This window comes from Schistocerca piceifrons, chromosome 3, assembly GCF_021461385.2.
Source record: "Schistocerca piceifrons isolate TAMUIC-IGC-003096 chromosome 3, iqSchPice1.1, whole genome shotgun sequence".
NCBI lineage: Eukaryota > Metazoa > Arthropoda > Insecta > Orthoptera > Acrididae > Schistocerca > Schistocerca piceifrons.
In genome coordinates this window covers 562,337,794-562,626,151 of record NC_060140.1, presented here as the reverse complement: position 1 = coordinate 562,626,151, position 288,358 = coordinate 562,337,794, and positions in this window count along the sequence as shown.

Genomic DNA, 288,358 nt, shown 5'->3' with positions numbered 1-288,358 from the left:
TATTTGTTCATGAGACCCAGAAAATATAGATACAGGCTCCCACGTAGATGCCATTTTCCTTGACTTCCGGAAGGTGTTCGATACAGTTCCGCACTGTCACCTGATAAACAAAGTAAGAGCCTACGGAATATCAGACCAGCTGTGTGGCTGGATTGAAGAGTTTTTAGCAAACAGAACACAGCATGTTGTTCTCAATGGACAGACGTCTACAGACGTTAAAGTAACCTCTGTCGTGCCTCAGGGAAGTGTTATGGGACCATTGCTTTTCACAATATATATAAATGACCTGGTAGGTAGTGTCGGAAGTTCCAGGCTGCTTTTCGCGGATGATGCTGTAGTATACAGAGAAGTTCCAGCATTAAAAAATTGCAGCGAAATGCAGGAAGATCAGCATTAGGTGCACTTGGTGCTGGGAGTGGCAACTGACCCTTAACATAGACAAATGTAATGTATTGCAAATACATAGAAAGAAGGATCCTTTATTGTATGATTATATGATAGCGGAACAAATACTGGTAGCAGTTACTTCTGAAAAATATCTGGAAGTATGCGTGCGGAACGATTTGAAGTGGAATGATCATATAAAATTAATTGTTGGTAAGGCGTGTACCAGGGTGAGATTCATTGGGAGAGTCCTTAGAAAATGCAGTCCATCACAAAGAAGGTGGCTTACAAAACACTCGTTCGACCTATACTTGAGTGTTGCTCATCAGTGTGGGATCCGTGCCAGGTCGGGTTGACGGAGGAGATAGAGAAGATCCAAAGAAGAGCAGCGCGTTTCGTCACAGGGTTATTTGGTAAGAGTGATAGCGTTACGGAGATGTTTAGCAAACTCAAGTGGCAGACTCTGCGAGAGAGGCGCTCTGCATCGCGGTGTAGCTTGCTGTCCAGGTTTCGAGAGGGTGCGTTTCTGGATGAGGTATCGAATATACTGCTTCCTCCTACCGACACCTCCCAAGGAGATCAAGAATGTAAAATTAGAGAGATTCGAGCGCGCACGGAGGCTTTCCGGCAGTCGTTCTTCCCGCGAACCAACGCGACTGGAACAGGAAAGGGAGGTAATGACCATGGCACGTAAAGTGCTCTCCGCCACACACCATTGGGTGGCTTGCAGAGTATAAATGTAGAATGTAGATGTAGCATATCGAGGATGACTTCTAATGTCAGAGGTCTTCGGTCACACTGATAGTGATTTTCATTCAAAATTTAAGTAGTGGTGAGGTCCGTACCCAAGACCCAGGACTTCCGATTACTAGTCAACGACGCTACCCTGAGACCTCTGGTGGCAGCAGAGGGCAGCAGAAGCTGCTCGTCATTGTTCAGCGAGCTGGGCTGTACATGACGTTTTAATTGGGTCTGTCTGCACTGTTGCCGTAACTCTTGCCACTTCCGGGCCTTGAAGGAGAGACCTCTGCCTGTTTTCTCAACCCATGCAGGAAACACTGCACCAGCCACCTAACCCTGCTTTCCAGTTATTGGACCGCAGGTCGACCCCAACCAAAATCATCGCCGCGTCACCCCGCCGTCGGGGCCGCCATCAAGAGAGATGACGCTGCTGGCTGGCTTTGCTCTACACCGCAACCGTAGCGGGCATTGTCCACTCTCCACTGTGTAAGCAGCTCCCCTGTCTGCACCACTATTCGTTACTACGCCCGCCGCTCAGCACGGAGTATTACTTGAAGAAGAAAATGAACTTGAATGAGTGTAATATCCAGATGTAATAATTCAAGACTTCTTCATGTTCACTGTGCAATCAAGTTGAATGGTTGAATGAAGGACTGTGTATGTATCTGCTGGTGCTCTGCCTGCCGCCTCCCCACCTATTCCCTTGTCTCCCTCTGTGCCAACCCATCCCGAGAAGCAAGTACTGTATATGTTTCACTCTGGTTTGTCCATAGCTACCTGTGTCCTGCTACATTCCACACGCTGTAAATCGGCCGTCAATTAACAACTCGTTTCCTGCCTCCTTTGATCTCCTTCTCCAGTATCCATGTTGGAGACAGTGTAGTACATACGTATCCAGCACAGAAAAGAGCTGCTATTTACCATTACATGTTCACGATATGAGATATTTATTAGAGGCTGGCAAATAATATTCAGAACAGAACAACTCTCTTGAATATTCTGACCCAATTCTCTTCTTAACTCACAACTTCAACAAGCCACACACCTGACATGACACACATTACTATGCTTTACATACGTAAGTTATACTTTATCCAGAAAATAACTTTACATACCACTGCTTAGTGTTTTACTGAGTCTGTTTAGAGCACTTTCAGCAAAATCCAACTGCTAATTGCTCACTGTTATAAGTATTAATTGCGACCACTTGCTCGAGGTCTTAATTACTTTACGACACGACATCAACAGTGTCTTTGTACCTTTCCATGCTCCACATCCCCAGTTCATTACCATCACAGACATGACACAATCATTATTGATCAGGAGAAATGTTTCATGAGCTTTACAAACTTACTTCTTTTGATATGTTGTTGTTGTCGTCTTCAGTCTTGAGACTGGTTTGATGCAGCTCCCCATGCTGCTCTATCCTGTGCAAGCTTCTTCATCTCCCAGTACTTACTGCAACCTACATCCTTCTGAATCCGCTTAGTGTATTCATCTCTTGGTCTCCCTCTACGATTTTTACCCTCCACGCTGCCCTCAAATGCTAAATTTGTGATCCCTTGATGCCTCATAACATGTCCTATCAACCGGTCCCTTCGTCTTGTCACGTTGTGCCACAAACTCCTCTTCTCCCCAGTCCTGTTCAATACCTCCTCATTAGTTATGTGATCTACCCATGTAATCTTCAGCATTCGTCTGTAGCACCACATTTCTAAAGCTTCTATTCTCTTCTTGTCTAAACTATTTATCGTCCATGTTTCACTTCCATACATGGCTACACTCCATACAAATACTTTCAGAAATGACTTCCTGACATCTATACTCCATGTTAACAAATTTCTCTTCTTCAGAAAAGCTTTCCTTGCCATTGCCAGTCTACATTTTATATCCTCTCTACTTCGACCATCATCAGTTATTTTGCTCCCCAAATAGCAAAACTCCTTTACTACTTTAAGTGTCTCATTTCCTAATCTAATTCCCTCAGCATCACCCGACCTAATTCGGCTACATTCCATTATCCTCGTTTTGCTTTTGTTGATGTTCATCTCTTATCTTCCTTTCAAGACACTGTTCATTCCGTTCAACTGCTTTCCCAAGTCCTTTGCTGTCTCTGACAGAATTACAATATCATCGGCGAACCTCAAGGTTTTTATTTCTTCTCCATGGACTTTAATACCTACTCCGAACTTTTCTTTTGTTTCCTTTACTGATTGCTTACAGATTGAATAACATCGGGGAGAGGCTACAACCCTGTCTCACTCCCTTCCCAACCACTGCTTCCCTTTCATGCCCCTCGACTCTTATAACTGCCATCTGGTTTCTGTACAAATTGTAAATAGCCTTTCGCTCCCTGTATTTTACCCCTGCCATCTTTAGAATTTGAAAGAGAGTATTCCAGTCAATATTGTCAAAAGCTTTCTCTAAGTCTACAAATGCTGGAAATGTAGGTTTGCCTTTCCTTAATCTATTTTCTAAGATAAGTCGTAGGGTCAGTATTGCCTCACGTGTTCCAACATTTCTGCGGAATCCAAACTGATCTTCACCGAGGTCGGCTTCTACCAGTTTTTCCATTCGTCTGTAAAGAATTCGCGTTAGTATTTTGCAGCTGAGTCTTATTAAACTGATAGTTCGGTAATTTTCTCATCTGTCAACACCTGCTTTCTTTTGGGATTGGAATTATTATATTCTTCTTGAAGTCTGAGGGTATTTCGCCTGTCTCATACATCTTGCTCATCAGATGGTAGAGTTTTGTCAGGACTGGCTCTCCAAAGGCCGTCAGTAGTTCTAATGGAATGTTGTCTACTCCCGGAGCCTTGTTTCGACTCAGGTCTTTCAGTGCTCTGTCAAACTCTTCACGTAGTATCGTATCTCCGATTTCATCTTCATCTACATCCTCTTCCATTTCCGTAATATTGTCCTCAAGTACATCGCCCTTGTATAGACCCTCTATATACTCCTTCCACTTTTCTGCTTTCCCTTCTTTGCTTAGAACTGGGTTTCCATCTGAGCTCTTGATATTCATACAAGTGTTTCTCTTTTCGCCAAAGGTTTCTTTAATTTTCCTGTAGGCAGTATCTATCTTACCCCTAGTGAGATAAGCCTCTTTTGACATATCATTCAGAAAGACACAAATATTGGCAAAACTAGTTAGAAAAATACGTAGATAAAAGTAAATGGAGATAAATTAAGAAATTTACCCAAAAAAATTTCAACATGTCTTATAGTTCTCGCTAGCAGATTTGTATATATCCATTACAAGGTCCATATAATTTATACTTATTTCACTCTAATGCATGGTCGGAGGTCTATGTGTCTGGTTTAAGTAACAAATAGTGAACGTTCACCTAAGTTGTACTTCGTTGGCAATTCAAGCTATTTCACAAAAGCCTTGTTTCCTCGACATCTTATGACATGCTATATGAGAAATGTGTCAGTTTCAGAGCTTGTCTGCAGTTTCTCTGTGTCAAATCTGCCAGCAATGTCTTCAGCTTGGCTTTCCATTAAGACGTAGGTTCTTGGGTTTATGCATTGTGCTTTTGGAACTCTATATCTCCATTGACCAGTCCAGGAGGTAAGGCTTCCCTAACCCAGCTTTTTATTTCGAAATATGTACCAAATCACCTACATTGAATTACTGCTTGTGTGGGTCCACCATCTTAATACGACTTATGCTCTATGTAGAAGCTCAGTATCATGAACAACGTCTGGCCCCATCTCGATGGTATAATACTTAATTCGATTATACTTCTAGCTATTAGATTATATATCTAGTTATTAAATCTGATCCATATACTGTTTCTTATTGGAATTTTCCAAATGTTCCGCAACATTCTCCATCATATGGGAGAATGTTGAGCAGTGGTTTACTATATATCGCTCCATTATCAAATTGAAAAGTCTTTCTAAAATTCCCCTCCAGGACAGTGATTCCTCCCCATCCACAGCAATTATTCAAACACCTGCACAACTTCGAAGGTTTTTTTTGGCTACACAGGCAGCACCCAGTAGAATTTGGAATACGTGTCTATGACTATTAGATTATATTTGAAATTATAATTGCATAGGCTTCCGCGGCCAGAGTCAATCGACATACAAGTTACCGCGTGATATTGTTTAAAACCGCGTTATATTGTATAAAACTACTCCCGGAGAAAACCAACGTCTCGGCCACAGTTGCAGCGGCCTTCTTGTGGGTCTACTGGTACGTTCTAGTTACGCAATGTCCCTTATATTTTGTTATTGGGGTTCACTGCGCATGCCATTACGTCATAATGATAAAAAGATATTTCGTTTCATTGGTTACTTAAACCTTTATTCTGTTGTGGATACTTTTTACATATGTACGAGATCTCCCTGCCATAAACCATTAAAACTTCATATTATGACTCATAAAGACAGTAATTTTTTGTGTTTAGGTTTGTGGAGCTCTGAACAACTGTCTCCATAATTGCTTGACAAAACTCGGAAATGATCGATATGACTTCATTCATGTGAGCTGTATTCTCTATCGCACCTGATGCTGTGTGTAGTCGTAGCCATTCTATGATTTTCTTCAAGTCGTAGTAGTATAGGTACACCAGATCAGTCTTTTATCCTGACTTTCAGCGCCTTTGGGCACACTATGAGTAGTAACTAACACAGGTTTATAACATCCTGGTGTTTCTTACTGTTTGAGCCTTTCACCATATCTTTTTGACTCTATAGGCGAATACTTGCAAAGGTCCGTAAATCTTAACAACACTAGGTTAGTAAACTGGGTATTCTTTCAAATTCATTATGCCCAGTCACCACTGTATGATCAGTTAAATCTATACTTTGCTTACCCAACATACATGATTTATTATGACTGACCTCATACATTCTGTCTAACTCACTATAAGTGTGACAGTTAATCGAATCGGTAATAGCACATTCTTCTTCTTCTTCTGCTCTTCTACCCCATCAGTAGTTTGTGAGATTCTTTGCTGACTTTCAGTTACTGGTTCAAACATTTCTGAGAGAGAATGTCCTCATTCCAACTGCCCTAAGTTTAGCAATCGTAGTTAACGCCGAACACCTTTTTGCACCTCTATGACTTTACGTTTTGTCATCATATTGACATATACTAAATCATTTTGCAGAAAGCATACAACTGACATATAGCCATAGGCTACTGAGATGTGCCTTTCACATTTATTACCTGGATAAACAAGAGCATGTCCATTGGTGTTGTGTTGACTTGTTAATTTTTTCATTGACATGTTGCCTGATTTTATCATTCAGCATTTCACCTTCTCTAGCCACTGCCTGGGAAAGGCCATATGGTTCTATTAATTTTATGTCTATTGCTTAGCTTTTTCTATCAATGTATAGACATATGTTGGGCTGTGCTACACGTCCTCAGAACGTAGGGCATGCATGCCATTTATCCATAGCCGACAATGCACTGATAAAGTTGCGCACTGGTACACAGCTTCTTAAGCAGAAATTACTCCAAGTTTCGTGGAATCCAGGAATATGTCTGACTCATATTAAAGATATGACGCCCAAAACAAAAATATTAGCGTATCTGATCCTGATTTCCACTACAATATCATCTAATGTGTTCTGGTTTGCTTTCTCAGGTGGTGTAAGTTCATGGCTTTCGCTGAATGTCTGATAGGTCACTCCACCAATGTCATGCAAAATCTCCTGTAATAGCTGGTATTCAGGCTGAAATAGTGTTTATCAAAATATATACTCATGCTCAAAGCGAATCCCGTGGAGGATTGAAAACAGTGGCAGAACAAGATTAGTCTTCCCACAGTCTGATGTGCCGAGAATGAAAGGTTGTATTATATTAAGAAGGCAAACAATTCCTTTCCTTGTTTCTGGTATCACTGCAGGATCAGTCAGCTACTACAAGGCTGCTGACTTGAAAATGTTTCGTCTATTCAGTCATAGTGAAAACTATGTATTCACTTTAGCATGCCGCTGGCTCTAGAGAAAAAACATAACACTTTCTTCTTATTTATTTATTTGTCAACTTCTACATACAGCAGCGTAAATACTTTTTAGTTCCATGCCTTCACCTAGCTGTTGTACATTCACTGACGTGCATCGTGAAATGTAGAGTTGAGCAAAGAGTCCTTCTGATTGGTGACGAGGTTTGTTTGCTGTCTCCAATGGTTTTCTCCATATTCTCTTACAGAATCGATAAACATATGGTTGCCAGCTCTGTCGACAGTCTAGAGCATCCTGGACTGCATAACTGCAATAATGGTTTTCTAAAAGTGTGCTCCTGTAAGAAGTGCACTCTCTCTCGTTAAATGTTTACTGCTCATAAAGACTCCCCTACTGCAATCATATGACCGCCTAGTATCGCTAAGGGTGAATAACTGCTTCCATGGGAATACAGCAGAAATCTCCACTGAAGCATCAATCAGGTGAAATCACTCATCTGGGAATGACACTACTTCTAAGTCACTAAATTGTAGGTTTTCGATAACCGCCACCAGATAGAACTTATGAACCGATACCATACGTTTACAGGCACTCTTATTTCACTTGCACCTGATGCTTAACAGCTTTATTTGCACCTCAGGTGGTAAGTTTGCCACACCTGTAGAGAAAAAATATATAATTATTACTTTATATTTGCTCTGACTAAAATCGCTTTCATTGGCGCTAATACTTACACATCAACATGATTAACCTTTGAAAGTCCACACATGACTTGTTGAATGATATATTTATAGCATTTTATACACACATACATATATACACTATGTGATCAAAAGTATCCGGACACCTTCCCGAAAACGACTTACAAATTCGTGGTGCCCTCCATCGGTAACGCAGGAATTCAGAATGGTGTTGGCCCACCCTTACCCTTGATGACAGCTTCCACTCTCGCAGGCATACGTTCAATCAGGTGTTGGAAGGTTTCTTGGGCAATGGCAGCTCTTTCTTCATGGAGTGCTTCCTTGAGGGGAGGTATCGATGTTGTCGGTGAGGCCTGGCACGAAGTCGGCGTTCCAAAACATCCCAAAGGTGTTCTATAGGATTCAGGTCAAGACTCTGTGCAGGCTAGTCCATTACAGGGTTGTGTAACCGCTCCGCCACAGGCAGTGCATTATGAACAGGTGCTCGATCGTGTTGAAAGACGTAATCGCCATCCCCGAATTGCTCTTCAACAGTAGGAAGCAAGAAGGTGCTTAAAACATCAATGTAGGCCTGTGCTGTGATAGTGCCACGCTAAACAACAAGGGGTGCAAGCCCCCTCCGTGAAAACACGACCACACCATAACGCCACCGCCTCCGAATTTTGCTGTTGGCACTACACACGCTGGCAGACGACGTTCACCGGGCATTCGCCATACACACACCCTGCCATCGGATCGCCGCATTGTGTACCGTGATTCCTCACTCCACACAATGTTTTTCCACTGTTCAGTCTTCCAATATTTACTCTCCTTACACACAGTGAGGCGTCCTTTGGCATTTACCGGCGCGATGTGTGGCTTATGAGCAGCCACTCGACCATGAAATCCAAGTTTTCTCACCTCCGGCCTAACCGTCATAGTAATTGCAGTGGATCCTGATATAGTTTGGAATTCCTGTATGATGGTCTGGATAGATGTCTGCCTATTACACATTACGACTCTCTTCAACTGTCGACGGTCTCAGTGAACAGACGAGGTCGGTCTGGACGCTTTTGTGCTGTACGTGTCCCTTAGCGTTTCCACTTCATTATCACATCGGAAAAGTGGATGTAGGGATGTTTAGGAGTGTGGCAATCTCGTACAGGCGTATGACACAAGTGACACCCAATCACCTGACCACGTTCGAAGTTCGTGAGTTCCTCGGAGCGCCCCATTCTGCTGTCTCACGATGTCTAATGACTACTGAGGTCTCGGATATGGAATATCTGCCACTAGGTGGCAGCACAATGCACCTAATATGAAAAACGTATGTTTTTGTAGGTGTCCGGATACTTTTGATCACACATCAGTGTAAGGAACTATTACCACAATAATCACACTGAGCTCTGCAGTTACTTCATTACTGCCCTTCATGGATACATCAACTACATTAATTAATTACAATGCTTGAGACCAACCCCAACAACTGCAGGATGGCAGTTCTTGTTGTAAATTTGTGTGATGGTTGTGAATGTATATTGCAGGTTTTGACGACTTATGCATGTATTTGCTCTCTAAACACAGCAATTGACTGATTTGTTAATTCATAAGTCTTAGAAAATCGTCCCTGAATATGTCATGGTGATGCAACTGAAAAACTATGGTTTTGAAAAAGAGCATTGCTCATGCTTGTGTGACTGAAATCTAGAAATGTGTGAAATGCTTTCAGACATTTAGAGGATAATTACAGAAAAATATTGTAGTTTGAATGCAATTGACAATTACCTATTTCTTAAACAACTCATACCTTTGTAATGCGATATGTGACACAGACTTCATAAGCTGTCTCAAGTGTTTCAGAGTGATGCATTGTTTCCTAATGTGAATCTTGCTATAATCATTACGATGTAAATGCACAGTACCAGATTGATAGATCCCCTCCTTATGATATGCACTGTGAGGATGGTTAGAAATCGTGAAGTGTATGTGATCAACACAGTTTAGTAAGTAAATTCTTATCACTGAGCCATTGTGACTAAGTCTCTTTTATTAATTCTTTATTCACATTTGAATAGTGACTGCTGCTGAAGGAAGGACACAGCCGGCCGCTGGTGGCCGAGCGGTTCTGGCGCTACAGTCTGGAACCGCGCGACCGCTACGGTCGCAGGTTCGAATCCTGCCTCGGGCATGGATGTGTGTGTTGTCCTTAGGTTAGTTAGGTTTAAGTAGTTCTAAGTTCTAGGGGACTTATGACCTCAGCAGTTGAGTCCCATAGTGCTCAGAGCCATTTGAACCATTTGAATTTTGAAGGAAGGATAGAACCAGCACACTTGCTCTGACCAGATGAAACTTATCTGCTACTTCCTGCCAGGTGACACGAGCTGGACTGATAGCACACATTAAATGCTGACGTGGTACCTCATAGGTAAGTGTGTGTGGGTATTACAGTAGCATCTGGTGGCTCCCACTGGCCTGCGTGTAGCTGGCTCACGTGCGGTGAGGTGGCACTAGTGGCGGCAGCAGGGTGAGGGGGTGAAAGATGGTGTAGGTTGGCCATCACTCTGTGATTTCCCACCCCCATCAGCGTGGGGTGGCTAGTTTGATAACTGAGTTGGGTATGGAATCCCTCTCGCCTCCAAGGCGGGATTAGCTCTTGCCTTGTTGGCGCTGACAGCAGAACTCAGAGGCAGAGAGTCAGTAGAACTACTCACATAATGCATGGATACACACTCAGTGCCACACATCTGTGGTGGCAGCTAGCGCGTAAAGCACTGAATCCTGTACAACATTTGGACTTTTACTTTCGGTCATCTGTCTTCTGATCTTCATTTTCAGTCATACGTCTTCTAACTGGTCTGATGCGGCTTCCGCGAATTCCTCTCTTGTGCAAACATCTTCATCTCAGAGTAGCAGTTACACCCCACATCTTCAATTATTTACGGGATGTCTTCAAACGTCTGTCTTCCCCTACAGTTTATGCCTTCTAAAGCTCCCTCAAGTAGTATGGAAGTTATTCGCTGTCATAACTCTTGTCCTACCATCCTGTCCCTTCTTGTCTAAGTTTTTCATATGTTCCTTTCTATGCCGATTCTATGATGAACCTCTTCATCCCCTATCTTGTCAGTCCACCTAATTTGGAGCGTTCATCAGCAGCCACACATCTCAAACACTTTGATATGCTTTTGTTCCATTTTTCCCAATCTTCAAGATACATCCTGATACAGTTCTGTGTTCCAAATATATATTCTCAGAAATTTCTTCTTCAAATTAAGGCATACGTTTGAGACCAGCAGACTGCTCCTGACGAAGACTGCCCTGTTTTCCTTTGCTATCCTGCTTTTCATGTCCTCCTTGCTTCCTCCGTCTTGTGTATTTGCTTCCAAGTTGCCTGAATACCTTAATTTCGTCAGTTTCATGACCACGAATCTTAATGTTAAGTTTCCCAGTATTCCCATTTCTGCTACATCTCACTACTTCCGTCTTTTTTCTGTTTACTCTCAATCCATATTCTGTACTCACTATTCTGCTCATTCCGTGTAGCAGATACTGTGATTCTTCTTCACTTTCACTGAAGATAGCAATATCATCAGCGAATCTTACCGTTGGTAACCTTTCACTCTGAATTTTAACACCACTTTTGAATCTTTCGTTTATTCCTGTCATTGCTTCTTCGACGTGTAGACCTAACAGTGATGCCGAGAGAATGGACTACATCCTTGGTTCTCCTGATTTACCGTGACTTCTTGGTTCTTGTACATATTGTATATTACCCATCTTCCCTATATCTTACCCAACCCATCTTGCCTATATCTTACTCAACCCATCTTGCCTATATCCTACTCCAATGTTTTTAGAAATTCGGGCATCTTGCATTTTACATTGTCGAGTTTTTTTCTATTAACACGTCTTGATATTTCCTCAACCTTGCACCCATTATCAAGTGCAATGTGACAACCGCCTCTCTGGTGTCTTCACCTTCCTGGAACCTAAACAGATCGTCCTATAACAGACTTTCAATTGTTTTCCGTTCTTCTGTATACTATTCTTGTCAGCATCTTGGATGTATGAACTGTTAAGCTGATTCTATGATACACCTCTCACTTTACAGCTCTTGCTACCTTAGGAACTGTGTGGAAGATGCTGTCCCGAGAGTATGATGGTACGTCGCCGGTGTCATAGAGTCTACACACCAGCGTGAATAGCCGTTTGGTTGGCACTTCCTCCAACAATTTCAGATATTCGGATGGAATTTTATTTATCCCTTTTGCCTGGTTTTATCTCAAATCTTGCAGAACTATTTCAAATACAGAATGGTTATCGGAGAAATAACAACAATTTTTATCTGTTGTGTCTTTATTTACAAATATTCATTATTGGAATCATTCTTTTCTGCAATATTTGGCGAACAATACCCCTCTTTAAGCCTTAAATTAAGCCTGTATACCATTCCGTCTAGTGAGGAGGGAAACATACATAGGAATATGGTCCGTGAATTATGCTTAAACGGAATCGATGCTGATAGTATCCACATGTGTACACTGTGGCACTGAAGTAATGTATGAATTTATATGCTACCCTGATTGCTTCATCATTACACTGTTCTCAAGAAAATAGTTCACAAAACCATCGTATGTTAATCTTACACACGGACGGCGTGGCTGAGTCTGTCTGTGGCGGTCATTAAGACACGGTAAAGATCATTCATATTCACCGTACTGGAATATTTTCTGTAGACACAAGTGGCCCCTGAAGTTAATTTAAGCACAGCTTCTCCAAACAGATTCACTTTGGAACCTTCCACCCAAACGTCTTCTTCGCTGTGCGCTCCTTTATGCCACATAAATACTGCACTCTGGCCCCAACACATTGAAAGTTTGTTACCTCTGCACATACTTCAAAGTCATGATTGAGTGCTTGGGTTACTTTCACGTATTTAGATCTACTGGCAGTGAAATAATACGTGTTAGCAAATAGCAGTGCACTGTAAACCCTTAGCTCAGGCACGGCGAGTTGAGGAAACTCCAGTGGCTCAGGCGGTGGTACAGAATAGTCGAACGACACCAGGTCTGAACAAATATGGAAGACCGACTGTGAGCTGCTACAGTATAGTTACTACCACACCCGTTGCAATGCTGACAAAGGTATTTTCACTACGTAGCATAGACCTCGAATAATCCCTATTTGGTGAAACAAAATAGAGAGAAAAGAGGGTAGACGGATGGAAGACCATCTACATCTACGTAATTACTATTGTATTCACAGTAAAGTGTCTGGCAGAGGGTTCAGTGAACCACCTTCAAACTGTTTCTCTACCGTTCCACTTTCGAACGGCGCGCGGGAAGAACGAGCACTTAAGTTCTTCCGTGCAACCCCTGATTTCTCTTATTTTATCGTGATGATCATTTCTCCCTATGTAGATGGGTGCCAACAGAAAGTTTTCGCACTCGGAGGAGGAAAATGGTAATTGAAATTTCATAAGAAGATCCCGTCGCAACGAAAAACGCCTTTGTTTTAATGATTGCCACTCCAATTCCCGTATCATGTCTGTGCATCTCCCCTATTTCACGATAATACAGAACGAGTCGCCCTCTTCTGAACTTTTTCGATGTCATCCGTCAGTCCCATTTGATGAGGATCCCACAATGCACAGCAATACTCAGAATATGGCGCACTAGAGTAGTGTAAGCAGTCTCTTTAGACCTGCTGCACCTTCTTGTTTGAACTTTTTCGGTGTCATCTCTCAGTCCCACCTGATGCGGATCCCACACTGCACAGCAATACTCCAGAATAAGGCGCACAAGCGTGATGTAAGCAGTCTCTTTAGTAGACCTGTTGCATCTTCCAAGTGTTCTGCCAATAAATCTCAGTCTTTGGTTTGCTCTACCCACATTATCTATGTGATAGTTCCAATTTAGCTTATTGTAATTGTAATCCCTAAGTATTTAGTCGAATTTGTAGCCTAAAGATGTGTGTGACTTATCGCGTAATCGAAATGTTGCGGATTTATTTTAGTACTCACGTGAATAAGTTCACATTTTTCTTTATTCACGGTCAATTGCCACTTTTCGCACCATACTGATATCTCCTCTAAATCATTTTGCAATTCTATCTGGTCATCTGATGACTTTAAAAGACGGTAAATGACATCACCATATGCAAACAATCTACTAAGGTTATTCAGATTGTCTCCTATGTCGTTAATATAGACCAGGAACAATAGAGGGCCTATAACACTTCCTTGTGGAACGCCAGATATCACTTCTGTTTAAATAGTACAATTGTTTGCGTAATAACCAGACCCGCATTCCCGTATATCAAATATAGTTTGTATACACCGAGTGACTCGAGAGTAGTGCTGGAATGTGCAATTATTCGTATAAAATGTGTAACAGCGGTGCCATCTCCATCCCCGTATGTGTATATGTAGTTCCTCTGATCACGTGCTGTGTTTTTCACGCGCGTGGCAGGTGGTAGGGGTAGAAGAGTTTGTCATGCAGGATACACATAATCGTGCTTTGTCTTACGCCACTTTGACGACCCACTCGCCTGGAGCCTGTATTAGTTTTCGTCTCAATATACTGTAGAACCCGGTCCTCCAAATCTGGTGCAGGCACAGTTCACTGCCTCACTGCACGTTCGTTTGCCGGAAGGGACATGTGATCATAGCAATTCGTCTGCCTGAAAGTGTCCATGATCACAGAAACGCCCGAAAATGACTTGAAATGTTGTGTAATGTGGTTGGTATCTGTGAGGTTATTTGTTTTGGCATAGCCATACTGCCTCTCGGCCGTTTCCATCTGCTTGGCTGTACACAAACACCATCTCAGCTTGTTCTTGTCATGAATACAGGACTACCCTGCTGCTTACAGTACACTGCGTCAACCACACAGTCCGAAACACGCTACAGTCTGGAACCGCACGACTGCTACGGTCGCAGGTTCGAATCCTGCCTCGGGCATGGATGTGTGTGATGTCGTTAGGTTAGTTAGGTTCAAGTAGTTATAAGTTCTAGGGGACTGATGACCTCAGCAGTTAAGTCCCATAGTGGTTAAAGCCATTTGAAAAAAAAAATGGCTCTGAGCACTATGGGACTTAACATCTATGGTCATCAGTCCCCTAGAACTTAGAACTACTTAAACCTAACTAACCTAAGGACATCACACAACACCCAGCCATCACGAGGCAGAGAAAATCCCTGACCCCGCCGGAAATCGAACCCAAAGCCATTTGAACCATTGACACATGGGACGTGTTTCACCCCCCTCACATACCTAAGTCCGATCCCCACAGTGATGCTCCTTGGCAGCAGCCTCTAGCTCGGTGACGGAAGCCAACACAGCCTGGAGTTGTGAGTGAGGTGTCAACAACTCAGCTCACATCTGTACACAGCAATCACAGATGGGAGGTAAAGGGAGGATGTGGGTGGCTGTGACTTTGGGGAGGGAGGGATCTTACATATCACATGTACAATTATATCACTTGTGGTATGACGCAATACAAAACGTGCTGACAGGTGCTTAGCCAGCGTTTTGCCTCACTGCTACTAACTACAAGCGACTATTAATCCGATCACCGATCGTAATGGAACCACATTACGTATCCTAGTAGTACTTCCTCCAGGAGAGTCAGTAGCACTCCAATAAAGATGAGCTGTGCGTATGTTTTACGATTCTTCAATGAAGACAGGATCAGTTCGGATCACAATGTTTACATTTCAGTGCCTCTGGCGTATTAATCCTGTCTCGCTCACTGCGGGTTCTCAGTAGCCCAATAATGCCCATTTATTACTGTCAGCTATTCATAATTGGTAAAGGTAGCTTCATCAGTAAAGATAATTCTTTGAAGAAAGAACCTATTATCTTGATATCGCATCAGAACCTAGCGACAGAATTCTCTACATCTTCTTCAATCCCGCTCGTTAATTAACAAGAAGTGACACATGATACGAATAGATATTGTTTGCCTGCAAAGTGGGAACAGCGCTGAGCTGACTTGCTCCAGTGGCATCCTTTGTTTGTCTGGAGCTAACATGTAGATTATGAACAATAGCTGCCAGAGCCACGGCCCTGCCTGCCTAATATTTCAGTACCAGCCCAACAACTTTTTTCTGCGTTGAATGAACTGGAATACTTGTTGTCACCGTGTGTCAAGATGCCTCTCTGCGTGCAACTAAAATGTTCTCGTCTTCTTGTTTCTACGTTCTCGGTAAGGAGATATCATACATAGAATCTCTTACTTTGTGAAAGACATTTATTTTTTTCAAACTAACCAGCACGCGATACATGTGAATGAAACAGAGAATGAAAGTTATGTTTCCTCTGTACACTTTCGTACCAGTATCGTGACGGTGCCACTCTTTCTTCCTTTTCTAAAGAGTAGTGTTTCCTTATTTAGGTATGCAGTCACGAACTTTGGCCTAGACAACAATCAGTTTCATGTTCAGAACAGAAAAATCCTGAGTTAAAATACCACAATTACCGCGAGACTAGTAATAGGAACTAGAAGAGTGAAACGCCGCTGACTAGAACTAAGCAGAAACTACTGCAGTTTCACTTGTAAAAGTGAAGTTCGTACTGATATCTTTAATACAGTTACGAAAAGAATGCTTATGTCGCTTAGTGAAGAAACCCACAATTCATCTGGGAGCAAACAGAATTACTACAGCTTAAATGAACAGCTTAGGTGAATCTTCCTGTATACAGTCTGCTGTATTTTCTGTTGCCTAGACGGCTCAGAATATTTACATGCTTACAGTAAAATCTCATGCAACCATGTGTCGTAGGATCAGTAAATGACATAGGTGATTTACCCTGTCCTTAACTGTCCGTCAACAGTTTGTATTTCAGCATGTACAACCGTTCTTTCCCACCCATCGTTGATAAATAAACAGCAAATATAACTGACATTGCCTCTCCAAGGCCTTGCAGATGGATCACTCTTTAGAAAAGAAGTCAAACAGAATAACAGCCTGCGGGAAAGTGCTAAAGCGAATTTCAAGTGGAATAATGACGCCAAGGCTGCTGCATTACCCTTTTATGAGCTCCACCCAGCAATTAACGCAGGAGCTTCGCTGGTCCTTTTTTTCCGTGGTGGGCACCACAGCAGCGATAAATATCACAAAAGACATCATTCCACTTCGCTAAACTTTAAAAATGTACTTTTTTCAGCAGTGCAGATACATTGTCCTCGTACCGTCATACAAGAATCACATGCCATGATCAGTGTCCATGATCGGTTGATGCAAAGTTATTGCACACCTACATAGAGTTTTTTGCGGTATACAAATATGTGTACAAGTGTGTGTAGGAGTGTTTCGTAGCGATGCATCAAGAAATCATGCACTTCGACGATGGCATGTGATTCTTGTATGACAAGACAGGAAAGATGTATCCACATCTATCAGAGATGCAATCCAAAATGGGCCATGGGCGATACCAGTAGTGCTGCATAATGAATAAAGTATGCTTCTGAGCACAGCCCTGTGGACTGGTGTTGAAAGGCGTCTGCCTCAGCAGTATTTCATGAAAGTATTATTTGCAACGATTTAATTTGGCTTCACCCAGATCAGCAGTTTGGTTTTCTGCTATTTGCTAATCTTATAAAAGTAAAGGAAGCTTAGTTTAGCATGTGGTTGACAGCGCGGTCATAAGAGACGGAGCATAAGCTCTTATCACAAAAGAATAGAAAAGGCAGTCGGGTGCGTCCTTTCCAATGGAACCTTCCCAGAATTTGCCTGGAGTGATTTGGGGAAATCACACAAAACCTAAATTTGGATGGCTGGATTGGGATTTGAACTGTCATTCTCCCAAATGCGAGTTCATTGTGCCAATTAGTGCGCCACTTTGCTCATTTAACTGAAAGTTACGCGTGGTAGAAGGATTATTTCGTTTTATTTCGTATCAAGATCCTATATTACCTTTCTCTCCATAACTAGTCAAGGTTAGCTTTGTTGTTTATGAATGCGAGGTTGATTGACAGTACATGTGGGGTCATAGAATGCGTTGAATTTTAGCTTCCAAAACTCCCATGTGGCGTGAGAGATGGAGTTCCCACCTCTTTTTAAAATTGTGTCTGTAGATCGGTCAGTCAGGCCAAAGCACGAATTGCAAAATTTTCCACCGAACCCTTGTTCATGTTTTGTACAGTAATTCTGTGAGAGGCTCCTTTAACGAGCGCTGGATTATTTTTTTTTTTCTTTCTTTTTTTTGCGTCCACCCGACTGGGCGAAGGGTGAGGTGCAGCTGCGTCGTTTTTTGTGACAACTAGCCACCCTCCATCCCCAATAACTGGCGTAGCATCAGACCGCAGCGCCTGAAGCCGGCAAGTTTTAGAAAGTTACGTTATCGCTTTGTCGAGGTCTGACGGTTTGGTGAGTAGCATGTGCTGCGAGCGCTGTTAGAATAAAACTGCTGTGTAGTGTTCTAGTTACACGTTTTGTTTTGTAATATAGACAATCCGTGTAGTAATTAATTTCAGTTATCAACGGAATCAGGTAGCTAAATTGTGCGTGTGTAAATTTTATCCGTTTTCAGCTTAGTTTTTGAAGTGCATTTTGTTTCCATTGTCCTCCACGTCAAGATTTCCGGTGTCATCTACTGGGGAAGTTCTGCTGCGCAGCTCACAACACGCGCTAGCATGCAACTTTTACTAAGTGCCACGGTACATACACGGCTTCTTTCACTGTTTGGTCCAAATGGCTCTGAGCACTATGGGACTTAACATCTGAGGTCATCAGTCCCCTAGAACTTAGAACTACTTAAACCTAACTAACCTAAGGACATCACACACATCCATGCCCGAGGCAGGATTCGAACCTGCGACCGTAGCGGTCGCGCGGTTCCAGACTGAAGCGCCTAGAACCGCTCGGCCACACTGTCCGGCCACACTGATGACGTTCGATGCTCGCTTCCTTGTTGAGCACGTGGGTAATTTCGACTTGAAAGATGATAAGCCAGTGTCCTTCCTGTTACCGTTGAAAAGTACGTTTCATTTTCTAAGGGAATCATACACGTATCTTTTCAAAAACTTCCTGAGACAGTGCATATCACCAGGGCCGCATATCTCGATGATGCAAAGTTCCAGCTTCTGATGAAGAAGGTGATCTTTACATATGAATACCTGTACCCGATAGAGAGGCTTCACGATACCACGTTGCCCTCCATATCGGCATTCTCCAGTAAACTAACAGGCACCGTCATAATGGATGCTGAATATGAGCACCCAGTGTATGTTTGGCAGGAGTTTGGCATCACTGATTTACGAGAATATGCTAGATTACACATGAACACTGATGTATACCTGATAGCAGACATTTTCGAGAAATTCCGGATTGTATGGGTGGACTTACACTCTCTGGATTGTGCCTTCTGTTACAAGGCACCAGGGCATTGTGGGACGCAGTATTAAGAACAGCAGTGTAAACCTCGAATTATTTACTGATTTTGACGTGCTGCTCCCCTTCAAATACGGTATTCGTGGTGGACTGTCCCCGTGCACACACAGGTCGCCAAGACAAACAACGCGCGAATGAGCAACGAAAAGTACAGGTGACCTGACGATTTAAGTTACATCCTTTGTTTGGATATAAACAACCTCTATGGGTATATCATGCAACAAAATATACCATTTGAAGAGTTCTAAGGGCTGCCTGAAGATGGAATCGTCATATTGATGGAAAATATCTATGATGTAGAAGTTGGTTCTGGTGAGGCATATGTTTTGGAGGTAGACAGAGAGATCCTACCAATTTGTTCAAAAAAATGTTCAAATGTGTGTGAAATCTTATGGGACTTAACTGCTAAAGTCTTCAGTCCCTAAGCGTACACACTACTTAACCCCAATTATCCTAAGGACAAACATACACACCCATGCCCGAGGGAGGACTCGAACCTCCGCCGGGACCAGCCGCACGGTCCATGACTGCAGCGCCTGAGACCTCTCGGCAAATCCCACGCGGTTCCTTCAAATTTGCATGACGAACCTAATAACTAGCCGATGTGTTCCGACCACCTAATCACACAAAATGGTTCTACGCCGGAGCCTGTGACAATACTGAGTAACAAGCAGCATTATATTCTGCACTACAGAAACCTTCAACAATATCTTAGGTTTAGGACGGAACTTGTTAGAATTATCTGCAGCATTTCCTTCCGGCAATGCTGTTGGTTGAAGGTGCACAGTGATGTGAACACTGAACAGAGCCACCATATGCAATGAAGTACAAGTTGCTGTGGAGATGGCTAACATTTTACTGTAGTTCACGAAGCACAACTATGTCGGTATATGAATTCTGGACCGGTCCAAACTCCACATCCACCGATTCCACAATTAGTTTGCGAAGCCAGACTTCGATAATGCCAAGTAACACCACAAAACAAGAAGATTACCGGCCTAATGAAATACGAGACGAGTAGTTTGCAGCGTGTGGAGTTTGTCGGGCTCAATACAAAATCTGTTCATACCGCATAGATGTAAGTGCTGACCATAGACGAGCTGAGGGTGTGCGTTGTGCGGCCACAAAGGCTCTCACGTTCGACGATTACAAGAAGTCCCTGGTCGAGGCCATTATCGCCATTCCACATATGGTGCACCAGGTAGTCTTTCGATCACAAGGCCATCAAGTACAAGCTGCACTTCAGCTAAATGTGTGACTGTTGCGCCCTGATGAGAAATGATTCATCTGTGGGGACGGGATCGGCATCCTCCCATTCTCACACTATTCAGTGAGTGTTACAATATGTTGGTATATATTTATTTGTGGATAGTGGATGTGCGTAGGGGGTAGTGGCATTAACTGCCTGTCATAGATTTCTGTGCGTCTGTGTGTGTGTGTGTGTGTGTGTGTGTGTATGTGTGTGTATGTATGTATTGGTCTGTGGCTTTTTCTTTTTTTGTTCACCTTACATGCTGTATTTCGAAAACGCTCAGAAAGGTATGAGTAAACTATAAATATTGTGTAAAAAAGTAACAAGTGTATGCAGACACCAAATGGGAAATGTGGTATTTATGTTCTTCTTCTCTGCAATTAGCGTAAATAAATGTGCTTGATATTCATGTCATTAGAAAAGAAAATATAAAAAAATATCTTTCCAGTTTATTGTGAACAAATTTCTTTCTTAGTCATCAGTCTTCTGATCGGCCTGATGTGACCTGCTTCGAATTCCTCTCCTCTGCCTACCTTCTCATCTCAGAGTAGCAGTTTCAGCCAACATTCTCAGTTATTTGCTGGATGTATTCCAGTCACTGTCTCGCTCTACCGCTGTACCTTCTGCAGCCCATCTAGTAACGTGGAAGTTATTCCCTGACGTTGCAACACTTGTCCTATCCCTTGAGGTCCTTTCCTCGTCAAATCTACGGAGAATATCCTCATTCCTTGCTTTATCAGTCCCCTAATGTTCAACATTCTTTCGTAGCACCACATGTCAAAGCCTTCTATTCTATTCTGTTCCGATTTTCACACTATCCATGTCACTCTACCATATAACTCTGTGCTCCAAACATATTCTCGTAAATTTCTCCTTTAATTTAAGACCTGTGTATGATACTAATGGACTTTTGTTGGCTTTTTGCCAGTGGTAGTCTGCCTTTTATGTCCGCTTTGCTTCGCCAGCCATAGGTCACTTTTCTGCCTACGTAGCAGAATTTCTTAACTTCGTATACTTTGCGTCTCCGGTTTTGGTATTAACTTTCTCGTTGTCCTCATTTCTGCTACTTCTCACTACTTTCGTCTTTCTTCGATTTACTCTCAATTAATATTCACTACTCAATAGACTGTTCAATCCATAGCACATCCCGTAATTCTGTTTCACATTTACTAAGAATAGAGAATCTTATCCTTGATAGCCTTTCGCCTTGAATTGTAATCCTAGTATTGAACATCTCTTTTTTTTTTGGTCATTGCTTCTTCGATATAGACTGAACAGTAGGCAGCGAAAGATTATTTCCTTGCCTATATCCTTTTTATTCCAAGCACTTCGTACTTGGTCTTCAACTCATACTGTTCCCTCTTGGTTCTTTATATTTTTCGTGCACCCATTTTGCCATAGCTTCCCTGCACTTCCTACTTATTTCGTTCCTAAGTGACTTGTACTAATGTATTCCTGAATTTCCTTGGACGTTTTTTCATTTCCTTCTTTCGTCGATCAACTGAAGTATTTCTTCTGTTTTCAATGTTTTCTTCCCAATTGCCTTTCTTATACCTACCGTTTCTTTCCATTAAACATGTTTGCTCTTCTCAGAGACGTCCATTCCTCTTCAACTGAACTGCTCACTGAACTATTCACCGTAGCCGTAGCTATAGCCTCAGAGAATTTCAAGTGAATCTGATCATCTCTCTCGACTTAGGTATCCCACTTACTTGTAAATTGATTCTTCCTGAATATACTCTTAAACCTCGCCCTACTCTTCATCAGTTCACAGCCTGTGGTCTTGCGGTAGTGTTCTCGCTTCTCGCGCACGGGGTCCCAGGTTCGATTCCCGGCGGAATCAGGGATTTTGCCTGCCTCGAGATGACTGGGTGTTGTTGTGTCGTCTTCATCATCATCGTTCATTCCCATTACGATCGGAGGAAGGCAATGGCAAACCACCTCCGCTAGGACCTTGCCTAGTACGGTGGTGCGGGTTTCCCGCGTCGTCCCCTACGCTCCTCGGACTATGGGACCTCATCATCATCACACTTCATCATTACCAAATCGTGATCTGAATCTATATCTATCTGCTCCTAGGTACATCTTAAAATTCAGTATCTGATTTCGGAATTCCGATAATGAAGTAAACTAACTGAAACCTTTTCATATCTCTCGGCCTTTTCCAAGTAAACTTCCTCCTATTGCGATTCTTGAACACAGTATTCGCTGTTGCTGTCTGAAGTTTACTGCAGAACTCAAATACTCTTTCTCCTCTCTCATTCCTAATACCAAACCCATTTACTTCCACAACCCTTTCTTCTGCTCCTTCACCCACAACCGCATTCTGATCCCCCACTCCTATTAGAATTTCATCTTCCTTTACGTTCAATATCTTCATTTGCTTTCCTCATCTCTTCGTCTTCTACTGGCGACGTCTGCATGTATACCTGAAGTATCGTTATTGGTGTTGGTTTGCTTCGATTCTGATGAGAATAACCGTCACCGAGCTGTTCACCGTAACTCACTCTCTGCCTCTCTTCCTGTTCGTAACGAATTCTGTTCCCATTACACCATTTTCAGCAGTTGTTCACATTATCCCATACTCGTCTGACCACCAGCCTTTGTCTTCCTTCCACTTCACTAAACCGCACTATACCTAGATTGAGTCTTAGCATTTCCCATACAGTTGCAGGGTAGGGAGTGGGGTGGGCACTTCCTAAATTTTGATATCAAACTGATATGAAAAGTAATTAAGTTGAACAGTTAACTACCCCCAACCATGCCTAGCCACATCTCCCCCCCCCCCCCCCCAGATGATGTCATGTGTTTTTCTCAGCTTGCACCTGGGTGCCAGCCTAATCACCCTTTCCCATACTCCCCCCTCCCACCCAACATCACCTACCTATAAGCAGGAATATCGAATGTTTGCGGTAATACCGATTTTTGGTGGGATTTACGATTTTTGCGGAAATTTCGAATTTTGTTTGGAATTTCTTTATCCCAGAACTGTTCTGACGTCCACCCCACACCCTGGGAGTTGACGAGGAATTAAAAATGACGATGCCCTTTCCAGGACTCGAACCCTGGTCCTTATGGACAGATACCCAAGTGGACCCTCCTAACACAATGATGCCACGTGGGGATTACGGAAAGCCCAAGTGCACCCTCCAATGCATGGGAACTGCCCAGATGTATGGGTAAAGGTTAGGTAAGAGTATATTATTTATTTTGGTTGGGAGATTGTAGTAAACATTGGTCCTAATTACATAATTAATCAGTCAGACTGGCCGTAATTACACAAGTACATGCATAGCCCTACACAATGACTGCCTAAAATCGCAATACAGTTCAAAAGAATTGACGATGCCATACAACTGGTGCTATCCCGCTGGGAAAAAATTTCACAATACAAATCGAACTAGTAGTAGGCGCTCTAAAACTCTACCCTTCGCCTACAAGTTTGCGGGAAATATGTTCGGTCGGAAATGTTTTCAACTGACAACATGCTGGTGTTGGATAGAGAGGAGTTTAATAAGTGTATTACCCGTAAGCATATAGCTGAGGACTGTGTCTATCGCTGTTTGACGTCAGAGTTCCCTACAGATATCTACTCGACAATGACCCTTCAGCCCAGGTAATCGAAGCCAAAATGCAGCCACAACTGATGGAAAAGAAGCATCACTGCTCTCATTACACTTCGAAACTGTCGTGAAAAATCCAGCACTCGTAATTAATGGGTCGTAATGCATCACATATACTGGGGATTGGGAAAAAAGCATCATAATAACACAACTACCGCTAAAACCGACCACAGAAGATTGCAGAGGGGCAGCAGTTGCAGCTATGTCCTCCACGATGGGCGCTAACAAGTTGATCAACTTGGAGGTAGTCTTATCCCAACTTCCACCCCTCATCCCTTCATCTCTCCCTCTCCACACCATAGGTATAGATGCATGTTCTATCTTGCCACTGGTGGTCCACAAGGAGTTTGATACACTGTCTCCAGTCTATGGAAGTCAGTCACAGATAGACAAATAACGAGAATAAGATGATTCATGCAATCTGTTAAACATATTTCTCGGAAAGACTGGACCCCCCCCCCTCCCCAATGGAATAAGAAGACATGGGAAACAGGAAGCCCTCCTCCTAAAACGAACGCAGATGTTATCGTATCTGGGACCACAGTCTTCCTCAGGCGCGGCCAGAGCAGCTTGCAAGGCCATGCCACGAGCTCGCGATCACCTAGAGGCAATGGTCCTTCGCCAACACGAAAGGGAAATTAATGGTACAGCCATGCCCTACAGTCCATGTTCTGGTTGGGACACACCTGCCACACACACATGCTGAACCGTCCTCCGGACCGCCCAATGCAAGCGACCCTCGTTTGGCGATGGAGAACACTTTCACTTAATGTCAATGCATCTCTTATAATCGAGCGTCTATTAAGAAGGAGAACACAATCGCGACGATAATAAATGTGCTCTTTTGACAAAAATAGGCGCAGTACATTTTCTTTTAGAGCATTAGCAAACTCGGAATTGCTTTTAGGTTCGACTGCAGCATACAGTTCTCATCTCAGTATTTTGCGACAACCAACCAAGTACACTGCCGCCGATGACATATCTTCCACTATTTTGCTGCGAAAACTACCGATCACCGCAGAATGAACCTTTTTATTTCGAAACCGTTATGGGAGTAAAGAAAAAGCCAGAATTTAAACTCCACAGAGAAAACATCTATGTTAAGAAATATCTTCCACCTTAAGAGACAAATTACACGACCTGAGAGCTTCTCTCACGTTCAAATCAGTATCTGGAAATAAACTGCCACGCACGTGTGTATTAGAAGCAATAGATTGCGAATACAGCTAGACGACTGTGCAGTACCTTCATTCGACCATATTCAACCAAGTTTACCAGACAGTGTCCTACACTGATGTAATTAGGCTATAGCGCATCGATCATAGTGCAGAATTTACAATCAGGGCTGACCATATTTGCCTGTATGGATGGGTGTACGGAGTGTTCTCGCATTCGTAAGATGAAGTCGGAGATTGACAGATCCCTCCCACATGGTCCTTGACCAATCCTCCCTGCTTCACCAATCTCACCCACGGCACCCATCTAAAAGCACAATATCTCTTCAGGTGTGTGCGTGTCGAGGAGAGTAGTGGCCCTTATCAGTGTGTAGTAGACATGAGACTGTAGCGGTGATATAACAGACAGTTAAGAGTAAACGTGTGTTTTATAAATGATGGAGCTCCACACAGACGTAGTCTGAAACATGTCACGGAAATCAATCATGCCATCAAATCTGAAGCAGTATTCCACTGTCTGAGGTCAGTAGCAGGATGGTAACTATATGAGAGAAATGATCATAAAGCATAAACACACAATGCAATCGTCACACAATTTCGCACCTAGAAATGCACTTAATACTCTAATGGAGGATATATTTATCCACCATCAGACATACAACCACCTGCAAGTTTCCCACCCAAATTACTATGGTGACAAACTTTAAAATGGTAAAACCACTTCCCTCTTCGCTTCCACGATCAGTAGCCAAATAAGATACAACAGTCTTATTGCTGTTTACAGTAGCATCACCACAGCTCTCGTAGCATTCCTCTTGCACAAAGAGATCCTGGTCTGATTTTGGGTAGTTTTGCTCATGTGTAGGATAATACAGAAATTTCGTCTTATCACCACACCTCTCGAATACACCAGCATCATACTGTTCAGGTGATACATGTGACTCCTACAAAACACTCTAGGGAATGGCTTAAGTCTGATAAACGCATTGATTCTTCTCCTTCATATTTAAGAAATAACATTAAGTACCGGCCGTAATTTAGTAATATCTACATTCACCTTCATGTATGAGAACACAGTTATGGACTGGAATACATATATTTTTCCTGCTTTAATATGGTATCTCTGTGTAATACTTCAGTCGCCTTTGTTCGAGTAAGTGTTTTGAAAACCAACGTAGTTTACAGGGGGAGGGTTAAAAGTGAATCCAACCAGAGCATAATTTTTAAGCTCTTCTCGGTCTTGAAGTCCGGCTAACACCAGCCCACCTCCATTCCATGCATTTTGTGGTACTTCTTCTCCACTATTATGTATTCTCTGTCTATTTAAATAACTTTGCATGTTTCTTTTTGCGGTTTTACATATTTCGTCGAATTTGCCTCAATTTGTCGTAATGATACCAGGTTTTCCTCGATTATCCGATTTTGTTATTTTTCATATTTTTGGATATTTTCTGTAGGTAAAGATCATATGCTTGCATACCCATGCATTACTTGACTTTATACGACGATATTTGCATGTCCTGAATATCAGCCTACTAAAAAATTCTAAGAACTTACCTCTTCCAGATGATCTGCATGCATGCATTTTGGATGGGAAGATCATGAAAAGTATAGTAACACACTTCATACCACCTTCCCCTCCTGCATCTGGACAATTTCCATGTGCTGGGCTGTGCACCTGGGCTTTCTGTCCAGAAGGACCAGAATTCGAGCCCCAGAAATGGCACCTCCATTTTTAAGTTTCCTCCAATTCGCGTTTGGAAGCAGGGGAGGGGATGGGGGGACGTCAGCATAGTCCCGTGACAAATTCCCGCCAAAATTCGAAATTTCCGAAATAAATCGAAATTCCCGCCAATAGGATAGAGGGGAGGGTCGGGCAGGGGGGATTGGGGAGGGTGCTTGGAAAACACGTGCAGGCTGAGAAAAACACATGACATCCTACAGGGGTGTGGAGTTGGGGGCCTTGTTGCGGTGTTAATTAATTGTTCAATTTAATTAATTTTGCTATCAATTTCATATCAAAATTGGGGTTGAACCCCGCTTACCCTACCACTCCCTACCACATTGAAAATTCTGATATTCCACACCAAAACTCGAAGGAGGTTATCCTCCCTTTGCTTATTCAATCTCTTTCTCACGTTCACCTCCCCATAAGTAGATAGGTAGCCCCTCCTGGAAATCTGAATAGTTGACTAGTCAGCAATCTTTTGCCAATTTAAATATAACCATGACACTTTTTTCAGTTACAGGCCAAATGTCCTACGGATATACATTATGTGTCTTTAATGCAGTCGTTTCTGGAGCGTTCCCCATCCTCAAGCCATTTATTATTGATGACCCTTCCGCCTTTTAGGGCAGTTCTCCACCCAAAGGGCAAGAAAGTGCCTTGAACCTATATCCACTTCTCCGCCCTCTGACAAGACACTTGACAGAGAGAGGTGATTTCTTATGCCAGAAGTCTTTGGCTGCCATTGCCGATGCTTTGTATTCAGAATTTAATCAGTGGCAAAATTCGATCAAAGTACTGAGGACGTTTTGATTATTTCGCTTGGAAACGTGTCGCGTTTCTGGTAATTTCATGTTTTTGTCCATACCCTGTCTAGCCACAATCTGCTCTGTCGATTACGGTTTTGGAAGCTACAGCCTAGCGTGACTGTTCGTATTTGGTTTTTGCACAGATAAATAAATATCCAATGCAACCAAAAACGGAGGTGTACACTTCTAGCACTATTCAACTATCTTCTGAAGATGGACAAGGGATTTTTCTAAATCAGAGCGTAGTTTGAATTTGTCCGTGACGAAGAAACAAACCCAATAATAAAGAATGCATTTTGTAATTTTTTATTAATTTTTATCAGTTTTTTGTAATTCACTTTATACACCGAAGAGCCAAAGAAACTGGTACACCTGCCTACTATCGTGTAGGGCCCCCGCGAGCACACTGAAGTGTCGCAAAAAGACGTGACATGGACCCGACTGATGTCTGAAGTAGTGCTAGAGGGAATTGACACCATGAATCCTGCAGGGCTCTCCATAAATCGCAAAGAGTATGAGGGGGTGGAGAGCTCTTTTGAACAGCACGTTGCAAGGCATCCAAGATATCATAAATAATATTCATGTCTGGGGAGTCTGGTGACCAGTGGAAGTGTTTCAACTCAGAGGAGTGTTCCTGGAGCCACTCTGTAGTAATTGCCGACCTGTGTAGTGTAGCATTGTCCTGCTGGAATTGCTCTAGTCCGTCGGAATGCACAATGGACATGAATGGATGCAGGTGATCAGACAGGTTACTTACATACGTGTCACCTGTCAGAGTCGTATCTAGACGTATCAGGGGTCCCATATCACTCCAACTGCACAAGCCCCACACCATTACAGAGCCTCCATCAGCCTGAACAGTCCTCTACTGACATGCAAGATCCATGGATTCATGAGTTGCGTGTTTATTTGAAAACCCTTTCACTATAAAATTATTGTTAATAATAATCTGTTTGTAACAAACCTCATTACCTACTTTTTTGTTTACATCTCAAGAGAAGAGAACTGATGGTTATAAAGGCTGATAAGGGGGATGGAGTACGGGCTTTTTGGTCTGTTGGGGGATGTGGAGTGGTATCCTGCCATTTTAATGTGCTCCCACTGGTTGTGGGGTCTCTTGCCAATTTTATATCACGTGACAGGAATAGTGTTATGTTAGGACCTTAAACGTAACTAGTCCCCTTGCATAAGGCGCATGGGTAGGGCATGTGTCCCCTGAGTGCTATTGACCAATTCCTGGTGGTGGTTCCTTGGGGGAGGGCGGGGAAGGGGAGGGTGATTGGTGACCTTGAATATGACAAGCATCATGTAATCTAACAGAGCAAGTGTAACATGGTACCTCCTTGCCTTATGAGTGAGCAAGAGATGAGTTCTTTATGTAAGCCTGTAGGTATCCTGCATAGCTACTAATTATCAGTTACACCGTTATCTTATCACTGGAAGTACGGTTTGCTTGTTCCCCTGGCCTGTTGTGTACTGAGGCATGTCCTTCTCTTTACAAGAAGCACAGTAGTTTCATAAAGTCTGCTAGGTATGAGGGAAGATGTATCCCATATTTTCAGTAGTCGTCACGTTCAGAATTCAACAAAATTAGACCATCGATAGGATCAATGTACAACGTTAAGCCTAGCTGAAAGAACAAGGAACACCTTTTAATGTCTTTTCTTAGCATCGGTAGTGAGTGATAAACTGCCTAGGTAGCAGAATTCCTTAACTTCATTGACTTCGTGAATATCAATCCTGATGTTAAGTTTCTCGCTGTTCTCATATCTACTACTTCTCATTACCTTCGTCTTTCTCCGATTTACTCTCAAACCATACTGTGTACTCATTAGACTGTTCATTCCGTTCAGCAGATCATTTAATTCTTCTTCACTTTCACTCAGGATAGCAATGTCATCAGCGAATCGTATCATTGATATCCTTTCACCTTGTATTTTAATTCCACTCCTGAACCTTTCTTTTATTTCCATCATTGCTTCCTCGATGTACAGATTGAAGAGTAGGGGCGAAAGGCTACAGCCTTGTCTTACACCCTTCTTAATACGAGCACTTCATTCTTGATCGTCCACTCTTATTATTCCCTCTTGGTTGTTGTACATATTGTATATGACCCGTCTCTCTCTATAGCTTACCCCTACTTTTTTCAGAATCTCGAACAGCTTGCACCATTTTATATTGTCGAACGCTTTTTCCAGGTCGACAAATCCTATGAAAGTGTCTTGATTTTTCTTTAGCTTTGCTTCCATTATTAGCCGTAACGTCGGAATTGCCTCTCTCGTCCCTTTACTTTCCCTAAAGCCAAACTGATCGTCACCTAGCGCATTCTGTATTTTCTTTTCCATTCTTCTGTATATTATTCTTGTAAGCAGCTTCGATGCATGAGCTGTTAAGGTGATTGTGCGATAATTCTCGCACTTGTCAGCTCTTGCCGTCTTCGGAATTGTGTGGATGATGCTTTTCCGAAAGCCAGATGGTATATCGCCAGACTCATATATTCTACACACCAACGTGAATAGTCGTTTTGTTGCCAATTCCCCCAATGATTTTAGAAATTCTGATGGAATGTTATCCATCCCTTCTGCCTTATTTGACCGTAAGTACACCAAAGCTCTTTTAAATTCCAATTCTAATACTGGATCCCCTATCTCTTCTAAATCGACTCCTGTTTCTCCTTCTGTCACATCAGACAAATCTTCACTCTCATAGAGGCTTTCAATGTATTCTTTCCACCTACCTGCTCTCTCCTCTGCATTTAACAGTGGAATTCATGTTGCACTCTTAATGTTACCACCGTTGCTTTTAATGTCACCAAAGGTTGTTTTGACTTTCCTGTATGCTGAGTCTGTCCTTTGGACAATCATTTCTTTTTCGATGTCTTCACATTTTTCCTGCAGCCATTTCGTCTTAGCTTCCCTGCACTTCCTATTTATTTCATTCCTCAGCGACTTGTATTTCTGTATTCCTGATATTCCCGAAACATGTTTGTACTTCCTCCTTTCATCAATCAACTGAAGTATTACTTCTGTTACCCATGGTTTCTTCGCAGCTACCTTCTTTGTACCTATGTTTTCCTTCCCAACTTCTGTGATGGCCCTTTTTAGAGATGTCCATTCCTCTTCAACTGTACTGCCTACTGCGCTATTCTTTATTGCTGTATCTATAGCGTTAGATTACTTCAAACGTATCTCGTCATTCCTTTGCACTTCCGTATCCCACTTCCTTGTGTATTGATTCTCCCTTACTAATGTCTTGAACTTCAGTCTACTCTTCATCACTACTATATTGTGATCTGAGTCTATATCTGCTCTTGGGTACGCCTTACAATCCAGTATCTGATTTCGGAATCTCTGTCTGATCATGATGTAATCTAATTCAAATCTTCCCGTATCTCCCGGGCTTTTCCAAGTATACTTCCTCCTCTTGTGATTCTTGAACAGGGTATTCGCTATTACTAGCTGAAACTTGTTACAGAACTCAATTAGTCTTTCTCCTCTTTCATTCTTTGTCCCAAGTCCATATTCTCCTGTAAGCTTTTCTTCTACTCCTTCCCCTACAACTGCATTCCAGTCGCCCATGACTATTAGATTTTCGTCCCCCTTTACATACAGCATTACCCTTTCAATATCCTCATACACTTTCTCTATCTGTTCATCTTCAGCTTGCGACGTCCGCATGTATACCTGAACTATCGTTGTCGGTGTTGGTCTGCTGTCGATTCTGATTAGAACAACCCGGTCACTGAACTGTTCACAGTAACACACCCTCTGCCCTACCTTCCTATTCATAACGAATCCTACACCTGTTATACCATTTTCAGCTGTTGTTGATATTACCCGATACTCATCTGACCAGAAATCCTTGTCTTCCTTCCACTTCACTTCACTGACCGCTAGTATATCTAGATTGAGCCTTTGCATTTCCCTTTTCAGATTTTCTAGTTTCCCTTCCACGTTCAAGCTTCTGAAATTCCACGCCCCGTCTCGTAGAACGTTATCCTTTCTTTGATTATTCACTCTTTTTCTCATGGTAACCTCCCCCTTGGCAGTCCCCTCCCGGAGATCTGAATGGGGGACTATTCCGGAATCTTTTGCCAATGCAGAGATCATCATGACACTTCTTCAATTACAGGCCACATGTCCTGTGGATACACGTTACGTGTCTTTAATGCAGTGGTTTCCATTGCCTTCTGCGTCCTCATGTCGTTGATCATTGCTGATTCTTCCGCCTTTATGGGCAATTTCCCACCCCTAGGACAAGACAGTGGCCTGAACCTCTATCCGCTCCTCCGCCCTCTTTGACAAGGCCGTTGGCAGAATGAGGCTGACTTCTTATGCCGGAAGTCTTCGGCCACCAATGCTGATTATTTATCTAATTTTAGGCAGTGGCTGGGATCGAACCCGGGACCGAAGGCGTTTTGATTATAAATCAAATACGCTACCCCCTAGACCACGGCGCCCCTTCAGTCTTTATAACACCTAATAAATCCGATCGTGACTATCTTGGATTAGTCGAACTTTAATGATGTCTGGTACATTTGAAACTTAGAAACACTTGGGATGTCGATAATCGATAACAGTAACTGTCATGAAGGAGAATCGCAAAGGAATGTCACAAACGAGATCAAAATCAGTTATACCTCAATTACAAACGCCATTTCGAAGGCTACTTATGGCGCCGCCACTTACCACAACGTCATGAAACAATAGGGGCTGCTGAATCCGAAGTATTTCATGATGTCCTACAACAATCATTTTTTCAGCATAAATTGGTCGACAAAAGAAAGTGACATTTCTTATTGAACAGCCTTTCCGTTTCAAATTTGATCTACCGTCAGCTCTCTTCCCATCCCCTTCTCCTACCAGTACGACGACTCTAGGGTGTTTTAGTATAAATGTAGAACGAGATTTTCACTCTTCAGTGGAGTTCGAGTCTCGGTCCGACACACAGTTTTAATCTGGCAGGAAGTTTAGTATAAATGTGTTTAACACGTCTTTTCATATGGTAGAAGCTCGGCACTGACCTCTTCCAAAAATGGCTCTGAGCACTATGGGACTTAACATCTGAGGTCATCAGTCCCCTAGAACTTAGAACTACTTAAACCTAACTAACTTAAGGACATCGCAAACATCCATGCCCAAGGCAGGATTCGAGCCTGCGACCGTAGCAGTCGCCCGGTTCCGGACTGAAGCGCCTAGAACCGCTCGGCCACCACGGCCGGCTGAGCTCTTTCCTTGCCAACTATAATAACTGAACATTCCTTATTTTCCACTATCCGCATTTCCCTTCCTTTCAATTGATTGAATTAGTAGATTCCTTTCCTGAATTTCTTCAGCTAGTTCACGCTTTTTTGAGTGAAATTTGCTCGATAAACACAATGTCCACCACGTTTCCCCACGCATTTGGATGAGTTCAGCCCTGTAGCAAGGCTTATGATCTGCTTAAAGTGAACACAAGACCTCACATACAATGAACCTCGTACCTGTTGTCTTTCGTCTGTGTAAATGCACCTGGCCGATAGCCTAGCTGCCAATGTGTGCCGTTAAACCTTCACAGTAAACAGCTGTCGCCTAATAAAGAGAAAAGGGGACGAGGTGCTGGTTCCTACAAAACGGTACGATGATGCAACACCGAGTCAAAGATTTCCTGGAACTAATGCCACCTGGTATTTACCATTTAAATCCGGATAATTCTACAATCATTTTGAAGGATTTTCAAGTGTTTCACGATTTCTTGTGCGTATTCGTAGAAATCGGCAATAAATATAGACATCTCTTGCCTGAAGTCCGATTTTTGGTAATAATGAATTTCTTGAAAGTCTGGCGGGCATGCTACCGGATTGATTGATCGCTATAGAACGAATTTTAGACGGCGTAACGTGCCATCATCATCAGGTTACTCCTGCTGACTGACATCTTGGACCAGAGTGTACGATATATTTACTGGTGGTCTGCCCTCTCAACTGGCAACGACGATGGATCGCGCGATGGGCCTGCTATGGTGGTGGGGGCAGCCCGCTCTCGAAAGTAGAGCTGGGGGCCTCAGTCTGCGTTCCTTTCCGCACATTTGGAGAATTTTCAGTGCAGGAACCCACACTTGACTGAACTGAAACCCGTCGTCCTTGTTGATGAGGTTCCCATGTATCCAGATTTCAACAGCCTCCTGGTATACATAGTCCTAATAGTGAGATACGTTGTGCAAAACTTAAGGGATAACCAAGGGACGCAAGAGGAGGAAGGAGTATGATCAGTATCTATTTACTTATAGCGGAGACTAGAAGAAGACAAGAGCAAACGCGGGAGTTTAGATACTTATCCACAAAAAATCCAAACATCTTATTGAAGAGTGCCAAGGCAACTCTGAAAGAATAGCTTTGCTGAAACTGAAACTGGCTCAACATAAATTGAATATTTACACTCTGTACAGTCCAGAGGATTGTAAATCTAGGACAGAGACAGGGGCCTTTTACGAACAGCTGCAAGAAGTTATCAGTCTGATACCTTCAAATGAACTAACAGTGTTAATGACGGAGTCTAATGCTCGTATTGAGAATACTGTCGTCCTTAAACAATGATTTCATGAACATCTTCTAAATGATAATACTGAAGTTATGATAAACTTACAGTCAAGCAACGAATTGGGAGGAAATAATACCTTCCACGATCACAAAGAGCAGTATAAATACGCTTTCCAGAACACAAGAGCACATAAATCTACAATAGAATATATTTTCAGGAACAGGAACATCCATCCCAGTTAATGAAACTTCCTGGCAGATTAAAACTGTGTGCCGGACCGAGACTCGAAAGCGGGACCTTTGCCTTTCGCGGGCAAGTGCTCTACCATCTGAGCTACCCAAGCACGACTCACGCCCCGTCCTCATAGCTTTACTTCTGCCAGTGAGGACGGGGCGTGGGTCGTGCTTGGGTAGCTCAGATGGTTGCCGGCATGGTAGCTCAGTGTGTCCGGTCAGATGGTTAGCAGCCCTCTGCAATAAAGAAAAACTGAGTTAATCGATCAACAACGAACTTGAACAGATGTCTTAGCCGGCACGGTAACTCAGCGTGTTCGATGAGAGAGTCGGTTGGCCTCTGTAATAAAAAAAAAAAAACTGAGTGGAAGGATCAACCACCGAACTTTAACAGGATGTCTTGCGACGTCCGCAACGACCAAACACAACGAAAAAAAAAAAAAAAAAAAAAAAAAAAAAAAAAAAAAAAAAAAAAGATGGTAGAGCACTTCCCCGCGAAAGGCAAAGGTCCCGAGTTCGAATCTCGGTCCGGCACACAGTTTTAATCTGCCAGGAAGTTTCATATCTGGGCACACTCCGGTGCAGAGTGAAAATATCATTCTGATCCCATTTTAAGTTAGATGTTATGACTCTAAACTCTGCCATCATAAGGAGTGACCGCAGACATGACAAACATCAGATTCTATGTAGGAAGAAATAGAATTACTAAAGAACGTAAATTAAAAGAAGAAAAAGTATAATAGAGCATCAGTATCGATTAATCAACCAAATTCTTTTCTTAAAAACGAGTATCGGGGAAATTAAAGGAAAGCGCCATTAATTCAGAAGATAACATACATTAGGGTAGGAAAAATTTAAGGAACTATTGCAGTAGCAGCTCAGCAAGTATTAGGTACATGAGTTACAAAGCAAGAGAGGAAAACAAACATAACGCCACGGTTTCCAAAGAGGTTAATGAAACATGAAGGAAAAAGAGGTGCGCCTATTCGAAACATAAAATACTTGAAACAAAGAGTCTCATGAAGATTACAAAAGAACTTGTAACTAGCCAAAGTCAATAGAGAATTGTTTTGGGAAGAACCGCGCGGGTTTAGCCGAGCGGTCAAGGGCGCTGCAGTCATGGTTTGTGCAGCTGGTCCCGGCGAAGGTTCGGGTCTTCCCTCGGGCATGGGGGTGTGTGTTTGTCCTTAGGATAATTTAGGTTAAGTAGTGTGTAAGCTTCGGGACTGATGACCTTAGCAGTTAAGTCCCATAAGATTTCACACACATTTGAACATTTTTTGGGAAGAAATACAAGGAGGTATGAGGGTTGCACAGGAAGTAATGTACTGCCTTTTTTTTTCTCAGTCCAGAAAAGAGTCTTATGAAGATTACAAAAGGACTTGTAACTAACCAAAGTCAATAGAGATTTGTTTTGGGAAGGAATACTAGGAAGTATGAGGGTTGCTCAGAAAGTAATGCACTGCACTTTTTTCTCAGCCGAAAACAATGCTAAGGATGCGAAACGTTACGTATCTTTTATCTGAACGCCCCTGAGTGAGCGCACCAAGTTTCCGTCACTTCCGATAGATAGCGTAGCTGTAGGAAAGTTTCAAAATGGCGTCTGTAGGTGATGTACGTTACAAGCAACGTGCCGTCATTGAATTTCTCGCTGCAGAGTAAGAAACTGTGGGGAATATTCACGAACGCTTGTGCAAAGTCTAAGGAGCATCTGGTATCGACAGAAGCACGGTTAGTCGCTGGGCACGGAGCGTGAGGTTATCAGAAGGCGGTCGGCCGCGGTGGCCGTGCGGTTCTAGGCGCTCCATTCCGGAGCCGCGCTGCTGCTGCGGTCGCAGGTTCGAATCCTGCCTCGGGCATTGGTGTGTGTGATGTCCTTAGGTTAGTTAGGTTTAAGTAGTTCTACGTTCCAGGGGACTGATGACCACAGCAGTTGAGTCCCATAGTGCTCAGAGCCATTTGAACCAATCATAAGGCGGTTCGGCGGAGCTCCACAATTTGCAGCGGCCTGGGAAACCATCCACGGCTGTCACACCTGACAGCCCTGACCTAGCCCCCTCGGACTTCCAATTCTTTGGGCCATTAAAAGATGCCATTCGTGGAACACATTTTGAGAACGATGAAGAGGTCATTCACATTCCTCCACCAGACAAGGATTGGCACCGACGAAGCCATAGAATGGGATGAAATTACGTGGAAAAATAGGGTGTGCAGATAATACACTATTCTTTCGTGTGTGTAATTCTCATTGGGTTCAATAAAGAATTGTTGAAGAAAGAAGTATGAGCCAACGAGTCTTCCAAAGTGGTCCTGCAAAGTCAATGTCCACTAGTTGCCATGGCAATTAAGTCTTACGCCATGCTTAGAATGTCTGTCTCGGAGCGACACTGTGACGTCATCTGTTCAATATGGGCGTCCATGGCCTGCCAAGTACGGTGCTCTCGCGCTAGCTGTTTAGTGAGAATAATTCCCCAATGTTCTTGATTGAGCAATAGCAGCACATCCTTTTGCAACACTTTGGGAATAAGCACATGCGATTGTCAACTGTCATTTTGAACAAGAATCACATCTTGTAGCACCGAAAACTATGTCGACGTGCAAAATATCGGCGCTCAATTGAATTCTTGATACTGTTCAATGAACGCGGCCAAGACGTGTGAATGTAATGCAACAAAACTTTGAGACATGGCTCTGCTTCCGTGGCCTGTGCTATTTTTCTGTAGTGCAAGAGAAAAGATTCCAGCAATTCAGAGTCTTGCTCACAGATTTGGCAACAAGATGCGGCAGATGCATCAAAATCAGAGTCTGGGCCGATCGGAAGGCGAGATAGGGCGTCTACTTTGCCGTAGATCTGTACACAGTTTCACTCTGATACTGCGAAAGCACTGAGTTTGAGTGAACAACTTTGAGGCAAAAGCAATAGGTGTGTCTTGTGCACCAATTCTGTGCGAAAGTACAGCGCCAATTCCCTAGGAAGAAGCGTCCACTTGCAAAACTACCGTCTTGACAGGGTAAAAATGCACTAAACATGTGTCATCAAGCAAGGCATTTTTGAGTTTCTGAAATGCGTCTTGACTATCTTGAGTCCACACAAAACGTACAATTCTCCGACGCAAGCGATGCAATGGAGCCGCGATTTGAGCGGCATTCGGTATGAACCGAATGTACTGACTGCAGTTCAGACACTTGCGAGGAACAGGCAGGTCTCGGATTGCAAGCAAATGAGATTGGAGGGGGTGCACATCTAGAATGTTTATCACACGATCTAAGAACTGTACCTCAGCTTGAAAAAAGTCACGCTTTTCGAGACGACACGTGAGTCCTGCTTCCCACAACACTCGAAAATGAGTAAGCAATATGTTCCTCCGGTGTACGGCCTGAGACGATAATATCGTCAAGGTAGTTTGAACAAAACGGCACTTTTGCAGTCAGCTGTTCCAAGTAATGTTGAAAAATATCTGGTGCTGAAGCACTGCCGAAAGGCAAACGCTAATATTTGAACAGACCTGACTGCGTATTTACAACAACAAAAAATGGTTCAAATAGCTCTGAGCACTATGGGGCTTAACTTCTGAGGCCATCAGTCCCCTAGAACCTAGAACTACTTAAACCTAAGGACATCACACACATCCATGTCCGAGGCAGGATTCAAACCTGCGACCGTACAACAAACAGTTTCTGTGATTCTTCATCCAAAGGAATTTGCAACTAGGCTTAGAATACGTCCTACACGAAGCCTGTCCATGAGTTCCTCAGGGCGAGGTAACGGATAAGTGTCAACTACTGTCTGTGGGTTGACTGTAGACTTGAAGTCAACAAAAATGTGAATGCGACCAGAAGGCTTAAGGAACAAAATGAGAGGACTTGTCTACTGACTAACTTGAATGGGAGCAATGACACCATTATCTTGCAATTCTTTCAATTCACTGGCTACTTTGTCTCTTAATGCAATTGGAATGGGGTGGGTGCGAAAAACCTTAGGCTTTGCATTGTCCTTCAATGAAACATGCGCTACAAATTTGTGAGCTTTTCCCATTCCGTCTCAAAATAGTTAAGGAAATTCATTAAACAAGCTAGTTGAATTGTGATTTGTATCACAAGTCGATATGGAAAGTACATTTTCTTGGCTGATAAAGCCAAACAAATCAAACGCATCTAAACCGAAAATGTTCTCCATTTCTCTTCATCTCAACACAGTAAAATTCACTGGCCTAGTGTGAGATTTGTAAGTGGCAGATAACCTACACTGTCCAAGCACAGGAATTTCCTGTCCGTTGTAAGCAGTGAGGTGCTTGCTAGATTTAGAGAGGTGTGGTGAACCTAACTGTTCGTGTTTGGCACGATTTAGCAAAGATACTGATGCACGTGTGTCTAAATGAAAGTTCATACGATGGCCACAATTCGTAAAGAGACAAAGTGTTGTTAGAACATCGTTGCACAGCACAAGGGCGAGAATGAGTCACAACCTTTACCTTACTTTCGTCAGAACCCGTTCTACATCTACATTTTTACTCCGCAAGCCACCCAACGGTGTGTGGCGGAGGGCACTTTACGTGCCACTGTCATTACCTCCCTTTCCTGTTCCAGTCGCGTATGGTTCGTGGGAAGAACGACTGCCGGAAAGCCTCCGTGAGTGCTCGAATCTCTCCAATTTTACATTCGTGATCTCCCCGGGAGGTACAAATAGGGGGAAGTAATATATTCGATACCTCATCCAGAAACGCACCCTCTCGAAACCTGGACAACAAGCTACATCGCGATGCAGAGCGCCTCTCTTGCAGAGTCTGCCACTTGAGTTTGCTAAAAATCTCTGTTACGCTATCACGCTTACCAAACCTGTTTTAGGTTGGAAAACACAACGATCACTGCATGAGATTGAGCCGTTTTTCTTTCTGGGAGCGAGCAAAACCGGCACTTTTGTGGCGTTACGAACAAACAGCTTGAACATGGCCTTTTTTTTCCACATGTGTAACACGTTCCGTTACGTGATGGGCAATCCTGTACTTTACGGTGAGCAAAACATCTAGGGCAAGACTTCGCTAAGGTCGCAGATCTGTTTACCTGACTAAGTGGCTGTCCGCGCGGCTGTGTAAGCGCTCGATGTTGTAGCTGCTTGGGGCGGTCGCGAGCAAGTGGCAACTCGACCCGACACATCGGGGCCTGGTCAAAATTATCGGCCGATATGGCAAACCCGCATCATATCGCTCTAAGATTTGCCGCACTTGAAGTGATGGATCAGAGTACCTTAGGATATGATCACGTATTCTACTGTGGGGGACTTTGAATGTTATTGCATCTCTAATCACTAAGTCACAGTAAAAACTGCCATTGGTACACTTACATGTACACTTTCTAGACGTGCCGTTAGTTCTGTATACCACTGACGGTAGGTCTGTTCCGGCTTTTTCTGCAAGCGAAAAAACTGATATCTGGCTGTAGCTACTTGAACTTTCTGGTCATAGTACTGAGTTAATGCAGTAATTACTTCGCCATAACTGAGTTCCTTCTGAGACGCAGTTAGTAATAGTTTTTGTATTAACCTGAACACTCGGGACCGCGCACTCGAAAAAGAGTATTGTAGTTTCACAGACCCTGAACTCGGTGAACTTCACAATGTGCTTGGAACCCTGTCAGGTATTCGGGTCATTCCTGTTCGGCGACGTTAAATTGCTTCTCTTGTGTTTTAGCTTGCAGGGATGCTCGTTTCTAATTGCTGGTTTCTTGTTGTGTTCTTGCATGTGTTCCATGAGGGGAGCCGCAGAACTAATCAAATTTGTCTGACCGGCGATACTGTTGGACTTGAATGACAAAGAGTTCTAGGCGCTACAGTCTGGAACCGCGCGACCGCTACGGTCGCAGGTTCGAATCCTGCCCCGGGCATGCATGTGTGTGATGTCCTTAGGCTAGTTAGGTTTAAGTAGTTCTAAGTTGTAGGGACTGATGACCTCAGCAGTTAAGTCCCATAGTGCTCAGAGACATTTGAACCTTGAATGGCGGTCGGTTGTTACTGTGCGGCTGACGCGGTCTGTGCAACCAGAAGTTGTTGTACGGTCATCAGCAAAGCAGCAATTTGTTGGTTCTGAAAATGAAAAGCTTGTGTTAGCTCCATTACTTTGGCCGTCTGCAGCTGAGGCGCGGGCAAGGGGGTGGAGAGGGCTGAATAGCCATGGCTTACACAAATACATCATAGCAAAAACGATCAGCCCTGCAAGCTAAAACACAAGAAAAGCGTGAAAATCTGCACAGAATCATTCTCGTCGCCAACTTTTATGTCGTCACGTCGTCACTGTAGGCTTGTACCGTAGGAAGCAAGAAGAGCATGTTGTTTGGTGGCCGGTATCCTCATTCTGTAACACAACTGGACACATTTAATAACAGGATTCTTTATTAACATAAACAAAGGGCTACTTAAGCTTCCATGTGCTGTGGTACAAGCTCTCTGTAACAGTCCACGTTAGCTTCACTGCTAGAGAAGTACGAAGTCCGCTGTATACACTACTCTGGTCGCTATGTGCTGTCTGCAACTGCAAGTGACTGGCCAGCAACTGACGTCTCGGTGGCTCACTGGATGGCAGACTGGAACTGAGTGGGTGTCCGGTCCACGGCGGAGATCTAAAACTGGCGACCGAGAGGGCGTTATCGGCACATTTCTTGCGAGTTTGTGTTTGGCCGCTATTGATCTACTTGCAACCTCTTTGCCGCCTGGTATGCTGGCGACAGCTTACGCCAGCACAGTGTATCATTTCATTTTATAGCAAGACCCCTTCGGTTTTTCATCTGCAGCATCGACGCAGCCCAGCAGCACATCAACAATATGTTACACTCTGTTAAGTTGCCCTGCATGGTAAGCCATCCTGGGCCTACATTTCAGCAAGATAATGCCCGCCTGCACACTTCAAAAGTTTCGACTGCTTGTCTCTGTTCTTCCCAAACCCTACCAATCCAGCAAGTACGCCAGATCCCTTCACAGTTGAGAACGTTTGGAGCATTATAGGCAGGGTCCTCAAATCACATCGGGATTTCGTCGATCTAATGCACCGCTTAAACAAAAATTTGCACCATAACCTCAGGAGTACACCCAACAACTCGCATCAGTCAGTACCAAGCCAGATAACTGCTTCCATAGGGGCCAGAGGCGGGTCAACAGGTTGTTGACTTTCTCAGTTTGTGATGTTCTTTGTCTCGAATAAGCCATCCAATTTTTCTGATATTGCAATGATTTGTTTGTCTGCACATCACATCTACCGATTTCTATTCAATTCGGATAATTCCTTCCTGGCACGTGATTTTTTTAGTTCTTTTTTCCCAGGTGTAAATGTGTATTCGATCAAAATCTTAGATACCGGAAAGTTGTTCACCGATTGCTTTGAAATTTTACGCAACTTTGCAGTCGATTATATGCATGCTTTTATATACCTGCTGGAGCGGGCAGACATATAATTTATATATAAATACATATTAAGTATGCAAAGGACAAAAGTTGTTGCAAAAAATCTCGAAATGTTCTTGAGACATTTACATGCACGATACACTATGGACGTAGGTGACGAATTTTTTCGTAGGAAATTTAAATGTAATATGGAATAGGCAAATTTTGTTTTCAAAAACAAAAAATTTTTTGACCTCCGATTCCCTTAAATATTTAGCAATTGCGAATAATTTCCGTGGTCGCTACTAGGAAGTAAAATAATTTAAAAAAATAATAACTCTTTCAGAGGAGTAGCATGGTTATAAATCCTGTAGGTCATGCACCGACGCAGTATTTATTCTTAGTCAACGTCTTCAGAAGCCCTCTGACTAAAACAGATTAGCTTATCTCTGTTTTATTGACTTGCAGAAGGCTTCCCATTGGATTCAGTTACCAGAGGTAGTAAACCTCCTCAACAATCGAGGTATTCATTTCAACTTAATGCAAAAAATTAAAGATGTTTATTCCAATAACTACATTCAGGAGAAAACTGGTTCCACGTTAGCTACCTGTGTACTACTTAATAGTGGTATTAGTCAAGCTGACAATTTTAATGTTCTTTTTTATGTAGTCATGGGCGAGGTGATAATGTTACAGCCTATAGAATGGTTGACGAAGAAATAAGAATTATTTGTTATGCTGACGATGCAGCTCTGCTAGCAAACAGTGAAGGTAACCTGTAGAAATTTTAACATATATTTACCATGAAAGTCAGCAATCTAAATGTGGTTATATAAACCCAAAAGACGGAATGTGTGACACGTGGTCAGGGGTCGCGTCTTTGATTCATAATCCGGTCCTCGGTTCGAATCCAGCCGCTGCTTAAATTTTGATTAGTAATCAGCATTGGCGGCCGAAGACATCTGGCATAACAAGACACCCTCATTCTGCCAACGGCCTAGTCAAAGAGGACGGAGGAGCGGACAGAGTTTCAGGGCACTCTCTTGACATAGGGATGGGGAACCGCTCCTAAAAGCAGAAAAATCAGCAATGATCAACGGCATGAGGATGCAAAGGCAATGGAAACCACTGCATTAAAGATACGTAACATTTATCTACAGGACATGTGGCCTGTAATTGAAGAAGTGTAATGATGATCTTCTCACTGGCAAAAGATTCCGGAATAGTTCCCCGTTCGGATCTCTGTGAGGGCCTGCCAAGGGGGAGGTACCATGAGAAAAATATTGAATAACCAACGGAAGGATAACGTTCTACGAGTTGGGGCGTGCAATGTCACAAGATTGAAAGTGGTAGGGAAACTAGAAAATCTGAAAAGGGAAATGCAAAGGTTCAATCTAGATATCACAGGGGTCAGTGAAGTGAAGTGGAAAGAAGACAAGGATTTCTGGTCAGATGAGTATAGAGTAATATCAACAGCAGGAGAAAATGATATAACGGGAGTAGGATTCGTTATGAATAGGAAGGTACGGCAGAGAGTGTGTCTCTGTGAACAGTTCGGTGACAGGGTGGTTTTTATCAGAATCGACAGGAAACCAACACCGACAACGATATTTCAGGTATACATGACGACTTAAGCTGAAGATGAAAAGATACTGAAAGTGTATGAAGATATTGAAAGGGTAATACAGTATGTAAAGGGGGATGAAAATCTTAACAGTCATGGGGGACTGGAATACAGTCGTAGGGGAAGAAGTAGAACAAAAGTTCGCCGCCGGTAGCTGAGTGGTCGGCGCGACAGAATGTCAATCCAAACGGCCCGGGTTCGATTCCCGGCTGGGTCGGAGATTTTCTCCGCTCAAGTACTGGGTGTTGTGTTGTCCTAATCATCATCATTTCATCCCCATCGACGCGCAAGTCGCCGAAGTTTCGTCAAATCGAAAGACTTGCACCCGCCGAACGGTTTACCCGACGGGAGGCCTTAGCCACACGACATTATTTAGTAGAAGACAAGGTTGTAGGAGAATATGGATTTGGGACAGGGAATGAGAGAGGAGAAAGACTAATTGGGTTCTGTAAGAATTTTCAGATAGTAATGGCGAATTTTATGTTCAAGAATAACCAGAGGAGGAGGTATACATGGAAAAGGCCGGGTGATACGCGAAGATTTCAGTTAGACTACATCATGGTCAGACACAGATTTCGAAATCAGATACTAGATTGTACGGCGTACGATTGTAAGGCGTACCCAAGAGCAGATATAGACTCAGATCACAATATAGTAGTGATGAAGAGTAGGCTCAAGTTTAAGACATTAGTAAGGGAGAATCAATACGCAAAGAAGTGGGATACAGAAGCACTAAAGAATGACGGGATTCGCTTGAAATTCTCTAATGCTATAGACACAGCAATAAGAAATAGCTCAGTAGGCAGTGCAGTTGAAGAGGAATGGACATCTCTAAAAAGGCCCATCACAGAAGTTGGGAAGGAAAACATAGGTACAAAGAAGGTAACTGCGAAGAAACCATGGGTAGCAAAAGAAATACTTCAGTTGATTGATGAAAAGAGGAAGTACAAAAATGTTCCGGAAAACTCAGGAATACAGAAATACAAGTTTCTGAGGAATGAAATAAATAGGAAGTGCAGGGAAGCTACGACTAAATGTCTGCAGGGAAAATGTGAAGACATCAAGAAAGACATGATTGTCGTGAGGACAGACTCAGCACACAGCAAAGTCAAAGCATTCTTCGGTGACATTAAAAGGAAGGGTGGTAACATTAAGAGTGGTACGGTAATTCCACTGTTAAATGCAGAGAGAGCTGATAGGTCGAAAGAATACATTGAAAGCCTCTATGAGGGGGAAGATTTGTATGATGTACTGGAAGAAGAAACAGGAGTCGATTTAAAAGAGGTAGGGAATCCCGTAATAGAATCAGAATAAGAAAGTGCTTTGGAGGACTTAAGATCAAATAAGGCCGAAGGGATGGATAACATTCCATCAGAATTTCTAAAATCATTAGGGGAAGAAGCAACAAAACGACTATTCACGTTGGTGTGGAGATTATATGAGTCTGTAGTATGTATGAGTCTGACAACATACCATCTGACTTTCGGAAAAGCATCACCCACTTCGACAGCAAGCGCTGACAAGTGCGAGAATTATCACGCAGTCAGCTTAACGGCTCAGGCCTTCCAGTTGCTTACAAGGATAATATACTGAATAATGGAAAAGAACATTGAGGATGCGCTAGATGATTATCAGTTTGGCTTTAGGAAAAGTAAAGGCACGAGGGAGGCAATTCTGACATTGCCGTTAATAATGGAAGCACGACTAAAGAAAAATCAAGACACGTTCATAGGATTTGTCGACCTGCAGAAAGAGTTCGACAATGTAAAATGGTGCAAGATGTTTGAAATTGTGAGAAAAGTAGGGGTAATCTGTAGGGAGAGACGGGTTATATACAATATGTACAACAGCCAAGAGGGAATAATAAGACTGGACGACCAAGAACGAAGTGCTCGTATTAAAAAGGGTGTAAGACAAGGATGTAGCCTTTCGCCCCTACTGTTCAATGAGTACATGAAGGAAGCAATGATGAAAATAAAGGAAAGCATCAGAAGTGGAAAGGTAAAAGAATATCAATTTTACGATTCGCTGATGTCATTGCTATCTTGAGTGAAAGTGAAGAAGAATTAAATGATCTGCTGAACGGAATGAACGGTCTAATGAGTACACAGTATGGATTGGGAGTAAATCGAAGAAATACGAAGGTAATGAGAAGTAGTGGAAATGAGAACAGCGAGAAACTTAACATCCGGATTGATGGTCACGAAGTAGATGAAGTTAAGGAATTCTGCTACCTAGGCAGTAAAATAACCATTGACGGACGGAGCAAGGAGGACATCAAAAGCAGACTAGCTGATGCAAAAAAGGCATACATGGCCAAGAGAGGTCTAATAATATCAAACATCGACCTTATATTGGAAAGAATTTTCTGAAAATGTACGTCAGCATCGTATGGTAGTGGAACATGGACGGTGGGAAAAACGGAACAGAAGAGATTCGAAACATTTGAGAAGTGGTGCTACAGACGAATGTTGAAAATTAGGTGGACTGATAAGATAAGGAATGAGGAGGTTCTATCAAGATTCTGAGAGGAAAGGAATTTGTGGGAAACACTGATAAGGAGAAGCGACAGGATGATCGAACATCAGTAAGACATGAGGGAATTATTTCCATGCTACTAGAGGGAGCTGTAGAGGGCAAAAACTTCAAAAGGAAGACTGAGAATCTTATATATCCAGCAAATAATTGAGGACGTAGGTTGAATATGCTACTCTGAGATGAAGAGGTTAGCACAGGAAAGGAATTCGTGGCGGGCCGCATCAAACCAGTCAGTAGACTAATGACCTTACTTGTGGCACACGCAAACTGCAAGTAGATGGAAAAGTTATGCAACAGGTAATGCTACTTAAAAGAGTTGTCTTTGAATAATTCAGCTGTGGAAATGTCGAAAAGATGGTTAGACGACCAACAGCAATAGAAAACAAAATGGCTGGGTGTTCAAATGGTGTAATCTGGAAAAACATGTATAGAGAAACAGATGCAAAGGAGAGAGTACACAAAACAATAGTGAAACCAGTTATGAGATACACAGCTGAGACTAGTCCTGAGACATCAAAGAACAGAAGAGTTTTGCAAACCATGGAAATGAAAATTTGGAGAAGGGCTGCAGTGAAAACACCGACAGATAGACAAGTGAAAGCATTAGGAAAAGATGTAAAGCGGGCTTCATTAATGAATGGGTAGATAAGATGAACCATTAATGGAGCGAACTCTTAGATAGGATGAGTAATCGGAAGATTGTGAAAATCGTAGAAAATAAAGAAATACAAGTTCTCCACAGATAAGATGAACGAACAGAAGATTGATTGTAAAAATAGTAGGAAATAAATCACCAAGTAATTTGTGAGAACATTTCTCTTGGATTACAGCGGTTTTCTTATTACTTAAAAATGGACGTGAACGGTCACAATCGCAAGCAACTTATTTTTCTTTTTTTTCTTTGATTACCCGTTTTTGTCTGTTTAAGACCACCTTCATACCTCACATCATGATCGTAGATGGTGGCTCTGAACGGAGCTGGCGGTACGCCTTCACGAACGCTACCTGCTCGATTAGCAATTAATGTTCGTAGCAGCCACCGTCTACCATCGTGGTGGCAGGTCTGAAGATCGTTTAAAACAGACCGAAAGCGGTAACCTCATAAAAAGAAAAGTTGATTGCGACTGTGACTGGTCATGTTCATTTTTAAATCAGCAAGTGGTAAAAGAACTATAGGCCCTCCAAGGAAAAGATGGAGTGACAACCTTAGGGTAGACTGAAGATGAAGAAAAAAATACTTGTTAATAAAGCACGCCTGCCGGTTCCATTATGTAATGGGTCATACGCTCTTCGGAAGTCAAGAACCACTACATCTATGCCTTGCCACATGGCTATTGGGCGTCGTGTGAGAGAGATACCACTGTTTGGCATGGACGACGCCATTCCGTTCGAGATACCTAATTATGAGCTCAGAATATTTTCTGAGATACTGCAATAGAAGGACATTAAAAATATTACCGCAGTTATGAGGTTCGCTTCTGTTGCTGTTCTGGATGTGGCCTGCGCTTTCTTTCTATTACTGAACACAGTCGTTATGAAAGAGGCTAGCCCATTCACAAAATCTACATATACTGATCAGCTAGCACATTATCAGTATCGACCTACTATCGATATAAATCCATCCAAGAGATAAGATGTCACCTGGAGAGGAATGACTGCTAGTCAGAACACGTACGATGCATGTAGTATCAGTGAGCGTGCTGTCCGTGAGCAAAATGGGGAAGTCGCGTGAACTACACTCCTGGAAATGGAAATAAGAACACCGTGAATTCATTGTCCCAGGAAGGGGAAACTTTATTGACACATTCCTGGGGTCAGATACATCACATGATCACACTGACAGAACCACAGGCACATACACACAGGCAACAGAGCATGCACAATGTCGGCACTAGTACAGTGTATATCCACCTTTCGCAGCAATGCAGGCTGCTATTCTCCCATGGAGACGATCGTAGAGATGCTGGATGTAGTCTTGTGGAACGGCTTGCCATGCCATTTCCACCTGGCGCCTCAGTTGGACCAGCGTTCGTGCTGGACGTGCAGACCGCGTGAGACGACGCTTCATCCAGTCCCAAACATACTCAATGGGGGACAGATCCGGAGATCTTGCTGGCCAGGGTAGTTGACTTACACCTTCTAGAGCACGTTGGGTGGCACGGGATACATGCGGACGTGCATTGTCCTGTTGGAACAGCAAGTTCCCTTGCCGGTCTAGGAATGGTAGAACGATGGGTTCGATGACGGTTTGGATGTACCGTGCACTATTCAGTGTCCCCTCGACGATCACCAGTGGTGTACGGCCAGTGTAGGAAATCGCTCCCCACACCATGATGCCGGGTGTTGGCCCTGTGTGCCTCGGTCGTTTGCAGTCCTGATTGTGGCGCTCACCTGCACGGCGCCAAACACGCATACGACCATCATTGGCACCAAGGCAGAAGCGACTCTCATCGCTGAAGACGACACGTCTCCATTCGTCCCTCCATTCACGCCTGTCGCGACACCACTGGAGGCGGGCTGCACGATGTTGGGGCGTGAGCGGAAGACGGCCTAACGGTGTGCGGGACCGTAGCCCAGCTTCATGGAGACGGTTGCGAATGGTCCTCGCCGATACCCCAGGAGCAACAGTGTCCCTAATTTGCTGGGAAGTGGCGGTGCGGTCCCCTACGGCACTGCGTAGGATCCTACGGTCTTGGCGTGCATCCGTGCGTCGCTGCGGTTCGGTCCCAGGTCGACGGGCACGTGCACCTTCCGCCGACCACTGGCGACAACATCGATGTACTGTGGAGACCTCACGCCCCACGTGTTGAGCAATTCGGCGGTACGTCCACCCGGCCTCCCGCATGCCCACTATACGCCCTTGCTCAAAGTCCGTCAACTGCACATACGGTTCACGTCCACGCTGTCGCGGCATGCTACCAGTGTTAAAGACTGCGATGGAGCTCCGTATGCCACGGCAAACTGGCTGACACTGACGGCGGCGGTGCACAAATGCTGCGCAGCTAGCGCCATTCGACGGCCAACACCGCGGTTCCTGGTGTGTCCACTGTGCCGTGCGTGTGATCATTGCTTGTACAGCCCTCTCGCAGTGTCCGGAGCAAGTATGGTGGGTCTGACACACCGGTGTCAATGTGTTCTTTTTTCCATTTCCAGGAGTGTATCTGAGTTTGACCGAGGAGAGATTGTGATGGCCTGGAGGCTCGACACGAGCTTTTCGGAAACTGAACTTGTCGGGTTTTATAGGAGTGCTGTGGGGTTTTAAACGTGTGGTGAAAATAAGGTGAAACCTCGTGGAGACGTCGTGGTGGTGATGATCATTTCTTCCTATGTATGTAGGTGCCAACAGTATGTTTTCGCAATCGGAGGAGAAAACTGGTGATTGAAATTTCATAAGAAGATCCCGTCGCAACTAAAAATGCCTTTGCTTTAATGATTGCCACAACAATTCAAGTATCAGGTCTGTGGCACTATCTCCCCTATTTCGTGATAATACAAAACGAGCCGCTCTTCTTTGAACATTTTCGATGTCATCCGTCAGTCCCACCTTATGCGGATCCCACACCGCACAAAATACTCCAGAATAATCCGGACAAGCGTGGTGTAATCAGTCTCTTTAATAGACCTGTGCCACCTTCTAAGTGTTCTGCCAATGAATCTCAATCTTTCGTTTGCTCTACCCACATCTATGTGATCGTTCCAATTTAGGTTATTTGTAATTTTTAATCCCTAAGTATTTAGTTGAATTTACTGCCTTCTGATTTGTGTGACTTATCGCGTAATCGATATTTAGAGGATTTCTTTTAGTACTCATGGCAATAACTTCACACTTTTCTTTATTCAGTTTCAACCGTCACTTTTCGCACCATACAGATATGTATCTAAATCATTTGGCAATTCGGTTTGGTCATCTGATGACTTTAAAGGCGCTAAATGACAGCATCATCTGCAAACAATCTAAGACGGCTACTCAGATTGTCTCCTGTGTCGTTAATATAGATAGAATAGAGGGCCTATAACACTTCCTTGGGGAACGACAGATATTACTTCTGTTTTGCTCGATGACTTTCCGTCTATTACTACGAACTGTGACCTTTCTGGGAGGAAATCACAAAGCTAGTCGTACAACTGAGGCGATACTCCATAGGCACACAGTTTGGTTAGGAGACCCTTGTGAGGAACGGTCTCGAAAGCCTTCTGGAAATCTAAATAAGTGGAATCAATTAAATATCTCCTGTAGACAGCACTCATTACTTTATGAGTACGAAGAGCCTGTTGTGTTATGTTTCACAAGAACGATATTTTCTGAATCCGTGCTGACCATGTATCAATAAATCGTTTTCTTCGAGGTACTTCATAATGTTCGAACACAGTATATGTTCCAAAACACAGCTGCAAGTCGACGTTAGTGAAATGGTCCCGAAATTCAGCAGAATACTCCTACCTCCCTTTTTGGGTATTGGTCAGATTTGAGCAATTTTCCAGTCTTTAGGTACGGATCTTTCTGTGAGCGAGCGGTTGCAGTTAATTGCTAGAAAAGGATCTATTGTATCAGCATATTCAGAAAGGGACCTGTCTGGCAATAAACCTTCTATGTCTATCATCTTGGTAGTTGTTCTTCACTGGAATTCAGGAATATTTACTTCGTCTTTTTGGTGAAGGAGTTTCGGAAAACCGTATTTAATAACTCTGCTTTAGTGGCACTGTCATCAGTGATTTCACCGGTGTTATCGTGCAGTGAAGATATTGATTGCGTCATGCCACTGGTAGTACTTTATGTATGACTAGAATTATTAAAAGCATCTCGCATTGAAGTACGCACCATATTTCGTACTTCCGGAAAGCTTTGCCAATCTTGGGGATTTTGCGTTATTTTAAATTTGACATGCCTTTTTCGTTGCTTCTGTAACAGCGATCTGACTCGTTTTGTGTACCATGGGGGATCAGTACAATCACTTGTTAATTTATGTGGTACATATCTCTCAATTGCTGTCGATACTATCTCTTCGAAATCATTCCACATCTTTTCTACCCTTACATGATCAGATCGGAAGGATTACAGAGTGTCTCTTAAAAAGGCGTTAAGAGCATTTTTATCAGCTTTTTTAAAAAAGATATACTTTCCGTTAGGGTATTCAGCCTAGCATCAACTGCCTTGTGGTTGCTAATGGCTGTATTCGTCATGATACTCCGTATTTGCCCAGGATTATTTGTCACTAAGAGGCCAAGTATGCTTTTGCAACCATTTACGCTTCGACAGGGCTCATGAACTAACTGTTCCAAATAATTTTCTGAGAAAGCATTCAGCACAATTTCGGATGACGTTTTATGCCTGCGCCGGCCTTAAACGTTAGTTTTTCCATTATATCGAGGGTAGATTGAAGTTACCACCGACTATAATTGTAAGAGTGGGGTACCTATATGAAATGATACTCAAGTTTTCTTTGAACTGTTCAGCAACTGTATCTTCTGAGTCGGAGGGTTCGTAAAACGATCCACTTCATTGTTTAGTCCGATTGTCAAGTACAATTTCTACCCATACTATTTCACAGGAACTACCTACTTCAGCTTCACTACAAGTGACTTGTGACGGCTATAAATACTCCACCACCAACTATATTTAATCTGTCCTTTCTGAACACTGTTATATAGTTTGAAAAAAAGTGACTGAAATTATTTCCGGCTTTAGCCAGCTTTCTGTACCTATAACTATTTGAGCTTCAGTGCTATGTATTAGGGCTTGGAGCTCTGGTTCTTTCCCAACACAGCTTCGACAATTTACAGCAATAATACTGATCGTTTCTACAACTACCTTACTGTTTCTATCTGTCCCCTTTTAAACGGACGCCCTTTCTGTGGTTTCCTGAGACCCCGTAACCTAAAACAAAAACCGCCCAGTCCCTTCCACACAGCCCCCGCTACCCGTATAGCCGCTTCCTGTGTATAATGGATACCTGACCTATTAAGCGGAACTCGGAAAGCCACAGATCGATGGTGCAATTCAAGGAACAAGCAGTCTACACGGCCACAGAACCGCCTGATCCCGTGATTCAGATCTCCACTCGGCTCTACACCAAAGGCCCACAGTCGATTCTGTCGACAATGCTGCAGATGGTGAGCTCCCCCTGAATCTCGCAAGCAAGACTGCAGTCTGTACCATTTCCGCTAGCCTCCCGAAACCAGAGAGAATCTCATCCTATCCAAAGCCAGACATGCAATTGGTACCGACATGAATCACCACCTGCAGTTGGCTGCACCCTGTACTCTTCACGGCATCCGGAAGCACCCTTTCCGCAGACGGAATGACTCCCCCACGGTATGCACAAGGAGTGCACACTGGCTTCCTTCCCCTCCTTGGCAGCCCCGATTCTAGGGGGCCCCATTACGCGCCTAACGGTGGAGCTCCCAACTAACAGCAAACCCACTCTGTGTGAATGCCCAGACCTTGCGGACCGAGATGCTTCCTCTGGAATAGGTCGACGACTGTATCCGGCGTAGAGACTTCATCAACAGTCTCGAATTCAGCTTCAATTTATTTTATTCATTTTTTTCTTTTTTGTCTATTTCTACGAATATTTTTTTTTTTTTGGTCTACTAACTGTTTTGATGCGGCCCGCCACGAATTCCTTTCCTGTGCTAACCTCTTCATCTCAGAGTAGCACTTGCAACATACGTCCTCAATTATTTGTTTGACGTATTCCAATCTCTGTCTTCCTCTACAGTTTTTGCCTTCTACAGCGCCCTCTAGTACCATGGAAGTCATTCCCTCATATCTTAGCAAATGTCCTATCATCCTGTCCCTTCTCCTTATCAGGGTTTTCCACATATTCCTTTCCTCTCCGATTCTGCGTAGGAACTCCTCACTCCTTACCTTATCAATCCACCTAATTTTCAACATTCGTCTATAGCACCACATCTCAAATGCTTCGATTCTCTTCTGTTCCGGTTTGCCCACAGTCCATGTTTCACTACCATACAAATCTGTACTATAGACGTACATCCTCAGAAATTTCTTCCAAAAATTAAGGCCAGTATTTGATATTAGGAGACTTCTCTTAGCCAGAAATGCCTTTTTGCCATAGCAAGTCTGCTTTTGATGTCCTCCTTGCTCCGTCCGTCATTGGTTATTTTACTGCCTAGTAGCAGAATTCCTTAACTTCATTAACTTCGTGACCATCAACCTGATGTTAAGTTTCTCGCTGTTCTCATTTCTACTACTTCTCATTACCTGCGTCTTTCTCCGATTTACTCTCAAACCATACTGTGTACTCATTAGACTGTTCATTCCGTTCAGCAGATCATTTAATTCTTCTTCACTTTCACTCAGGATAGCAATGTCATCAGCGAATCGTATCACTGATATCCTTTCACCTTGTATTTTAATTCCACTCCTGAACCTTTCTTTTATTTCCATCATTGCTTCCTCGATGTACAGATTGAAGAGTAGGGGCGAAAGGCTACAGCCATGTCTTACACCCTTCTTAATACGAGCACTTCGTTCTTGATCGTCCACTCTTCTTATTCCCTCTTGGTTGTTGTGCATATCGTATATGACCCGTCTCTCCCTATAGCTTACCCCTACATTTTTCAGAATCTCGAACAGCTTGCACCATTCTATATTGTCGAACGCTTTTTCCAGGTCGACAAATCCTATGAAAGTGTCTTGATTTTTCTTTAGCCTTGCTTCCATTAATAGCCGTAACGTCAGAATTGCCTCTCTCGTCCCTTTACTTTCCCTAAAGCCAAACTGATCGTCACCTAGCGCATTCTCAATTTTCTTTTCCATTCTTCTGTATATTATTCTTGTAAGCAGCTTCGATGCATGAGCTGTTAAGGTGATTGTGCGATAATTCTCGCACTTGTCAGCTCTTGCCGTCTTCGGAATTGTATGGATGATGCTTTTCCGAAAGTCAGATGGTATATCGCCAGACTCATATATTCTACACACCAACGTGAATAGTCGTTTTGTTGCCAATTCCCCCAATGATTTTAGAAATTCTGATGGAATGTTATCCATCCCTTCTGCCTTATTTGACCGTAAGTACTCCAAAGCTCTTTTAAATTCCGATTCTAATACTGGATCCCCTATCTCTTCTAAATCGACTCCTGTTTCTTCTTCTATCACATCAGACAAATCTTCACCCTCATAGAGGCTTTCAATGTATTCTTTCCACCTATCTGCTCTCTCCTCTGCATCTAACAGTGGAATTCCCGTTGCACTCTTAATGTTACCACCGTTGCTTTTAATGTCACCAAAGGTTGTTTTGACTTTCCTGTATGCTGAGTGTGTCCTTCTGACAACCATATCTTTTTCGATGTCTTCACATTTTTCCTGCAGCCATTTCGTCTTAGCTTCCCTGCACTTCCTATTTATTTCTTTCCTCAGCGACTTGTATTTCTGTATTGACATTTTTCCTGCAGCCATTTCGTCTTAGCTTCCCTGCACTTCCTATTTATTTCTTTCCTCAGCGACTTGTATTTCTGTATTCTTGATTTTCCCGGAACATGTTTCTACTTCCTCCTTTCATCAATCAACTGAAGTATTTCTTCTGTTACCCATTGTTTTCGTCGCAACTACCTTCTTTGTACCTATGTTTTCCATCCCAACTTCTGTGATGGCCCTTTTTAGAGATGTCCATTCCTCTTCAACTGTAATGCCTACTGCGCTATTCCTTATTGCTGTATCTATAGCGTTAGAGAACTTCAAACGTATCTCGTCATTCCTTAGTACTTCCGTATCCCACTTCTTTGCGTATTGATTCTTCCTGACTAATGTCTTGAACAATATACAATCAAAATTTCCCTTAGCCTATCTCTTCGACATAAACATACGTTTTCTCCAAAAGTCTTACTCCTCTTTATTTCAGGTATTAGTCAGCTTTCTTCAGGTTCCACTGTATTTTCTAGGATCGCTTCAAGCTCTGTACCTTTGTTGTTAATTTTTTGGCAGTACATCGCAAGACTTTTAGTACTCACATCTGAGAGGAGAATTTATTTGGACATTAAACTGATACTTTGGCGTCTCATTAGCTGGGTGGGATGGAGAGTCGCCTAATATAAAGACGTATGCCCTTTGTGTACCCCATATAGCTACCTGGATTCCACCTACGAATATGTAGGCATTTGGTTACACCTGACGTTCCTGTCCATTGTAAAGAAAATCACCAATATAGTCACCCTCACGTTCAGAAATAAAACACACACTGTATTGTTTCATACTGTAAATCATAGCTATAAATTTCTTCTGTAATTATGAAGAACAATTATTTCAATACAAGTGTTCATTTAACTCCATTCGTTTTACTTATTTATTTTTTTGTTAGACATATCGTACTGGTAGTCCAAGTGTGCCATACACAGACCATCTATTACTGCATACTAACAGAAAAGAAAGGTTGTTTTCGTTTTGTTAGTTGATATGTTTATCGTAAGTAGAAAATAATTTGACTGATAGTAACTGTTGTTCCTCGAAAGTAGATACTTTTGTGTATGCCCGTTAAATTCGTGTGAATAACATTGTACGGGCCGCCAGTCTAGCACTGCATTGTTGTCCGTTCATTCAGTTTAGTTAATTTCTGTGGAAGAAGTAGGACCATAAGTGTCAGTGTTAATGTACGAATCCTATCTTCCTCACTTTTTATTTTATATAGAAGACTCTCAGCAAACACAGAGAAACTCTGTGTACTATACGAAGTATTTGCTACATGCAGAAAACGGCATTCAAACTTTCACAGTAAAAAAATAAAAGTGTTCACTTCGGTTGAACACCGCATTATGCTTTCATTGAGGCCCGCATTTGTAAACTGTCACGAGACGCATTTATCCGTTCACGTCTTCTTTGCGCTTGTGTTCCAGAAGATCAAATAAACGGTAGGCCACCTATGTAAGAGGGATTTGTTTGCTTTGCCAAACGACCGTGCTACCATGAAATATTTCTTCCTGCCTCAAACAAACGACGATTTATTCTAGTCCCTTTAGCATCAGTGTTTCTCATCGTCAGTGCGTCTTACCTGCCAGACCGTTATCTCGTTGCCTTCAGCAAGAGAATTGATGGGAGAAGTAGCGCACGGAGACTTTTTCATGACTTAAACCGCTTGGGCAAAAATCTTACAAGTATATAAATAACTGTCATTTTATTTATAGTTTACTGATTTCTATTAGTCTGCTGCCTAAATTTTACTCTCTCTGACACAGAAATGAAATCGTTGTGGTACATTGTTACCACTGGTTGAACGAAGCACCATGGATGACAGGTAGTTTTAACTTTTAGATGAGGAGGTAGAGCGTAGTTACGAGAAATTATTTGAAATTATTCGGAATCTTACATTTTAATTACGCTGGCTCGTGAGGTACAACTGGATGGAGCGCTTTCATACATGATCAGTTAATAACAGCTGCACTGTAAACTGGCACCTTCAGCGAAGTTCTGCCGCAGGAGCATCACAGACGTGGCAAGGTATTTCTGCTGCTACTCATCAAAGTCAAGCTACAGTGCATATTACTAACTCATTTTCTTGATGATAACAGAGATAATTTCCTAGACTTCTTCGCTCTGGATCAATGATCTTTCAATAGTGGCTTTCCCAACTGAGGCATACGGTTTCCGGTCTAAGCAATGCACAGCTTCGCTACATATAATCCTTTTCTCCTGAGCTGGGTGCATCGTAAAGAATGGAAGAGGTGAATGATTTAATCTAACATCTAGCTGATTAACATTTTCAAAATCTCAAATATTATAAGTGGATTACTGGACACTGTCACAGTTTTACAGGTTAATGCAATGGATTCTACCGCATTTTCCTTTATAAAACAGGCAGCAAAGAGTTTCCTGGTGACATTGGCATATCGAAGTAGGTAATTTTCTTTGCTGTCCTCATGTCTGAATGTGTATCACACTCTAGAACCTACTACTGATCACGAATGAAGGAAACGAAAATGAACTTGACAAAGGTGCAAGACTTTCTTTAGAAAGACAAAGATGTCTTTTATTCTTAGACTGTTTTAGGTGATGACCTGAAATAAGGGACATGAGGTGGGGAACGTAGTGCTTGACAACTGTGTAAGTTTATCCTAGAACGCACGTAATGAAATATTTCTCGTGTACCTTTACTGGTATCTCTCACACGGACATAAATGATGAGTTTCAAAGAACGTTTCTTAATAAAAGATGACCTCCCGTGCTCCTCACAGTCGTTGAGGTTCCAAAACAACATACAGAGCGGAATATCACAGTTAGTTTTAGGCGTAATGTCTAGTCACTCCAGAGCTAGAATACCAAAATATTTACTGCTACGGCTGGTCCCGGCGGAGGTTCGAGTCCTCCCTCGGGTATGGGTGTATGTGTTTGTGCTTAGGATAATTTAGGTTAAGTACGTGTAAGCTTAGGAACTGATGACCTTAGCAGTTAAGTACCATAAGATTTCACACACATCTGAACATTTACTGCCACGCCGTAGTTAGCTTCTGAGCGAACAGCCTCAATTTGTCTACAATACCGCCTTAAAAATTTGCAAACAAGCGTTCTCAATAACGCTATGTGGTTTTTCGTTGGACCACCAGCGTCACAACAGATACTGATACCGCCGCTTCATCAGTAAACAGTATTAATGAGACTACACAGCGTCTGTGTCTCTGTGTCACTCTTCTTCCGTTCCCTTGCTGTGCACAGGGATTACAGATCAGACACGCTGGAGCTACGCCAACACTCGAGAGCAGTGCTTAGCTTGTGTATCCCCTTTTTCACTCGAGGCATGTTCGCCTGATGAAAAGACTCTCGACTTTTTTCTTCACGGACATGTAGAGAGTGAGGTACACACTACACCAGATGCCATCTGAGTTAAGCTAATTGCCGGAATCAAGTATAACGTTAAACTAACATTCGTATTCTTGATATAGCTGTACAGTCGTAATTACATAGATATGAGGCCTGTAATGAGATAAAGATGTCTCCCATGACATTTTAAAATCTGTTTCTTGAGCCCTAGTACGAACTATTGCTTGCTACTTCCAGCTCCTTGTAAATTAATGTTATCTAACACATTTCTCATTATCATCATCACTTGCATTAAGGATTGAGCCTTTTGGCTCATTCCGTCTCCTTCAAAATTGGTCAGGCCATCTCTTCATTGGTTTCCTAAAGGTCTTTTGCCTCTCGGTTTATATTATTTTGTGGTTTCAATGAGTCTTAAATCTGGATATGGTCTAAACTGGTTTATTATTTCAATTATATTTTAAAAATTTTGAACATAGCTGCTAAGGTTCAGTGACCGTGTCCGAATTATATTGGAACAAATAAGCCCTCGGTCACAAATATTAAGTCAAAATTAACCTTTCCAAAAGAAACTACTCATCAATATGAACCCTCAACCCCCTAAACTTCGGCCCCAGTTCAAAATTCATAAACCTGATCATCCAATACGTCCAATCTCCAATAGCATGAATAGCGCATTTCACGATTTGGCCCGATTTCTACACGAAACTTTGAAAAAATCCTTCATTTTCGAAAGTAATTATTCCGTTCCTAACAGCCACGTTTTGGTCCAAAATATTAAAAACTTGTATGCAGTTCAGACACCGAGCTTTTTTCCTTAGATATTAAAAATCTTTATACCAACGTCCCGGTACATGAGACGCTCATCATTGTGGAAGAAAACTTACGTCAATTTAAAAAAGATCTATCAGATGAACAGATTACCGATTTTATGAATCTCATTAATGTCGTTGTCAAGGACAGCTACTTTGAATTCAACGGACAACTGTACTAGCAGTCTGATGGGCTCGCTATAGGCAACCCTTTAGCAGACATTCTTGCCGACATCTTTATCAATTCCTTGGAAAAAAATCTGTTTAACCGTGTCTCAGCCACTTCACTAGGTATCCTTTCTTACACAAGATACGTTGATGATATTCTAGTCATCTATAACGGACCCGCCCATAGAATTGATCATATATTTAAACTTTTTAACGACCTCCATGAAAAAATTTCGTTCACTATTGAAAACGATAACCGCCAATTACATTATTTAGACTTGACGCTTACAATAGAAGACAATAACATCACTTTCAATATTTTTCGAAAAGAAACGTATACTGACCAAATCGTGCCCGCTTCCTCTTTTCATCCACAGTCTCAAAAAATGGCCTTTTTTCACTCTGCCGTCGACTAAGCCACCTCCATACCACTTTCAACAGAAAAGTTTAATGAGGAGACTAATTTACTTAAAACCATAGCAGTCAATAATGAATATACGCGTAACATAGTAGACGATATCCTAAAAAAGAAAACTCCAAGAACTACCACGCTCCACACCTCATGCACTGAAATTAACCCAAAAAAACGTTTTACTGTTCCTTTCATAGGACCCATTTCCTATCAGATTCAGCGCATGCTTCGCAACAAATACAACTGCAATGTTGCCTTCTCTACTAATAATAATCTAAAGAGAAACTTCATTCATAATTTGAAATCCATTCGCTCCCCTACAGAAAGTTCTGGCGTTTATAAGATTATCTGCGATACCTGCTCCTCCTATTATATAGAGCAAACTGGCCGTGCCTTCACCATCAGATATAAAGAACATCTTTCGAGGAAGAACGGCACCAGTCCCCTAAATTCATCCTATGCCGATCATCTCTTAGTTACTGGACACATGCCTAAAGCCATAGGCGATAACAATATTCTGCATACCGAAAAGAAGGGGCGTTGGTTAGATGTCTTAGAGGAATTGGAGATTTTCAAACATCTCACTCGTCATGATGGCCTCATTCTCAACGAACAGCTGCAGCTGCGAAATAAAAAAATTTTAGACTGTATAAAGCCATTGCTTGATCTTTGATTCAGATTTCTTCATGCAGTTTACCGAAATGTTGTTTTCCTGTCACATCTTTGCTGTTTTCTTGAATGTCATAACTAACGTTTTCTACGTTACAAAATGTATCTCTATTTAAAGCAGATAAATATGTAACTTCATCCTGTTATTATTAATGCTTACGTTATGCCTGAATCAGCTGCATCACAATTTCATGTGTCTAATTTTGAATGTACAGTAGCCTAGTTGTTTCTGCGACTACTAGATGGTGCTCGAAGCAACACCATGTTTACTTGCCGACACTTTCTAAAGTGGGCACCTCAGTCTTGTTGCAACCCTTGTTCACAGTACGAGCAGCCCTTAGCGGCTCGCCATCTCACAACTGTTCATGACGTCGCCTTTCCGGCTTACATCTATTTTTAATATGTCACTTGTAAGTACTGCATCTTTTCCAGTCTGTACCAACTTTAATTTTATTAAAGTACTATATACCTAATACGTTTTAGAACAGTTAGTCTAATAATTCTGTACAACTTTTATAAGGCGATATGGAATTTCCTAGATGCTTAAAATTTCCCACAGTTTCTTTTGATTTACTTTATCAAACGACTTATCGTAGTCAATGAAGGCAAGAAAAGTAGGTAAATTAAATTCGCTGTGTTTTTTCCTGTTAGTTGAGCCGTGGTGAACGTGCAGTTCGAGCATGAGCCGCCTTGGCGAAAAAAATGTTGGGCATCTAATAAGACAGTTTCGTCTATTGGCGATGGTTGTTTTGCTTAAATTCTAGCATAGAATTTATTACATGGATTCAGAAACCTAATACGTCTGCATTTCTGACATTCCCAAGTAAGGTTTTTAACTTTCCTGAGTTTCATTTCCACTAGAAGTGATTTCCTTTTATAATCCAGTCTCAGATATTGATCGTCTGGAGAACACGTTTTTAGGCATGTTTCTTACCTTCAGTCAGAATATGTATTTCATCATCCTAGTACCGCAAACCCCCTTTGGAAAAATTTTTCTTTGTTACGTCAGTTGTTTCTGTTGCTGCCTTATTTAGTGCTTCCTTTATATTATTCCATTCCTGTTTGATGTTAGCCAGTTTTATATTTAAAAGTATATATTCTTCAAGCCTTTTCTAATATAGTGACTGGATGCTCTCTTCCCAATGTAAGCGCATTGTTAATCGTTGACACATCGTCTAAGCAGAAATCATAAAGTTCCTCCACCGTCCAGATCGCCTTTAGATTTCTGCCTGTGGAGATGGTTGAAAGGCGAATTCTAGAAAAGAAAGAACGCCAAGACAGTTGGACAGCTACACATGTTGCCTAGAGAAATATAAAAGGCACTGGAGTCGGAGGTAAGGGCCTATGAAAATCGGCTTTGAAATTGCCGCGTTTTTTTTTGCAGAAGACAGCATAAGCAACGAGATTTAGAAACAATTTTAGCGTCTGTGTACAAATGGTCGGCGCTATTTGCTAGCGTAAACGACCTCAACCGTACGAGCTGTGTACGCCTGGGCAATAAGGACTTGAATGAATCAGAAAATATTATTAATAGTTCTGGGGAGATCATTACCGAGTACTGAGTCAGTATGTGAATTGCTGTACACCCCTGGTGTTTATTTCAGCTTGTAACACAGCCTTTACCAACGCAGGATACAGTTTGCGTATTTTTAGATTTCCGAAGTTGATGTGTTGAACCGAAATTTCCGAGTGTATTTAGTAGTCATTTCACAAAGCAAATGAAAATAAGCGAGCGTCTATATTGGATACGAAATGTTCCTGTAGATTACATTACAAATGCTTCAGCCTGCGTCTGAGGAAAGGTAGGTGAAAAAATCTTTGTATCTTCAACATTTCGCGTTCTGGGAAATCACAATTTAACACAAGTCTTGCTGCTGACCAACTGTTTGTCAACTATTTTAATCTGTAGCGAACGTAAATTTAAATCTCGTAGCGGACTCATGGAGTGTCAACTGCATATGAAATTTGCTGGAAGTTCGTGCGTTACTAAAATTCTGAGTCGCTTGCACGTCATATTGCATTAACGAACCTAGAGCAGCTACAACCAGTGTCGAACAAATCATCAACTTAACTCTACATTCCGCACAAACAGATATGCATACATATAATAGGCATTCACAGTTTTAACTGGGAAGGCCTTGTCACAAAAATAATTCCAATTCACCGTTCCTAAATACTTTTATCTGGCTGTACTACTTATCAATCCCAGTTACAAATACACACTCCCACACGCACAAAGAGATTTGCGTACAGATAATAGGCACTCAAAGTTTTAACTAGAAACACCTTGTCACAAAAATAATTCCAATTCACTGTTTTGAAATACGTGTACCTGGACTTGCAGTTAGTTCTCAATCCCAGTTATAAATGCACTTCTAAATATTCTCAAATGAGAGCCCTGTTTGCCCTCTCCCGTCTGGCCGATATTTTAACCCAAGTGTATTCGTTGTCACTGTTTCACATGCAATTGACAAGATAACCGGTTTCGGTCTGTAGCGTACATCTTCTAGTCTCAAATGGTTCAAATGGCTCTAAGCACTATGGGACTTAACATCTGAGGTCATCAGTCCCCTCGACTTAGAACTACTTAAACCTAACTAAGGACATCACACACATCCATGCCCGAGGTAGGATTCGAAGCTGCGATCGTAGAAGCAGGGAGGTTCCGGACTGAAGATCCTAGAAACGCTCGGCTCCAGCGGCTGGCATCTTCTGACCTCATGAAGACCACAGTAGGAACATGACACGCCATGACTGAGTGAAAAAAAAACAGGAAACAAAAGTGCAACAGCACGCCTTTATCACTTGTGTAGGGAATGTAAAAGATATTAGCAAAAGGCTGTTAAACCGATGGGCTCAAAAAGTTCAATAGATAAACGGCATGTTAGGTTTAAAGTAAGCTGTATCTGTCTTTCCTTTCTATCATACGACTTGCGTGCTGTGTTGTTATCCTGAAGCTCAGCGTTGTGTCTTATGAGAAACATCAAATTTTTCATTTAATAACCATTTTTACAATGATGCACACATGCCACACCGCTGAAGTGCTGATATTTTTACATTTAGTACAGGAGCTATAGTATTGTGTTCCATTCATAAGACTCGTGGAGCACATGCCCATTAAAAGTCGCTGGCCATAGTGGCCTAGTGGTTCTAGGCGCTTCAGTCTGGAACCGCGCGACCACTACGGACGCAGGTTCGAATCCTGCCTCGGGCATGGATGGGTGTGATGTCCTTAGGTTAGTTAGGTTTAATTAGTTCTAAGTTATAGGGGACTGATGACCTCAGCTGTTAAGTCCCATAGTGCTCAGAGCCATTAAAAGTCATTGAATGACACCGGGGCTGATTTCAATCGGATTACACTGCGGCGAAGCTTTATTTACATTAATGTGAAAGTTCACTGTCATTTGTTCACTTGAGGTAAATCACATTTGTTGTCACACGAGGAAATTTCATGCTTGATATCAACGTTAACGAATTTCTTACAAATAAATTTTTAACTGGCAATAACTTTTAATCGATATCGTTTCCTAAAATTTATGTTTGAATTCATTATTCCGTTTTTCATTCAGGAATCCCAATCCCTCTGAGATTCTTTTTCAACATTTAATCAGTTATTATCGGTAGGAACAGATACAGATAGCTAAATTGATGGAAAGGAAGGGAAGATTACAGTTCATCGTTAAGCTAACGCCGATGTCATTACAAATGGAAAACTATCTTCGCTTGGGGAAGGCTAGTGAACGAAATACTCCGTGTTCCTTCAAATGAACTGTCGCGATTATTCCATTAAGCGATTCAGGAAAACATGGCAAACTTAAATTTGTATGAGCGGCGCAGAGTCTGACACGGTATGTTCGTTACTGAAGTAATAGATATAACGTGCGAGTAATATTAGCACGACAATAGAAATCAACAAAATGACTCTGCTTTCAGAAAATTAAAGAACTTCTATGGCACAGAATAGTGAGGAGTAGGAATTACAGAAAAATGTATTAAAACTCACATTGCCACAGACAGCTGGAATTTTGAATTTTGTCGGGAATTTCTTGGACCCAGCGCTGTGCTGACATCCCCACCCCCACCCGGGAAATAGTGGGAAATTAAAATTGGTGCCTCGAGCCCTGATCCTCCAGGACGGAAACCCAATTGCACTCCCCTAACGCAAGTTAACCACCAGAGGCACTTGGAATCGACATTAAATTCAAAATGGCGCTGTCGTTTCCGGGACTCGAACCCTGATTCTACTGGATGAAAAGCCTAAGTGCACCCCAATAACACAATTATACCAACAGAGGTGCTTGAAATTAGTAGTAGCCAATACGAACGCAGCATACAACCACAATGGGGATATAAGGCGGGTCCAGCAGTTCTGCAGCCACAGTTTCAGTTAGTCACCCAGAACGAAGCGCCATTCGAGATCGTCCAGCACCGTCCAGCAGCAGCAGCAACGGAATACCAAGAAGCCACGGAAGGGTAATTACCTCCTTCTTAGTCTCTGGGTTTACAGCCTTGTGAGGGTCTTTGTGCTTCTATCATCGCTTGTAAAGGTTTTTCTTCGCTCATCAGCGGATGCGACGTCCTCCAGCCTGTCAGGGTCTGCAAAAGCGACGTGTACCAGCCCGTCGGGACCCGCAGTATCAGCAGCATCCTGGCATCCTTTAACGCACCTGGTCAGCTTGATGGAGCAGGACAATCAGCTGTTGAAGTCGGTTGAAGACATCCAGCCAGCCCCTGACTCGCTGAAGTGCACGTGGTGTGCTAATCAGCACGACGCAGGTCGGTACTTGCCTCCATCATGCGCGCCATCGAAGAATATTCCAGGAATACTGCATGGACAGAGTGAGGATGTAGTGGATGAGAGGATACCAGTTAAGCACTGAGCACCACTACTCTTCCCTTTAGTGTTTAATTTAGTCGCTAGTGGTTCGAAACGTTTACATATTGGTATAGAAGCAACCACAGACAGAGAGTGGCCTATTGTGATAGAGATCGAGAATGCAGCTAAAACTATTAGAATGCGATTTACAGTTGTGGAATAGGATGAACTGAGTCGTGTAAAGCGTACATCAAGCAGCAGTGGACCTCCGAGTATCACCCGAGCCGTCCTCCTCCGGACATTTACTGTGCTGCTCTAACTCTATCCATTACAACAATGTAAAATCACTCCGCAGTCGGTGTGAAATCAGATAACACATCCATTTATATACACCACTGCACCGTTCAATACTTTTTCGATCTACAAATGGTGCTATCCATTGTGTTGGAAAGACTGAACAGATGGCTGCCATGTGTTAAAGCTGTGTATAGAGACACTGCAGAGTACCTAAGTATGAACAGTGTACATGTAGACGACTTTGAACAGTGGGTGAGTATGGTGCCGGCGAAAACTGATGTACTGCCAATAAGTTTGAGAGAAATACATGCTGAATTCTGTTCTTACAAGAAGGCTCTATTTTCTGTTATTCTGTACTGGCATTAAGATAAAAAGTGCCAGTTGATGTAGTGCAACCTGCGTATGATAAATGAATAAAAAAGTATGTAACTATGTACGTGTTTTTTATTTCTTACCTCTTATTATATTGCATGTACTAAAACTATTGCCCCCGCATTTTCACTGGAAACAAGAAACAGCAGAAAATTATGTCATTTCACTAAATTCTCCGTAAAAGCCCATTGTACGCCAAAACCTGAAATGGTCGGTATCATGGACAGCGCATAGTGTTCATTATTTTCTATAAAAACCCATTCCACGCCAGTACCTGGAGTAGTACGTATCACGGCAGGGTGGGTGAAGCGTCACGACTTTGTTGTAAGCGACTGGAACTGTGAAGGTGCCCAAGAAGACCGGAAGGAGAAGTATGGCGCATTCTTTCCTGTCGACATATGTGCAATAATTGTAGGTCAGTCCAACTACGGGAACAAGACAAATGTCTCCATGTCGCTGATAACACATCCGGATAGAGTCCGCTTCGAGCATGTATGTGTGTTTTCAAAAACACTGTTTCAGCCGAAATACCAACTATTACAGGAGATTCTGCAGCGTGTAGATGGCGTGACATACGACATTTAATGAAAGCAGTGATATTCCTCCACCGGAAAAACTAAAGCCAAACACTGTGTTCATATTTGACGATGTTTCTGTGGAAAACCAAGATCAAACTAGGCGATATTTCTGTTTAGGTCGTCATATGGCTGTTGATGTATTTTATCTGAGTCAGAAATATTCCAAAATCCCAAAACAGCTAGTGAGGGACAAAACAAACCTAATTAAAGCATTCAAACAAGACAATCTGAATTTAAAACACATTTACTAGGCACTTGTAGGAACCGACATGTCATTCAATGGTTTTGTAAAGATATGTGCAGATTGCTGGAATCAATCACAATATCGGTCTCTCGTTATTGGTAAAACAAGGAAACTGGATTACGGCAGATACAGACGAGACTTCCAGGAATTCTTATATATTTATATATATATATATATATATATATATATATATATATATATAGCCATGCAAAGAGGTAAGTACATCAGTATACGCATCATCATGGATAAATTCGCACGCATGCCGGGAGCTCTGTTTGATAAGATGGGTGTACATATGTACGCGAAAATTCAAACTCTCGAAAATAAAGTTGGAGGTGTACACAAGGAACTAGAGACTTATTGTGAAACCCTTCTGAGACTGAACAATACACTCAATTATCGGGTTAATGTAATCGAGAAGAAAGTAAACGGTTTAACTGAATGGGGAATAGCTATCACTGAGAACGCGACATTGTACGAACGGGTTAACGCAATTGAAAAGAAAATAGGCACCTTAACTGAAGGGAAAATAGATGTTACCTAAAAGGGTGAGCAGCATAAGAAGAAGAAGAGCGGATATATAAAACTTCACGCTGCACGGAAGTCCGATTAGTATACACCGAGATGTCGACTAATCGTAGAGTCATCGAGGCACGGAAGGTCGTTCTCGAGAAGTTACGGTTGCTGAGGTTAGGGCATTTGAATTGGGAGCAGACAGTCCGAGAAACATTTAAACCAGTTACTGAATCTCTCGATGAACTCTCATCGAAATTCCGCAAAGACGACGATGACGCTTTTGCAGATTTCATTAATCGTCACAGCGACGCTAGGATAGACAAAACATTCGGTGTTAGTGGTGAGAAACCATACGTGTTGGGCACACAGCCTGTAACTTTAAATGAAAAAACGATACAGATCGGCGATAAACAATTTCAAAGAGCACCCGGTCTACTGAACCTGATTTTCCTAAGACTCACAAAACCTGATAATTATTCGCCTAAAGATGTGTAAATGTATCGTGAAATATTGCTTTTAACTGATCTGCATAAGAATGCAAAAAGTCGAAGCAATGTGAAATACAATTCCCTTATAAGACCTATTTTAGGTGGTGACAAAAATATCAGTGGTGATTCAGTCCGCTTTGAGCAGGTATGTGCATTTTCAAAAACACTTTTTCAGCCAAAATACCAACCATTACAGGAGATACTGCAGGGTGTAGATGGTGTGACATACACGACATTCAGTAAGACCAGTGATATACCTCCACCGGAAAAACGTACGGCGCTAAAGAATATGATGAAAACCAAAGGGTGCATGAAAAACTCAATCCTGATAGCGTTGTATGCATCTAAAAGCGCCATGAAGCAGAAAGGACCGAGAGAAAAAAGATAGATTAAACCACCCTGGATTCTATCAGTACCCAAGACGTCGGGTGGAATTATTCCCTTCCTCATTCCTGCCTTAGCCGGTCTCTCAGCGTTGGGTTCACTGGCTGCAGGTGCTGTGGCTGTTGCAGGCTCTCAGGAGCAACTGCGGGAGACATCGAAAGAGGGCTATATTTGAAACCATGCACGAAAGGACTAGGCCTCTTCATAAACAAAGAAAGCCCCTAGCAGTCCTACCAGACAGAGCGCTTACAAACACAGATCTGCTTAAGTTTGTTACGAAGAAATTCAACATTCCTAGGTGTGTTAATGAGGAATACATTACCGAAGACTATGTGGAAATCAGGAGAATGCGGAATTGTGAATCTGGATGAAGCAGGAGAACCTGGAACTCACTGGGTAACATACGTTGAAAAAGAAATACAAATAACGTCTACTATTTCCACTCATTCGCCGACCTGCACCCCGAGAAGATTTACAACGATACTTTACAGGCAGAATACATGCGTTCTACAATTTTCGAAGCTACCAAGACTTTAATATATTCCTGTGTGGTCATCTATTCATCATGTTCCTTCTGACTTTTACGAATGATATATAAGACCGGGTATTAAGCACCCATTCATCAGTCGATGTTTAGATACAATGTCGTACACTCTGACATTAAAAGAGCAATCGTCTATACTACGTGCGAAATACTTCCCACCAATTGATTTAAGTGTTGGGTATTGGAGCATCGCGCTGATTGGACTGGAGACAAACAACACCATCCCAAATATCACAGAGGCTAACAATAAACTGCATCTACAGTCTGGAAAAGGGATTGACCTCCGTGCAAAAATCAGTACACTTAAATCTGAAATAAGGCCGGGGGATGCTTCGATTGACATTAAGCAGAAAGGTTCAGTAGGCTCACTACTGGGTGTCACAAAGGGACGGGTTTTGAAGACGGATCCCAATAAATTTTACAGATCTGATCAGCCAGTGGATATTATCCCCGTCAGTACAATCCGTGTTGAGTGTAACATTGCAAGGAACTCATATCTCAACGACAGAATGGTTCATTCAATTTACGGATTCATCCCATCAGTTGGAACAGGGTATAAGATTGGTGAGACTCCTACAACTGCTATATACCTTTCAGTGACATTTCAGACTTTGGACTATCTGGAGCTGTGTATTGTGGGTCAGAACAACCAACCTGGGGTGACTTACGTGGTGAGGAAATCATTGCAGGATTACATTTACGACAAAACGAGCGTGAGGTATAAAACCAGCCCCCGCAGCGCACAGCATAGCACTTCGCAGCAGAACCGCAAGGTGCTAGCACGTACGAACTACAAGTTTCTTAAATCAGTAGACTTGAAACCTCGCAATGATATCATCTCTCAATGTATCCCGTCCAGTGGAATATGATGAGTGAATCATACGCCAGGAATACTTCTCGCAATAACTTTGTGCTTCAACGACATTTAACATGAACGATGAAATTAGGAGTGTCATCCAGCATCAAGACGCTTTAACTCTTCCTTGCAAGAGTTTCATATATTTGGGTGCATCCTTTAAGAAAAAGGATGGTAGTCATACAGTGGGAACAAGGTTTACACGTAATGCTTTGGCATTCCTGTTCCAGGAAATACGTTATGAACTTAATTGTGGATGAGATTGATAGTAAACGTAATGTCAGCATAGCATCAACCCTTAAAACATATTTCTCATCATTACCCTCGGATTTTAATGGCTTAGAAAATGCGGGGTGGTTCGTAGACGAGCATTTGGAAAGCACAGCAGAAGAGTACCGCCGATTTACTGCATGCATACTTCTAAAAATGCTTATGGGGCACTTTGAGGACCCGCAGAGAATTATTATGAATGCTAAACAGGAGCTTATTCTGGTACGGAGCGCAAGAGGTAGCAACTCACACATTCAAGGAGCTCAAGAGGAGAATCAGATCATCATAAATAAAATTATATGGAAAATGCTCCACATCACTGTGGCAGACGAGGAGCGTTTGAAGTTTTTAAAAGTTCTGAATACCGGTACATATCTGCGATTAATTTTCCACTAATGGGAGGTTTTTGAGTACCAGCTTCTGCGGACAGCGAGCAGACAAACATGGGCTATTATAACCTCAGTGCAGCTGGAAACACTAACATTCATCATACTTACATTCCAGACCAATAGAATGGGGAATTTAGCAAATGATTCCATCGTATTTAACAACTGTAATTTAGCTAACGCCAGAGTCTACTTGAATTTTGAATTCTATCCATATGACAATTTACTGCTACAGTTGGATCGGAATGTGTACAGTCTAGCATTTGACATGTATGCCAAGTTCCGTGCTTCTTTCTATGAAGGCGCTGAAAAGGAAGGATGTCTACTCAGTCCATGGAAATTCAAAGAGCTGGCACCAATCATCGTGATAGACTGTTCTAAGCAGAATGAGATAGTGAAATCAGGACCAATAGGTGTACGAATATAATCTGAATCTTCATCAAATTTCCCGGAACACACTGCAGCATATGCTCTAGTTCTACACGACCATGTGATTAACTGTTGCCCACTTACTGGTGTTGCACAGCGTACTGTGTAAATGACCAAGTGTTGTGGCATGCCCAGAGCTTTTCACAATGACAACCTACGAATGAACGTCGTTGCTGACATTCAAGGTTTCTATGATGATGAATGTAGACAACTTGTGTTTAAAGACGCCTCTTCCCAAAAACCTATACAGTGCAGCACGATAGGCGAAATCCCATGCAATCATTACATATATTTTGTTTTCCTCCATCTTAAACGTCGTCTCCAATATATATATATACATATATATATATAGTGTAACCTCCCTACAAAAATTTACATGACAATATTTAATAGAAATGGAGCCAAAGCGTAACCTCCCTAGCAATTAAATTTAACGACAATGACAATTAAACAAAAATTAGCAATCTGACCCAAGTATAAGTTCCTCACAAAAAAATGAAAGTCAATTCAGTGATAAGAAAATCTCAATGATAATGATAACTCAATTAAACCGAAATACCGGTCTTTGGCCCTGTGCAAAAATCACAATTAAATTCTTACCTCAGTATAACTGCATGTCAAATTTCTGCTCTTATTGTTGCCCACGGCTTGGAGGAACTGCATTGCAAATAATATTTTTTTTTTTTTTTGAAATTTAACTGAAACTTTTCTTTAAGGGAAATGGAAGGAAATCGTTGGTTCAATTAAATGCTTCTTTTGTTAAAAATATTGCTTTGAAATCAAAATTATTATTGGGGCACTTGTTGAAAATTAATTACAATAAATAAACTTTACATTATCTGATGATTACCTTAATTAACAATATACCTCATTCAGCATCTTGACCAGAATGCCATGTGGACGCTTGCCGACTCCTCACACACACAACTGCACTCGACTGCTACTACCGACATACTGCACTGCTCACAGACTGCCCACTGACAGACTGCTCGCAACTGTACTGCACGACGACTACTAGCGTACAGCTCGCAACACTCGCGCGGTCAAGCGCAGACTAATTACGATAAATGGCTCTCTGGTCAGAGACTCTGCAATGCCTCGCCATCGCTGCTACGTTACATACGTGTTTCATAACCCTCCACTGGGGGGGCAAATATTTGGCAGCGATGGTGAGTCATTTGGACTTGCCAAGCGCGGCAAAATTTTTCTTTAATTAATAGACTTCTACAATTTACAGAATATTTAGATGTAGTACATGAATTAAATGTTGTGCACATGCACCAAGTACAAAACATTTCAGACAAAGACAAAGTGAGTACAAAACATAGTAGCAAATCAGAAAACTGTATATACAAATTATTTGACAGATAACATAGTGCACACGCACTGAAAAAATTCTTTAGCATATGCAGAACAAATAAACAGAATGGCAGAAAATCATGTTGATAAGTGACATGAGTGTACTCGCACTGGAGTTGAGAACATATCAGCAAATGACGAATTGTATATACAATGAGTAACAAATGACATAAGTGCATACGCACTGAAGTATTGAACATACAGAATGAGTACAAATCATATTGAAAAATGAGAAAAGTGCACAGAAAACATATTAACACCTAACATAAGTGCACATGCACTGTAGTTCAGAACATATCATCAAAAAAAAATGTATATACAATATAAAAGACAAGAGTGTACATATACTGTACTTCAGAACAAATCGAAAAATGTCTTTAGCATTTTCACAACAAATAAACATAATGGCAAAAAATCATATCGACAAGTGACATAAATGTACTCGCACTGGAGTTCAGTGAATCGAAAAAAAAAATGTATAGCCATGAACATAAATGATGTTAGCAAAAAATGATTTTCATTATGTGACAAGAATTAGGATAGGAAAGGGAAGGATTGCATCATGGTTGTAGCACTTTAGATTGCACACAGCTGTTCTGAAAGTCCATATCTTTCCACAGAAGTACAACACCAAGAGACACAATTTGAAGTTCTTTTCCCATCAGAATTTATCAGTGTAGCCAAGACACTGAACTGTCGTAGTAATGTTCCATGTTCTCGTTTTGGCAGTACACTAGGTACACAAAACAGTGGGACCATAATAACGTCTTCATCGCTCACGGTGGTGGACAGCATGTCGTGTCAACACCACGCTCTTACAAGGCACACCAACGTAGAATTAGTGCAAAACCAAAGATAGTGCTCCATGATCACTAGGATAGACAGGACAAATGGACATTGCAGTAATTCAGGGAAGTTAGCTCATAAGGTGAAGGACATTAAGTCACATACCATTCTTCATTAGTAGTTTGCGGCATTCATAGCCCAGTTATTGAACATTTCTGTACCATGTATGTAGTATTACAGAAAAATGTTCATTAATTGTTTTACATAGAATCAGTAGCCTTCTTTTCCTAGTTACAAAGCATTATTAAATAATCGCATTCTTTTCCAGTTACAAAGTATAGCATAGTTAATTAATCATTTGTCATTCCAATATAGTATTAATCATTAGCCTTCTCCTAATTACAAAGCATTATTAAACAATCACATTCCTTTCCAGTTACAAAGTATGGCATAGTTAATTAATCATTTGTCATTTCAATATAGTAAGAATCATTAGCTTTTTTCCTAATTACAAAGCATTATTAAACAATCACATTCTTTTCCAGTTACAAAGTATCAACATTGAAAACAAGAGCTAATTAATGGCATAATTAATAACATAATTCATTGAGTGACAATAATTATTGGCACTCAGTGGCCAGCAAGTATTGAATAGAATAAAACATTGTTCATCATTCAGTATTATTCAGATCATTACGAAGTCATTATTAAAAATCAGCTAATTACAATCATAGCATTAATAATCATGGGCATTGTAAGTAGTCTCATTACAATAAATAGTGGCAGTTATTAACCAGTTTCAAAGCATTATTTTATATATATATTTTTTTGTATCATTAAGAAGTCATTACTGAAGTGACATACTATTCAGAGTTGATCAGTATTATTCAGAATTATCATAAACTAGTGACATTATGTGGGATTGGTAATACCTCTTTTAGCAATGCATTGCGTTGGGATCGATAATTAATTGCTGAGGCATAACACTATTTGCTTTTGACCTATTGCTGCAAATGAGGATAGGTAACGTCATTCGTCATGAGTCAGCTGTAGCAAGGTTATGTAACAAGGCAGTATATGTGATCACATTTATAAATGATAAACAAAAATGGGTAAAAAATAAAAATGTAAGTACTAGAACAGGTATAATAAGTAACAGGTTTAGTAAGTATCATGAAAAGCTTCTCCTGGAAAAAATACAAAATGGATTATTGACCTGAAAGAAGAAACGCACACTATGCTGAAAAGTAGTGAACTTCGAATTAACAGGTAGTGAAATGTGTATAAAAATGTGTTCCATAGCTGTCCTTTCCAAAACTTTCCGTCATCCTACTATGCAATATAACACCTGCTGTCAAAACAAACTGCAACAAATACTTAAATAACTACATAGCATAAATACATAACTTCAACATTATCCTCATCTGTAAAGAAAAAACTTCATTATCCATCACTTCATTATCCATATTATCATAACTTCATTATTATCATCACCTGTAAAGAGAAACTTCATTATTCATAACAGCATATTCTTCATCATTATTCATCAGTATTCATTATCATCTGCAAAAAAAAAATCACTTCATTACTCATTACACAACTAATCCTTATCTCTAGCATATTTCATCACTAAAACTAAGATGTGTAGTTCTGTCTGACAGCCTGCATCAATCACCTTGTATTCTGAAAGAAAAAATTAGTTAAGACTGCTATTCTACGATGAGTATAGTATATTCTTGTTAATGCTTGTTAATCCTGATCCATTTACTCTTCCTCATAAAGTTATTGCATTTTCTTTCGTTTATTCCGTAGGTGAAATTCCCATTTCTGTTGAATTTATTTCTTACACGCATCATTTCTTTCTAAAATTGATGAACAAAGATTAATGTCTTGCATTTAAAACATATACCCACTAGATAATGACTGGTTTATGGTAACATAATTAACCATACAGCATAACATGACAGAAAACGTAATATGCCAAAGACATTGACAGTGTTCAGATGCAAAAATGTACACAGAATAATACAATGCAGCAGCAAAAAATGTGAAACAGTCACGATGTTGAGATATCATAGGGCAAAAAAATGTCAAAGTCAACTGCTGTGTGTTATATCTTAACTATTTCACAGTGCATATAAACAAAACACGAAAACAATCGTACATAAAAAGACAAAATGTGACGTTCGTTGTGTTCAGCTTGTATGTAGTGTAGTTAATCGAGGCGAGAATTAAAGACTTTAATGTAGAGAGAATTTGATAAAATTAATACGTCATTACATAGAATTGCATAATTATTCATAAAATACGTAAGTTCATCTGGAAAAATATGCACGGTCTGATGTGTATCGACAAGAAAAGCGACCTGCTAACCTTACCTTGCCGGACACTTGCCAAGAAAAAATACGATAATCATCAGTAATTAGTCATGTGAATATAATTGCATAAGTGGTCATAAAAAAAATTAGTAAATGGCATCATAGTGTGTCGAATCATAAGGTGTCTTCATTCAATAAAGGGTTTAATATTTGATCAATGGTGGTTGCCTTTCGATTTTCTGGTTCTCAAAGTTTCGACGTGTACAACATTGGGATGAGGAATGCTGCGAATCCGATATGGACCTGCGTATAGAAGTTCAAATTTACTGCACTTACCTTTTAATTTGCTGGATAAATAGTGTGTACGTACTAATATTTTCTGTCCAACGTGAAAGTCGCGGCGTGTACAAACCTGTTTTTGCTGTCTTCTCCGGCGCTCTGCGGCACGTTTGATGTTGTTCAGCGCAATGTCAATTATTTCATGGTGTCGTAGGCGACGTCATTTAGGGAAGTTTACTAATTCTTTAATTTTATTTGGTGGTTCAACGTTTTTCAGTATAACAGACGGAGATAGCATAGTGGATTCATTTGGAATAGAATTAATTACATCTTGGAATGAGAGTATGTGTGTATCCCAATCAATATGTCTTTTGTGGCAGTATATTCGACACAGCTTACCAATTTCTTTCATTAATCTTTCACAGGGGTTCGAAGAAGCATGGTACTTGGATATATAGATCGGAGAAATGTTTCTAGCTCGTAACATGCGTGTCCATATGGCACTACGAAATTGTGATCCATTGTCAGAAATTACTTTCATCACATGCCCTACATGAAATAGAAAATGTTTTACAAATGCTTTCGTAACAGTTTTAGCAGTAGCTTTGCGTAATGGAGTGAAAGTAACAAATTTTGAAGTGAGCTCAACAGCGACAAAGATGTAGCAAAAACCTCTGTTAGTTCTCGGAATCGGACCGAAAATGTCTACAGCGGCCATGTGTCTTAATTTAACAGGTACAATGGGATATAAAGGAGGAATATGTGAAGTGGTGTCTGACTTAGCTTTCTGGCAAATTTTACAAGACGCTAAAACTCGTCGTATACGTTTCTCCATGTTGGTAAAATAACAGTTCTGTCTCAGTATAAGAAAACATTTTCGTGCTCCGTAATGTGCGTAACTTAAATGAGTGTACCAGATTAATTTGTTAACCAGTTCGTCAGGAATGCGTAATAACCAATTGTTGCTGTCAGGATGAGAGCGACGAAACAGAATGTCATTGCGTACAGTGTAATGGTTTCTAATCGTAACATTATTCTTATCTTGCCAAAGGTGTTTAATTTCTTTCCACACATTGGCTTTATTTTGCTCTTGTGCTATGTCCTGTAATGACGATGAAATAAAGTTTTCAAATGCAACTTGCTGAATGTATATGACACTGAAATTTGTTTTGCAGAAGTTGGTTGCTACGTCTTGCTGATTGTTGCTCAGAGAACGCGATAGTGCGTCTGCTATAACATTTTGTGTGCCGGGAATGTGAACTATTGTAAAATTAAATTCCTGTAAATAAAGTTTCCATCTGCTTAATCTGTCGTGAGTGAATTTGGCCGAAAGTAAAAATTGTATCGCTCTGTGGTCTGTGTAAACGGTGGTGTGTCTGCCATAAAGAAAGTGCCGAAATCTCGTAAAAGCCCATACAACACATAATGTTTCAAGTTCTGTAACAGAATAATTTCGTTCAGCAGGTGACAGAATGCGACTTGCAAATGCGATGTTTTTAATTGCTATTGAGCCATCTTCTTCAATTTCCTGGAAAATGTGTACGCCTAAAGCGGTGTTGGAACTGTCGGTGGCAATGGAGAAATTTCTGGTAAGATCTGGGTGCGATAAAAGTGGTGCATTCAACAGAGCATGTTTCAGGTTCATGAATTCAGAGTGTGCTTGCTTATCCCAAGACCAAATACTGTTTTTACCTGTTAATTGGCATAATCTGGGTGTGTCTAAAGCAGAGTGATGGATAAATTTACGAAAAAAATTAATTAAACCCAAAAAACTGCGTAATTGCTTTTTTGTCGTAGGAATAGTAATGTCACGTAGAGCTTGAAGTTTTTCCGGATCAGGTGCAATGCCTTCTGCTGAAATTACGTGTCCAAGAAATTTTATAGAAGTTTTGCCAAAGTGCGATTTACTAAGATTAACTGTAGGTCCTTGTGCATGAAAAATTTGCAACAGTTGTTCTAAAATCACATTGTGTTCAGACCAGTTAGCTTCTGCGATAAGAATGTCGTCTACATACGTCGTAATTCTGTCCTTAAGTTCTGCCGGAAGTATTGTGTTCAAACCGCGAATAAAAGCTGCAGAAGAAATAGTTAAGCCGAACGGTATTTTGCAAAATTGATAACAGTCGCCAAAGCAGAGAAAAGCTGTATATTTTCTGCAATTCGGATGAAGTTGAATTTGCCAAAATCCCGATTTCAAATCTAATGTAGAATAAATAGCAGTACCATGAAATTTCTGTAAAAGTTCCTCTAAAGTCTGTGGTCGATCTGTTTCATTAATAATAATGTCATTAATGTGACGTGAATCAAGTACAAGGCGAAGTGAGCCATCTTTTTTCTTAACAATATGTAGCGGGTTTATGTACGGACTAACTGCTGGTTCTATAATTCCTTGATCAAGCATATCCTGCAACTCCTTTTTTACCTGTTCTCTGTGGATATATGGAATGGCATAATGCTTGGCTTTAAATGTGTCGTGCTGTTTGACTTGAAATTCATACGTAAAACCGGACATAGTACCAGGAATGTTGTCAAAAACTGGAGCTTGCTGTAAAAGAATTTCGAGTAGCTGCGTGCGTTCGTCGTCTGTATTTGCACTGCTTTGTCTAACTTTATCGGAAATCATCTGTATAACGTCATAGTCAGCTTCGTCTGGAGTATTATAGTTGTGTACGTACGTATTCGTGAACAATGTGGGATTACAGTCTATGTCACGTGTTGTGGAAATGACCTCTGTGCGGTTAATTGTTTGTTCTTCCGCAGATAGTGAGTGCTGAAATTCTATAGCAAATTGTATATTTTCATCCTTCAACGTTAAAAAAGAATTCTGAAAATCAATGACTGCGTCGTGTTGCACCAGAAAATTCGTACCTAAAATAACGTCTGTCGTCAATAAAGGAACAATCCAAAAATTTGAGTGGAAAGTATGACCTCCAATACAAAATGATAAATGCGTCTGTAATTTAACGTCTACTCCTTTACTCGATACTGCTCCCTTCACTTTTGTTTTGCCTAAAGGTAATGTCGGATAAGTATTCTCTTTGTTGCACTCGTTGAAAGTCTCCTCATTTATTACTGATACAGGTGATCCGGAATCAATTACTGCTGAGAATTTCGATGAACCAATTTTAAATTCGATGACAGGATGTGAAATAGTTTTCTGAACAAATGGTCTTTCCTGCAAAAGAGTGTCTCTGATGTCGTCAAAAGTAATTACATTTTCGTGAACAACATTTTGCGTGTCTGAAGTAGTGCTTGTATTATTGGAAGATGCGATCTGTACAGTATCTAGTCAGATTCTATCTGACGTGTTATTATTATTAGGAGGATGCTGTGGCATTTCTACTATTTGAACAGTTCTATTACTTCTTCCAGACGTATTACGCTCTGGATGATATCTACTGTCGGGTTCATTCATGAGAATAGGTTCTTGCGGATAATTCTGCTGTTGGTATGACCGACTGTTGTTAGATGTACGCTGATAATTGTGCTCATCGTTTTTACGTCTGTCGTGAAAGTCATTCCTCTCCGGTGCATTACGATAGGAATTGAAATACTGTCTTCTTTGTACGTAGTTATTTCCTTGCTGCCGTGCGTTACTATTTGTTGGACCAGGGACTATACGTCCACGCGGCGAAACATTAAAGTTAAGTTGACCTTGTGCATTCCATTGTTGGTTAGGTATGCTAACCGGCTGGTTTTGAAGTTGTTGTGAAACACCTCTATTGTTACTAAAGTGTTGTTCCTGTTGCTGAAAATTTTGACGGTATTGATAATTAGAATTTTGGCTGTTATTAAAGTTTTGGTAGTTGTCGTTCCTAAAGCGTCTGTTACCTTTCCTATTGAAATTACGTCCCTGATCATAATTGCTGTACGTTTGTTGACCTTGGTTATTATAAGAAAAATTTTTGTTTACAAAAGAATAATCAGATTGCTGTACTTCTAAAAGCTGTAAAATATCTCTGAATGCTGAAATGTTTTCCTTTTGCTGACCAGTTAAAAGTGACACTCGTAATGACCGTGGTAATTTGGAAATGCATAATTGTATAAGTGCGGATTCACTGTACGGTTCACTTAGGTACTGGTTTTGTTGGACCATATGCTCAAAAAATTGCGTGACACTGGGAAAATTGGAGTTCTCATAATTTGGCAAACTAATTAGTTGATCTTTAATTCCGCGCTGTGTCGTCTTCGACCAGTACGCTGATAGAAAAGCATTCTGAAATTCCTCTACTGAATAGCATTGTCTCGCGATCGGTCTCATACGAGTTGCCGGTTCTCCTTCCAAAAAACTGCAAATAAATTCAAGTTTATGCGTAACGGGCCAAGTCGGTGGAAAAGCAAAGCTAAACTGTTGTATCCAATCCAGTGGGTGAATCTGTGTTCTGTCGTTTTTAAACACTTTAAACTTTCTCACTGACAGAAAATGTTTGTAATCAAAATTATCGTCTCTGTGTGGTGGAACAGGTTCAGGATTGTAAGAGAATCTATTGAACTGTGGTTGTTCGGAATCTAAGTCCCGTACTCTCTGTAGATTACCCAAATTACACGCGCTGCGTGAGTCTGACAAATGTTCATAAAGTGGCATCTGTTGTGGTATGTTATTAACTGAAATGTTTTTCATCTCTGTTACTTCTTGTTGTAAACTCGACAATTTTCTACGCAACGTGTTATTAGACGAATCGATCTCATTAATTGTCTGCTGTAAATTTTGAAATTCAGGTGTTTCGTTAAATGAAATCGGTGCAGTATCGTCTGATTTATTATCATTATTACTTTCAATAGCATCAATACGACTGGCTAATTCATCATATTTTTCAGTCAGTATTTTTGCCTGATCATCGGTTTTACAATCGGACGCATTAATCTGTTTTTGCAACTTACGTGTAGTTTCGCTCAGTTTTTTAACATCAGCTTTGATGACATCGCAATCCTGTGTTAGTTCTAATTGTTCGAATCTGTCTGTCACTGTTTGAATATTTACTGTGTGTGTATCTGTTTTTGATTTAAGATCAGAAATTTCATCCCGTAATTCCGCGTTCAACTGTTCTATGGTATTAATTTTGTCGGACACTGTAGTAATATTATTGTCTACATACGTCTTCGCTTTCGCGAACATTTTACGTTTGTCTTCTTGTCTTTGTGAAGTGATTGTTTCCATGACTTGTCGTTTTACTTTGTTTTGATCTTGAATAAATTTGCGGAAACGCGTATCACTGTTTTGTATGTGAAGATTAAAGCGTTCGTCAATCTGAGTATTCTGTTGTTCGAATTTCGCGTCTATCTTTGCGTCCATTGTGCGCGAAAGTTCTACCGTCATTGCTTTAAACTCATCCCGTAATTGTGTAGCTTTTTCAGAGCATTGTTTAGCGACTCCCCTAATTTCGTCTCTGAGTGTTTCTGTTGCAGCTGTTTGCAATTCCCTTAATTCCTGAGCAACAAACTTAATTTATTCGCTACTTTTTTTTGAACAAGCCTCAATTTCCACGCGCAACTGTTCCTTAGTGTCGTGGCACTGCGCGGCAACGGCTCTAATTTGTTCACTAAGCTGTCTGGAATTGTTATCCAATTTTTCATTCTGTTGTCTGACCTGTTCACTAAGTTGTTTGAGATTTTCGTCATTATTGTCAAGTTTTTCATTTAAGTGTTTGTTATCTTCCCTAAGTTGTTTGACCTGTTCATTAAGTTGTTGTTTGAGATCTTCACTCTGTTGTTTGGAATTTACAGTAAGGTCGTTCTTAAACTGTTGCATTATTGCCATAAATTGATTCAAATCAAAAGTAACAGTTGCATTCTCAGTGCTCTGTGATGGAGTACATGCAATTGTCACGTTCTGTGTGACCATTTGGTCATTCCGTAATTTGCAAAAAGATTTGTCAGTCGAACGTACACTGTCAGTCACTATTTCGGAATTAAATAAATCCGTCGTACTTTGTGTATCCTGTTCATTTTCATTAGACAAATTTGTCTGTACGTTACTTGAATTTTCCAAATCGGGTGTGTTAAGCTGGGCAGCGCTCATTACAATAGAGCGTTCCGCGTCATCAATTGTCGTCAAATTAACAGACGAGACAATTGAGTTCGTTTGTACATCATTAAGGTAAAAGTCATCACTAGTGGTTGGAATGCATTGATTGTCAGTGAACGCAGGATTGTCATCATTACACTGCGTGTCACAATTACTATCGGTCACGCTGTTTAAGTCGGTAATTTCATTCAAAATACCTCGCGATACACTATTCACAGTCTTTCGCGGCATTTTTACAATAGTCACAAATATTCACAAAACAAATAAGCACAAATGCAAAAAGGCAACAAACAAATACAACAGAGCAACGAATTGCCGTTGACCTTTAGAAAGGAAGTCACAATATTAGTAAAAGCGTTGCGCCAAATCCTAATTATATCTAAGTAAATAAGAGCAGATATCTGACTGTCTTTCAAAAGATTCTCAACGAAATACGATCCTGGACTGGGTGTCGCCAAGTGTAACCTCCCCACAAAAATTTACATGACAATATTTAATAGAAATGGAGCCAAAGCGTAACCTCCCTAGCAATTAAATTTAACGACAATGACAATTAAACAAAAATTAGCAATCTGACCCAAGTATAAGTTCCTCACAAAAAAATGAAAGTCAATTCAGTGATAAGAAAATCTCAGTGATAATGATAACTCAATTAAACCGAAATACCGGTCTTTGGCCCTGTGCAAAAATCACAATTAAATTCTTACCTCAGTATAACTGCATGTCAAATTTCTGCTCTTATTGTTGCCCACGGCTTGGAGGAACTGCATTGCAAATAATATTTTTTTTTGAAATTTAACTGAAACTTTTCTTTAAGGGAAATGGAAGGAAATCGTTGGTTCAATTAAATGCTTCTTTTGTTAAAAATATTGCTTTGAAATCAAAATTATTATTGGGGCACTTGTTGAAAATTAATTACAATAAATAAACTTTACATTATCTGATGATTACCTTAATTAACAATATACCTCATTCAGCATCTTGACCAGAATGCCATGTGGACGCTCGCCGACTCCTCACACACACAACTGCACTCGACTGCTACTACCGACATACTGCACTGCTCACAGACTGCCCACTGACAGACTGCTCGCAACTGTACTGCACGACGACTACTAGCGTACAGCTCGCAATACTCGCGCGGTCAAGCGTAGACTAACTACGATAAATGGCTCTCTGGTCAGAGACTGCAATGCCTCGCCATCGCTGCTACGTTACATACGTGTTTCAATATATATATGGAAATGCTGCACATCGCTGTGGCAGACGAGGAGCGTTTGAAGCTTTAAAGTTCTGAATACCGGTACATATCTGTGATTAATTTTCCACTAATGGGAGGTTTTTGAGTACCAGCTTCTGCGGCAGTAGCGCGGGGAGTCTCAGATGTCAGCAGGGGGGCGGGAGTGCTGTCGGCGTGTGGCACCATCCAACTGAGCGGGGATGACGAAATCTTATGGGACTTAACTGCTAAGGTCACCAGTCCCTAAGCTTACACACTACTTAACCTAAATTATCCTAAGGACAAACACATACACCCATGCCCAAGGGAGGACTCGAACATCAGCCTGGACCAGCCGCACAGTCCATGGTTGCAGCGCCTTGACCGCTCGGCTAATCCCGCGCGGCCGTTATCTCCCTCGTGCTTTAAACTAATATCTTGTGTATCTTGCACAGCCTTTATATTCATTTGTAAGGGTAGGGATTTGTGAAATAACAATAAAGATGTACAGCAAGAAATAACAATTTTTCACTCAGACATACATACTCACAGTAGTAATACAGCCTTACATCCATATATCTTGTTGTTTTTACAATAAATGAAGTGATATAGCTTTTAAATTCACAGTTGTTGTAATTATTTGAAATTTTTTATTTGCGGTTCATAGTTTTTAAAAATAACAGTACTGACTGAAAAATGTTTCTTGTGCTTTACATTGTAAAAATGGTTCAAATGGCTCTGAGCACTATGGGACTTAGCTTCCGAAGTCATCAGTCCCCTAGAACTTGGAACTACTTAAACCTAACTAAACTAAGGAAATCACACACATCCATGCCTGAGGCAGGATTCGAACCTGCAACTGTAGCAGTCGCGCGGTTCCGGACTGAAGCGCCTATAACCGCTTTTTTATATTTTATTATTATGATTACTTTTTTTCCAGGAACAGGGTAAATGAACAAAAGATCTTTATTGGTACAAACTTAAATACAACAGAAATGCCATCCTTCCGGCGAAAATAAGACAAGATATTATACTCGTACAAGGCGAGCAATTTTTTTTTTCTGAACAAGGTGTAGGAAAAAAAATAATAATACTGATGTAAGCTAAGAGGTGTGAAGCAATATACAGTGGAGTGAGGGAAAAACCAGTGTGTTCTGGTATAGTGCCTAAAAGAAAGGAGGCGCGTGTCCATGCGCCTACTCCACTGTGCGTTACAGGATAGAAAGTAGCCTGGGGAGTCTCAGGTGTCAGCAGCTGGGGGGGGGGGGGGGGGGCGGGAGTGCTGTCGGCGATTGGCACCATCCAACTGAGCGGGGGTGACGAAAAGATCGCATGTAGGTAATTGGCGAAGAAGGCGGTTTATAAGTACTGCCAGAAATCAAGGCGTGATTTGTCGCCAGCATTATAGATGTAGGTGATCGTCCATCCCTTGACCCATACAATCGCATGATTTTTGGTGGCGGGGATGGATAAAAGTCCATGGGTCAATCGAGTCCGGCGGAACGCGGAGGTAACAGGCAACGAACTGTCGGGATACTTTCCAGACGTACCTGGTGGCAGCACAAGTCAGTTGATGGACATCGTCGTCCACGAGGTGGCAAATGGAACAAAGTGGAGAGTCCGTTAGTCCGATGGCGTGAAGACGATGATTTGTGGCGAATTTTTCATTTGCCACTTGGTACCATGTTGCCCGGACGTTGGAGGGAAGAAAAGGCTGATGGATATGACGCCAAACCGGTGAGCCACCGCTTGGACGGATGTCTCAGTTCGATATTGTTGCTGGATATGGAACGAAGCAGTGGGGTGTATAAATCTTCAGGTCGAGGAGAACGCGTGGTCGGTAAGTGTGTGTGAGCATAACTGAAGTCGACGATGAAAGCAGAAACGTGCGTCAGATGGTGCTTGATGTGTCCGACTGGTACTGGTGGTACTGGTGGTGTTATGGTCGCAGGCACAAGAATTTCCGGCAAGCTGCGCGTAAGGGAGGTGCCCCCGTGCCACTGCTTGTGCATGGTGGACAGGTACAAGGACGCCGCTCGGAGTCGCACATTGACAAGACCGAGGCCTCCCGCTCGTGGGGGAAGGGTGAGCGTGTCGTAGCGGACCTTAAAGAACGTACTGGCCGTAATAAAGTATCCGAAGGCAGCCTGGAGGCTGCGTCCAATTGTTGATGGCAGCGGGAGGACTTGTGCGATGTGGACCATTCTGGACGCCACATGTTGATTGAAGTATTGGACACGTTGTAAAGAATCGAGTCGTCGGAGAAGATTTTGTCGCACCGTCGTGCGGATAGTTTGGAGTGCACGCCGAAAATTGAAGGCACCGGAGCGGCGCACGGTGAAGGTGAAAATGATACCAAGGTATCGTAGTTTTTGTACACACGGGAGAGGTGTGAGAGGTCGCGTCCAATGGGCATCGCCGCGGGTTTAGCCACATTCATGTTACTGCCCGCTACAGTGCCGTACGTTGATATCAAATCAAGTACCGTGTGTATTTCGCTCCGTGAACGGATCAAGAGGAGGTCGTCCGCATACGCACGACATCGAAAACTGTGCTGTCGCGAAGTGAGACCAGAAAGGTGGCTCGTCAGACTCCCGATGAGTGGCTCCAGGCTTATGGCATAGAGTAGGGTCGAAAGTGGGCAGGCAGCCTTGCCGCACGGAACGCCGGATTGCCACCGGTCCCGCCACACGGCCGTTAACCTGAATCAGCGATTCGGCGGTGGCGTACAGGCGCCGGATAACGTCGATAAAGGCGGTGGAAAACCCATGCGGCTCATCACTGAGAACAGAAAAAGATGCCGCACTTTGTCGAACGCGCTGTCAAAATCAATGGCAACCACTGCGGCGGGGAGCCTGCACGCCGCTGCCTGTGCAATTAAATCGCGACATTCTCCTGTGGCCGTTTTTATATTAACTGAGCCGCCCGGAGTTGTCTGTTCCGGGGATAGAATGCTAGGCAGGACCTTGCGGCATCGCGTTGCCAGAAGGCGTGTAAAAATTTTATAGTCTGCGTTAATCAGAGTCAGGGGACGGTAATGTGCTGTCGTCACACCCGGTGTCGGTTTGTGGATGGGTATAATAATTCCCGTGACAAAGGACGGCGGTACGGCGTTCCCCATCGTCAGAAGTTCACGAAACTTCGTTGTCCACCGTGACGCCATTAGTGTGAGGAAAGCGCGATAAAATTCTATCGGCAATCCGTCATCACCAGGTGACTTATTCAGAGCGCCTTTTTTGATTGCATCACGCGTAATTGTCTCCATCAGTTCGTCCGCTTCGTCGCTGGTGAGGGTGCGAGTTACGTGTGGTAACACAGACTCCTCAGCGTGGTTGTTGGTAGACTCCTCCTGGTACATTGTGCGGTAGTGGTCAACAAAGGCACTGACGATTTCAGCCTGGCAAGTGACGTGCTGACCGTGACAGGTGTTGATCTCGATGATGAGTTGTTGTCGTCGTTGTTTCCTATTGGAGGCGATATGATGCATGGTGGGATGTTCTTGTTCCGCCGAATCTTGACATCGGGTTAGCACCATAGCCCCCTGCAGTCTACGGCGTGTCAACGTTACAATTTGCGCCTTAATCCAGCTGCGTTCCCTCTGGGCGTCGGGGGTCGGCGGTTGGGCGCCCAGGTCGCGGAGAACGGCGTAGAAATAGTCGGTAGTGTGCCGGCGTCATGTAGCAACTTACTTTCCATACTGAATCAAAGTACGTCTAATGGCAGGTTTGGCACATTCCAGCCACCAGGTCAAGGTCGTGCAGTATTTAGGTAAGCGACATTCACAGGTGGCCCATGTCTCGCTAACACGTTGAAGACATTCGGGATCATGAAAATGGGAGGTGTTTAGCTTCCACGGTGCACGACTACGCCAGACCACTTGCTTGGGGAAGAGAATGTTGCAGATGTAGGCACAGTGGTCCGAAAAGGCGAGGGGCCAAAGTTCTGCACCTTGGACTGCAGGTTTGAGTTCCCGAGAGACGTAAATTCTATCAAGGCGGCTCGCGGAGTGACTCGTCTAGTAAGTATGTCCAAGCGCGTCGCCATACTGAACTTCCCAAGTGTCGCGGAGCAACAGATCTCGGACGACAAGACGCAGTTCTTGACAGGTGTTTCAGTGGAGCACTTGATCTTTAGGGTGCAAGACAAAATTAAAATCACCCCCAAGCAAGTAATGGTCGCAGCGTCCAAGAAACAAAGGAGCGATTTCTTCGGAATAGAAGAGTGGCCTGTCGCGTCTGCGGGTGGAGCCTGACGGAGCGTAAATGTTGACGATACGCGTCCCCATGACGGTGACGGCCATGCCTCTGGCAGATGGAAGGTATGTGATATCAGCCACTGGAATGCTTTCTCTGGCGTAGATGGCTACGCCGCGTCCCAGGTGGTCACCAGGATAAGGATAAGTTTATATCCCGCGACGTCTGGAAGTATGGCAAAGTGTACTTCCTGTAGTAGTACGATATCGACGTCCGACGCCCATATCATCTCTCGCAGCAGTTGAAGTTTCACGGGTGAGCTAATGGTATTAGTGTTGATCGTCGCTATTCGGTAAGTTTGGAGCCGTACCCCGCCGTGAAGGGGAACTCCACCGGCGGAGGATGAAGAGGGGCGAGGCAACGGCGAGTCATGCCGTACGCCACCTGACGGCGTTATCAGCGGCGTAACGATGCTTCCGTCTGGGGTAACTCTGTCCCCAGCGTGTGGTCCGGGTCCTCATCGACGTCCTCATTCCACACCATTGAAGGCGCCGTCGTTGTAATGGTCGTACGTTCCAAGTCGGTCGTAGGGGCGGAGGACGTCTCGGCGGCAGTCGCAATGGTGGAGTCCATTGGTTCAGGAGCACGTGGGCGAGCCAGTAGAGTAGGCATCGACACAGCCACAGTCGGCATCACGTTGTCGTCATTCGTATAGTCGTGCAGGTTCTCCGAGGCGTCGTCGGGTCGGACGGCCTCTGGAGCATCAGGGGGAGGTGATCCGTCTCGCTCCGAGACCGTACGGCGCCTCCTCTTGCGCCTCTTAGGTGAACGTTGTTTGCGGGTTCGTCCCTCCGTGTCGGAAGACTGAAGGGAGTCGCGTTGCTCTGAGAGGAAGGCCGTCGCGGGAACGTCATATGAAGCGTCCATATGATCTGTTGGGTGGGGGTCGGAAGTCGTCGCTGTTGGTAGTGGCGCCGGAGTAGCGTCAGGCTGTGAGCGCGACGTGTCGGCCCCGGCGGTGTCCGTAGCAGCTGGAAGGGTCACCGGTACATGGTCCGACAGGCGCCGGCCGGTGGGAGGAGAAGAGAGCGCCGATGCGTTGGTGGTCGGTAAAACCGTCGTCGGAGCCGGAGGTGCCACGGTAGCGGCTGGCAATTGGGTGATTCGTCGCTGAAGACACTCAGATCCGAGATGGCCTTCATTGCCGCACCCGGAATAGGTCTTGGGCTGGCCGTCGTATATGACAACCGCGCGGCACCCCCTAATTTGCAGGTAAGATGGCACGTGGCGATAGAGATCGATCGTGATCTGCCGTACACCGTTAAGAACGGGGTACGTTTGGAACTGCGGCCAGCGTTCAGCAGTGTGGCAATGTACAGTGGCATAGGGGCGGAAAGCCGCTATAACGTCTTCCGCCGGGAGCTCGATCGGGAGTTCGAAAGCTCGTATGGTGCGCATTCCTAAGCCGGCATGGTCGACAGTGACCGCTCCGACATTGCCGTCGGCGTGGCAAAAGCGTAATCCATGGTTGGTGTGACGAAGTATTCTTTCACATACCGCGTCACTGACGACTTTGACGTACACCGTACTGCTTAATATGGACAAATGGATGCCCAAGATGTAGGAAGCTGGGGTCTTAGCAACGTCGCTTAGGAAGAGTTCCACTTCCAAGGTCTTTGGTCGTGCGTAGTCGTTGCAGAAGGTGAATCGCAATGTTTATTTTCTAAAACGGTTGGCCACGGTTCTAGTGCACGTATGCGACACTAAGTGACGGCCGCTGAAATGTAAACAACAGCCAGCGCGCGCGCTCCGCAGGCGGAAACAACAGCACGTCCGCACTGTACGGCGGCGAAAGCCGGACTGTGAACCGCTCGGCCACCACGGCTGGCTTTACATTGCACTACTGTTTACAGCTATTGCAGAGCTGTATTTTCTCTTACACTAACACACTACAGGCCATTAAAATTGCTACACCACGAAGATGACGTGCAACACACGCGAAATTTAACCGACAAGAAGAAGATGCTGTGATATGCAAATGATTAGCCTTTCAGAGCATTCACACAAGGTTGGCGGCGGAGGCGACACCTACAACGCGCTGACATGAGGAAAGTTTCCATCCGATTTCTCATACATAAACACCAGCTGACCGGCGTTTCCTGGTGAAACGTTGTTTTGGTGCCTCGTGTAAGGACGAGAAATGCGTACCATCACGATTCTGATTTTGATAAAGGTCGGATTGTAGCCTATCGCGATTACTGTTTATCGTATCGCGACAATGCTGCTCGCGTTCGTCGAGATCCAATGACTGTTAGCAGAAAATGGAATCTGTGGGTTCAGGAGGGTAATACGGAACGCCGTGCTGGATCCCTAAGGCCTCGTATCACTAGCAGTCGAGATGACAGGCATCTTATCCGCATGGCTGTAACGGATCGCGCAGCCACGTCTCGATCCCTGATTCAACAGATGGAGACGTTTGCAAGACAAAAACCATCTGCACGAACAGTTCGACGACGTTTGCAGCAGCATAGACTATCAGCTCGGAGGCCATGGCTGCGGTTATTCTTGGCACTGCATCACAAACAGGCGCGCCTGCGATGGTGTACTGAACGACGAACCTGGGTGCACGAATGGCAAAACGTCATTTTTTCGGATGAATTCACGTTCTGTTTACAGCATCATGATGGTCGCATCCGTGTTTGGCGAGATCGCGGTGAACGCACATTGGAAGCGTATATTCGTCATCGCCAAACTGGCGTATCACCCGGCGTGATGGTATGGCGTGCCGTTGGTTACACGTCTCGGTCACCTCTTGGATGCTTTGACTGGACTTTGAACTGTGGACGTTACATTTGAGATGTGTTACGACCCGTGGCTCTACCCTTTATTCGATCCCTGCGAAACCCTACATTTCAGCAGGATAATGCACTACCGCATGTTGCAGGTCCTGTACGGGCCTTTCTGGATTCAGAAAATATTCGACTGCTGCCCTGGCCAGCACATTCTCCAGATCTCTCACCAACTGAAAACGTCTGGTCAATGGCGGCCGAGAAACTGGCTCGTCACAATACACCAGTCACTACTCTTGATGAACTGTGGTATCGTGTTGAAGCTGCATGGGCAACTGTACCTGTACACGCCATTCAAGCTGTGTTCGACACAATGCCCAGGCGTTATTACGGCCAGAGGTGGTTGTTCGGGGTACTGATTTCTCAGCATATATGCACCCAGATTGCGTGAAAATGTAATCACATGTCATATACTAAAATGTAGACTTTCACGGCCGGAAATATCATATCCATTACAATTATCCGGGCTGTTATGCCGTGGTCGGTTGATGAATTCTGTGTCGATTCCCAACGTATCGTCTCCGACTGCGGGAGACATCATCAAAGGGGTCCGTAGCTCGATGGAAGGTCCAACACACCCACTGGCTCGTTACTGACTGCCGCTAAATTCCGTGTCCGCGCGCTCCCACGCCGCGGCCTGACGTCACGTGTTTTGAAAACGTCAGTGCAATTGGCCGCTGTGCGTCACCGTCGATCTCCGTTGCCATCACCCAGTGTTGGACGGGTGGTACACATCTTCTTTAGCACCGGCATCCATATACCGTTTAATTTGACGCCCTCCTCCTTTCGGTTGAAATTATTTGGGTGTTTAGCGATTTCGATTGCCTCCCTGTAGAGCCTTTCGTAATATCCGCTTGTGGCCGCTAGTACTTGCGTCTCCTCGAAACGAATTTTGTGGTTCCCTGGCTGGAAAGCATGCTCCGCAACAGCTGATCGTTCCGATTCTCCTCTTCTACAATTTCCCTTGTGCTCTTCCAAACGTTTAGAAACAGTTCTCTTAGTGGTACCCACATAAACATCACCACAGCTGCATGGGATCCTATACACTCCAGCTTTTTCCAATGGTTTGCGAGCGTCCTTGGCAGGCTTAGGGTATTCCTGTATCTTCCTGGTGGGCTTGTAAATTACGGTAATATTCCGCTTCGTCAAGATCCTCCCTATTCTTTTCGTTACATTTTTAACAAACGGATGGAAAGCCTTAGATTTTGCAGTAGCCCGTACGTCAGTATGATTTCTGCGTGGCTGCCTCAACGCACGTTTTATTTCTGCGGACGAATATTCGTTCTTCGTTAGTGCATTGTGGAGATGTTCCATCTCAGCGTCGAGCAACTCAGGTTCACAAATATTTCTAGCTCTGTCCGTTAACGTCTTGATAACACCCCGCTTCTGTTGTGGGTGGTAGTTCGAATCCCGGTGCAAATAACGGTCCGTGTGCTTGGGTTTGCGGTATACTGAGTGCCCCAAACTACCACTTTCGTTTCTAAAAACAAGCACATCGAGGAAATGTAATTTACCGTCTACCTCCTCCTCCATTGTAAACTGAATTCTCGTGTTTATGCTGTTCACATGTTCGTGGAACCGGCTTAGTTCCTCCCTACCACGTCTCCACAGCACAAACGTGTCATCCACGTATCGGAACCATACGTTTGGTTTTTTGCTAGTGTTGTGGGTTGGCAGGAGAAGAGGAGAAGAAGCCGAAAGGCACGCGTTTTAGCTCACGCAGGCTGGCGTCAGGTCTGGAACAGGACAAGGAGATTAGAATTTATAAAAACGGACGTAGCTGGTGGAATACTTAACTTTAATCCATAAATGGTGAACGTCGCTCTTGCCTGTACATTATTCACAATATCAATAGTAACTGAACATGCCGCCTTGCTACGTCGTAGCAAATGACGTAGCTGAAGGCTATGCTAACTATCGCCTCGGCAAATGAGACCGTATTTTGTCAGTGAACCATCGCTAGCAAAGTCGGTTGTACAACTGGGGCTGGTCCTAGGAAGTCTCTCTAGACCTGCCGTGTGGCGGCGCTCGGTCTGGAATCACTGATAGTGGCGACACGCGGGTCCGACTTACACTAACGGACCGCGGCCGATTTAAAGGCTACAACCTAGCAAGTGTGGTGTCTGGCGGTGACACCACATTCCTCCTCCGCAAATCGGCGTACGGTCGTGGCATAAGGCTTCCGCCCGCCGTGGGGAGGACCCCATGTTGACGTATGCGACGAGGTGGGGAGCCTAACAACAGGCAAGGCTGTGCCACACGCACCCTGCCATTCGGACCGCGGGGAGCTAGGAAACGCCTGAAAACCTGCTCCAGGGTGCACGCCAACATGCGGTGTATGCGCCCGCAGAGAGACAGGAGGGGCCGGCCGAAGTGGCCGTGCGGTTCTAGGCGCTGCAGCCTGGAAACGCGAGACCGCTACGATCGCACGTTCGAATCCTGCCTCGGGCATGGATGTGTGTGATGTCCTTCGGTTAGTTAGGTTTAACTAGTTCTAAGTTCTAGGGGACTGATGACCTCAGAAGTTGAGTCCCATAGTGCTCAGAGCCATTTGAACCATTTTTAGAGACAGGAGGGGCCGAAGGTTCGACCTCCATCGGGCCGGGGCACCCGATGGGCGAAGACGACATATGGTCCGGAGCGGGCAAGAGTTCCATGTCGGAGGACAACTGGTCACGGGAAGCGATCGGCGGCGCGTGACCCAGGGAGGCGCCCGGCGGTTGCAACGACGCTTCCACTGCGGGCGTCGCCGGCGGGAGAACTGGCGGCGGCGGCGGCGGCGGTGGCGCGTCGCCATGGGGCAAAATGGAAGGCAGCGTCTGTAACACCTGGGGCTGAGGCGAGCCAGTAGATGGGTAACCAGGGCGCTGACCGGACGGCACCGTCGTTGAAAGAAGACGGGAAGAGGCAGATCCCTTGCGACGACAAAGGCGCAGCTGATTGAGATGCCGACGCAACTCAACAGAGGCCCTCAAAACCAGACACATCGCACGGCCGAGGCAGCGAAGAATGCGCCCTTCGAGCCAACGCCGTGAACCTCGATAGTTGCGGTAGTAGACAACGTCACCTGGAGCAAACGCAGGTGTCTGCCGCTGCACAGGAACCTGATGCGGCGGATGTAGCAAAGACATCAAGGTGCGATGAGGGCGACCGTGAAGCAACTCAGCCGGCGAGCGACCATCTCGGGGCTGAGAGCGAAACGAGGACAAAATGAGCAATAACGCGTCCTCCGGAGAATGCGACTCTTTCAACTTCAACATCTGTGACTTGAAAGTCCTGACCAATCGTTCAGCGGCACCGTTTGACTGTGGCAAAAACGGCGCGGACGTCAGATGTTGAATACCATCGGCCTTGCAGAATGACTGAAATTCTGCGGACATGAATTGTGGGCCATTGTCGAAAACAATAGTCTGTGGAAGACCTTCAATGCAAAAGATAGCAGATAACGCTTCGATGGTGGCAGATGACGTTGTGGAAGACATCCGGACAACAAAAGGAAAATTACTGAATGAATCTACCACAACCACCCATCGAGCATTCCAGAATGGACCAGCAAAATCGATGTGTAAGGGTTGCCAAGGGGAAGTGGCTTTTGGCCATGCAAAGAATTTCCGCGGTGGTGCTGATTATTGTTCGGCACACACCATGCAAGAAGAGCGCATATTCATAATCGCGGCATCGATTCCGAACCAAGTACAGTGCTGACGAGCAAGTTGTTTCGTTCGCACTATACCCCATTGTCCTTGGTGGAGAAGCCGTAAGACAGAGGACTGTAACGAACGCGGGACCACGACCCTGGACTGATCGTTATCAGAACGCAACAGCAAAACACCACGTCGTACAAAAAGTCTCTCCTGGTGAGCAAAAAATCAGCGAACCAACGGATCCCCGATCCGTGATTTTGACAAGGACCATTGCGTAGCAACAAAACGCAGAACGGTAGCAAGGACAGGGTCGGCAGCTGTGGCTGTAGCTACACGACGAAAATCAATCGGAAACGATTCGACCACGTTATCGGTTTCCGAATCAAGGAACATGCAAGCAAGTTCGGAGGAATCGAATGCTCTATCCTCAGCAACAGGCAAACGGACAACGCATCGGCGTTTCCGTGCTTAGCAGTGGACCGATACAAGATATCGTAGCGGTACTGCGAGAGGAAAATAGACCAGCGAATGCATTTCTGTGCTGTACGTGGAGGTACAGGCTTGGTCGGATCAAAAAGCGATGTCAAAGGTTTGTCGTCTGTGATGATGGTAAAGTGACTACCATACAAGAAATCATGAAACTTTGTAACACCAAATACGAGAGCCAATGCTTATTTCTCGATCGGTGAATAATTTCTTTGTGCAGACGAGAGCAATTTGGACGCAAAGGCAATAGGGCGATCGTGCGATCCATCATTGTGCGCAAGCACAGCACCGATCCCGAAATCCGATGCATCCACCATCAACAAAAGGGGCTTCTGGGGATCGAATGGCGTAAGGCAAGTATTGGAAAGCAACGCCGATTTCAGCTGGCGAAAGGCGCGTTCGCATTCCGTCGTCCAGACGTACGGAACACCTTTACGGCGTAAGCAATGAAGCGGAGCTGAAATGGAAGAGGCCTGTGGAACATAGCGATGATAATAGTCAATTTTTCCCAGCACACTCTGTAGCTGCTTCAAATTCTGCGGCGAAGGCAAGTCTTGTATAGCACGGAGGTGCTCGGGACTGGGATGTATGCCTTGGGCATTGAGTACATGCCCAAGGTAGGGTAAGTCACGAGGAAAAAACATACATTTGTCCTTCCGCAAGCGAAGACCATTTTGTCGCAAGACCTGAAATAATGTTCTGAGATTGGCTAAATGTTCTTCTTCCGTCTTTCCGGAGATCACAATATCGTCCAGAAAGTTTGCTGCAATAGGGACCGACGCACAAACAGTTTGTAGATTTTGCTGAAACAATGCAGGGGCGGATTCACACCCAAATGGCAGTCGTTTGAATCGATTCAAATCAAGATGCGTGTTAACCACCAAAACGCGCTGGGATTCTTCGTCCACCGGTATTTGCAAGTACGCATCTGCTAGGTCCAACTTTGAAAATTACACTGCTGGCCACCGTAAATGCAACACCCTGAAGGAAGTATCCGAATCAAGTGAAATTTACACCATGGGTTTGCAGCGATGAGATATGCAACTGATTAGAATTTCAGCGCAGACGCACATCACGTGCGCCTGTGGCGCCACCTCATAGCGCCATTTAAGGCTTGGCGATTTCGACGAGTGTACGTTCGGCACGTGTGTTTACCTTGTGGTTGTTTCACAAGACGATCAGTTATGCCTCGTAGACAACAGCGAACATCGTTTGATCAAGTATCCGAGTTCGACAGAGGAAGGATAGTGGCTTACCGAGATTGTGGATTATCATACAGAGAAATCGCTAGTCGTGTTGGACGAAACCAAACAACTGTAATGCGGATATGTGACCGTTGGATGCTGGAGGGTACGATGGACCGACGTGGTCGATCGCATTCACCTCGTTGCACCACTGCACGTGCTGATAGGCAAATTGTGCGCATGGCAGTGACGGATCGCTCAGTGACATCCCGCACCATAGCACAGCACATTGCGTCTGTAACACATCATCCAGTGTCTGCGCGTACCATTCGACGGCGTTTACAGCAGAGTGGTCTGTCCGCAAGACGTCCATTGCTTCGTCTACCATTGATGCAGAACCACAGACGTCTCCGTCGCCAATGGTGTGATGACAGACGGATGTGGATGGCAGAATGGAATGATGTTGTCTTTACTGACGAGGCACGCATCTGTCTGCAGCACCACGATGATCGGATTCGAGTGTGGAGACACCGAGGAGAGAGGATGCTGGACAGCTGCATTATGCACCGCCACACTGGTCTTGCACCGGGTATTATGGTATGGGGCGGTATTGGATACTACTCTCGCACGTCTCTAGTACGCATTGCCGGTACTTTAAATAGCCAGCGCTACATATCCGAGGTGCTGGAGCCAGTTGTCCTTCCTTACCTTCATGGCTCGGCCACAGCCATATTTCAACAGGATAATGCGCGACCACACGTGGCACGCATTGTCCAAAGGTTCTTCGTCAATAACCAAATTGAAGTGCTTCCCTGGCCGGCTCGCTCTCCGGATCTTTCGCCGATAGAAAACATGTGGTCCATGGTTGCTCAACGAGTGACCCAGATTACATCCCCAGCTGCCACACCGGATGATCTTTGGCAACGTGTGGAAGCTGCTTGGGCTGCTGTACCCCAGGAACACATCCAACGTCTCTTTGACTCAATGCCGAGGCGTGTGGCAGCGGTGATCTCCAACAATGGCGGCTACTCTGGCTACTGATTCTGGCAGGAACCACATGTCAAAGACGTCTGTAAACGTAATCATTTGATACTTGGTCAACATGTTATCTACAAAATAAATTTTGTTGTGCTACCTCTTGTCTTTCTTGGTGTTGCATTTACGTTGGCCAGCAGTGTATTTACCCGGGCACAGTTTGTCAAAAAGATCTTCCGGGCCAGGTAAAGGAAAAGTTGCAGTCACTAGTTGTGGATTCACTGTTGCCTTGAAGTCCACACAAAGTCGCAATTTTCCGGAAGAATTTGGCAAAATGACTAAGGGTGATGCCCAGAGAAAAGCCTGCACACGTTCAATTACACCTTGTGATTCCAAATCGTGTAATGTTTTTGCGACCTCATCACCCAATGCGTGGGCAACATTGCGCGCTCTGAAAAATTTCGGTTGCGCGTTTACTTTCAGTTCCAAATGTGCTTTATAGTCCTTAGCGCAACCGAGGCCCGGTGCAAAAATGTCTGCAAACTCTTCACATAGACGAGAAACACTGTCTGAAGGCACAGTCTGGTTCACTGATAGGACCTGATTTACTATAGACAAGTTCAACAACTGAAATAAATCGAAACCAAACAAGTTCACTGCAGAAGAAGAACGAAGGACGTAAAAGGACACTAGTTTTGTTTGTCCTTTATTTGTTGCAAGAAGGCTGCACTGTCGTAACACAGGGATCTTGTGACCTGAATAGGTAGTTAACTTAACAGTTGCGGCACACAACGGAGGTGTGCCCAGCAGTTTGTAAGTGTCTTGATTGATCAGTGAAACTGCAGTCCCAGTATCGAGCTGGAATGGTATCACTTTGCCGTTAATGTCCAAGTCCGCAAAAATTTTATTGTCCTGCTGACGACAAGAGCGACTGTCTCGTGCAACGTGAACTGACACTGGTACAAAATCACTTGCAACTTGACCGGAGTTCCGGCGATGTCAACGCACACTATTTGTGGGAGGAACACAGTCACTGTTAGAGAGAGTGGCACTGGGCTGAGTGGAATGAACGATATGAATTTCCATGGGCGAAGTTTCGCTATCCTGAGTATTCTTGGTTCCATTCCGATTCTGGCGTGAAGCAAAAGGCCTGGAATGATTTTGAGATTCCGATCTGAGCTTTTCCTGGCAAACACTTTGAACATATCCTTTTTTATTACAGTAAAAGCAAATAGCTTGGCGTGACGGTCAATTATCACGCGAATGTCTAGTAGCACACCGCGGGCATGATTTTAGCACTGCATTGCTTGCCGGCGTGGTACACGTGGCCAAGAGCCTGGCGGCAGCGGCGCGGCCGGGCGCGATGAGAGTTTACTGTTCCGTGTAGCTCACCCGGCGGGCCGGTTAACCTGACACACGGGTGGCGAAGTTTCAAATGATTCCTGAGCAAAGTCAAGTGTGTCCTGCCGATCCAATATGTCCATCACTTGTTGAAGGCAGGGATTGATTAGTTTCAAAACCTGTTCCCTTATACGAACATCAGAAACGTTCTGTGTAATTGCATCACGTACCATAGTATCTGAATAAGGGAGTCCACATTGACACTCAAAAGCACAATTCCTAGTAAGGCCTTGGAAGGTTGCAACCCACTCCCGATTAGTCTGACCTGCCGTACCTGTTCCTCCCTATTCTTTCCGTTACATTTTTAACAAACGGCAGGAAAGCCTTAGATTTTGCAGTAGCCTGTACGTCAGTATGATTTCTGCGTGGCTCTTGACGAAGCGGAAAATTACCGTAATTTACAAGCCCACCAGGAAGATACAGGAATACCCTAAGCCTGCCAAGGACGCTCGCAAACCATTGGAAAAAGCTGGAGTGTATAGGATCCCATGCAGCTGTGGCGATGTTTGTGTGGGTACCACTAAAAGAACTGTTTTTAAACGTTTATAAGAGCACAAGGGAGATTGTAGAAGAGGAGAAACGGAACGATCAGCTGTTGCGGAGCATGCTTTCCAGCCAGGGAGCCACAAAATTCGTTTCGAGGAGACGCAAGTACTAGCGGCAACAAGCGGATATTACGAACGGCTCTACAGGGAGGCAATCGAAATCGCTAAACACCCAAATAATTTCAACCGAAAGGAGGAGGGCGTGAAATTAAACGGTATATGGATGCCGGTGCTAAAGAAGATGTGTGCCACCCGTCCAATACTGGGTGATGGCAACGGCGATCGACGGTGATGGACAGCGGCCAATTGCACTGACGTTTTCAAAACACGTGACGTCACGCCGCGGCGTGGGAGCGCGCGGACACGGAATTTAGCGGCAGTCAGTAACGAGCCAGTGGGTGTGTTGGACCTTCCATCGAGCTACGGACCCCCTTGAAGGTGTCTCCTGCAATCGGAGACGAAACGTTGGGAATCGACACAGAACTCATCAACCGACCATGGCATAACAGCCCGGATAATTATAATGGACAATCACATGTCAGTTCTAGTATAATATATTTGTCCAATGAATACCCGTTGATCACCTGCATTTCCTCTTGGTGTAGCAATTTTAATGGCCAGTAGTGTACTATTACTAGTGAAATTCCACCCAAACGGAAGACTTAATTTATACTTTGCACTGGGTGGCTCTAAACATTTTCCACCTCAAGCAGCTGAAAGAATTTAATTATACAATGAAGCAGATGACCCTAAAATATTCATCCAAAACAGCAGCATTAAGATGAACTGGATGGAGCTTACACTTAAACCTAGTACGACTTGGATAGCTACTGGTAGGTGAAACTTAAAAACTAATCTATTTATACATGCATTCATACACTCACACACGCACATGAAGTTCAAAACCAAGGAATACAGTAAACTATTTTTTCCTTCATTTATATTTTTTTAACTTTTTTGGTGATTTTGGTTCTATTTCTTAAATCTTTTATGTGCATATATACATTGCACATTTTTAATTTTTTAAATAATTTTTCATAATTTTTTCCCAGCACATACTGCTTATATAGTCGTGCCTAGATATTATGGTAATTATTTAGAAAAGAAACAGAATATATTTATCCACAGGCATACATATTTACACAGACTTCCACTCTCAAACCCACTGATAACCATACACACAGACGCACGTAAGCTCAATTCAGATACACCATACATCACACGTACAATATTTTAACTATGATAAAAGACCCATACTATTAGGTACACGCTCTTACTCAGCCAGTCACTCACTCACCCTCTTTCATTCACACCGTCGGAGTCTCCCACCCCTTCTAGCGCTTCAAATAAATAGTGTGAGTATGGGAGGGCTTCGACCCCGTCATCACAAATGTCTCTTTTTATCGTCATGAGGTGGCAATCCGACTTTAGATTGCAGCATAGTGTACACGTCGAGACCTCGCTATAGAATACTAGTTTACAGTACCAAATGCGGAGATTGTGGCCGAGCACCGCGAACTCCATCGTACAGGCACTGCAAGTAATCTTCGACCGTGAGTACATGTGATGCCGCACGTCGCACACTCTTAGCTCGGCTCTGGGTGGCTCCATCTATTGTACGGTATGCATACATTTTGGGTCTTAAACCCACAAACTCCACAATCGGCAATCCATCCACCTTATCTTTCATTAAGCCGATAACCTTCTTGTTCTGAGAAACAATACCGTAAGAATTATCGGCTGCGTATCCCGATGTGTCGAAGTTATTACCGTGACGCCTAATTACTTCATATGGATCGCAGTCTTCACCCGGAAGATGAAGCTATCTGTATCCATATATACAAACTTTGGTTCCACGAAATGAGTTTTAGCAAACTCATAGTGGAAGCCGTACATGTGGAGTTTGGAGATGTCCGGTATACACACATACCCAAATAGATTGGTTTCGTAAACTCTACTGAAACCTTCGACATCTCCACAGCAACAAAGTTCTCATTGAAATAGTGACCCGCTTAAAATTTGGTCTGGCGATGCAGTTTCTTACGTCCCAACGCCCGTCCCATTCGGTCCTAATCACAATATCGCGTTCATTTCTTGAATTGTGCATGGTTTTATCGAAAATGAAATTATTCATTGATCTGTAAAAGTCTTTTCCGAAACCACTAGTCGCCACTGCCCTCTTTTCGGTATTTCATTCAATATACTCCCTCAACTAGAGGGACTGATTGAAGGAAATAACCCGGGTGGTTCTACCTAGCTGAAACACTGCTAGAGATGACGATAATGAATTACATACTTCTGCTTGTGTCCAACAGTGGTCATCTGTTTAGGGATAGCGCTTCCTCGCGGAACTTATTGCTCTGGACATAACGGTACGTCGCTTGTCATTTCATGCAAACTAATATGTGGATTATTTGTCTTGGCGTGTCTATGGACACTCTGGCAAAGTCCTTCATGGCTCCAACGTTCAAAGTAAAGAAGGATATCGGCATCAGTCAAAAGTTCGATGCTGCGCCTCGTTTTCTTGAGCGTTGCGTCCCAGGACAACCCATGTACCGTGTAATAAAAGGCGGGGTTCAGAGAGTACGTGGCCATACATACACTCCGGAACATTTCAAAAACATCCCCAAGCAAGCGCATGTCGGTGACCATGTATAGTCTTTCGTATGCACCCATATTTGTAATGCTGCATTCCCGCCAGACGTAACCGCATGCTCATAATCTGCACTACTTATGGCATCGCCTGCGAGAGTACTGGTAAATACAGAAACATCGGTAGCGTGGTTTTGTCGAGTTTCGCCTTACTATCCAGGTACTTATAAGGAATAACTCCTTTCCTAGTCAGAAGTTGAAACTTTATCTCATTGGTTTAAGCGGATCAGGTGCTATGCGTATCCTCCCGAGGTACAGTTTCAACGAGTTTCTGGAGTGGCGCCTGCATAAAACGTAGCGTGTCAAGGAAGCGGAGCATAATTTTTGGCGTCATTCGTTTGGAAAATTAAATATACGTCTCAACACTCTCAGGCAGGACACTAACCTGATTTTTCTCCCAACCGAAACTAATTGCTCATCTAGAAAGTGAGCGTTATACCCACTTAACTTATGGAAGAAAACAGGTATTTTCGTGGTAACTGGTACTTCAAATTGCATGCGTTGTGAACTGCACCTCGGAACTTCCCCGTAAGATGACAATGATCTCTACGTGGAGTTTCAGCTTTTCTATGTAACGGCAGCCCACAAATATGACAGTTAACGACATCATTGTATTATATTTTATTTTCCGATTCGGTCATGGAGATGATGATGTTGTAAAGCCTGTCAACATCCCATGAGAATTTTTTCAAGCTCATTGAGCAACCAAACTGCAGCATTATCCCAGACATAAGATTCATAGCGGTTAAGACTTGAATCATATGAAAATGCAATTTGGTACGCCGCCGCATATGGTATGTGTTTTGCGTGAAGGTGGTGTGTGAGGCTAAGGGGTTCCCTTCACAGCGGATGATAGGGGCAAGGAGGCATTCGAAGTCTGTGTATACAACAAACGCACATCGTTCCTGGTGTTGAGCATTCTTGAATTTAATGAACTTGTTTCCCTCTGTAGGCATAACAATACTTACCGGTTCCTTGGAGTCACAGTCCGTCAGATATCTTTTTAAATACTTTTCTTCTGAGAAGTTATTTAGACAACCAAGTGTTTTTTATGTTCATGTTTCGACAATTGGCCGCAAAGGAGTCTTTCATCTATAAGTCATGCTGATTATCACCTTCAGAGAAGAGCATGTTTTCATGAAGATCATGCTCATCTGTATATTCCGAAAAATGGAGTGGTCCAACTATAATATGATTGTCCTGCTCATTTGGCTTGCTTTCCTGCTTCTTCTTCAGGCCATAAACGTGAACCGATATTCCGGGATTTTGTGCTTCAAATTTTGGTATGTCCTAAATCCTTACCGGGAACTCGATACCGTTCAAATGGTTCAAATGGTTCCAAGCACTATGGGACTTAACATCTGAGGTCATGAGTTCCCTAGACTTAGATCTACTTAAACCTAACTAACATAAGGACATCACACACATCCATACCCGAGGCAGGATACGAACCTGCGACCGTAGCAGCAGCAGCGCTCGGTCACAGCGGCTGGCAGCTGCTGCTTTAATGCTGCAACAGTGAGACCAAAAGTTTTATAAACACTTGTTACGATCTGAATACATCAAGAGCTGTGTTCTGAACATGTAAACTACCACACAGAATTTGGAGATGTACTTACATGATGGTAGCACAAGCTCTTCCACTTTATGGGGACTTTCAGCTCTCAGTTGCTGCTGCTCTAATGCCAGAACGACAGTAGAAATGTTATAAGCATTTCTTACGATATGAACACTTTAAGAGACGCTTTCTGAACATATAACTATCACACACCGAGTTTTGAGATGTACTTCCATGATGGTAGCACAACCTCTTCCGATTGCTGGAGATTTTCGGCTTCCAGCTGGCGTTCTAATTCCAACAACATTTCGGGAATGAATGCTGTAATAGCAAGAAAAAGAACTTTTATAACCACTTTTTACTAAAATCTATCACAATCTCGAAAAATTTTGAATACTTTGCTACGAAATTTTATAACTGCCGCAGTTTGAATTCATAAATTCTTTTATAAACACTTACAGGGCAGTTGACCCAGGTTTGGCTGTTTCCCGCCACACCACGCTCTGGGCCAGCTAGTCAGGCGACTGCTGCTACCTGATGCTGGGTGGCAGGGAGGGAGACTGGCGGAGCAGAAGCTACAATTGCGAAGTCCATACACGAGGCTACGGCGGTAATCTGCGAGCCCTGCAGCACACCATCAAGCGTCTTAACGACTTTGCAATCGCATTATACGAAGTGATGAAGCAATCGGAATTTAAAGGAGAGTACCCATGTCCTACGAAATGCAAATTATGTCCTTCTCAGAGCATAATTCTCCGATTTCCCACCCTCTGAATTGTTTTCTTTTCCAATTTCTACCACCTATTCCCGTTTTTATAAACAATTTGTATCAATAATTTCCCTTAATATTATGTCCTCTGAACTGACAATTGATTTGTACAGCTACTATTCGGAATTGCCACAAAATTTGAAATTCCCAACAAAATTCATAATTTGCGGCAATAGGACATTTTGGGGGAGGGGGAGAATGGAGAGGGGAGACTGGGGCACACGTAGCGGCTCAGGAATACACACTAAGTCGTCTGGGGGCAGGGGTGGCGTAGTTGAGAGCAGGAGTAGGTGTAGGCGAGGGTGGGGGTGATTAATTGATCAATTTAATAAATTTGCATATCAATTTGATATCAAAATTGCACCGAGGCAGCCACTACCCTACTACTAACAACCTGTTAAGTGAATATAGCAGAATAAGGTGGACACATTCGGTCATTACAAACCGAGTCATAGCCTCACGTCAGCTGCCTTTAAATGCTCCAGCCTTTTAACGTCTTCATGAATCGATTATTGGGATTGGTAGCACACATAATATAAATTTTTTATGATTACCGTTATCGGTATTTTAGCAAATGTTAATTGTACCCATGGTCTACGGATAGCTCAGCGTATTCGGTCAAAGGCCTGCTCACCCTCTGTAATAAAAAACTGAGTAAAGGAATCAACGATCAACTTGAACGGATGGTTTTTGGCGTCCACCAAGACCAACCGCAAAGAACAATATCAAAAATAATGTAAAAAAAGAGGTAGCCACCTTGATTCATAATCAAAACGTCTACTATCCCGAGTTCGAATCCCACCACTGCTTAAATTTTGATTAATAATCAGCATTGGTGGCCCAAGACTTCGGGCATACAAGTCACGCTGATTTGCCAACTACCTTCTCAAAGAGGTCGGAGGAGTGGACGGAGGTTCAGGGCACTCTCTTGTCCTAGGAGTGGGGAACTGCCCCTAAAGGCGGGAGAATCAGCAATGATCAACAGCATGAGGATGCAGAAGGCAATGGAAACCACTGCATTAAAGACACGTAACGTGTATCCACAGGACATGTGGCCTGTAATTGAAGATGTGTTACGATGATCTCTACATTGGAAAAAGATTCCGGAGTAGTCCACCTATCGGATCTTCGGGAGGAGACTGCTAAGGGGGGAGGTCACCATAGGAAAAAGATTGAATAAACAACGAAAGGAATAACGTTCTACGAGTCGGGGCGTAGAATGTCACAAGCTTTAAAGTGTTAGGTAAACAATAAAATCTGAAAAGGGAATTGCAAAGGCTTAATAAAGATGTGGTAGGGGTCAGTGAAGTGTGGAAAGAAGACAAGGATTTCTGGTCAGATGAGTATAGAGTAATATCAACAACAGCAGAAAATGATATAATGGGAGTTGGATTCGTTATGAACAGGAAGGTAGGGCAGAGAGTATGTTACTGTGAACAGTTCAGTGACAGGGTTCTTCGCATCAGAATCGACAGCAAACCAACATCGACAACGGTAATTCAGGTGTACATGCCGACGTCGTAAGCTGAATAGGAAGAGATAGAGAAAGTGTATGAGGATACTGAAAGATTAATACAGTATGTAAAGGGGGATGAAAATCTAATAGTTATGGGGGACAGGAATGCAGTTGTAGGGAATGAGTAGAAGTAAAGTTTACAGGAGAATATGGGCTTTGGACAAGAAACGAGAGAGGAGAAAGACTAATTGAGTTCTGCAACAAGTTTCATCTAATAATAGCGAATACTCTGTTCAAGAATCACAAGAGGAGGACATATACTTGAAAAAGACCGGGTAATACCGGGTTATACTGGAAGATTTCAGTTAGATTACTTCATGGTCAGACAGAGATTCCGAAATCAGATACTGGATTGTAAGGACTACCCAGAATCAGATTCAGACTCGGATCAAAGAATAGAAGTGATGAAGATTTGGCTGAAGTTTAAGACATTAGTTAGGAAGAATCAATACTCAAAGAAGTAGGATACGGAAGTACTACGGAATGACGAGGTACAGTTGAAGTTCTCTAAGGCTATAGATACAACAATAAGTAATATCTCAGTCGGCAGCACAGTTGAAGAGGAATGGACAGCTCTAAAAAGTGCCATCACAGAAGTTGGGAAAGAAATCACGAGTACAAAGAGGGTAACTGCGAAGAAACTTTGGGTAACAGAAGAAATACTTCAATGTATCGATGAAAGGAGGAAGTACAAAAATGTTCCGGGAAACTCATGTATACAGAAATACAAGTCGCTGAAGAACGAAATGATTAGGAAGTTTAGGGAAGGTAAGACGAAATTGGTGCATGATAAACGTGAGGAAATCGAAAATGAAAGGATTGTTGGAAGCACTGACTCAACATGCAGGAAAGTCAAAATAACCTTCGGTGAAATGAAAGGCAAGGGTGGTTACATTAAGGGTGCAACTGGAATTCCGTTGTTAAATGCAGACGAGAGAGCGGATAGGCGGAAAGAATACATTGAAGTCCTCTATGAGGGGGAAGATTTACCTGATGTGGTAGAAGAAGAAACAGTAGTCGATTTAGAGGAGACAAGGGATCCAGTATTAGAATCAGAATTTAAAAGAGCTTTGGAGGACTTAAGGTCAAATCAGGCAGAAGGGATAGATAACATTCCATCAGAATTTCTTAAGTCATTAGTCGAAACCACGTTGGTGTGTAGAATGTATGAGTCTTGCGACATACCATCCGACTTTTGGAAAAGCACCATCCACGCAGTTCCAAAGACGGCAAGAGCTGACAAGTGCGAGAACTATCCCACAATCAGCTTAACAGCTCATGCATCCAAGTTGATTATAAGAATAATATACAGAAGAAAGGAACAGAAAACTAAGGATACGCTACATCACGATTAGTTTGGCTTTAGGAAAGGTAAATGCACGAGAGAGGCAAGTCTCACGTTGCAGCTATTAAAGGAAGCAAGACTAAATAATACAAAAGACACGTTCGACAATGTAAAATGATGCAAGATGTTCGAAATTCCGAAAAAAGTAGGGATAAGCTATAGGGATAGACGGATCATATACAATATGTACAACAGCCAAGAAGGAATAATAAGAGTGGACGACCCAGAACGAAGTACGCGTATTAAAAAGGGCATAAGGTAAAAAAAATGGCTCTGAGCACTATGGGTCTAAACATCTGAGGTCATCAGTCCCCTAGAAGTTAGAACTACTAAAACCTAACTAACCGAAGGACAGCACACTCATCCATGCCAGAGGCAGGATTCGAACCTGCCACCGCAGCGCCTCGAACCGCTCGTCCAATCCGGCCAGCGGCGTAAGGTAAGGATGTAGCGTTTCGCCCCTACTGTTCAATCTGTACATCGAAGAAGCAATTATGGAAATAAAAGAAAGGTTCAAGCGTGGAATTAAAATTCAAGGTGAATGGACATCAATGATACGATTCGGTGATGACATTGCTATCCTGAGTGAAAGTGAAGAAGAATACATGATCTGCTGAACGGAATGAAAACTAATGACTACAGAGTATGGACTGAGAGTAAATCGAATAAAGACGATGGTAAGGAGAAGTAGTAGAAATGAGAACAGCGAGAAACTTAACATCAGTTTTGACGGTCACGAAGTAGATGAAGTTAAGGAATTGTGCTACCTCGGCATTAAAATAACCAGTGACGGACGGAGCAAGGAGGACATCAAAAGCAGACTAGAACGGGCAGGAACGGCATTCCTGGCCAAGAGAAGTCTTCTAATATCAAATATCAGCCTTAATTTGAGGAAGAAATTTCTGAGAATGTACGTCTGGAGTACGGCATTGTGTGGTAGTGAAACAAGGGCTGTGGAAAAACGGAACAGAAGAGAATCGAAGCATTTGAGATGTGGTGCTACAGACGAATGTTGAAAATTAGGTGGACTCGTAAGGAAAGGAACAAGGAGATTCTACGCAGAATCGGAAAGGAAAGGAACATGTGGAAAACACTGGTAAGGAGAAGGGACAGGATGATAGGACATCTGTTAAGACATGAGGGAATGACTTCCATGGTACTAGAGGGAGCTGTAGACGCCAAAGATTGTAGAGGAAGACAGAGATTGGAATACATCCAGCAGATAATTGAGGACGTAGGTTGCAAGTGCTACTCTGAGATGAAGAGGCTAAGACAGTGGAGGAATTCGTGGCGGGCCGCATCAAAACAGTTAGAAGACTGATGACAAAAAAATAAAAATCTTCAGATTAAGGTATATTTCTTTTAAAATAAACTACTGATTATTGCCTCTTTAAGATTCTGAATTTTAGCATAAAATTGTCAGACAATTGATGCATCTAAATATGGTGTGCTAAGACACAGAAATCGGTAAACTTGCGTTGTGGTCGATCGTCACGGACAACATCTCGTTGCATTACGGCTGCAATAGTGTGCCAACCAACAGACTATTGAAGATAGTTTGCACTATTCAAGATAGTTTGTAGAATCTGTGAGACTGCCAAGTTGCTGACAGACTAATATAGAAAAGAATTTCAGAAATTGAGTACTCCTTAGGTTCAAAAGGCTCTGAACACTATGCGACTTAACTGCTGAGGTCATCAGTAGCCTAGAAATTAATTAAACTTAACTAACCCAAGGACATCACCCACATCCATGCCCGAGGCAGGATTCGAACCTGCGGCCGTAGCGGCCGCTCGGCTCCAGACTGTAGCGCCTAGAACCGCATGGTAACTACGGCCGGCTTACTCCTTATGTGACGGTGACTTTGGGTAGAAGATACGTAGAAGCATTAGAGACGCATTCTGACATGGAAACAAGGCTTAAGAAAAATAATTCGGAGAATTTTTCCACCTAAAAAAGCTCCACAATGTAACATGGTGTACAATCTGCGAGATTCTCAGAAAAACAGATGTAAGTCATAGTGTTTTATGGTTGCATGGAAGACACTGTCGTCTGGGTCAGTCTGCCTCCCACAGTGATGAGGCGTGCACTCCTTGTTTGCGTCTCGCCTGTTGCGCAGCTTGCGAGCGAACGCGCGTTTGTTTACTTCCGCGTAACGGCTTCTTCTCAGAGTCCGACTTCATCGACCATCATGGCGTTTGCCAACCACTAAGTCACAAGTAAATTATTTTTTTCCGTTGGGTCACGAAAGACCGAGCGGGTATAAAGTAGAACGTTTTATACGAGACGAAATGCGCCTCCCGCCACAAGAGGCTCTTGGAATTCATTTTTTGATCCTCAGTACTACTGTGTACATAAATGTCGCGAGTGACGAGCTGCACGCCGCCACGGTGCGCCGCCACGCTAACGCCCTCAAGTTCCGATACTCTGACGGACGTATAGGGAGTGTTGTGCTTTACCACGCTGGTTTTGGCCTTCAAACGGTGCAGGTTTTCGAACTCCAGTTTGAGCTACCGTCGGACGTACACTGGTGTCCGTCAGATGAAAATTGCACTACGGAAACACGTGCCTTCCTACTTGATTACTGCCGGCTGCAGGGCTGTCATCATGTTCAATGACAAGCCGCACATCTGTTCAGGCTGTGGCAGGTAAGGCCATGTCCGTTGTTAATGCCTCCGACGTATACTGGTTCAGACACCGATCGGAGACGTCGCTCTTCCTGCGGTGCCAAACGTGTCAGCTTCACCTTACACGACTGTGGCGGTGCTGCCTGCTACGCCCCCTCTGAATCACTCGGGATCGGCGTCGATTGCTCTCGACGGCGCGATGGACGTTTCGCCTGTCTCTCGTACACTCCTTCAGGAGGCTATACAAATGAGCGATGACCATCAGCAGGCACAAGCTGTCTGTCCCGACTCATGGTTGTTGATTGTGGATCTGTACTGACCTCCGCTTTTTTTTCCATCTGGCCACATGCCGGACGATAGCCGCACGCCATCTGACACGGAACAGCATGTTAGGAAGCAACGGTCGCCGAGGAAACGGAAGATACAACGCCGTACACCTTCTGATGATTGCCTCAATCGGATGTGTGGATAAGATGACGACCCTGCTACCGGTGGTTCGCTGTCCTCTGTCACCCTGACACCCGACGACGCGACGTCCTTCCCCGTCTCCACCTCCAGTCAGCGACTATCTACAGACATCGCCATTCCTCCGGCTGCGTCTAATGCGGTTGCCTCCCTTTCTGTGTCTGACGCTACCCTGGGTGCACCTCTGACTAACCTAACCTAACCTAACCTAACATAACCTGGTGAGGCGTCTGTCTCCTGGTCGGACGATGTCGATGCTTGGAATGGACATTCTGGAGATGTACAGAGCGATGGACCCCCTTGGTTGTTCGGATCGCTCCCCTTCACAGTGATGTGCCCTTTCACAGGGGCTTAACAGTGAGTTTCCTGTGCTTCCCTCATGTCTCAATCACCCTACTGGCAGTGGGGTGGCGATCCTCTTACGTGACGGCATCCCCACTGAGGCAGTTACTTACTTCCATGAAGGCAGAGGTATGGCAGTTACGTTTAGTGGCGCCAGGATCTTCAGTATGGCGCCAGGATCTTCAGTATCTCTGCGGTAACTGGTTCGGGTCGCCGCCGAGAACGTTTCATCTTCTTCTCAGAGACTGCCAAACCTCTTTTCCTGGGTCGGCAGGATGCATTGATCTTGGGAGTAAATTTCAACTGCACCCATGCACGAAAGAACAGATACCATCTTCATATAGTTAAGGCTAATCGGCCATTGACCTTCTTCTGTGCTGGATGCACACGCATTGCCCGAACTCTTACGGGACTCGGTAAGATTGTCTGCCGCGAGTAATGAATGTAATGGGCAGAGGCACTACGAATGTAGTGTGTGGACATTAAGTTGGAAATTTGGGTTCAAAAATGGTTCAAATGGCTCTGAGCACTATGGGACTCAACTGCTGAGGTCGTTAGTCCCCTAGAACGTAGAACTAGTTAAACCGAACTAACCTAAGGACATCACACACATCCATGCCCGAGGCAGGATTCGAACCTGCGACCGTAGCGGTCTCGTGGTTCCAGACTGCAGCGCCAGAACCACGCGGCCACTTCGGCCGGCTGGAAATTTGGGTCTCACGGGGAGCGTGCAAGGGATAAATCCCTGCAGCCGTACTATTCTCAGTGCCCTCGGTGGCTCAGATGAATAGACCGTCTGCCATGTAAGCAGTAGATCTGGGATTCGAGTCCCGGTCGGGGCAAATATTTTCAACTGTCCCCGTTGATGTATATCAATGCCTGACGACAGCTTAGGGTCTTGATTTAATTATTATTTCAGCCATTCTTTCAGCCGCCTCGATCGTGTTTACATCTCCTGCAATATTGTCCGTGGGGTGCAGGCTACTGAAGTTTATCCCGTTGCCTTTTCTGACCATGTCGCATATACTGCGCTATCAGTCGCTGCGCCAAAGGGTATGGCGCGGCCGTGAACCATGGAAACTGAACTTACTTCACCCGACTGCCGGTAGCTTATCGAGACCACGTGGACACCTTGTTGTCGATGCCGTGATCCCTATCAGTCTGCCTCTCTTGGTGGGTGCTCTATGCAAATCCTGCACTCCGAAAGTTGTTGACTGGTTATGCTAAGCCATATTGCGGTATAATTTTTCTCCCATGTTCTTAACAGTTCCTTCCTTAACCCATCCGTCTCTTCCGTTCTTAGAATCGATATATTCTCTGGTAATCGATATGTTTATCTCACAAAAACTGTACGTCGATAGTTTCAATGAGTCTGACGTCTTGCTGCGCCCTCCTCCTCCTCGCGACGCCGGTTTCCTGCTATTCTCAGTGGTATTAATCTCAATTTCAGAAAAAAAGGAAGCATACAAAACAAAGCATTGATGTCCATTAAAAAAGGGGTTATCGTCTTTGATTGGTAATCAAAATGACTATTGGTCCCGGGTTCGAAACCCGCCACGCTTAAATTTTGAATAATAATCAGCATTGCGTCCGAAGACCTCCGGCACAAGAAGTCATCGTCATTCTGCCAACGGCCTTGTCAAAGAGGGCGCAAGAGCGGACAGATGTTCATGGCACTTTCTTGACCTAGCAGTGCGAAACAGCCCTTAAAGACGTAAGAATCAGTAATGATCAACGGCATGAAGACGTAGAAAGCAATGTAAACAGCAGCACTTAACGTTTATCCGTAGGATATGTGATCCGTAATTGAAAAGTGTCATGATAATCCCTCCATTGGCAAAAAGATTCCGAAATAGTCCCCCATTCGGATCTCCGGTAGGAACTGCCACGAGGGAGGTTCCAGGAGAAAAAGACTGAATAACCAACGAAAGGATAACTTTCTACTAGTCCGGGAGTGGCGTGTCAGAAGCTTGAACATGCTAGTGAAGCTAGAAAATCTGAAAAGGAAAATGCGGAGGCTCAGTCTAGATAAAACATACGACAGTGAAGTGAAATGGAAAGAAGACAAGGATTTCTGGTCAGATGAGTATAGGGTAATACAACAGCAGTAGAATATAGAATAACGGGAGTAGAATTCGTTAGAGACAGAAAGGTAAGTTACGGCGGACAGTTCAGTGACAAGGTTTTTCATATCTGAATCGACAGCAAACCAACACCGACAACGATACTTCAGATGAAGATGTAGAGAAAGTGTTTGAGGTTATTGAAAGGGTAATATAGTATGTAAAGGGGCATGAAAATCTAATAGTCATGGGGGACTGGAATGCAGTTGTAGGGGAAGGAGTAGAAGAAAAGGTTACAAGAAAATATGGGCTTGGGACAAGGAACGAGAAAGGAGAAAGACTTATTGAGTTCTGTTACAACCAATATCCTGTTCAAGAATCAAAAGAGTAGGAGGTATAGGCTACTTGGAAAAGGTCGGGTCATACGGAAGGATTTCAGTTAGATTACATCATTATCAGACAGACACTCAGAAAACAGATACTAGGAAGTGCGCGGAAGCCAAGACGAAATGACTTCATGAAAAATGTGAGGCATTCGAAAAACATACGATTGTCGGGAGGACTGATTCAACGATAGGACTGTCAAAACAACCTTCGGTGAAATGGAAAGAAGAGGTGGTGCTTAGGGTATTCCCCTGTTAAATGCACAGGAAAGAGCGGATAGGTGGAAAGAGTTTATTGAAGGCCTCAAAGACAGGGAAGATTTGGTTAGTTGGTTGGTTGTTTGGGGAAGGAGACCAGACAACGAGGTCATCTGTCTCATCGGATTAAGGAAGGATGGGGAAGGAAGTCGGTCGTGCCCTTCCAAAGGAACCATCTCGGCATTTGCCTGGAGCGATTTAGGGAAATCACGGAAAACCTAAATCAGGATTTAACCGTCGTCCTCCCGAATGCGAGTCCAGTGTCTAACCACTGCGCCACCTCGCTCGGTCTGACAGGGAAAATTTGTCTGATGTGATAGAAGAAGACACAGGAGTCGATTTGAAGGGATAGGGGATCCATATTAGAATCAGAATTAAAGGGGCTTTGGAGGATTTAAGCTCAATTATGGCAGAAGGCATGGATAACATGCCATCAGAATTTCGAAAATTAGCGGGTGAAGTGGTACTAGAACGACTATTCACGTTGACGTGTAGAATGTATGAGTCTGGTGACATACCATCTGGCTTTCGGGAAAATATCAAACACTCAATTCCGAAGACCGCAAGATCTGAAAAGTGCGAGACTTATCACAGAATCAGCTTAAGAACTCTTGCATCCGAGTTACTGACAGAAGAACCCCGAACCGAAAAGAAAATTGAGGGTATGTCAGATGACGATTAGTTTGGCTTTAGGAAAGGTAAAGGCACCAGAGAGGCAATTCTGACTATGCGGTTAATAACGGAAGCAAGGATATCAATGATACGATTTGCTAATGACATTGCTATCCTGAGTGAAAGTGAAGAAGGATTGCATGATCTGCTGACTGGAATGAGCAATCTAATGAGTACAGAAAAGGGACTGAGATTAAATCGAAGAGAAAGAAAGGTAATGAGAAGTAGTAGAAATGAAAACAGCGAGAAACGTAACTTATGAATTGATCATCACAAAGTAGATGAAGAAATTCTTATACCTACGCAGCGAAATAATCATGACGCACAGAGCAAGGAGGAGATCAAAAGCAGTCTGGCTCTGGCACAAAGGGCGCTCCTAGTCAATAGAAGTCTATTAGTATCAACAATAGGCCTCAGTTTGACGAAGAAATGTCTGAGAATGTACTTTTGAAACATAGAATTGCATGGCAGTGAAACACTGACTGTAGGACAAGCAGAAGGGAGGAGAACCGAAGCATTTGAGATGTGGTGCTCCAGACGAAAGCTGCAAATTAGGTAGACTGATGAGGTAAGGAATGAGGAGGTTCTGCGCAGAACGGAGAGGAAAGAATATGTGGAAGACACTGAGAAGGGACGGGATGATAGGACATCCGTTAAGGCATGACAGAATGACTTCCATGGTAGCTGTAGAGGGCAAAAACTGTAGAGGAAGACAGAGCTTGGAACACATTCAGAGAATAATTGAGGACATAGTTTCCAAGTGCCACCCTGAGATGAAGAGGTTGGCACCAGAGAGGAATTCATACCATGTCGTATCACACCAGTCAGAAGACTGAACACTCATAAAAAAACAGAGGAAGGATGAGCGCAGTGTGGTGTAATTGTTGCTATCTGTTGGTCGCATGCCTGGGTCACCAGTTATAACGCGACCAGTTATTTATTATTTATCATTTCTAGAAGGTATTTACGGATGTTATGTTTTTAATATTTGTCTGGTCTGGAACGTTATTTTTCTTCTTTAGACCAGCATTATGAAAAATTCTGTGTTGGTATAAATAACTGAATTGACTGTGCCGGCGGTCAGTTCTGTTGAAGCTGTATGTTGATGTTCATAGCAAACTTGATTTCAGTGCCAATAGTTGTACTTCACTGGCAACTATCCTTTCAGATTTGGATTTCAGAGTGGTTATCACGTAAGAGTGTATAATATGTATAACTGAACCAGAAGCAGTTATAGGGATGGAAGACCAAGAAGAACTGCAGGAATTATGAGCTGTGTAAGGCAGGACCAGTCATGGCGAATCAAAAACTTCACATATGCCAGGTGTGCGGGCCGAGTGTGGGCCAAGTCTCGGCTTGTCTCCGCTTTGCTCGTTCCTTCCCTTCCCGGAAGTACACGCTAAAGAGCGACATTTCGACTGTTATTGCGGTGTGGCACTTTTCGGTTGGGGCAACTCTCTTCAGATCAGTAGAATCGTTGTGTCAGCGCAGTTACTCTTTGCTATTTGTTAGAGGTACGCAGCACATTGACATGTCCAGTGACTGTTTGCACAAAAACAAGAAATCTATCGATTCTGCTATTTATTCATGGTATTCAGGACGTTCACAGGTCCAGTGACTTTTTGCACAAAAACAAGCCATATAGCGATCTGTCGGCACAAGTCTTTGAAAATTAATGGAAATGTGATCAAAAGTATTCGGACATCTGGCTGAAAATGACTTACAACTTCGTGGCGCCCTCCATCGGTAATGCTGGAATTCAATGTGGTGTTGGCCCACACTTTTCCTTAATGACAGCTTCCACTCTCACAGGCATACTTTCAGTCAGGTGCTGGAAGTTTTCTTGGGGAATGGCAGCCCATTCTTCACGGAGTGCTGCACTGATGAGAGGTATCGATGTCGGTCGGTCATGCCTGGCACGAAGTCGGCGTTCCAAAACATCCCAAAGGTGTTCCATAGCATTCAGGTCAGGACGCTGTGCAGGCCAGTCCGTTACAGGGGTGTTATTGTTGTGTAACCACTCCGCCACAGGCCGTGAATTATGAACAGGTGCTCGATCGTGTTGAAAGATGCAATTGCAATCCCCGAATTGCTCTTCAACAATGGGAAGCAAGCACGTGCTTAAAACATCAATGTAGGCCTATGCTCTGACAGTGCCACGCAAAAAAACAAGCGGTGCAAGCCCCCTCCATCAAAAACACGATCACACCATAACACCACTGCCTCCGACACATGCTGGCAGATGACGTTCACCAGGTATTCGCCATACCCACAGCCAGCCATCGGATCTCCAAATTGTGTACCGTGATTCGTCACTCCACACAAAGTTTTTCCATTGTTCAATCGACCAGTGTTTACGCTCCTTACACCATGCATGACGTCTTTGGGCATTTACCGGCGTGATGTGTGGCTTATGAGCAGCTGCTCGACCATGAAATCCAAGTTTTCTCACCTCCCGCCTAGCTGTCATAGTACTTGCAGTGGATCCAGATGCAGTGTGGAAGTCCTGTGTCATGGTCTGGATTGATGTCTGCCTATTACACATTACTACCCTCTTCAACTGACCAGTCTCTGTCAGTCAACAGACGAACTCGGTCTGTACGCTTTTGTGCTGTACGTTCTCCTCACGTTTCCACTTCACTGCCAAATCGGAAACAGTGGACCTAGGGATGTTCAGGAGTGTGGAAATTCGCGTACAGGTTAATGGCCCAAGTGACACCCAATCACCTGACCACTTTCGAACTCTGAGTTCCGCGGAGGCCCCCATTGTGCTCTCTCACGATGTCTAATGACTACTGAGATCGCTGATATGGCAGAAGGTGGCAGCACAATGCACCTACAATGGAAAACGTATGTTTTTGGGAGTGTCCGGATACTTTTCATCACATATTGTATATTATGGCGTTGCATAAGCGACAGGTAGTGCAAATTTGCTATGAAATGATATTAGAGCATCATGCAGAAAGAATTTAAACGTTCAGTAGGCACTAAAAGAGCAAAAAATTAAGATCGGCAGTAAGGTGTCATTTTTCGATACATCGAGAAAAACCTTGTGCCGAATTTGCAGGCTTGCAGCTCTTGAAGTGGTTAGAGGTGTGAATAGTGGAATTTCTGAAGTCGCACTTCTTCTTTACTTTCACTGAGGACAGCAACGTCATAAGCGAATCTTATTATCCTTTCACCTTCAATTTATATCCAGCTCTTGAAACGTTCTTTTATTTCCGTCATTGCTTCTTCGAAGTACAGACTGAACAGCAGGGGCGGAAGACTACACCCCTGTTAATTTTCTTCTTTTTTTTCTATCTTTTTGAGTCATCTGTATTCTGACTGGTTTGATGCGGCCTGCCACACATTCCTCTCCTGTGCTACCTTCTTCATCTCAGAGTAGTACTTGTAACCTATGTCCTCAATTATTTGCTGGATGTATTCCAATCTCTGTCTTCCTCTACAATTTTTGCCCTCTAAAGCTCCATCTAGAACCATGATGTCTTAACGGATGCCCTATTATCCTCTCACTTCTCCTTGTCAGTGTTTTCCACATATTCTTTTCCTCTCCCATTCTGCAAAGAACCTCCTCAATCCTTACCTTATCACTACACCTAATTTCCAACATTCTTCTGTAGCACCACATGTCATATGCTTCCATTATCTTCTGTTTCGATTTTCCCATAGTCCATGATTCACTACCATACAATGCCGTGCTCCAAACGCATATTCTCAAAAATTTCTTCCTCAAATTAAGACCTAAGTTTGATACTAGTATACTTCTATTCACCCTTTTTGCCAGTACTAATATGCTTTTGTTGTCCTCCTTGCTCTGTAGGTCATTGGTTATTTCGCTGACTAGGTATGAGAATTCCTTAACTCGTTCTACTTCGTGGCCGTCAATCCTGATTTTAGTATCCCGCTGTTCTCATTTCTGCTGCTTCTCATTACTTCCGTCTTTCTTCGATTGACTCTGAATCCGTATTCGGTGCTCATTACATTGCTGATTCCATTCAGCAGATCATGTAATTCTTCTTCACTTTCACTCAGGGTAGTAATGTATTCAGCAAATCACGGCACTGATATCCTTTCATCTTGAATTTTAATTCCACTCCTGAAACTTTCTTACATTTCCATCATTGCTCCTTCAATGTGCAGATTGAACAGTAGGGGCAAATGACTACAGCCCTTGTTGCACCCTTTTAATCTGAGCACTTCGTTCTTGGTCGTCCACTCTTATTATTCCATCTTGTCTGTTGTACATATTGTATGTTACCCTGATTAGATTAGATTTTCGTTCCATAGATCCGTGCTGAGGAGATCCGCGTGGATGTGGAACATGTCAATTTTTTTGCTATTTTTTAAGCTGAAATAACAATACTAATGGTATGAATATATACAATACATCAGTTGTTTCTATTAAAAAATTCTTCAATGAAGTAGGAGTTGGCCACTAGTAAGTCTTTCAGGCTCCTTTTAAATTGATCTATATTTGTAACTAAATTTTTATGTTTGCTGGCAAATTATTGAAGATGAGTGTTCCTGAATAGTGGACCCCTTTTTGAACTAAAGTAAGTGCTTTTAAGTTCTTGTGCAGATCATTTTTGTTCCTGGTATTGAATGTATGAACTGAGCTGTTCGTTGGAAAAAGAGATATATTATTTAGGACAAATTTCATTAAGGAGTAAACATACTGAGAGGCAGTAGTTAGTATACCCAGTTCTTTTAAGAGGTTTCTACAGGACGTCTGTGAATTTACTCCCCAAATAATACGTATTACACGCTTTTGGACTCTGAAAACTTCTGTTTGACTTGAAGAGTTACCCCAAAATATTAAACCATATGACATTATTGAATGAAAGTAGGCAAAGTTTGCAAGCTTTTTCATTTTTATGTCGCCTATGTCTGCTAACACTCGAATTGCAAATACAGATTTGTTAAGACGTTTCTGCAGCTCTGTGGTGTGCTCCTCCCAACTGAATTTATTATCAAGTTGTAATCTCAGGAATTTAAGACCGTCAACCTCTTCTATCTGCTCTTCTTCATACTTTATGCATATGCTGCACGGAAACCTCTTACAGGTTCTGAATTGCATATAGTGAGTCTTTTCAAAGTTTAATGTCAGTGAGTTGGCTTTAAACCATTTATTAATATCCATGAAAATATCATTAGCAGATCTTTCTAGAACTACACTCGACATAGTATTTATTGCAATATTTGTGTCATATGCCAACAAAACGAACTCTGCTTCTGGCAGTGTAACTGATGAGAAAAAGCAATGGCACTAAGATGGGTCCTTGTGGGACACCACATGTAATTTCTTCCCATTCTGATGATGACTGATGACTTAATTCACTAGTCCCTTGCACTGACACCCTTTGTTTCCTGTTAGCGAGGTATGACTTGAACCATTTTGCAGCACTGCCCGTGACACCGTAGAATTCTAATTTATTTAAAAGGATGTTGTGGTTCACACAATCGAATGCCTTTGACGAATCACAGAAAATACCTGCTGCTTGTAACTTGTTATTTAATGAATTAAGTACATTTTCACATTAGGTGTAAATAGCCTTCTCGATATCAGAACCCCTTCAGAAATCCAAACTGTGTTCTTGATAATATGTTATTTGTGGTCAGATGGTTGAGAAGCTGCCTGTACATTGCTTTTTCTAAAGTTTTTGAGAATGCTGGCAAAAGTGAAATCGGTCTGTAGTTTGATGGTATCTCTTTATCCCCTTTCTTGAATAGAGGCTTAACATTTGTATATTATAGCCAGTCAGGAAATGCCCCAGTTATAACTGATTGGTTACGCAAGTAACTTAAAATTGTACTAAACTCACAAGAACATGCCTTAATCAACTTTGTTGATATTTCATCGTAACCACTAGAATGCTTTGTTTTTAAAGATTTTATTATGGAAGCTATTTCTTTCGGTGAAGTGAGTAACATATTCATGTACCTGCAGCTATTTGTAAAGGCTAGTTTCAGATATTCAAGAGCATTATATACTGAGCCTGACAATCCCATTCTATCAGTAACGGATATAAAGTACTTGTTAAATAGATTTGCCACACTATGCCCATCGTTTATTAATGTGTCATCTATCCTTAGTGCTATTTGCTCCTGTTCCTTTCTGATTCTACCAGTCTCCTCTTTCACTATATCCTATATTGTTTTATTTTGTTCCCCGACATTGCTATCTTCTTCTCGTAGTTTTGTTTAGATATCTGAACTACTTTTTTAAATATTTTACAGTATTCCTTGTATTAAGCTAAATCATCATTCTTGGAGCTATTCTTGGTCGAAAGATGCATTTTCCTTTTTGTCTTACAGGAAATCTTTATTCCTTGTGTAATCCATGGTTTTATTATGGACTTCTGTTTAATTTGAGTAACTTTTTGAGGAAAACTGTTTTCAAACATGCTACAGACATTGTTCATGAATGTGTTATATTTTTCATTCATGTCATGAGCACTATAAACACCTTTCCAGTTCATATCTTTGAGCAGTTTTCTAAAACACTCAATTTTTGGTTGATTGACTACTCTCCTGTACTCAGATTTAGCAGTCTTGATAATCTGCTTAGAATTTACATCTAAAACAAGGAGCTGCATGTCATGATCTGATAGTCCATTTATAACAGGTTTTATGATTTGATTTTGTTCCGTTGATTTATCTATAAATATGTTATCAATGGTTGTCCTTGAGGATTTAGTGATCCTAGTTGGAAAGTTTACGGTGTGAATTAGATTGAAAGACAACATTACTAACTGCAGTAAATGTTTACCGCAAGATTGCATTAGAAAATCTGTATTAAAGTCACCAGCAATCAAAATTTCTTTGTTTCTTTCTGTTAAATAACCCAAAAGAGCTTCTAGATGATTTATGAATAGATTATAATTTCCTGCAGGTGCTCAGTAAATTGTTACTATTATATAGGATCTGTTACGAAACTCTACTCCTGTTGCACATGCTTCTAGATGCTACTCTTAGCAGAATTTGTTAATGTCAATGTTCTCGAATTTATGGCAGTTGTTAATAAATGTGGCAACTCCTCCTCCATCCATATCTACTCTGCAGACGTAGGAAGCTTCCTAAACCTCAACTCCATTTTTTTCAGAACTTCGAATGCCTTTCCCATTTTACGTTATCGAATGTTTTTTCTAGGTCGACAGATCCTGTGAAGGTGTAATGATTTTTCTTAATCTTGCTTCCATTACCAACCGCAATGTCAAAAATGCCTCTCTGGTGTCTTTACCTTTCCTGAAGCTAATCAGACCGTTATCTAACACATCCTCAGTTTTCTTTTACATTCTTCTATCAGCCGTTTGGATGCATGAGCTGTTGAGTTGATTGTGCGATAATTCTCTCACTTGTCAGCTCTAGCAGTCTTCGAAATTGTGCAGATGATATTTTTCCGACAATCAGATGGTATGTCGCCAGGCTCATATATTCTATAAACCAACGTGGATAGTCGCTTTGTTGCCACTTCCCCCAATGATTTTAGAAATTCTGATTGAATATTACCTATCACTTCTGCCTTATTTGACCTCAAGTCGTCAAAAGTTTTCTAAAATTCTGATTCTAATACCGGATCCCCCATCTCTTCTACATCGACCCCTGATTCTTATTCTATCATATCAGACAAATCTTCCTCCTCATAGAGGCCTTCAATGTAGTTTTTCCACCTGTCCGCTCTCTCGTCCGCATTTAACAGTGGAATTCCCGTTGCACTCTTAATGTCACCACCTTTACCTTTCATTTCACCGAAGGTTATTTTGACTTTCCTATATGCTGAGTCAGTCCTTCCAGCAATCATTTCATTTTCGATTTCCTCATGTTTATCATGCACCCATTTCGTCTTGGCTTCCCTGCACTTCCTATTTATTTCATTCCTCTATGACTTGTAAATCTGTGTTCAGGAATTTCGCTGAACATTTTTTTTACTTTCTTATTTCATCGACCACCTGAAGTATTTATTCTTACCATGATTTCTTCGCAGTTGCCGTCTTTGAACCTACGTTTTTCTTTCCAGCTCCCGCTGTTGTCCTTTATCGAGATCTCCATTCCTCGTCAACTGTACTGCCTACTGAGCTATTCCCTATTGCTGAATCTAGAGTCTTAGAGAACTTCAAGCGTATTCATCATTCCTTAGTACTTTCGTATCCCACTTCTTTGCGTATTGAGTTTTCTTGACTAATCTCTTATACGTCAGCCTAATTTTCGTTGCTACTATATTGTGATCTAAGTCTATATGTGTTTCTGGGTACGCCTTACATGTACCTGATTTCAGAATGTGTGACTGAACATGATATAATCTAACTGAAATCTTCCTGTATCACCCGGACTTTTCCAGGTATGCCTCCTCCTCTTGTGATTCTTGAACAGTGTATTCGCTATTACTAGCTGAAATTTATTACGTAGCTCATTTGGTCTTTCTTCTCTTTCATTTCTTGTCCCAAGCCTATATTCTGCTGCAACCTTTTCTTCTGCTCCTTTCCCTACAACTGCATTCCAGTCCCACATGACTATTAGATTTTCATCTCCATTTACGTACTGTATTAGCGTTTCAAAATCCTCATATAGTTTCTCTGTCAATCTTCAGATTGCGACGTCAGCATATACACCTGAACTATCGTTGTCGGGGTTGCTTTGCTGTCGATTATGATGAGAACAACCCTCTCTGCTCTACCTCCTTATTCATGATGAATTTACTCACCTAATTCCATTTTCTGCTGCTCATATGACCAGAGATCCATGTCTTCTTTTGACTTCACCTGACTGACCCATACTGTACCTAGATTCAGCCTCTGCATTTACTTTTTCAGTTTTTATAACTTCCCTATCACGCCCCGACTCGTAGAACATTATCTTTTTCTCATGGTAACCTCCCCTTCGATAGCGCCTCCCGGAAAACCGAATGGAAGACAATCTTTTGCCAATGGAGAGATCATCATGACACTTTTTCAATTACAGGCCATATGTCCTGTGAATACACGTTATGTGTCTTTAATGCAGTGGTTTTCTACTGCCTACTGCATTCTCTTGCCGTTGATCATTACTGATTCTTCCCCCTTTAGGGGCAGTTTCCCACCCGAAGGGCAAGATACCTCCGCCCTCTTTGACAAGGCCGTTGACAGAATGAGGGTGACTTCTTGCGTCGGAAGTCTTCGACCGCCAATGCTGATAGCCATAAATTAAACTGTAACGGGTTTCGAACTCGAGAACGACGACGTTTTGATTACTAATCAAATACCCTACCCCAAAACCCACGGGTTCACCCTCATCCCTGTCCTACATAAGATTGGCAGACACAGAACGACGTGTTCAGATTAAATAGGATCCCTGCCCTACATCCATTTTAATCTGAGCACGTTGTTCTTTGTATCCTAATCTTATTATATAGTGAAAGCGCCCACGACCAGATGCCATAGTTGCTGATGAGTCTTTCGGCCTATTGGCAGTGCTCGAAGAAAGTTTTCGGTTCCTGACGTTTCGTTCAGGGTTGCACTGGACGTATTCGGAGCTGCTCATGGCATCACCAGGAACACCTCTGGAGATGTCAAGCGCCACCGTGTACGAAACGTCAGGAACCGAAAAGTTTCTTCGGCCACCGCCAACAGACAGAAAGACTCATCTGCAAATATTCCAATCTTACTGTTCCCTCTTAGTTCTTGTACATACTGTTTATAGTCCGTCTTCGCCTGTAGCTTACTCCTGTTAGTCTCATAATTTCTAACATCGTGCACCATTTCACACTGTCGAACGCTTTTTGCAGGTCGACGAATGAAATGAGCTTGCCTTGATATTTCTTAAAACTCTGCCTCTGTGGTTCTCTTACCTTTCCTAAAGCCAAGCTGATTGTCTAACTGTTCTTGTTTTCTATTTCATTCTTCTGTATATTATTCTTGTCAACGGTTTACAAGCACGAGCTGTTAGGCTCAGCGTGCGATAGCTTCCGCACTCATCTGGCTTTGCTCTTTTCCGAATTGTATGGATTATAATTTTCCGAAATCATGATGGTAAATCGCCGTCTCATGGGTTCTGCACACTTCCCCCAATGCCCGTATAAATGCCGACGGAATTTTGTCTATGCCTTAGGCTTTCTTTGATCTCAAGTCTTCCAGAGCTCTTTTAAATTCTGACTCTAGTGTTGCATCCCCTATGCCATCCCTATCTACTCGGTGTTTTCTTCCAACATTCATCAAACAAGCCCTCCTCCCCCCTTCCGTAGAGGCCCATCAATTTACTCTTTACACCGATCTGCGCTCTATTCTACGGAGGGCATTGAGTTGAAGAGCTGAAGCAGCACGAGATGATGTAAACAGGTCTGTCATCGAAGGCTCAGTTCAACTCGATGCCCAACCGGGTTAGAGCCGTCAGTGCTGCCGTATGTGGCAGCTCTGTATACTAAATTTCACTCGCTGTATACCCGTTAAATGCTCTACAATCATGTATTCTTCCTGCTGTGTTGAACAAGCATAATAAATAATTCCGTTCCAGGCCTGAGACTTCGTTCCTTACAGCAGGTGAGGAACAGATTTACAGATTTACAAAAGGGACAGTAGGGAAGCTACAGACAAAGAATTTCAGCATAATCTGGAGAAACGTATATTCCAAATTAACACATAAATGAGAGGCAGTCCTATAGGAGTCTCCATAAATTATCACCCACAGAATGTAGCTGCTAGCGAGCAACAGACTTGCAGCAGGGTAAGTTGAAAGTGCGCTAGTTCACACAAAAAAACCGTCTTGAGAATAAAGACCAGTCACCAGAGAGAGCACTGAAACGAAACAAAGGGTATCTCTATAACATAAGAAGCTAACCATTAGTAACGCTAACAGTAATAGGGGTCGCCAAAAACAGTTTACGACGATACTGTTCGATCTTATGCGCTAGTGCCTTGCGGCACAGACGTAGCGGTAGTAGAGCCGCAGCAGCTGTAATTGTGGCTTGATTAGTAACTCTAAACGTCGCGAGTGGTTCACGGATGATTACCAATGGCCGTTCCCAACGCAACGAGAAACACTAGCCACTAAACAGCGGTAACTGCCGTGCAGTGAACCTCGCAAAGGTGACAGCACTAGAAACTGCAACGGCACGGGCTGGAGAGCTGCTACCCCTGTTGTTTAAAGACTCGGTGGATGAGGTACTTTGTATCTACGCAGTGCACAAAAAGGTCCTTCTGATCGTCCCAACAGCGGTGGGAGGTGGAACGATTTCTGTTGTCCTGGCCGCCTGGAGTGAGCTGAACTGGCACGAACTCTCAGATCGCGGGAACTGTGTGTGTCTCCGCCACCGCGTGGCTTCGACAACGATTCGAAATAACAGCCAAAAAACCAAGCTACGTTTCGCCATCTTATGCGCTTTGTACATTACTGGCCATTAAAATTGCTACACCACGAAGATGACGTGCTTCACACGTGAAATTTAGCAGACAGGAAGAAGATGCTGTGTTATGCAAATGATTAGCTTTTCAGAGCATTCACACAAGGTTGGCGCCGGTGGTGACACCTACAACGTGCTGACATGAGGAAAGTTTCCAACCTATTTCTCATACACAAACATCAGTTGACCGGCGTTTCCTGGTGAAACGTTGTTGTGATGCCTCGTGTAAGGAGGAGAAATGCGTACCATCACGTTTCCGACTTTGATAAAGATCGTATTGTGGCCTATCGCGATTGCGGTTTATCGTATCGCGACATTGCTGCTCGCGTTGGTCGAGATCCAATGACTGTTAGCAGAATGTGGAATCGGTGGGTTCAGGAGAGTAGTACGGACGCCGTGCTGGATCACAACGGCCTCTTACCCGCACGTCTGTAACCGATCGTGCAGCCACGTCTTGATCTTTGAGTCAACAGATCGGGACGTTTGCAAGACAACAACCATCTGCACGAACAGTTCGACGACGTTTGCAGCAGCATGAACTATCAGTTCGGTGACCATGTCTGCGGTTACCCATGATGCTGCCTCACAGACAGGAGCGCCTGCGATGGTGTACTCAACGACGAACCTGGGTGCACGAATGGCAAAACGTCATTTTTTCGGATGAATCCAGGTTCTGTTTACAGCATCATGACGGTCGCATCCATGTTTGGCGACATCGCGGTTAACGCACATTGGAAGCGTGTATTCGTCATCACCCGGCATGATGGTATGGGGTGCTATTGGTTACACGCCTCGGTCACCTCTTGTTCGTTTTGACGGCACTTTGAACAGTGGACATTACATTTCAGACGTGTTACGACCAGTGGCTCTACCCTTCATTCGATCCCGCGAAACCTTACATTTCAGCAGGATAATGCACTGCCGCATGTTGCAGGTCCTGTACGGGCCTTTCTGGATACAGAAAATAGTCGACTGCTGTCATGGCCAGCACATTCCCCAGATCTCTCACCAACTGCAAACGTCTGGTCAATGGTGGCCGAGCAACTGGCTCGTCACAATACGCCAGTCACTACTGTTGATGAACTGTGGTATCGTGTTGAAACTGCGTGGACAGCTGTACCTGTACACGCCATCCAAGCTCTGTTTGACACAATGCCCAATCGCATCAAGGCCGTTATTATGGCCAGATGTGGTTGTTCTGGGTACTGATTTTTAGGATGTATGCACCCAAATTGCTTGAAAATGTAATCACATGTCAGTTCTTTGTCCAATAAATACCCGTTTATCATCTGCATTTCTTCTTGGTGTAGCAATTTTTATGGCCAGTAGCGTACTTTACTTGAAAGGAGAATGTTAAATTTTTCCTGGGCACGCTAATCCATGGTCCTCTATGTATCCAAAACCTTGATGTAGTCTATGGGATTGGGAAAATTCAGTAACTATTTTTGAAGAGTTGTTAATTAATTAATCGACTGGGCTGAGTACGTGTCAGTTTAATCGGAATATTATTTGGATTTCGAATCTGTGATAAGAATAAAAGGATTAATTTTATCACTCTCTCTTTCTTTGTGATGAGTACTGGACTGGATAGATGTTGTGGCCTTGTCACGTGCGTTTTATGCCTGACAAAGTCGCCGCGTTACAACTTGGCTATTTGTAATTTTAGCATCGATTCCACTTTTCTATTTCCTCGTACGGTATGATAATCTTGCTGGGCAAAAGCTTGAAATTAAAGCGGAGCGCAGTGGCCTTCCGCTAGGCTGCGGTTCTGATTTTGGGCAGATTCACGAGGAGAGGACAGGGCCGCCTGCGGTCGCGCGCATCCGCGGCGTAGCGGCACGCATGCGCAGTTGGCGCAGGCGTCTGGGCGGCCGGCGTCCGCACACGACGAGACGCCGTCCCGCCGGTGAGACCGCACTGGCCCATCACAGCGCCGCCGCCGACGGCGCCACGGGTCCGGCGCGCCAAGCCGACAGCGGAGCACGACGGCCAGCAGTGACGAGTGTGTGCGCCGGTTTCGTCTCCGGTTCGCCGACTGGTATCCTAAACGTATTTGTTCTCTACTTACAAGAAGACGCCTCTTGCCAGTAGGAGCACACCACACTCCCGGTGACGTCACCAAAGTACAGTACCGATTTGTTGTCACTTCAAGTTGAGGAGTGTAGTCTACATCCAATCACAGTGCGTCGAACAGTTCTAACGTGGAAGCTGGTAGGATAACCTACAGTTGTGATTTCTGAAGCAGGACTGTGCTCTTGAGTAAAGAAGGGACTAGTGAAAGTAACGCGTACAAACTCGACAGGGCCGCGTGCTGCTCCAGCTGCGGGACACGGGAGTTGCGACTACCGAGGCCAACGCTGAATGCGATCCGCGGGGCGAGGCAAATGGATGCTGATTCGATTAACGCCAATGAAGGGCCTGCCTGAGGACCTTTTGTCCCGCTGATAGGTGGGGCGGCTCATTTGGATGCGTGCAGCCTGCCCGCTCTCCGAAGCGTTCCAGCGCCGTCCGCGTTGCTGAGCCCTGATGGTGGCCCTACCTCTTCGGCCGCTCTGACGTGTGGACAGTACGGCTTTCCGACAAGTTCGACGGAAGTTTAGTACCTACAGCACACACTCTGCTTAAGCGACGACAAACCTTCCCCTACGGCGCTCTGCTTGCTGTGGCTGACTTAAATTCGTAAAAGAAGTTAACTGTCAACGTAACGATTTTAAGTTAACTAGTTTTTCGAAGGCAGTCTCCTTTTACTACATTTGCTGAAACATTTTCCGCCTCGTCCTCGCTGTGAACCCTTAGGGCTGTGACATTATAAGCAGCTACAGTCATTCGCAGTCAGTATGCCAATAAAATTGATGTCATAAAAGCTTCAGTGCTTTAGCTTTAAACGCATTATATTTGGCCCAGAAATGAAATAATTTCATAATTTTGACGTTGTGACAATACTGCCGCAGAGGATGAAACTGATTAAGATCGCCGATCCAGTGTAACTGACAGAGTTCGGGCAGATATATTTTGAAAGCCGCTTAGACTGAAATCGATCTTCCTTGTTTACCAGTACCATCGCCAGGACTCGAAAAGTATCAATGTGTCAAGAAATGTACGATGCAGTTCTCGAAAGGTAAGCACTTCAACACCTCTTTCAGTAGATTAAGATGTATAATAATGTAAGTTTAGTATACGAAGTCATTACTTTTATTTTATCTGTGTAGCCTTAAAGATAAAAACTAAAAACACTTCATTGCCTAAAATGCTGGGAAATTGTTTAGAATTCCGGTTTTCAAAGCTAGCAGTAGTTTCTATTTGCTGATAGTGTTCCATTTGAGCTACCACGCATTACGCAACGAAGTATTGTCTTTTAAATATAATCTTTGACTGTAGAAAAGACGCGAAGATTTGTTTGAGGAGAAAACATTCGATGAAATAAACTTGCGCCCTTCTTGTAGAATATACACTTTTTCTTGGTTTTTTGGCATAGCTGTCTTTGACGAAACTTTAAAACATTGACAATGCCAGTGCCATATCCTATTTGAATCAGTCAATAAATAAAACCTCTGAAGCAACATTTTTTTAAATTCTTAATTCATTCACGGACATCTTCGGCACCCATTTTTGTCTTTCTTGTGTGTCAGCGTCTCCTGTTTGGCAAAAATCGGCAAGTAGCATTTTAGCTAGTATTCCCCATCAAACGGTGGGTCCCGCAATAACTGCTTTTGTTTTGGGAATGTACATAGGCATACATCTTCCACAATGATCAGGGGAAGTAAAGCAGTGTGGCTTTCAATCACACTTTTCTCTTTGCACAGCTTCCATTCTTACATTGCATTTAAATGTAAGGGCTGAAAAGTCGTAGGAACTGCATTAATAATACTAAATAGATGATGCCTACAAAAACAAATCAGCATTATAATATGTATTATTCTCTCTCTAAGGAAATACTTCTGGAAACTATACGACGCTTGCTTCTTTGTCATACACTCAAGAAATCCATTTGTAGTTTCTGAAAACGCCGTACGCTCTGTCGAAAGCAAAGAGACAAAAATTAACGGTAGTTCTATTATATGTGTCCAGACACTTGAAAAAAACAAACAGTCCTAAATTGGCTCACCGAAAAGGATGTGAAAAGATTCGCCTCTGTGATCTGTGATTGCACATTTAATCTAAGTATTCTGACTATAAATTACAAACGTTTATTTCTAGCTGTAGATAATGTTTGTATTTATGTTCAATAGCAAAGCCATTTCTTTCTTCACCTGTTGATGGAATAGTAAGAAAGTAAAAATCAGACCCCTTTTTACTTCCCCTGTAACAGCTTCTACCACTAAACACTGTCAACATCCTTGGACACTTATTTCATCTTCACTAACGAGTGTATACAACCATTTTGATAGCAAGACGCTACTGCCAAGGAGAAATAATCTATTAGGTTTCGATCTTCGTTTATTTTACGTTTCTTGAAAAGTTACTGCTTATACAACCGGTATCCAAAACAATTATTATTTAGTGCATTATTCGGGTGAAAATAACTTTGATAACAAGTGATAATATTTCGTAAATAAGACACTGCCTTGCAAGCACCGTCCATAGCTCCCCACAATGAAAAAAGAACGTAGCATTGTTATTGCTGATTATTACTTGTCATTACAGCCACACGCCCCGAAAACGATATCTGAAGCTACCTAGAAAGAGTGTTGTCTTTATCATTACTAGAAATTCATAGAATTAGACGTGAATCATTTCACCATAAAATATTCAGATCTACTTATGACTCCAGTTATATTGCTGTCAAAGAGTAGTATCGATTAATTAGTTATCGGATCAGCTTAAAACTTCTTTTTATATGCAAATAACAAAGGAAGAAATGTTTATAAATTAAAGTTCAAAGCGAAAGTAACGGTGTGCTACCATAAAACATTTACATCTTAAAATAACACATAAAACACATGTACCCTTAATTGGTCTCCTAATCATACTGGTTCTCATCATTTAATGAAAACCGGCGTGACCACGAGGGACGATAGCTCGCACGTAGTCCATGCCCGCAGACAATAGCGGTATTGCAGTCCACATGTTAAGCGGCAGTGTTTCAACTGCAGGAAACCATCTTAGATTCCAAATGGCATGAGAAAATAGAATTGTGGGTAATTCAGTTTAAAGTTACAAATGAAATCTGTGCTCCAAAAACCTTATAATGGCTCCAGGATTGAGCATCCGGTCGATGGTGAAGCCGTCTGCACTGGAGCTGTACACCCCACCTAGTAGCAGGCGTACCAGGAAGTCGCATGAGCAAGAAAGCGCCTCTGTGCGATCCTCAGCTCTCAGTAAACAAAAACTTCATTCAGTGTTCACACAGTCATAAACAGTCACGACAGAGTAATTACAAATGGGGAGGATTTATATACACAGTGAAGAAATTTCGAGTACGTATAGAAAAAGAAACACAGAATTAATCACTTTTCAAATTTGGATATCCGGTTTACATCCATTAATTAGATAAAAGAAAATAAGTATCACAATTATAGGTGTAAAGTGACTAAATATAATACGGGGCAGAATGCAAAATAAAATAAAACAACATGAAGCAATTTCTTCAAAATTACTCCGCAGCGCAGGCAGTCAGTTGGAAAAGATTCAGTTAAGACCACTGATGTTGTGGCAACTGAACTACAAAGAAAGTTATGCATATCGTATTACGTGGCTCACTACACACTTTCGGGCTCTTATATAGTAAAAACGATCTTCATGATAAGTTAACATTTTAAAGCATATTCTTCAGCAAAATACACAGTAAAATTACATGTACTTAATATACTGAACTTAATACATATTAGTTGCTGCATAAAAAGTTTTAAAATTTTAAGTAGTACAAGGTTTCAGAAGACCAAGTGAAGGCAGTCCCCAGAGGATACCACATGCAGCACCTTGAGCGTCTAATGTACCAGTGGTGTTCGTGTACAGTCAGCAATCTGCGGCCAGCCTGTCGTGCAGGCCACCCAACAAGTAGGGGTATTCTCGTGTACGGAATCTGGAAGCTATCAGCCTTTCTAGGTTCACCATAGAAAGCTATCGCAAATACTGAAATAGGCATTCCGAGGATACGCGTTGTCCTCATTCGGAATATTGTCTGATTCTTTTCATTCCGAACAATATTCCTTTTTCCACATCTGTATACGGCCTCACATCGGATTTTATTTATTATTTCTACATCTACATCTACATTTCTACTCCGCAAGCCACCCAACAGTGAGTGGCGGAGGGCACATTACGTGCCACTGTCATTACCTCCCTTTCCTGTTCCAGTCGCATATTGTTCGCGGGAAGAACGACCGCCGGATAGAATGTAACGTCTCTACATTGAGAACAGCATGCTGTGTTCTGTTTGCTAAAAACTCTTCAATCCAGCCACACAGCTGGTCTGATATTCCGTAGGCTCTTAATTTGTTTATCAGGCGACAGTGCGGAACTGTATCGAACGCCTTCCGGAAGTCAAGGAAAATGGCATTTACAGGGTGTTTCAAAAATGACCGGTATATTTGAAACGGCAATAAAAACTAAACGAGCAGCAATAGAAATACACCGTTTGTTGCAATATGCTTGGGACAACAGTACATTTTCAGGCGGACAAACTTTCGGAATTACAGTAGTTACAATTTTCAACAACAGATGGCGCTGCAAGTGATGTGAAAGATATAGAAGACAACGCAGTCTGTGGGTGCGCCATTCTGTACGTCGTCTTTCTGCTGTAAGCGTGTGCTGTTCACAACGTGCAAGTGTGCTGTGGACAACATGGTTTATTCCTTAGAACAGAGGATTTTTCTGGTGTTGGAATTGCACCGCCTAGAACACAGTGTTGTTGCAACAAGACGAAGTTTTCAACGGAGGTTTAATGTAACCAAAGGACCGAAAAGCGATACAATAAAGGATCTGTTTGAAAAATTTCAACGGACTGGGAACGTGACGGATGAACGTGCTGGAAAGGTAGGGCAACCGCGTACGGCAACCACAGAGGGCAACGCGCAGCTAGTGCAGCAGGTGATCCAACAGCGGCCTCGGGTTTCCGTTCGCCGTGTTGCAGCTGCGGTCCAAATGACGCCAACGTCCACGTATCGTCTCATGCGCCAGAGTTTACACCTCTATCCATACAAAATTCAAACGCGGCAACCCCTCAGCGCCGCTACCATTGCTGCACGAGAGACATTCGCTAACGATATAGTGCACAGGATTGATGACGGCGATATGCATGTGGGCAGCATTTGGTTTACTGACGAAGCTTATTTTTACCTGGACGGCTTCGTCAATAAACAGAACTGGCGCATATGGGGGACCGAAAAGCCCCATGTTGCAGTCCCATCGTCCCTGCATCCTCAAAAAGTACTGGTCTGGGCCGCCATTTCTTCCAAAGGAATCATTGGCCCATTTTTCAGATCCGAAACGATTACTGCATCTCGCTATCTGGACATTCTTCGTGAATTTGTGGCGGTACAAACTGCCTTAGACGACACTGCGAACACCTCGTGGTTTATGCAACATGGTGCCCGGCCACATTGCACGGCCGACGTCTTTAATTTCCTGAATGAATATTTCGATGATTGTGTGATTGCTTTGGGCTATCCGAAACATACAGGAGGCGGCGTGGATTGGCCTCCCTATTCGCCAGACATAAACCCCTGTGACTTCTTTCTGTGGGGACACGTGAAAGACCAGGTGTACCGCCAGAATCCAGAAACAATTGAACAGCTGAAGCAGTACATCTCATCTGCATGTGAAGACATTCCGCCAGACACGTTGTCAAAGGTTTCGGGTAATTTCATTCAGAGACTACGCCATATTATTGCTACGCATGGTGGATATGTGGAAAATATCGTACTATAGAGTTTCCCAGACCGCAGCGCCATCTGTTGTTGACAATTGTAACTACTGTAATTTCGAAAATTTGTCTGCCTGAAAATGTACTGTTGTCGCAAGCATATTGCAACAAACGGTGTATTTCTATCGCTGCTCGTTTAGTTTGTATTGCCGTTTCAAATATACCGGTCATTTTTGAACACCCTGTATCTGGGAGTCCGTATCTAATATTTTCTGGGTCTCATGAACAAGTAAAGCTAGTTGGGTCTCACAAGATTGACGTTTCCGGAATCCATGTTGATTCCTACAGAGTAGATTCTGGGTTTCCAGAAATGACATGATACGCGAGCAAAAAAACATGTTCTAAAATTCTACAACAGATCGATGACCCTTCTTGAAAACTGGAACTACCTGTGCTCTTTGCCAATCATTTGGAACCTTCCGTTCCTCTAGAGACTTGCGGTACACGGCTGTTAGCAGCTTATGTCCATACGAGTGATTATGTTGACATACGTGTGTCCATTTTGGTTTTATTTTTTGCATGAAAGTGTTCTTTAAAACGCGATTTACAGGTTCTAACGTGATGCACAATATATAGCTTTTGGCTGTCCCCACACGTTCGCCTATAGATGCCTAAATGCATGCACCTATATTTCCGCGTGAAATACACTGCTGTACTGAAATTAAGAAGGAAACTAACTTTCGAATGACGTGTCACGGCCAAGTAATAACGTTCGATGAAACTTGGACCATACTTTGAAAGCACTGCAACAGTATGGAACAGAAGGTACCTCATTCAAACACAATAATTACACTGAAGTCATTGCGATTGATGATGATCCCCTGGACACTAAAAAAAGGAAGATTATGGATTTTAAATGGGGTGCGCGATCACCACGAACAGCAGTGGATACACTACAACGTTCTTTCACACAGGCCGTTGGCTGGTAAGAAGTAGTTGAGGTAGGAGGTTCCATTCCTCTACCAACGCCGTCGACAACTTTTGGATGGTGTTCGTCCTTCTGGGCGTGCTGCGATACGTCTTCCCAAGGAAGTCCACAACTCTTGGATGGAATTTAAGTCATGGAAACGGGTAGGCTAGTCCATTCGTCGAATATCCTCTCCTTGCAAAAGCTAATCTACCTGCGCAGTTCTATGAGGTTGCGCACCGTCATCCATAAAAATGAAGTCAGGGCCGAATCCTCCTCTGAAATGACGCACATGCGAAAGGATTACAGTGTTACAATAACTTCGACTGTTGTGCGTATCCTGTTCAAAGACTTGGAGGTCAGCACGCCTGCAACACTAAGCCTCCTCAAACCACGAGACCTGTACCACCAAAACGATCACATCTGACAATATTCCCTGACACATTACATATTTTCATTCGGTGCGTGATATGAACACGTAAATCACCCGTTAACGTCTTAGATTATGACAGTTTTCGTGCTCCAGGTATTATGGTGTAGGGAGGGAAAGTTGCATGGGCGTGCTAACCTCCAACTCTCTGAACGTGGTTCACTCTCCGGTCACAGTTATTGCGGTACTGTACTCCGTCCACCGGTGCCTCATTTCACTTCATTTTTATGGACGACATTGTGCGACCACATCGAACTGCGCAGGTGGAGCAGTTCTTGGAAAGAGAGTATATTCAGCGAATGGACTTACTTGCCTGTTCCACCGCCTTAAAACCCATACAGCATGTGTGAGATGTCTAGGGGAAACGTATGACAGCTCGACTATTTGCTCCATCGTCCATCGAGTGGTTGTCAGCCTTGCTGTTGGAGCGACGGAATGCCCTGCCGAAAGAACTCCCTACCGACATTGTAACCAGTTTGGTACCATGTTGCAGAGTATGCACTGTCATCCATTGTTATCACACATCCTATTGTGAACCATACCCGCCTTTATTAATAACCAGGGAATCATCATAAGCCTCGGTAATTTCAGGCTAATTATTGTCCTTGAATAAAAGTGTCAGTTCCGTCCGTCTCTTTACGTATTGCTTCCAGTTACCTTCCGTGCCGTGCCGTGCTGTAGCTGTTCCCTCTATGCAAGGTCGATGTGTCATCTAGCTATGTTACTTCGCAGTGACAAATCATGTGAAAGCTACAGTTTTGCACACCTGTGTATTAGTGGTGGTTCTGAGCACTATGGGACTTAACTTCTGAGGTCATCAGTCCCCTAGAACTTAGAACTACATAAACCAAACTGACCTAAGAACATCACACACATCCATGCCCGAGGCAGGATTCGAACCTGCGACCGTAGCGGTCGCGCGGTTCCAGACTGTAGCGCCTAGAACCGCTCGGCCACTCGGGCCGTCCACCTGTATATTACATCTTATTCTCTGTCCTAAGTAGTTCTGTGGTTTGGAAGTAACTATTCACATAGTTTTACCTAAAGACTTCTCCGTTTTGTTGGATTTTAGTCCGTGATATGTCATGCTAACGTACTTGTGTTTCTTATTTAGGCTCTTTCGCTCTTCGTTTTGACTGGCTGCGGAGCTGTGGTAGTTATTTGGCCTACCCCGGTGCTTTAGAGCACGAATCTCTTTTCTAATCTCGTCCTGTGATAAGGCCAGACGGATCATCCTGATTGTGAGCAGCATTGAACGAAACATGGCTTCCTGGTATCTCATGGTATGACGGAGTTTCACTTGGATTGTAATGTCGGTTCACGTCTATTTCCTAAAGATGCTGCAAATATGCTTGCCACTGAATTCGCAAATAATTACATATAGGTAGCTAAGGAATCGGTATTCTGTTTCTAAAGTTAATTGAATTTCGGGGTACACCATTCGAAAGCGATCTACCTAAATTCCTCCTGCTTCCCATTAAACAGAAGGTAACCTTCTTCGTAGTTCATTTTCCATAACTTGAGTAGTTTTATCTAAATACTTGTCAACTGACAGCCTGTACCTGGCAGTAATTCGGTGTGATTTGGTTCATGTATTGTTTTTGCTGTGGATTGGCAAGAGAGCCAACCCACTATGAGAGGAAGCCGAAAGGCACGCGTTTTAGCTCACGCAGGCTGGCGTGAGGTCTGGAACAGGTCAAGGAAATTAGACTAGCAAAAAAGGACGTAGCTGTGGAATACTTAACTTTAATCCATAAATGGTGAACATCGCTCTTGACGGTACATGTTTTACAGCATCAATAGTAACTGGTAATGGCGCCTTGCTAGGTCGTAGCAAATGACGTAGCTGAAAGCTATGCTAACTATAGTCTCAGCAAATGAGAGCGTATTTTGTCAGTGAACCATCGCTAGCAAAGTCGGCTGTACAACTGGGGCGAGTGCTAGGAAGTCTCTCTAGACCTTCCGTGTGGCGGCGCTCGGTCTGCAATCACTGATAGTGGCGACACGCGGGTCCGACGTATACTAACGGACCGCGGCCGATTTAAAGGCTACCACCTAGCAAGTGTGGTGTCTGACGGTGACACCACATTCCTCCCCCGCAAATCGGCGGACAGTCGTGGCATAAGGCTTCCGCCCGCCGTGGGGAGGACCCCATGTTGACGTATGCGACGAGGTGGGGAGCCTAACAATTGGCGTAGCTGTGCCACCCGCACCCTGCCATTAGGACCGAGGGAACTAGGAAACGCCTGAAAACCTGCTCCAGGGTGTACGCCAACATGCGTTGTATGCGCCCGTAGAGAGACAGGAGGGGCAGAAGGGTCGACCTCCATCGGGCAGGGGCACCCGACGGGCGAAGACGACATATGGTCCGGAGCGGGCAAGAGTTCCATGGCTGAGGACAACTGGTCACGGGAAGCGATCGGCGGCGCGGGACCCATGGGGCAAAATGGAAGGTAGCGTCGGTAACACCTGGGGCTGAGGCGAGCCAGTAGATGGGTCCCCAGGGCGCTGACCGGACGGCACCGTCGCTGAAAGCAGTCGCGCAGCGGCAGATCCCGTGCGACGACAGAGGCGCAGCTGATTGACATACCGACGCACCTCAGCAGAGGCCCCAAAACCAGATACATCGCGCGGCCGAGGCAGCGAAGAATGCGCCTTTCGAGCCAACGCCGTGAACCTCGATAGTTGCGGTAGGAGACAACGTCGCCTGGAGCAAAAGCAGGTGTCTGCCGCTGCACAGGAACCTGATGCGGCGGATGTAGCAAAGGCATCAAGGTGCGATGAGGGCGACCGTGAAGCAACTCAGCCGGCGAGCGACCATCTCGAGGCTGAGAGCGATACGAGGACAAAAAGAGCCATAACGCGTCCTCCCGAGAATGCGACTCTTTCAACTTCAACATCTGTGACTTGAAAGTCCTGACCAAACGTTCAGCGGCACCGTTTGACTGTGACGAAAACGGCGCGGACGTCAGATGTTGAATACCATCGGCCTTGCAGAATGACTGAAATTCTGCGGAAATGAATTGAGAGCCATTGTCGGAAACAATAGCCTGTGGAAGACCTTCAATGCAAAAGATAGCGGATAACGCTTGGATGGTGGCAGATGACGTCGTGGAAGACATCCGGACAACAAAAGGAAAATTACTGAATGAATCTACCACAACCAACCATCGAGCATTCCAGAATGGACCAGCAAAATCGATGTGTAAGCGTTGGCAAGAGGAAATGGCTTTTGGCGATGCAAAGGATTTCCGCGGTGGTGCTGATTGTTGTTCGGCACACACCATGCAAGAAGAGCACATATTCGTAATCGCGGCATCGATTCCGAACCAAGTACAGCGCTGACGAGCAAGTTGTTTCGTTGTCACTATACCCCAATGTCCTTGGTGGAGAAGCCGTAAGACAGAGGAATGTAACGAACGTGGGACCACGACCCTCGACTGACATTATCAGAACGCAACAGCAAAACACCACATCGTACAAAAAGTCTCTCCTTGTGAGCAAAAAATGGCGAACCAACGGATCTCCGATCCGTGACTTTGACAAGGGCCATTGCGTAGCAACAAAACGCAGAACGGTAGCTAGGACAGGGTCGGCAGCTGTGGCTGTAGCTACACGACGAAAATCAATCGGACACGATTCGACCACGTCATCGGTTTCCGAATCAAGGAACATGCAAGCAAGTTCGGAGGAATCGAATGCTCTATCCTCAGCAACAGGCAAACGGGACAACGCATCGGCGTTTCAGTGCTTAGCAGTGGACCGATACAAGATATCGTAGCGGTACTGCGAGAGGAAAATAGACCAGTGAATGAATTTCTGCGCTGTACGTGGAAGTACAGGCTTGGTCGGATCAACAAGCGATGTCAAAGGTTTGTGGTCAGTGATGATGGTAAAGTGACGACCATACAAGAAATCATGAAACTTTGTAACACCAAATACGAGAGCCAATGCTTCTTTCTCGATCTGTGAAAATTTCTTTGCGCAGACGAGAGCAATTTGGACGCAAAGGCAATAGGGCGATCGTGCGAACCATCTATGTGCGCAAGCACAGCACCGATCCCGAATTCCGATGCATCCACCATCAACAAAAGGGGCTTCCGGGGATCTAATGGCGTAAGGCAAGTATTGGAAAGCAACGCCGATTTCAACTGGCGAAAGGCGCGTTCGCATTCCGTCGTCCAGACGAACGGAACACCTTTACGGCGTAAGCGATGAAGCGGAGCTGAAATGGAAGAGGCATGGGGAACATATTTATGATAGTAATTAATTTTTCCCAGCACACCCTGTAGCTGCTTCAAATTCTGCGGCGAAGGCAAGTCTTGTATAGCACGGAGGTGCTCTGGACTGGGATGTATGCCTTGGGCATTGAGTACATGTCCCAGATAGGGTTAGTCACGAGCAAAAAACACACATTTGTCCTTCCGCAAGCGAAGACCATTTTGTCGCAAGACCTGAAATAATGTTCTGAGATTGGCTAAATGTTCTTCTTCCGTCTTTCCGGAGATCACAATATCGTCCAGATAATTTGCTGCAGTAGGGTCCGACGCACAAACAGTTTGTAGATATTGCTGAAACAATGCAGGGGCGGATGCAAACCCGAATGGCAGTCGTTTGAATCGATACAAACCAAGATGCATGTTAACCACCAAAACGCGCTGGGACACTTCGTCCACTGGTATTTGCAAGTATGCATCTGCTAGGTCCAACTTCGAAAAATATTTACCCAGTCACAGTTTGTCAAAAAGATCTTCCGAGCGGGGTAAAGGAAAAGTTGCAGTCACTAGTTGTGGATTCACTGTTGCGTTGAAGTCCACACAAAGTCTCAATTTTCCAGAAGGTTTTTGCAAAATTAGTAAGGGTGATGCCCAGAGAGAAGCCTGCACACGTTGAATTACACCTTGTGATTCCAAATCGTGTAATGTTTTTGCGACCTCATCACCCAATGCGTGGGCAACATTGCGCGCTCTGAAAAATTTCGGTTGCGCGTTTACTTTCAGTTCCAAATGTGCTTTATAGTCCTTAGCGCAACCGAGGTCCGGTGCAAAAATGTCTGCAAACTCTTCACATAGACGAGAAACACTGTCTGAAGGCACAGTCTGGTTCACTGATAGGACCTGATTTGCGATAGACAAGTTAAACAACTGAAATAAATCGAAACCAAACAAGTTCACTGCAGCAGAAGAACGAAGGATGTAAAATGACACAAGTTTTGTTTGTCCCTTGTATGTTTCAAGAAGGCTGCACTGTCTTAACACAGGGATATGCTGACCGGAATAGCCAGTAAGCTTAACATTTGCGGCACGCAACGGAGGTGTTCCCAGCTGTTTGTACGTGTCTTGATTGATAAGTGAAACTTCAGCTCCGGTATCGAGCTGGAATGGTATCACTTTGCCGTTAATGTCCAAGTCCACAAAAAGTTTATTGTCCTGCAGACGGCAAGAGCGACTGTCTCGTGCAACCTGAACTGCCACTGGGACAAAATCACTTGCGACTTGACGATGGGAGTTCCTGCGATGTCGACGCACACTATTTGTGGGACGAACACAGTCACTGTTAGAGAGAGTGGCACTGGGCGGAGTGGCATGAACTATATGAATTCCTATGGGCAAAGTGTCGCGGGCCTGAATATCCTTGGTTCGATTCCGATTCCGGCGCGAAGCAAAGGGCCTGGAATGGTTTTGAGCTTCCAATCTGAGCTTTTTCTGGCAAAGACTTTAAACATGTCCTTTTTTATTACAGAAAAAGCAAATAGCTTGGCATGACATGCAATTCTCACGCGAATGTATAGTAGCACACCGCAGGCATGATTTTAGCACTGCATTTGCCTGCCGGCGCGGTACACGTGGCTGAGAACCTGGCGGCTTTGGCGCGGCCGGGCGCGAGGACTATTTACTGTTCCGTGCAGCTCGCCCGGCGGGCTGGTTAACCTGACACATGGGTGGTCAAGTTTCGAATGATTCCTGAGCAAAGTCAAGTGAGTCCTGCCGATTCAATATGTCCATCACTTAATGAAGGGAGGGATTGACTAGTTTCAAAATCTGTTCCCCTATACGAACATCAGAAACGTTCTGTGCAATTGCATCACGTACCATAGTATCTGAATAAGGGAGTCCACATTGACATTCAAAAGCACAATCCCGAGTAAGGCCTTGCAAGGTTGCAACCCACTCCCGATTAGTCTGACCTGCCGTACGTTTTGTACGAAAGAAGGTATACCGTTTGGCAACTACATTGACTGATTCTTTGAAATATTCATCTAATGCAAACAAAATTTCGTCATAGGACAGAGTTGCTACATCGCGTCGGGGCAATAATTTCACTATCACACGGTACGTTTGTACCCTGATGGAGGAAAGGAGAAAAGGCTGCCGCTCGTTACCTTGAATTCTGTAGGCGGCGAGATGGAATCCATATTGGCGTGACCACTCCGTCCAGCTTTCCAGTGCTGCATCAAAAGGACGAAAAGTTGGTGCAACTGCGTTTTGTGGCTGCATTAACGGTGGAGCAGCGGCTGCCGCGTCGTTTTGCCTTGAACGTTGACCCTGGACGAGCTGTCCCAGGGCATCCAGTAAGACCTGCGTCTGCTGGTTCTGTAAGCGATAAAATTCGGACTGTACATCTGGAGATTGTGGCGAAGCCATTACACATGTAAATCAGGGCAGTATAGTTACGAACGCTAATTGGCCTCGTCGCCAAATGTTGTGGATTGGCAAGAGAGCCAGCCCACTATGAGAAGAAGCCGAAAGGCACTCGTTTTAGCTCACGCAGGCTGGCGTGAGGTCTGGAACAGGTCAAGAAAATTAGACTAGCAAAAAAGGACGTAGCTGTGGAATACTTAACTTTAATCCATAAATGGTGAACATCGCTCTTGACGGTACATGTTTTACAGCATCAATAGTAACTGGTAATGGCGCCTTGCTAGGTCGTAGCAAATGACGTAGCTGAAGGCTATTCTAAGTATCGTCTTGGCAAATGGGAGCGTATTTTGTCAGTGAACCATCGCTAGCAAAGTCGGCTGTACAACTGGGGCGAGTGCTAGGAAGTCTCTCTAGACCTGCCGTGTGGCGGCGCTCGGTCTGCAATCACTGATAGTGGCAACACGCGGGTCCGACGTATACTAACGGACCGCGGCCGATTTAAAGGCTACCACCTAGCAAGTGTGGTGTCTGGCGGTGACACCACAGTTTTTATTTTGCATCATGCCGCTTTACGTGTTTTATCACTTTACGAGTGTCTTTGTGCTATCGTGCCCTCTTTTCTTTCTAGTAATTTATAAATCTGAAGATGACGTAAAAAAGGGCCTAACTCAATTACCCACCGTAACAAAAATATCATCGACATCGAGTTTGTGTTTCTACGTATTGGAAGTGGACGCCGTGCACTGTGGAGGTTATGTTTTCAATTATGCCTACGTTTGTGCTTTAGGTAGATTCGCGAAGGCAGTTTAAAACTTCTAATAATCCTCTCTACACAATCTTTTGTCAGATTATCTGTACATCATGTAAGTTTTCCATCTACATCTACATGATTACTCTGCAAATCACTCTTAACTATTTGGCATAAGAAACATAGAACCACTTTCTTGCTATTTCTCTTTCGACCGACTCTCCAATAACACAAGAGAAAAAATGAATATTTCTGCACGAGCTTTTATTTCTTTTGTTTTATTGAAATGGTCATTTCTGCGTGTATATAACGGAATCAGAAAATATTTTTGCATTCGGAAGAAAAAGTTTCTTATTGAAATTCCATAAACAGAAACACTGTAAAGAAAAAGTCTTTGTGTTAATGGTTGCAACCCGAAGTTGCTTATCAAACCTCTATTTTACAAAAATACAAAATGAGTTGCCGTTCTGTGCCTTCTGCATTAACACGCAGTCTTTGATTCGCATTCTCCGCTAATTTTTCTGTGATTCCAGTTTCAGTTCTTCCTAATTACAATAGGTACGTATTTATTTCAGTCGAATAAAACATACGTTCACATATAATTTTTATAAGTTTTTTTTAGAGAGTGAAAGGTAATGGACACGTGTATGACTCCTGCTCATTTTGTAGATATGCAGGAGCCGAAACATTTTGTAGATATGCAGCAGCCGAAACATATTAAGTCAGAAACACAAGGGGCGGAGTAGAACTGTAATCGCTAACTTAAACCCGTAAATGAGTGTCGGCTGACAGATATGAAAGAATGAAAGGTCCATTGACACTCAAGTACGTGGATAGGGTCCTGCTGCTCATTTTAGTAAAATTTTTCATTGGTTTTCAGTGTATAAACCATGAAGCCAGTACAACATAAGTGATAAATCTGGCGACTCCAAAAAAATTTTCAAGGACATACAGAAAACATGGTATAGCACTACTCCGTTGAAATACAAACTATGATACGTGCACATGACACTCTAGAAAAGAGTCCACTACAATTCAGGAAATTATTGTATTTTCTAATGTTAAAGGTAGTGCTGTTGCTAGTGGAAGAGTCATATTTCAAAGTACGTAGTCTTCAGTAGAGTGACTTGCTGATCTGATGCCACTTAAGCAAAACGAAATCGTCTGACACTGAGTCACATGACCAAGGTGAAGAATCCCCGTTGCCTGCCTGGTTAAGTGACGGAGGAAGTTGCCGTCGTGGAAGCCCATACTTTGTGCGCAGACGTTATGTTCTGCTACCCGAACTCACACTAGCGTTCTTCACGAGCATGGCTACTACTAGAACACGTCTTGGTTTACTTGCAAGGATTATGCTGGCCTCCGTTTCATGTTACATAGGAAAACTTTCTATAATCTGAATTATAGTGATGTGATGAAGTGTCGCTCTTTGCGAATAAGAATCCAGTGGATAGAAATGAAAGTTTTAACGTCCTATAGACAGTGACGTCACGAGGTATGGAATTCCAGTCAGGATTCCAACAATCGCACAACCTCAGCACGTTTCTCTTCGGCTCTAAACACCAATCGTTACAGCAGATCTTAGTTTCTACACATAATTTAATCCATGAGACTTGTTTTATTGTAGGAGGGCGTGCTGCATAGTAGTGCCTCCGAATGTTTACATCAAAAATCTTAAAGCTTTTTTAATGAAACAAACGTTATTCTTCGTGTCTATATACACTCCTGGAAATTGAAATAAGAACACCGTGAATTCATTGTCCCAGGAAGGGGAAACTTTATTGACACATTCCTGGGGTCAGATACATCACATGATCACACTGACAGAACCACAGGCACATAGACACAGGCAACAGAGCATCCACAATGTCGGCACTAGTACAGTGTATATCCACCTTTCGCAGCAATGCAGGCTGCTATTCTCCCATGGAGACGATAGTAGAGATGCTGGATGTAGTCCTGTGGAACGGCTTGCCATGCCATTTCCACCTGGCGCCTCAGTTGGACCAGCGTTCGTGCTGGACGTGCAGACCGCGTGAGACGATGCTTCATCCAGTCCCAAACATGCTCAATGGGGGACAGATCCGGAGATCTTGCTGGCCAGGGTAGTTGACTTACACATTCTAGAGCACGTTGGGTGGCACGGGATACATGCGGACGTGCATTGTCCTGTTGGAACAGCAAGTTCCCTTGCCGGTCTAGGAATGGTAGAACGATGGGTTCGATGACGGTTTGGATGTACCGTGCACTATTCAGTGTCCCCTCGACGATCACCAGTGGTGTACGGCCAGTGTAGGAGATCGCTCCCCACACCATGATGCCGGGTGTTGGCCCTGTGTGCCTCCGTCGTATGCAGTCCTGATTGTGGCGCTCACCTGCACGGCGCCAAACACGCATACGACCATCATTGGCACCAAGGCAGAAGCGACTCTCATCGCTGAAGACGACACGTCTCCATTCGTCCCTCCATTCACGCCTGTCGCGACACCACTGGAGGCGGGCTGCACGATGTTGGGGCGTGAGCGGAAGACGGCCTAACGGTGTGCGGGACCGTAGCCCAGCTTCATGGAGACGGTTGCAAATGGTCCTCGCCGATACCCCAAGAGCAACAGTGTCCCCAATTTGCTGGGAAGTGGCGGTGCGGTCCCCTACGGCACTGCGTAGGATCCTACGGTCTTGGCGTGCATCCGTGCGTCGCTGCAGTCCGGTCCCAGGTCGACGGGCACGTGCACCTTCCGCCGACCACTGGCGACAACATCGATGTACTGTGGAGACCTCACGCCCCACGTGTTGAGCAATTCGGCGGTACGTCCACCCGGCCTCCCGGATGCCCACTATACGCCCTCGCTCAAAGTCCGTCAACTGCACATACGGTTCACGTCCACGCTGTCGCGGCATGCTACCAGTGTTAAAGACTGCGATGGAGCTCCGTATGCCACGGCAAACTGGCTGACACTGACGGCGGCGGTGCACAAATGCTGCGCAGCTAGCGCCATTCGACGGCCAACACCGCGGTTCCTGGTGTGTCCGCTGTGCCATGCGTGTGATCATTGCTTGTACAGCCCTCTCGCAGTGTCCGGAGCAAGTATGGTGGGTCTGACACACCGGTGTCAATGTGTTCTTTTTTCCATTTCCAGGAGTGTATTTGCAACCCTCTGCCGCTAAACGGCTCCGCACTGTGGCGTGTAAAATGGCGGTGTGTAACTTCACCACGTAGGTGCTTGAAAAACAGCGTGTTGTAATTGTGTTTCGACTTCAAAGAGTGAAGCACCCTCTTCTTCAGATTGCCAACGCCAGACTACACACGGGCTCTGATACATCTGCAATAATCAGACGCCTTTGGTTCACTGTAATCCATCATCCTCCGTACGGTCCCGACTTAGCTCCGTCAGATTTTTGTTTCCAAAACTTAAATAACAACTTCGAGGGCATCGCTTTCATACTGATGAAGCAATGCCAACAGAGGTGAGCTTGTGGCTCCGTTAACGAAATCAAACATTCTGCAGTCACGTTATCAACAAACTGGTCCTCCTGGGATAAATGTGTTCGTCACCAACGTGAGAAATAAATATGCACACATGAGAAATAACGATGTAGGAAGTTAATAACATTTGCTTTATTCAAAAACCTTCAAGCGTTTTCATAAGAAATTCGGAGTCAGTACTTTTCAGCACGCCCTCGTGTAAATCCCAGCAACAGCGAAATCGCTAGTTATGTTCTATAAAACTATCTATAGGAGTATTGTGTAGTCTCCGTGAAACAACAGTAGCAACAAAAAAGGAAAATAGTTTATGGAAAAGTAAAAATATCCATTTCAAATGCACTTATTTTGGACACACTCATAAACTTTAAATGTAATTTGGTACATACACTTCGGCATACGCCAGAAGCTAGATGTGACGTATCAATATTTTAGGCAAAGTGGGGGAAACGTATTGCCTTAGTGATATATTCACAATTTCCGTGAAGACTGTAAGAGTAACGGGGGGAAGAGTAGGACATGTAAGCTGCCTTGCAATGAGTAACTTCATGTTTCATGAATGTGATTAGTGAGGGATTAATTAACAATTGATCCGAATAATCCCCTGCCAAGTATAAGTTAGTGGTTTGTTGACTGTTAATGCATGCATAAAAAACTGATTATGCACACGTTATGACTCTCCACTCAATCATATAGTCAGCATATCTTTATTCTTATCAAGCTTTGCATCTCGCTTTTGTTTTCATTTTTTGTGACCTATCAATCATTACGCCAACGAATATCTTATCTTGTATAGGTAACGTAGTGATAAAATTGCAATGAAGACTCAACACGGTTTACGAATCATCTGAGATTTATAGTACGGTCTGTGTTATAGCCACTAATAAAGACCTTAATCATAGACGAGAATATACTTTTGAATCATAGCAAGGTTGCACCTTATTTATGCATATCATTAAAAGTGGGAAGCATTTTACCCCTCTTAAACTGTACCTCTGCAAATAACCTTACACAAGCGTTATGGAAAGCCTGTTACGGTTCTTACGGTTACGGGAAAAGAGATAATCTCCATTAAATGCCATTTCAGCTCAGAAACAACACATTTCAGAAATGGATACTAAGTCAATCGCTAAATTTAATATAATCTAATTCAACAATGGACGGCAATCCGGCACGAGAGATACCGCAACCCCATGTTAAAAAACTTCTTTTTCACATTTCCAATTACACAACTAAAATGATATCTCAACAAAAGTAAAATGAGAAGTATCTGATGATTTAGAAGTTTTCTGTAAGACTATACAAAGTAAGTACTTGTTTCAGTAGGTATTTTACTTCATTTGTTGACCTGATGATGATCACCGAATGATCGAAACTAATCATTAATCATTTACGTCATGTAGCAGAACTTTTTTTTAAAAAAATGTAATTCTGTTGACAGAACATTGGAATCACAACGTAACTTCCGTCTCTCTTTGAATTGGAGGTACCTTACCAGATATCCCATCTGCAGAAATTTTCTAATTCCTGCACAGAGACGAGAGTCCGAGCAGAAATAAAATATGGAAGCAAGTTGGTGCCCAAGTATTCAGAAATAATCATTGATCATTCATATTTTTATGAACTGCATTTTTGATGTATCCAACAATTCCATGAGACGACGGCAATCTTCTTTTACGTTTTCAAACGCCTCTTCGCCCATTCCATACTGATCAGAAAGGTATCCACTGCTCTACATGGTGATTATAAATAAGCTTCAGTTTCGATAAAAGCGGACGTAAGCGGTTGAATACACCACATCATGTCAATCACATTCCATAGATTAAAAGGGAGAGTAGCCACTGCCGCTTAAAATCAAGTCAAAGATGCATGTTTTATTTAAAAGCAAGACCATAGCAATTGATGCAATGTATAAACTACTACCATTTTTCAAGTCTTCAGACTTTCGACAAGTTTCGTGTCGTCTTCCACTTCTTCTTTCCCTACGCCCTTGTTTTCAAATGTAGGTCACAGTAACACCCATCATCTGTAAACCGGTTCGCGTTGTCTCTTCTTAGTTTCCTGTACGATGTTCGTCTTCTGCTGTTTTCTGCTCCAGATGAACTGCTCGTGACTACCGAAATTAAAGTTTCACGAAACTGGAAAGGTTTCCCCTTCTTTGTTTTCTCGCTTATTTCATCTTTCTGCACCTGTCGTACCTATTAAATTTTTAAAATTCACTTCGCGTAGCTTTTAATTTTTAAATTTCTCTTCGCGTAGCCCACCTTTCACTACCACACAACACTGTGTTCTAGATGTACATGTATAGGAACTTCTTTGTCAAATGATATCAATATTTGATATTAGTGTGGCTATTTCATTGAACAAAACTTTCTTCGTCTGTGCAGATCTAATTCTGGGACCTTTTATTGTCCGTCCGTTGTTATCTTACTTCGTCGATGACAGTTCAGTGCTTTTACTACTGCCATTCATCACTACGCTGTCTATTTCATTCCTAGTATTTTCCTTACTTTCCACCATAAGTTATTTCATCTGTGGGTCTTAATAAAGGGTCTGCTGCTCTAAGACTTAAGTGCTTCTCCGAAAATTTCTTTCACTACTGTCACTGCACAAGTTAAACAGCAGTGCCAATAACCTTCAACTACGCCTAGCACCCATTTGACGTTGTGCTGTACTTAGTCCTACAGTTTCTACTTTCATTACTAGTTAGCTAATGAAGATTTTGTACGTCTCCCTTCTGCATCCGCACTTCCATTTACGACTGGCGCTTTCTTTCGTGAGGTGAACGCCTTTCTGGTATTCTGATTGTAAGTTAGGTGTTTCCTGTATTTATTACGTCAAAAAACCTCACTCCTCGTATATCACCTGCGGATGTCAGTAGCTGTGAAGATATCATCGGCACCTGCAGACACGCCGCTGTCAAACTACGACCACATTACTGTACGACGTGTTTCATCAACATCAGCATATTGCTCCTCCACTTCTAACACGTCGTGAAATAGGTGTTCTGTATCGTACTCCTGCCTCTGTCTGCTCTTCTCTCGTTTATTGCTGTGGTACTTTGGTGTAATTTCACCACTAAGCTACTAAAACCACTGACTTTGTTTTTCATTCTTAGCATCCATGTAATTTCTTCTTTCATCACCGAGCTGAAGTATTTCTTGTGCTATTCAAGACATTTGTGACTATGCTTTCACTGCACCTTATTTAATCGCTTATTAGATTTCACTTTTCCGCTGAAGTACTGGCGAACTTTTAGTTAAGTTTATGAAAAAAATAATAATTTCCAGCTCGGTTCATTCTGTTTTTAGTCTCAGTATATAATTTTATCGTCTGCTTCTATTTACTTCTTTTCTTGACGTTCAATTTGAGTATCACTATTATTACTATCTAATTCTGTCTACGCACCTGGGTATAATTCTAAATATACCTAACGGCGATGGGTTCCTGTTAACATATTCCATGTATCTATCTTTTTCAAGGAAACCTATTCTTCCGTTTTGTTGAGTGAGCTCGCTACAATAACACGTGTATTCTATTACAGAAACCTAGAAGAATCCGTCTTTCCTCAATTTTTTTTCCCGCGTACTGAAATTCTATGGTAATACTACGCAATATTCTGAATATTCTATTCCGAACTATACCATTACTGCCCTACAATACATAGCTTACACACACATACACATAAATACACTCAAAATTTTAATTTTTGGTTCCAGAAATAAAATACCTTCAACCCCTAGTCAGCCCAAATTATTCTGGAGGTTTCCCTTGGTCATCAGGCGAAAGCAGGAATTGGAAATCCCCTCAAAAATCCTACAACTATCAAATGCCAAATATTCTGTTTCTTTGTATATTTCCCGTATTTCCCCAATTGTATATATCCCGTATTTCCTCAGCATCGAATTATAACGTGGGTAAGTATTTTTGACAGTGATGGATGACAGTGGATTCGGTGTACTTGTCAGAAGCACGTTCGCCACGTTTTTCGTTGTATTTCTCCAGTTTACCTGCCTTCCTATTCGACGATGCAAACGGCTATCAGACAATTACTATTGCTGTAATCATTATCCTATACTAATTTGACCAGGCACTTGTTCTCCTTTCACTCTAACAAGCGAGTTGGCGCAGGGGTTAAGATGCAGGATTCGCTTTTTGTACGACAGGGATTCTGTTCCCTGGCTATCCAGATTTACGTTTCCCAAGCTCCCTTAAACCACTTAAAGAAAATGTCCGAACTGTTCTTTTCAAAATGACACGGTCAATATCCGTCCGCATTCTCTCCCAATCCGACCTTGTGCTCCATCATCAATGACATCGGCGTCGACGGGAGCGAAACTATGACAACCCTCCATTATTAGTGTTTATCTAAACACATCACTTGTAAGTGGCGTATTAGCTTGCCCAGCTCTCTTTTGATGTTCGCAAGTTCTCCGGTACATTCTTACTTCTAATATTATTCCCCACCATAGTTCTTTATTCGTTCACTTCCCCTTATACCAGTCGTGGGCAGCCATCAGCAATAATGTAACGGGGAGAACTAATTCGCCTCAGTTGTCATGTAAACAGTGTATAAAAACTGTAGGGTGTTGGGATTTATGTTGAATACACTACTCGCCATTAAAACTGCTACACTACGAAGATGGTGTGCTACAGGCGCGAAATTTAACAGACAGGAAGAAGATGTGTGATATGCAAATGATTAGCTTTTCAGAGCATTCACACAAGGCTGGCACCGGTGGCGACACCTACAACGTGCTGACATGAGGAAAGTTTCCAACCGATTTATCATACACAAACAGCAGTTGACCGGCGTTGCCTGGTAAAACGTTGTTGTGATGCCTCGTGTAAGGAGGAGAAATGCGTACCATCACGTTTCCGACTTTGATAAAGGTCGGATTGTAGCCTATCACGATTGCGGTTTATCGTATCGCGACATTGCTGCTCGCGTTGGTCGAGATCCAATGACTGTTAGCAGAATATGGAATCGGTGGGTTCAGGAGGGTAATACGGAACGCCGTGCTGGACGCCAACGGCCTCGTATCGCTAGCAGTCGAGATGACAGGCATCTTATCCGCATGGCTGTAACCGATCGTGCAGCCACGTCTCGATCCCTGAGTCAACAGATCGGGACGTTTGCTAGACAACAACCATATGCACGAACAGTTCGCCGACTTTTGCAGCAGCATGGACTATCAGCTCGGAGATCATGGCTGCGGTTACCCTTGACGCTGCATCACAGACAGAAGCGCCTGCGATGGTGTACTCAACGACGAACCTGGGTGCACGAATGGCAAAACGTCATGTTTTCGGATGAATCCAGGTTCTGTTTACAGCATCATGATGCTTGCATCCGTGTTTGGCGACATCGCGGTGAACGCACATTGGAAGCGTGTATTCGTCATCGCCATACTACCTTTTCATCCGGCGTGATGATATGGGGTGCCATTGGTTACACGTCTCGGTCACCTCTTATTCGCATTGACGCCACTTTGAACAGCGGACGTTACATTTCAGATGAGTTACGACCCGTGGCTCTACCCTTCATTCGATCCCTGCGAAACCCTACATTTCAGCAGGATAATGCACGACCGCATGTTGCAGGTCCTGTACGGGCCTTTCTGGATAAGAGAATATGTTCGACTGCTGTCCTGGCCAGCACGTTCTCCAGATCTCTCACCAACTGAAAACGTCTGGTCAATGGTGGCGAGCAACTGGCTCTTCACAATAAGCCAGTCACTACTCTTGGTGAACTGTGGTATCGTGTTAAGGCTGCATGGGTATCTGTACCTGTACACGCCACCCAAGCTCTGTTTGGCTCAATGCCCAGGTGTGTCAAGGCCGTTATTACGGCCAGAAGTGGTTGTTTTGGGTACTAATTTCTCAGGATCTATCCACCCAAATTGCGTGAAAATGTAATCACATGTCAGTTCTAGTATAATATATTTGTCCAAGGAATACCCATTTATCACCTGCATTTCTTCTTGGTGTAGTAGTTTTAATGGCCAGTTCCCTACCACATAATGATGTCCTGTGTGTATCTCAGAAGATTTGTAAGGCCTGATATATGCCAAAGCAAAGTATTTTGCAGCATACTAATTAATAATGGCCTTATGGCTGAAATTGTAGTACTGAAAATAAATACTCTCTACAGTCAGTGGCAACTATGATGTACTTTAAATGGTTCTACATGACTTTGTACCCAGCAATGTGAAGTTGATCAGAAGTGTTCATTGGTAGATTTTTTAGAAGACGAATTTTCGGTTAATAAATCGTTTGTGTCTTTAATGGAGTTATTTCTGGAGTTATTTCGATTTCCTTCTGGATCCTCATGCATTTGATCATTCCTTATACTTTCATCTTAAAGTTCAGATTCCTACGCAACGTCTGGACATGGCTGTCAGCAGCAGTGTTACGCTCTTCCTCTCAGAAATACAGTTAGACTCATTATCTATGACATGGGTGAAACTGAAGTTGGTATCTTTGTGCTAGTAATCTATGATATATATCCCTTGACTACACTCATCGTCCGCAGCTCGTGGTCGTGCGGTTGCATTCTCGCTTCCCACGCCCGGGTTCCCGGGTTCGATTCCCGACGGGGTCAGTAGTTCCAAGTTCTAGGGGACTGATGACCATAGAAGTTAAGTCCCATAGTGCTCAGAGCCATTTGAACCATTTGACTACACTCATCAATCGGATGCTTGTACAAATGAGAAATATAATAAGTACTCCTGTGAAGGTATTCCGTAGTGGAGAAGGAATTTTCCAAAAATCACTTTCCTTATTTCAGTTACATCTGCAACTGAACTACGCGAAAAAGATTTAATGCGCTCTACAAGTACCTACATAGATGTATATCCATTACTGTGAATTTTTTTCAACTGATCTTCATTCCAGTCTACAGCTCTAGTACTGAAATCGTGCTTTTTTAGATAGGTCTCTGACAGATGTTCTAGGACTGAACCAGGTCTAACTCTTACTATAATCTTTACTAGTTTTCAGTTCTCTTCCCCGTCCGAAAAATAAATGGCATAAACAACAGTTATCATTATCAATTAAATTGCAAAATAAACCAAGTTTTTCATTTGATAATACGTACAGCTTTATCACTAAGGGGCTATTCGGATAGTAAGGTCCAATCAGATGCATAACAGAAACCACAGTGAAAATCCAATTAAGCTTTGGGCAGAGGTGTTGAGCAGTGTTTCTAGACACTGAGAACGCAATGATGCCCAGAAAATAGTGTCTCCCGCCAAATATGAGGGAGATTTAACCCATTGTCTTGTAGCCCACATAATTCTCATGTGTTTTCTTCTTCATGACAATTCGCCCCGTACTCTGCTGGCACAATGAAGATGCCCCCCTGTAGCGTTGTCGGTGGTAAGCGTTTTGTCACCCACAGTACAGCCCGTCATTGCCCCCCCTCCCCTCATCTGAGTTACATCTCTGCTCACAAGAACTGCTAGTTGTGAAGACAGCATTTTGGCGCAGACAACGAGCTGTAGGCCAGCGTAGAGCTTCGACGAAAAGCACAGGCACCCACGTACTGTGACGCGGGTACTGGAAAGTTGTACAAAGTTACGACAAATGTCTAAGTCGGAGCGGCGATTATGTAGAGATGTAGCTGGAAAGTGTAGTTAACTGTTGCCAATAAAATATTTTTGACGTTCACAGATATTTCCATTTCGCGAGTGGCTGGACCTTACTTTACGAATAGACTTCGTATAATCACTGATTTTGCAATTGCGATTGTGATCTATTTTTGGCCAAGAACACTGAACAATTTTCTCCTGTATTTCGCCGTTTGAGTGGATCTGATCTTCCTAACGCTATAAACGAGAAACTGATATTTTAGTTCCAATCTTAGATCCATTGTGCGTGTTCGCTGTGCGCAGCATGAAATACGTGAATAACTTAGTGTCATCAAGCCATTCTAAGTACAGTATGTCTAGTGTGGCGACTGTTGCAACACGAAATGTCAGTTTTGGTATCGTTTCAGCTACTGTAGGCATATTATAGTTGTCTTGGCGAAGCCACAAGGGACCGATTGCTGTTCAGAGTGGATGGTGTCTGAGGCCGAAGAAGTGCAAGTAAATCGGCCTAGTTGTTAATTTTTATGCTGTCACGTTTGTCATCGACGAAGTCGAATTATTCCTCTGCTCCTCGTAAGTGGGCATATTGCTTCCGTTTCTTGGATAAATAACAAACATCAATTTCCCTAAATCGTTTCTTCAAACATTTATTTTACTTACCAACGTCCACAAAATTTCAACAGGATACGTTCCATTATAGGGAATCATTAAGCCGCCGGTTATTTACCATGTGCAGTTTGTGTACATCTACTGAGCGCCCCATAGTTTGTCTTGGTGACTGCCACTCGTTTCCCCGTTAAGCAAAATGGTTAGAAAAATATTACTTGCTTTCTAGAATGGCAATCGCGGACGCATGACCCCCTGTGCAATTTCAAAGTATGTATTGTCTGGCGAGAAATGTTGCTGCCGCCTTGAAACTGAAGTCACGGGGAATGCACGACGACAAAACTGCTGTGTAAATGCCCATCGAACCTCAACATTTTTTCTTCGTGCGCAATGTTGCAATAACATTGATTAAACGGTGATTTCCCCTATTTTCACCTATAGCTGATACAACGCGTACTACAAACTGCGGACAAGTTAATAAATGCAACCTACTGGAATTCTGCGAACTCTAAATTTCTTCTCTGAGCCTGTAATAGTGCAACAATTTTATCCCATGATTTGTAATAAACCAGCGTTAGTTCATTTAGAAGTATTAAAGTTTCGTTAAATCATATATAAACATCGCAAATACAGTATACTCGGAGGCAAATGCGTGTTATATTTCTATTCAACTCACAGAGATCGATTGGGACAAATGGATCTACTCCATAACGATTGCTTTAGATGAAAATTGCTTCGTTTATCATAACATAAATGAAGCTGCTTTCGGCAAGTACATAAATTTCCTTAAAATTATTCGTCTCTTTCCATACGGCTCTTTTTAATTTTTTTCTTTACTTTTTCAACTTTGTTCGTGTGTTTTGTGTTTATGTATTGGGTTTCCCTTTTATAAATAGTCCCCAACTTTACTAACATATACTGGGAGTCAGATTGACTTATTCGCGGTGATGTAACGTTCTCTATGGGGGACCGTGTCCATCAACTAACACTGAATTTTGACACCTATTTAGGGAATGTCTTTTGAAGTGATTGATGTGTTTCAGTCGAAGGAGGAGGTCTCAGCACATAGATTCTGACAACTAGTTTCGCTTACAAGACGCCTTCCAATTTTGTTAGTTAAATAAAACATCAGAAACTTTCGTATTACTAGACAATATCCAATTTCAAACCGAGCGAGGTCGCGCAGTGGTTAGCACACTGGACTCGTATTCGGGAGGATGACGGCTTAAATTCGCTTATAGCCATACAGAATACCGGGATGGTTCCTAAGAAAGGGCACGGCCAATTTCCCTTCCCATCCTTGACACAGTCCGAGCTATTGCTCTGTCTCTAATGAGTTAGATGTCGGTGGGACGTTATACCCAGCCTTCCTTCGTTCCTCGCTTTTCCCAGTTTCAATTTTTTTTAAATCTCTGCTCTAATAAAACTGTTAGATATCTGTAATAACATTCTGTTAGATCTTTATTTTGTAATTTTTCTAATGATTTTTGTTTTTGCATGTTTTAGCCCTTCTAACACCTTTCAACGTAGTTTAGTCAGCATATTATAAAAATAGTTTGCATCTTACTTTAACTGCGAGCGACTCGCAGTGTCATTTGAATGCAGTGAATTATCTGTATAAGTACCTTACAGTTGTATTAAACTTAATTTGATTCAAAAAACAAAAGGTAATTGTGATGTAGGTTTGTCTGACGCTATGGTATTGACATCACGAACCACTATAAAAGAGGAAGAAGTCTAAATGGATAAAGTGAGGAGACGTGGGGGGGGGGGGGGGGGAGGGGAGGGGGCTGACAGTAGCACTTAGTCAGCTGTATTGGCGGTTGTTTGTGGTGACAGGCTTGTCATGTTAGCACCAGCTGCGAAGGTACGCGTGATGGCTCTGAGCACTATGGGACTTAACTTCTGAGGTCATCAGTCCCCTAGAACTTAGAACTACCTAAACCTAACTAACCTAAGGACAACACACACATCCATGCCCGAGGCAGGATTAGAACCTGCGACCGTAGCGGTCGCGCGGTTCCAGACTGTAGCGCTTAGAACCGCTCGGCCACCCCGGCCGGCTTCAGGATGGCGCTGAATTCGTTTTTTTCCAGCTTGAATCTGACAACAGTGATGCAACGAGATACACTCCTGGAAATTGAAATAAGAACACCGTGAATTCATTGTCCCAGGAAGGGGAAACTTTATTGACACATTCCTGGGGTCAGATACATCACATGATCACACTGACAGAACCACAGGCACATACACACAGGCAACAGAGCATGCACAATGTCGGCACTAGTACAGTGTATATCCACCTTTCGCAGCAATGCAGGCTGCTATTCTCCCATGGAGACGATCGTAGAGATGCTGGATGTAGTCCTGTGGAATGGCTTGCCATGCCATTTCCACCTGGCGCCTCAGTTGGACCAGCATTCGTGCTAGACGTGCAGACCGCGTGAGACGACGCTTCATCCAGTCCCAAACATGCTCAATGGAGGACAGATCCGGAGATCTTGCTGGCCAGGGTAGTTGACTTACACCTTCTAGAGCACGTTGGGTGGCACGGGATACATGCGGACGTGCATTGTCCTGTTGGAACAGCAAGTTCCCTTGCCGGTCTAGGAATGGTAGAACGATGGTTTCGATGACGGTTTGGATGTACCGTGCACTATTCAATGTCCCCTCGACGATCACCAGTGGTGTACGGCCAGTGTAGGAGATCGCTCCCCACACCATGATGCCGGGTGTTGGCCCTGTGTGCCTCCGTCGTATGCAGTCCTGATTGTGGCGCTCACCTGCACGGCGCCAAACACGCATACGACCATCATTGGCACCAAGGCAGAAGCGACTCTCTTCGCTGAAGACGACACGTCTCCATTCGTCCCTCCATTCACGCCTGTCGCGACACCACTGGAGGCGGGCTGCACGATGTTGGGGCGTGAGCGGAAGACGGCCTAACGGTGTGCGGGACCGTAGCCCAGCTTCATGGAGACGGTTGCAAATGGTCCTCGCCGATACCCCAGGAGCAACAGTGTCCCTAATTTGCTGGGAAGTGGCGGTGCGGTCCCCTACGGCACTGCGTAGGATCCTACGGTCTTGGCGTGCATCCGTGCGTCGCTGCGGTCCGGTCCCAGGTCGACGGGCACGTGCACCTTCCGCCGACCACTGGCGACAACATCGATGTACTGTGGAGACCTCACGCACCACGTGTTCAGCAATTCGGCGGTACGTCCACCCTGCCTCCCGCATGCCCACAATACGCCCTCGCTGAAAGTCCGTCAACTGCACATACGGTTCACGTCCACGCTGTCGCGGCATGCTACCAGTGTTAAAGACTGCGATGGAGCTCCGTATGCCACGGCAAACTGGCTGACACTGACGGCGGCGGTGCACAAATGCTGCGCAGCTAGCGCCATTCGACGGCCAACACCGCGGTTCCTGGTGTGTCCGCTGTGCCGTGCGTGTGATCATTGCTTGTACAGCCCTCTCGCAGTGTCCGGAGCAAGTATGGTGGGTCTGACACACCGGTGTCAATGTGTTCTTTTTTCCATTTCCAGGAGTGTATTTTAAGGCAACTAACTATAATTGCCTTTATTTTGGAAGCGAAATAAACAAACACTTGTTTGAAATTTATAACATTAAGACATTATTTCAAAACAAAAAGTCTACCCCCTGACCTGCAACCCTGCACAATCAACGACAAGAAGAGAAGTAGGAGTATGTCCACAGGAGTTGTGGATATTGCGGTCCGCGCTATAACTGGGAGCTCGAATTAATACGATCTTAAAATAAACTGTAATTAGATTTCAGATCATGCCTTGCAAAAATTGTCTCTCCAGTTGAAGAAATAGTAATTGATGTCTCCCCAGTCAAAACTCAAGAGTTGCTGTCTGCTTCAACGTTTCCGTATTCCAGTAATATTTCTGCCTCGTTATCCTCTATCACCGTCCTGATGTAGATCCGTGCAGAGATTCTTTACTAAACATGATGCTAGATTTCTGCGATAAATTAATTTTTATTTGCGAATAACGTAAATAATGTTAGATGGGGAACAGTTTGTTCATTATAACCCGATAACTTGGCTGTTACAAAATGTCGGTGAAAGGAAATTGTGTGATAGAATCGGAAATATATTATTCACATATATGGTATTTTTTGATGGCTGTTGGTAAACATTTATTAGGAAGTATTGACTCAAGTGTTATTTTAGTAGACACATTATCAATATGTGTGTGTGATTAAGATAAGGATGAACGGCTAAATTACGTTATGAAAATACATCAAAACTAAGCTGCGAAAGTGAAACAGCAAAGGTGTATTTAGTTACTAGGTGAATATGAAAGTACCCAAGGGTCTATATGTTACGTTTTGCTAAAGAAAACTATACTGGAACGTAAGTTGTGCTGTTAAGCCGATACATTATGACCAATTGCGTAACAGTGTGTTGACTGACTTTTGGGACGCAATGCACCAGCGATTCTTCGTCGCATTGTTTCGACAAGTTTTCAGGAGGTATGTGGCATAAGATGTCTACCCACTGATCGTGCAATTCTCGTAATTCGCGAGCCGTTGTTTTTTGCCCTCAGATGGTCCACGATTGCGTCCCTGAAGTGTTCCATTGGAATCAGATCAGTTGAATGTGGTGGCCAAGACATCAACAGGAGTTGACTACCATGTTTGAGAGAATTGTAGCACGATTCTAGCTTTGTCGTACAGACATTTACCCTTCCGGGAGATGCCATAGCCGTCAGGGAACACATAAAGCACGAAGGGGTCCAGGCGGTCTGACCCTGACGTTTGGACGCGCCGGAAAACCTATCTTATGTAATTGATAGTCGCTCTTAGCCTGGGTGCCTGTGGATTCATAGATATGACAGATCTGTTTTGAAAAGAGATGGAAAAAGATGAAGTGAACTGTATGTGTTTCTTCAACTGGGGCAAAAATTTGCAGTGGAATCAAATGGTTACGATATAAATTTTGTTCCCAACATTTTTAAGGAAGTGCTGAACAAGACGTCCTTCCAATAACAACTTCACGTTGATAATGCTCTCAATAACCAGATGGAATTACGGCACCGAGCTTTATTGCCCAATTTTGACAACCTGAATTTTTAAAGTTAGGGGTCTCAATATCTAACTAGTTGGTTAGTTTACTATAGCTTTTTTGTGTTAATATTCATGTTTACTCCCACTGTCGGTCCACATGTAGGTCATCTGATCCATTTAGTCAATGTGCTGTTTTAATGAATCATAAATAAGTAGTTCGCCTTTAGTAACATTATTATATTAGTATTATCAAGGTTCAGTTTTATGTAATACAGACAGCGGAGTCTAGTAGTTCGCATGTTGTCCGCCATTCCTCAGCGGAGTACTAGCAATGTGCGTGTCTTATCATCCTTCACCATCTTAGTACCTGGACGGCAGCAGTGCACACGCTTCGACAACACTCTGGACGCTGTTTGTGTTACGAGCAGCTACGTTGGTGACGTACGCACATGAGCATGTCGGCTTTAGACTATGACCGGCAGCATAAGAATCTTTCTTTCGGTCACTGGTGGCCCCCAAAACCGTTAAAATAGTTTTTAGTAGACTACAACACAAGAATTTTATTGGTTTTCGTGACTAACTTTATTTTATTCTTCAATCACTACAAGACCCAATACTGTCCTGGATAACATTTATGAGGAGCATTGTCTGTTGCCTGATATAAGCCGACGAGAACATGTTTTAAATCCCAGAATGAGATTTTCACTTGCGCTGATATGAAACTTTCCTGGCAGAAGTAAAGCTGTGAGGAGCGGGCGTGAGTCGTGCTTCGGTAGCTCAGATGGTTTTGTGCACAGCCGATGCCCTACCGCAATATCAGTCTCCTGGGCAGACGACGTGGAGATCGAAGGGACTGGGGTGGACGGTGCTGATGATGGGGCGCCCCCATCGGTTGCGCCCGCGCCCGCAAACTCTTCACAGTAGCAGCCTCTTCAGCGGACCTGCAAGATCGACGACCTGTCGCTCCTGAAGAAGAAGCCCCACCTGTGCCTGTGGGTCTCCAACACCTGCAATATCGTGTCGCAACGATTAACCTCGCGACCATTCGTGCGCCCCACAAACTAGCGCTGCTCCGCGATATGATTTATGGTGCGGACATAGATATTGCGCTATTTCAGGAGGTGAATGTCGCCGATTTTTCACCACCACATGGCTTCGCGGCGCATGTTTCTCCCGCTTCGGACCCCGGTAGTGGTGTTGCTATCATCTTACGCGAAGGTCTTCCTGCCGAAGACGTCCTATACCTCCCCAACGGCAGAGGTATGGCCCTTACTCTCTTTGGTGTACGCATCGTCAACATCTACGCGCCGTCGGGCTCCAGCTACCGTCGTGAACGCAATGCCATCTTCGCGAATGAAGTTACACCCCTTTTTATGGGACCACACGATGACTGGGTCATGGGTGGAGACTTCAACTGCACCCAGCGACCTCAGGATCAATTGCCGCGTCACTCACCATTCGCAGCTCTGGAAACAGTCGTCACACGGCTACAATTTGTCGACACGTGGAGACATGTTCACGGTGATCTTTTGGGCTTTACATACTACACTACGCACTCCTCTAGCCGACTGGATCGCATCTACATCTCGCGATCCCTAATTGAACACACTCGACAGGCTGAAATCTGGCCTGTTGCTTTCTCAGATCATGAGGCCTACTTCTGTGATGTTGTTCTCACAAGACAGGCAGTATTGCACGGACGTTGTTTATGGAAACTGAACACGGCACTTCTTAATTCACCTAACTGTCGACTTCTAATAGAAGACACTTGGATCACATGTAATAGACGCCGACCCACGTATCCGTCTACCATATCCTGGTGGATCCAGTGTGCAAAACCTCCTCTTCGAAAAACTTTAATCCGGTATGGCAAAGATGTTGTCGCCTGGAGAAAGAGCACTGTGGACTTTTACTACAGGATCCTACGGGAATGCTCCACGATGCCAGCCTCCCATGAGCTCCATACAAGGATGAACCATTTTAAGGCCCAAATCTCCAATCTCATGCGAAGGCATTCGGAAGGAGCGATAGTACGATCTCGTACTGCTGATCGCATGCCTCATGAACATCCGTCGATGTACCATATCATCCAAGAACGCCAAAATCGACGCCGAAAATTGATTCACGTCCTAACAGATCAAGAAGGGCGTCGCTACGTAACCCAATCTGCAATAGGGAATTTGCTTCACACCCACTACCAGCAGCTATACGACGCAATTCCACATTCCCCAGAGTTGATCGAGGAAGTCACACAGCATTCCAGGAGATGCGGCGATTGACTTGATGTCAGAGGTGGCTGATCAAGAAGTCCGCGATGCGTTCCGGGCAGGAACCATCAATCGCTCCCCATGACCCGACGGTCTTCCCCTCGAATTTTATCGCACCTTCCGTGATTTGTTAAGAGTCCACTTTCACCTCCATCTGTCGGGAACTGATGTCTCGGAAAGTACCTGTGCCGGACGCTTTCATGGAAGGAATTATTATTCCTGTACATAAACCGCATGGTGGCAACAATAGCAGTGATTATCGGCCCCTCACCCTCCTTAACAGTGATATGAAAATCTTCACTCGCCTTTTGGCGGCACGACTTAAAAACGTTGCCCGATATGTTGTGTCGCCAGACCAAGCATCTTTGGGAGGGGATAATAATATCCGCACTGCTTTATGCCGCTACAGGGATATGATCGCCGTTACCCAGGCACAACGCCTCTCTGGGGCACTTGCGTCTTTGGACTTTAGTCAAGCATTTGATAAGGTTGACTATTCGTTCCTTACGGCCGTTCTCCACCATATGGGTTTCCCAGTCGCCGTTATCACGGTAGTGATGCTCCTTCTGCGGGGTGCCTCATCCAGGATTATGTACAATGGCAGACTCACTCCACCGATAAAAATAGGTCGATCCGTACGTCAAGGTTGCCCTCTATCAGCAATTTTGTACGCCTTTCCTTGGAATCCTTGCTATGTGGACTAAGACAACGTTTGGTAGGGTTGTCCATAGATCGCTACCGATTCTGTTGCACGGCCTGTGCTGACGATGTAGTCATTTGTTTACGTAATGCCGACGAGGTTCGATCTGTTTTGACGTGGGTAGCGACTTATGGTGAGGTGTCGGGTAGCTCTTTAAACGTACGTAAGTCACAAGTTATGTTCATTGGCACGGGACTTCCCGTGGAGAGCGTTACATCTCTCACCACCGTTGATACCATTCGCTGTTTGGGAATAGATTTTTCATCTGATATCCGGCGTTCAGCCACCATCAACCCCGTGAACGAGGTAGGATAGGTCTATTTCACGTGCCGGATAGAGCTCGCGCCCTATTTGTCAGCTCCCATATGACGGTATGGATACGTTGCCCAACGAGCCTAACTGGTCTCCTCCTATCGCATATTCGCCGGTCTCACTGTCAGCCCCAGTGATGATCTCTGATGTTCCGGACTTCCATTATATACGATACTTCTTTCTTGAACTCAGTTATCTACGCCTCACCTTACCAAGACAACTTTTACTCAAGACAAAGGCAGTATACAATGTCCTCCAATTAGGTCGTCCACCTAACCCGATTGAACAAAAGTTCCCCCAGGTTGCCTGGCGTCATGTATGGCGCGTGGTGTTCGCTTGTTACCTTGACACGAATGTTCAATCTGTCTGGTACCTAACTATCAATGGCAAGCAAATCAGCCAATTTCACCTTCATCGTATCCACCTCGCCCAATCACCTCTATGTTCCACATGTAGAGTGCCAGACAATGATGAACATCGGCTTTTTTGCGGACCGGCGGCGGAGGTTTGGCACTTGGTTCGTCGTAATGTGGCTTTTCTAACGCGTGACATTCCAGATCGGATTACTCCCCTTTCATTATTATTTCCGGAACGTGACTATTTTCCTCGGACAAAGACCAATGCTGTGAATTCGATTCGCGGACATGCCATTCACTACCTATTTGGACAAACTGTAGACTCTGTACTCGATTTTTGGACATACCTCAATGACCGTCATTATGTCGTTGTCCGTCACCCAAAATACAGACAATTGTTCTCAAACTTCCTTGGGAGTGCTTTCCACAACCCGCCTCGCAGCTGGAATGTGTTAAGCCAAGAGAGAAGAAGGTTTCCTGTTTGAACCAATGAACATTTCTGAACAATTTAACGGAACACATCAATTTCGAGAAGACGTGACTCAACATATTACCAGCGGGGCGCAGAAGGCCTCTGATCAATTACACAACAAAAAAAAAAAGAAAAAAAGAAAGGAAAAGAGAAAAATTTTTTTAAAGAAATAAAAATAAAAACAATAAAAATAAAATTCAGAAAAAGGAAGATTTTGTTTTGTTTGTAGGATAGCCCTAACCTTGATTTCCCATATTTCCCCTGGTATATAGGTAGCTCTCTGGAGTAGCCTGTCAGGAGCCAACGCCTGAAGTGGACCAGATTTTTTTGTTATAGGATGAAAAGTGGCGGTGGCACTTAGGTTTTTTTTAGTTCCAAAAAAACCTACAAATTAAGTTTAATTTTAAAAAAGAAAATAAAAAAAGAAAAAAAAACAAAAAAAAGAAAAAAAAGATGGTAGAGCACTTGCCCGCGAAAGGCGAACGTCCCGAGTTCCAGTCTCGCTCGGGCACACAGTTTTAATCTGCCAGGAAGTTTCATATTTTAATTGTTTAAGTGATGACAGTTCGTGGTTTTAACACACATCAGTCCCGTTTTGACAGTTGTTCCACGTTAGATGGAGACGGTCTCTATCTCTTTTTCATTTGTTACTGGTTCACTGTTTTTCAATCGAGGATCAGTTTCTGATTCCTCGTTCTACTCTTTCGTTTTTGGATATGACATTCATCACTGATGATGGTTTTTATTAGTTGAGGAGGGCTGAGAATTTTGCCTAGCCCCGCCAGTTGTTACTCTGCGATATTCTGTAACTACTCCATATACCATATGACACGCACTTGAAACTAAACATCTTCTAGTACGAAATTACAAATCTTATTTATTAAATACGTATGAGCCCGCCATTTGTGCGACGTTCGTGACCCACACCTAGTTTCCTAACTAGATGTGTACTACTTGCTTCCATGTTTACGTCTATTCATTCAATATTTTTATATATCTCAGATAACTTCAATCCCCATCATCAAAGCATTAATTAAAAAAAAAACATTAAAAAACGTTCGGTACAGATGTACATTAGAAGATGCAATTCTTGATACATTTTGCATGCTGCCATTCAGTAACGTCTCAAGGAAAAATTTCCTGGCGTGACTTATCACTTTGAAAGTACTGACTGCACAAAGGCGATTGATTGGAATAATATGAAGTGTTCACCCACGGTCGTCATAATTTATAGGTACCTATTCAGGGAGTTAGGTATTTTCACTGCACCATAACAATACATATATTCGCTAACGAAATCATGTGTGTATCTCTAATCAACGTAAATAAATACAGCTACAGTGGAATACTGGATTTTTCAGTTATATACATCAACAGTTTTAACACCTATATTTAAACAACTGTTAACTGCATGAACTGTCAATCAAACGCCCAGATCAGCTATGTTGGATATCCACCAATTAGTAACCAGCAGTATTCCGTCAAAAGCACTGATTCTGCAATGTCCTGACCCTGCACCTGAACCTGCAGCTACCCTCCCATCATTATCAGTTCAACTGTCAAAATTTAGAGAACTTCGAATATTCCTTAAATTTCGCTAATATCTGTTCCGAGACCGTGTTCCTACCGGTAACTCATATTCAACTAAAAATTTCGTACACCTCGCTATTACAAGGGAGACAATTATGTTGTCTGTAAAGAGAAGGATTTTCTTTAAACTCTTTCAAATTATTTCTGAGTACCTACAGTAACATAGCCCACTTTTCGTTAGTATTAAAATTGACTCCACTTCTGAATATAATCTCTTTAAATCAACTTAAGAAATCATAGGAACTTTTAAAATTATAATGTTGCTGTCTTTCAATTAAAAGAGTTTTCGTAATTAACCATCTCTCTATTAATTTAAGGATTTTCAAGTAATGAGCATATAAAATTGTTTGTAATTATTGAACATCAACAATGACAGACGTGTCAATAAAAATATTTAAATACCATGAGGTTTGTGTTTAAAATAACGAATTATTTCGAATAAAAGTAATTCCTTTTGACGAGTAAAAAATCTTCAATGTATCGAAAATATCGCTACTTTTCAGTCTTAATATAGTGCCTTCCACTCAAATGATTCATGAGAAAAGCAACAATTTCTTACAATTGCGTCATGAGATAGCTGACATTCCCCGCCAATGTACGACATATATAATCATTAATACATGAAAATTTATCATGTGTTAGTTTTCTCGATTTTTACTTTTGCAGAAAGGTTAAGACGGTAATAGGTACCAGTGGCCACAAACATGGAACCTCACATTGAAGATCGTCCACGTCTCTTTTCCACGGAAGAAAAGATCAGATATTCATCGTTTCTAATACGACTGTGAGAATCTGAGAGACAAACAATTCTAATCTTAGAAAAAAGCTTTACATTGCGGGGAGCTGTGATATTCCAGAATAATTTCCGCGTAGGGGTGGAAAGAAACCCCCGTTTGTAGGTTAGCAGATTCGAGTAGACCGCAGTTGCATAAAAGCTAGTCGTCATTTCCTTGCATTCGGAAATGCAGGGAGCGCTCTTCAAGTTACTTCCTGGTGCAGGAAGCTCTTGACCTAGGTTTTCCAGGATACTTCGTTTCACATACGTGTGTAAGTCTTATCGTCTGGTCCTTAAATAAACGTGCTTCATTTAACGTTGGCGTCACCGTTTAAGGCCTAAAACAAAGACCGAGTGTTTTGTTCCCGTTGTTCGAACTAAGTTATTCACAATGGCAATGATCAGAGGTCTATTCTTCACTCTTCTTTCCTGACAGTTAATTTTATATGAATGTGTTGGTCTTGAGTACTGAATACTGCTAACTAACTCAGGATCAAGAATCACTGTCTGGAAACCAGCTTCTCCTCATGACAATGAAACAAAGCATCATATTCATACTCGCATACAATGTGATCGTTTTCTAAAATGGTTCAAATGGCTCTGAGCACTATGGGACTTACCATCTATGATCATCAGTCCCCTAGAACTTAGAACTACTTGAACCTAACTAACCTAAGGATATCACACAACACCCAGTCATCACGAGGCAGAGAAAATCCCTGACCCCGCCGGGAATCGAACCCGGGAACCCGGGCGCGGAAAGCGAGAACGCTACCGCACGACCACGTGCTGCGCACGATCGTTTTCTCAATGGCAATGAGCGTATTAGTAACGATACACGATGTATGACGCAGTTAGTGATGATATAATGTATTCGCACAATACCTGCGCCTCTACATAACGGGGTGTTACTCGCAGCAATCTACACCCATTGGTCACAGTGCGTAGCTGACTGGCAAACTGTTCGAAATAGAAGCATCGTATTGCATACATGAGCAATTAATACCGGCTGTTATGTATACCCTGTACAATGGCTGTCCACGCATTCAGTCTTCATTCTCCTGTTACAGTAACGTCGGGAACCACTTATTGTATAACAGGGCAGTCTACGTTGCTGACGCACAATGGACGTCACTTGTTGGATAAGTCTATAATGATCTTTTGGTCTAACTTCCATTTTGCAACTCTGTACTGCTTTTATGTGAGAAGTAATAGGCAACAGGTGGTAAGGTCACCTACATCAAGAGCAGACAACAGATTCTCCACTTTGTTATTGCCTTTGTTTATGTTGTGCTGCTCCACTACTTTATTAAACACCACATCTATTTCTGTTATGTGAACATAGGCCTATATCATAAAAGCCTAGAAAACATATTCCCAACACAAACACATCTGGAATTGGGAAACTATTATAGTTAATGGAAAGTATTCATCTGTGAATAATGAAGGAGGAGGAAAAGAGTCTACTTGAGTATCGACATCCGTTATAGCACTTTTTTTTTGGAAAATTTAAGTATAACCGAACCATCAAACAATGAAATCCGGACTTTTCATTATCATACAAATTTTTTCATTCAACCAGGAAGCAGAATGAAAACAATTATATTTATTACTTGCTTCACTGGAATAAAATTATGAACTCTCTTAAAACCCTTACTAACCCAGATTACACTTAATGACAAAGTTGTGACTGATATTCACAAGTTGCCAGTACTTTTGACAAACACTTTCTAAATGTACAGCACAAATTGGATTAAACGGTTTAGCTGAAATGGCAAGAGTATATACTGAAATCTCGTTCATTAAAAATTAAAGTAACTAGAAGTAGCACTAGTATACTTTACCGAAATTAACAAAATTATAAAAATTCTAAAAAACAAAGCTCATGTTCTGTTGATGGAATTTCAAACAGAATTCTAAAAAGTTGCTCTAACTCAATAGGTAATGTCCTCAACAACATATCTAATGCGAGACTCGTGTAGGAAGTTTTTCCAGACAGATCAAAATGTGCCACCGTTAAACCCCTTTATGAGAAATGTGACAAGAACGAGTTACGTAATTATAGTCGAGTTTCGTAGGTGACTTTTTTTTCCAAAATATTCGAACAAGAAATGTACTTGGTAGTAGTCTCACATTTGAGGAGGAAGAATTTACCTAGCATACCAGAAATTGGATTGCATGGCAGTGATACTTATACATTCATCCCATGAAATACTACAAGACCTCAATAATAAAATGTCGACAGCTGGTGTTTTTTATCTTTCCAAGGCATTTGGTTGTGTAGACTATTTTATACTCAAGAAAACTCAAGTTTTATGGAACTGATGACTTTACACACAACTGGTTCGAATCAAACTTTACTAACAGAAGCTGTGCTGAATAATTCATTGTTGGAAAGACTGCTAATTTTTAGTGACAGGAAGAAATCACAAAGAGAGCCCCACAGGGTGAATTTGGGGTCTACTCCTATTCCTTATACATGCAAATCACCTCCAAATGAACATTCAACAAGCAGAATTAGTACTTCTTGCAGATAATATTAGTGTTGTAATAAATGAAGATGAAGGGACGGAAGAAACTGGTATTGGGGTTTTTCAAAGAATTATTAATTGGTTCTTTGAAAATGGACACCCCTTAATTTTGAGCAAACAAACTGTAATTAGTCATAGTACAATAAATACATTCGTACAACAACTGAAGTAGCACATTAACAGGAGTCAGTAAATACCATGGAGTGCTGCAAAATTTTGAGTCTACATATCGGTGAAAACTTGAAGTGGAAGAAGCATTTGGATTCAAATGGTCGCGAGCTACTCCCTGTCCGCTTGCAACTGACAGAGGTACTCTTGAAATTAGATTGGGAGTCGATCGCCGGGGCCACTATAGCACAACAGGTCATCGCAGAATAAGACCACAGAGGAACAGAAAGGGAAATTCACCCCTCTCTTTCAACAACACCACGGTGCAGAGCGAAAAAGTCCAGAACGAATTGTCTCAATATCGTGGAGAGAGATATCGACGTGGGCACCATTTCGCACCAGCACCTCGGAGCATCCCTGTTTGTGAATAAATGAGGTTCAACAGGCAATCCGCATGAAACGTGCCTGTTATTTCAAAATCTAAACTACCGTCATCTTACTCGACTAGAGCTGAAAGCAACGGACTTCACGCATTCCGCAACGACCCTCTCATTGTGTATATGCCAGCTGACAAAGGCAGTGCATCCGTCTTTCTAAATTGAGTTAATTGAGGAGATGCATACCTACAGGAAACTGCCACAGGACCCAACGTCAGTAATAATTAGGAAGACAGCAGAGCTCCTAAAACAGTCATCATTGAAAGAGGCTGTTATTAAAATAATCCCCCCTCAGGCGCCGATATCACCTACGCTTTATGAGCAACCAGAAATCCACAAAATGGGTTTTTCTCTTCGCCCTGTTGTGAACTTGAGCACTAACTAACAGACTAGCAAAACATCTGGCCCGGCTCCTGACGCCGCATGTGGGTCGCTGTGTGCATCACATCAAGACCATCTACTATTTTATCAACCGAATTAAATATCTGCTTCTTGGGAAAGGTGATGCGGTCTACCTAGTTACGCGTGTTCCTGTCAAGGACTCCACTCCCAGTTTTTTTTTTTTTTTTTTTGGTCATCAGTCTACTGACTGGTTTGATGCGGCCCGCCACGAATTCCTTTCCTGTGCTAACCTCTTCATCTCAGAGTAGCACTTGCAACCTACGTCCTCAATTATTTGCTTGACGTATTCCAATCTCTGTGTTCCTCTACAGTTTTTGCCCTCTACAGCTCCCTCTAGTACCATGGAAGTCATTCCCTCATGTCTTAGCAGATGTCCTATCATTCTGTCCCTTCTCCTTGCCAGTGTTTTTCACATATTCCTTTCCTCTCCGATTCTGCGTAGAACCTCCTCATTCCTTACCTTATCAGTCCACCTAATTTTCAACATTCGTCTATAGCACCACATCTCAAATGCTTCGATTCTCTTCTGTTCCGGTTTTCCCACAGCCCATGTTTCACTACCATACAATGCTGTACTCCAGACGTACATCCTCAGAAATTTCTTCCTCAAATTAAGGCCGGTATTTGATATAAGTAGACTTCTCTTAGCCAGAAATGCCTTTTTTGCCATAGCGAGTCTGCTTTTGATGTCCTCCTTGCTCCGTCCGTCTTTGGTTATTTTACTGCCTAGGTAGCAGAATTCCTTAACTTCATTGACTTCGTGACCATCAATCCTGATATTAAGTTTCTCGCTGTTCTCATTTCTACTACTTCTCATTACCTTCGTCTTTCTCCGATTTACTCTCAAACCATACTGTGTACTCATTAGACTGTTCATTCCGTTCAGCAGATCATTTAACTCTTCTTCACTTTCACTCAGGATACCAATGTCATCAGCGAATCGTATCATTGATATCCTTTCACCTTGTATTTTTATTCCACTCCTGAACCTTTCTTTTATTTCCATCATTGCTTCCTCGATGTACAGATTGAAGAGTAGGGGCGAAAGGCTACAGCCTTGTCTTACACCCTTCTTAATACGAGCACTTCGTTCTTCATCGTCCCTCTTGGTTGTTGTACATATTGTATATGACCCGTCTCTCCCTATAGCTTACCCCCACTTTTTTCAGACTCTCGAACAGCTTGCACCATTTTATATTGTCGAACGCTTTTTCCAGGTCGAGAAATCCTATGAAAGTGTCTTGATTTTTCTTTAGCCTTGCTTCCATTATTAGCCGTAACGTCAGAATTGCCTCTCTCGTCCCTTTACTTTTCCTAAAGCCAAATTGATCGTCACCTAGCGCATTGTCAATTTTCTTTTCCATTCTTCTGTATATTATTCATGTAAGCAGGTTCGATGTGTAACGCCGGAAATGCATATACTCCTATTTCCATCTATTGTACTATTATTTTTTTTCCTTGTTTTGTTACCTCAAGATATGACATTTCTGTCTCTTTATATATTGTAATTGTTTTACTGTTTGTATATATATATTTATGCACTCATGTCGATGTATAATTGGTTTGTTTCGTAAATATTATTTGTATTTTTACGCTGGGTCTTGCCTAGGGAAAACTGCTATCGAACGATTACGTCGATAGGTCGTGTGACGAATCAAAGTGTGTAGGATCTTTGGTAGTGTTAACTCTGCCGCGTGGAGCGCGGGCAGGGCAGTGAGGGTCTGGCGGGAGTAGCGAGTGGAGCAGGTGTTGTGTGACGCTCCCGCGAGTTGCCGCGCTTTCGGGGTTTGGCAGCATGTAATTGCGCTCGACTCGCGATGATAGTTTCTGACATGGTGTCGCGGACGGGAAGCATTAGCTGGCGCACATCAAGAGCCCGTTTCGCCTGGTGACCGTGTCGAGAAGAAGGCGCGCCAACATCCAGCTTCTGCAACAGCGACGGCCGACAATGAGTGACTGTCGCCACCTCCTCGATCGACGGCTTCAAACCTTCAATCAACCAACAAGGAAGACTAAAAGCACGTAAAGTTTCAGAACTGTATGGCAGACCTCAGCTTTTAATCTTGTTCCATTTGCCTCGCAAAATTACAGCAACTTAGCATGAACCTTTGTTGCTCATTGTCCCAATTGCATTACCAAGCAAGGTCCCTTCCTTTTCCGGAATGAACCCGAATATCGTTGAAATTCAGACGCCAGCATTAAAGTAACATCATTTCACTGCTTTAATCTCAAAGGTATTCATAGCTGGCTTCAATATTCAGATTACACAAGCACAAATTAAGAGTGCGAGTTTTGTTATCGTATTTTAGCTTACCTGTGACTGCAGCTCAGCTTGGTACGTACTAAATTTTACTATTGTTAATAGTTCAGAATCATTTAATTCAAGTTCAAAGTAAAATCTCTTGTTTCTAAATTGCGTAGAGTCAAGTTGCTTTTGAAATGATTGTTGAGGTAGTCCAAGACTAACCGTATTTTACTGGATTTCGATGTGCTTCAGAAAGAAAGCTCACTATTAACTTCAGTCACTAAATTAACTTTCGATTTTCCGGTTTTATTAATTCTTTTGCTAAATTAAGTCAGAGTGTAGCGAAATTTATTACTTCTGACAAACTTTCAGTTTTCACACTACACGTGTCAACCTTCAGTTGCCACGCTTCTAGTGTTAATTATATGTGTAATAACCTTTCTTTTTCAGTTACTATAGTAATTGTCCTTAGGACTGGCGACCGTGATTTCCCCCAAATCTCAAATATCTAATTACCGCTAGTTAATTGTTAACGTAACGGCCGCACATTTACTTTCATTATTAACTTTACCCCTTTTCAAAATTAATTTCCACCAGTTTCATTTGCATTTTTCCTTTCATTTAGATGTAACCCTTTCCTCCCTCTTTACCGATAGATTAACTTCGGTGACGATTGCTTTTCCAAAACTCCCATTAGGTACACGCGGTTTCATTTTTCACTGTCATTAAGGTCGATAAGTGAGGGGGAGGTTACAGATGCACGAGCTGTTAAGATGATTGTGCGATAATTCTCGCACATGTCAGCCCTTGCCGTCTTCAGAATTGTGTGGATGATGCTTTTCCGAAAGTCAGATGGTATGTCGCCAGACTCATATATTTTACGCACCAACGTGAATAGTCGTTTTGTTGCCACTTCCCCCAATGATTTTAGAAATTCTGATGGAATGTTATCTATCCCTTCTGCCTTATTCGACCGTAAGTCCTCCAAAGCTCTTTTAAATTCCGATTCTAATACAGGATCCCCTATCTCATCTAACTCGACTCTTGTTTCTTGTTCTATCACATCAGACAGATCTTCACCCTCATAGAGGCTTTCAATGTATTCTTTCCACCTATCTGCTCTCTCCTCTGCATTTAACAGTGGAATTCCCGTTGCACTCTTGATGTTACCACCGTTGCTTTTAATGTCACCAAAAGTTGTTTTGACTTTCCTGTATGCTGAGTCTGTCCTTTCGACAATCATATCTTTTTCGATGTCTTCACATTTTTCCTGCAGGCATTTCGTCTTAGCTTCCCTGCACTTCTTATTTATTTCATTCCTCAGCGACTTGTATTTCTGTATTCCTGATTTTCCCGGAACATGTTTGTACTTCCTCCTTCCATCAATCAACTGAAGTATTTGTTCTGTTACCCATGGTTTCTTCGCAGCTACCTTCTTTGTACCTATGTTTTCCTTCCCAACTTCTGTGACGGCCCTTTTTAGAGATGTCCATTCCTCTTCAACTGTACTGCCTACTGCGTTATTCCTTATTGTTGTATCTATAGCGTTAGAAAACTTCAAACGTATCTCGTCATTCCTTAGTACTTCCGTATCCCACTTCTTTGCGTATTGATTCTTCCTGACTAATGTCTTGAACTTCAGCCTACTCTACATCACTACTGTTTGTGATCTGAGTCTATATCTGCTCCTGGGTACGCCTTGCAATCCAGTATCTGATTTCGGAATCTCTGTCTGACCATGATGTAATCTGATTGAAATCTTCCCGTATCTCCCGGCCTTTTCCAAGTATACCGCCTCCTCTTGTGATTCTTGAACAGGGTATTCGCTATTTCTAGCTGAAACTTGGTACAGAACTCAATTAGTCTTTCTCCTCTTTCATTCCTTGTCCCAAGCCCATATTCTCCTGTAACCTTTTCTTCTACTCCTTCCCCTACAACTGCATTCCAGTCGCCCATGACTATTAGATTTTCGTCCCCCTTTACATACTGCATTACCCTTTCAATATCCTCATACACTTTCTCTATCTGTTCATCTTCAGCTTGCGACGTCGGCATGTATACCTGAACTATCGTTGTCGGTGTTGGTCTGCTGTCGATTCTGATTAGAACAACCCGGTCACTGAACTGTTCACAGTAACACACCCTCTGCCCTACCTTCCTATTCATAACGAATCCTACACCTGTTATACCATTTTCTGCTGCTGTTGATATTACCCGATACTCATCTGACCAGAAATCCTTGTCTTCCTTGCACTTCACTGACCCCTACTATATCTAGATTGAGCCTTTGCATTTCCCTTTTCAGATTATCTAGTTTCCCTACCACGTTCAAGCTTCTGACATTGCACGCCCCGACTCGTAGAACGTTATCTTTTTTGCATGGTAACCTCTCCCTTGGCAGTCCCCTCCCGGAGATCCGAATGGGGGACTATTCCGGAATCTTTTGCTAATTGAGAGATCATCATGACACTTCTTCAATTACAGGCCACATGTCCTGCGGATACACGTTACGTGTCTTTAATGCAGTGGTTTCCATTGCCTTCTGCATCCTCATGTCGTTGATCATTGCTGATTCTTCCGCCTTTAGGGGAAATTTCCAACCCCTAGGACAAGAGAGTGCCCTGAAACCTCTATCCGCTCCTCCGCCCTCTTTGACAAGGCCGATGGCAGAATGAGACTGACTTCTTATGCCGGAAGTCTTCCGTCGCCAACGCTGATTTTTTATCAAAATTTAGACAGTGGCGGGGATCGAACCCGGGGTTCTTTTTTTTTTTTAATCTCATTTTGTTCTATATTTTTCGTTGAATTTGTTCGTGGCGGACGTCTGATGACACTCGTTCAGGTTGTTCGTTGAGCCGTTCACTCAGTTTTTTTATTACAGAGGGTAGCTAAACCCTCTGACCGAACACGCTGAGCTACCGTGCCGCCGGCGTCCCTGGACCACGGGTACCTTTCCTCTCTCAGTGATTTGATAGTAAATTTGTAAGATTGTGTAAGCACACGTTGACATCATCATGTTTCCTAAATGGCGGCCAATATTTCGACCATTTGGAGAGCGCAGCGATGGGAAGTTGTGAGCTCTGTCCACAACCAACCGTGTCATGGAGAAATTTGAAGGCGTCGCCTTGGACACGGCTCCAGATAAGACAAGTTGCTTTTATTGTTCTGTCGACGACACAATCATCTGACCACACGGGCATGAAAAACTGGGAGAATTCTTAGAAAACGTGAACAGCATTTTCGACCACATTACAGATAGGGTGGAAGTATCCTGAGATGCATGCAGAAGATGGTGCGTATCCCCTCACTGACGTCCTCGTTCGGCGGAAAACCAATGGGCACCTCAGTCACAGTGTGTAGAAGAAGCCTACACACATACAGGTCGGTATCTGCATACTCTTAGCCACCACCGTCCGGCACAAAAACATGGCGTTCTGAACACCTTCTTCCACCGTGCTTAAGTCGTCTCAGACGTTGAAATGCCACTAGAACTAAGGCACCTCCGAAAAGCCTTCCGGGAAAACGGCTACAATCACCGTCAACTGTTGTTGTCACAGATTATTTCTGGTGAGACTCGCAGGGAAAACACCACCGAAGAAGTTAACAAGAGACTTGCGTTTTTGCCTTTCTGTGGCTCAGTGCCGGGAAAGACTTGTCGGCTCATGAAGTGTCCAGGGTCCCCCAGCTAAAATACAACTCATGAGGCCTATGAAGGAGGTCTTAGAATGCCTGCAGTGTACAAAACGTCATCTCAGTGTAGTTGCAACTGCAAAGGCCCAACAGTGCGCACTGTGCAGCAACGTCGGACGGATCACAAGACTTGCTTAGGCCTACGCTATCCTGAAAAAATCAGCCGTGGCAGAACAGGTTTTAGAAAATCAGCACAGAATTCTATTCAACGAAACCTCTGTTATTATGTAGACGGAGCGATTTTTTGGGATAGAAACATAAAAGAAGCAGTAGGAATAAAAATATCTGAAAAAGCATCAATAATGACGGCGGTTTGCAGTTCACTACAGCCTGGGACCCGGTCATCGTGACGCTGAAGCGGGCGTGACGGATGCGGGACGAAATCATTATCACAGTTGGCGAGGAAGAGAGCACCAGTGACGTCTCATGCAGCAGCGTGGCTATAGGGGCGAGACCACCGCTACATGGCAGTCATTTACCTCTTCACAATGGCCGGGGAGAGCTCGGTCGAAAGGGTTTAGACCACCTCATGCGGCTGGAAACGAGAGAAGATTTCACTGATTCGTGTCGCCGCGAGACCATGCATTCATAAAATAATGTGTTCATTACTGCTAACACTCAATATCAGTACAGATGCTGTAAAATGACTCGTTCCACATACTTTCGATAAAAAAAAATCGTTCGAATGATCTGTGGAACATGTAACTAAGTAATGCGATAATTCAAAGAACCGTCGACATCAGGACCTACGACTCGGTTTCGTATCTCGTATGTATAACGAAGTGTACAGAGAAATTAACGGTGCGAGTGGAGTTAGCATGACACTGTCGTCTCCAGAATTAAACCTGCACTCAAAAACAAGTGGATCAATCTTGACCAAATAGGGAGCATCATGACAGAAACAGGGATTAGTGACCAGTAGGTTGTTGTAGTTAGACTGAATACCATAACATCCAATCCCACCAAAAATAAACGCAAACTATATCAATTTCAAAAGTCAGATAGTAATAAAAGATGGTACTGATCCCCAACGGTAGACAGAACAGGGCAAAACCATATTATAGAAGCAACCAGAAATGCAACTCAAAATTAAAAGACGCAAAAGCCCCAAGATTGGCAAAATTTTACAGAAGCTCCAACTTTAGAGCGAACTTCAATGCGAGATGCTTTTAATAGTTTCAGGAATGAAACTCTGTCTCGAAATCGGCAGAAAACCCTAAGACAGTCTGCTCGTATGTAAAGTACATCAGCGGCAAGACACAATACCTTCATTGCGCGACAACAATGGTGACGTTACTGATGACAGTGTCACTAAAACAGAGTTCCTAAACACGGTTTTCTGCAATTCCTTTACAAAAATGAAGAAGTAAATACTCCAGAATTCGAACTATGAACAACTGACGACATGCATGACTTAGGAATAGACGTCTTCGGTGTAACAAAGCAGCTTAAAACAATAACGGCAGGGCTTCCGGTCCAGATTGTAAACAGTCAGATTCATTTCAGAGTATGCTGACACAATAGCTCCATACTTATCAATCACATACAACTTTTCGCTCATAGAAATATTCGTACCCAAAGACTGGAAAGTTGCACAAGAGACACCAGTACCCAAGAAAGGAAATAAGAGTATTCCGATGAATTACAGACGTATGTCACTGACGACGATTTGGAGCTGTATTTTGGAACATATATTGTGTTCGAAAATTATTAATTAACTCGAAAGGAACGATCTGTTAACACATAGCAAAGATTCAAAAAATATATCGTTCTTCTGAAACACTAGCTCTTTACTCTCACGAAGTAATGAGTGCTATCGACTGGGGATGTCAAACTGGTACCATGCTTTTAAATTTCCAAAAGCCTTTTGACACTGTTCTTCACAGGCGACTTCTAATTAAATTGCGTGCCCATGCAATACCGTTTCAGTTAAGTGATTAAATTTTGTGATTTCCTGTTGGGAAGATCACAGTTCGTAATAATTGACGGAAAGTCATCGAGTAAAACAGCAGTAATATCTTGCGTTAAGGAAATGTTATAAACCCCCCACCGATTGCTCTCGATCTACACAAACGATTTTGGAGACAATCAGAGCGGATTTCTTATATTTTTTGCAAGCGTTGCTGTCATTTACCGTCGAGTAAAGTCATCAGATGATCAAAACGAACTGCGAAATGATTTAGACAAGATGTCAGTACGGCGCAAAAGGTGGCAATTGACTCTGAATAATCAAACGTGTGAAGTCATATACATGAGCACTAAAAAGACTCAGCTAAATTCCAGTTACACGATAGATCACTCAAATTTAAATATTGTAAACTGAACTAAATACTTAGGGATGTCGATTACAAATAACTCAAATTGGTACGAACTTATAGGTAATGTTGCTGTTGTTGTTGTTGTCTGCAGTCCTGGGACTGGTTTGATGCAGCTCTCCATGCTACTGTTGTAGGGAAAGCAAATCAAAGACTGCAATTTATAGGCAGAACACTTAGAAAATGTAACAGGCCTACTGAAAAGGGTGCTTACCCTACGCGTGACCGTCCTTTTCTGGAGTACTGCCGTGCGGTGTCGAATACAAGTCAAATAGGATTGACGGAGGACATTTGAAAGTTCAAAAAAGGGCATCTAGTTTTGTATTACCGCGAAACAGAGAGTTCCCTGTTAGACGAATTGCGGTGGCAATAAAGAAAAAAAAAAGTATTTCGCTGCGGCAGGAGTGTCTCATGAAATTTCAGTTACAAATTGTCTCCTCAGAGTGAGACAAACCTACATCAGGAGAAGAATTAAGTGTTCGTTTGTCCCTGTTCGAGAGTTCAGTGGTAGAGAAGTAGCGTAAAGTTGGTTCGATGAATCCCCTTCCAGACACCTAATTGTGAATTGCAGAGAGAGAGAGATGACGTATATGGGGATGTGCAATGGGGTTGTGTGGTGGCTCTCAACTTCTCGCAAAATGAAAACCTTGTGGTGGACAGAGACGTGATCCCGGAAGCTTGATATTGCGGGCAGTGGTCTTGGTTCTACTCAGAAATCGCCTTCAGAGCCTCAGCCAGTACCTCTCTTCTGCTTTCCAAACTTCGCCGATGCTCTCCTACATACTTTACACCCCTGAAAGAAAGCTGAATTGTGGGGCATGTCATCTTTCCTTGGAGAAAATAAAACAATGTACTACGATAGAGCCACACCACACATCTGCTGACACCATTCATATGTTTCCAGTCAGTGGTATGTGTTATAATTCAATAGTGTAACTTCTAAATATTTATTTTGTTCAGATGGCCCCTATACGCCTTATATCACATATGTAACTACGTTTGTAAATGCGAAATTCAAAGCTAAACTGGATCGGTTAAAAAAACAATAAGCAAAGACACCTATTGACAAACAGATCAACATACAGTGGACTGACTTCATCACATCATTACGTATGAGACCACCTGGTATCGTTGTTTAAAGTTCATGTTCACCGCGACGGATTGCTGATATTAATAAACTGGTCATCTTACAACATCGCATTTTGTGGAGACCGTCTACCACAAAATAATAAAGATATTTATTTTTGTTTAATATTTTCTTTCAGTTACTCAAGACCCTCTCCTAAATTATAATTGTAGGTTGTTTTAATATGTCAGTTTTTTAAAAATTTGTGTTTATGTTTTCATGCTTACCTAATGTGTTTATAAAATTGAGGGTGACGCTTTCCATATGCAATATTAAAATGTGTGCTACAATATATACGATTAAAGTATCATAGTAATTATATGTCGAGTTTACATGTACAGTTATGCTCAAAAGTATCCGAACGACCTGAATTGCATTTCGCCTGATTCGCATGCAACCCACATAACGCAGCTACCTATCAGGTTCTCGAATCGCTCCTTTGTACAGTCGTTTGACTATTGAAAATGGTTCCAACAAGTCACCACTAGAAAACACTGCTCCGTATCGCAATAACTCAAGAATTGAAGTTATACCACGATATTAGAAATATCAGAGAACACCTTATCACCGATAAGACTGCCCTTAAGGCTTGTAAACTCACATTTATTGAAATAAATCACATACCTGAAATGTTACCACTCTCTTTATTACGTCAGATAGGTAACGCACGTAGTAAGTTCGTCGTATTCATGATTTCCTCTTCAAAGTAACATATTGTACTTGTTATTTAACACAAAATGACATTAAAAATTTAAGTTATTCAAGAGCAGGTAGTTGAGAATATGTATGAACTTCAAATGATACGACGAACCGTATCGTTCTGCATATGGAGTCAAACCTAGGTCATGAAGACTAAGATTTCGCAACTGACAGAAACTAACAATCATTCCTGACTAGGCATACAGAGTGTGATATACCTCGATTTTAGAGAGTATCAGTTAGCAAATATCAACTTTAAATTATATAACGTAAACATTTTTAATGGACGCGAATTCCTACCCAGTAACTACTGTCCCTGTTAACGAACAACGAGAGATGTTAAATATTGCTTCTTCACAGGTAACTTACTTGAAAGGCCGTGAGGTAAAGCTTTGTGTTGGACAGCGATTCGAACCCAAAACCTAATCGAATTGTTAGTGAAGCAAAATCAACCGTGACATATCCGTTTTTCTCGGCAGTAGCTAGATGTTTTAACTGAAATAACGACAGGAAACATTACTTATTTCATTCCCAGAACTCCAAACCGGCACATATCGCTGTTATATTCTAGTGAAAACGAACGTTAAATATGGGTTTATTACACCAGCAGCGATATTTGAGCATGTTTGAACTGGAAATAATATGACGAAGAGTTCAGTGCTGACTAGGAATCGATCCCCACACATATCGTTGTTGACTACACACAAAGAGACGTCAGCTACCGAATTTTTCTCCGCCAGCAGCTCGGAATAACATCCATGAACTTAGAGTAATCTCTGAAATAGTTCTGTATTTCACTGGGAGTTAAAAACGCCGGATATCGTTAATGTTGGCAACGAATGAAAATGCTTTAAAAATCAAAATTATTATCCACCAACAGATAGTTGTTCTCATGTTAGAGTTTGACAATGCATAATGAAAACTTTTGTGCCAGGTCAGGATTCGAACCCATTCACGCGCAATGCGTGGAGATGTTCAGGAATCTGCAGTTTTGAACAAACAACAAGTAGTAGTCGAGCTGTATTGTCACGAAGGGATCAAATTCCACGTTAAGGGCGGTCTGAGTTGCATTCCAAGTTCATACACGTGGTAGGTAGTAACGTAACGGTAAGCGTCGCGCACCGTAGATAAAACGTCGCGAGTTCTATGACATTTGCTGCTACATGATGATTAATTGCTCTCTCATGTTTAGTATTGCTTTAACAACACTAAAAGAAACCTTACGAAAATTGTGCACCCTATTATAAGAAATGAAATAAAACTACCTACGATAACATTACGACTAAAGTCTGTTTTACGAGTAATAAAACTGAGTAGCTGTTCACAAGCGTTCCTCTATCGGCACGCATTAGTAAAATACTACTCACTTAGATTTCGATAGGGTCTGTGTTTAATTGGTATGCTGTGTCATACTCAACATGTATGTAAATGTGGTATTTCATAAATAAAGTTATGTATTCTTGAAAACCCAAAATTTGTTTGTCAGCAGCGGAAAGAGGTGCCAAGTGTTGTGCAGCATTGTAAGTTTTTCACCATTGCACTATAAGCTGAAAGTATTTTGTCGCGATTTCCTTATCGATGTTTGATCTGTCTGTTTGTAGCTCTTTCACAGAAGGGATAAAAACGTTACAGTCTGCGAGACTGGAACCGCAAACCATAACAGACGCTTTTCCACAGCTCAGCACATCACAGCTAGCCCCCTGTAGCTGTGGGAATCATTGGTTGAAAACGAGTTTAACACCAGTGGTTACAGCACTGCTAAATATTCAAAATGATTATCAACGTAAATCTGAGTTTGTCCACAAACTGAAGTGTATTTATAATACTGAAGCTAGACTGTGTATCCTTGTCTTCCTTGAGTGGGCATTGGAAGGCGTTTACACACACGTATACAATACAATGAACACTTCGAACGCTATAGTTAACGTTGCTCTCATAAACTAATTTTGTTTTTTTAATTCTTCCGGTTCTTAAGCGTGCTGTATGTGTTGTGGATACAGTCTTAGAGAAAAAAACTGACCGACGAGTCTTTCACGTAAGCTGGACAATACAGTCGTGCTCAGAATTCTATGTCCGGCAATATGCTCAATCTGGCAACATTGTAGACTGCTACACTTCCTGGAGGAACTCTTGACTGCAGTCTGAGTAATGGCTGTGAGCACTATGGGACTCAACTGCTGAGGTCATTAGTCCCCTAGAACTTAGAACTAGTTAAACCTAATTAACCCAAGGACATCACAAACATCCATGCCCGAGGCAGGATTCGAACCTGCGACCGTAGCGGTCTTGCGGTTCCAGACTGCAGCGCCTTTAACCGCACGGCCACTTCGGCCGGCGCAGTCTGAGTACATCACGCTTGTCTACGACCCTAGTCTTGAGGTAAAACGCGAGAGTAGCCAATACGACGTCTGGTAACCAAAAGCACACGTCAACAAGATTTTTATCACCTCTTTCCTCTCGGTGCTGAAGTTACGAGTATAATTCAAGCGAATCTACAACGTATTTCACTTTCTGTCATATTGGTAATAACAGTTTGGTTCAACAATATTTTAGCGAGAGATTTCTTCGCCGACCATCTGCCTCTGAACACCGCATGCGTCTGAGTGGTCTGGGACCCGTTTGCTGCCTACTGGCGTTGGCTGAGGCACTGCGCTGCTTCGCCTTCTGCGAAAACGTCTGCTCCACTCCTCACTCTCAACGGTGTAGAGATTTCAATCTTCTTGAGTGGTGACCCATAAAATCTTTCTACGACTTGTGTTTCATACTTGATAGCAATGGAGGCACAAAACCGTTTTTATTTGATGAGTATTTTATTACACTAGTATGTAATACATCAATGTGGCACAGAATTAATTTCATTGTTTCTGATCCAGTGCGCTATAATCAAAGCGTCACGTCCAGTTCTTTTTCCTTTCACAGGAGATTCTTCAAATGATGTATTTTTGTCATGGATTCATACGTGTTAGTCAACGCACAGAGAATAAATACAATGTAATGTGTTTGGTTTCTTTCTTTGATTCGCTATGGTAAATGGATGTGGAACATTGTGTCAATACCTTTCAGAACCTGCTCTATAGCTACTAAGACAAATTGCTTGTTTTGAGATCCATACATTAAATAATGGAGAAATGAACGCTGTTCGAAAGTGATATTTTAAATATTTAGTTGGATTTAAGGCGACAAAATTTCCCATGTTTGAAAATGCCCAGAGAAAAAGTAAGTTGCCAGAGCCGCTGTTAGCAAATGTCTGCAGAGAGTTCCTAATTGCTACTGTGGAAATTTAGCATAGAGGCCCTGTAGTAACCAAGAGGTTCCGTTCCTTCATACTTATCACCCTGGCATGTGAGTCTTAAGTGAAGAACAATATTGAATTTCATATCGTTGACGGTCGATTCGTGTTTCTTCAGAGACGTTTGTATTTTGAAGCAGTTTTGCAGTCCGAAAGCCGAGATCTATGACCATTAACGCAACTTACTGTGTTGAGCCACCAAGAGGATTTGATGCGCAAAGGTTTTCTCCTGATTTCGTTACAGAATTTTTTCTGGAAATTCACAGCCCCATAAAATATTTCAGAAAAAAGCTTGCACATGCTGCCCCCTACCACGATTAGAACTGAAGACCCATGGAGCTGTTGCGACACGAGACATGGGCGGTACCACGGAGCTACAGACACACTGCTGCAGGCATGCCACTCTCATCATGGTGTTGGTCGCTCAGCCTCATAATGCATCGTGAAAGATAATAAAAGTTGTCACTTATGTGAAGAATAGCATTTCTTTAGCCAAAAAATTGAATTTTCTGTCTCAGTGTCTTATATTTCATGAGGATTATATAGCACGAATCATTCAAATGGAAAGGGAATATGAAGTAAATTTAGCGGGTCAATTCAGTACCATACGCGGAAGTGATTGCACTGTCACTGTGTTGCCAAATGTTTGTGATGATGTTGCCAATTGTCAGCTGTGCTAGGAACAGCTCTGTAGCGTTATGGGAGGAGAATCCCGTGCTTGTGTCATAGGAGGATACGAAGAGGAGGTGCGGGGTTTGGTTAATATGCAGCATTTTCTCCTACCAGTAGTGTCAAACACTCAGGTGTGTAATCTTCCATCACGATTACAGTTTCCCACAAAATATATACGAATAAAACGCTCACCTTGTTAGTTTGTGACAAAAGATTATTTCAGTACAACAGAAAGTCTTTGGAAATCAACTTCGCCCACTTGTCACGAAAATTAAGATAACAAACACTTTGCACCTCGAAATCGATTGTATGTATGTGCAGTCTTGTGATCATACAAGTAGAATTTCATGAATTGTACGAGAATGTAGAAAAATGTTGGTGCAAATGGAAGCTGTAAGAAACAGAGTTAACTAATTATTCTGCACCACGTAATAATCAATTAATTTGAAAATTCAGAAGAGAAAAAACTAAAAAGACAGAAACTAAAGTGCAGATGCGGGCAGTGTGCAGACCTGCGCTTTTTCATCTTCAGATCTATACAAATAATGTATACTAACCAGCGAATTCATTGCTTTCGTAATGTTTTCCTGTTGTTTAGTCTTCTAGTGATGAACTGGATCCACACCCATGAGTCTGATTGTTTCTTTGTATCCTTCCATCTACTATCTCTGTGTGTTATTCTTCGGTGTTCAAAAAGCAAAATATTGTGCCTGCTCCGACGAGGTATTAAAACGAGGGCGCAAGATGGTTAACGAATCATAATCAAAATACAGTTAGACGCCAATTTGTCTGTCGTCATGGTGTTAAGTAGACAGAAGTAGTTGGGTGTTATTGCCTGCATCACCGGCATCCCGTTGTCGTCTTCTCTTATTGAGATTTTCATATTACCCTGACACAAGACGCCGAGATAAATGTGTATGTTCTCCGTGACGAAACATTCCGCATTCCATTCATCCTGATCCACTCTTTACGCGCATCGGCAGCAGTGAGTGATAGGAAAGCTGTTGTGAGACGAATAACAGTGAAAATGGTAGTAATAACAAATCAGTAATCAAGGATGTTTACTGCATTACAGACGATTAACGAAATAACCAAGAAAGGCTGAGTGTTTAATCGGCACACTGCATAGGTGTTCTTACCACTTTGTTACTGAATTCTGTTCTGGTTGTTTGCAGAGAGAAAACCCCTGTAGCCATACATATCGCTAGTACAACGAGATATTACCTATCAACTACTCTTGCTTTACATCACGAGACGAACATGGCGTCACCGAGCTGCTATTTGAAATACGTTTCTGTTTTCTCTCTCTGTCTCTCTCTCTCTTTTTATTTTTATTTTTATTTTTTGAGGAAAGCATCGAAAAGCGCGAATAATAAGCAAGTTGGAATTCGTGAGCTTCCTCGCATTCAGTGGGGTGAAACCTATCAAAGAGGCAAGCGAAGCATAAATATTTCTTGCACCATGCCCAACACACAAACGAAATCTCGTTGCACTGGTGTGTTGTCCGTTATATTGCACGGAAAACATATCTGATTCATGTTGCTAAATACAGCTCTATCAGATACCAGTTTGGATGCGTACCAAGTGTATAAAAGTATATCCTGAAATACGCAGAAAGTCACATAGAGGTAGTCACTGAAACATAGCCATGACAAGATTGTAACTGGGGTCGACAACTCGAACGGTAACAGTGCTCGGCCGGTTAGTTACGTTTACTGGTACAAAGCTACAGCATGAAAGACAAAAATGTTAATAACCCGAATATAATTAACTTAGGAACCCTTGGAAAGTAAGGCAGTCATCAGTCGGAAGAGTGGTTTGAACACCACAGTGCTTTAATAGGCACGGTCTTGTTGGAGGTGGTATGCCGTTGCTTTCCTCCAACCTTTGAGTTGACTTACCTAGCCAGATAATAGGGTAACCTACAGTTTAACGTGGCTTTCGGACCACAGTGCAACTCGGCATTTTTCACATCAACAAACAGTGCCCGATGGGAAATAAATGTAAAATGGCACAAAAAAATTGTGGGCCTGACGAGGGATTGAATTTGAGACCTTAGTATCCGTAGTCTTGCCATTTATCACTTTGCCACCATGCAGCTGCTATTGTGGTTTCTGCTGAGCATTAAAATTATGAATCTCTCGTTTGTGCCTGCGTTGGCACTTGCGTGTCCCTTAGGATACCTTACTTTTGGGATTACCCTCGTATACGTATGTGTAAACGCCTTCCGATGCCCACTCAAGGAAGACAAGGATACACGGTCTAACTTCAATATTATAAATACACTTCAGTTTGTGGATGAACTCAGACTTAGTTTGATAATCATTCTGAATATTTAGCAGTGTCGTACGCACTGGTGATAAACTCGTTTTCAACCAATGATTCCCACAGCTACAGGAACACTACTTGTGACACCTCTTACACAAAATACTTACGCAGTGCTATCAGACAAAAAGATCAACCTGACATAAAATGTGGAAAGTTTGTTTTACAACCTTCATACATGGATAAAGAGTTTTCCTGTTTGAAATATCTGTGAACGTTGCTGCATAAAACGATTTAAGAAGGCACTAAATTACTTCAGCTGCGCCAATGATTAAAGAAATCGTCTTAACAGCACTAAATCGTGGTTTGTGAATCGTTTACTGGCTGTACTCTGCCGCATTTTGCTGGCTGGAAGGCAAAAAGCTTACTGACAAATTTCACAGAAAGAAAAGGGGGACGAAGTGTCTACCACTGGAAGGTCATGTTGTTTTATTTAAATGATTACAAAATCAGGTAAAACGAACAGTGAGGTTGTCAGTATAAGCACATTACTATTGTCTTGTTACTTCTGAATGGTCACTCCAGGCAAATGCCGGGATGGTTCCTCTGAAAGGGCACAGCCGACTTCCTTCCCCATCCTTCCCTAATCCGATGAGACCGATGACCACGCTGTCTGGTCTCCTTCCCCAAACCAACCAACCAACCAACTTCTGAATGGAGGTATATCAGACATCTTCCGTGGTTAGTTAACAGGGATGAAAGGGTCTTGATAGGAGGTCCGGTTTATTACAAAAACTGTCGTCTTTTATTTTCAAGTTTAGTTTTGTTTACTGATACTGGCGAAGATTTCGGTAATTCATGTCTGTTCACAGCTAGACAGCAATATGATGTGATTAGATTAAGTTAGATTATTACTTGTATCATAGATCATGAATATGACGTTTCGTAATGGTGTGGAACGTGTCACGTTAATGAAAAATTTCTTTACATAGCGGTATTCAATTTCTTTACAACAATTTTTTACCCTCTCGCTCTCTCTCACTCTCTCTCTCTCTCTCTCTCTCTCTCTATTTCCTCTCTCTTTCTCTCTCTCTCTCTCTCTCTCACACACACACACACACACACACACTCACACACATTTTTTTTTATTTTTATTTGTTTGGTGTGTTCAACTATCGGCGAGGCACGAAAACGCCAGTGAATGAGTTCCTTAGTTTTGAGTGCAGTTACGAATGAAATATAAAAACAGGTATGAGGGGTACTGATTTATGATGTTTAGTTTGCAGTCAGTTCTGAGTATTATTAGTAACTATGCTCCAGTCCCTAAACCTAGTTACAGAAATGCGAATCTGACGCATTACGTATTCCAGTCCATAGTAGCCGCTTCTATGACACGCCAGCTATTGTCACTTCCCAGCCCACTGTAGGATCACATAAGTTCGTCTTCTTCCTGCTGGTACTGTAACTGAGATTTGGCAACAAGGCAAGGTATGTTTTGCAACTCTGTGATCGACGAGTTACTTCGTGGTGTGCACGGAAGTAAGCCTCAAAGTTCACTTGATATTTCCTGTCATTTCCATTGCATTATCTGACTTATTATCGCTTGAGGTGTAACAAAAGATTTTAAATTTACGGTTTTCAGCCCAGAAAAGCCGTTGCACGTGGAAACCGCAACTAATCTCGTCCTTTAAATAGCGGTTTACGAGTTCTACCCACTATTAGCCTCGTGACGTGTTGAGCTGTGAAAAAGCGTCTGTTATGGTTCGCGGTTCCAATCTCGCATACTTTAACATTTTTATCCCTTCTGTGAAAGAGCTACAAGCAGACAGACCAACCATCGATAAGGAAATCGCGACAAAATACTTTCAGCTCATAGTGCAATGGTGAAAAACTTACTATGCTGCACAACACCTGACGCCTCTTTCCGCTGCTGACAAGCAAATTTTGGGTTTCCAGGAATACATAACTTTATTTATGAAGCGCCACATTTGAATACCTGTTGAGTATGACACATCATACCAATTAAACACAGACCCAATCGAAATCCAAGTGAATAGTATTTTACTAATGCGTGCCGATAGAGGCACGCTTGTGTACAGATACTCAGTTTTATTAAAACAGACTTTCGTCGTAATGTTATCGTGGATAGTTTTATTTCATTTCTTATAATAGAGTGCACAATTTTCGTAAGGTTTCTTTTAGTGTTGTTAAAGCAATACTAAACACGAGAGTCAACGATACATGCGAATTCTCTGATGTTATCTATAATAGTCTGACAATGCACATGCAGTTTATTGATTACATCCACGGAGAAAACTTGTTCTGAGTTAAAGCTGTCAAACAAGGTTTGAAGAAGAATAAAATGCCACTATCACACGACAGCTAATGTAGAAAATACTTTTCTATTTTGGCACGATGCGCCCTCCCCATTCATAATTCAAAACCTTCGAGATGCATCTGCTGCCTGGCCGTCTATTAAACCTGAAAAGAACAAAATGTCGCAGAAAGCCCTTTTTCCACATGCGGATATTTTGGGTTGAGAAGTGAAGGGAATTATGTTCAAAGTTCCATTAAATTGATAACTTCAGCAGACAGCAGAATTGCGTTTTACAAAATGTAGCAGCAAATGTCGTACAACTCACGTCGTTTTATCTACGGTGTGCGACGCCTACCGTTACGCTACTACCTAAATCTAAAAGTCGACAACAGTTCTTCCAGAACTTCCTTGTTCCACAGTGTCATGAAATAATGCGTATGGCTGGATCTAGACTTCTGAGAGACAGACAGTTACAGATTTTCTTTTGCACTGCACGACGTTTTCAACAAACAGATAGCGAAGCAGAGTAGCTCAAATGGAAAGAAACACTTCCTATTTAAATTACTGCATCCAACCCTGTTGGCAGTTCTGCGTAGCTGGCAGTTACGTGATTTTATTTCGGTGATCACAAAATAGAGTCGAATGTATGCACTGGGTAGCCGAGGTAGCTAGTTCATAGCAATTCGGTCAACCAAGTAAATGAACGTACTGAACATGCTGCAAGCCTGTGTGTCAGAATTTTCATCGAGTGTGCCGCAACGGTGTTATGAGAGAAAAATATGTGGTCTCTTGGATTGATGGTAGGTTGCTATGCTGCTGCTCGGGGTTCGATTTCAACATCTGACAATGATTTTTAATAGGGAGAGACAGATTCTATTCTCTTCTGGCTACGCCAAGTGAAGAGGGTATAATGGCATTGTGGTCTGAAATTCACATTGAACATGATATTCCTTCTCTACCAAGTAGACGTCAGGTTGAACCACAATAAAGTCAGGAGTGGCGAAATGTGGGAACTCTATCACCAGTAACCTTTCTTATACTAGTTATTTATTTCTAGTGACGAAACAAGCGCTATGTGGGGTCACAGGACACTTATTCCACCTTTTATTTGAGTTTCTGTATGTCGATGAAATTGGTTCTGAACTAGGAATGTAACTCAGACCGCCCTTAACGTGGAATTTGATCCCTTCATGACAATACAGCTCGACTACTATTTGTTGTTTGTTCAAAACTGCAGATTCCTCAACATCTCCACATATTGCGTGTGAATTGGTTCGACTCCTGGCCCGGCACTAAAGTTTTCATTATGTGCTATCAAGCTCTAGCATGAGAACACCTACCTGCTGGTGGATAATAATTTCGATTTTTAATGTATTTTCATTCGTTGTCAACACTAACGATATTTGACGTTTTTGACTCCCAGTGAGACACAGAGCTATTTGAGAGAACACTGTAAGTTCAAGGATGTTATTTTCAGCTGCTGGCGGAGAAAAATTCGGTAGCTGACGTCTCTTTGTGTGTAGTCAACAACGATATGCGTGGGGTTCGATTCCCAGTCAGCACTGAACTGTTCGTCATATTATTTCTAGTTCAAACATGCTCATATATCGCTGCTGGTGTAACAAACCCATATTTAACGTTCGTTTACTCTAGAATATAACAGCGATAGGTGCCGGATTGGAGTTCTGGGAAAGAAAAAAGTAATGTTTCATGTCGTCATTTCAGTTAAAACATCTAGCTACTGCCGAGAAAATCGGATATGTCACAGTTCATTTTGCTTCGCTAACAATCGGATTAGGTTCTGGGTTCGAATCCCTGTCTAACAGGTTGGTTGGTTGTTTGGGGAAGGAGAACAGACAGCGTGGTCATCGGTCTCATCGGATTAGGGAAGGAAGTCGGCCGTGCCCTTTCAGAGGAACCATCCCGGCATTTGCCTGGAGTGATTTAGGGAAATCACGGAAAACCTAAATCAGGATGGCCGGACGCGGGATTGAACCGTCGTCCTCCCGAATGCGAGTCCATTGTCTAACCACTGCGCCACCTCGCTCGGTGTCTAACAGAAAGCTTTACCTCACAGCATTTCAAGTAAGTTACTTGTGAATAAGCAATATTTAACATCTCTCGTAGTTCGTTAACAGGGACAGTAGATGCTGGATAGGAATTCGCGTCCGTTAAAAATATTTACGTTATGTAATTTAAAGTTGATATTTGCTAACTGATACTCTCTAAAATCGAGGTATATCACTCTCTGTATGTCTAGTCAGGAATGACTGTTAGTTTCCGTCAGTTGCGAAATCTTAGTCTGCATGACCTGGGTTTGAATCCATATGCAGAACGAGACGGTTCGGCGTGTCATTTGAAGTTTATACATATTCTCAACTACCTGCTCTTGAATAACTTAAATTTTAATTTCATTTTGTGTTAAATAACAAGTACGGTATGTTACTTTGAAGAGGAAATCATGAATACGACGAACGTACTACGTGCATTACGTATGTGACGTAATAATGAGAGCGGTAACATTTCAGGTATGTGATTTATTTCAATAAATGTGAGCATACAAGCCTTAAGGACAGTCTTATCTGTGATAAGGTGCTCCCTGATATTTATAGTATCGTGGTATAACTTTACATCTTGAGTTATTGCGATGCAGAGCAGTGTTTCCTAGTGGTGACTTGTTGGGACCATTTTCAATAGTCAAACGACTGTACCAAGGAGCGAGTAGAGGACCTGCTAGACAGCTGCGTTATGTGGGTTGCATACAAATCAGGCGAAAATGCAATTCAGATCGTTCGGATACTTTTGAGCATGACTGTACTTTGCAACTTGTTAACTGCAGCTTTATTGAGGGGTGTAAAAGAGGAAACTAAACCTTAAACATTGGCGTGCATGCCGCCTTAGGAAAATATACTCGTGTATACGCTTGGAATCAAACCGTGTGAATCTGTACTATGTGTTCACCATCTAACGAGTATTATTGACATATTTACACACTGACGCCGTTTCATATGTAGAGGTCCTGTGACGAGTGCATATTGTCCCACCAGAAGTTAAAGAGATATTGAAGTCGGTTTTATCGACCGTCATTAAACATCTAGCACTGGCACCACATTTAGAAAGACGCTGAGGTCCCTGGAGCCTTTACTGTATTTGCATGTCTGAACAAGATCTTTGCGCCACTGTTTCATGAATATGGATTAAGGGCCACAGTGTCGTCTGCGCATTTCACCCGCGGGATCGTCTATTACGTCGACTGTTACCGTACGTGGGAGCGACAGAGTCTATGCTACGAGTTTCATTCCAGATACAATTATAATCTTCGTATAATAATTTTTTTTAGAAATACCGATCACAAAGAACTCCGGGTGGTTATAATTAAAGTATAGGTACTCACTGAGGTCCAGTGTGGGGTCAAACTATAGTATGGCAGCGAAACCTGGTAAATATCCTAACGAGTTAGTGTGGAACCGATTGACGCTTGAAAAAATATTTGTTCCAATTTTGGAACCAAGATGCAAATCTTGTGCTGTGTGTATGACGGTGTGACATCAGTGCCGTCACCTGACAAGCCATAGCGTGAGTGAATAGTATGGCTATCGCGAAGAGAGTTAGTGAAACTTTTTTATGTGAGCGGGAGCAGTTACAGTGCTGCATTGAGAGAGTAACACCGACTGAGAGGTCTGAGGCCCGATGTCATTAAATGATTTAATGAGGATGATAATGAAATCCGAAAACACGGGTGAGCTTGATGTGGCAGCTGGAGCTTCCTATCCCGGTGGAAATTATTGACGAGGTTGCTGTTGCTGTAACTGACCATGTAGCACGTGCCCCGGGTAGTGCTAGTGCCCGTGCAGTGTCACGAGAATTGTCCATCCCATGGTCAACAGTACGATATGGGTTGCGACCTCTTTTACATTGGTATCCATACAAGATGCAGGCGGTGCAGCAACTGGAACCTCTTGATCCGTAGGAACGTTCTGATTTTGCGCTTCGGTTTCTGACACGGATCGAAGTTGATGACATGTGACCGGGAAAACTGTTAGCTAGTGATGAGGTACAGTCTACACTATGGGGTGCAAAGAATACAAAGAACTGCCGAATTTGGGGTACCGCGTATTGTGCTCGAAGAGTCACTGCACTCGCCGTACGTGACTTCTTTGAAGAGAAAACACCCAGAGAGCTTGTCAGATGCAGCACGACGTCTGCTCTTTATCGACACCTCATTGTACAGTGTGTATTCCTACTTTCGAAGGTTATAATTGAGTGGAAACCACTGTTTTCATGCAAGATGGGCAACACCTCATGTCGCTTGATGGAACCATCCACTAATGTTTTATCTTCAAATGTTTTATTGACGCAATGCGTGCAAGATTACCTGATCTGAATCCATGTGAATTTTGGGTCTGAGGATATCTAAAAGAATGCTTCTACCAGGCACACGTTCCATCTCTACCTGGTCTGAAGGCCAGTATACAGGAACACATATTCCAACGGAAACGCTGCGAGCAACTATTTATCACGTCATTTTACGAATGGAGCATCTCGCCGATGTTCCGGTGCTCATATTGAACAATTTATGTAAGCGACGGTTAATAATATAATCAGCATTACGCCTGTAGCATTTGTTTGACCTTTTCTGCCATGTCCCGTACGTAATCCATTTAATATGAAGATTTTTCCATATGTCTTTTTTCCATGCACAGCGCCAGATATGCACCTGGTGGCCAAAATTAGAACTAATTTTTTTCAGCGTAAATCGGTTCCGCATTGACTCATTACAGTAGCCATCATGTCTGGTGCCAGACTATAACTACAACGCACTCTGGAGTCCTGTGAGTATCTGTATATTAATTATAACCACTCGATACGGATTGATTCGTAAGTGTTATGATTTGCTAACGGTACTCCTGTGTAGAAATTAGTAGGTTTTTCAATAAGCTGTTATTTCAAATAAGTGATGGAGCGTAATAGCGCCTAGTTTTGCTTCTTTGTGTTAAAAATTCTACCAGAGATTTGTGTTTCCAAAAATTTTTGCCATTCATAGAATGCAAATGATCTCTGGAGTTAAGTTAAATGCGTTGTCGCTTAGATTTTAGGTGGTATTGACGGATCCCAGCATCATATTTACATGACGAAGAACCAGTTTATAAAGTACTGATAACCACTAATTAAAGTTCAAAATTCTGCGGAATTTACTTTCGCGGCCTGTTGTTGGCCGAGGTCAGGATTCACAGAACAAGGGAGTAGGCAAAGTATTAGGTTTCGTCATCTGAGATGCCAGCGTTGTTAGCAATCTGGCGCACATAAATGGATGTTAACTATTGAACGAAAATTAATTATAATGAAGAAATGGTAGTAGACGAGTTGCCTATATTTTACCGGTTCCTAATTTGTGTCACTACTATAAAATTCGTTCCACTTGTACTATCCGACATTTCTACGCAGTTCTTGGAGCGGTATTGTCGGCTATGAGTTCTGTGCGTTGGGGAACAGATCGTCTGAGGACAGCACTGATTTTGTTGTAGTTTTCATCTGACTTTCTGTGCACTTGGCGAAGAGAATTACTGTTGTAAATGTCAAAATAATGTTTTATTTATGCGTGAATATAAATGAAATAACCTTATTTTTCAGACATTCATTACTGTATTCGTTGTGGTTCGTTTGTAGGCAAATTGACAGAAAAATTGACGACGTTGCCTATAATGTGCCGCTATAGGTTTCTGATGATTTGCCGATACAGTTCAAGAAACTTGCTTGTATAGTGAACTCCAAAAAATGCGTTTAGCATTATTAGAGCTGCGTAACATTTAGTTGCATAAATCTAGCTCATAACGTAAGAGGCTATTCGTGGATGATGGTCTTGTATATAGGATAATTGCAGGCCAAAATATGACAGTGGAATGCTGGAAGGGTCGAAGCTCCGTCCAAGGACTGACAGTTGCCCCCCGATGAAAAGAAAGATATTACTCATACATAAATAGAAAGACACGTTACTATTCTGCTAAAATATCATCAATAAATTATTTGGAACAGCAGAAACAGCAAAATATCTAGGAGTGAACTTCGAGATAGACTTTCTCAAAACAGTACTTGTAGAGAGATGAGATTCCAGGCTGTGGTTCACTGGAAGAATCCTCCGGAAACGTATTTCATCCACGTAGGGACGTGGCTTGCAAAAAACACCTGTTGAATATTTTTGGCCATTTCGATCTCATTATCAGGAGAACGTCTAAAGAAGGGCCGCGAGTTCCCTCGAAGGTTCACTAAGTAAGCTTGATAGCTTTGTCGAGAGACTCATGAAACTCTTAGTGAAGACGTTACAAGACACACGCAGTCTATCACGAAGAGGTTTAGTACTAAACCCGTACGTTCCGCTAAGATTAAAGCTATATATTACTTCCTCCCGTACATATTTTGCGAAATACGAGAAAGTCACGGGTTGGAGTTGTATGCACGGTTATCGAGATTCGTTCATCAACGCACCATTCACGAAAGGACAGGAAAGAGAGGACATGGTACTGTACCAGTACCTTCCGCCGCACATTCTAAGGTAGCTTACAGAATATTTATATAGAAGTAGACGTAAAAAATCTGAATCTTTACCACATATCAAGCGAAGTAACCAGTATAAATTGTGAATTTCCTTTCTCGTTCTTGATCTGTGTATCTCACTGCTTACTTCTTTACCACCCCCGCTCTCTCTCCCTCTCTGACAGCCCCCGCCCCCACCCCCGCCACACACACACACACACACACACACACACACACATACAAACACACACACACACACACACACACAAAGACGCGTAGGGGTGCGCACGCAAAAGCTAATATGAAAATATCCAGAATCTTGCAGTACTCTTTATAGTAATGGGTCGCCAATTTATGGTTCAATCTTTGCTTTAAGACCGTGTCTTCCGCACTGTCGAACGATGTGACTCCATCGTCGCTACTGTTTTGGTAAGCCGCAAATCGAGCTGCAGCTGGTGATCTCGTAATTTTTTGCTTTCTGTTTGGCGTTTCGGTGTTGTGTTAAGAGACGAATGTGTGACAGCCAGATTGACATTGTTCGTAAACTAGATGTTTTTTATCTGTCGAGCTAAGGTCAGCCACTGCTCGTTCCCAGGATTGCGAAATGTTACAACGGAGCTCGTGTAAAATTACAGTCCGTGAGGCGGTATTTTGCTCAGAGGTTTCTAAAGACGTGGCCTATTTTGAAATGTAAGAAGAATTCTCTACCTGCAATTCCACAACGCAACATTGTGTGAACAACTGGAACTCTCTGAACATAGCTCTCTTTCAAATGAAACTAGCTCTCTCCATACACGTAAATTATCTCATCTGTAGAGTGAGCAGCAATCTGTAGATGCTGCTGTCGATTCCGGGAAAGTCTCGTCGTTGGGTGACTGTGGAACGATACATGAGGACTCAGATAGAATTTTTATCTGGTGTGATGAATGACAGCTTTCTCTAAATGTAGTACAAGAACGTTAACACAAATGCGTAGGAAAAACAGTACTGTGATTTTGGAAAAACTGTATTAGTGGTATACTGCGGTTCTAGGCCCTTCAGTCTCGAACCGCGCGACCGCTACGATCGCAGGTTCGAATCCTGCCTCGGGCATGGATGTGTGTGCTGTCCTTAGGTTAGTTAGGTTTAAGTAGTTCTTGGGGATTGATGACCTCAGATGTTAGGTCCCGTAGTGCTCAGAGCCATTTGAACCATTTGGTATGCCGCTTGACACAGTCACGATGAATAAAAATATGTGCCTAAGGTAGCAAAGTCTCATGAAATGGAAGGAGCACTTAACGTCGGTAGTAGGGAAGACTTGGGAGAATTCGTGAGAATTGTAGGTCGTCTACAAAGGAGATCAAATACAGAACACTATTGCGACCGATACTTGAGTACTGCTCGATTGTTTGGAATTCTCACTAGGTCAGGTTAAAGAAAGACGAGACTGAGACAATTCAGAGGCAGGTTCTATCAACACACATTACGAAAATGCTCGTTGAATTGAAATTGGAATCCCTGGAAGAAGGGGACATTCTTTTCCCGAAACGCTTATGAGAAAATACAGAGAACCGGCTTTTGCGACTTACTGTATTACAGTTCTACTGCCACGAACGTACATTTCGCTTGGTGACCACGAAGATAAGATAACAGAAATTAGGGCTAGTACAGAATCATATAGATAGCCATCTTTCCCTTGCTCCATTTGCGATTGGAAAAGGAAAGCGTATTGCTAGTGGTGGCACGAAGTACACTCCACTATCCACCGTAAGGTGTCTCGGGGAATATGTACACTTTGTGATCAAAAGTATCCGGACGCCTGGCTGAAAATGACTTACAAGTTCGTGGCGTCATCCATCGCTAATGCTGTAATTCAGTATGGTGTTGGCCCACCCTTAACCTTAATGACAGCTTCCACTCTCGCACGCATACGTTCAGTCATGGGAAATGGCAGCCCATTCTTCACGGAATGCTGCACTGAGGAGAGGTATCGATGTCGGTCGGCGGGGGCATGTCACGAAGCCGGCGTTCCAAAACATCTCAAAGATCTTCTATAGGATTCAGGTCAGGATTCTGTGCAGGCTAGTCCATTACAGGGATGTTATTGTCGTGTAAGCACTGCGCCACAGGCTGTGCATAATGAACAGGTGCTCGATCATCTTGAAAGATGCAATCGCCATCCTCGAATTGCTCTTTTTCAGTGGGAAGAAAGAAGGTGCTTAAAAATCAATGTAGGCCTGTGATGTGATAGTGCGACACAAAACGACAGGGGGTGCCAGTTCCCTCCATGAAAACACGACCACGCCGCCGTCGAATTTTACTGTTGGCGCTACACACGCTGGCAGATAGCGTTCACTGGGAATTCGCATACCCACACACTGCCATCGGATCGCCGCATTGTGCACCGTGATTCATAACTCCACACAATGTTTTTCCACTGTTCAATCGTCCAATGTTTACGCTTCTTACACCAAGCGAAGCGTCGTTTGGCATTTACCGGCGTGATGTGTGGCTTATGAGCAGACACTCGACCATAAATCCAAGTTTTCTCACCTCCCGCCTAACTGTCATAGTATTTGCAGTGGATCCTGATGCAGTTTGAAGTTTCTGTGTGATGGTCTCGATAGATGTCTGCCTATTACACATTACTACCCTCTTCAACTGTCAGCGGTCTCTGTCAGTCAACATACCAGGTCGACGTGTATGCTTTTGTGCTGTACATGTCCACGTTTCCACTTCACTATCACATTGGAAACAGTGGACCTATGGATGTTTTGGAGTGTGGAAATCTCGCGTACAGACGTATGACGCAAGTGACACCCAATCACCTGACCACATTCAACGCCGGCCGCGGTGGCCGAGCGGTTCTAGGCGCTACAGTCCGGAACCGCGCGACTGCTACGGTCGCAGGTTCGAATCCTGCCTCGGGCATGGATGTGTATGGTGTCCTTAGGCTAGTTAGGTTTAAGTAGTTCTAAGTTCTAGGGGACTGATGACCTCAGAAGTTAAGTCCCATTGTCGTCAGAGCCATTTGAACCATTTTGAATCACATTCAAAGTTCGTGAGTTCCGCGGAGCGCCCCATTCTGTTCTCACGTACGATGTCTAAAGACTACTGATATGGAGTACCTGGCAATAGGTGGCAGCACAGTGCACCTAATATGAAAAACATATGTTTCAGGGGGTGTCCGGATACTTTTGATCACATAATTACAAATGTAGCACTTTAGCAAGGCATGTGGTGCTGTTATGGGGGATTACTTTCTAGTAAACCTCGTTTACATATTGAGGACACAGGTTTTTATTTATTTCACATCTGGCTAAGGTAATTCCATTTAATTTACTGGTAATATGTTCCTTACAAATCTGAATTGTTTTTGTTGATGTGTTTAATAAATTATCGCCATTTAACGTTCACTGAAATTTCTTTTGGGCATCGGTGCAATGTTACCCAAGACCCGGTGGGGTAGCCATGCGGTGAGGGGCGCCTAGCCACAGTTCGCGTCGTCTACCCCCAGCAGAGGTTCGAGTCCTCCCTCGGGTATGGGTATGTGAGTTGTCATTCGCGAAAGTTAGTTTATGTTAGATTAAGTAGTGTGTAAGCTTAGGGACCGATGACTTTAGCAATTTGATCCCATAGGAACTTACCATAAATTTCCCAAAAAAATATTTTTTACCCAAGACGTTGTCCCACTAACTAAGACGAATAGAATCTATTACATTTATTTAGTTGGAAATAGTCGCCCTTTTTTCTCGAACATATTAGTTACATCACTTAGGCATGGCCTTCATCTCAGAGTAACACTTGCAGCCTGCGTCCTCAATTATTTTCTGGATGTGGCTCGTCAAGCTTTCCCGGCCGATATGTTATAAATAGTCTTCACAGGTTTGCCGGCGGATGCCGATGTGCAAATGCTGCAATGTTTACATGGAGCAACTGTCCGACGTCCTCAGGTGGTTGAACCTTGCTGGTGGCTGGATACGACTGACGATATTTGCAGGATGTATTCCAATCTATGTCTTCCTCTACAATTTTTGCCCTCTACAGTTTCCTGCAGAACCGTGGAAGTCGTTCCCTGATAACAGATGTCCTGTCATTCTGTCCCTTCTCCTTATCAGTGGTTTCCACATATTCCTTTCCTCTCCGATTCTGCGCAGAACCTTACCAGTCCACCTAATGTTCAACATTCGTCTGTAGCACCACATCTCAAATGCTTCGATTCTCTTCCATTCCGGCTTTCCCACAGGCCATGTTTCACTACCATAAAGTGGTGTACTCCAAACGTACATTCTGAGAAATTTCTTCCTCATATTAAGGCCTATGTTTGATACTACTAGACTCCTCTTGGTCAGAAATGCCCTTTTTGCCGGTGCTGTTCTGCTTTCTTTATCCTCCTTGCTCCGTCCGTCATTGCTCATTTTGCTGTCTGGGCAGTAGAACTCCTTAACTTCATCTCCTTTGTGACCATCAGTCCTGAAGTTAAGTTTCTCACTGTACTCATTTCTGCTATTTATCATTACTTTCGTTTTCCTTCGATTAAATCTCAATCCACATTCTGTACACATTAAACTGCTCATTTCGCCGGCCGCAGTAGCCGAGCGGTTCTAGGCGCGATCGCTACGGTCGCAGGTTCGAATCCTGCCACGGGCATGGATGTGTGTGATGTCCTTAGGTTGGTTAGGTTTAAGTAGTTCTAAGTTCTAGGGGACTGATGACCTGAACAGTTAAGTCCCATAGTGCTCAGAGCCATTTGAACCATTTTCTAGGGGACTGATGGCCTCAGAAGTTTAGTCCCATAGTGCGCAGAGTCATTTGAACCATTTTTTGAAACTGCTCATTTAATTAATCAGATCACGTAATTCTTCTACACTTTCACTCAGGACAGCAATGTCATCAGCGAATCGTGTCATTGATATCCCTACACCTCGAATTTTAATTCCAGTCGTGAACCTTTCTTTTATTTCCGTCATTGCTTCTTCAATGTTGATTGAACAGTAGGGCCGAAAGACTACATCCCTATCTTACACCCTTTTTAATCCGAGAACTTAGTTCTTGGTCGTCCACTCTCATTATTCCGTCTTGGTTTTTGTACATATTTTATATTACCCATCTCTCCCTATAGTGTACCCCTATTTTTCTCAGACTTTCGTACATCTTTCACTATTTTACAATGTCGAACGCTTTTTCCAGGTAGACAAATCCTATGAATGTGTCTTGGTTTTTCTTTAGTTATGTTTCCATTTACCGTAACATAAGACGGTTCGCCCGAAATTCTGGATTTCCATTAAAAGCGAATCTTCACTGCCTGATAAAAACGTGGAACACCCGGAAGGGAAGGAGTAAACGAAATGTAACTTCATGGGTTCAGGGGATATCTGATGCTCTCTCGGTGATTAGAAACTCAAGTGAGATTTACAAAAAACTTGGCTATATAAGATCAGTTCTGACGTTGCACAGCACTTCTACCCCTCCCTCTTCTAGTCTGAATGCATGAACCAGTTGCACTAGGAACAGTGTGATCAAGCCGATGATCTTCTCCTGAGTCCATCTAGCCCACAACAATTGTAGCTGTGCGTTGATGTCCTGGATATTGGCGCTGGGACGGAACTAATTTCACACATTTTCTATCGGGACAGATCTTTCTGGCCGCGGGAGTACCTCGACCACAGACAGTTAAAACCTGCCAGGTGTGGGCAGCTGTCGTCCAATTGAAATACGCCACCACGGTACCGTCGTCTGGGAGGTAATACATGACGATGCAAGATGTCCGTGACGTATTGGTTGCTCCATCAGCCTTTCCTCAGTAACTAACAGTGGTATTTATTTATTTAATCGTGTAAGAAGCATCGTACAAAAAATCAGAATAATTAACACATACATATCAAGTATATAACAAATACAAAAAGAATATAAAAGTATACAGATATATAAGAATAGTCAAGTAGTTTTTTATTTTATGAAGTCTTGGACCACAACCTGGCCACGTCCAGCGCTTCCGGGGTGGCATTCATCGATTCATCGAATCCTTCATGGTGCGGGGCTCGGGCACAGCACACACTGAAGTGAGGTGGGTGGTGGTTTGAGTGTGTCCAAAGACACACAGCGCCAGTTCATTTGAGAAGCCCCATTTGCGTATATTCTCTTTGGATCGTGTGACACCAGAGCGAAGCCTATTAAGAGATTTCCATGTCATGCAACCTTCCATACGGCCTGGAGGGATTTCTTCGTTTGGGACTAACTATTCCCCAATGTGCGCGTTATCTTCACGCCACATTGCACCAGCCTCACTTGCTGCGGTGTCCCGACGATGTTTTCTGCTGTGTGCAGGAAGCTTTTTCTAGATTTTAGTCGACGGCGGGCTGGCTGGTGTTTGTACAGCGGGTGGGCTGGTGAGGTCAACGCCCTTGTCTTTTCCTTCACGGCCGCTACTTTCCTTCTAATATCTGGTGGGGCCACGCCTGCCAGGCAGTACAATTTATCAGTCGGGGTTGGTCTCAGACCGCATGTGATGATGCGGCAGGATTCATTATGAGGTGTGTCCACTTGATTGGCGTGGCTAGAATTGTACCACACTGGGCAGGCTTACTCCGCTGTTGAATAGCACAAAGCAAGAGCTGTGGTTCTCACTATTCCAGGCTGTGCCCCCCATGTAGTGCCCGTTAGTTTGCGCACAATGTTGTTCCTCGCGGCTACTTTGTGTTTAGTGTTCATGCAATGCTTTTTATAGGTGAGTGCTCTATCCAAGGTGACGCCCAAGTATTTTGGTGTTTCGCAATGTTCCAGGGGCACTCCTTCCCAGTTAAGTTGTAGTCTTCTTGCAGATTGCCTGTTCTCTGGGTGGAAGACGCAGGTTTGGGTTTTCCCTGATTGGGTTTGAGATGGCTCCACTTATAGTAGGTGGGAAGCTGTTCTGACAGATTCTGTTCAACAGTTTCAAAGCTGTCTGCTTGAGCGGTAATGGCGCATCATCTGCGTATATGAAGCTTTCGGTGTCTTGGGGGAGGGGCTGGTCATTACTATGTATATTAAACAGTGTTGGGGCCAGTACGCTTATTTGGGGGAGGCCATTTTTCTGTATGCTCCACAGGCTTCTCTGTCCCTGAAAATCCACGAAGAACCTTCGATTCTGGAGTAGGTTTCCAATCAATAAGGTTAGTCTGTAGTCCCTACTCATTGCGTATATTTTCCCCAGGAAAAGTCGGTGGTTGACTGTGTCGCAGGCTGCTGATATGTCTAGGAAGACAGCCCCGGTGGTCTTCCTGTTCTCGAACCCATCGTCTATGTGTTGCGTTAATTTTAGCACCTGTGACGTGCAGCGTTTGCCCTGTCTAAAGCCGGCCGCGGTGGTCTAGCGGTTCTAGGCGCTCAGTCCGGAACCGCACGACTGCTACGGTCGCAGGTTCGAATCCTGCCTCGGGCATGGATGTGTGTGATGTCCTTAGGTTAGTTCGGTTTAAGTAGTTCTAATTCTAGGGGACTGATGACCACAGATGTTAAGTCCCATAGGCCTCAGAGCCATTTGAACCATTTGAACCTTGTCTGAAGCCTGCTTGTTGTGGGATCAGGAGGGGCTCAATTGGGTAATTGATTGGGTGGAGTATCATCCTTTCCAAAACCTTGTACATATGGCATAGCAGAGAGATCGGCTAGTAGTTTTTGAGGTTGTCACGTTCTTTGCCTGGTTTATGATTGCAATGACTCGCGATATTCTCCAGATTTTTGGAATTTTACAGGTTGTCATCATATCGACTAGCCATTTCCTTGGTACAGGCCCAAAATGCTTTATTTGATCGACGCATATATCACCAAGGCCGGCTGCTCTCCGCATTTTGCACTTACTGATCGCCTTCTCACAGTTACGCCAAGGTAAATGTCTTGGATAGTTCCTCGGTCTCCTGAGGGGGGTTTCGTTCCATGCCCTTCTTTTTGTCCTTAGGTTGTCGTATCTTGGTGCATGCATTGGTGCATGCATTGATGCATGCCTGTATTCGTCGTGGCATACTATCAATATGTTCATCAAGGCCTTGTTGGTCCAGATTGTCCCACTCCTCAACGGCGATTCGATGTAGATCCCTCAGAGTGGTTGGTGGGTCACGTCTTCCATGAACATCCCTTTTCAATCTATCCCAGGTATGTTAGATATGAATCATGTCTGGAGAACGTGCTGGCCACGCTAGTCGAGTGATTTCGTTATCCTGAAGGAAGTCATTCACAAGACGTGCACGATTTGGGCGCGAATTGTCACCCATGAAGACGCATGCCTCGCCAATATGCTGCCAATAAGGCTGCACTATCAGTCGTAGGATGGCATTCACGTATGGTATAGCCGTTACGGCGCCTTCCATGACCACCAGCGGCGTACGTCGGCCGCATATAATGCCACCCTCAAATATCAGCGAACCTCCAACTAGCTGCCCTCGCTGGACAGTGTGTCTAAGGTGTTCATCCTGACCGGTTCGCCTCCAAACACATCTCCGACGATTGTCTGGTTGAAGGCATATGCCACACTCATCGGAGAAGAGAACGTGATGCAAATCCTGAGCGGTCCACGTGGCATGTTGTTAGGCCCATCTGTACCGCGCTGCATGGTGTTGTTCGAGTCATAACACGGCGTCCTGTGGCTGCACGATAAGCATTATTCGACATAGTGGCGTCGCTGTCAGGGTTCCTCCGAGCCGTAATTCGTAGGTAGCGGTCATCCACTGCGGTAATAGCCCATGGACGGCCTGAGCGAGGCATGTCAACGACAACTCCTGTCTCTCTGTATCTCCTCTATGTGCGAACAACATCGCCTTGGTTCACTCCGAGACACCTGGACACTTCCCTTGTTGAGTGCCCTTCCTGGCACAAAGTAACAATGCGGACGCAATCGAAGCGCGGTATTGACCGTCTAGGCATGATTTAACTACAGACAACACGTGGTGGAATGACTGGCACTGATCGGCTGTCGGAATCCCACCCCCACCCCACCCCTTAATAGGTGCTGCTCATGCATGGTTGTTTATATCTCTGAACAGTGTAAGGGACTGTGTCTGTGATACAATACCCACAATCAACGTCTATCTCTAGTTCTGGGAACCGAGGTGATGCAAAACTTTTTTGATGTGGGTATTTGCCACCACGTCAATGAAGGATCGGGAGGAAGATGACTCAAATTCGCGTCCGACCATCCAAAGTTAGGTTTTCCGTGGTTTCTCTAAAACGCTTAAGGCAAATGCCGAGATTATTCCTACGAAAGAGTAAGACCGCTTTCCTTCTCCATCTTTCTCTAATCCAAGCTTGTGCTCGCCTCCATGAAAATGAGATGAAATGATTAAGACCTTAGAAACATCCAGTCCTCCATCGAAGAAAATCTGCGAGCCGGCTGATCCATCTGAGGTGTAACGGAGTAAGGTGGAAAAAACATTGTTAAAGCTGAGAGGTTCAGCTTGGTGGGCACTAGTACATACTATGTGGTCCACCCTTCACACTTCCTCCATCTGTGCAGCGAAATATAACTTGAACACAGCTCTACAACGTATAAGAAGTCATTCTGTCATTCACCTGAGAAAGTGTTTACAGTGTCGCAAAGAGCGCCACCTCTCCACATTGTAACTGACGAACGGACAGTGGGGACAAGAGGACGAATACAATCAACTACCCTGACTGGTACAAGAGAAGGCACACCACTCATACAGCCAGATAAAGGAAATGGCATATCTCCTCCAGTACGACTTCATCATGGGAGCAACTTAGATCATCGGACACTTCTCCTCACTCGTATGTTTGACATGAATCCACTAGAGCACAGGTCTTATGGAAATCAGTTCACCTTTATTATCAGATGTATTACTATTTACACGATAGTAGGCTCGGTACTAACTCAGGTGTATGCTATTCGTATGTCTGGTGATATGATAACACAATAACTTGTAAGCAGTACATTATCAAGATATCTCAACATCACACATAACAACTTCCGCTGTCACGCTACACATTTGCGTTAGTTATATTCAAAGGCACCCACCATTCTCCTCCTCCAGCGAATCACCGCAACTGATCAAGGTCACCCAGGGGAACTTCTGTCCTAATCACACACCTTATCTAAGTGGACTAAGTACTCGTACCTTCAGGGTTATCACGTAACTCGACGTTGGTCATGTGTTACAAAAGTGGAGAAAAACCCCTAGACCAATGGGAGCACATAAAAAATAGCGGGAAAACCGTCTCTATTCCTCTGCAACAATAAGATTCAAGCTCCCCCTTTATAACCAGTGCGGTTGTGTAGGTCTCTTCATTTGAGGTCTCTGCATCATGTGGAGACGTTCAGGTCTGCTGTAAACAAATTATTCCATAGTGACAGGTTTTGGAGATAAAAACAATTATATAACAAATTTACTGATGGTTTATTATTAACAGTTTCTTTTGCAAGACAATTTTTACATAAATTTTTGGTTGTTTAATAACAATCCTTTTTATGGTTATATTTACAAATACAATGTATAAATTTCTTCTGATGAGCCATATACATTGTGTTATTTAAATAGCTATTTTCTTTACAAATTCTTCCCGATGGCTAATGATTGTCAGGTACCTTTATTTACACTAAAATTTGTAGAGAGAAGAAGAATTTAGATGCTATATTTGCCGTTTTTGTTTCTATATACACTTGTTACTCTTTTATACAATATTTATAGTACAATCATTTTTCTTTCTGATCTTCCTTACAGAATATTTATATTTTCATCATATCTTTCTGATCATTTTTTGTATATGGAACTCCATAATTGACTTTCGAGGTCATCACCAATATGGATGACATCATCAGTCACCTGGAACTACTGATATCATCTTCTTTATTGGTGGCACCATCATTGTTTCAGTGGGAAACCATGCCCCTTTGCTCACCCTCCACTCTAGTTATCTCCAAGCACTCGTAGCGTGGTGCGAACAAAATCCAAGATGATGGAAAAAGCACACTTGTGTAAGCAAAAATTATAAACTACGTCCTCTTCCTTCCTATTTCCAGCTAGCCATAGCGCAGTATTAAAAAATGCAAGAAGTGGTGGAAACAGAACATGTGCGTTTTATACCCACTTCTTCCTTCCTCTTTCCAATCAGTATCAGAACATTGTTGGGACCAGACGAAACTACTCGTACCTTCGTCTGGCAGCAGTAACTGTAGGTTCTTTGATTATTCTGGGTGAAAGCTCATCGTACTGTAACACATGAAATATTGGTTCACTTTATTACCTAAATGCATAAAGGTATTACTTAGCATTCACACACTACCTTGCCGCAGGAGTACCGGATAGTTTACAACTGTCAGGGACTAGCAAAGCATTACTTGATACACTAAATAACGAACAATTCTCTTGAGGTTCAACGTTTGACATTAACGACACTACGAGTTCAACTGAAACTTTAATTGCTTTCTGGTCCTAGACGACGAAGTTGACTACTGTAGCTGAGGTCTCGAATTGGGCGGAGGTCTTGCTAACTCGACACTATAATGATCTCTGTATGATGGTGCTGCAGTAACGAGAGGGTAGTCGTGGTCTTCTGACCACCTCCCATACATCACTGCGGATTGCAGCCCTCGCTAATGCCTGTGTTATCGATTCGCATTGCCAACTTTAGTGTGACAATGCAGTCTGTAAACAACACTACAAAAGTATCCCAATTGTGTTAGTGAAAAATAAAAAACCCTTTCTACTTTTCTCCATTTTCCATCTCCCCCTCCTTATATATAACCAATCATAGTGGAGTCAGCGTACAAGACTGCATAACAATGACTATGTTGTGACTGATAATCTACCAGTTTTGAGTACTTTCACTTTCTAAAAGCACCAGAGAGTATAGTGTTAAATTGTTCAGTTGAGTAAGTAAGAGATACTCCACAAAACTTTGAGCAACTAGAAGCAGTACCAACATCCCTCACTGAAATTAATTCAGTTACAAAAATTCTAACAAATAACCCTTGTGCGGTTACGGTTACTGGAATTTAAAACAAATCCTGAAAAGTTCTTCCACTTTAATAAGTATTGTCCATAGTGATATAAATTATTCATCACTGGCACAGGGAATTTTTCCAGCCAGGTTAAAATTCGCAATTATTTAACCACTTCATAAGAAAGATGACAAGACAGACTTAATCAGTTATCATTCACTTTCCTTACTGTCATTTTTTCCCAAAATATTCGAAAATGTAATGTCCTCAAAAGTAGTCGCACACTTAATAGGAAACGGTTTACTTAGCACATCACAGTTTGTATTCCAGGAGAATGTTGTTTATACATCCAGTCATCAAACAGTACAAACCTTAATTAATAATTTCTCTCCAGCTGGTATTCTTTTGCGAACTCTTCAAGGTCTTTAGTTGTGCAGGTCATACTACTCTCTTAGAAAAACTCACGTTTATGGAACTGATGGCTTTAAACACAGCCAGTTTGAATCATAATCCATTAAATTTCGGGCATGCAGCCGCGCAAATAAAATTTCTTCTACTGATATTTCGGCCGCGTATCGTCCGGCAATCTTCAGAGCGAGTTCCAAGACTGAGAAGTTGAAAATGCACAACAGTTTGAATCGTACTTTATAAACAAGGAGAAAGGTTGTGCTGAATAATTCAAACAATGTCGGAAAGGTGGAAAAATTTTGTGACTGGGATAAAATAACGAAGGGAGTTCCAGAGGATTCAGTTTCGAGTCCACTCCTATTCCTTATTTAAATGAATCATACGCTGCTTAACATTCACCGAGGAAAATTGGTACTTTTTGCAGACAATATTAGTGTTATAATGAATCCCATTAGTGAGAAAGTAACAGAAGAGTTAGTAAACGATATTTTCCAAAGAATTATTAAGTGATTCTCTGAAAATGGACTAACAGACTACACTCAGTTCTGTACAACAGACACAAGCATAACAACAGTTGTACCACACGAGCAGGAGCCAGTAAATAGGGTAGAATACTCCAAGTTTTTGGGTGTACATATTGATGAAAACTTGAACCGGACGAAGCTTATTACTGAGCTTCTTAGACAATTCAGTTCAGCTAATTTTGAACTTCATATAATTGCTAATCTTGAAACAAATATATCAGCCTCCTGACATATTTTGCGTGTTTCCCTCAATAAAGTAGTAAGAAACAATTTTCTGAGGTAACTCATCACTTAGAAAGAAAGTATTGATTGCACCATTGCGAACAGTAAGAATAACATGTGGTGTTCACCCATGACGTTATGTACGCACATCTTGAAGGATCTAGGCATTTTAACTGCACCATCACATTATTTATTTTCTCTAATGAAATTCCTCATACATAATCCATCACAGTTTGAGAACAGTGGTGTATATACTTACGACACTAGAGGGAAAAATGACCTTTATTACCTATTGGTAAATGTGTCAGTGGCTCAGAGAGGAGTTCTACATGTAGCACTAAAATTTTTGACCATTTGCCTAGTAACATAAATGTCTAACAGGTAGCGAAGAAAGACTTAAAAATCTAATTTATTTCTCCTTAAAAACTTCTTCTATTGCTTCAAAAATTTCTATTCAAAAACTATTAGCCAATTAAAACGAGCTTATTTTTAAGTTCAGTTGCATGAATAGGAATACAATGATAATGTGCTCATTAATGTTAGCACTAATCATGTATTCATATCCTCTAAAATGACTTATTTCACGTCATTTCGATTAATGAATCGTTCAAATGATCTATGCAACGTTTAACTAACAGACTAACTTACAAATGCAAGGTGATGGATGGAAACCTGTTGTGCTTTATACACCAAGGTGCCGATCCTCCCTATAACCAACCAGTCTGGTTTTAGTATTGGAATGTGTAAAACAATTACTTCAAATTACATAATTTCTAATGTACATGTTAAGTGATTCCCCTCTCCACCCACCTTAACGCCAGCCAATCAAGACGTATAAGATGATGGAAGCAGAGCAGTTGTGTGTTTTATACCCATTTCCCCTCCTTCCAGCTAATCAGAGCATAGTATTAGAAAATGGCCCAGCTATGTTAATGGAAAATTGAATCTCAAAGATGATGGAAAGAAACCAGTTGTGCTTTATTCCCCCATGTCCCTTCCTCTATGCCTCCAACAAGTCAGATTGTAGTATTTAAAGGATGTACAAAATAATTTCAAATTACATTATTTCTGATGTACACTTCCCTCTCTCCTTGTCCTATCTGCAGTGAGTCAGAGTTGAAAATGATACGTCAGATACGCAGTAAAAAATTATGAAACCATTATACAACGTGAGCTTTCAAGGCTGGTACTCACATCACTTAAAGTTTCCGGGCTATAGGCCAAGGTCAATGTTTCTCGTAACGTTTCCTCTTCGTCTACGGGAGTCATCTTCAAAGGTAAAATGGCGAAAAGATGTCTCCTACAATCAGAGAGTAAACGTTAGGGAAAAGTTTTATACATCAGCCATTGCCTATTAACCCAGAAGTTTTAAGTGACGTACACAACCTACAGTTTAAAATTAGAGACCTTCACTACTGCTGTGTACCTAAGCATACATAACATCGATACCTCTGACATAGTATTTAAATAACTCCAAGATATAAGTTATGCGTAGTGTACGTATACCTCACGGAGGTAAGAATAAAGAGACATGGCGTTACCTATGCTCAGGACAGGGATTGGGTGAAGCCAGTGGTAGAGCACTCTGCCATCTTGCTCAGACCAAAATAAGAGTTTTACCGTTGAAGTAGTGTGTGAAACCTGCCCTGTCTGCTTAAAACCACTGAAATGTAAGTCATATCTTAGTATGTACATAGATATGCATATTTTCGTGGAGGAATACGCATACGCAGAAAGCTGAAAGCTTAATTTATTAATGGGAAATTTCATTCGTTGGATGTCGACCACATCGCGGCTAAATAGCCGATCGTCTCGATTTAAGTCCTAAAAATAGTTGTAATAGTTGGCAATAAGAGCGGCAGAAGATCTTTTCGATCATTTCAATATCGAAATGTACGACTTTCATCATGTAAGCACTGAAATTACGATTTTTTGTCGAAGGTACACGATAGTGTTGTATGAAAATTGATTCAGCTTAGCTGCAACTAAGCATTATCACTAAAACCTAAATCTCACATAGAATGTGAAGTAAAGCCTACCCTTGTCTCTTGTGTCACACATTTTACCCTTTCTAAGGATGTGTAGGTCTACGCACTTTGAGTTTCGTTTTCAGTTCTGCACAATCAGGAATATATATTTGTCACGATTTTAACTTACCATTCGACTCACCAATGTACCTATTTCCAGTTACGGTGTATAGAAATGGAATTTTTACAACAAATGGGTTATATACTTAAATTATCATTTGATATTCATTAAAATTATAATCAAATGCTTTGTGAAATCAAATCTTTATTTCATTTTCACAAGCGAAAGAAATTTGCGACTTATAAACCTGCGTACTTTTTCACAAACCTAGTTTATTGTTCTGCAAAATACCACGTTTTGTACTTGCATTCACTTTTGTTACTGTGAGAAAAAGTCGTATTGCATGAACCATAGTAAACTGTAATACCTTGTGACCAAGTTCAGTAAAAAAACTTATTTAAAGACTTGAAACTTCACTAAAACTATCATCTCAATGGAATTCCATCACTTATGAAACCAGGTTTCTCACCTTAATATCACTTATTGTTGTATAACGTTGTCATGACAGCTCTTCATTGATGCTACACCGAAGGCACCAAAATACTCTTCATCTATGTAGCTCTTTTTTCTAAGGCCTTTTATGACGCGACTCAAATGACTGTTTCGCTACTTGATGTGAAAAGTGGGCTGCTGAGGAGGCTTTACTTACTTCCTCTTTCACATGTTAACTTCGACGCAGTGTACGACTTTATCTTGACAAGGGAAACAGTGCCATGAGGTGATGTGTCTGGATTTACGGTAACGTCCTTTTTCAACAGCATAAAGCAAACAGATGTGTAACACCAGCCTTACATGTCAAAGTTTTTGATACACGTAACTTGATATTACTTTCTGGAGCAGCGATTACCAAAATAAAGAAACCCGCCCTCCATAAGAATTACCGTACCACAGAGCGGAATAGTAGTACACGCACAAAAAGGAATTAACTGTGAAAATTTTAAAAGAGTAGTTTGTTGTCCAGAGACAACGTTCACTCGCTGGATTATCTCAAACGTAAATGTTTCAGTAAAATATACAACGCATAGGCAGCTCCTTTAACACCAGCTGCCAGCAGCAGCATACAGATACGTATAATATGTCTTGCTTGTGGTAACTACAAGCACATATAAATGAAGTAACGTTACTGGGAATTATCCTTCTGCAAATACCAATATTAAAGGGAGCAATTCGAATCGTAAAATAACACAGCATCTTATTAATACTTTACTTCTATTAAATTACGATTAGCTTGTGAAATGAATAGATCATGTCAGAACGTGAATACAGAGAAAGTAAATCATGTACCACTTCTCGAATATCTGTAGTGCATATATTCTAAACAGCAAAATTAACTTGGAATCTACGAATTAACATACCTTTTGTAAATGTTTTGAGTGATCAGGAAAATCTGATGGCAAAGCATTTTCCCTAAGAAAACGTCAGGTCGATGTTCTCTTCTCCAAAATGTTGGAAACTTATAGTATTCAATTTAGATGCTCGACCGTCCTTTCCCCCCACGGCACTCACTTGCAGAGCTTTCCGACCTTCAGAGCGGCAAAATAACATGTTAGCGAGACAACTTACCCATGAATAGTTATTCCTGTATATTTCGCATTACAAAAGCAATGATTTGTGCACCCAAACACTAAGGACGTCAGCATTATAGCTCAAAAGGTAGAGACAACCCTTTACACACAAGCTCCGAACAGCGGTATTTTGGTCATACCAAGATAACAACCAAACAAATTTTTTGGTTTCACAATTGTAACTTTAAGGTCTCTCCATTTACTTGATACTACCGTCATATACCCACACGTATCTCTCTATTTAATAAGTCAAATGCTGTGATCTCAAGTAATCACTTCTCAATCCCTCTCTCTCTCTTTCTCTGTCTCTCTCTCTGTCTGTCTATCTCTATCTCTGTCTATCAATCAGAAACCAATTCTTCCAAATTTTCCTAGAAATTGCAACAAGTATCGTACGGAATTACTCTCTGTAGTGCCTTGCAACTTAAATTCCTCTAATTACATTTCATCTCATATATATATTTATGAACGCCTTTCTACCACTGCTCGCCGGAAAAATTTTATTCGTACAATGTTTCAACGTATAAATGTTTTTACACTGTATAAGTAATTTCAATGGATGATCCAATCGTCATTGAAAAATTAACATTATTTACAATTTCACATTCCATGTTTTCTACATAAAATGCAGTTACAATGAATCATTAAATTTCTATCTACATAATGAGAAAATGAGTTTAATCAACAAACTGAAATTGATTTACGCTAAACAGAATGCATATTGTTTCGCCATTGATTCTGTTTCGTATTCCCAGCAGGCACATTTGCATAAACCATACAACACAGGTTTGTATGCATACTGCATTTATATTGATGAATATTCAGACTTTCGGCTGTACCAAGAGTCAGATTGCGTGGAATGGTATAACAGACGGCTCTATTAGAGTGCTGAGCGTATAAAAAAATTACCTGTCGCAGAACAAGCTCGTAGCTCTGAAGAGGAAGAAGCGTTACAAGTAGCAAAAAATCTGTAACGGCTGCAAAGAACTCTTAACGAAACAGATGTTAAACACAGTGATCACGGCCATTTCACGGACGGATTTCGTTGTGCCACACGTGATACCTCTAAAGGAAATTATGGGCCTAATTTTACTGTTCCTGTAGTGTTTCACAGTCTGATACTATGACACATATTTATTCGTCATGAACATCTGCAAACGAGTGGAAGAAACAGCACAGCTAAAATAAATCCAGGTCATGTTTCGGTGATCGCAGAGAATATGCAAAAGTGCAAATATTCGCAAGAGCTACTGCAGTGGACTATTACAACAACATAAAATTTAGATATGCCTAATGGAAAAATATGACTCGTATTTGGAGCCTGAAGATTTAAAAATAACAGGCAAGCATTTTCCCGATTGTGCGATTTAATTTTATCAACAACATAGGCCTATTTCCCTATGAGCATTCACAATATCTGACATATCGGTTTTGATGGAGGGCCACGATGTAACACCTACCGCACACTTACCTTAACTGCAAATTCAAATGAGTCAAATTAACTGACAATTTTCACATGATCTACAGTTAATTCCAGAGCAAATTACAGCGCCAAGTGGAGATAACGAGCTGGGCGTTCGAAAGACGCTCATATCCACATTGTATGACAAGAAAATTTATGTAACTCAGTGCACAAATTTAAAGCAGTGTATTAAGAAGAAACGTATTCACCGAATATTGCTATTCCCACAGCAAGCGTAGATGAAACAATACATAGATATTAATGGCGAGAACCGCAAGAATGCGTAGAACGGTTTCGAAAAAATTTCTTCAAACTGAGGGATAATGCTGTTTCTGAAAAAACTATCCAAATGTTCAAAACCTGAGCGACATGAAACTGATAACTATTGGGAATGGAGCTACAGAGTCGCTGCTCTGGTTTCAAGACCGAATTTCGAGCGCAGTATCATATTTAACGAAACTTAACATGCACTTAAAATGAGCAGACTTAATATTGTTTCCGGTAAAGCAATAACTTTAATAATGTCTACTCTCGACCGTTCCAAGATCCTACTCAGAGGTTTTCATTATGATTTTGTGATAAATGATTTCACCCAAAAGCGTTGAAACGTGTTATACAGATGCAGATATTATAATACGTCATTTAATGATATCATATTATACACACATCAAAAAAGTTTTGCATCACCCCGGTTCCCAAAACTCCTGAAGAGTGACGTTGGCTGTGGATATTTTATCACAGACACAGTCCCTCTGACTTTTCAGGGATGTCACTAAACCCGCCCAATGATGTAAAGAACCATGCATGAGCAGCTCCTATTAAACGGAATGTGTCCGACAGCCGAACAGTTCCAGTCATTCCACCAGGAAGGAGGTACACAGCTCGTGTAGTCGTTGGTTCTCCCAAGCCTAGACGGTCAATACCGCCGTTCGACTGCGTCCGCATTGTTACTTTGTGCCAGGAAGGGCACTCAACAAGGGAAGTGTCCAAGTGTCTCGGAATGAACCAAGGCGATGTTGTTCGGACATGGAGGAGATACAGAGAGACATGAACTGTCGCTGACATGCCTCGCTCAGGCCGTCCATGGGCTACTACTGCAGTGGATGACCGCTACCTACGAATTACGGCTCGGAGGAACACTGACAACAATGCCGCCATGTTGAATAATGCTTTTTGTGCAACCACAGGACGTCGTGTTACGACTCAAACTGTGCACAACAAGCTGCATGGTGCGCAACTTCACTCCCGACGTCCACGGCGAGGTCCATCTTTGCATCCACGACACCATGCAGCGCGGTACAGATGGGCCCAACAACAAGCCAAGTGGACCGCTTAGGATTTGCATCACGGTCTCTTCACGAGTGTCGCATATGCCTTCAACCAGAGAATCGTCGGAGACGTGTTTGGAGGCAACCCGGTCAGGATGAACGCCTGTCCAGCGAGTGCAGCAAGGTGAAGGTTCACTGATGTTTGGGTGTGGCATTATGTGGGATCGAAGTATGCCGCTGGTAGTCATGGAAGGCTCCGTAACGGCTGTACCATACGTGAATGCCATCCTCTTATCGATAGTGCAACCATATCGACAGCATATTGGCGAGGCATTCTTCTTCGTGGACTACAATTCGCGCTCCCATCGTGCACATCTTGGGAATGACTTCCTTCAGGATAACGACATCGCTCGACTAGAGTGGCTAGCATGTTCTCCAGACATGAACCCTACCGAACATGCCTGTGATAGATTGAAACGGCTGGTTATGGACGACGTCACCCACCAACCACTCTGAGGGAGCTAAGCCGAATCACCGTTGAGGAGTGGGACAACCTGGACCAACAGTGCCTTGATGAATTTATGGATAGTAAGCCACGATGAATACAGGAACGCATGAATACAAGAGGACGTGCTACTGGGTATTAGAGGTACTGGTGTGTACAGTAATCTGGGCGACCACCTCTGAAGGCCTCGCTGTATGTTGGTACAACGTGCAATGTGCGGTTTTCATGAGCAATAAAAAGGACGGAGATGATGTTTATGGTGATCTCTATTCCAATTTTCTGCAAAGTTTCCAAAACTCTCGGAAACGAGGTTCTGCAAAACTTGTTTTGATGTCTGTACTTGCAATACTATCAAAAACTATGTGCATGGGTAATTTAACACTTCGGTATATGACTGGCTATTACGCCTGTAGGTGTTTGATCTTTAAAAGCTAAATTGTCACAAACCCACTCTAGATTATCGTCACTGATTTCGACAAGTTTTGTAGATGTCTCAGTCATGATATAAAACTATACAGTGCAGTGTCAGAAGTCGCGGAATAGCGATAGCATATGTACACATGACGGTAGCATCACGTACACAAAGTATAAAAGGATAGTTCATCGGCGAAGCTGCCATTTCTGCTCAGGTGATTCATGTGAAAAGGTGTCCGATGTGATTATGGTCGAGCGACTATAACTAACACATTTGAAAGCAGAACGGTTGTTGGATCCAGACGCCTAGGAAATTTCATTTCGGAAATCGTTAGGGAGTTCGGTATTCCGAGGTCCATATCTTCGAGCGTGTGTTGCAAATATCAGATTTCGGGCATAATCTCTCCTCGAAGACAACGTAGTGGCCGACGGCCTCCACTTAACGACGGAGAGCAGCGGCGTTTGCGTAGAGCGGACAATGGTAATAGACAAGCAACACTGCGTGGAATAACCGCAGAAGCCAAGGTGGGACGCACGACGAACGTGCTCGCTAGTTCAGTACGGCGAATTCGGCATTAATGGGCTATGGCAGCAGACGACCGAAGCGAGTGCCTTTGCCATAAGACATGGCCTGCAGGGCCTCTCCGGGATCGTGACCACATCAGTTTATTTATTTATTTATTGTTCCGTGCGACCAAATTAAGGAGAAGTCTCCATGGTCATGGAACGAGTCAATACATGAAATTACAACACGATATTAGAAACAGATAAAATGAAATATAAAAAAACATATTCAGGTGACAAGTCGTAAATTTAAATGAAGAAAATCAACAATGTAACACTGGAATTTGCTTAATTTTTTAGCTCTTCCAGGAGCTCCTCGACAGAATAGAAGGAGTGAGCCATGAGGAAACTCTTCAGTTTAGACTTAAAAGAGTTTGGGCTACTGCTAAGATTTTTGAGTTCTTGTGGTAGCTTATTGAAAATGGATGCAGCAAAATACTGCACTCCTTTCTGCACAAGAGTCAAGGAAGTGCATTCTACATGCAGATTTGATTTCTGCCTAGTATTAACTGAGTGAAAGCTGCTAACTCTTGGGAATAGGCTAATATTGCTAACAACAAACGACATTAAAGAAAATATATACTGTGAGGGCAATGTCAGAATTCCCAGATTTTTGAATAAGGGTCGACAAGAGGTTCTCGAACTTACACCACATATAGCTCGAACAGCACGGTTTTGAGCCAAAAATACCCTTTTTGAATCAGAAGAGTTACCCAAAAAATAATACCATACGACATAAGCGTATGAAAATATGCGAAGTAGACTACTTTTCGTGTTGAAGTGTCACTTATTTCAGATACTGTTCTAATGGTAAATAAAGCAGCATTTAGCTTCTGAACAAGATCCTGGACATGGGCTTTCCACAACAGCTTACTATCTATCCGAACGCCTAGGAACTTGAACTGTTCTGTCTCGTTTATAATATGCCTATTCTGTCTGATCAAAATATCGGTTCTTGTTGAATTGTGAGTTAGAAACTGTAAAAAGTGAGTCTTACTGCGATTTAGCATCAAATTATTTTCCACAAGCCACGAACTTATTTCATGAACTACATTATTTTTTACTGTTTCAATATTACACACAAGATCCTTCACTATCAAGCTGGTGTCATCAGCAAACAGAAATATTTTTGAATCACCTGTAATACTAGAAGGCATATCATTTATCTAAATAAGAAACAGCAGTGGCCCCAGCACCGACCCTTGGGGAATGCCCCACTTAACAGTGCCCCATTGAGACTGAACATCACTACCACTCTCAATATTGCGGAGAATTACCCTCTGCTTTCTGTTCTTAAAGTAAGAGGCGAACCAATTGTAAGCTACTCCCCTTACTCCATAATGGTCCAACTTATGCAGTAATATTTTGTGGTCAACACAGTCGAAAGCCTTCGTTAAATCAAAGAAAACACCTAGCGTTCGCAACCTTTTATTTAATCCGTCCAAAACCTCACAGAGATAAGAGAATATAGCATTTTCAGTTGTTAAACCATTTCTAAAACCAAACTGAACATTTGACAGCAAATTATGTGACTTTAAATGCTCCAGTAACCTTGTATGTACAACCTTCTCAATAACTTTAGCAAACACCGATGGCATAGAAATAGGTCTAAAATTGTCAACATTATCAATGTCTCCCTTTTTATATAGTGCCTGCACTACCGGGTACTTTAATCGGTCAGGAAACCAACCACTCCTAAAGGGAAAGTTACAGATATGGCTGAGAACTGGGCTAACATACATAGAACAATATTTCAGTATTCTGCTAGATACCCCGTCATATCCATGAGAGTTCTTGGTCTTTAGTGATTGAATTATTAACTCAATCTCCCTCTTGTCAGTATCATGGAGGAGCATTTCAGGTAACAGTCTCGGAACACTTTTTTCTAAGAGCGCTATGTGATTCCCTGTTGGGACTAGGTTTCTATTTAGTTCACCTGCTATATTCAGAAAGTGATTATTAAATACTGTACCTATATGTTACTTATCAGTAACACGGACATTCCCACTACGCACTGATTCTATATCCTCGACCTGACTCTGCAGACCAGCAACTTCCTTTACGACTGACCATATGGTTTAAATTTTATCCTGAGACTTAGCTATTCTATCTGCATACCACATACTTTTTGCCTTCATAATAACATTTTTAAGGACCTTACAATACTGTTTGTAATGGCCTGCTGCATTTAGATTTTGACTGTTTCTAACGTTTTGATATAACTGCCACTTTGTTCTACAAGATATTCTTATCCCTCTAGTCAGCCACCCAGGCTGCCTGTTTGTGCTAGTACCCTGTTTTAAACGTTCTAACGGAAAGCAACTTTCAAAGAGCATGAGAAAAGTCTTGAGAAAAGCATTATATTTATCGTCTACTGTATCAGCGCTATAAAAATCTTGCCACTCTTGTTCCTTTATAAGGTTTACAAAGGTCTCTACAGCAACTGGATCAGCTTTCCTGAACAGCTGATGTCTATATTTAACACGTGTTGCAGCACAAAATCCGGCCGAAGTGGCCGTGCGGTTAAAGGCGCTGCAGTCTGGAACCGCAAGACCTCTACGGTCGCAGGTTCGAATCCTGCCTCGGGCATGGATGTTTGTGATGTCCTTAGGTTAGTTAGGTTTAACTAGTTCTAAGTTCTAGGGGACTAATGACCTCAGCAGTTGAGTCCCATAGTGCTCAGAGCCATTTGAACCATTTTTTGCAGCACAAAAATCTTTTAAAGTTAAAATTTGTGCATCATGATCTGAAAGACCATTCACCTTTTTGCTAACAGAATGCCCTTCTAGTAATGACGAATGAACAAAAATATTGTCTATGGTTTTTCTACTGTTCCCTTGCACTCTCGTTGGAAAGAATACGATTTGCATAAGATTATATGAATTAAAGAGGTCTACCAGCATCCTCTTCCTTGCACAATCACTTATACAAATAATATTGAAGTCACCACATATAACTAACTTTTTGTATTTCCTATAAAGTGAGCCAAGAACCTCCTCTAGCTTTAGCAAAAATGTTGTGAAATCGGAGTCTGGGGATCTATAAATAACAACACTTAGAAGTTTAGCTCCGTTAAATTTAACTACACCTGCACAACATTCAAACACCTTTTCAGTGCAGTACTTTGAAACATCAATTGACTCAAATGGGATGCCGTTTTTCACATACATGGCTACTCCCCCACACCGCAAAGAGCTCCTCGAAAAGCTGCCAGCCAACCTGTATCCTGGTAAAGGAAGCCTCTGAATTATCTCCTTATTTAAGAAGTGTTCAGATATACCAATAATATCAGAGTCAACATCTATAAGCAGTTCACTAACTTTATCTCTAATACCTTGTATATTTTGATGAAATATACTAATTCCCTCATTACTCGGATACCTAAGCTTTGTCAAAAGTGATTCCCTTGTTATGGAGACTTCCCTTAAGCAGGAATACCTATCAGCTGACTTCAGTCTAAAAAAGGTGCAGCTCTAACACCCACTACTGCAGGAATTTTCCCATGAGTAATCCCACCAACCCCACCTATGCTGTCACCTATAAGCTTTGCCAACCTCCCCTTCCCATACCTGTTGAGGTGCAGGCCATGTCTAGTGAAACCCGTCCTGCTGATAGACTCCACCGACACCACTGAAATGTGACCCATGCTTTCTGTCATCAGCGCACCCCCAAGTCTCATGTTATTACGCCTGACGGCTGTATTAAGATGAGGCCGATCGTGACGCTGAAACAGTTCCACGAAATGCACATTCGTGTTGCCAGTCTGAGTGGCTATCTTTTCCAGGTCACCATGCCAATTGGACTCTAGACAACTGGGAAACTGTAAGCTCGTCATATGTCCCGATTTGAGTTGGTAACAGCTGATGGTAAGGTCTGAGGATGACGCAGACCCCATGAAGCCATGGACCGAAGTTGCAGCAAGGCACTTTGCAAGCTGTTGGTGGCTCCATGATGGTACGGACTATGTTTACATAGATTGAACTGGGTCCTCTGGTCCAACTGAATCCATAAAGACTGGAAAAGTTTATTTTCGGCAACTTGGAGACTATTGGCAGCCATTCAAGGACTCCATGTTTCCGAACAACGATGGAATTAGTGTGGACAACAATGCGCCATGTCACTGGGCCACAATTGTGCGCGATTGGTTTGAAGGACAGTCCTGAAAATTCGAGTGAAAGATTTCAACACCCAGATCTCCGGACATGAGATATAATGGAGAGGTCCGTACGCACGCAAAATCCTACACTGACATCACCTTCGCAATTGTAAACGGGTATAGAGACAGGCAGCATGGCTCAGCATTTCTGCAGTGGCCTTCCAATGACTTGTTGAGTCCATGCCACATTGAGTTGCTGCTCTACACCGGGAAAAAGGTATTCCGACACCCTATTAGGAGGTATCTCAAGACTTTTCTCATCTCAGAGTAAGGTACTACTTTACTTAGTATCAAGCTGGCAGCCACGGCGATGACGGTGACCACAAAGTTCAGGTGGTCGTCTTCTAATGCTGCTGCTACTGCTGCCTCTCAGTCAGGAGGAAGAGGGTAACAGGGAGCAGATTCTCCACAGATTCTGTAAAATTAAAAAAGAAAACACACATGAGTGATCAGTAATATGGTTAATAGTGTTCATACTCTCCACGCGCTATACGAGATTGGAATAATAGAAAATTGTGAATGTGGTTCGATGAACCCTCTGCCGGGCACTTAAAAGTGATTTGCAGAGTATCCATGTAGATGCAGATTAAAATCTGTGTGGAATAAAAATAAAAACATGCATGAGACTTCAGAATGTTAATCGTAAAATTTATATTTCTCAGACTTACATTTCTGTTGTAAGAGCTGAAACAATGATGACAGCTACAATGATGGTGGTAATGGTGGATGCGGTGGTGGTGGTGGTGGTGGTGGTGGTGGTGTCGGTGATGCTAGTTGTGGCGACATTGACGGCTCAGCGTCAGTTGCAAACTTCCTATTCAGTTTTCGAGCTTTTATAGTACGCCTTCCTACAGATTCAACAGGAATTTCTAAGCTCTCGTGCTGAATCAGAAATGAGTTAATATCATTCCTGGGAGTGACCGTTTCCCATTAAGCATGTTGAAAAAGGTAAATCTAAGCAAGATGACAGACTTGTCTTTCCTAAGAGCCAAAAAAAGATGAGTCGATACCTGCTCGCACAGGTTTGCTAAGGCTTTTCGCACTCTCTTCTTTTCCTGACTGCAAGACTCTAGAGAAGCAGAGGAGATGATCTGGAGTTAAAAAAAAAAAAGAAGAAGAAATAACCGTGGAGTGAACCGGCTTTAAAATCCCAACATTTATTTGTATCGTCGAGAGAAAATTTCCCATTAACGTGAGCGTAATGATTCGATACAGTAGCTCGTGTCTCAGCAGCGACAGAAGGCCTGCCAGCGCCCTTGATAGAGAAAAAATACGTGTGTGTGTGTGTTTCACGGGCTGTCATCTGGAGCATGCACTGGTAGCCTCGCTCCACACTCTTGCAATCGCACTGACTCAAATATTTTTAATTCTCCTGCAGAATCCCACTATCTAGTGTGTGTTGTTCTCTCCAAATAAGTAGTTACATCCATTGTTTCTGAATCTAGTCTTTCAGTGTAGCATTTTCGTCGGACATTGCATTTAGAAAATAATAAATGCTTCACGAAGCTCTTCTTTAATCGAGAGTATTTCAGTACCGTGTGAATTACTCCCCACTGATTTCTAAGCTAGCAAGAATACAGATAGCTCCACCAATTCATTCAGATCACTCCAGTGAACAAAATCAAAATGTGCTGGTGATTCGACGGAGACTGTTTCCAGTCGCGAGTCTGAAGCGTATTTTCGTTCTCTTTCTTACCGACGTCATCTCTCAAAATACATGCCATCATGTCTCGCGGTTAGTCCACCAACTTTATATAATGGAGGCTTAACGATATGAGTGTATTTACAGCGTCGGTTTGAATTTAATGGTTTGTGAAGAAGATAGCATTGCTTGTGGACATTCCGAGCCTGAAGACTTTTTCCACAGCTTTGAAGGAGTAGAGCTGTGTAAATCGTTTTAGGAGGTCTAGTTTTAAACAACAGATTGTATCTTCCTCTTGTTCCCAGGTAGAGTACATTGTAAATTATTGGATTATTTCCTTCGACATTTACTTGCAAATTACCACTCATCCTCACTATTGTTATTGGTTCAGATATGATTCTGCATACAGTATCATGCATTCTGGCTATTGCTTTACTAGATGGCGTCTTCTGCAACGAGACCATTTCGTGTGAATATTTTGTCCAGATATCAGCACTTGACTCTTAAGGCCGATATTTCCTGCAATAAAATATTGAGACGTGTTGACAACAGCAGTGCTCAATGACAGCTTTGATCATTACAAGAAGACGTCTCAATTGATTCCACTCCTGACAGTGTTGGGCGTCACGTGCTACTAGGTCTTAAAAACTATTCTAACACCAGATAGATGTCAGCTAATGCAGGGCGAATATTGCACCACTCTGTAATACACACGTATCATAAAAGTGGAGATGTGCGTTTGTAGGCATGTGAATACGTATGTATGTATGCACGTATATGTGTGTGAGCCACTCTTCTCCTAAATCACTGGGTGGATTTCAACCAAACTTATCGCTTACTCTCTGGAAAGAATCGCTGTGGGGGTAGGAACTACCTACACTTGCTGATGATACAGTATTGAAAGCTGCAGCAATTTGTGGAAGGGTTGCACTTTTGTCAAGTTGAATGATTCTCTTCAGTCATCGTTGGTCCCGTTCTTGCAGGATCTTTTTCCGGCCGCAGCGATGTCGGGATTTGATCTTTTGCCGGATTCCTGATATTCACGATACACTCGTGAAACGGTGGTACAGGAATATCCCCACTTCATTGCTACCTCGGAGATGCTTTGTCCCATCGTTCGTGCGCCGACTGTACACCACTTTCAAACTCATTTAGATCTTGATAACCTGCCATTGTAGCAGCAGTAACCGACTCAACAAATGCACCGGATACTTGTTGCCCTATATAGGCGTTGCCGACCGCATCGCCGTATTCTGCTTGTTTACATATCTTTGTATTTGGATACGCATGCCTATAATAGTTGCTTTCGCGCTTCAATGTAAGAGAAGAACGGTCTGACTCTTAGACTATTCTTCTGTCCAATCAGACGAAGACATGTTGAAGCTGCAGCGCTCAATTGCAACTGATATATTACATATATGGAGTATCATTTTAATAACATGCTCTGATTGGATGAAAATAGGATAAATGAAGGGGGAAGTGTGCATTGGAAATAAAGCAGTTTGAGACATCTTTGTATATCATTTAAATACTACACTCAGACTGGTTGGAGACTTGGAGAAAGGGATGTGAGAGTATAAAGAACAAATGGTTTGTTTCCATCACATTGGTGGTACTACACTCTGGCTAACTGGAGGTGGGGATGCTGGAGAGGGTTTTCAATTTTACATTTAACACAAATGAGTGTTTTCTAATACTATGCTGTGATTACTTGGATGGAGGAGAGGAAGTGGATGTAAACAACACAAGTGCTCTGCTTCCATTATTCTGGATTTTTTGATTGGCTAGAGATGACAGGAGGGAAAGGGGTGTGACTTTATGTGTACATCAGAAATAAAGAAATTTGTCGCCATTTTTGAACATATGTGTTAATACTGGAATCTGACTTAAAAGTTTTCGATGGTGTTGAGCCAGTCATACAGAATTTTTGTACCACCATCTGAGTGCATGTTTCTGTACATTTCCTGTGTACAATCAAGAATTCGGCTTTCACGCAGTTATAGATTACAGTATTCGTGGACCGTTAACAACACTGTGTTGTGTACTGTGCAAGATGATAAATACACAGTTCAACATCTTTGCTTAATATTATGTAACTGGTACAAGATTATCATGTTAAGTATATGTATTGAACTGTATACTTACCATCATGCCCAACACACCAAAATGACGATGTTCCAAAAACATTGTGCTCCATAATCTAGATTGTATACAGGACATATACAGAAATATACAGTCAAGGATGCTGTATTCCTTTTTTTTTAAAACGAAAGTAGTCTAATTGGTTGGAGACAAGGAGGAGGGGAGCTGAGAGGAACAAAATGGGTTCGTTATTTTATAGTGTGATACCTATACTCCTAGGGAGAAAGTATGACGTTGTCGGCTGAGTCTTTGGAGAACTCCCGTTAGTTAAATTGGATTTGAGGTCCTAGTTTGTTCCACAGTTGTATTACCCGCCTGTTCGGTGATGTAAGGGACAACAAATCATCTTTTTTACTTGTATGTGGTATATAACGTATACTCCCAAGGCATTTTTTGAGTGTTCTTCGTATGTCCTTTGCATTCCGTTTTTCACTTAACATATTGTCTGCCGATGGGTTCTGCTTCTGGTTGCGTTTTTGATGCTGTGACAACTAATTATGTCACCAGTAGATATGCACAATATTGTGTACTTCGTAGATTATAACGTGACATTTTATATTGAATGAGGACAGGTCGTCATACATACTAGAGTTTTTCTCATCTATGGGAATTATTTAGAATATTTATATTGAAATAATATCCAAGATTTGTTCGGCGGAGCTTCTGATTGTATATTATCTATTTCGGTCTTTTTAATGTTTGGCATTTTCTCTTATAAATCCGTGATGTTAAAATAGTTTCAAGACTAACAAGTATGTATACATATTTTATTCTGTTGTTTTGTATGTACACGAGTTTGCCTTAGTCCTGCTACTTTCATTTTGTAGGTTTGAGTGCTTTTATTATTACCCGTCACTTTCTGTAGAGCTTGCTGTAGTACGCCTTGATGTACATATTACTTGTATACTCCTTTTATTATGTAGGGACGTGAAGATGGCATAATGAACAGCCGAAACTGGTAGCGAAAATAAAATAAAATAGTATCTCTATTGCACAACTGTTTGGAAAATTTCAAATTTGTGAAGTCCTAAGGGACCAAACTGCTGATGTCATCGGTCCCTAGACTTACACACAACTTAAACTAACTTAAACTAAGTTATGCTGAGAACAACACACACACCCATGCCCGAGGGAGGACTCGAACCTCCGGCGGAAGCGTCCGTTGGCGAATTTCGTTGCTAACTATTTAACCAACCGCTGTCCCATATTCATAATGGATCAAAAGACAGTTTCACTATTTCCGTCATCTCGTATTTTTTCCATATGCTATGTGCTTGGCAGGAGATAAGGAGACAGGAGAGGGTGTGGTTTGCAACTGCAAATGTTGATGATGACACTAATAATAATTATGATGTCATGAGTTCTAGGTCATGGATGGCTTCAGGCTTGACCTTCAGTGTCACATGTGCCCAGGTAGTCGAACTGTGAGGATTATAGTTAGGCCAAGTAGTTGGTAGGTACCTTCTTCTTCTTCTTTTTCTTCGTCTTTAGCGGTACAGCCTTTGGTGAGCCTTGGCTTCTTCAACTATTCTCCTCCATTCTTCTCGTTTTTTGCAGCACTTTTCCACTCCTGGACTCCCTTGTTGGTGAGATCTATTACAGAGGCAGTCCACCTTCTTACACGTCTCACTTTCCTTCAAGCAACGTGGATCATACCTTTCATCGTTTTCTTTTGTGTTCTATCCTCCTCCATTCTCTCCATGTGTCCTATACATCGTAGTCATTGTGATTAGAAAAACTGAAATACATCTCTTCCTCCTATTAATTCTTGTAGTTTGGTGTTATTGCATATCCTCCAGCTTTCTTCATTCCTTAGTGGACAGTAAATTGTACGAAGTAACTTTCGCTCTCAAGGGTTCTTGAAGCATTTGAGTCTGATCCATACGTGACAACTGGGCAAACTACGAAATTATGTATTAGGACTTTTGCTCATCTTGGAACAAGGCTGTTTCTGAAGAGTTGTAACTTAGCAAAGTAACCTTTGTTCCCTGCTTCTATTTTTTCTCTTATAGCCTTTCCGAAGCTGTTATCTTTTGATATTAAAGCTCCAGTATAACTAGAAGAGGACATTCCTTTGAAGCATTTCCAACTTATATTTGGAGCTTCAGGAATTTTTCTGGCCGCAGCGTGTTTCGTTACCATTTGTTTTGTCTTACTTTCATTTACTATGTGGGTTATGTTTAATGCTGTTTCCATTTCCAGGTATGTTCCCTAATAACCTAGCTTCAGTCCTCCATTAAAAACAAAGCTTTCACTTGTCCCGCTAAAAGTTTTTTTTATTTATTTTTGCTCTTTTCTCTGTCTGTGTCATTTTTAGATATATTATTTTGGCCCATATATCAACTTCTATCAGCGCTCTGTATATTTCTTGCCAATTTATGATGGTAAAGATTTGTTTGAAATCAATGAATAGGAAGTGGAGATCTATCTTAGGTTCAAAGAACTTATCCATCACCCAATAGTTCGTCAGTCGTACCTCTGACTGGTCTAAAGCCACACTGATGCTCCCCAAGCATTCAGACCTCACATGTCGTCCTCAGCAGTGTTATAAGAGTATCTCCTAAGTTTTTTCATTCTGTTATGTCTCCTTTCGTATAGGTGTGGCTTATTACTCTTGTTTCCTATATGTCAAATAACCGTGTATGCAGATTCTTCATTATAGGATTTCCACCACTTTCTATTAACTCAGAGATTATGTCGTCTTCACTGGGGCTCGATTGCTTTCCATTCTGTGGGCACACAGAGAAACCTCTTCCAGCATTAGTTTCTTGCATCATTGCCTGCTTCTAGCTCCCTCCTATCTTCCTGTGGCGCTCCCTATTTTGCTTCACTTCTGTGTACCTTGTAGACTTACTACTACTTTCGTCAACTCTATCTGGTGAGTATCCCACACCACACAGCTGTACTCCAGAAGAAACAGAGGAGCGTATTAGTAGATATGTCGCATCTTCTAACTTTTCTGTCAGTAAGATGCAGTATTTGGCTCTCTTTACCAAGCAGTTTTCTATGTGATGGTTCCAGCTTAAGCTGTTGATCATTGTAATCTTTAGGTGCAGTAGGCGTGTTAAAAATGAAGGCCTTCGAACTTCTTATGTGAAAACTCTTAAGACTATTTTTTAAATAAAACAAACGTTATTAACAGTCTACATCTTTATTCTTCATGTCTACATATTCATTTCTCAACTTAGTCACCTTCACGACGAACACATTTCTCCTAGCGAGAGACCAGTTTGTTGATACCGTCACCGTATAATGTGTGACCTGTTTGACGGAACCACAACATGACTTGTAGCACTTAATCACTATCAAAGTGAAGTCATCGAACGTGTTCTTTAAGTTGTGGAAACGGATGAAATTCAGATGGGACCAAGTCGGGACTGTATTGACGGTGATCGATGACAGTGAACACGAGGTGTCGGAGTGTTGCGGGTGTCGCTGCACTCGTGTGCGGTCTGGCATTGTCACGCAGAAGGAGAGAGTACTCCATGTGTGGACCAACTCTTCGAATTCGAAACTCTGTTACAGTACGTTGTATCTCAAGCATCGACGTAGTTACGTTACACACCGCTATAATTCTGAGTCCTCCAGCGGCAGAGAGCTGCAAATATGTAGGCTTCATGAAGAATAAAGTTGCTTGTTTTATCTATAAATCTTTAAGACTGTTGTTAGTGAGTAGCCTTTGCTTGTATGTGTATTATCGTAAATACAAATATGGGAATGTGAACTGCAACCTAAATGTGCCACTGAGCTCAAAGTCACATCACTTACATGTAACTTAGAAGAATCCTTTGTGTGAAAACCGATCTCATTCATAAACAAATAAAGAAGGAAACCAATAATTTCAAGCTCAATAGACTTGGTCAGTGCGAGCTGCTTTTAAAAAAAGAACGTAACAGTATAAGAAAACAGTGTAATGTCGAGCTGTATAAGAATGTAACCTAAAACATACGAAAATTTCTGCACTGACATATGGCCCTGGTAAAATAAAGAAACTGCAGAATCTACGTTGCACAAAGGAACAATCACGTATTATGAATCCCACCTGCAAAATGAAGTACTGACACAAACAGAAAAGCAAGAAGACTCCGCAATAGCTAAAAAATACTGCGAAAGATTGATTACAGTTGGTACAGGGAAACTGGGTTCATAATCTTGACACAACCTTTAAGTTCTGAAATTTAAGTTAGGGAGGAACTTATCAAAGAAAACAATTACAGACTCTAATATAAAAATTCATTTAATTTAAAAATTTCCATGGTACAGTTAATTAATTTGGAAGATCAATGAATAGAATAGTTATGAAAACCTCGACGGTGATAGGGCGAAGTGGACCGACAATACGAGTCTACAAAAATAAAAATAAACTTTTTACCTCATCAAATAATACCTATGCTATCCAACCACTATTCTGAGTCATCATTCCTTCTCTTAATAAATCTGCAATTCACATAGTTCCAAACGTGCGTCCATACATTGCACTGTTCTTTCAACAACTCCCTGCACACAGCAGCTATCCATTACTGATTGTCAGAGATTCTACGACTCCACAGTACTGCCATTGCAGACACAGATACTGTTACCTAACAACGGTTTCTCTGACCACATTTTTTAAAATATATCATTTTTCCCCTACAAATATTAATACGTCCAATAACATTATCAAAAGATAGCCGTCTTAACACTATTCAGATATAAATTCGGAGGGATTACTTTTCAGCACGCCCTCGTATGATTTATTGTGTAAGTGAAACGTAATGCAATTTCTTGCACTCATAAGGAATAAAGCTATTGAACTACTTGAAAAACTTTTTTAGTTAAAATTGGTTACAAAAATGCTTTACTTTTCCCGGAAATGTATCTTTCCAAAGTCAATAAAATTCTTCTGGGTTTGGGGCCGAATTGTGAACTATAAACTTCCGACGTTTCGGCGACTATTGCAAGACGCCTTCCTCAGGGTTTATTGCTAACTGCAGTTTGCTGAAATTTTATAGTTGACAATGCGGCCTCAAACCCAGAAGAATTTTATTGACTGTGACAACGGCCGCGAAAGCCTACGTTTACACATCTTTCCGAAGTTGCATACCCCGTACGTTTGCTTTGTATAAGAAGCGTACAATAGAGTGCTATTGCAGTTTTCTTGATTTTTAACTTTATTGTTACGTTTTTGTTTAATGCTCTGTCTCTATTCGTGAAGTTATCCCCTATGGATACCATGTTGGTATAGTGGCTGGGAGATCCCGTCTGAGGCTGTCCAGCCGCCTGGTGCAAGTTTTTCAATTAGACGCCACTTTAGCAACTTGGCTGTCTTTGTGATGAAGACGAGATGAAATTATTAGGAGAAAACAAACACCCAGACCCCGAGCACAGAACATCTCCAACCTTAAACCCGGGACTCCGAGTTCTAGAGGCAGCGACGCTACCACTACAGCACGAGATGCGGACTTCTACTTTTAACAACAGACGTTGCAATTTAAAAACAACTGTCATGGACAAGTAAGAGAAGAGGTTAAAGTTATACTCCCTAAAATTGTGATACTGCTTCGTTTTCTTAGTTTGTTGGGCACAAAAATTTCTGGTCGTAGACCATACATCTTCCCAGAATATCTGATCGGCCAGTCGTACATGGTTTCTCGGTTTCGAGTGTCTTTCCACTGCTATAGTTTAAAACTTTCATACTTTGGTTGGATGAGCTTGGTGATCAGGAAGTGTGGGGTTCACCCCTCTGTTTCTTTATATGTTACTTGATTTCGACTCAACATTAAGTACCTTAAGTCAGCACAACATTGTTATGAGTTAGGTGGGGATATAGAGCTATGCAAAGAGGAGAAGAAATGGTGAAGATCAGGCCCAAGCTGTTACAGCCTTGAGGACAATGCAGCCAAAACATTAAAAGGTTTCAATCTCAATAATATATTGTGTTGGCGGGCCCACACTATGTCGCAGAGACGACTAAAGACGCACCATTCGGAACCTGAACGACACCCTTCGATTTCTTTACCGGAGAAATGATTGCTGCGCGGGATTAGCCGAGCGGTCTTGGCGCTGCAGTCATGGACTGTGCGGCTGATCCTGGCGGAGGTTCGAGCCCGCCCTCGGTCATGGGTGTATGTGTTTGTTCTTAGGATGATTTAGGTTACGTAGTGTGTAAGCTTAGGGACTGATGACCTTAGCATACGATTTGAACATTTTTGAACAGAAATGATTACTTCGAGGAACGAATGTACTTCCACATTCAGCATTCAGTTGGTTAGTGAAAATGAGTAGTACTGTTCAGCGTCGCATTTATTACAGTGTTGTATATTATCTGATCAAAAGTGTTGGTTCACCTGTGAGTGGAATTTATGCGATGTAAGTCCACCCTTCATTTCGTCTGCTTGGGACGCTTGCAGTGAGGTGTCTGAATGCCTCTGGAAGAACACTTGTTATTGGACATTAATGTGGTGTAAGTGTAATTTCTCTTCAGTGATGACTGGAACTCTGCTGGGGAAGCATTTAGTGAGATGTGTGAAAGTCTATGAAAGAACGGCAGCCCAGTCTTCCTCACGAGCCGAAACCAGAGGAGACAGTGGTGTTGGAGCTAAGGTCTGGAGCAAACTCGAAGTTCCACATGAAAGGTGTTCCATTAGGTTCACATCCGGTCTCTGGTCATTACAGGAATGTTATCGCCCACAAGTCATTGCTTGACACATGCTACTTTGCGACAAGGTGTCTTTTCGTGCTGGTAGACTCATCGTCTCTGCGTACGGTACGCAATGCTGTGATATGCATTGATATTCTGCCGCTACTAGAGTTTTTTTAAGAGCAATATGGGGATCACCCGTTAATTCCGGAAGCCCCAGCAGGCCGGAGTGGCCGGTCTGGAACCGCGCGACCGTACGGTCGCAGGTTCGAATCCTGCCTCGGGCATGGATATGTGTGATGTCCTTAGGTTAGTTAGGTTTAAGTAGTTCTAAGTTCTAGGGGACTGATGAGCACAGCAGTTAAGTTCCATATTGCTCAGAGCCATTTGAACCATTTGAACCGGAACCCCCCCCCCCCTCCCCACACACACACACGCGCGCACAGACACATCTGTACTTCCCTTTTGTCGCTATTGTCGCCGCGCATGATGGCAGTAGCGTTCTCCAGATTATCAACAAACCCATACCGTTCCGTGTTACAGGATGTTGAGTGATTTTCCTCAAGCCAACTCGCTCGTTTCCAGTGATCCACTTTCTAATAGTGTCTACTAGCATTGCCTAGAGAAATGTTTGGCCTGTGAGGAGCAGCTTGACAATTGTGCCCATTCTTTTTAACTCCCTAAGCACGGTCATTCTGCCATCTGGACTGCTTGGGGCACTTTGGAACCCACGAGGGAGTTCTTCCTCTGATTTCATGCGGTTTTTCACTACCACCCTCCGCAGTTCTCAAGGGTCGCTGTTCGTCAGTACGTGAAGTCTGCCTGGTTTCTGTTTAGCTGTAGTTGTTCCCTTCACTGTCATAACATCAACAGTCGACGTGGGCAGCTTTATAGGGATTGGAATGTCTCTGATGGAAATTTGTGGTAAGGTCTTACGGGATCATCGGTCCCTAAGCCTACACACTACTTAATCTAACTTAAACTAACTTACACTATGAACAACAAACACACACCCATGCCCTAGGGAGGACTCGAACCTCCGACTGCCCCTGATGGATTTCTCACTCAGGTGACATCACGTTCAAAGTCGCTGAGCCCTCCTGACCGACCCACTCTGCTGCTACTACTTCTCTAGTAACAACACAATACTTGCAATATCAGTTTTGTAAATAGAACCGTATTTTCTTGCTGCAACTGTACCTTATCTCTCCCAGACGTGCTTCGCCGTCATTTTTTATTCTAAGGCATTTTCAATGAGATGTAGAACGATACAGTTTTGTTTTCATATGTGCTATTTTTAGAATGTCAAACAGTTCAGATCGTTTTTCTTTATGTAAATAAGCAATTTCTTACAGTTTGTTGGCACCTGCGTTTCCTGTCATCTGATTTGGAGGTGGCACTACAACTTCATTTCCCAAACGTAAGCATATTTTTATGTTCTGAACTTTTTCTTTTACACTATTCGCTATGTTTATCCATATTTTGGTGGTACACTGTTACTCTTTTGCCACTAGTGGAAATGGAAATGTCGTGTGACTAGGGCCTCCCGTCAGGTAGACCGTTCGCCAGGTGCAAGTCTTTCGATTTGACGCCACTACAGCGACTAGGGATGAAATGCTGATGATTAGGACAACACAACAGCCAGTCCCTGCGCGGTTTAAATCTCAGACCCAGCCGGGAATCGAACCCGGACCCTTAGGATTGATAATCTGTCGCACTGACCACTCAGCTACCGGGGGCGGATTGCCACTAGTTATAGCTATTTGTTCGAAAACTGCTTTTAAAGAAGTAATTATTGTGAGCTCATTATGTGTTTCTCTCTGTTTCGTCAGTTTATCTACACGTACCCAACCTATCGAAATATATGTTGAAAAATAACGTCTATTCATGATGTTTATATCTCTTTGTGTGTCATGAGACTGAGTGAGTGAGAGAGAGAGAGAGAGAGAGAGAGAGAGAGAGATTGAGCTGAAGAGAGTGTATATGGTTTGTGTGTGTGTGTGTGTGTGTGTGTGTGTGTGTGTGTGTGTGTGTGTGTGTGTCTGTGTATGCGAGGTGGGGGTGGGAGGGTTAGTGGTTTCAGATGTAGAGTGTTGAATATGAATGTAACAGCTGTTAAAGAGTGGTTGAAAGCTTTGGTGATTAGCTGATTCGTGTTTTGGTTTAAATGTTCCGTGGTGGGGTTCATGGAGAAGTGAGTGAAGAGGTATTGGGTGGTATTACAATCATTATCATTGTTTGTATTATTATTATAGTCCGCAGGTAGTGGTCTCGCGGTAGCGCTTTCCCTTCCCAACACGGGTCCCGGTTTCGATTCCCAGCGAGGTCAGGGATTTTCACCTTCCCCGAGATAACTGATTGTTGTTGTGTTGTCTTCATCATCATTCATCACCATTACGTTTGGAGGAAGGCAACGACAAACCACCTCCATTACGACCTTGTCCAGTACGGCGGTGCGAGTCTCCCGCATCGTTCCCCTACGCTATGTCAAGAAGCATGGGACTTCATTTCAATTTCTATTATTACAGTCCTCTTTTGGAGCGTTATTCTATTTTTTATCTGTTAGTATAAACAATGAATCTTCAACAGGGTTTTCTTTCCTGCTTTGCTTTTCTGTATGTGATAATTCCTTGCAGGGTTTGGAGGTGTTTTTTTATTGTTGATTCTAATTATTTTTATGTCTTCTTCTCTAATGGTTGGTTTGTGATTATGAGTTTTTAGGTGTTCAGCAAATGTGGAGTGGTTTCTCCTATACTTCTCCTATGTGTTCTTTGTATCTGACATCAAATGTTCTGCGTCTAGGAAAAATAAATTACAGTTGCAGTGAGAAAAGGTGGTTTTATTTACAAAACAAATATTTCTGTGCTTGCTGCGTTGGATGGTCACGCAAACAAACTTGACAATACACGCAGCTGCTTTTTATACTCCCAGGACCGTCTTTCGTGATATCTATTGGTCATTTCTGCATTAAGTAGGAGTGTTCGCATACTTTTGATCAGGTAGTATATAATGAACAGTGTAACGTTTGCGATATCCTACGTTTCAGTATAATGCCCTGTATTACATTTGTGGATACCTGACGTGTAACTCGTAAGATGAAAAGTCTGGGGCCTGGCTGCACGGCTAGCCGCTCTTCACTACGTTAGTCTCAACTTTCTACAAATATCACATAGAGTTAAGAAATCGGAGTACAGTTGTGATTTCTAGTGCCTTCAAGCACGTCAGAGATCTGATCATAGTTTCAATTATACCAGAGTTACCTTAGTCTTTGCAAACTAGTGAAAATTTCCCGGTGAGAAACAGCAACAAATTTACCACATCAGATTTCGAAAACTATTGAATTGACTGAAATATTACTTTTTCCTTGGTTACGAAAATATCTTGCTCGTTGGATCTTTCACTACGTTTCGCACGTATAAAAACGTAAGATGGAGTTCTACCGAAATTTTATTAATTTTTAACTGGTAAAAAGTGTGAAGTTTAAGGTCCCGTCTCCTAGATAAGTTACGTAAAAGTTCTGAAATTAACGCATGTTATGGATCTCTATACCTTCTCCAAGTTCGTTAAAAATCTGTTCTTAATTTTAATTTAGACCTGAGTTACATCTTTTCTTGAAAATCGTGAAATTTTCACTACTGGATAATTTTCTTATTTGAGAATCGGTGGACAGGACGATCTGTGCAGCGGGAGTAGCAACATAGTGGGAGCCAACAACGACAGACTCCCAATGGCGTAGTGGCGGCCATAGCAGTTAGTCCACTAGCTGCTAAATCCCAACTGCTTTAAATCGGACTACATAAACAGTTGACAGGTAAACAACAAATTGTACAAAGAAATGTTATTCCCTATTTACATATAGCTTAAATCCTAATTCATCAGATTAAATAAATGTCGTGTGACAAGGGCCTCGCGTCAGGTAGACCGTTCGCCGGGTACAAGTATTTCGATTTGACGCCACTTCGGCTACTTTGCGTCGATGGGGATGAAATGATGAAGATGAGGACAGTACAACGCCCAGCCCCTGAGCGGAGATGATCTCCGATCCAGCCGTGAATCGAACCCGGGCCCTTGGGATTGACATTCTGTCGCGCTGACCACTTTTCCTTTCCATTTCTTTGCATTTTATTCGTTGTATTTGGTCGTTGCGGACTCACATGACATCCTTTAAAGTTCGTTATTGATCCTTTCACTTAGTTCTTTTTTTTTTATTATTTTACAGAGGCCAACCAGCTCTCTGACCGAACACGCTGAGCTACCGTGCCGGCTGCACTCAGCTACCAGGGGCGGACATTCATCACATTAGTGAGACTATATTCCATACATGGATGTTAACTAGATAGTTACAAATTCCACAGGTCACGTGACCGAATTCTTTATAGAAATGACGTGGAACGTGTTTTACAGGACATGTATACATTATTAATTTTAAAATTAATAAAGACATTGTTCTTGAGTCCTACCTGTTGTGTATAACTTTGTACACAACTGTAAGAAGATGTGGACTATAGACTGGCGCTGCGACTGTCATTGTAGGAAAGTTGGATAGGAGCAGAAATGATTAGTGAAAAAACACAATAAACACAAGATTCACTTGACTTGTACTTCTCGAAGAGAACGAAGTCTTATTACAAATACTGCAGCAAGAAATAAAGTCCAACAAGGATGAGGCTTAATGAACAATGATGGTGTCGGGAGTTGTGACTAAGCGCATCCTCTGCGTGGCATCACGTAGCAAAGGAGCTCCGGCGCCAGTGGGCTGAGTGGTTGCCGCCGGCCTGCCTGTATCGCGGTGGCAGAGGACCCTCGGGGTACGGAGCCGCTGGGGGCGTGGGTCAGTGGCCGCGCGTCGGATCCCTCACGATCGCTGTCCGTGTCTCATAGAAACTTGCTAATCTGTTGCCAACTTTAAGACGTTCGTGGGGTGGTACTGATATGTGATACCAAACTACACATGGAACTACACTTCAAAACAGCGGATGTTGAATAAAAATTCTTCAGTGAAATAAAATCGGTGCTGAAGAAATGCTGTTACGTTTGATTTAAAATTTGCTGGCCTACGTGACAGAGATTTTACGATATTTGGCAAAAGACAAAAAAGTCTTTTTTTAATGCATCTTGAACTGTTACTTGAGCGCTGGTAGGTCGCATTCGGGAGGACGACGGTTCAATCCCGCGTCCGGCCATCCTGATTTAGGTTTTTTGTGATTTCCCTAAATCGCTTCAGGCAAATGCCGGGACGGTTCCGTTGAAAGGGCACGGCCGACTTCCTTCCCCGTCCTCCCTAAGCCGATGAGACCGATGACCTCGCTGTTTGGTCTCTTCCCTCAAACAATCCAATCCACTGGTAGGTGTTGTATAGTAAAGGTCGTTTATTTCCTCTTGTCTTGTAGGTATGGATGGCGTTTCTGTTAAAGTGCTGCATAGTATGACTCTATTTGTTGCACAGAACTGAACACAGTATTTTTTCTCAAAATTTAGGAAACTACTTCATAACACTTTGAGAAAGAATTTAACAATTACTTCTCTGCCGGCCGCTGTGGAGGAGTGGTTCTGGGCGCTTCAGTCCGGAATCGCGCTGCTGCTACAGTCGAGGTTCGAATCCTGCCTCGGGCATGGATGTGTGTGCTGTCCTTAGGTCAGTTAGGTTTAAGTAGTTCTAGGGGATTGATGACCTCAGATGTTAGGTCCCGTAGTGCTCAGAGCCATTTGAACCATTTGGTATGCCACCTGACACAGTCACGATGAATAAAAATATGTGCCTAAGGTAGCAAAGTCTCATGAAATGGAAGGAGCACTTAACGTCGGTAGTAGGGAAGACTTGGGAGAATTCGAGAGAATTGCAGGTCGTCTACAAAGGAGATCAAGTACAGAACACTATTGCGACCGATGCTTGAGTACTGCTCGATTGTTTGGAATTCTCACCAGGTCAGGTTAAAGGAAGACGACACTGAGACAATTCAGAGGCAGGTTCTATCAACACACATTGCGGAAGTGCTTGTTGAATTGAAATTGGAATCCCTGGAAGAAGAGGAATGGATATGTGTGATGTCCATAGGTTACTTAGGTTTAAGTAGTTCTAAGTTCTAGGCGACTGATGACCTCAGAAGTCGCATAGTGCTCAGAGCCATTTTGTAAAGCCATCGATTCCATAAAATTACGTTTTTCTAAGATAGTAACATGATCTATCCTATAAACGCCTTCGTAAGATCACAAAAAATACGAACTGTTGATGCTTTATTACTTAACGCTTGTATTTTGTGTAAATAGCATTGTAGATGAGCAACGTAACAACTGCCTCAAACTGTGAGGGCCTGAAACAACCGTGGAACCTCACGGTTAGTCTCGGTTCGCGGTACGTGAGAGCAGGTGTAGCGAGTTCTAGCGGTGGGCGGAACCTGCTGCCTGCTGGCTGTTGTCTGGCAGAAGCGCTGGAGGGGAGGGGCGGTCCGAGGTGCGGCGGCAGCTGTTTACGGGCCGAGCGGGCGGCCGGCAAATTGCGCTGACGTGGTGCTCCGGGCCGCGCCGCGTACTCTCCGGGCCCATCCAGCCGTGCCGAGATCGACCGGACCAGCCCTCGAGTTGCTGCCTCTCGCGACACACACACAACGACTCCTTCGCAGCGCAGAGCTCACGCTAATGACACAACATACGCTATTACCAACACAGCTGAGACAACTGAAGCTATGTGCCCTGAGGGGCGCTCAATAAGTAAAGCAACACCTTTTTTCTGTAATCAGATTGGTTCTATTCAGGCTTTCCGTATGTCATATTATAGTTCATTCATATGGCTACAAAACGCTATTTTTCAATATAATCTCCATTCGATGCGACGGCCTTACGCCCGCTTACTGGGAGGGCCTGTCTAACGCATGGTAGCGCTCTAATGGTGAACGTCGGAGTCTTGTGCATGAGTAACCTCCTCATCATCCATGAACTGTTTCCTGTGGAGTCCGTCCTTCTTTGCGCCAAATAGATGGAAGTCGGAAGATGCGAGATCCGGGCTGCAGCCGCCCGGGATTAGCCGAGAGGTCTCAGGCGTTGCAGCCATCGACTGTGCGGCTGGTCCCGGCGGAGGTTCGAGTCCTCCCTCGGGCACGTGTGTATGTGTTTGTCCTTAGGATAATTTAGGTTAAGTAGTGTGTAAGCTTAGGGACTGATGACCTTAGCAGTTAAGTCCCATAAGATTTCACACACACATACATACACCGGGCTGCAGGATGGATGAAGGTCAATCCAGTGAAGTTTTGTGAACACATCTCAAGTGAGCAGACTTATGTGAGGCCTTGTGTTGTCATATCATGGAGTGGGAGAAGTTCGTTAGCATTTTTGTGGTGACAAACACCCTGAAGTCGTTTTTCTTTAACTTTCCTGAGAGTACCACAATACACTTCAGAGTCTATAGCTCCACCATGACGGATGACAAGGAGCAGAATAACCCCTTCAGAGCCGCAGAAGAACGTCGCCACGATTTTACCGGCCGTGGGTGCCGCTTTGAACTTATTCTTCAGAGGAGAGGCGTTGTGGTGCCACTGCATGGATTACTGTTTTGTCTCCGGCTCGAAGTGATGTACCTGTGTATCATCGCCAGTGACAGCGTTCGACAAAAAACTGTCAGGACTAACCTCGTAAAAACAAGCAATTCCGTTGTTACTCTTTGTGATATTCTGTTACGCAGCGATGAATCCAAACGTCACTAACCTTTGAGTACCCCAAATGGTGGACGAGCGTATCACCACATCCAACAGAGACGTCCAGTTGAGCAGAATATTGTTTGGTTGTGAACCGCCAATCATTTCGAATAAGAGTGTCGGCACGTTCTAACATTGCAGGATTGACAGCTGTGAGCGGTTGGCCGGTACGCGGAAGATCGGGTATGCTTGCGCGACCTTTTTACGATGATGACACACGCCTCGCCCAACGACACATCGTGCTTTTGTTCACTGTCAGGTCTCCGTAGATGTTTTGCAACAGCCTATCAGCTCTCTACCTGGAACGCACCTCCGTTACAGACACCATTTTGAAGGCTATATATGGCGCCACCACCTATCGCAACATCATGAAAGTATAAGGGATTTAGCTGTAATATTCCACAATGACACACAACAAATTCAACACTTTTTCAAAGAAAACTGGCCGACTAACAAATGTATTGCGTTGCGAATTGAACGCCCCTAGTATATTTGTAGTTGGCGATGTGGTTTCCAAAACCAAGTTTAAGAAATTTGGAAAGAGTTTCATTCTTTTAATGTGATATTACTATAAACAGAAGCAGCAACAATTAGTTTTGAAATGCCGCAAGGTGCGGGAGCGTAAAGGCAACATGATATATCAGGATCCACGTAGACCGGTGAACAACGAAAATTAGGAGACAAAATTCTGTAATGAAATTTTTTGTACACTGGTAGGTGGGAGAGGCATGAGCAACGTACTAAAATCATCATTGATGAGCTATGAGCTTGTCAGGATGGGGGTTTAAGGGTCATGGCTTGATGTTTTTACTTAATAGCTGGAAAACCAGGGCTTCTAGCGCAAATTCTGATTATTAAAAATAATATTTTATTGATGTAAAATTACAAGTTACTATTAAAAATAATCTTTTAATGATATAAAATTACAAGTTACTCTTAAAGGTAATGGTTTAACAATAAATATTAAACATGTGTACCACATTTAAGTGCAGTACATCCGTATTAAGGGATAAATTAATTTCTGTGGGTGTAGCAGTACCGAGAGGGCGAGAGTGGATGGTAGAAGTGCACGGGAAAGTAGGTCGCGGGATTGTGCACATGCATTAATAGGTCTGCAAACTGAAGAGCGAACAGGCGATTTCCCACTCCTTCTATCCCACTACGTCATAAGAGACAGCTACAGGTTGTTCCACGAAGTTAAACAGACCCTTCGCAGCGTGGCTTAAGAATCACTGGTTACGCAGTGCGCAGACATGCCCGGGAGCGTCCGCTTTGCACGAAGTGCGTTGGCGCAACATCTAATACAGACAAGAGGTATAATACTAACCCAAGAAACACATATGGGCATAATCTAAGTAAATCTGTGCACTCTGTTCTGCACTGCTACAGCGGAAATCGATTCTTGGTCATCCTTTACAGCATCGGAGGCGTTCTTCCAGAAAAGGCAACTTCCCTCCTCCGCTGCTTAGTGTGCAAACAGATCATACTTCCCCAACATTTCCTATCATTTCTCTTACGCTAGTAGTCAAAATAACATCTCTGAGTTTGTATTTATGTAGGGGATTTCTTTTCAGTCTTTTAAATGTGTTATTAGTAGATGTTGAGAGACCTTTTATGAATACTTTCCTATAAGCATTGCCGAGAAGTCTATAATTTGCAAGTGTGATGTCAGTAGCCTTTGTAGTTTTGCTGGGAAAGCAAATGTGCCCCTTGCTGCTGTCTATCGTCCACACCGTATTGTGAAGCCATGTATTTCTCCTGTAGTCACTTGGTGGTGAATTAACGAATGACCACAAATTTACTGCACTTCTTTCATTAATACTGTGTTACCGGCACACTGCATGAATCTCTTCCATTCAGCAATTGCTATCAGGTATAGAGTTAAGCCGCACTGAGTTGATGCTCTTCCAAAACGTCTACAGTATATCATCCAAGGTGGATATGTTTAGGACTGGCGGAATGGAAAAGATTATGCTCCAGTCTAGAACACTAATCTGCTGTAATGCTTTGCTCGACTTTCGGTGAAATATCTGAAGTTCTGTAACACCTGGGTAATATACGTATGTTGCAGAGGGAGCCATTTTAAGCCTCTAGGTCCTTCAGAAGTTGGAAGAGCTCAAGCTGTGGTGATACTTTAGATAGCTCTCATGCTGTGAGAAGTATTCCAGTCAGTGATAGTGGAGGCAAAGAAATAGTCATTTCCGAATATATATCGACAGCATGTTACACATGGAACAGATTCTTTGGAGTGCCAGACTTCTGACAGCTCCAGGTGTTGAATTTTTTTGCATAACAGCTCACCTAACGACTGATAATAAATAAAGATACGTAGTCATTTAATCAACTGAAAATAATTCCTCTCTATAAATACGAACTCATTCAAGTTACACTGTCCAGTCACATAAATATCACCACCTGACAAAAGCCTGAATAACCACTTTTGGTGCCCGGACAGCTGTGCGAGGTGCAGGAAGAGAGTCGTTTAGGTTCGGAACGATACCGAGTGGGATGTGGAACCATGCCGACTCTAGTGTCGTGGACATCTGCGCTAGGTTTCATGCTTAAGGATCCACGGCACGAACACACCTATCCAAGTCCCACAGATTTTCGATTGAGTTTAAATGCGGAGAGTTCGGTGACCAGGGCAGTACAGCATACTCACCCTGGTGCTCTTTGAACCACGCTCTTACACTACGAGCTGTTGACGGGTTGCGTTGTCCTGCTTGTACATCCCTTCGAGTCGAGGAGGAGTGGAAAGGCTCACAAACTTGTACAGCACTTGTGTTGATCCATTACAACTTCCAAAATGACGAGATCCCAAGGAATGTCATCAAAAGATTCTGAGCCGTGCGCGGGTCGTGTTTATCTCATTTATTGTTTGTCATCTTCTATTACGGTGCTGCTGCTTCGTTTTCTTATTCCATTTACTGGTATCACTAACTTCCTACCTTACTTGCCCGTGAGCGGCTGCAGCAGCGCATACTGATAAATGTACTGTCGTACCAGCTCTGGAGCAACCGATAGTACTTGCGGGTCGTCGTGTGTCTGGCAGTCAGTTGGACACGGACCAGCAGTACAGTCGGGACGCAGCAGCAGTGAAGTCTGGGACGGAGCGCCGGTGAGGCGCGGACAGCCAGTGCTCGCCGACCACTGGCGAAACACATGAACTGTCCGACGGAAGGAGACTGGAGCGGGGCGACCATTGGTTGGTCGTCTCATCGGCAGACGTATATTTGGTCCTTTCACCTTCTCCTGGCCTAGGGAGTTCGTCAGTTGGCGTGGAGCAGCAAGGAAATCTCCACGGCGCGTAGTTTGGCCGGGCCCGTTGGCAGCCTCTATGCCGTATTGGAGTGTGTGGTGCTGTTCCCATTGCTACGAGGGTCGTGGTTTACCGATCCTGGACATGAAAGTTCAGTTTTGACTTAATATACCTGCAAGTCACGACTGTTTACATTGTGTCGTTTGGAGTTCGTTGTCGGCTGTTGGGATATTCCCACGACCAACAACGTGTGTTTTCAAGTTGGCAAATTTTAGCCACCCTCCGGTGGAGTTTAACTGCACTTGGTTATCTGAATTGAAGTGCACCAGTGGAATCTTCTGCCTTGTGGTCGTTAACGTTCCGGTTACCGGTTACCTGTCCTGGCCGTTGACGTAAATTCAGGCAGTGTATTTTCCTCATCGTGTTGTCGCTGTCCGGCATGGTGTGTAGTTTGACAGCTCAATGTTTATTTGGTTGTGGGCGCCAATACCTCCTACGTTGTTCCATTGAACTCCCTGTTATGTGCTGGTCGGGTGAAGCAGAGGTTATCTTGTCGGTGGGTCCGTTGACTTCCTGTTGGTTGGGTTGTCATCAGATTGGCAATGGGCGGGCCGACTGCCTGTCTCACCTAAGCGAGCGGTAGTGTTTGAATTCCAGGCCAACCCTCGGAACTTCTGAGCGCCATTGGGTGTACTGCCATTTCTTATTTGTTCTTGTTGTTTGTACTTGTATGGCTTCCAGCCGATTTTTAGATTAAGGTTGTTTTGCCCTTAAGGAGTCAGATGGTTTCGGCCTTCAGCCTAATTTAAGAACTGTTTTACGTAAAGCCTTTGGCATTTTTAAAATTAATGTTTATTGAGTCTTAAGTGTTGGGCCTTCAGCCTATTTTGAATTCAAGTTGTTTTAGTCTTAAAGTGTCAGATTTCTGGGGGCCTTCAGCCGATTTTGAATTAAAGTTGTTCTGTTCTTAAGGTGTTACATGGTTTGGGCCTTCAGCCTAATTTAAGAACTGTTTTACGTAAAGCCTTTGGCATTTTTAAAATTAATGATATTGCGTCTTAAGTGTAGGGCCTTCAGCCGATTTTAAATTTGAGTTGTTTGCTCTTAAAGTGTCAGATTCTTTGGGCCTTCAGCCTAAGCTTTGCCTTTTAAATTTCTGATTTTGGTTGAGCTTTAAGGTATTAGCTTTCAGCTGTTTTTAAATTAAAGTGGTCCTGCCCTGAAGGCATGAGATTGTACGGCGCATTCAGCCTCTAATTAAGTTCCAAAACTAAAGCTGTGTGTTTTTTTTTTAATTTCTTGGCTCTTGTGATGTTTGATCAAATAAAAGATTGTATGTTCAAATGTAACTGACAACCGCTTGTTTTAGCCCCTTTCCACAACTTATACTACCTGTCCTGTCCTGCGGGTTTAGCAGGGGTCTCACATTCCCCAGACCATAACGATTCCTCCTCCAGCCTGGATCCTTCCATGATCCAACAGTCATCTGTCTGATGCATCATAGAACGTGATTTGGTTAAAACTCACTTCCAATTACGCTATTGGCGTACAAATTCCATCTTTCGTTGCCAGTGAATAGCAGTCAGCAGGGTTGCATGGAGGCACCTACTGCGGAGACTCATACGCTGCAAAGTTCATTGAACGGTCGTTGATGAGACAATGTTGGTAGCTCCTTGGTTCATCTGGGTAGTCAGTTGTTCACCTGTTGCAGGTAAGTTCGCATTTATACATCTATGCAGCTGTGGTTCACCCCTGACATCTATTTTGGCTCTTGGTACACATCAGTTACCTCGGCTCTAGGTTTGGAAAGCACCATTTTGCCATACACTATATGCTCTAACCACGGCGGGCACTCAAACAGTTTCGAAAAGCCACATTAAGACAATGACTGCCTGCCGGCCGCGGTGGTCTAGCGGTTCTAGGCGTGCAGTCCGGAACCGCGCGACTGCTACGGCCGCAGGTTCGAATCCTGCCTCGGGCATGGATGTGTGTGATGTCCTTAGGTTAGTTTTAAGTAGTTCTAAGTTCTCGGGGACTGATGACCACAGATGTTAAGTCCCATAGTGCTCAGAGCCATTTGAACCATTTGAACCCATAGTGCTCAGATCCATTTCAACCATTTTTGAACACCGACTGCACTGTTTTTCGCGTATCCCTGACACATTTCATACCACCATACCCTCCACTGTTGGTGTTGCCACCTGGCCGCGCGGAATGGCCGCTTGGTTTGAGGCGTCCTGTCACTGACTGCGCGTCCCCTCCCGCTGGAAGTTCGAGTCCTCCCTCGGGCATGGGTTTGTGTTGTTCTTAGCATAAGTTTCAGTTACTTTAAGTAGTATGTAAGCCTATGGACCTATGACCTATGCAGTTTGGTCCCTTAGGAATTCACACACATTTGAAGAGGTTTGAACATTTGCTGCCACCTGCCGTCTGTGAGTTGCTACTGTACACTGACGTCGAATACGGGCAGCAGTCACCTTGATGTGACTGGACAGTGTACTTTGTCTACTCACATGTGAGCAAGAGAACTGGGCAGGAAACACTGCAGAGGTAAAGTCTGTCTGCTATGCAAAAAGCGAGCAGGAGAAAGATACAGACGCTGTACAACATGACTAAGAATCAATTTCCCCCTAGCGACTTAGAACAGTGTGCAGAGATGCTGACCAAATGCGTTTCTTGCGTTAATATTATTATTATCTCACACCTGTATTCCAAGTAATCTTAATGTGCTTTGTGAAATGAACAGCTCCCTCTCTCCCCTAAGGCAAGTCTGTGCAATGCATCTCAAGTCATTCTTAAGACATGCTGCGAATGGTCGCTTTAAACTTCGTGAATCAACCTGCAATTTCTTCTGGGAATGTAATACATAAAGGCAGATAGAGTGGGGAATCGCCTGCTCGCTCTTTAGTTCGCAGAAATATGAAGGAGGAAAGTGACTGACCACAATCCGTCAAGCTACCTTCCCTCGCACTTCTACCACGCACCCCAAGGCGGATATCGAAGAAACCTTGACGTAGGTAGGGATGGCGGATTTATAAGTGAGAATAATGATCGAAGCATGTAGATCCTAGATGTGGCTTGTTAGTAGTTTTAGCCTGTCTCAGGCCTTCTGTTGATGGCAAGGAGATGTTCATTCCGTATTGGTTTTCTGTCGAGGGTTAATCCTAAAGTATTGTGTTAGTCGGGTGGGTTGGTTGTAGACAGAGAAATGGGGATTTGGGCTATGGAAACGCCAACTGGTGAGACCAGTCGTGGTGGCTTAGCTTTTCTATGGATTTATTTGTAATTTGCACGTGTTACACTACTCGACCAGCAGATTCACGTGACTTTGGTAGGAGGCGTTACAGAGTTGAGAGGTGTGGTGGGCGGCCAGGTAGGTGGCTTCTCCAGTACTGCAGGAGGTACGTGGGCAATGGTGTAAAACTCGTTAGGTGAAATATACTTATAACGGAGACATGTTAACTTATAAAAGAGATGGAGGCTGCAAGCTGTATAGTACTTGTGTGGGAAGCAAAGAGACAGCCAAATTCCAGTAGTGGACATCATTCAAAAACGTAGTAGAGTGTGCTTTGGACATTAAACTGCTGTAATACATATATGGAACGAAGGTCTGTGTCTTCCAAGTGTTGTGTCAGGTTGACGAGCGAGGATATAACTTACGCTGACATCTGTGAGAGTAAGTTGTAGCGTCATTTACGGTAATACCAAATGAAATTCATATTTTTACGTTTTTAATGTGAATTATGCTAAACAGTGGTGCATATGCCGGTTGCACCCATTAAAACCATGATCATAAGAAACCTTTATCAAGGAGACAGTTAGTTCCCAAGCACATCTGGCGAGGCTATACCATCCACCAGCATGGCGTCGACACCTGCATTCCACACTTGCCGGACCGCTTCCTCAGACTGCTCACCTTTCGTGCGAGGAGGTGTAGTGGTCCGATAACATCCCCATCTGACACCTGGAACATCAGGTTCAGCTTCCAGTGCCCTAGCAATGGCCGTACCTGCTGGTCGTGATTGGTGCCTGCAGTCTCTAATGTTCACCCTTTGAACGACCCTTTCCACTGATGTCTATCCACCCGAATCGACGTCAGATGACGTCAGGTTTTCAGGAGCAGCACCAGCTTGCTTAACCTGCACTACATCGGGCTCCGAGAAGCCTGTTCAAATGAATGAGAGTGAGTGGAGTACCATGTGTACAAATGTGTACAAGATGTTATGCATAGTTTCTTTTTAATTTTAGTGTTCCTGTTCTTGAAGCTGATACTATCTTATATCGTTTTACTACCAGGTAGCATTAAAATCAAGGTGCAAAAGAAAGAAGAAACCCCTTATGGAAATTTAGGTAATATCCGAGGCAAAAGCACAATTCATTCATGGAGTTGAGAAAACATGTAACGTCCATTAAGATCGGATAGGAGGTTATCGGTCGGGTGGTGAGGAACGGGTTGCGAAACGGTGACAGAGTGACTTCTTAACCTGATATGTTATAATAGACGAGCAGTAACTTAGGATAACTGCGTTCTGTAAAAAATGCTTTGCATCAACACAGGTCAGTACGTACTCTACGCTGGCTTATGCTTGCTTCTTCTCTGAGGTTTTTTTTCACTTGTTGCAGCCGAACATGTACATCACTTGACATTTACAAGTAAGAGGGATGCCCGGTGTCAGCGTTCGATGTAGCACAGATCTATCTCGCGCCAGACGATATTTATTGCAATCATTTAGAAAAATAACGAATTTCTATTCCGCCCGATGTACAATCTTGTAAAATCACTCTTTTAGTGATTAAAGAAAGTTAAACGGCCGGCCGCGGGGGCCGAGCGGTTCTAGGCGCTTTAGTCCGGAACCGCGCGACCGCTACGGTCGCAGGCTCGAATCCTGCCTCTGGCATGGATGTGTGTGATGTCCTTAGGTTAATTAGGTTTAAGTAGTTCTAAGTTCTAGGGAACTGATGACCTCAGATGTTAAGTCACATAGTGCTCAGAGCCATTTGAACAATTTTTGAAAGTTAAACGCAGCAAGTTCTCTTCGACAGTGAGACCACTTCGTACGCTGAAATTTCGATACATATAATAATTAGCATAGGACGAGAAACGCATGCGTCGGAGTTCATTTTTCAGAAGGCCGACCAAGCTCCAGCTAGCCCCGAAAAAGCTGAATGAGAATTTTATTTGACTTGTAAATAGTAGATTTCAGCTGTCAATACTTTTTAAATTTTATTGGCAGGTCTAGATTTCAGCTAGAAATTAGCCGTTCTCAATGCACTATCATATTTGATCAATGAATGTAATGCCTGTTGGTTGGGCTTCATCCACAGTTCCTTGAATACTCAATGAACTGTGGATGAAGCCCGACCAACAGGGATTACATGCATGGATAAAAAAATGATAGTGAATTGAGAATGGCTGGTTTCTAGCTGAAATATAGATCTGCCAATAAAATTTAAAAAGAACGACTGATAGCTGAAATCTTTTATTTACAAGCTAATATAACAGTCGCTGAGTGCAACAGCCTTCTGAATGGAATTCAACCTGATGGAGAATTTTATTTATTCATTTTTAATACGTAAAAAATACCATTCCATTTCCCATTGAGTCATATTCGATCTAACACTCTTGGCAAAAGTGTAAATATTTCGTTTCAGATTAGCTGGTTCCCTGTGGTGCTTTAGAGCACCTTGAGGTAGTACAAAAAAGGTAATTATCTTATTTTACAAAGCAGTCACAATAAAATCACGTAAATACGAATGAGATCAGCAAGAATAAGCCCAGAGAACAATTGTGATTCCTGATGTTTCAATAATTACCATCTGCTGCAAAAGATAAAAAAATAAAAAATTTATATTCTCAAATGTGAGTGTAAGCAGAAATAAAGAAGAGAGAACCATAAAGACAGAGTAATGTAAAGTTATTATCGAATAATATACCCATCAGATTCATAGGTTTCATCTTACGAGTACGAAAAAGAGCAGAGTGTATTAATTTTATGTCTCTCACTTAGCAACAGCTCTCAGTAATTGAAGCAATCACATAAAATAAGACTTTCTATAGTACAGTGATGTTTTACGTATTTTCTGTTATTTCTATTGTAAGGTAGGTGCATCAGTTAAGGCACACTTACGTATAGGCAACTTCTGTACTTTAATTTCAACATTCAGAGAAATGTTATCTGCATCATTAGAAACTCAATGTAGTTCCAAATTTGAGGGAAAAAGGAGAAATTAAGAAGTCTCTAATTTTTACTGGCGTAAATAATTAAAGTCTATTAATCTACTGGGCCTTATTAAAACAAGGGGTCCTAGGAAAGGGCCAGTGAGTGTACTGAAATACTTGTAGAGGTAGAAAATAAAAGACACTAACACATCAAATGTTCTTATATTGTTATAACAAAGCAAACTAACTGAAAAGTACTCATTTTAGTTTGTAACTAATAGCGCTTTTGAATAAAAAATTTAAGCTGTCATTTACTAATACAAAAAATTTAAAGAACCAAAAAATACGTAAAATGAGGTATAAAAATTCTAGTTAATCTGGTAGTGAAATGTTCGGTTGTCACATTAGAAGTCACCCTCAGAATCTGGTCAAATAAAAGGTTCAAAATCTTCAGAACACAAACGCACACAGTCTCCATAAACATATTCCTTGCACGTCGCGCATAACCGTACATCTAAAACCAGATCTTCCCGAAAGACTTCGCTTACCATGTTCTTCTTTCCTCTTTCGGGTACCAGGAGAGCCTGGTTGGTTTTCTAAGCAGTTTATTTCTTTAGGCCGAAGATTTATTTTTCTCCTTTGCACGGACTTTTGTTTGTTATTAAGAGACAACTATTATATTTGGAGGTTTCTTGTTGTGCTAACAAAGATTTTGAAACTGTTTTTCCTTCTGTAATTATAGCATCGCCTCGTGAAGTTCTTTTGTTTTACACAGTTTCATAGTACATCAAAAATATTTAAAACTTACAGCAGGAGCTTCGGATACTCTGGATGTTTCCCGTCATTATTCTTTGGTGGTGTTTTCTGAATGTTATTGGTCGAAGGATTCTGTGATACTAGATCATTAACTTCATGAGGACTGTCAGATGCTTCAACCGTCAAGCGATAGTTCACGTACGCCATAACTGCAATTTACTTCAGTGGGACACTGCTGTAAACTCAACATACGAATGCAGATTCGGAGATTTGGTTGGGGACTGAAGGGAAAATTTTCTGTTTCATCGAAACCAGGAGTCAAATATGTTGATGTCTGATTAGCTTAGCGAAATTAACTCATGTAACATTTATCACTCCTACGGCCACCCAGTACCTTAGCGCAGCCTGTTCCCAAAAAACTCTGTTGGTTTGGAAACACTATTGTCAAGTGACTGAAGCTCATGTATAAAAATGCTTAGTAGGCAGACGAGAATATTATGTTGTTGTCTCCAGCAGCTCAGAAGCAATTTAGCTCCATCAAAAATGAGAAGGTTTCTGCCACGGCTCTTAATGTTTAGAAACAATGATCAACCCAATTTACAAACAAGCTGGCTGTCATCGAACATTTTTCCATTTCTTCGGAACTATAAATTGTCATCTAATCATGCTTTTCTATAGGATAGTGCTATGGATGCGTTGACCTGCAGCACTTTCACATCCTACTATTGTTACAACCTCAGCTTCAGACGCAACAATGTGATCTCTTTTCTTCCTTGTGGGCTTGAGCACAGACACTTCCTTTTGCCTGTGAACAGCCTAGCGGCAAACCTACCCGACCACATTATGTTGTTGTTGTGGTCTTCAGTCCTGACACTGGTTTGATGCAGCTCTCCATGCTACTCTATCATGTGCAAGCTTCTTCATCTCCCAGTACCTACTGCAGCCCACATTCTCCTGAATCTGCTTAGTATATTCATCACTTGGTCTCCCTCTACGATGTTTACCCCCCACGCTGCCCTCCAATACTAAATTGGTCATCCCTCGATGTCTCAGAACATGTCCTACCAACCGATCCCTTCGACTAGTCCAGTTGTACCACAAGCTCGTCTTCTCCCCAATTCTATTCAATACCTCCTCATTAGTTGTCTGATCTACCCATCTAATCTTCAGCATTCTTCTGTAGCACCACATTTCGAAAGTTTCTATTCTCTTCTTGTCCAAACTATTTATCGTCCACGTTTCACTTCCATACATGGCTACACTCCATACAAATACTTTCAGAAACTACTTCCTGACATTTAAATCTATACTCGATGTTAACAAATTTCTCTTCTTCAGAAACGCTTTCCTTGCCATTGCCAGTCTACATTTTATATCCTTTCTACTTCGACCATCGTCAGTTATTTTGCTCCCCAAATAGCATAACTCCTTTACTACTTTAAGTGTCTCATTTCCTAATCTAATTCCCTCAGCACCACCCGACTTAATTCGACTACATTCCATTATCCTAGTTTTGCTTTTGTTGATGTTCATCTTATATCCTCCTTTCAAGACGCTATCCATTCCGTTCAACTGCTCTTCCAAGTCCTTTGCTGTCTGTGACAGAATTACAATGTCATCGGCAAACCTCAAAGTTTTTATTTCTTCTCCATGGATTTTAATACCTACTCCAAAATTTTCTTTTGTTTCCTTCATTGTTTTCTCAATATACAGATTGAATAACATCGGGGATAGGCTACAACCCTGTCTCACTCCCTTCCCAATCACTGCTTCCCTTTCATAGCCCTCAACTCTTATAACTGCCATCTGCTTTCTGTACAAATTGTAAATAACCTTTCGCTCCCTGTATTTTACCCCTGCCACCTTCAGAATTTGAAAGAGAGTATTCTAATCTACATTGTCAAAAGCTTTCTCTAAGTCTACAAATGCTAGAACCATAGGTTTGCCTTTCCTTAATCTTTCTTCTAAAAAAATTTTTCAAATGGCTCTGAGCACTATGGGACTCAACTGCTGAGGTCATAAGTCCCCTAGAACTTAGAACTACTTAAACCTAACTATGCTAAGGACAACACACACATCCATGCCCGAGGCAGGATTCCAACCTGCGACCGTAGCGGTCGCGCGGTTCCAGACTGTAGCGCCAGAACCGCTCGGCCACCAGCGGCCGGCTTTCTTCTAAGATAAGTCGTAGGGTCAGTATTGCCTCACGTGTTCCAACATTTCTACCGAATCCAAACTGATCTTCCCCGTGGTCGGCTTCTATCAGTTTTTCCATTCCTCTGTAAAGAATTCGCGTCAGTATTTTGCAGCTGTGACTTATTAAACTGATAGTTCGGTAATTTTCACATCTGTCAACAGCTGCTTTCTTTGGGATTGGAGTTACTATATTCTTCATGAAGTCTGAGGATATTTCGCCTGTCTCATATATTTTGCTAACCCGATAGTAGAGTTTTGTCAGGACTGACTCTCCCAAGACTGTCAGTAGTTCTAATGGAATGTTGTCTAGTCCCGGGGCCTTGTTTCGACTCAGGTCTTCCAGTGCTCTGTCAAATTTTTCACGCAGTATCGTATCACCCATTTCATCTTCATCTACTTCCTCTTTCATTTCCATAGTATTGTCCTCAAGTACATCGCCCTTGTATAGACCCTCTATATACTTCTTCCACCTTTCTGCTTTCCCTTCTTTGCTTAGAACTGGGTTTCCATCACAGCTCTTGACATTCATGCAAATGGTTCTCCTTCCTCCAATGGTCTCTTTAATTTTCCTGTAGGCAGTATCTAACTCCAAGTGAGACAAGCCTCTACATCCTTACATTTGTCCGCTAGCCATCCCTGCTTAGCCATTTTGCACTTCCTGTCGATATCCTTTTTGAGATGTTTGTATTCCTTTTTGCCTGCTTCATTTACTGCATTTTTATATTTTCTCCTTTCATCAATTTCATTCAATATTTCTTCTGTTACACAAGGGTTTCTATTAGCCCTCGTCTTTTTACCTACTTGATCCTCTGCTGCCTTCACTATTTCATCCCTCAAAGCTACCCATTCTTCTTCTACTGTATTTCTTTCCCCCATTCCTGCCAATTGTTCCCTTATGCTCTCACTAAAACTCTGTACAACCTCTGGTTTAGTCAGTTTATCAAGGTCTCATCTCCTTAAATTCCCACCTTTTTGCAGTTTCTTCAGTTTTAATCTACAGTTCATAACCAATAGATTGTGGCCAGAGTCCACATCTGCCCCCGGAAATGTCTTACAATTTAAAACCTGGTTCCTAAATCTCTGCCTTATCATTATATAATCTATCTGAAACCTGTCAGTATCTCCAGGATTCTTCCACGTATACCACCTTCTTTCATGATTCTTAAACAAAGTGTTAGCTATGATTAAGTTGTGCTCTATGCAAAATTCTACCAGGCGGCTTCCTCTTTCATTTCTTCCCCCCAATCCATATTCACCTTCTACGTTTCCTTCTCTCCCTTTTCCTAGTATCGAATTCCAGACACCCATGACTATTAAATTTTAGTCTCCCTTCACTATCTGAATAATTTGTTTTAACTCACCATACATTTCATCAATCTCATCGTATCTGCGGAGATAGTAGGCATATAAACTTGTGCTACTGTTTTAAGGGGGGGCTTCGTATCTATCTTGGCCACAATAATGCGTTCGCTATGCTGTTTGTAGTAGCTTACCCAGCATTCCTGTTTTCCTACGCATTATTAAACCTACTCCTGCATTACCTCTAACTGATTTTGTATTTATAAACCTGTATTCACCTGACCAGAAGTCTTGTTCCTCCTGCCACCGAACGTCACTAATTGCCACTATATCTAACTTTAACCTATCCATTTCCCTTTTTACATTTTATAACCTACCTGCCCGATTAAGGGATCTGACATTCCACGCTCGGATCCGTAGAACGCCAGTTTTCTTTCTCCTGATAACAACGTCCTCTTGAGTAGTCCCCGCCCGGAGCTCCGAATGGGGGATTATTTTACCTCCGGAATATTTTACCCAAGAGGACGCCATCATCATTTATCATACAGTAAAGCTGCATGCCCTCGGGAAAACTTACGGCTGTAGTTTTCCCTTGCTTTCAGCCGTTTGCAGTACCAGAACAGCAAGGCCATTTTTGGTTAATGTTACAAGGTCAGATCAGTCAATCATCCAGACTGTTGCCCCTGCAACTACTGAAAAGGCTGCTGCCCCTCTTCAGGATCTACACGTTTGTCTGGCCTCTCAACAGATAGCCCTCCATTGTGGCTGCACCTACATTACGGCTGTCTGTATCGTTGAGGCACGCAAGCCTCCCCACCAACGGCAAGGTCCATGGTTCATGGGTGGTGGTGGTGGTGGGGGGGGGGGGGGGGCACATTATATACACATCAAAAAAACGTTTTGCACCACCCCGGTTTCTAAAACTCCTGAAGATAGACGTTGACTGTGGATATTGTATCACAGGCACAGTCCCTTTGGATGTTCAGCGATGTCTCTAAACCCGCCCTAAGATGTAAACAACCATACATGAGCAGCGCCTATAGACGGAGGGCGTCCAACAGCCGATCAGTTCCAGTCATTCCACCAGGAAGGAGGTACACGGATCGTGTTGACTGTAGTTCAACCATGTGTAGACGGTCAATACCGCGGTTCGATAGCTTCCGCATTGTTACTTTGTGCCACGAAGGCCTCTCAACAAGGGAAGTGCCCAGGCATCTCTGAGTGAACCAAAGGGATGTTGTTCGGACATGGAGGAGATATAGAGAGAGAAACTGTCGATGACTTGCCTCGCTGCGGTGGTCTAGTGGTTCTAGGCGCTCAGTCCGGAGCCGCGCGACTGCTACGGTCGCAGGTTCGAATCCTGCCTCGGGCATGGATGAGTGTTATGTCCTTAGGTTAGTTAGGTTTAAGTAGTTCTAAGTTCTAGGGGACTGATGACCATAGATGTTAACTCCCACAGTGCTCAGTGCCATTTGACTTGCCTCGCTCAGGCCTCCCAAGCACTACTACTGCAGTGGATGACCGCTACCTACGGCTTATGGCTCGGAGGAACCCTGACAGCAACGCCACCATGTTGAATGATGCTTTCCAAGAAGCCACAGGAAGTAGTGTTACCACTTAAACTGTGTGCAATACGCTGCATGATGCGCAACTTCACTCCCGAGGTCCTTGGCAAGGGTCCATCTTTGCAAATACGACACTATGCAGCGTGGTACAGATGGTCCCAACAACATTCTGAATGGCCCGCTCAGGATTGGAATCACGGTCTTTTCACCGATGAGTGTCGCATATGCCTTCAACCAGACAATCGTCGGAGACGTGTTTAGAGGCAAACCGGTCAGGCTGAACGCCTTAGACACATTGTCCAGCGAGTTCAGAAGATGGAGGTTCCCTGAAGTTTTGTGGTGGCATTATGTAGGGTCGACGTACGCCGCTGATGGTCATGGAAGGCACCATTACGGCTGTACGATACGTGAATGACATCCTCCGACTGATAGTTCAACCATATCAGCAGCATATTGGCGAGGCATTCGTCTTCATGGACGACAATTCGCGCCCCCATCGTGCACATGTTGTAAATGACTTCCTTCAGGATAACGACATCGCTCGACTAGAGTATCCAGCATGTTCTCTAGACATGAAACCTATCGAACATGCCTGGGGTAGATTGAAAAGGGCTTTTTATGGGCGACGTGACCCACCAACCACTCTGAGGAATCTACGCCTAATCCCCGTTGAGGGGCGGGACAATCTGGGTCAACAGTGTCTTGCTGAACTTGTGGATAGTTTGTCATGACGAATACAGGCATGAATCAATGCTAGAGGACGTGCTACTTGGTATTAGAGGTACCGGTGTGTACAGCAATCTGGACCACTGCCTCTGATTGTCTCACTGTATGGTGGCAAACATTTGATGTGTGGTTTTCATGAGCAATAAAAAGGGAGGAAATGATGTTTATGTTGATCTCTATTCCATTTTTCTGCACAGGTTCCGGATTCGGATCCGAGGTGATGCAAAACATTTTTTTAATGTGTGTATAATTATATTTTTGGGTTTTCCAATGAAGTCGTTTTCGAAATTACTTTTCCCTATTTTTCAAAGTAATGTGGGAAGATAGATTTGATTATTTGTAATGCTGTGCCTGTATTCATTACTTGACATCCTGTTGTTGTAACGTCAGGATGCCGCTGGAAAAAAATTCAAATGATTCTGAGCACTATGGGACGTAACTGCTGAGGTCATCAGTCCTCTAGAACCTAGAACTACTTAAACCTAACTAACCTAAGGACATCACACGCACCCATGCCCGAGGCAGGATTCGAACCTGCGACCGTAGCTGTCGCGCGGTTCCAGACTGTAGCGCCTAGAACCGCTCGGCCACTCCGGCCGGCGATACCACTGGAGATGATGATGCTGTCGGCTAGCTTATTTGTCTCACTGAAGAGTGTTTTAATATCATTCATTTCGCAAAAATTAAACACTAATATTTTTAAAAGTTTTCTGGTCGGGGGCTCACCAATGTCATTCAGTATAAATGGTGTTGTTGTTGTGGTCTTCAGTCCTGAGACTGGTTTGATGCAGCTCTCCATGCTACTCTATCCTGTGCAAGCTTTTTCATCTCCCAGTACCTACTGCAACCTACATCCTTCTGAATCTGCTTAGTGTATTCATCTCTTGGTCTCCCTCTACGATTTTTACCCTCCACGCTGCCCTCCAGTACTAAATTGGTGATTCCTTGATGCCTCAGAACATGTCCTACCAACCGATCCCTTCTTCTGGTCAAGTTGTGCCACAAACTTCTCTTCTCCCCAACCCTATTCAATACTTCCTCATTAGTTATGTGATCTACCCATCTAATCTTCAGCATTCTTCTGTAGCACCACATTTCGAAAGCTTCTATTCTCTTCTTGTCCAAACTATTTATCGTCCATGTTTCACTTCCATACATGGCTACACTCCATACGAATACTTTCAGAAATGAGTTCCTGACACTTAAATCTATACTCGATGTTAACAAATTTCTCTTCTTCAGAAACGCTTTCCTTGCCATTGCCAGCCTACATTTTATATCCTCTCTACTTCGACCATCATCAGTTATTTTGCTCCCCAAATAGCAAAACTCCTTTACTACTTTAAGTGTCTCATTTCCTAATCTAATTCCCTCAGCATCACCCGACTTAATTAGACTACATTCCATTATCCTTGTTTTGCTTTTGTTGATGTTCATCTTATATCCTCCTTTCAAGACACTGTCCATTCCATTCAACTGCTCTTCCAAGTCCTTTGCTGTCTCTGACAGAATTACAATGTCATCGGCGAACCTCAAAGTTTTTATTTCTTCTCCATGAATTTTAATACCTACTCCAAATTTTTCTTTTGTTTCCTTTACTGCTTGCTCAATATACAGATTGAACAACATCGGGGAGAGGCTACAACCCTGTCTTACTCCCTTCCCAACCACTGCTTCCCTTTCGTGTCCCTCGACTCTTATAACTGTCATCTGGTTTCTGTACAAATTGTAAATAGCCTTTCGCTCCCTGTATTTTACCCCTGCCACCTTTAGAATTTGAAAGAGAGTATTCCAGTCAACATTGTCAAAAGCTTTCTCTAAGTCTACAAATGCTAGAAACGTAGGTTTGCCTTTCCTTAATCTTTCTTGTAAGATAAGTCGTAAGGTCAGTATTGCCTCACGTGTTCCAGTGTTTCTACGGAATCCAAACTGATCTTCCCCGAGGTTGGCTTCTACTTGTTTTTCCATTCGTCTGTAAAGAATTCGTGTTAGTATTTTGCAGCTGTGACTTATTAAGCTGATAGTTCGGTAATTTTCACATCTGTCAACACCTGCTTTCCTTGGGATTGGAATTATTATATTCTTCTTGAAGTCTGAGGGTATTTCGCCTGTTTCATACATCTTGCTCACCAGATGGTAGAGTTTTGTCAGGACTGGCTCTCCCACGGCCGTCAGTAGTTCCAATGGAATATTGTCTACTCCGGGGGCTTTGTTTCGACTCAGGTCTTTCAGTGCTCTGTCAAACTCTTCACGCAGTATCATATCTCCCATTTCATCTTCATCTACATCCTCTTCCATTTCCATAATATTGTCCTCAAGTATATCGCCCTTGTATAGACCCTCTATATACTCCTTCCACCTTTCTGCTTTCCCTTCTTTGTTTGGAACTGGGTTTCCATCTGAGCTCTTGATATTCACACAAGTCGTTCTCTTATCTCCAAAGGTCTCTTTAATTTTCCTGTAGGCGGTATCTATCTTACCCCTAGTGAGATAGGCCTCTACATCCTTACATTTGTCCTCTAGCCATCCCTGCTTAGCCATTTTGCACTTCTTTTCGATCTCATTTTTGAGACGTTTGTATTCCTTTTTGCCTGTTTCACTTACTACATTTTTATATTTTCTCCTTTCATCAATTAAATTCAATATTTCTTCTGTTACCCAAGGATTTCTACTAGCCCTCGTCTTTTTACGTACTTGATCTTCTGCTGCCTTCACTACTTCATCCCTCAAAGCTACCCATTCTTCTTCTACTGTATTTATGTCCCCCGTTCCTGTCAATTGCTCCCTTATGCTCTCCCTGAATCTCTGTACAACCTCTGGTTCTTTCAGTTTATCCAGGTCCCATCTCCTTAAATTCCCACCTTTTTGCAGTTTCTTCAGTTTTAATCTACAGGTCATAACCAATAGATTGTGGTCAGAGTCCACATCTGCCCCTGGAAATGTCTTACAATTTAAAACCTGGTTCCTAAATCTCTGTCTTACCATTATATAATCTATCTGATACCTTTTAGTATCTCCAGGGTTCTTCCATGTATACAACCTTCTTTCATGATTCTTAAACCAAGTGTTAGTTATGATTATGTTGTGCTCTGTGCAAAATTCTACCAGGCGGCTTCCTCTTTCATTTCTGTCCCCCAATCCATATTCACTTACTATGTTTCCTTCTCTCCCTTTTCCTACACTCGAATTCCAGTCACCCATGACTATTAAATTTTCGTCTCCCTTCACAATCTGAATAATTTCTTTTATTTCATCATACATTTCTTCCATTTCTTCGTCATCTGCAGAGCTAGTTGGCATATAAACTTGTACTACTGTAGTAGGTGTGGGCTTCGTATCTATCTTGGCCACAATAATGCGTTCACTATGCTGTTTGTAGTAGCTTACCCGCATTCCTATTTTCCTATTCATTATTAAACCTACTCCTGCATTACCCCTATTTGATTTTTTGTTTATAACCCTGTAGTCACCTGACCAAAAGTCTTGTTCCTCCTGCCACCGAACTTCACTAATTCCCACTATATCTAACTTCAACCTATCCATTTCCCTTTTTAAATTTTCTAACCTACCTGCCCGATTAAGGGATCTGACATTCCACGCTCCGATCCGTAGAATGCCAGTTTTCTTTCTCCTGATAACGACGTCCTCTTGAGTAGTCCCCGCCCGGAGATCCGAATGGGGGACTATTTTACCTCCGGAATATTTTACCCAAGAGGACGCCATCATCATGTAATCATACAGTAATGCTGCATGCCCTCGGGAAAAATTACGGCTGTAGTTTCCCCTTGCTTTCAGCCGTTCGCAGTACCAGCACAGCAAGGCCGTTTTGGTTACTGTTACAAGGCCAGATCAGTCAATCATCCAGACTGTTGCCCTTTCAACTACTGAAAAGGCTGCTGCCCCTCTTCAGGAACCACACGTTTGTCTGGCCTCTCAACAGATACCCCTCCGTTGTGGTTGCACCTACGGTACGGCTATCTGTATCTCTGAGGCACGCAAGTCTCCCCACCAACGGCAAGGTCCATGGTTCATGGGGGGGTATAAATATTCTGCCACAAAGTTCCTCTTTGTTTTCCCTTGTTAATATAGTTGGTGTACCAATTTTTTGTAAACTGCTGTAGCTTTGAATATGACTTCAATGAATTCGAAATTCCTTATTAGTGGTCCTCACACTCATTCCATATAGAATTGGATTTAATGCGTTTCCTAGAATCTAGTTTGGCCTTTGTCTCCGCTTTTTGGCTATGTTGTTATGAAACATGTTTTTATCTGTAATTTTTATTAACTTTAGCTTAGTTATTTCATGACCTGAAATTAAAGTCGACAGCTCTACTCTTCGCAAAACGTTCAGGGAGAGAAGTGGTCGCATGTGCCAACTCTCACGTAAACCATGCTTAACTACGGCAGAGAGCAATAAAGTAAACTGTAATAAACAGTGCGTACCCAGGCTTCATTAGAGACCGCCCACTTTTCCTCCTTCAATTATTGACTAATTCCATACAACTAATAACTCTGCAAATTTAATTACACAATTTAAAGATGAATAAAAGAGATTTCCAGGTATAAACACGAAGTAGATTTCTTACAAATTACTCCAGTTATTTGGAAAAGTCGTATTCTCCGAAGCTGGGAATACATAGCACTCAAAAGCAAAACAATACGAAATAAAGGTTAATAAGTTAAAGCTGAAATGGGTTACCAGCGCAGTCGACTGCTACTTACAGAAATTCTCGCTCATATTTTCGGAATTACGAGCTTTGGTCTTTATTTAAAACCGGACCTTATTTGCTACATTCATCTTACGTAAATGATACTGTACGTTTATTGCCAGAATACGTAATAGAATAAAGATAGTAGATATTCTTAAGTTTTCTGGTGCAATTGTAAAAACTAACTAAGTATTCTTGAAATGCTGAAGTTCACGTACTTTTATTAACACTACAGGCAACTTAAAAATGAAGAAATTATTGTAATTTGCATATTTTCATGGCACAACGTCTTATAGCTGTGTATTTGGGAAACTAATTCAAGAATAATAATATTTTCATAATACAGGCTTGTATTGCAACCATTATCCCTGGAGTTAATTCCACAACTTCCTGCTGACACCTCTTCATAAAAAAATTTCATACCAGATATATTTATTAACGCCCTTTACTGTTACTTTTTCCTGAAAAAAATAGAGGAAATCATAAATACATACAGCCTGTATAAAGACATCAAAGACTTAATATTGGTACAGAAAAGTCACTTGCATAGGCACATATATTATTTTCCACCATCTTCCAGAGCATATTAAACGTATTATGGGTAATGTAGTAGAATTGGGAGAAAAAGACATTGCACGAATGAAAGTTTTTTTTTAATTTAGTTAACATCTTGACAGTAACTCTTGCGAGTGATATTTTAGGTTATGCCGCAATTATTGTTAGCACTTGAAATATAATAGTTTTGTACGTCTAATGTTAACTGATTTCAGTGCACTTCATAGAACGTACGATCGTGACGTTTCCTATACACAAAAGAATTTTTCCGTAGGATCCGTTGAATACGACTAAAGCAAAGTAATGCAGTATTAATGGGAAACCTCGGCTAAAAACTTCCTTCCTCTGACGGGCATTTCTAAATTTTACTCTTTCCCTCAGTCTGCATTATGGAACGTGTACGAAGAAGCCCACGAAGGACGATCTCAAACTCAAAAACTTTTAAGTGGTAAAGTAGAAATCCAAGATAAAATGTAGGCGAACGTGTCAGCTGTAACAGATCTGCGAGGAATAAAAGTTATGTTACATTTTCTTGTGATTGTGGAAATCCGTTTCTCTTTGGTCGATTCTAGAGAGCAATTTTGAAGGTAATGCATTAACCGAAAGAAGATATTTCTAAAAAAAAAATGCTGAAACGTTTGTGAAATTATTGCGTTGTTTAATTGTCATAGCTTTTCTTTCACAACTTTGTATACAAGGCAGAAGGGCCCCAGTCAGAGCCCAAATACGAAACTTCCAACTGCACGCATTTAAAGACTATTTATTCTATACCGGTTTCATTTTTTATCGTTTGTTGTTCCTGACAATCCCAAATTTTAATCTGTGAATTAAAGGTAAAGCTTAGGACAGATGCCATCGTACAGTTGATTTGAATTCATGTGTTGAAAGCAAAACTTTTATGGCAACACGTCTTGCTTCATCAATTTAATGCAATTTGAAACGCGTTTTTTGGGGTTGTTGTAACTATGGTGCTTCACTGCCTCATACTGATTAGTTCTGAATTCCTTAAATAGTTCGGTTGTTAAAATTGGTCAAAGGCATGTCAACAACGCCGTCCCACAGTAATGCTGTTAATGAACGCGGCAGTTCTTGCGAAAACTGAAATGTCTTTCCAAGTGCTCGTTGCAGGTAACAATGCAGAGCTATTCATAGATCATTAAGCATTTCAGTTCGTAAAAGGGAAGAAATTACACGATTTAGAAGGATATCATAATCGTCATTATATTCATTAGATATAAAAAATATTACTGGCAACTTGTTATTGGTGCCAAACAAACGCTATATTGGCTTATGTTTGTTATACAGTTCTTGACGGTAAATTTAATAAACGAAACAACGTTTAAAAATGTGCGAACTGTATAAATACTATCTCCTTGGATACTGGCATTAGGTTTTACCCACAGCTCAAAAATACCAGATCTCTTGTTGAAGGCTTCATACACCGAGGAGTTAGTTATTCAGAGAGCATACATTCTAATGATGATATAAATGTTTCTTTTTACATTAAATTATAAGGTATTTGGCAGACTGTACTATAAGAAAATACCTCAGATTCCATTAAATAATTGTATGTATCGATTCTGTAAGTACACTGCTGGCGCTTACGAAGGCAGGCGTGGAATAACCGTAGGAGATCTTACGTAGTCTTACAAAATGGAACAATCTCCACCATCTTAGCATTTTTTTGTGAATACTAGACCACAGCGACATTAAGGGCAATCGCATGTGCTGATAATTTGCGTAGAAAGTGCAGTACCTTTCATTCGCATGAATTCTCCTTCCTCACTGCATTTATTCTTGGCTTATGATCGCTAAACAAAGGACGTAATAGACTGTGTGTGATCAGATCATCAGCTTGACAGACACTGATACACTTACTACATCAGCCGGATTTCCTTACTTCTGGTCTCAAGCGAAGAGAAATTAGTCACTATTAACAACATATAAGTAGGATACATACCTACGAATAAAACGGAGCTACTGCCTAAAGTAACCCAATCTCCGAATGACGATTGCTGTTTCGTTCAAAAGTACATACGACAGGTATATGCAAAGAGCAGAGAAGCAACATAAATTAGAAAAAATGTTTATCGTATTAGACTCTGGTTCTAATTTTATTGAACATTCACACCATTAAAAGGGTTTATAAATTCATAGTCATTCGTAAAATGAAATTTTTATTCAAGTATCAGTGTTCGACTGGTAACGGTTTCAGTTCTGTATCTGTTTTATAGTGTTATCCAAGTGGCATTTAATTTACTGAAATTTATAAGCACAGGATCTACAAATACACTGTCTCATGAAATGAATACCGATGCCCCTATGGAAGGTGGAATTGACCATTAACGAGGGGCGAACCCATCAGTATAAACTGGAAAATTTTTTGCAGAATTTTATGAAAGAGTCGTTCACCTGCAAAGGAGGTCCCCATATACGACAAGAGCACGACCTATTCTTGAGTGTTTGGGATCCGTACCAGGCTGGATTAAAGGAAGACATCGCAGCAATTCACAGGCGGGCTGCTAGATTAGTCACCGGTAAGTTCGCACAACACGTAGGTATTAGGGAGATGCTTCGGAAACTCAAATGGGAATCCCTGGAGGGAAGGCGACCTTCTTATCGAGAAATGCTATTGTGAAAATGTAGAGAACCGTCATTTGAAGCTGACTGCCAAACGATTCCATTACCTCTAACATCCACTGCACGTAAGGATACTGAAGATAAGATACGAGAAATTAGGGGTCATAAGGAGGCGCATAGACAGTCGTATCACCCTCGCCCTCCGCCACGCATCTCATTGTGGTTTCCGTGGTATCGATGGTAGAAAACGAGGCAGGGAGTAAGGTGTTGATAGTAGACAAGCAGTAACAGCAGAATGAATCTGTCAAAAGAGCTCAGTGAATTTGAAATCCAACAGGAACATTCCCCACCCCTCTGAGGCTGCACGAGTCGACTGTTCGTGACGTGACAGTGAACTGTAAAAGCGGAGGAACAACCATAGCTAAACCAAAAGCGGGCAGACCTGAAGCACTAGAGGACAGGAACCGTCAAGCATAGCGCATGGTGGTTGCACAGAATCGCATGAAATTAGCAAGGAAGGAATCACTCTTGAGTTTAGAAGTGCTACCAGTATTGTTGTCAGCATGATAACTGTGCGTACGGCAGTTAGCATAATGACTGTGCCTAGAGAACTGAAGGAATGGGATACAATGATCGAACATCTCCTCATAAGCCACACATTTTTGCAGCGAGTGCTAAGCGACGCTTGAAGTTGCGTAAAGAACGACGCCACTAGAGAGTGGACGACTGGAAACGAGTGATCTGATGTGATGAGTCACTCAGTGTCTTATGGCAATACGACGGAGGTTTAGGTTTGGCGATTGCCAGTAGGACATTGCCTGCCATGATGTGTAGCAGTACAGAGAAAGTGGGTTACGGTATGGGGTTGTTATTCGGGGTTAGCGTTTTCTTTTTTTCACTAAATAAATCGATAAGCGAATTGGTGTGAACAAATGTTTCACATTGTGTATTGTGTACAGTGGAGTAACAGTTCGGATATTATGATAATGTACCCTTTAATAAAGCAGCTTCTGCGAGGGGATAGTTTGTGATTACTGTATAACATCACTCCAATTTACACCTGAAGACGCAGCTGCAGTTGCTGTGAAACAGTATTGAGGTAGACGACGTGGTTTACCTACCATCGGCTTGGGGTCTTGCTGTGACTTTCCACGGAGACCGAGTCATCTACGTTTACACGGCCAAGCGACAGGAATGGTCGTGTTCTATTCATAACAGGTCGCTCCTTTGTTTGTATGCCGCTACGACCATATCATTCTTGGAAGCGACTTCAATTGTGTGTTATCCCAGAAGGACCAACATCCTCATTTCACCATATGCCAGGAGCTGAAGCTGCTCGTGCATGAACTGAACCTCATCGATACTTGAGACATGGTGATCGGCCTGGTTATACGTACATCAGCCATTCAGCAAGTCGTCTTGACCGTATCTACGTTTCCCAAGGACTCGTAACTGCCACGCTCGACGCTGAGTATGACCTACCGCCTTCTCCGACCATATTGCCTACATTTGCACTGTTTCGGTCCAGAGGCAGAAGGTGTGGCGCGGTCGAGGCCTGTGTGAGCTGAATGTCGTCCATCTCAAGGATCTGGAATGCAGGCAGGTCGTAGAAACGACGAGGAACAACCGTGTGAGACGCCTTCCAGCGTAGCCTTCAACACTCCGGTGGTGGCTCGACTGTACCAAGCCTGCTTTACGTCGTTCGATGATGAATTATGGTCGCGACAAATTGCTGTGGCAACGACATACCCTGGAATACTATTTCACAATTCTCCGGGAACTCTCAAACCATGCCCCCTCTGTTCAACGACGGGTTGAAATTCAACGTACTAAGGCGAAGATAGTTTCTCTTATGGGTCACCGCCTTGAAGGCACAATAGTACGCGCAAAATGTCACGACTGTGTACTGGGAGATCCCCCGTCCATGCATCATATTATCCGAGAGAAGCAGCGGTGTCGGAGAAAGCGTGTCAACGCCCTCGATATGCCAGATGGTCGTCGATTGACGTCCCAGAACGACATCGTAAAAACCTTTGTGGATCACTACAACCAGTTCTATGCCGCAGAGGACCAGAACATAGCGGTAACGACTGATGTCCTTCGTTCCTTGACGGGTACCCTGGATGAGGCTGCTGCGGAGATTCTCACAGCGACAGTTACGTCTGATGACGTCGCCGATGCTCTTCATAAGGGTGCGGTGAATAAAGCCACAGGTCCAGATGGGTTCCCGCTGGAGTTTTACCTCACATTCCACGACATCAGGGGCTCACGCTGGACTGCGATATTTGAAGATCTGATGAACCATTACATTCCCCTCCCACCCGAATTCGTAGAAGGCTTGCTTATCCCGGTCCCCAAGCCATCGGGAGGTCGGGGAGTTGGGCATTATCGGCCGCTGACCATGTTAAATTGTGACTTCAAAATTTTTACCCGGATTCTTGACGCTCGCCTTCGGCGCGTCATTCTTTAAGTCATCTCTCTGGATCAAAGTGCTTTGGTGGTGACAGTAACATTCAGACGGCATTCAGCGGCTACCGTGACGCCATAGCACTGCCACGACCTGCCGCCGTCGTGGTGCCTTAGTGACAGTGGACTTCGACCACGCCTTTGATAGAGTGAGTCATGCCTTTCTAGTAAACGTTCTCAGACAGATGGCCTTTCCCCGCAGGTTTATACACATCGTCTCGCGGCTCCTCCAAGGTGCCACGTCGCGAGTGCTGGTCAATGGCCGTGTGGCGGGCCCTATTAATGTCATGCGGTCAGTCCGTCAAGGCGGTCCGCTGTCGACGCTGCTTTTCGCCATCGCCCTTGAGCCACTGTTGCACGGTTTGAGGAACCGGCTCACAGGGATAACAATGATGGGGAATGCTTTCATCTGCCGCGCCTGTGCAGATGATGTGGTGTTCTTGGTTCTATTGGAGGATGAAGTGCGAGAGGCACTGGCACGAATCAACCTGTACGGGACTGCTGCGGGTAGCCGTGTATACCTGACGAAATCTAGTGCTATGTCCGTCGGTATAGGTCTTCCATCAGAGAGTGTGGCTCCATTGCCATTAGTGGACAAGCTCAAATGTTTGGGGATCGCCCTCACGCGTGATATACAGCGCGCGGTCTCATTTAACTATAAACGCCTGCTTCAAGATATCTGCGCGAACGTTCGTGGCAACCTCCTGAGAGCATTGGACATGTTACAAAGGGTGGTTTTTGTTAACACTCATCTCGTTTCGCGACTGCCCCATTTAGCAGAGATTTTACCGAAGCCAAAGGCAATAACACACAGACTTCAGGTGGCGTTCGGCTACTCTGTAAGCGCGGGTCTTATCCTCAAAGTCCGCTACGCCATGCTTACACTTCCTCCCCGAGATGGGGGCCTCGGCCTTGTCAACGTCCAAGCGAGAGCAGCTGCCCTTTATGTAAGTACGATGGTTAAGTCGTGGACCGCCGACGAACCGGATTGTCGGGAAGCCTGATTGACAAACTGGTCCCTTTCTTTCGAGTGGCACCTGTTGCAGCAGCCCTTATCTCTTCCTCCCTCTCGGATGTCAGGACCTTTTTCATCGAAAACAGTTATGTCCACGCCGACTTGCCTAGTACCAGAAACCCTACCGCACGAGATGTTTACCGCCTAAGATCAGAAATCACACTAGGAATGTTGTGGAAAGCCGACATCATACGATTGCATGGCCTGTGGTTTGGCGTTCTGTGCACCATATCCTCGTCGACACGAGCGATGGTGCGACCTGGTATCTGGTCGTTAATGGTAAATACGTGACACAACTTCGTGTACATGCCATAAAAATGACAGATCCGCTGCTGTGTCCTCGTTGTCACACGCATGATGCGGACGAACATCGACTGATGTGTGGATCTTCTGCAGAGGTGTGGCAGCTGATTCAGGAGATGCTTCCGTTTCTTCTACGTACGGCTCCCCATGCCATTCCACCGCGATCTCTTCTGTTCCCAGATGAGACATATTTCCCACGTAACATATTTCCCATGTACGAAGACCAACGCTAGCCGCAGTGGCCGAGCGGTTCTAGGCGCTACAGTCTGGAACCGCGCGACCACTACGGTCGCAGGTTCAAATCCTGCATCTGGAATGGATGTGTGTGATGTCCTTAGGTTAGTTAGGTTTAAGTAGTTCTAAGTTCTAGGGGACTGATGATCTGAGCAGTTAAGTCCCATAGTACTCAGAGCCATTTGAACCATTTTCTAGAGGACTGATGACCTCAGAAGTTAAGTGCCTTAGTGCTCAGAGCCATCTGAACCATTTTGAAGACCAACGCTGTGATCTGGATAAAAGCCTTCTCGATCTCTTATTTGTTCCGTGAAGGTGATAAGAGTGTTCTTGATTTTTGAACGTTCCTGCAAGATCGCTTTATTTTTCTCGTGCACCATCCGCGACACCATCAGCACTATGCCAACATTTTGGGTAGTGCCTGCTTCGATCCCACCTGCAGCTGTGGTGTCCCACGTATGAGAAGGTAATTTCAGAGAGATTGTGTAATACCAGGACTCGATCCAATATATCGGCAAATGCAATATTCTTCGTGAAGACGTGCCTGGAACAATCATGACTGCCTTGAGATTCAGTGTGCGTCTGCCCACAAGTTGGCGGGATGCGGATGCCATTCGGTCTCTTCTGTCAGGAGGGCGTTTTCTTTAAATTCTATAATTCCCTTCTTATTTTGTTTGTTACTGGTGGTAATTACACATAATTGTTTTTCGCCTGGAACGCGTTCCATGTGATCTCGACTAATATATAAAAATACATAAATTAGTATGATACATGATCTGAAAAAAAAAACAAAGATGGTAGTGCACTAGCATTTCGCAGTTGTGACTTATTACACTGACTGTTCGGTAATTTTCAGACCTGTCAACATCTATTTTCTTAGGGGTTGGAATTACTACATTCTTCTTGAAGTCTGAGAGTGTTTCGCCTGTCTCTTACATCTTGCTCACCAGATAATAGTTTTGTCATGGCTGGCTCTCCCAAGGCTATCAGTAGTTCTAATGAATGTTGTCTACTCCCGGGGCCTTGTTTCGACTAAGGTTTTTCTTTGCTCTGTCAAACTCCTCACGCAGTATCATATCTCACATATCATCTTCATCTACATTCTCTTCCATTTCTATAACATTGTCCTCAAGAACATCACCCTTGTATAGACCCTCTATATACTAATTCAGCCTTTCTGCTTTCCCTTTGTTGCTGGGTTTCCATCTGAGCTCTTGATATTCATGCAAGTGGCTCTCTTTTCTCCAAAGGTCTCTTTAATTTTCCTGTAGGCAGTATCTATCTTACCCCAATTCATATGTGCCTCTACATCCTTACATTTGTCCTCTAGCCATCCCTGCTTAATCATTTTGCACTTCCTGTCGATCTCATTTTTGAGACCTTTGTATTCGTTTTTGCCTGCTTCATTTACTGCATTTTTGTATTTTCTCCCTTCATCAATAAATTCAATATCTCTTCTGCTACCCAAGGTTTTCTATTAGCCCTCGTCTTTTTACCTACTTGATCCTCTGCTACCTTCACTATTTCGTCTCTCAAGGCTACCCATTCTTCTTCTACTGTATTTCTTTCCTCCATTCTTGTCAATTGTTCCCTAATGCTCTCCCTGAAGCTCTCTACAACCTCTGGTTTAGTCAGTTTATCCAGGTCCCATCTCCGTAAATTCCCACCTTTTTGCAGTTTCTTCAGTTTTAATCTACACTTCATAGCCAATAGATTGTGGTCAGCGTCCACATCTGCCCCTGGAAATGTCTTACGATTTAAAACCTGGTTCTTAAATCTCTGTCTTATCATTATATAATCTATCTGATAACTTGTAGTATCTCCAGGCTCGTTCCATGTATACAACCTTCTTTCATGAATCTTGAACCAAGTGTTAGCTATGATTAAGTTATGCTCTGTGCAAAATTCTACCAGGCGGCTTGCTCTTTCAGTTCTTCCCCCCAATCCATATTCACCTACTACGTTTCCTTCTCTCCCTTTTCCTAGTATCGAATTCCAGACACCCATGACTATTAAATTTTCGTCTCCCTTCACAATCTGAATAATTTGTTTTATCTCATCATACATTTCATCAATCTCTTCGTATCTGCGGAGCTAGTAGGCATTTAAACTTCTAGTACTGTGGTAGGTGTGGGGGATTCGTATCTATCTTGGCCACAATAATGCGTTCCACTATGCTGTTTATAGTAGATTACCAAGCATTCCTGTTTTCCTATGCATTATTAAACCTACTCCTGCATTTCCCCTATTTGATTATGTATTTATAACCCTGTATTAACCTGACGAGAATTCTTGTTCCTCCTGCCACCGAACTTCACTAATTCCCATTATATCTAACTTTAACCTATCCATTTCCCTTTTTAAATTTTCTAACCTACCTGCCCGATTAAGGGACCTGACATTCCACGCTCCGATCCGTAGAACGCCAGTTCTCTTTCTCCGGATAACAATGTCCTCCTGAGTGTCCCCGCCCGGAGTTCCGAATAGGGGATTATTTCACCTCCGGACTATTTTACTCAAGAGAACGCCATCATCATTTAACCATACAGTAAAGCTGCATGCCCTCGGGAAAAAATTACGGCTGTAGTTTCCCCTTGCTTTCAGCCGTTCGCAGTACCAGCACAGCAATGCCGTTTTGGTTAGTGTTACAAGGCCAGATCGGTCAATCATCCAGGCTGCTTCCCCCGCAACTACTGAAAAGGCCACTGCCCCTCTTCACGAACCATACGTTTGTCTGGCCTCTCAACAGGTACCCATCCGTTGTGGTTGCACCCACGGTACGGCAAAGTTCATATGGTTCATGGGGGCTGGGGGGGGGGGGGGTGCAGTATAGAATATTGAGATTAAATCGTTAAATCGAAGGAAGACGAAAGTAATGAGAAGTAGCAGAAATGAGAACAGCGAGAAATTTAGAAGTAGAATTGGGGGTCACAAAGTAGATGAAGTTAAGGAATTTTGCTACCTATACAGCAGAATAACCAAGATGGACGGAGGAAGGAGGATATGAAAATCAGACTAGCACTGGAGAAATCTGCCAATAGAAATCTGCTAGGATCAAACACAGGCCTTAAATTACGGAAGAAATTTCTGAGAATGTGAAACCGCAGCACAGCACTGTATAGTAACTGTATAGTAATTAGACATGTACTGTGGGAAAATCAGGATACAAGAGAATCGAAGCTTTTGAGATGTGATGCTAGACAAGAATAAAAGTTATGTGCCCTGATAAGGGACGCGCGGGGTAGCCGCGTGGTCTAAAGTACCTTGTCACGGTCCGTGCAGTTCCCCCCGTCATAGGTTCGAGTCCTCCCTCGTGCATGGGTGTGTGTGTTGTACATAGCGTAAGCTAGTTCAGGTGAGATGAAGTAGTGTGTACGCTTAGGGACCTATGACCTTAGCTGTTTGATCCAATAAGACCTTACCACAAATTTTCAAAAATTTACCTGATAAGGAAAGAAATGACGACGTTCTCGGCATAATCGACAGGGAAAGGAATACATAGAAAACACTGACAAGAGGCTACTGGCATTTTCTGTGACCTGTCAAAACCTTTGACTGTGTGAATCACAGCATTCTCTTAAGTCAATTTGAATATTATGGTGTCACCGGCAGTGCTAGTAAATGGTTTGAGTGTTACGTAAATAACACGAAACAAGGGGTACTGTGGCGAAATACCTGTGCAGTAAGCAATCAGTTTTCGTCTGGTTGGAAATAAATCACATGTGACGTTCCTCAAGATTCCATCCTGGCTCCGTCGCTTTTTCTTGTGTACGTTAATGATCTCTCATCTGTTGCTTTGCCAGTTGTTAAGTTTGTCTTGTTTGCAGATAATATAAACATTGCAAAAAGTAACAAGTAAAGTACAGATTTAGAAATGGCTTCTAATCAAATTTTCACTGGCATTATTAAATGTTTAAAGCCAACTGATTGTCATTAAAGTTTGAAAAGACTAACTACATGCAGTTCAGGACGTGTAAGAGATCTCCTTCCAGCATATTATGTATAACACATGAAAATAAGCAGATCGAAGAGGTTGACAGTGCGAAATTTCTAGGTTTACAATTCGTTAATAAATTTAGTTGGGAAGGGCATTGCTAGAGTGCCTAAACAAATCTGTATTTGCTGTGATAATGATGTCAGATGTAGAGATATAAATAAAATTGCTTGCATACTTTCCTTATTTTCATTTTATTATGTCATACGGAATCACATTCTGGGGTACCTCGTGAAACCGAGAAAATTTTTTAGTGTGCCAAAGCATGTAATAAGACTCATTTATGGTGACAATTGAAGAACATAATGTAGAAACCTGTTTGAGGAACTTGGTATTCTAACCACTGCTTCTCAGTATATTTTTTTCCTGAGTGAAATTTGTTGCAGGTAATGTATCTTTATTTCCAACCAATAGCTCAATACAGGGTATCTATACTAGGAATAAGAACAATCTACATAAAGACCTGAAAGCATCTACCTTGGTCCAGAAAGGGGTCCAATATTCAGGAACGCACATTTTCAATAAATTTATAGCAATTATTAAAAACATGATTTAAGATAAATGTAAACAGAGTTTGAAACGCTTTTTGATAAGCAATACTCCTACTCTTTCGATGAATATATTAACAGGGACTGTTCGATCAGCTTAAATAAAAATGTCTGTTATATTGCAGTTTTGATACCACTTGATGAAAACAGTCAAGGTATTTTGTATATGATAAATGTATTAACAGTGTATAACTATGTTTCACTCTGATAGTATATTATGTCTGTAAATATTACCAGTTACAGTTTCCTGTAATGTGTTCATCTATTTTGACAATCTCCTGAGAGATGATCAGGATACTGAGAATTATATTCAAATGTTTTATGTTTTTATGTTATACTTTATGACTTGTTCCACACCCATGAGAATCATTTCATTTTCGGATCTACTCAACGAAAACTGAATCTAATTCTTATCTAATCTAATCAAAGAAGAAGGGACAATAAGTTAGGACAGCGATTGAAACATCAAGGGTTAACTTCCATGGTAGTAGAGGGAGCTATAGAGGGTAAAAACTGTAGACAAAGTCAGATATTAGGGTACATCCAGCGCATAATTGAGGACCCAGCGCATAATTGAGGGCGTAGACTGCAAGTGCCACACTGAGATGGAAAGGTTGGCACAGGAGAGGAATTCGTTGAGGGCTGCATCAAACCAGGAAGAAGACTGATGACCCAAACAAAATAGCGCCCTTTATCGATTCCTTCTCCACCCCCCTCCCTCCCTATCTCACCCCTCAGAGTGATTCGAGAGTTCATAGGTACAGCACTAGAGGAATTATTGAGCGACAAGGTGAGAAAGAGACCGTTGCTAGAAGAAGAACGAGACGAAAGTGCGTGTCGTACTGTAAAACAAAATGAAGAGTGTGCTACTACCCGCCTATGTCTAACTGTCGTTCGTTTGTGTGTGTGTGTGTGTGTGTGTGTGTGTGTGTGTGTGTGTGTGTGTGTGTCTGCGTATGCCCTATTCAAAAGGTTTGTGTTACAGGTAACAGCGAGCGATCGACGAGAAAACCTGTATGCTGAACTAAGTTTCAAATTGCGAGCGACGAGCCGCAGACTATAGGTTACGTACGTTCGCCATAAATTTTCAGTCATCACCTCGATAAAAATCAAGTTGGGACAAAGAAATTTGGTCGTTCCGTGCATATTCACACCTTCAAGCGACATATTTTTGCCAATAGTGGATGACTTGTCTGAGATCTTGATCGTCGAAGTCTGCATTTTGTCGTTCATGAAACATACCACCTAGGAAATCGCCTCGCTGTCATTCTGGAAACGCCTCTCATACAATGGTTTCTTCATTCGAGGAAACGGGAAGAAGTAATTGGGTACCATGGCAGCAGAATATGGGAGAAGAGACCAAGGAAGCAGCATGTGCGACGGGGTTCAGTTTAGAATGAGCTTGGATGTTGCCCTGGAGTGAAAACTGTAACATCCCCAAAAAATAATTTAAAAAGAACTAAGTGTAACCTCCACACAGAAATAATAAAACGAACCAAGTGTAACCTCCCTACAAAAATAATAATTAAATAAATTTTAAATATTGTTACCTCTCAACAAAATTGGTTCCCATTTATAATCTCCGTGCAGAAATGCATTCACATTTAATGTACTCACAAAATTCTTTTCTCATTTAATGTTAACTTCGAAACAGAAAAGTTCCTAAACACCAAAATAATAAAAAAATTCAGTAACATGGTAAATTTTATGACGACAGCAGCGCTGCGCCTCGGCCTTGTATTCTGAATAAAAAAAAAGCAAAAATTCTTACCTCAATGAAAACTGCGAATATATCTGCTCTTACCTAATTTTTTTTTTTTTTTTTTTTTTTTTTTGGCACTGCTCCGTGCAATGCTGGCCTATGCTTTGTGATTCGTGAAAGGAATGATTATGCATTGGATAAAATCTTTAAATTGAAATGAATGCTTTTTTTAAAAAAAAAATTACTTTATATTATAAAAATTATTATTGGGGCATTTTTTTAAAGAAATTGGATGACAGTTAACATACATTACTAGATATGCGCAAGGCTGCTTCTTTACCTTCTACAATAATACTCATCCTCCAGAGTCCCGACCAGGGCAGACTGCAGACAAGCGCAGACACGCGCACACACGCGCCGACTACTGCAGACTACCGCAGACTCATGCAGACTACTGCAGACTACTGCACACTACTGCACACTACTGCCGACTCACGCAGACTACTGCCGACTAGCGACAAGCAACAACTAACTACATACTACTCTCTGGTCAGAGACTCTCCTAAGTCTTGCCTGTTGCAGGCAGCGCATACATCGCATACCTCTTACATAACCCTCCATTGGGGGGGGGGGGGGGGGGGGGAGCGGGGGCAAACATTTGGCAGCGATGGTGACTCAATTGGACTTGCCATGAGCAACAAATTTTTCCTACTTAACTAAGTTTACAATCACAGAATATATACATATATATAAGTGCAGAACATGAAATAAAATATAGTGCACATGCACTGAGTACAGAACATATCAAGCAAAGACAAAATGTGTACACAATGAGTACAAAACATATTAACAAATGGCAAAAGTGCACACGCACTGTAGTACAGAACACATCAGGTAATCACAAAATGTATAGGCAATGAGTACAAATCATATTAACAAATGACAAAGTGCACATGCACTGTAGTTCAGAATATATCAGCAAATCACAAAATGGATACGCAATGGATACAGATCATATTAACAAATGACGTTAGTGCGCACGTACTGTAGTTTTTTATACTACACTCCTGGAAATTGAAATAAGAACACCGTGAATTCATTGTCCCAGGAAGGCGAAACTTTATTGACACATTCCTGGGGTCAGATACATCACATGATCACACTGACAGAACCACAGGCACATAGACACAGGCAACAGAGCATGCACAATGTCGGCACTAGTACAGTGTATATCCACCTTTCGCAGCAATGCAGGCTGCTATTCTCCCATGGAGACGATCGTAGAGATGCTGGATGTAGTCCTGTGGAACGGCTTGCCATGCCATTTCCACCTGGCGCCTCAGTTGGACCAGCGTTCGTGCTGGACGTGCAGACCGCGTGAGACGACGCTTCATCCAGTCCCAAATATGCTCAATGGGGGACAGATCCGGAGATCTTGCTGGCCAGGGTAGTTGACTTACACCTTCTAGAGCATGTTGGGTGGCACGGGATACATGCGGACGTGCATTGTCCTGTTGGAACAGCAAGTTCCCTTGCCGGTCTAGGAATGGTAGAACGATGGGTTCGATGACGGTTTGGATGTACCGTCCACTATTCAGTGTCCCCTCGACGATCACCAGTGGTGTACGGCCGGTGTAGGAGATCGCTCCCCACACCATGATGCCGGGTGTTGGCCCTGTGTGCCTCGGTCGTATGCAGTCCTGATTGTGGCACTCACCTGCACGGCGCCAAACACGCATACGACCATCATTGGCACCAAGGCGGAAGCGACTCTCATCGCTGAAGACGACACGTCTCCATTCCTCCCTCCATTCACGCCTGTCGCGACACCACTGGAGGCGGGCTGCACGATGTTGGGGCGTGAGCGGAAGACGGCCTAACGGTGTGCGGGACCGTAGCCCAGCTTCATGGAGACGGTTGCGAATGGTCCTCGCCGATATCCCAGGAGCAACAGTGTCCCTAATTTGCTGGGAAGTGGCGGTGCGGTCCCCTACGGCACTGCGTAGGATCCTACGGTCTTGGCGTGCATCCGTGCGTCGCTGCGGTCCGGTCCCAGGTCGACGGGCACGTGCACCTTCCGCCGACCACTGGCGACAACATCGATGTACTGTGGAGACCTCACGCCCCACGTGTTGAGCAATTCGGCGGTACGTCCACCCGGCCTCCCGCATGCCCACTATATGCCCTCGCTCAAAGTCCGTCAACTGCACATACGGTTCACGTCCACGCTGTCGCGGCATGCTACCAGTGTTAAAGGCTGCGATGGAGCTCCGTATGCCACGGCAAACTGGCTGACACTGACGGCGGCGGTGCACAAATGCTACGCAGCTAGCGCCATTCGACGGCCAACACCGCGGTTCCTGGTGTGTCCGCTGTGCCGTGCGTGTGATCATTGCTTGTACAGCCCTCTCGCAGTGTCCGGAGCAAGTATGGTGGGTCTGACACACCGGTGTCAATGTGTTCTTTTTTCCATTTCCAGGAGTGTATTTTACAAGAACTAGGATAGGAAAGGGAAGGATTGCATCATGGTTGTAGCACATTAGGTTGCACGCAGCTGCACTGAAAGTCCTTATCTTTCTACAGAAGTACAACACCAACTGAGACAATCTGAAGTTCTTTTCCCTGAAGTATTAATCAGTGTAGCCAAGACACTGAAATGTCGTAGTAATATTCTATGTTATCATTTTGGTAGTACATTAGGTACACCAAACAGTGGGACCATAATAACATCTCCATCGCTCAAGGTGGTGGACAGCATGTCGTGTCAACACCACGTTTTTGTAAGGTACACCAACGTAGAATTAGTGCAAAAACCAAATATACTGCTCCATGATCATGAGGATAGACAGGAAAAACGGATATTGCAGTAATTTCTGGTAATTAGGTCAGAAGGTGAAGGACATTAAGTCACATGCTGGTCTTCATTGAGAATTACACTAGTCTAACAACTGATTTGAGTAATTCGTGGCACTCATCGCCCAGTTGCTGAACATTACTGTACCATGTATGAAGTATTACAGAATAATGTTCATAAGTAATCTGTTTACAGAGAACATTGGCACTCATTGACCAGTTACAAACCATCAGAAGTCATCAATCAAAACAGGAGCTAATGAGTGTAGCATCAAGCTACTGGTATTCATATATATAGTATGAAAGTGACATAATATAAATTTAAAATATAAGAAACAGTGGCATTCGTTGGCCAGCAAGTATTGAGTATTACAAAACATTTTTAATCATGCAAGTGACATATGACATATAAAAAAAATAATAATTGGCACTCATTGGCCAGTTACAAAACATCAGAAGTCATCATTCAAAACAGGAGATAAAGAGTGTATAGCATACATGCATTATTACAAAATATCATTCACTATTACTCAGAACTCATTATTCAAGTGACATAAGACATAATTAAAATATAACACTCTGTTACTATTACTCAAAGTCTGTGAATAGAAAACATCATTCAGTATTACTCATAACTCTTTTAAACTGGTAGTATTATTTGGGACTGGTAATATATATTTTTTGTGCTAGCAATGCATTGCGTTGGGATCGATAATTAATTGCTGGGGCATAACAATATTTGCATTTGACTTATTGCTGCAAATGAAGATGTGTAACATCATTTGTCATGAGTCAGCTGTAGCAAGGTTATGAAACAAATAGGGTATATGTGATCACATTCATGAATGACACAGGTTTAATGACCAACTGCTTATAGCACATTAATTTCGTGAATAATTTCTCCTGCAAAAAATACAAAATTGATTATTAAGCTGAAAGAAGAAACGCATATTATGCTGAAAAGTAGTGAACTTCGAATTAACAGGTAATGAAATGTGTGTTAAATATATATGTTCTCTAGCTGTCCTTTCCAAAACCTTCAATCATTATACCATGAGACATAAGACATACTGTCAAAACGAACTGCAACAAATACCTAACTAACTACATAGCATTTCTTAACTAACAGTAAATATATAAACTTCATCATTATTTTCATCTGCAAAGAAAAACTTCATTATCATTACTATCATCACCTGCAAAGAAAAACTTCATTATCTATATTAGCATATTCTGCATCACTATTCATCATCATTCGTTATCATCTGCAAAAAAGTCACTTCATTATTCATTATACAACTATTCATAGTATACAGTGCCTTATTTCTAGCATATTTCATCACTAAAACTAAGATGTGTAGTTCTGTCTGACAGTCTGCATAAATCGCCTCGTATTCTGAAAGAAAAAATTAGTTAAGGCTGCTATCATACGATGTGTATAGTATATTCTTGTCAATGCTTGTTAATTCTGATCCATTTACTCTTCGTGACTAGGTATTGCATCTTCTTTCGTTCATTGCGAAGGTGAAATTCCCATAATTTATTTCTTTTACACGTTATTTCTTTCTGAAAATGATGAACAATGATTAATGTCTTGCATTTAAATCATATACCCCTTAAATAAAAACTGGTTTCTAGTGATATAATTAAGCATACAGCATAGCATTACAGATAACGTAATATATCAAAAACATAGACAGTGTACAGGTGCCAAAATGTACACAGAGTATCACAATGTAGCAGCAAAAAATCGTAAAATAGTCACGATGTTGAGATATCATAAGGCAAAATGTCAAAGTCAACCAGTGTTTGTTACATCTTAAATATTTCATAGTGCATACAAACAAAACAGGAAAACAATCATACATACATAAAAAATGAAAATGTGCGCAGCCTGCTGTGTAACGACAAGAAAAGCGACCTGCTAACCTTACCTTGCTGGACACTTGCCAAGAAAAAATAGGATAATCATCAGTAAGTAATCACATAAAAATAATTGCATACGTGGTCATAAAATGTGTAAGTTCATCTGGAAAAATGTGCACGGTCTCATGTGTAACGACAAGAAAAGCGACCTGCTAACCTTACCTTGCCGGGCACTTGCCAAGAAAATATACGATAATCGTCAGTAAGTGTTCGTGTGAATATAATTGCATAAGTGGTCATAAAAAAATCAGGAAATAGCATTACAGTGTGATAAATCATAAAGTATGTTCATTCAATAAAGGGTTTGATGTTGGAGTTATGGTGATTTCCTTTGGTTTTTCTGGTTCTCAGAGTTTCGACGTGTACTAAATTGGGGTGAGGAATGCTGTGAATTCGATATGGATCTGCATATAGAAGCTCAAATTTACTACATCTACTTTTTCCTCTATTAGATAAATAATGTGTGCGTACTAATATCTTCTGTCCAATGTGAAAGTCACGGCATGTACAAACCTGTTTTTGGTGTCTTCACCGGCGCTCTGCGGCACGTTTGATGTTGTTCAGCGCAATGTAAATTATTTCATGGTGTCGTAGTCGACGAGATGTAGGAAAAGTTACTAATTCTTTAATTTTTCAGTATAACAGACGGAGATAGCATAGTAGATTCATTTGGTATGGAATTAATTACATCCTGGAACGAGAGTATGTGTGTGTCCCAATCAATATGTTTTTTATGACAGTATATTCTATATAGTTTACAAATTTCTTTCATCAGTCGTTCACAAGGGTTCGAAGAAGCATGGTACCTGGATATATAGATCGGAGAAATGTTTCTAGCTCGTAACATACGTGTCCATATAGCAGATCGAAACTGTGATCCATTGTCGGAAATTACTTTCAATACATGCCCTACATGAAATAGAAAATGTTTTACAAATGCTTTCGAAACAGTTTTAGCAGTAGCTTTGCGTAACGGAGTGAAGGTAACAAATTTTGAAGTGAGTTCAACAGCGACAAAGATGTAGAAAAAACCTCCATTAGCTCTGGGAATCGGACCAAAAATGTCTACAGCGGCCATGTGTCTCAATTTAAAAGGCACAGTGGGATGTAATGGAGGAATATGTGAAGTCGCATCTGACTTGGCCCTCTGGCAGATTTTACATGACGCCAAAAACTCGTCGAATACGTTTCTCCATGTTGGCAAAATAACAGTTCTGTCTCAGTATAAGAAAACACTTTCCGGCTCCGTAATGTGCGTAACTTAAATGAGTGTACCAGATTAATTTGTTAACAAGTTCGTCAGGAATGCATAATAACCAATTGTTGCCGTCAGGGTGAGAGCGGCGAAACAATGTTATTGCGTACAGTGTAATGGTTTCTAATGGTAACATTATTCCTATCTTGTCAAAGGTGTTTAATTTCTTTCCATACGTTGTCTTTACTCTGCTCTTGTGCTATGTCTCATAATGACGACGAAATGAAATTTTCAAATGCAACTTGTTGAATGTACATGACGCTGAAATTTGCTTTGCAGAAGTTGGTTGCGATGTCTTGCTGAGTGTTGCTGAGAGAACGGGATAGTGCGTCTGCCACAATATTTTGTGCACCGGGAATGTGAACAATTGTAAAATTAAATTCCTGTAAATAAAGTTTCCATCTACTTAATCTGTCGTGTGTAAATTTAGCGGAAAGTAAAAACTGTATCGCTTTATGGTCTGTGTAAACGGTCGTATGTTTTCCATAAAGAAAATGCCGAAATCTCGTAAATGCCCATACAACACATAATGTTTCAAGTTCTGTAACAGAATAATTGCGTTCAGCAGGTGACACAATGCGACTCGCAAAGGCTATGTTCTTAATTACTGTACAACCATCTTCCTGAATTACTGTACAACCAATTTCCTGAAAAATATGTACGCCTAAAGCGGTGTTAGAACTGTCGGTGGCAATGGAAAATTTTTTGGTAAGATCTGGATGTGATAAAAGTGGTGCATTCAACAAAGCTTCTTTCAGGTTCACAAATTCAGAATGTGCTTGCCTATCCCAGGACCAAATAGTGTTTTTACCTGTCAGTTGACATAATCTAGGGGTGTCTAAAGCAGAGTAATGAATAAATTTACGAAAAAAGTTAATTAAACCCAAAAAGCTGCGTAGTTGTTTCTTCGTCGTAGGAACAGTAATGTCACGTAAAGCTTGAAGTTTTTCCGGGTCAGGCGCAATGCCTTCTGCTGAAATTACATGTCCAAGAAATTTTATAGAAGTTTTGCCAAAGTGCGATTTGCTAAGATTAACTGTGAGTCCTTGTGCACGTAAAGTTCGTAACAGTTGTTCAAGAATCAGATTGTGTTCAGACCAGTTTGCTTCTGCAATAAGAATGTCGTCTACATAAGTTGTGATTCTGTCTTTAAGTTCTGTCGGAAGTATACTATTCAAACCGCGAATAAATGCTGTTGAAGAAGTAGTTAAACCGAACGGTAATTTACAAAATTGATAACAGTCACCAAAACAGAGAAAAGCCGTGTACTTTCTGCAGTACGGATGGAGCTGAATTTGCCAAAATCCCGATTTCAAATCTAATGTGGAATAAATAGCAGTACCATGAAATTTCTGTAGAAGTTCTTCTAGTGTCTGTGGGCGATCTGTTTCATTAATAATAATGTCGTTGATGTGACGCGAATCAGGTACGAGGCGAAGTGAACCATCCTTTTTCTTAACAATATGGAGCGGGTTTATGTACGGACTAACTGTCGGTTCAATAATTCCTTGGTCAAGCATATCTTGCAATTCTTTCTTAACTTGTTCTCTGTGAACATATGGAATGGGATAATGTTTGGCTTTAAATGTGTCGTGCTGTTTAACTTGAAATTCATACATAAAACCGTACATAGTACCAGGAACGTTGTCAAAAACTGGAGCTTGCTGTAAAAGAATTTTGCGTAGTTGCGTGCGTTCGTCGTCTGTATTTGCACTGCTCTGTTTAACTTTATCGGAAATCATCTGTATAACGTCATAGTCAGCTTCGTCTGGAGTATTATAGTAGTGTACGTACGTATCTGTGAACACTGTGGAATGACAGTCTATGTCACGTGATGCGGAAATGACCTCTGTACGATTAATTGTTTGTTCTTCTGCAGATAAAGAGTGCTGAAATTCTAAAGCCAGTTGTACATTTTCATCATTTAACATTAAATACGAGTTTTGAAAGTCAATAATTGCGTCGTGTTGTACCAGAAAATTCGTACCTAAAATAACGTCTGTCGTCAATAAGGGAACAATCCAAAAATTTGAGTGAAATGTATGACCTGCAATACAAAATGATAAATGTGTCTGTAACTTTACATCTACTCCTTTACCAGATACTGCTCCTTTTACTTTAGTTTTGCCTAATTGTAACGTAGGTTAAGTATTCTCTTTGTTACATTGGTTGAAAGTTTCCCCATTTATGACTGACATAGGAGATCCAGAATCGATTACTGCTGAAAATTTGGATGATCCAATCTTTACTTCGATGACAGGGTGTGAAATGGTTTTTTGAATAACTGGTCTTTCCTGCACAAGAGTGTCTCGGATGTCGTCAAAAGTAATAACATTTTCGTGTACAAGATTCTCTGTGTCAATAGTATTGCTTGCGTTACTGGAAGATGAACCTGTATTGTATTTAGTCAAATTCTATCTGACGTGCTATTATTTTCGGGAGGATGCTGTGGCATTTCCACTATTTGAACTGTTCTGTTATTTCTTCCTGACGTATTACGTTCGGGATGATATCTACTGTCTGGTTCATTCTTGATAATATGTTGTTGCGGATGATTTTGCTGCTGATAAGACCGACTGTTATTAAATGTACGCTGAAAATTGTGCTCATTATTTTTACGTCTGTCATGATAGTCATTTCTATACGGTGCATTGCGAAAGGAATTGAAATGGTGTGTTTTCTGTGCGTACTGGTTTCCTTGTTGCTGTGCATTACTATTTGTTGGGGCCGACGCTATACGCGTACGCGGCGAAACATTAAAACTTGGTTGACCTTGTACATTACATTGTTGGTTAGGTATGCTAACCGGTTGGTTTTGTTGCTGTTGTTGGGAAAAAACTTTATTGTTACCAAAATGTGATTCCTGTTGCTGATAATTTTGACGATACTGATAATTAAAATTTTGTCTGTCATTAAAGTTCTGGTGGTTGTCGTTCCTGAACCGTCTACTACCTTTGCTATTGAAATTGCGTGGCTGATCGTGATTGCTGTATGTTTGTTGACTTTGGTTATTATATGAAAAATTTTTGTTTATAAAGGAATAACCCGATTGCTGCACTTCCAAAAGCTGTAACTGATCTCTGAATGCCGAAATATTTTCTTTCTGCTGACCCATTAAAAGTGACACTCTTAATGATCGTGGTAATTTAGAAATACATAATTGAATAAGTGCAGATTCACTGTATGGTTCACTTAAGTACTGGTTTCGTTGGACCATGTGTTCAAAAAATTGCGTGACAGTGGAAAAATTTGAGTTTTCATGATTCGGTAAACTAATTAATTGATCCTTAATTCCGCGCTGTGTCGTCTTCGATCAATACGCTGACAGAAAAGCATTCTGAAATTCTTCTACCGAGTAGCATTGTCTCGTGATCGGTCTCATACGAGTTGCCGGTTCGCCTTCCAAAAAACTGCAAATAAATTCAAGTTTATGTGTTACGGGCCAAGCCGGTGGAAAAGCAAAGCTAAATTGTTGTATCCAATCCAATGGGTGAGGCTGTGGTCTGTCATTTTTAAATACTTTAAATTTTCTCACTGATAGAAAATGTTTGTAATCAAAATTATCGTCTCTGTACGTCTGAACAGGTTCAGGATTGTATGAGAATCTATTTGTCTGTGATTGTTCGGAATCTAAGTCATGTACTCTCTGTAAATTACCTAAATTATGCTGGCTGTGTGAGTGTGACAAATGTTCAGAATGTGCCGTATGCTGTGACGTGTTATTGACTGAAACATTTTTCATCTCTGTCACTTCTTGCTGTAAAGTTGACAATTATCTACGTAATGTATTATTGGACGAATCTATCTCACTGATCGTCTGCTGTAAATTTTGGAATTCAGGTGTTTGATTAAACGAAATCGGTGAAGTATCGTCTGATTTGCTGTCATTATTACTTTCGATAACATCAATACGACTGGCCAATTCATCATATTTTTCAGTCAGTATTTTTACCTGATCATCGTTTTTAGTGTCGCAAGCATTAATTTGTTTTTGTATTTTACGTGTGGTTTCGTTCAATTTTTTAACGTCTGCTTTGATGACATCGGAATCCTGTATTAGTTGTAATTGTTCAAGTCTATCGGTCACTGTCTGAAAGTCTACTGTGTGTGTATCTGTTTTTGATTTAAGATCGGAAATTTCATCGCGCAATTCAAAGAATCTGACACTTTAAGAGCAAAAAAATTAAGCTCGGATGAAGGCCCATCACCTAAGACTCAATAACATTAATTTTAAAAAAATGCCGAAGGCTTTACGTAAAGCAGTTCTTAAATTAGGCTGAAGGCCCAAGCCATCTAACACCTTAAGGGCAAAACAACCTTAATCTAAAAATCGGCTAGAAGCCATACAAGTACAAACAACAAGAACAAACAAGAAAAGGCAGTTCACCTAAGGGCACTCAGAGGTCCCGAGGGTTGGCGTGGGATTGAAACACCAACACTCACTTTAGGTGAGACAGGCAGTCGGCCCAACCATTGTCGATCCGATGACAACCCAACCGACAGACAGTCAAATGACCCACCAGCAAGCTAACGTCCACTTCACCTGACCAGCACACAACAAGGAGTTCAATGGAACAATGTAGAACGTATTGGCACCCACAACCAAATATACATTAAGCTGTCAAACTACACACCGTACTGGACAGCAAGAACACGATGAGGAGAATACACTGCCTGAATTTACTTCAAATGCCAGGGCAGGTAACTCGAACGTTAACAGCCACAGGGCAGAAGATTCCACTGGTGCACTTCAATTCAAATAATCAAGTACAGTTAAACTCCATTGGTGGGTGACTAAAATTTGCCAACTTGAAAACACACGTTGTTGCTCGCAGGAATATCCCAACTGCTGATAACGGACTCCAAACGACACAATGTGAACAGTCGTGACTTGCTGGTAGATTAAGTCAAAACTTAACATATATGTCCAGGATCGGTAAGCCACGAACCTCGTAGCAATGGAAACAGCATCACACACTCGACACCGCATAGAGGCCGCCAGCGGGCCCGGCCAAACTACACGTCGCGGAGACTTCCTTGCTGCTCCACCCCAACCGATCAAATCCCAGGCCTGGAAACGGTGAAAGGACCAAATATACGTCGGCCGAGGAGACGACCAACTGAACGACCAACCAGTGGTCGTCCCACTCCAATCTCACTCTGTCGGACAGTTCATGTGTGTCGCCAGTGGTCGGCGAGCGCTGGCTGTCAGCGCCTCACCGGCGCTCCTTCCCTGACTTCATTGATGATGCGTCCCGACTGCACTGCTGGTTCGTCTCCAATTGACTGCCAGACACACGACGAACCGGAAATACTATCGGTCGCTCCAGAGATGGTACGACAGTGCACTTATCGGTACACGCTGCTGCTGCCACTCACGCGCAAATAAGGCAGGAAGTAAGTGACGCCAGTAAATGTAATACGAAAACGAGGCGGCAGTATCGTAATAGAAGATGACAAACAATAAATGGCAGGAACACGAGTCGTGCACGACTCATAGAGGACTTTATGAGAAACTGTGTCAAACGCCTTCTGGAAATCTAAAAATATGGAATCAATCTGACGTCCCCTGTCGATAGCACTCATTACTTCGTGAGAATAAAGAGCTGGCTGTGTTTCACAAAAACGACAGTAAACTGTTTTCTTCAAGGTGATTCATAATGATCGTGCCTCTTTCAAAATCCTTATGCAAATCGATTAATATGGGAATGTAATCAGCAGATAACTGCTATTTCCTTTCTTGGATATTAGTGTGACTTGTGCAGATTTCTAGTCTATGAGTACGAATCTCTGTACAAGCGAGAGGTTGTATATGATTGCTGAGTACAGAACTATTGTGTTAGCATAAGCTGAAAGGAACCTGACTGGTACAACGTGGTCCACAAGGCTTGCCTTTCTTAAGTGCTTCTAAATTACTCATATTGTCAGTTGTTCTTGATTGGAGTATTTACTTCGTCATGTTTTGTGAGGAAATTTCGGAAAACCGTGTTTAGTAACTCAACGTTAGTGGCACTATCATCAATAACGTCACCACTGTTATCGCGCAGTGAAGGTATCGATTGCGTCTTGCCACTGATGTACTTTACATACGAGCAGAACCTCATTGGGTTTTGTCCCAGACTTCGAGACTATTAAAAGCATCTCGCATTGAAGTTCGCGCCAAGTTTAGAACTTCTGTAAAACTTTGACAGTCTGATAATTTTGCACTCTTTTAAATTTGGCATTTTTTGTTGCTTCTGCAATAGTGTTCTGACTTATTTGGTGTACCATGAGGAATCAGTACAATCTCTTATTTATTTATGGCCGGCCGACGTGGCCGTGCGGTTAAAGGCGCTGCAGTCTGGAACCGCAAGACCGCTACGGTCGCAGGTTCGAATCCTGTCTCGGGCATGGATGTTTGTGATGTCCTTAGGTTAGTTAGGTTTAACTAGTTCTGAGTTCTAGGGGACTAATGACCTCAGCAGTTAAGTCCCATAGTGCTCAGAGCCATTTGAACCATTTATTTATGTGATGTATTTCTCTCAGTTGCCGTCGATACTATTTCATTGAATTTAAACCACATCGGGTCTTCGCTTAAAGAACGAGATTAGAACGAGTAGAGATTGTCTAATAGGAAGTTGTCAAACAAACTCTTTTCAGTAGCCGTCTTTTGCTTTTATTTTTGGCGGGTTTGCAAGTTACGGTATTTAGTCTAGCGACAACAGTCCTGTGGTCATTAATCTCAGCATTTGTCATTATTCTCCATATTCAGAATGGAGTATTTGTTGCTAAGAGTCAAGAATGTCTTCGCTGCCATTTATACTTAGAGTGGGTTCATGAACAAGTTGTATAACATAATTTTCTGAGAAAGCGTTCAGCAATATTTCGAGTTATTCGAATTACATTTTACGCCTGCCATCGACTTTAAACGTGTATTTTCGCCAACATTTCGAAATAGATTGAAGCCACCGCCAACTATAATCATGTGAGTGTAGTACTTATTTGAACTCTTGCACAACTCTATCATATAAGTCGAGGAGTCGGTAAAAGAAGCCAATTACTGATTTATTCCGGTTGCCAAGTATAACCTCTACCCATACTTACTCACAGGAGCTACCTACTTCTATTTCACTACAAATAAACTATTTCTGACAGCAATAAACACTCCACCACCAAAATTATTTAATTTGTCCTTTTTAAATGCAGTTAGATCCTTTGCATAAATTTTGGCTGAAGCTATTTCAGGCTTTAGCCAGCTTTCCGAACCTATAACGATTTAAGATTCATTGCTTTCTATTAGCATTTGGAGCTATGGTTCTTTTCCAACACAGTTAACGATAGTTTATAACTACGATATTAATTACAAGTAACGGTATAGGTCTGGCAACCACAACTGAAGAACTTGTGCATAATGTGAAAGGCAATCAAACAAGGTGCAAGTGCGCACAAAAACATGTCACCCCACGGTAAAACCTTTGATGAAATGGCAGATAGGCATCCGATCGGAGCCATGCATGATCAGTAAAACACCTCCAAAATTCTGTCAAAAGACGAGCCTGGACAGCACATGGCAATCCACGTACGATAGGACGAAGCTAACGTTAAAATCCGCAAGGGAACCTAAGAATTAAAAGACACACAATCTTTGGAAGTCGTCAACATACCAATGTTGTTCCTATGTCTGCCCTCTTCCATCGTTCGTCCTGCCCCCTTGAAACTGAATCCCTTTCTTCACTTTCTCGAGACACTAACCTAAAATCATTCCAAACCAAAAAAAGACTCAGCATCACTTATCCAATGGCAATCGGGCTTCGCCTTTCCCGGTAATGGCGAATCTAAGGCAGAGCCTGGAAAAGTGGCCAGGCTAAGGTACCTCTATTTTTTTAGCTGTATAGCAGTAGACAGAAATGCATAGAAATGGATTACAAGATGCAACTATTGAAGTATAATATCGAATAGTTTAATTACCTTAGCACCACCTTAAGCTATTTAAACAATTCACGTTTCATAAACTGGCAAAATGGCTACATTGCTCGACGTGAGCGGGAAAGGTGCCCCTTTTAAACTCAAAAATAAGGAATAAAAAACCTTTTGTGACGAAGATCTAAATGTATTTCATTGTAAAATATCATTAGAATTATATTTTTTTACACAAACATGTCCTGAACTCTTGAGCCAAGAGCTCGTGGGTCCAGAGAGAGCACAATTGGCACTAAATCCACTGTTCTTCTGGCTTTGAACCTGAAAATTTTTTCCTCGCAGTACATGCACACTCTGCGTTCATCAGTGTCGTAACAAAGAAGTCTTTCAATATTGGGTTTCCTGCTCTTTGCACTCTTCTTACTGCCTTTCTTGTGTTCGGCTGCTTCCCGTTTTTCCTTCTTCTTTTATTTTTAATCCGTTTCTTTATTTGCTCCTTCTAGGTCACGCTTATAAGGACATGCTGTAAAAATCGCTGGCCACAAGCCATCGCAAAGATGGCCAGATTGCCTGTAGTGATGCCATTACACAAAAGATGTATACCCTGTAATACCATTTCTGAAATTTCAATAACTAAAATAAGATTATGCAGCAAGCAAATTATCCTTTGTACTCAATTTCATTAAAACGACCTAAGTCCTGTTCCCTCTCCACAGTAAATATACAAACTAACCATTTACCTTACATCAGGATAACTCAAATTCACAAAAAATATTATAATTCATTTCCCGCGCCATGCCAGCGCCTCATAGCCCCCACGACTCCAATAGCCACTTTCTCCGCCATAGCTGGTGGCTCTTCCTTTCATGCTACCACTGTTTTCTTTGTGCCTCGTGGTCACAGTGACTCAATCGCCATCCGTCCGTGTTTACGGCCAAGTAAGTCATTTGGATTGCTTTACTGCAATTCCGCTGCAGCCTCTGTTCGGCGGGGTTTTTGAATGGCTGTAAACTCAGTACCAGCACCCAGCGGGTAGAGACATTTGTCATATTCGAAATGACTTACAGAAGTTGACTACTGATCCATGACTTATTTTCTCTTTTTCCATTATCACCTCGATTGGGACAAGCCTGTCGTATAACCAACACGGCTTCTACTCCTCATGCCGTTCGCTACTCTTCACAGAGAGATCGTCTGTCACTTCATTTTATGTCATTCAGGCTACTTTGACGATAATGGAAGCGTTTGATTCTCTTATTCATAATGTCATATTAGTGGACGTTGTAGTCTAACACTTTCGCCAACTCAATATGAAGATCTGCAGCGCTTTCTCTCGTCACATGCACGATACTTCATTTCACCAATGGTCAGCGTCGTTTGTTTTGACAAGCGTTCCGCTACAGTACAATGGAATGAGGATTTTGACATCGGGATTTTGCCGCGTTTTTTACACAAGGATTTAGGAATGGACTCACATGACACCAGACTAGATCGTCTCTGTTCAGCATTCGTTTTGTCCATCCACAGCTAACAGTGAACTTCTCAGACTGTGCTTTTTTCGTTTCTTAAAATATTCGCCGCAACAGGTATTTATAGAGACCGTGACCTCTCCCTTCTTAGGTGCCTTGTTTAGAGGGTGACACATTTTCTCTATGCGCAGAACAATAAATGAGCTTGTCGCGCCTAATGTCAGAAATTTTCTTTAGTCATACATTCAGGGTCATGAGTTGTGAAAGTCAAACTAAACAATAATCGAATTTTCGAATTTTGAAAAGACAAAAGGTGCGATCTGTTTTACTTGCTAAAAACTTTCTGAAACCAAGATCACATAAATATTTCTTTGTTTAAAACAACTGTTTGCGACAGACTTTGCTGTCATCCTCAGGCCTTAAAAATTCGCTTTGTTGTGAAAGGTGTTCATTTTCAGTTGGACCACACGACAAAGTCAAAAGAGCACATTGTAAAAGGTTTCGCATAACTGAAATATGTAACAGCATATTGTAGAATACGTCCAGCTTATGTAAACAGAGGTGCTACTGTGTACTGTGCTTTTGTGACGTAACAATCATTTGTAAGCGATATACGTATAGGGTGATTGACAGAAGAAAAATAAATATTTACAAAATGTAGCAATAGATGACGCTGTAAGCTTAATAATTTAATAGTGGTCGACTACAAATGACAAATCAATCATACAACAATCCTAAGGTGTACGTTTGAAATCAAACAAACTGTACTACTCAGTGTGCATGAGTGTACAGGTGTGATACTGTTAGTTAAATATGCCCATACACCGCATCAAGGTCACATCGGATGGAAAAAATCGGTTTTTAATTTTACTGAGGCCAAAAACCGCATAAAAAGCATCAATTACGTCGGTTTTTAATTGTCCTGTGACCAAAAACCGCATAAAAAGAATCAATCAGAATAAAACCGAATTGCTCTTTCCGTGTGACTGGCGCAAAACACGTTCAATACGCTGTCCACCATTTTCTGCAACAAGTTGAAATCGAGAAACAGTATGTTCCACAACTGATCGAAATGTTTCCGGTGTCAAATTCAGAGTGTGTTGCGCAATGCATGCCTTCAGTGCAGCTAAGTTTGCAATCAGAACACTGAACACACCATCTTTCAGATAGACCCACAACCAGAAGTCACATGGATTAAGATCAGGTGATCGGGACGGCCAGGCTGTAGGGAAATGGCGACTGACAATTCAAGCGTTTCCGAAACGGCACTTCAGCAGCTGCTTAACTGGATGTGCAATGTGCTGAGGTGCGCCATCTTGCGTAAGAATGACCCTATCCACACATCCATGCTGTTGGAGAGCTGAAATGACGTGGTTGCGGAAAAGACACTCATAGCGCTTACCAGTGACGGTACAGGTAACAGGACAGGAAGCACCTGTCTCTTCGAATAAATATGGCCCTATGATAATTGATGCCGTGAACACGCACCACACAGTGACCTTTTCAGGATGGAGTGGTACTGGTTGATTTGCGAGTGCATTTTCCGTTGGCCATATTGGACAATTCTGTGTACTGACATATCCTGTCAGATGGAAGTGGGCGTCGTCTGTCCACAAATCTTCCACAGCCAATCATTGTCCACTTCCATGCGAGCAAGAAATTCTAAACAAAAAGGTCTGCCTTGCTGGCAGGTCAACAGGAAGCAATTCGTGCACATGGGTAATTTTGAATGGATAGCAGAGAAGGATGTTTAGCAGGATTTTACGCACCGTGCTCACAGGCCTGTCTAATGTTCTGGCAGTTCTCCGTGCACTACACACTTGCACACCAACACCTCCTGCATTCTTGTGGCCACTGCTTCCACTGACGTCGAATCAATTCGTTTCCTCCCTCAACCAAGTTGGACACCAACAGAACCGGTCTTCTCGAATTTCCGATTCATTTTCTCCAGACCCACGGCAGTCATCGGACCAACCCTTCAGTGTCCGAACTTCTGCAGAGCGACGTGTGCACAGTCATTATTCTTGTAATACAGCTTTACAAGCAGAGCGCAGTCCTGCATTGAGACAGTCATGGCGAACGTCGCAGACGCTAACGGAGGAAAATTCGTGTACCCGGCTTGTTTATACCAACTTCAATGTAATCATGACAGGTGTTTTCATTTACGTATTCTGACACATCTATTGATCAATTTTCACACTATTTTTCTTTTCTCTGCCATACATTTGCCACTTCTCCGGTAACATTCCATTGCAATTTGACAAAAAATGGCTCTGAGCACTATGGGACTCAACTGCTGAGGTCATTAGTCCCCTAGAACTTAGAACTAGTTAAACCAAACTAACCTAAGGACATCACAAACATCCATGCCCGAGGCAGGATTCGAACCTGCGACCGTAGCGGTCTTGCGGTTCCAGACTGCAGCGCCTTTAACCGCACGGCCACTTCGGCCGTCCTGCAATTTGACATCATTCCGACCAGTGGTGTTATTTCTAAAAAAATGGTTCAAATGGCTCTGAGCACCATGGGACTTAACTTCTGAGGTCATGAGTCCCGTAGAACTAAGAACTACTTAAACCTAACTAACCTAAGGACACCACACACATCCATGCCCGGGGCAGGATTCGAACCTGCGACCACAGCGGTCTCGCGGTTCCAGACTGTAGCGCCTAGAACCGCATGGCCACTCCAGTCGGCGGTGTTATTTCTACAGCGGTTTGAAAGTTTAACTTTGATTATAATCAACCTGTATATATGTTATCAAATATTTTAGTTGTGACAAATCTTGTATAATGTGCTGTTTCTTTTCCACGTGACAGCTTGGCGTAAGATCCAACTTAAAATGAAAATGTTTCGTAACAAAAATATTTTTGTAAGACCTGAAGATGATAGCATAGTCTGTCGAAACCGGTTGTTTCAATAAAGATTTATTTATGCAATCTTGATTTTGAAAGTTCTTAACAAGTTATCAGCAATCATCAATTATCTCAAGACAATACTACAGCACTTTGCAGCAGACATGTCAAAGAGTATTACCCTAACGTTCTTGGCCAATAACATTTGGCAACGAACCCAACACCGGGACATACCGCCGCTATTAAGCGCTTTAAGTAAAATCTTGTTACCATCATCCGTTAGAGTTCCGACAACTCATAATTCATATCGCCCATGTTCTGTGCATTATTCGGACAGGAGCTGAAACATGCCCGGTGACTGAAATACTTCAAGACGATTTGGGCACATCATGTACTTCGGAAGTCCTCATGAAATGTCATATCGTCGACCATTATTTCTTAGTCCAAAGCCGCAGACAGCTGTGGTTCGGATCACGTAGAACTGTAAGCTGCTTTAGTGGCAGGGTGTCCCACTTATCTTCACCATCAAAGATACCTTTCTGTGTGGAAGCGAAGTACAGAATTATATCAGACAAATGTTGTTTGGCTACCTGGAGAACATTAACCAGCGTGAATGCGTTTCTTGTAACTTCGGCCTTTGTTACTTAAATATGAAGTTATTATAAACGTACTACAAAATAGACTTTGATTTTTCTGTACTAGCACACAATGCATGAAACAGGCGTAACGTAATTCGCCCATTTGTTACAAATGGTAGTAAACAAATGAAAAACCAAAACTTTAGTTGAAGGTTTGTGCGTTGAAACGTCCCCTAAGAAAATTTAGTGAATTACTGTGCTGATAAAACTCTTACGCTATTTGATTTTCAAACAGCTGACCAAAACTGAATGTACTCGGACATTTCGCTCTTTACCTATTCTGATCAACACTAAACTGACGCACAATATTTTTAGCGCAACGCAATCTGACTTTCAATAATCCCTACAAGAGAATGGCCCTGACTAACAATAACCTATACATAATTACTATTAAAAACAGTCTTGATCACAATTTATTTAACAAGGTGACCGGTTTAGACCACTACTGTGGTCATCTTCAGACCTATAAGTTGTATACAAAGCTCTAATTAGAGGGCTACATACATTAAACAGAATACATAAAGTTATAAAGCTA